Source organism: Microtus pennsylvanicus, chromosome 10 (assembly GCF_037038515.1).
Source record: "Microtus pennsylvanicus isolate mMicPen1 chromosome 10, mMicPen1.hap1, whole genome shotgun sequence".
Lineage (NCBI taxonomy): Eukaryota > Metazoa > Chordata > Mammalia > Rodentia > Cricetidae > Microtus > Microtus pennsylvanicus.
Window position 1 is genome coordinate 33,167,708 of NC_134588.1, and position 288,358 is coordinate 33,456,065.

The 288,358-nt window shown below is 39.6% G+C and overlaps 1 protein-coding gene and 1 long non-coding RNA gene across 12 annotated transcripts; one reads left to right on the forward strand and one right to left on the reverse strand.

The window, feature by feature from the left end:
• The first annotated feature begins 37,562 nt into the window (after positions 1-37,562).
• LOC142858625 (uncharacterized) lies at positions 37,563-59,813 on the forward strand. 6 transcript variants are annotated; one of them, XR_012912062.1, is made up of 4 exons: positions 37,563-40,643; positions 44,049-47,062; positions 49,837-49,983; positions 58,115-59,813. It is a non-coding gene; the product is annotated as an uncharacterized LOC142858625 (long non-coding RNA). The 6 variants fall into 6 exon arrangements; XR_012912060.1 differs by lacking the exon at positions 49,837-49,983 and having other exon boundaries at positions 44,049-46,496; positions 46,779-47,062; positions 58,090-59,813; XR_012912058.1 differs by lacking the exon at positions 49,837-49,983 and having other exon boundaries at positions 58,090-59,813.
• A 32,782-nt stretch (positions 59,814-92,595) lies between these two features.
• Ptprc (protein tyrosine phosphatase receptor type C) lies at positions 92,596-199,516 on the reverse strand. 6 transcript variants are annotated; one of them, XM_075988123.1, is made up of 33 exons: positions 199,417-199,510; positions 199,223-199,339; positions 152,128-152,154; positions 148,930-149,058; positions 146,815-146,940; positions 144,111-144,251; positions 143,340-143,411; positions 142,040-142,063; positions 140,609-140,824; positions 139,075-139,212; positions 138,106-138,240; positions 134,585-134,707; positions 129,485-129,640; positions 127,092-127,300; positions 124,132-124,192; positions 122,762-122,870; positions 122,124-122,158; positions 120,618-120,727; positions 119,838-119,928; positions 119,671-119,747; positions 112,196-112,232; positions 112,007-112,104; positions 111,145-111,270; positions 109,401-109,558; positions 108,772-108,907; positions 107,018-107,167; positions 102,945-103,035; positions 101,177-101,310; positions 99,654-99,788; positions 98,163-98,285; positions 97,772-97,947; positions 95,401-95,536; positions 93,654-94,099 (listed from the first exon to the last, which is right to left on the reverse strand). In XM_075988123.1, exons 2-33 carry the CDS (start codon positions 199,293-199,295, stop codon positions 93,833-93,835), a joined length of 3,819 nt encoding a protein of 1,272 aa, XP_075844238.1. In that variant the 5' UTR covers positions 199,296-199,339; positions 199,417-199,510; the 3' UTR covers positions 93,654-93,832. The 6 variants fall into 6 exon arrangements, with proteins under 6 accessions (XP_075844243.1, XP_075844242.1, XP_075844238.1 ...); XM_075988122.1 differs by having other exon boundaries at positions 148,930-149,061; XM_075988125.1 differs by lacking the exon at positions 148,930-149,058.
• Positions 199,517-288,358: the final 88,842 nt, after the last annotated feature.

Here is a 288,358-nt window from a genome sequence, read left to right on the forward strand (position 1 = left end):
GCATTCTGGATTTCTGGGAATGCTGAGAAGCATTCTGCTCTGCTGGGAATGCAAACATGCAATTTAAAAAAGAGTATGTTGAGGCTACTTATAAGAAAATTGTATATGTGCATTCGTGTCTATATACAAGTATTTCAATTTTAAAAGTTCAAGGATAGCTTTTTTTTTTAAATGGAAAAGGCGTTAGACATTGAGGAGACCAAGATTTCATTTGTCCTTTAAGTAATCATTGGAATGCTACACTTTTTTTTTTTTGTTTTTTTTTTTTGAGACAGGGTTTCTCTGTAGCTTTTGGTTCCTGTCCTGGAACTAGCTCTTGTAGTCCAGGCTGGCCTCGAACTCACAGAGATCCGCCTGCCTCTGCCTCCCGAGTGCTGGGCTTAAAGGCGTGCGCCACCACCGCCCGGCTGGAATGCTACACTTTTAAAGATCACCTATTACACGGAGCTTTCCAGAAACTAGAGTGGTCTAAATGAGAACATTTTAGTATCCAGACTCCATCCAGACTGAGAGGTTATATTACCAAGCCAGTGTGTGGCCAGCCCCAAGCCACTGCCTAAGCTCCGGTCCTCCGCTTGTGTTCGTTCATCTTATCATTGCCACAAAGGTGCCCCCATCAGAAGCACTGTGCAGAAAGACCCTCACATGCAGAGATTGCATGTATGTCTTGACTATTAAAATTAGTACATGATAACTACAAAAATTTAGTATATGTTGATAAGCAGTTATTCAAGGCAAGAGATACAAGCAAAGTAACATTTGTAGGGTATTCTAAAAAGGATTGCCCAGTACTCAAACTTGATGCTACACACCTATTAATAGGCCCAGCACTAGAGAGGCTTCTATGAGACTAAAGAAATTTAAAAGTACAGCTCTGAGATGACTCAGCAGGTGAAGGCTCTTGCTGGCTGCCAAGCCCTGCGACTTGAGTTCAATCCCCAGAATCACATGGTGGAAAGGTGGAAGGAGAGAACCAACTCCTGAAAGTTTTTCTCTGGTCTCTGTGTGCAAGCTCCAGCCTCCCTGTGTTTCTCTCCCCAAATAAATCAATAATAAACAGATAAAAATTAATAAAAAAGAATTAAAAAATCAATAAATAGAAAAGAAGTAAAAGATCTACTTATACTTAAGATATCAGAAAGTAAAAAAGTTCATATTGGAGTGCTATTGGCTCACTTTTAAGGTTTTTTCTATTACTGTAAACATTTCTGCCTGTGTGTCATTTTTAAATGAGCAGCGCAAAACACTTATGATGTATCTACACTGAACGGGATGGGCTTCTTATGTGTAAATGTAGCTGGTGTGTACATTAAAAATGAATCACTTTTTTTTTTCAATCACTGGTAATTTTGCCAAATAGTACAAAGATTGCTAGGGAATTTTGCTTTCTCCAATGCAAAATCATAAGACATTTTATAAGGTCAGTAAGTCAATCAATGTGAAGCTATGGGAAGGCCTACATCTCTAAAGGAAGACTGCCTTTAGTCAAGCTTAGGCCTGACTCTCCTGACTTCCCTTCTTTCACAGTGGAGACCCATGCCCGTGTTCTCTGCTGTATTTAGTCAATTTTGACCTCTTTGATGCTTTCACCTTTCCTTCTGAAGTAGGCAGAGGACCCTGTGGTTCTGATAATGGCTTCTGAGAGTGAGTACTTGTAACTTGGGCACTTATCTCTCTGGGGAGGTAAAATTGCTAGTGCTGAGGCATTTCATGAGATTTTCCAAACAGATGCATGACACCTCCAAGGAAAGAGACATGCTCTGACAAAGGTGTCTTGAGGCCACCAACTACCAGTCACGCTGGGGTCGCCATCATGCTGTTTAAGACAGCATGAGCTTGCTTTGGAAGGAGAGGGGACAGCAAACTTTCACATTTCAAGTGTGACTTCTTTTTTAATCTTCTTGCATTTGGAGGAGTCATATTTATGACAGGAAAGAAAACTAAGGTAAAAATGTGCTTCTGCGCATGTGCCTCCCTCCCACCCCCCAGACCGTTTTTAGCCGACTAGAAGGATGGATAAAATGCGTGTGGTCACACCGCCTCATTCCCTCTCATTTGTCAGAACAATGCCCACATGCCCAATTCAGGTCAAGGCATCAGACCCAGGAAAAGGCTGCAGCCTGACATTGAGATGCTCTAGTTCACATACTTGCCCTCTGGAAGGACTGGCAGAGGCAGTCACTTAAATTAAATACAGGTCATCAAACAAGATATACAATCTATTTCTAAAACAGACAAGCCCAGCATTCCAAATCCCTGTGGCCTTTTACTGAGGCACACTGTGCTTCCTTTTCATGTTCTTCTGTCAGTTCATGTTCAAGTTTGCTCTGCTTGGAAGTGGTGTTTCATGTATTCTCTGACCCTCTTGCTCAAAGCGAAGAAATTGCTTTGGTTTATTTATGACCCAGTAACCTTAAGCAAAACTGAATTTCTTAATGCTTCTGAAGCCTCGCAGGGAGAAATAAAAGCTGAAGTAAATTTGGCATCGGGGCAAATCAGCTTTAACCTGTGCAAAAGACCTTCCAAAATCATGAAGGGGACATAGGTGAATATTTGTACATAAATGATATATTTCTTCTGGGTCTTAATTCAAGGAAAATGTGTAAGAGGCAGGCGGTTAACACGAACTCACAATCTTGGATTCACGGCATTTTCTAACAATAATAAAATAAAATAAAACCATGTACCTTCTGACAGAAAATGTAAAAATTTCAATACTGTCCAAGATTAACATTTCAGCCAGTGATTCAATTGCGAAAACAGCATTGCAGAAGAGAGTGGGTAGTAGAAAGAGATACTGATTGGAATCAGCGCTGCATAAACTGGTGAGAAGGTGCATTAACTCAGCAAATAGACATTGTTCTCCTTTAGAGTACAGTCCCGAAGTTTCTGTCTTTTCTCAGCCAGGCAGGGGCAGCAAGAGCAGAAGAACCTCTCCCCATAAAGAGAGAATTTAAATGATTAAGAGGGATTTGTTTTTGTTTTTGTTTCTTTTCCATCAACACAGCATAACCATGTAAAAAGTGATCTACAATTGCAGATTTCCTGGTAAACAAGAGTTAGCCATTGCTCTTCTGCTACTCTTGTTTATGTAAGTGATGTGATATTTAATCTAGTTCCTTGCTAGACATAAATTACTTTAAATCTCCTAAGACTTTAAAGATACTATATATCATATTTTTTTTTATTTTAAGAATTTGAGAAATGTGAGCATAAGTTTTCTCTGGAGAGTTTTTAGAAAGTTCTGGAATCCCCTCCGTTGCTTGTGCTTTGCTATTAATCATGACTTGGATGAAAGTTGCTTGATCGTAGGTGAAGTTTGCGTTCTGAGTTAAGGCAGTGCCCACGCCTAGACTCTCTTCTCTCGGCACTCTTGTCCAAATACTAGTGGATACAGAACGAGCTGATAGGTGCATATAAAAGCAACGGAACGACGCCCTGAAAATGACAGGGCAATGGAAAAGCAGTGACGTGCATTCGGGTGAAACTGGTAACACAAACAGATGATCCCGGGAGAACGTGCTCCCTGCCACAAAAGCAGCCCTCTGTAAGAAAACTGCTTATCTCAAAGGGAGCCTCACAGGAAAGTTCAGATTAATCAATTTCATGTCCTGTGACTCTCTGCTGTCTCCATGCATACAGTCAGCAGATCGTTACCCTATTTACTTCAAAATACCAATTAGAGAAAATTGTCATGGAATCTTTTTATCTACAAGATACTAAACGATTACAGGTTTAGCATACAGTATTCTAAGTGAACAAAATGTCAGAATGCCTAAAAATTTGGACTATGTGGGTCACTGATATTTTATTAACAGTTGTTCTAATTTCTATAAAACTCAAAACAGCTTCAACGTCAGATTCAAAATTTTATGTCTTTTTTTCATTAAAGTCACATAAAGTTCTACTTAAATATAATACAGTGGCTTTCTTCCCTGGCTTTGAAGCACACAGGGGGATTTTTATTTAAGTTGATGATTGGAAGCAGTTGTAAAGACATATTCACAGTGTTCATGCTAATTTAAAAAGACACCTTTCTCAGAGAGGACTTAGGAAATGGATAGAAGCGATTCTCATCTCTTAGTCACGGAAAATAACAGAGTGAAGACTTTAGCAACCAAGATGGCTGGAGATGGGTCCTGTGTAGTGTTCATAGGTTGAATTCATTTTCATTCTAGTTTGAAATCTTATATCATAGGCTAAGAAAACAATGATTTGAATGGTTTAATTCGTTCGTTGTTTTCTAAGTAAGCATATATTAAGGAAATTATGTTAATTTTAAAAATCCTGTTTTATGTACTAAATTCTTATTCCATGTATTGTAAACATAGAGGGCCAATATTGTGAGGGATTTAATTTGAGAAAACCTAAGTGGATTCTGTTTCAGTTTTGCATAACCTAAATCCATCCTGGCTCTCCCTAATAAATGCACATCAATATTTAAATCATAAAATACTGAGATGTTGCTTTTATTTGATAGCTCAAACTACTTTGAATGATACATTCTCTCTGACTTTAACAGCCTGGAATTAAGTCCCCTCCCCCCAAAAAAAGGCTTTTCTTTTCTTTTTTCTTTTTTTGAAAAAAAAAAATTAGATCCTTTTCTTTCACACAGCACGAAGTGGAGGCTTGCCAACCTCTGGGCTGGAAGAATCCCACTTCTTTTCTTTCTTACTCTTTTGAAATGGTTTAAAATGTGTGACATGTTTGCTTGAAGGACCGGACTTTCCTGTGCCTCCCTCCCTCTTTAGACACCTCCAGATACTGTAAGGGTAGCACCACTCCGGCTTAGAGGTTGCTTCAGTGAACATTCAACGCTGTCGGTGAGTTTGGGATTCAAATGAAAACCATCGACCGTTGATTGTACCCTATAGCTAACCACCATCTACTACTCCAAGGCCCTCTGTATTTGCTGAAGACAGCACTCCAACACAGGACCCGCCACGACTACCTTCGCCTGGGCAGATTGTTCACAAAGGTCACAATCAACATTCATTGCTGTCGGTGGGTTGAACAGTGTAGAAAAGCTCACTGAACAATGAATGCAACTGTGGCCCCGCTTTTTGCTGTCACAATCAACAGACGCTCCATCCCTAAGAGAGTTCTGGAGGTACTGACAGAGTTCCTCACTTCAACTCCTGATGTCTGAACTTTCAGGTATGTTTATTCAATTTGCCTCATACAGTCCTTTCTGTGAGGAAGTCACTAGTTTATACAAGAATGCTGCTTTTCTGTGCTTCTGAGTGCCACACATGAGGCCCTTCTTATAAACAGTAAGGTGTTAGATGTCCAGAACCAACAGCAGAGCTCCGAGGTGTCGCAGCTTTCTGCTCCTCCGCAATGTGGGTGAAAGGAGGAGCAAAGACGCAGGTCACCCCCATGCCATTGTGACATCTATTTGTACCCCACTCAAAATAGTCACTTGATCATCTTTTTTTAGCTGTCCTGGTCATATGGGGCTTGAAGTAATAGCTGTCTCTCATTCTGCTAAAGAATCACTGCTTCTGCTTTATAAGAAAATTGATAAGGAGGGGGGATGTACATATAGCTAAGCAGTTATCCAAGCGCTTACGGTAATCACAGTAGATTTACTTTCCTAGAGAGACCTCACATTTAAGATGGGAGTTTACTCTGTTTTTCTGATTCCAAGAGCCTGATCTGAATTGGTAGGCTTAGTCTATCCTTTTAAGTAACAGGATTTCTTCTCTTGTGCTTCATAAACTGAAGCAATGTCCAGCACAAGCATGGTGGGGACATCTGTTTATATGTTGCTAATGTTCAAATCTCCACCTCCAGGTTGGAGATCGTAAACCTGTGTTCTGCTCATAGACCTAAATATCACCAATACCACATTCAGTTCTGATCTTTCCCATGGGAACCACACCCTCTATCAACTTAGTAACACGCACTTTAGTTCTTGAGGCTGTTTCATGTTCCTATCTTTTCTCAGATCACTCAATAACAAAGGCCTGAAGATGCTCACTGCTAAAGGTTCTACTAAAACACCAATTCTTCTGTGCAGTTCCCCTGCTATGGTCCTGAAATGTGTTGTTCTGACATGGAATATTCCAGTATTCCAAGTAACACTATGTCTACTCTTAGCCATTTGTTTATGCTTTGTCCACTTATTTTAAAATTTATTTTTACTTTACATGTATGAGTCTGTCTGCATGCATGTGTGTATACTATGTGTGGCCTGGAGCCTATGAAGATGAGAAGATTCCCTGGAACTGGAGTAATGAGTAGGTGGTTGAAATTACAATGTGGGTGCTAGGAATCCAATCTCTGTCCTCTGGAGGTGCAGCAAGTACTCTTTAACTGTTGAGCTATCTCTCTGGTCCTTAATAGAAAGTTTTAAAATATGATGATGTTGTAAACATCATCTGATGAACGCTGGATAGAATACCTTGTGCTAATATGCTTAATAGATAAATTATTCTTGTGAGAAAGATGTGAATATTAACTAAATGAAACAAAAATGAAATATTATCTATAATTTCTCACACAACCTCAAGATTTATCTTATTCCTTAAGGCATTACATGTAATTCTCTAAAACAATCTAAAATACATATAATTGAAGAGATACTCTCTCAAAATTAAAAGAAATTTTTATACAATATTCACACAAAGCAGAACAGAGAGAAGAAAATGATGGAAGACATTGCTTGGATTCCACTGGGACATGTCAGAGTCCCCTTCAAAGAGAAGGTGACTGCCAAAAGGAGATCATGTGGGCCACAGGTGAGAGAAGCCCAGGAACCCAAATATGTAAAACCTTACAAATAAAATTCTGAGGAAAAACAGTTCACAAGGCAAACTATGGGATGGACAGAGGAATGATGGAATAGTTGTGAGCAATACAAATATGGCTTAAAATTTGCATCATTCATGAAAATTCAGTCATAAAAAATGAGCTATAGGTGACTATTAGTAAAGAAGGCTGAGGGATAAAAGGCAACACTGGGTGATGCCCGCATGGATGTTTCCATCCTCTGTTGGGCATCTTGGCTTTGGTTTCTCTTTAAACTCACATCTGGTGCCTTCATTCTACTCCCATTTTGAGCATGTGATCTCCAGCTCCCAGCTGTGCTGGTTTAGCCAAAGAACTACACCTGTCCTGAGGAGAGCCACTCCTCGGGCTGGCATGTGATTTACATAGTCCACTTTTATCAATTTGAACTAAAATTTATCAAATCCTTCATGCCATAGTAGATGCGTGGCAGAGCTAAAAGTCATGAAGATTCAGTCATTTGGCATTACCACGGTGTGTATGTTAGCAAGAGAGATTAAAACACGATTAACAAAGGGAAAATAAAACAGAAGGAAGCAGACATGAAATGTTCCATGGTCCTCAAGATGTGGATGAATTAGAGTCAATACAAAAAGTTTCTGGCCCAGGATGGATTCTTCCAGCTATCTGGACTCTGCTTCTTGATATTTGTTGCAGGTTCTTCATGATCTTTGATCCTTGTGCTAAACTACCCTAGATATCCTACTTTTTGTGTGAGGTAAGCCTTTCTGTTCCTGACCTGCTGAAATATAATGTTCAAGAAGGTGTGATGTGAGATAAACTTCTTGGAAACAATTTGGCATTATTAACCGGTTGCTTTAAAATATTTGACACCAGTTTCAATTTCTGGGATTCTAAGTTTTTTTATTTATTTTATTATTAAATAGTAGTTATGCATATTTATGGATCACAGCATGGTCATATATATATATATATATATATATATATATATGCAACTAATAAACTTATTCATTATCCTAATAACTTATTTATTATCCTATCACCATTGCTTTAGTATAGTGACAATGTTAAAACCTATTCTTTATTATTTGGAAGTGTCTAGATATTAAGATTAATCACATAGTGTAATAGATCACTAAAACTTCTTCCTCTAGTTGAACTAAAATTAATAAGAAATCTTTTTCGAAGACTCAGTTCTTCTCTCAGCCTTTGGTGATAAACTTTCTGTTAAGTTTCAATAAAATCATTTTTTTCAGTTCCACATTTAAGTGAAATCAAATATCACTTGTCTTTTCATCCTACTAATAATAAAGTCATTCAATTATATCCATAACGACAAAGTTCCCTAAGCCTGTATAGTATCTTATTACATATATATGTTTACACATATATGAAAACATACAGCATGCTCTCTTTACCCATTCATTGATTGAAGGATGCTTTGTTTCCATGGTTTAGTGACTGTGAATGATGTTGAAATCAAGATAGAGTTCAGACACCTCTGTGATATATCTATTTCAGTACACACACTCACACACACATGCACACTCACACACACACAGGATGCAGGGATACTATTTTCATTTTTTGAAGAACCTCCATCCTGTTTCTGAAGACAGTTGCATCGTGTATATCCTCCAAAAGCTCACAACAGCTCTTTATGTCTCTACATCCTTGTCATTCTTCTCTCTGCTCTTGCCACTTGTTATGATTTATGGTTTTGATAAAATCCATTCTAACAAGTGCCAGAAGTTAGCTGATTATGATTTTAATGTGCATTTCCCTGAGATGAGAAAACTTTTCCACATATATGCATTTTGAAATTTTAAGTATATTATTTATTATCATTTATGTTTCTTTAAGGGAGTTTGAATGTTTAGTATGAAATGATACAAAAGTTTATTTGTAACAATGATCTTAATATACTGTTCATGTATATAGCTTTGAATTCAAGGTATAATAAAATGTTAACATTTTAATTACTTACTTGGTTTTGATTATTTTCATAATGTACATGTACTATTGTTGCATGAATTAATTATGTAATGATTTTCTGAAAATTCATGGATTACAAATCTTATTGATTTTGGAATGAAAGGAAGGGACAACATTTACATCTCAAGGTGAGCTTCTAAAATCTGTGATTTTGAGATAACATCTCCCTGTGTGAACCCTAAGGGTCTAGTAGGTGCTCTCTTATCTCAGCCTCCAGAGTCCAAGGGTCACAGGTTGCTAAGACAGTGTGCTTAAGATGTGCTCTTAAGTGATACGGGGCAGTTATTGCCAGTAGTAACATCAAAATGTCATAAGGAAGGGAAAGTAAAATGCTTCTCAAAATTCAAGGGAAGTCTTACTGTGCAGTTAGGGTTTATAAATCTCTTCTTTGGGTATTTAAAGAAAAAGAGATGAACTCATTTTCATGCATTGTTCTCTCTCAAGAACAGTCATTGGTGCAAGACTTTCATAAGGACATTAGTTAAGGATAATCGTTTAGCTAAGAACTCTATTTGATTTGTTGATCAGAATTTAATTTTTTTTCAAAAGTTTTCTCCTTGGGGCTGGGGAGATGACTCCGTGGTAAGAAGCACTGCTGTTCTTCCAGAGGATACTTGATCAGAACCCACACCAGGCAGCCCATAACACCATGCAATTCAAATTCCAGGGCATCCAGTGTCCTCTTCTGGCCTCCATGGGCACATGTGTGTATGTGGCATATCACCACACATACACAGGCACATGCACATATACATACACACACATAAAAATGTCTGCTGCTATTTTGCTGTGCTGTGTTTTGTTTCAAGCCATATCTGCTTACTTGCCGTACTAAACGCTAAAAACTTTGGTTTACAAAAGAAAAAAAAGCAAACAAAGCAAACACAAAAATCACAAAAACCCTGTTACTCTTAAGATTTGATGAATTTACAAAAATAAAGTTAAATAAAATTACTTTTATTAAACACAGAAACACAGGTACATTTTGTCTTTTAAACCTCACAAAATCGTTTGAGAAAGAAGATGCCATTTTATGACTAAGACAAGACACCAAGGCACCTAATGCTACAGCGCAGGCTGATTGAGGAGGGAAAGCGAAACTGCAGAGTTGGCGTTCCAGGGCTGCGGGTGAAGATTCAGGTGACTGTTTTTAAGAAAACAATCGATAGAAGATTCCTTCCACGGTAGTGTATTGGGATTTTCTGTAAGAGTGTGGCCCCGGGCAGATGGGCCAGGTTCCACGGGTTGGGCTTTCGGGAGCAAACATAGCTGGGCATTACAAATTGGAGTACCAATGGGTTATTAAACTTCAAACAACTCACCAGAAGGGGTCATGTTCTTGAGGAAGGATAGAGGTGGGGATACATCTGTGACAGGAGTTACAGGAGGAGCTGGGAGTTAATATAATCAAAATATATTAGACAAAATTCTCAATATTTAATAAAATATCAAAATAAGCAAAGAGATTTGGTTTTGCTTGTTCATAAACTAAAACAATCTGCATGTCAGAGGGCTTTACATAGTGTTTCTTCTTTTTTTTTCTACTCTATACCTGGCACAAAAGAAACATCAAGTATACGATAGACACAATAAATTTTGGCTGAGTAAATAAAGCAAAAGTATGTCTACTCAGCAAGCAGTATCTACAATGACTTCCTCATATTACTCAATACTTTCGATTATAGGCTGTGAGTCAAACTGAGTTGCGGATGTCTCAGAAAACTACCTATGTGACAACCATATACATTGCTAAACAATATATATTTATAAATTATTGGCCCATAACATTTATGTATTTATCACATGTGAACTTAACCAGTTCATTTTTTAATTTCACTTATTGTTGTGGGTTTGTACACGTGTGCATGTGTCCATGCCGTGGTACATACGAAGGTCAGAGGACGACTTGCTGGAGTCTCTTCTCTACTTTCAACATATGGGTGCTAAGGATCAAACTCTAACCATCAGGCGTGTGGTTAGCAAGTGCCTTTACCTGCTGAGCCATCTTGGTGGTCCTAATTGCACTATGTTGCAGTTGTTTTTTTTTGGTTTTGTTTTGTTTGTTTTTACTCTCACTCTTTGGGGGGCTGCTACCCTAACCCCCCAAATAAATACATGGAAATTTATTCTTACTTATGAATGTACGGTCTTAGCTTGACTTGTTTCTAGCCAGCTTTTCTAATTTAAATCAACCCATTTCTCTTCCTCTACATGTTGCCTCTGGACTTCTCCCTTTCTTTGTTTATATGCCTTTCTTCCTTCTTTGTCCATGACTTGTTGTGTGATTGTGTGGCTGACTCCTGACATCCTCCTCTCTTTCTCCTTTTCTCACTCCTTCCTCTTACTTCGAGCTTGGATTTCTCCTCCTGTTTATTCTTACTGTCTGGCAGCCTACCCCTCTCCTGCCTAGTTATTGGCTGTTCAGCTCTTTAGTAGACCAATCAGGTGTTTTAGACAGGCACAGTCACACAGTTTTACAGAGTTAAACAAATGCAACATAAAAGAATTCAACACATCATTAAACAAATATTTCACAGCCTAAATGACTATAACACATCTTAAACTAACATTCCACAACATTATATATTCAAACCCAAGAGCCTATTTTTTACCAGCATATAGCCATCACTAAAAGAAAGGAGATGAAGGAAGTATTTTTAAATCTCATCACTTATGACATTGCCAACTGCTGAGATGCTAACACTTCGAGAGGATCAATAAAGAAAGAGTGTACCTACCGACTGTCACTATTGGGTTTTAACACTTAATTAAAGTACAATTAAGTGTGGAAAAATGAGGTATGTAAAACATATGGAATGTTTTGAGTACTGGTCCTAATAATTTAGTGGTTTAACGTTTATAGGTGTTTAAAGAATTTTCTCAGATTTAGTTTGCATTCCTGTGGTCACTTTTTCTCGAAGTGCTGACTCTAAGTCTGGACCCTGCCTCTTCCTTAAGGTGAGGATGTCATGCAGACATAAGATGAATCTTCTTAATCTCAGTGGCGTAGTAAGAAGGCACATGGTTAAGCAGCAATCAAATTTGCCTTTCCACAAATCCTTCGGCTTTCCTCCATGGCATAATAGCTTTGATAGATCTTAATCGCACTTTCCAACCACTTCTCCATCATCCTTAGACAAATGTATTTCTTTTCCCAGCCCCTTTAGGAAAGCAGATTCTGAATACCTTCAGACTTTTTTAAGTAGATGCTTGCCATGCAAAAATATCCTGAAATAGCAACACCAAGTAACAGGAATAAAATATCCCCGTGTGCTCACTGCCTGAGTTTCTCAAAGCCCCGAACAGACAGCTTGGAACGATGAACGTAAAGCCTTAGCCAGTAGTGCCAAATCACACAAAGCCATTTTAAGATGCCTGGTCTGTGCTATCAATCCGCTTACCTTAGGCAACCCCCTCCAGCTGCTTAAGTGCTAACACATGCTTTACAATTGCAGGGAATGAGATGGTTTGCACATTAAAATTAGATGCAGAAATGAAAGTGCTTGAGCGTGGTTAAATAGAAGGGAGTAGTGGGTGGGGTGTAGAAGACAATCTGAGCGTGCCAATACTCATACACACTTAATTCCAAGACGGATCTCTGCTCAAATTCTTAGGTGCAGCCTCTGATTTCACTTCAAATAATGGGGTGATAATGCCTAGACTCTTTCAAAGAATATGCATCCCTGTGAAAATGCAGGTCCAATTTATAGAGTTTACAGCTCTGAGCGATCACACAGGCAAACATCAGAGAGGGTCTTTGAAAGCCAAGCCAAGTCATTTAATGGCTACTAATGACATTTGTAGCTTTTCAGGCTTCTATAGCAAGAGTAATCAGATCCCAGGCTCCGGGATGTAACTTGATAGCCGCAGCTTTTCAGAGAGGGATTTCTGTAGCAGCCGTGGGCTGCACAGCTGTTCAGGCATGTTGTTGTAATGTCAGAAGGAAAGGGTGTTGAGATCGCTTTTCTCCAGGCCATTAGGTGACTTTTATAACTGATGAACACAAATGAATACAGCAATGAAGCCTGAGTCATCTTTATTAAATAGAAAAAAAAATCAAATGTTGCCTAAAAATCTAAGCCCCTAAGCAGCAAGCATTAAAGAAGTACATGTGCATGCACTTTCTTGGTTTTGAACCTGAGATCCTGAAATCAGTAGTTATTAACTCATTTGCTTTAAAAAAAAAAAAGTGTGCTAGGAAACCTTGCATTTACGTGTTCAGCTAAGTGCTGAGATACACAAGAGCAAGCACAGACATAGTCATTATCTACTAGAACTTGAAGCCTACCACACTTCTATAATTAGAAGGCCCTAAAAGAAAGGGCTGGAGAATGAAAAGGAGACAGACCACCAGAACCTTTGAAGCAGAAGAAAAAGTCAAAACACAGCTGAGTCTTATTAGCATGCAAAGCAAAGGAACACATACCTCTGTCGTTAACTCACAGGGAAAAGTGAAACATATTGAATACTGAGACAGGAATATTTGTGATAATGTGCTAAACACTAAAACCTCCCTTACTGAGACAGGATGAATGAATTAAGGTCTTTTCATGGTAAAAAAAATAAAAATGTCACAGTTATTAGTTGGTAAAGAGTGCTTGGTTATATCTAGTTAAGGTTTGATTCAAAGAGATTCAAAGTTCAAGTCTTTTAATAACTTCAACTATTTAGAGTTAGTTGTGATAGAATTTGATCTTAACATGGCCTGGGATACTCTAGTGGAACATTTTTCTCTTATAGGTGGAAAAGAGAAGTCAAAATCTTAAGGGTATGGTGTCAGGGAACTACAGAAAACATTCAAGTTAGACTAAGAGCTGCAGGCACCTAGTAACTCTAGAGAAGCCAGTCTGGAGATAGGAACAGAGCTCCCTGTGGAAGTGAGCTACAGAAACGCCATTCAAGAATAGGCAAGCCTCTACATTCTAGTTTCTTTGGCAGGAGAAAGGTCTCTACAGGCTACAGAAAGAGAAACCTGGACATCAACCCAGCGACAAAGTCCTTGACCTTTATACACTCTCTCCCGCCTGCAAGGTATTCTGAGGCAGTGTAGAACTTGTGGGAATGGGCTGACTATGTTTGGTTTAACTTGGAGCACATACTGAGAGAAGGAATCTATGTCCTATTCGGCCTGGATGGCCAGAACCAGAGACTGGGATAGAACCAAATATCAATGAATAAAGAAAAGCAATGAAATTATTTTTAATGATTTTCTGCGATTCATGCCTTATCCAGTTGTCACCAGAGAGGATTCCTCTGGCAGCAGATGGAAGCAGGTACAGGCTCCCACAGCCAGACATTATACAGAGAGAGTCTAAATTAGAGGTTTCCATCAGCTCCCTCCCCTTGGAGCCTGGGAGCCCTGTGGAAGAAGGGAAGGGAAGATTGAAGGAGTCTGAGGAAATGGAGGATATCCGAATCGACTAAGCAGGGCTTGTACGTGCACAGAGTCTGGAGCAGGAAGCAATGGACCTGCCTGGATATGTACCAGGTCCTCTGCATATATGTTATGACTGTTAGCACAGTGGGTTTTTTTTAATATGTTTGTTTGTGGGGGGTACTCCTAACAGTGGGAGAGGGTGTATCTCTGCCATTTTTTAACTGCTTTCAAGACTCTTTTCCTCCTTTTTATTTGATTTTTTCAGCCTCATATGAGGGCTTTTGCCGTGTTTTACTGCACCTTGTTTTGTCCTGTTTGGCTCTTGTTTCTTGGAGTCCTGCTCTTTCCTGAAGAGGAAATGGATCTGGGGAAGAACAGAGGTGGTGGGCTGCGAGAAATGGAAGTGGGGAAACTGTGATCCGGATATATTGTATGGGAGAAGAATCTATTTTTAATTAAAAAATAGAACATTAAATGAATAAATACATTGTGTGGGGGAGGAGAGAACAAACAAGGTTAAAATTTGGCCTATTGTCCTGAGCAATCAAAACTCCTAGAAGTATCTTAGGGCATAGAGCAAGAACAGTGTTTGAAAGTAGTGGTTTGCTATTTGAGATGCTTATTCCAGGAGGCAATTATCCTTGCCTGGAAGAGAGATGGTGTAACTCAAACCACAAGGCTCCAATACACCTGGATGATGTCTATAATGAAAGAAAGAACACCAGGCACCTAAAGCTTAAATGTCTCCATAACACATACACATTATGATATTTAAACCACTGTGCCAATTAGTTTTTGTCAACTTGACACAAACCTCGGCATTCCTGGAAAAAAAGGAATCTCAGTTGGGGAATTGCTTCCATCAGAATGGCCTCTGGACGTGTCTGTGGTGCAATTGCCCTGACTACTAATTGATGTCAGAGAACCCAGCTCACTATGGGTGTTATCATCCCCAGACAAGCACACCTAGGCTGTCAAAGACGGGTAGCTGAACAAGCCAGGAGAAGCAAGTCAGTAAGTAGCACTCCTTTGTGATCCCAGTGGTTCCTTTGTCAGTTTCCTCAGGTCATGGGCTGAAACCTATAAGCCAAATACATCTTTTTCTTCCCCCCAACTTAGTTTATGGTCAACGTTTTATCACACCAATCCTAGCCAAATTAGAACAATCACTGAGCCTAAACATTCCATTTTAGGGGCAGAGAATTGGCTTTCAGAATATGGAGTGATCATTTCCTAGCACTTTGAAACTCCTGTGTCAACTTTGTTCTTTGAACACGAGCTGAACCTAGTGATTAATTCTAATAAATACACGCAGCATGGAGAGGAAGACAGAGACCCACATTGGATCACTTCTAAGAGGATGATGTGGTCAACGAGACTTCCATCTTGGATCCTCTCTATTATTTGTTCATGGTTACTCTCTTTGGGTCAACAAGCTTCCATATTATGCAACAACCTTACGAAAAGGTCTGCAAGGCAAGTATTGGAGCCTGTCAACCACCACACGGGTGTGTGTGTGTGTGTGTGTGTGTGTGTGTGTGTGTGTGTGTGTGTGTGATAGCAAGCTTAGATGGTCTCCTTTTCAATGATGAAGACAAGCAATAATGATGAGTCTGATATACTCCACTACACCCATCTTCTGTGTTATTGGTGACATTTCTGAAAAAGTTGAGTTCTGAAGCTGCAATCAACAACTATATAGCAGAAGCTATTTATTGGCTTTTTCACTCTTTGGTGTGGTCACTGTATATTTTACCCTTCCACTATGTTAAAGTTTCTTAAAATGTATCAAATAAGTCACAGTTGATTTAAAACAGAATAATCACTAAGAAGTAATTGATAGCAACATCCTGATCCACAGGCAGCAGGAAAAGAGAGGTACTTGGCCTGGCATGGAGTTTTGAATCCTCAAAGCCCACCCCCAGTGATAACCTTCCTTCAACAAGGCCATACCTTCTGCAACAAGGCCCCACCTCCTGTCTTTATAGTCTTTTCAAATAGTTCCACTTCCTGGTGACTAAACATTCAAATAAATAAACCTATGGGGGGCACTCTTATTCAAACCATGACAGTATGTGCATTTTGTGATACATATAGGGGTATATACATGTCAGGGTACACTTGTGGAAGTCAGAGAACAGCTTTGTTCACTTAATTTTCTCCTTCCAACACTACATGGGTCTTTCGGATGGCCAGACTTGGGCATCAAATACCTTTACCCCATGAACTACTTCAATGGCTGATAGCCTGGTTTCTCCACTACCCCCCCCACACACATGAAATATGGTTTCATGTAGCCTGTGCTGACCTTGAACTTGCTATGTAACCAAGGCTGACCTTGAAATCTTTATCCTCTTGTATCCACAGCCCGAGTTCTGACATGCACTACTACTGCCAACCTTATTTCTATTATTAACAGTGAACTTCTTAGAATGAGCTCTGGAAAACACCAGTCACAGAAAATATTATTTTATCATGTTGAAGAACTTTTCTGTATAAAGATTGTTCAGTGATTTCTCAAAGTGGCTGTTTTATAACAAGACAACTTATTTTGACAGATATGTTCTTATCTAGTCCCACATCAGTGATGACAAAAATTTTGTTTGATACTTTACCAGCTATATTCACAGAGTAAGGAGTGTTATATCCTAAGATTTCTACCTCATGTTCAGCACCAGCTCACCCATTTGCAGGTTATCTTTCTTGGACTTACTTATGAGACAGATTCAGTAAGGGAAATGACTTTACTTTACTTTGAAGTTCTCAAAGAAGTGCCTGTTAGAGATTCAACATAGGCAAATCATTAAAAACACTAACACAGAAAATAGGTTCACTGTAAACAGAGACAGAGCTCTCGTTTCCCAACTGTGCAGTCCCAAATAATAACAAAGAAACTTATACAAATTAGAAACTGTTTTTTCCTATAGTTCAGGCTTATTACTAACTAGCTATTTTTTTTAAATTAACCCATTTCTATTAATCTATGTATTGCCATGTGGTTGTGGCTTTTACCAGTCTACTGGCATCTTGCTTCTTGGGTGACTGCTCAAATCTCCTCAGACTCCACCCTTTTCTTTTTTCCTGTTTTCCATTTGACTTTCACACCTGGCCTTATTTTGCCTTGCTATAGGCCCAATCAGCTTCTTTATTAACCAATGCAAATAAGACATAGTGACAGCATAGAGAAGGGTTATTCCGCAGCAGTTTACATCTACAACTAAGAGAAACATATTTTCTTAAAATCAACAGTTATTCAGCTCCTTAATGCTTGTGATGTGCAATGCTTGTCAGCTCACAGGAATTGTGCTGAGTGTTTCTAGAATTGCCCAGCATATGCAAGTCGCTTCGCTTCAAAGTGAATCAAATTTTCATGTTTATTTGAGGGATTAAAAGAGCACAGGAGATTCAGAGAATAGGAGACAAAGAGCTTCAGTAAAGAGACTTTAAATACAGCTTGTTGTTGTTTATTTTATCCTCACAGATATTTTGAACTGGAGAAATGGCTCAGGGGTTAAGAGCACTGTCTGCTGTACTAGAGGTCCTGAGTTCAGTTTTCAGCAACTATATGGATAGGATCCATGCATTGAAGACAATATTTGAGTTTATCTCAACTAGCTTATCTTTTAAAAGATCATTCAACTTCAGTTTATAGATGAGTGAGTTAAACAGACTGGAGTTATGAACACTAAGGGACTGTATGGTAGAAAGTTCACAGCAGCAGTCCTTCCCACTGCCACCTGGTTCTTTAAGTGTTCATTAAATTCTGCCACTCAGTACCAGACCCTTTATATGGAGCAAAACCAGAAAGAATCTGTAAAGCTTAACACAGTGTCCTCAGCTACATAAATGAGACATGAAAGTGGCAATTGCACAGCGACCATTAAAACTGGCAAAGCACTTACATACTGAGATTAGAAGCATGATTGTCTATGTACATGAGGAAAAGAATCACTTACACATTCCTCTATGTGGGTGACATGTTGGTGCATTCTTCATAGCATTCAGACATGTTTGTTCATTCTTGGACCACTTCTACAATGTGAGTTACCTGAGAGGTTGGAGAAGTGTTTTGGGGACACTTGCAAGGGAAGGGCTACTCAACCAAGTGTCTGTCACTTGGAGGAAGCAGGCTCTCACATATGCCCATTTCTGAGTATCAGGAGCAAGAAGTGGAGGTGGAAGTGGAGGAAGAGGAGCAGGAAGAGGTAGAGGAACAACAGCAAGCAACAGGAAGGGGGGAGAGGAAGGAAGAGGAGGAGGGAGAAGTTGTTTGTTTAGAAGAGACACAAAGAAGCATTTCATGAAGCAAGTACTAAATACTTGACCAGGAAGAAAGTTTTTTCACCTTTCAACTTGCTTAATTATTGTAGACTCCAGCAATGCTACACTAATTGTAAAAGTGTGCCACATTTAACAGTTTGCTGTGATTGCTTTATTTTGATTTTGGTGAGTTGTGGAAAGATGAAGGGTTCAGTATCAGATAAAGTAGTGAGAAGAAAGCAGATTGGAGCACAGGGACCCAGAAGGAGAAAACTGAGAGCTAGAATGAGCCTCTTCGAAATACTGGGTGTGGGGTGTCATGTTCTGAAGTGACTCCCTATGCCAACATGAGATACCAATATGGTGTGTTGTAGAAGAGTACTTTAGGTATCTAAAGTAGTATTTTAGGTATGTTACATTTAACTATGTAAAGATGTGATGCTGTCTCATCTTGCTTGCCTAAGGCACCTGATTGCTCTAATAAAATGCTGAATGGCCAATATCTAGGCAGTAGAGGGATAGGGGGCTGGCAAGCAGAAAGAATAAGTAGGAGGAAGAGAGAGAGAGAGAGAGAGAGAGAGAGAGAGAGAGAGAGAGAGAGAGAGAGAGAGAGAGAGACGCTGGGCCAACCAGCCAGACACAAAATAGGAGAATGAAAGAAAGGTTAAAAAAATCCGCAAGGCAAAATATACATGAAGAGAAACTGGTTAATTTAAGTTAAACGTAAGATAAGGCCCAGCATCCATAACTAATAAATTTCTGTGTCATGATTTGGGAGTGGTGGTCACAGAAAGCCGGCTACAATGGTGAGTGTTATTTTGCACTGGAAAGCACTCTGGCAGACAGAAAACAGCTATTCATCAGGTCAACCTAGCCTACTATCACGAGCTAGTTCCTTCCAGTGGGCAACACAAGAGAAAGTCATAGGCATTTGAAAATTGAATGAAAGTGAGGGCTAGGAAGATGGCTCAGCTGCTAGATCGCCTGGTTTGTAAACACGGGAACCTGGATTTAGATCCCCATAACCTGAGTAAAAACTCAGATATGGTGGCACACATCTGCAACTCCAGAACTGATGCAGCAGAAACTGGAGGAGCTCCAGAACTTTCTGTAATCCAGTATAGCCAATCAGTAAGATCCATGACCAGTGAGAACCTTTTTCCCAAAAGTAAGGTAGAGAGTAATAGAGAAATAACCTAATGGACATCCCTCACATCTTCATGCATATGTACACATGCATATACACATATGTACATACACAAAAATTATGCGCACACATGAAAGGGATGTGAGGCAATAGGTGGAAGGACCAAGTATAGAAGGAGATTTTAAATTTCATCAGTGACTCATGGTTGGCAGCCACAAAGACTTAGTGCTACAACTACAAGACCAAATTTCACTAACACTTTGGTTTTTTTTTTTCACTAACACTTTGAAAGACCCTGGAAGTGAATTCTTTTCAAGAACTTGAAAATAAATGACCAATCTTCACCCCCCCCAAAAAAACTGATTTCAGCCTTTTTACATCATAAATTGAGGACCCAGTTGAGAAAACTTGGGCTTAATACCTGAATGTCTATAAGATAATAGCCATTGCTTTAGGCAGTGAAGATTAGGGTAATTTGTTATTTATAGAGAAAACTAGAATGCCTAAGAGATCTGAAAATTGTCATCTATCATTAGTAAAGGCCATGGACACCTGATGACAGTTATCAAAAGATTAAGCCCAAGCAACTTGAATTTGAACCATTCAGATTATTAATAATAAGGCACAGCATTTATAGGTCAGTACTTATCAGATGATGTGACTGGGTGGCCCAAGAATTCTGTCATTCTATTGGCTGATGTGACAGCTATGAGGCTGTGCCTTTCAACCTTCAGCTATCTGGGATTTAGTTGAAGTCATCCCTTAGAAGTTCTTGGAATTCATCACTGCTTTTGTATAGACAATGTTTGCACCATTGCTGGCCAATCACTGTGGATATTGGGGGGGGGTAAAGCGTGCCCACTGCACCACAGTAGCAGAATAGTTACCTCTTTAATGTCTAACTTTAGCTTGAGGCATCCCTCACAGGCCTATGGAGTCTCTCTACAAACCGCCAATTCTTCTAGAGGGTCCCACCCAGCCTTTCTTCCATCTCTCTTTTATGAAGCTCAGACTTGCTTCACAGTCTGAATGCTCTCCCAGCCTTTTCTGGCTCCCTCCTCACCTCCTGCTTCCTCACACAGGCATTTCCCCTAATAAAACCTTTGCAAGCTGGATCCTATCTCCAAGTCTGCCTTTTTTGAAGACTTGGACTAACACAGCTGGGTTTTCTTTCTTCTTGCGAAACCCCTTGTTTCGATACAAATATAAAATAAATACTGGTTGTCTAAGTTGCCTTTCCTGCTCTTGTAATAAAAACACCCCGACAAATGAACATAAAGGAGAGAGGGTTCGTTTGGGCTAATTGTTCAAGGATCCAAGCTATCAAGATGGAGAAGTGGGGGCAGCAAGAGCCTGAAAACCTGATCACATCGTGTACCCACCCAAGACGCAAAGAACAACAAATGCCTGTGCTTAGCTCACTTTCTCCTTTTTATACAATCCAGCATCTCAGTTCAGGGAAGGATGCCACTCATGGGGAGCATCCCTCACTACCTTAATTAAGCAATCAGGATCACCTCCCACAGGCATGTTCAAAGGCACATCTCCCAGTTGATTCTAGCTCTGAAGTGAATAGTTGAGATTAACTATCCCAACACTGACTTTTGCCAAGTTGACACCCAAACTCATCACTTAAAATTAAAATCTTTCTCCCTTTGTCCCCAAGTCTTCTGTTCATTTCATAATGCAAAATATGATCAGACTTCAAATGTCCTCAGTCTTTAGCAGTTCCAATAATTTAAAACTCGAAAGTTCACATTAATCTAGGCAATCGCTTACCTGTGAGCTCCTGTAAAATCAAAAGTCTTCCCAGGCTGTCTCCAATCCAAGTATTAATAAGGCCTGACCCTGAGTAGCTTCTGAGATCAGAGAAGATCAGGTTCATTCAAGGTAGTATGGTGATAGACCAAAAAAATCTTTTTAATATATAATATTTTTATGTACATTGCTTGCTTATAAACACAGTGTGATGGAATAAACATTCCCATTCCAAACTGGGAGTGCCTGGACATAGCAAGGACACATCTTGCCTAGCAGGTCACTATTACAGTATGCAGGACACAGTGACGGATAAGGGCACTGATATCATTCTGTACCAGCTGCCTGCTTAGCACCTTCTAGAGCTGTGAAGGCTGGACAGCAAGGTGTCACAGTCAGTTTGAGATGGAACTCTCTATGTCCTATAACCAAGTGTGCCATTTATCCTGCAATAGAGTGTGGTATCTGGCTATAGTTTCCAGGCACGCAGCCCTGAGTTAGAGATCCAGAACCCATGTTAAATAAGAAGCTGGGCATGGTAGCACGTGCTGATAGGCCAGAACTGGGAAGATAAGGACTAGTGGATTCCTGGAGCTGCTGGGGAGCCAGTCTACATAGCAAGTGGCTTCCCGTCCTGTAAGAAGAACCTATCCAAATAATAATAATAATATTACTATTATTATTATTATTATTTCTGGCCTTTATCTGAACACACACAGCCCATGTGTGTGCCCAGTGACCTCAGAGGGCATTGGATTCTCTGAATTGGAATTATGGTGGTTGTAAGCCACCATGTAAGTGATGGGAACTGAACCCATGTCCTCTACAAAAGCTGTCAGTGTTATTAGCCCCTGAAATCTATTTTAGATTTATTTTTTAATGTTCTCATTGGTTCATTGAGAATTTTGTACAACAAACTTCACCCCGCGCTCCTCTTTCCCATTCCTCCCAAATGAGCTCTCACTTCTCCACCCTGCCCAACTTTACTTCTTCCTTTGTCCATAACCCACAGGACCCAGTGTGTGCTTCCCATGAGCTCACCGGTGTGGAGCCATCCCCTGGAGTATGGCTGTCCTACCAGGAGCCTTGGAAAGTTTTATCCTGCCCCCTCTAGAAGACTTCTAGTGTGATTAGCTCCTCAGTTGGAGATTGGGGCTCATTGGCCCCACATTACAAGGTTAACTGCCTTGACCTCATGAAGCTACTGTGAGTCCATGGGAAGTTGCCCTTCAGTTGCTAGGAGATACTATTTGCCTCTGGCCCTCCCCATTCACCTCTTATAAGCTTTATAACCTCCCCCTTTTTATCATAGTCTCTGAGCTTTAGAGGGGAAGGGTGTGATATAAACGCCCCATTTGTAGCTGAGCCCTCCACAGTCACGTATTCTCTATGCATTGGCCAGTTGTGAGTTTCTGCATCAGAAACCATCCACTGAGCAAGAAAATGAGCTCCTAAGTGAGGCTGAATGAGAGCAATATGGGAAATGTCAAACTCTGTGTCAACCTTTTAACTATCGTGTCTATTAATTAAAACGATGTTTTCCATTCAGTTGATTTTGTATTCCGTAGCTGACAAAACTAGTAAATTATAAATCAATAAGAGATGGTTCAAAACATACTTTTCAGAAGGGATCTGAGTGCATCCCTTGGGCTCAAGCCAGAGGATGCCTCGGCTTTGTGAAGCTTTGCTGTCTGTGGTTTGACTACACCTGCCAAGGAAAAGTGCTTTATTTGGGGAATAGAAGCTCACTGCCAGAGTTTTTCTCTCTTCACCTGGATATATTTTAAGTAATATGTGAAAATACAACATTAGTTAGAGTAAAAATAAGCTGATTCTGAGGCTAGATTGAGTTAGAGAGCTCAACAAACCCCACATTTCATAATAACACAGACAAGTCGTTACATCTATCTCGACATCTTTGCTGCTGCCCCTTGTCTCAGAGAGTTGCCATGAGATGGGAGGACAGTGGTTTTGCTATCACTTCTAAAATCTAGCTCTTTCCTGCCTTCTGGGGCCGTCTCTGTGGTTCAGTGATGCTGAGCATCGCTGTGAAAAAAAGAAATGCTTACATGGATGTGTGCATCATTCCAAGTGTGGCATAATGATTAAAAGTCATCACTAGCAGGCAATTCTCTTCTGATACCTAGAATCCAGCATCTCACTCAGCACCGAGTTCATGTCAGTGGATCCTTTGGGTGAGTAAGGAAGATGGTGGGCCATCGGGGAGACCTTCAGTAACCAAAATGGATGGAGACTTCAAAGTTCCCTACACAATGTACTTGCCCCAGCTTATATTTTTAAAAGCATATTTAAAGAAACTGAAGACATGACTTCTGTGCTTTTATTGTTTTTTTTTTTTTTGCTCTTTCCACACAGTCTTAGAAATGCTGAAGCCCAACTAGGGTGTGGGGCAGCATCAAAGATGGAAAAACAGGGATGACAGGAAGATAGGAAAGCCCTGAACAGTCAGCCCTGGACCTCTGATAACTGGCTGTGCTCATGCAATTTAGAGGTGCCAGGGCTGCAGGGAGGCCCTGGCACAAAGCAAGTTTTATATGTATGAAGACTTTTTATGGGGAGCCAAGGGCGCTATTTCAACCCAATAATTGTTCTGCAGAGTGGAAGGCATCTGTAGACCAGTTTAGTGGAAAATGACGGAATTGCTTTATGAGGCCTGATTTCAGGTTTGTTCAAGAGTCAGGGTGTCCGGGAGACAAGACACAGGGAATCTAAGAACTTTGTCTTCTTTATCTTCTCAGCTATTTAACCTGAAGAAATGACTTTAAAAAAAAAAGTGAACACGTTGTTTTAGAATAATGTTATTTTGAAGAGATTTTTGTCTCTTCTTTAGGGGAAGTTACTTAAATGTTTTACTATTGATTGGATAATTCTTAGAACTACTCACTGGCGGTTGATAGTATTGATAAATGTTTATTATGAGGAGAAACTTGGGGAGAAATTGGAATCTTTTCATTGGTTTCTGTTGTTGGGACAATGATTGCTATACTGCTTGCTTACAAAGAATCTGCCTCTTGAGGTGCACCAGCAAGTGCACAAAAGACATACTGAAACTTTAAGGCATGTTTGAGCTCCCAGAATCTGTGTGGAAATGACACACTAGAGAAGGCAGTGGGGACATGGTGGCTGCAGCCTATCCTGAGGAGGCTTCTGGTCTAACCTGTTCCTTCAACTCCCTGTAAGCCTCAACTGCAGGAGCAACCTTCTTCATGGGGCCTTCTCTCTCCACTGTCCTGAAAGACTTGTCAACTAAGTTCAATGTTTGCTTTCTGGATGGCTCAGACCAAGATAAAGAGTTTTACATTGGACATGATCCTAGAAAACTACTACCAATTATTACCAATTAGAACTTTCAACAAATCATAAAAATATTATTCTGTCTTGAGATTAAGAAGAGCTTTGTATATAAAATGAATCTGCCTGAGGTCAGATATTTCCCCAAAAGTTGAGTTGGTATAGACTCTCGTGCTGTAGCCTTGAATTCTTTTTTTGTGTGTGTTTGTTTGTTTATTGGTGTTTTGCCTGCATGTATTCTGTGCAAGAGAGTCAGATTCCCTGGAGCTGGAGTTACAGACAGTTGTAAACTGCTATGTGCATGCTGGGAATTGAACCCCGGTCCTGGGAATTGAACCCAAGTCCTCTGGAAGAGCAGCCATTGTCCTTAAACCATTGGGCCATCTCTCAAAAAAAATAGTTGACTTGGGTTTAGTCAGAAGTTAGAGGGAAATGTCTAAAGGACTAGTGAGTGGCCCACCTCCCTCACACGGATTGTTTGGGTCTGTTTAGACTACTGTGCAGACCAGTCACCAGTCTGAAAAGTCCCAGCTCTTCACTTCAGCACTGACTCACATGCTCTCTGAGTTATCTGTATTTTCCTATTACAATTGGTTGTGTGGCCTTTTTGACCCCCACAAAAGCCATTAGGGGTTGACAGCACTGCCAGGGAATCAATGGCCTGTGATTTATAGGAGGGTGGCTAACTGTTTGTCCTTTCATGCCTTTGTCACGCGTGGATTCCACAATGAGGGCCTCCATCGCATTTCTTGAGGCAGCAAAAGCTCTCCACTTTCTGAGGTCACAGGTTTGATTGGTAGGACCTGGGAAATATCTATAATGTCTAATTTTGAGGATTCCTAATGTGACAGCAGCTGTCTAGCGGAAGGACTGGCACCCCATGCTTGGCAACACCGAAGAGCGTATTTAACGTAGCTTAGTGGCATTATGTGGAGGAGGCTTAGTACAGGGTTGTAATTAGAAAGCAGCCAAAGGCACACATGGCAAAAGAGTTTTCCTTTTCATTCTATCATGTCTTCCATTTGTACATGTCACAGTATTATTGTGGTGTTTTGGTGTGTGTGTGTGCGTGTGTGTGTGTGTGTGTGTGTATGTGTACATACATGCTTGTACTTCGACGATGGAGGATGCTAAGCATTACATTGTGGTACTAAATCTCCTGATCAAATGCAAACACTGCTTTAAAGAGCTGATATGCTAAGACTCACCTTAAATGATCATACTAGCTGAGATCTTCAAAGTAATGACAGAGAGTGGTTACAGTTTTAAGAGATATGAAAGATGAGAAATACTTGAATATTATGGTACTTCCCTAACATTTTCTTCTTGTCCAAGATTGTCATGAGCACAATATCACAAAATGAGATCAGTTATTTCTTTACTAAACCTGCATGAATATCTTATTTAGACCCAACTGCCTTCCCATTTACTCAGAAGACAGCCCAGGCTTTCCCTAGCTTTTCTTTGAGTTCCCTCATTACCTGGCTCATGTTGGTTGGTTTTGACTAGTAAACTATGAATTCTAGTCCATTGTTTAACTAATTTGGCTCAGTTTTCTCAGAACTTACGTAAACATTACTATAACCTAATCATTGAGCCACTTGAGTCTAAACTAATTCTTTTAGCTTCTGTCCTTCCTATTAATTGTGAATTGGTTCAGTGAAGGAAACCATATTTTTATTGAATTTTCACAACAATTCTATTATTTTTGATAATGTCTACTCCCTAGCATGTTTTACACCTATGTTTGTGCTTGTTTTTGCATGTGTGTTTCTTTTCTTTTCTACTTCTTCCTTCCTTCCTTTCTTTTTTTATGGGGTTTTGATACAGAATTTCTCTGCTTAACAGTCCTGACTATCCTGTGGTGTGGAAGGTCCTTCTGTCTATGTGCTGCTTTTAATGGTTAATGAATAAAGAAACTTCCTTGGCCTGTTGATAGGGCAAAAGAACAAAGGTAGGTGGGGAAAACTAAAGTGAATGCTGGGAGACAGGAGGTGGAGTCAGAGAGGCACCATGGGGCCACCAGAGTCAGACACGCTAAAGCTTTGCCAGTAAGCCACTGCCATATGGCCATACACAGATTACTAGAAATGGGTTAAATTAATATGTAAGAGTTAACCAATAAGAAGTTAGAGCTAATGGACCAAGCAGTGATTTAATTAATACGGTTTCTGTGTGAATTATTTTGGGTCTAAGCTAGCCAGGTGACCGGGACAAACTAGTGGGCCCTCTTCCAACAATCCTGGAACTCTCTTTGTAGACCAGGTTTGACTCCAACTCACAGAGATCCACTTATTTCTGCCTCTCAAGTATTGGAATTAAAGGAGTGTACACCATGGCCCAGCACTTTTATGTATTTTTAAGGTAATGTTCTCATTAAAATTAACATAAAAAGGAACAGGTATCAGTCAACATGAGCTGAGTGACAGCTTTAATAAGCAGTAAATGAAACACACTGGAGATGGTCAGTCTGACAACCTTCAGAGGCCGTTATAACTGGTCACAAATCTTCATATAACCAAATGGAAGCACAGAGATCTTACTTGCTTCTACTCAGCTGGTTCTGAAATCATTCTGTACATACAGACAGGTGCTTGGTGAGAAAGTAATAGAAACCAATGAGAAGTTTTGCTCCAATTTCTAATATATCTACAAGAATCTTTGGATGTTGGAAATCATTCTGTATTGTGAAAGCTACATTTGGGTAGGCAGTAAAGGAGATTAACAGACTACCATGCCACTGCATGTAAGCAAATGAAGAGGAGCTCTGGGTGATTGTAGAGCTGAAATGCTAAGTCTGAACATGCATGTGTATGCCTGAGCACATAGATCACTGTTACCAATGAATAGCCTACCCTTGAACTCCCAACTGACTTAACAGAAGATTCTCTTGCTAGAAAGAGTGGCATGCTATAGTCACAAGACTAGCAAAAACTTACTACATGTTCTTTATTATGCTTTGGGAGTGCTACAAAGACCTCCTGTCCTGACTTGATCTACTGACTCGTGCCTGTAGTTGATAATGCAGTCATGTTCCAGAGCCTTTAAAAGAGTTTCTCTGCATCTAGCCAGTGTGACAGATGTGGAGAGTGACAATTTGAGAATCCTTTTTAGAATGGAAATAAGTTTCAAAATCAAATCATAAAGTGCTAAGAACATCATATGTCTTAAAGAGAATTTGATTAGAGTTATTTTATACCAGAATCTGGGAGGCGTGTTAAGCCTGAGTTGTATGTTTTATTTGGAAGTTTATTTTGAAAAATCAGTTTTATTTATACAGGAGTTCTCTTTGGCAGTACTGACTTTAACTTCCTTGAGTAACAACAATAATATCTTAGTCATTTTGATAAAGATTAATATAAGACTCACTCCATTAGTATAAGAATCGCCCTATCTCCTCAGAGATTTTCTACAATTGAGCAAAAATTCCTTAGGAGTTTTACATTCACAAAAATTGCATCATATGTTTAATTTAAATTAATACACAGAAACACGGTGAATTGAGTACTGTGACCTATTTCCCAGGTAAGGATACTGGTCCTCAGAAACCATATGGACCTATTGTGGTCAAGCCTTTAGCAATGATGTGACCTTTGTCCTATGATTCTGAGAGCAAAACATATATATTCTTTACCCAAGTCTCAAAGCGTTTTGCCCATTGTATATACCATTCAGTAGCCCTTCTGTCTGTAGTGTGTAAGGACCTTGGAAACTGAATTAAGCCAGGTCCCTAGTCAGCTATATACACTAGAAATTTAAATGAAAAAAGCCTTACAATATAAATATATAAAATTTATAGAAGGACAAATATCATGCTTCCTTTAATGCCTTCTTAATATGTGATCATGTGTAGCTTTTGTTACCATTCACCTTTGATTCCAGGATCAAATGCAATGCTTTAAGCATGCCTTGTAATATCTTTCCAATGTTTCTAACTCAGTTTTTGGTGTATAACATAGAAATAATAACAGCATCTATAAATTTTTACAAGAACTAACTCACAGAAACTTTCTGTTATAATTTCTGCTATCATTTCTTTAAAACTCTGAAAGAATAAATGATAAAGCTGCTTTTTTTGGTCTTGATTATCAACTTGGTAGAATTTATAATCACCAGCTGGCTTGTGGTGGTGCACACCTTTAATCCCAGCACTCAGGAGGCAGATGGAGTTTTGTGACTTTGAGGCCAGCCTGGTCTACAAAAGCTAGTTCCGTGTAAAAAAATAAACAACAAAAACAACAACAACAAAAAAACAGAACAAAACAAAACAAAGAAAGAAAAAAGAATTTATACTCACCCTGCAAACAACCCTCTGGGCTTGTCTATCATGGAGTTCCTAGTTTAGGCGAAGTGAAGAAGGGAGACTCACCCCAAATGTGGGCAGCAGCCTTCCATGAGGAGGATTCTGAACAGATAAAGAGAAGAAGGCAGCAGAACATTGGTATCCATCTCTCTCTGCTTCCTGGATGGGGATGTGATGTGAACAGCCATCTCCAGCTCCTGCCACCACACCTTGGAAGTGGTGATGATCTGTACCAAAGTGTGAGCCAAAATAAACCTTCCTATCTTGAGTTGCTTTCCTCTGGTATCTGACCACAGCAATGAAAAGAAGAAAATAACTGCTAACAGTGGTTACTATATTTCAAGATATTATTGATGTATAAATAACCTATGTAAGATACTACTTTACAGAGCCTAGAAGATAGAATTATTCCCCTATTTGTTTTAAAACAGCTTTGGGAAAGTTAGGGTAGGGATTTGTCCTATCTCTAGGAAACATTCTATACCTTATTCTAAGAAGTAAGAAATTCACTATAATTTATATGATGCTTCTAATTTTCTTAAGTTTCTAATTTTCTTTAAATCTTTCTGGAAGTGTCGTAGTTGTAACCCTACCATATTGGGAAGCTATGTATCTGTACTTCCATTTACGTAAATAGAAAGTGAAGAAGTTTCAGCTGGGCGGTGGTGGTGCACGCCTTTAATCCCAGCACTCTGGAGGCAGATACAGGCAGATCTCTGTGAGTTCAAGGCCAGCCTGGTCTACAAGAGCTAGTTCCAGTTCCAGGACAGGAACCAAAAAGCTACGGAGAAATCCTGTCTCGAAAAATAAAAAAAAAAAAGAAAGTGAAGTTTCAGGAAACAGCCATATATACAGAACCAGTGTCTTTATCAGTTCATTTCTTTTCTAGAAAGAAAAGCCTTTCCTCTAGGAGAGAGAGAGAGAGAGAGAGAGAGAGAGAGAGAGAGAGAGAGAGAGAGAGAGAGAGAGGAGAGAGAGAGAGGGGAGAGAGAGAGGGGAGAGAGAGAGGGGAGAGAGAGACAAAATGAATGCTGGAAGAAAAAACTTCCTTCAAAGTTAACTGCACTTTTAGTTGAACTGGAAAGCTTCTAAAAACTTCTCAAGTACAGAATCAATTACAAAACTGAAACTCTTATTCCTACTTATTAACTATAAAGAATTTAACCCACCTTTCCAATCTTTTGAAAAGCCTGTATGTTCTAAGGAGATGTTTATAGCTTTAAAGAACATAAAGATAATCAATTATGACAATCCCCACATAAAACCCTAGTGTGTTCTCCTGCTCTCAAGCCTGTCATCACAGTCCTTCATTATGATGAGACGGTCCAAGCAGAGGTTCCCAGGACACTTTATAAGAGATGCATCCAGTCGTACTTGCTTCTCTTTCTATTTACAGTGATCGCTGGAGGGACAACAAGAAAATTCAAGAAAATACGGGAGTCTTCTCAGATTGCTCTGAGCTACTGTGCTACCTTGAATTGCCTACTTCTTGGTTTACTATTATTTTAAGACAGTGAATAAATACATGAATGTCCTGCTCACAGATTGAATGTGTTTGAGTGTTTGAAACTGAATATATATATATATATATATATATATATATATATATATATATATATAATGTGTGTGTGTGTGTGTGTGTGTGTGTGTGTGTGTGTGTGTGTGTTTTGTCGGTCATGCCAGCCGGTATCCAATACTTACAAGAAACATCATCAACAGGAAAGGGATCAAAAGATGACTTTAAACAGTAGCTCAGGGGACAATAGATGAATTTAAACAGTGGCTCAGAGCCTGTGAGACAAGTCTCCACAGGCTTGTTTACCATTTCTGTGGTTGTATCACCAAAGCAAGCCATGTGAGAAATGAAGGGGAAACAAATTCACTGAAAAAAAAATTGAAGAAAATCGGAAACATATTGGCTGTTGGAGTTTCTGTCCTGCCGGGTTCCGGGAATCATTAAGTCCCAAAGAAATCACACAGAGGTCTACATTAACTATAAACTGATTGGCCCATTAGTTCAGGCTTCTTATTAACTCTTATAACTTATATAAACCCATTCTTTTTATCTGTGTTAGCCACATGGCTCGGTACCTTTTCTGGCAAGGCAGTCACATCTTCCTTCTTCTGTGGCTGGGCTAGGACTGCGTCCTCTTCCCAGAATTCTCCTGTTCTCATTGACCTCTTCCTGCCTAGCTACTGGCCAATCAGCGTTTATTTAAAATATAACTGACAGAATACAGACCACTGTCCCACACCACGTATTACATGACACAAGCAGCAGGTACATCTGTGATTATGATTGCTGCACTTTGGGCCATGTTTTCTCCTCCTGTACTGTAGCTTGACACTTGGATATCCCTGGAGCCTTTCACCTTCCAGGCTGAACATTTCAGGGGCTTGGTGAAACCCTTGGGAGAAGTAGCCTAGTGAAAGAACTTAGGTCATTGAAGGGGTGTGTTTGAGGGACACAGTGGGACTCCAGTGTCCTTGCTCTGACTTCCAGCACCCAGAGAGGAGCAGCCTGCTCCACCACTTGTTCAGACTCCATGACATCATATCTTGCATTAAGCCCAAAAGCAAAGAATCAGATGACCCTGGATAATTCAGAACTGTCAACTCGCAATTCTACCAATTCAAGAACCATTAAGTCAATTCAAACCTTTTTCTTTTTTTTTCCAGGTTGATTATCTCAAGTACTGCACTACACAACACAGATTTGCAACACAAATCTGGCTAACCAACTAAAAAACAGTTTGCCATAGGCTTTAAAATTTTAAGCAGTACAACAAAACCAAGTGCTTCTCTTTTGGTTTTAGTGGCTCAATTCCTTTTACAACCCACTAACCCTTCATTTGGAAGAAATTAAAGAGCTAAGGGTCTGAAATGATCTATTGAGCTTGTAAAAGGTCTAGTCCAAAGACGTGTAGCCAAAGGCTGAGCATCACACACAGACGGTGGTGAAGAGGCCCCCTTGGCAGGGAATCCTAGAGTCCCCATTAGAACCGTAGCTCAGCTGTTTCTCGGCATCAGCTGCGGCAAAGCGGATATAGAAGCTTCATCAGCTAGGCTCTAGATGCTCTCAGACTGCAATTCTGCAGCCATTTGTGATCCATGTACAATGCCTTAAGCCCTGAATGGATGCTCGTTTAAAAAGAAATATCTCAAAGCTATGTATCTTTGCGTGTTCTTTTAGAAGCACACTTTAGATTGACTAGGCACATAAACATGCTGATTCAAGTTTACTTTTGTTAAATAGGGTACAATAGAAACATGCTCTGAAGGCCTTTGTCATTTAGGTTCAGGGGCTATGAAAAAAAACCCCTTGAGCAACTGTGCTAGATTCTTGCGTCACAGCTCAGGTTGGGTGAGAGCAGGTGCTGGTGGGGTCTGTTGGCAGCAGAGACACTTTGGAGAGCCCCTGGTTCTGCTGTCTCCAGGTGAGGGCTTGTTCATTGCTCTGCTCCATACCTCATTCTTTAACTGCATACTCCTGTTTGCTCTCCAGAGATAGAAGGATTTTGGGTTCCCTCAGTTTTCATCAAAGTAAACCCTGGGTATTTTCTTCTCTCCTGAAACCTTACTTTCAAAATCATTAGCTTCTACTCTCAAAGGCTTTCAAATGATGTTATAACATTTCATGGCTAAGTGATGACAACAGATGGAATTCATTGTCACACTTTCAGTTAAAATGAATCTTGCATCAGTCTTATTTTTTATCCATATTATGTGTGGAATATAGTTGTCAGTACATCGAATCACACAGTAGAGGCTAACTGGGGCTTTTGATATAGGAAGGAGAATGAGGATGCATGCACTATAAAGTAGAAAATCTAAGTTTTATCAGGTGTCACCTTAGCAGGAATTACAAAGGGTAATTTTCTCAAAAATACGGACATTTTAGTCACATTACATACTTGGGAGACGAAGCTAGGAGAGGACTCTGACGTATTCCCAGAGGTGTCACAGTGGGTGGAATATTGCCTTTCTGAACATCCGTTCATATTACAATTTAAGAAACCTACAAATTGTTCTACACTGGGAAGGAAACGTGAACGGTTACAGTTAAGGACTGTACATGGAAAGGTCACCCTACATTATCTGGGTGGTCCAACTGTCATCCCACAGGTTCTTAGAACCGAGAGAAGGAGATCAGAGTCCCAGCAAAGGCTTTGAAGATGTCACCCTTCTGGCTTTGAAGACAGAGAAAGGAATCTATTAACTCCACAAGCCAAGAAAGGCAGGTGGCTTCTGGAAACAGATGTTCCCCTCGAGCTTCCAGGGGAAACTCTGCTGAAACCCTGAGGTTAGCTTCGGCCCCTGTTTAACTCCTGACTTCCAGAACTTCAGATCGGGGGACAATGGATTCTCAAGGCAGGGACAATCAAACAGAGGCACAAAGTTTAAAAGAACAGAGAGAGCTTGACTGGAGCAAAATGCAGGCACTCATGAGAAGCAGACACATGCTTACAGGAGGTCGGATTGCATGATGGAAAGCTCTCATGTTCCCAAAGAATTTATCTGCTGGTATAAAGTATTTGAAAACTGAGGGGGTGCTTGTGGGTGTAAGACACCGAAAGAAGTAAAGGCTGCACATCAATGCTAACAATTAAGATCCTCAAAGCTACAATGATGGCGTGATACCAAAGAAAGCTTGCTTCTTAGTCCTGTTTTCACTGTAAGAGCTGAGACCACCCAGCAGGATCCGATGAGATGGAGCTGGATCAGTGCCTTGGTGGTCATCCTCACCATTCTACCCTTGCCTTTGTTTGTTTTTTCTTTTTTCAAATTACATGTACGTATGTATATGTGTGTGCATGTTTGTCTGTATGCATGCATGTATGTATTTCTGTGGGTACACAAGTACCACAGTGTACACGTGGAAGTCACAGGACAATCTGCAGGGGACTGATTAGGTAATCAGGCTTGAAAGCAAGTACCCTTACCTGCTGAGCTGTCTTACTGGCCCATCACACCTCTCTAAAAAGGACCCACTGTAACAATATTATAAATTTGGGGAGGCCTTCTGTCATTAAGTCAGTCACCAGAATCCACAGTTGGAAGCCTCACCTAATGGGAGTCATCATTCTATCCATACCTAAAGCCCACACGTAGCAGCAGGCAAACATCTAGCTTTTTAATCATCTTGCTATTTTATTTTATTTTTGTTTACATTTACTCTGTGTGTGTGTGTGTGTGTGTGTGTGTGTGCGTGTGTATGCATGTGTGTGTGTGTAGGCAGAAGCCATACTCTCTCCTCTTACCACATTGCCTCTGGAGTTAAAATCTAGGACATCAGGCTTAAAGGCAGGCATCCCTCACTACTACACATGATGGCATCTCTGTCTTGCATATTAAAATTTTAATCTGTTCACCTGCAAAATAAGATAATTTTTCCATTTTATACTGACATAAATGAAATGGCGTCAGTTAAGCTTTCAAACACACTGATTAGCCATCAGCTAGTCACAAGTAGCCTCCAGAAAAGCTCCTGCCACATGAATATGGGAAGTCATACAACTGAGTTTGATCTTAGGCAGGTTTTCATTGGTTGAAAAAAATAGAAGACACAAAAGATGACCTATTTCTTAATCATTCATGTTTAAAAGCAAATCTCCACATTTTACACATGCACTTCCCAAACTGTTATTTTGCACATTTGAAAGTTCTAAAGTACCCGTGACTCAGCCGCATGTTCAGCCCCATGTCAGGACTCACCTTTATGAATGGATGTGTTTGTGATGATTCACAGGAAATGTTCACCACTTTTGTCTGGATATAATTATTTCTCTTTTGTGTCTGATTCACTCGCCTGCCTTTCACTCCTAGCTGGAGTGTGAAATGCTTGACTGAGCCCAATGAGTTGCCGTGGTTGTGAGAACTCGAGAAGGCAATAGTGTTTACTTGTTTCTAGTCTACAAATCTCCTTAAACCGTTACGAAAGGGAATCCTTTGAAAATATTTTACTTACTGGAAGGAGTTGACATCTTATGTATGCTTAATGACCAAACTAGACTAAAATGAATTAAGCATCTTTGTAATGATCTTTATCTCGTGAACATGATGTAAAAATTATTAGACAGATGGAAAATTGAAAACATATGGGCTCATCTCTCTCTGCTCCCTGGACTAATTTTGAATGTCCCAGGGGCTTTACTTAGTTGTTGGTCCTACTTCCCTTTTCCTATTAAAGTCTTAGAATGAACAAAGACTTTCTCATGCATGTCCAGGCTGAGTTCAGTCCTTCATTCACAAGACTCTTCCTGGTCTGAGAAGAGCAATCGTATTTGAATGTGCAATATAGGAGCTTCTTATGTGGTTTTAATGCAAATGAACCACTGAATTATCCTGGAGCCAAGACAATTATAGGAAAGTATGTATTGATGACAAATAGAAAATTTACTGGGACCCAATCAGTGTTCTGAGTTGGTGGAGATCATAAAACATAAAAGAACTTTGGAAGGGAGGCATGAGGCCAAGTCAAGCTCATCAACTCACTTCAGCCATAGGTAAAGGTTGAATCTATTTCGACTTCCATTACTGTCCAGTCTTTATTGTACTTCTATGCTATTTTACATTTTAGCTCTTACTAGACAATAATAATCTAGCCATTTAAAACTGAATATACCCAACTTAAAGTATTGAATACATTTTTTTTCCAGCCTGACAATGTTATCTAGACTTCCTAGGGTTTCTAAATAGAAGTCTCATTGTAAACATAAATGCTAATTCCTTCCAGAAGACACAGTTTGAGCTGATACACGGTAGAGTTAGCTACACACCTTCCACTCTTTGCAGGTCTTTTCAGGCTGCAGGTACTTACGGCTACCAGCACTTAAGGCCTTGCTGTCCTTCAGAGAGAGCAAAGATTACATGAACTTGGAGACTACCATCTCTGAGAAGAACCCCAAACTTAGGAGAAGAAACCAGGCTTAGCATCATTAATGCCAAATGAGATATAGGTAACTAATTGATGGATAATTCTTAGTAAATGCTTTCATGCATTGGAATTTCACTTACTATTAGATATGAAACTACATAATTATGTAATATAAAGGTGATATAGTAATTAGTAGTCATGTTAGAGATATTGATTTTGCATGCAGAAACAATTTAAAACTTCTAACTAGCTCAATAAAATATAGACTTACCAGAAATATTGATCTCAAGATAATGACTGATAGATAATTTAAAAGTCCAGACCAGTCTTGCCATCATCACTCTGGCTAAAGTCAGCTGCCGTCTATAGGTGAAGTTCCCCTGGAATTAGGTGCCCTTATGAATTACCTGTTGCTTACAGACATGTGTGCATCACAATACAGACCCCAACAAGATCACTTGGCTCCTAAACTAAACTAAATAACTTGGTTTTTACATTGTGTATTGTCAGAGAGTCATTGTGGCAACACACACTTGATACAGAAATTAGGACCAAGAAAGAATGATAGTCATAACACAATCTAAAAGTCATAATGTTAGCTCTGGAAATATGTGACAAGAGGAAACTGAAAACATAGGCAGCTAGTGGTTAGCAAGACTGATAAAAATGGAAAGTCAATAACTATAAGACTAGAGAAAATTGAGATGGAGTTTCTAATAGGAGGAAAATCTGTTAACCATATCTGACTTTCAATAAAACATTGAACACACTAGCTGGTTACAGCTGGCTGACTATAACAAAAGACAGGAAAGAGATGATCTAAAGATGGAATTGATTAATTATCAAGAACAATATAGAGGAAGTATAAAAAGGACTGGGTTGGAAAATGACTATTCTAAGCTTGTCTTGCCAGCAGAAAACTGTAAAGACAAAATATGACCTAGAGAAGAAATCAAATAAAGCAGACACTTGTACAATATTTATAAGACTTCCATAATGATAAAGGTGTTCTCAAAAAATTAAAAATAGAAATCATATATGACCATACAATCTTACTACTGGGCACATATCTGGAGAAAATTAATTCAGTATGTTGCACCATTATTCATATTAATACAACCTGAAAACCCATAAACTGGGAATAGGAAAAGAAAATATGATACATACATGCAATAGAGGATTGCCCAGCCATTGAAGAAATGGATTTCTATTATGTACACAATATGGCTAGAGATGGACATCATTATGTTAACTAAAATAAGCCAGGCACAGAAAGACAGAGAATTAACGATCCCAGTGGTGTGTTCAGTCTGAAATCACAAATATTGTACAAGCTGAGAGAATTGTGGTTACTAGAACCAGGGGAGAAAAGGCAGGCAGAAAGAGGAGGAGTGGTTGAGCAGTGAGCTGTGCCACTATAGACAAAAAAATAATGTGCCAGGTATTTCAAAAGGCCACAGAAAAGGATTTCCAAGAGTTGTGTCACAGATAAACGATAAACATTGCAGGAGGTATATATGTTAAGCTTGCATTAAACATTGCACAAGACCACCCCTGAGCAGGGAATCCAAGGTTAGATAAGAAAGCAGACTGAGAAAGTCATGGGAAAGAAGCCAGTAAGCAGCACCCCTCTAGGACTGCGGTGGAAGCTCCTGACCGCAGTTCCAGGTTTCTGCCCTGTTTGAGTTTCTGTTCTGACTTCCTTCAGTGAGAACAGCAATAGGGAAGTGTCAGCAAAACAAACCCTTTTCGTCCCAAGTTGCTTTGGCCGTCGTATTTCATCACAGCCTCAGTAGCCCTAACTAAGACAAGTTGGCACCAGGATAGTGGGGTGTTGCTGTGACAGACCTGACAATGTCGTTTGAGGGAGGACTGTGGAAGGACTTCGGAACTTGGTGCAAGAAAAGACAGTAAGCATTCATTGCTTGGTGAGTTGTCGTGTAGGAAATTAGAAGACAAGAATGTGGAGGGCGATGCAAATGATGGAGACCTTCCTTGGAGAGAAGTTCAAGGACTCTGTTGGGGCCATTTGAAATTTTGAGTTAAGGATCTGTAGTTCTGAGGCTGAAGAATCAGCTGTGATTAAGAAGATAACAGACTAGTAAAGTGAGCTTTGCTTTGCTGGGATGCTCAGTGCTGGTTGGCTGGAGCTGCGGAATTAGCTGTGATTAAGAAGAGACCAGTATCACTGCAATGAAATCTGGGAAGCATTTCCTCAGGGTGAGTAAAGAGAAGCTGTGTTCCGGAGGCAGGCAAAATTGTACCTCTTGCTGGCAGCCAAACTTGGTAGTCTAAGAGTCACCCAGGTGGCACTGGTTTTGAAGTCATGAAAGGGTCTTGGAGAGCAGCCAAGGCTTGGCACTGTGAGAGGCCAGGAGAGGCTATTGGTGAAAGAGCCGTCTCAGCTGCATTTGAAGGTGCAGAACTAAAGGAGAGGAGTTGAGGTCATGCAGAGGAGTTGAGGCTTCACCATGAAAAGAGCCTAGGAGAGGTTGTTGTTGAAAGTGCAGCCCAGCTGCAGCAGAAGACCCCAGCATTTTAGAGATGTCAGTACCGTGGGTGGCCATGAAGAGCAACCGCAGTGGAGTGGAGCCAGCCGGAGCCTAGAAAGCAATTTGGTGTGTTGCAGAGGGCAGAGCCAGAGTGTGAGTCAAGCCCCTTGGAGGAGCACAGAAGATCGTCAGTGAACGCCAAACAATTGGATGATGAGTTATGTATACGTTTCGAGTCTGGTTTTGCTTTGATTTGACTGACTGTGCCCTGGATCTTCCTGAAGTATGAATGCATTTAATTTATTTTTGATTTTTACAGGAGCCCACATTTAAGAGACTTTGAATTTTATTTTTTTATTGATTTTTATTGAGTTCTACATTTTTTCTGCTCCCCTCCCTGCCTCTCCTGTCCTCCCTTTAACTTTCTCCCAAGGTGCCCATGCTCCCAATTTACTCAGGAGATCTTGTCTTTTTCTACTTCCCATGTAGTTTAGGTCTATGTAAGTCTCCATTAGTGTCCTCATTGTTGTCTAAGTTCTCTGGGATTGTGGTTTGTAGGCTGGTTTTCTTTGCTTTATGTTTAGAAACCACCTATGAGTGAGTACATGTGATAATTGTCTACACTGAACCTCACAGAAGAGAAAGTGGGAAGTACACTTGAACGCATTGACACAGGAGACTACTTCCTAAATATAACCCCAGTAGCACAGACACTGAGAGAAACAATTAATAAATGAAACCTCCTGAAACCGAAAAGCTTCTGTAAAGCAAAGGGCATGGTCAACAAGACAAAACGACAGCCTACAGAATGGGAAAAGATCTTCACTAACCCCACATCAGACAGAGGTCTGATCTCCAAAATATACAAAGAACTCAAGAAACTGGTCATCAAAAGAACACAAAATCCAATTTTAAAAAGTGGAGTACTGACCTAAACAGAGAACTCTCAACAGAGACATCTAAAATGGCTGAAAGACATTTCAGGAAATGTTCAACATCCTTAGTCACCAGAGAAATGCAAATCAAAACAACTCTGAGATTCCATCTTACACCTGTAAGAATGGCCAAGATCAAAAACACTGATGACAACTTACGCTACAGACTTTGGATTTTAAAAGAGATTCCCTACTTAAAAGAGACTGATTTTTTAAGTGTTTTAAGTTAAAAAAGACTGTGAGAATTTTTAAAAATTGAATATTTTATATTGTGATGTTGCTATTAATGTAGGATCTTGGGGATGAATTAGAGCGGAAAGTTGCGGCTTAGGAGTGCTACATCAGATGGATAAGAGTTTGGTTGTGCTGGCTAGTTTTATGTCAGCTGGACACAAGCTACTCATTGGAGAGCAGGAAACCTCAATTGAGAAAACGCCTCAGTAAGATCAGGCTGTAAGCAGGCCTGAAGGGCATTTTCTTAACTAATGATTGACATGGGAGGACCCAGCCTTTGCTAGTAATATCACCCATGGATGGGTGGTCCGCTGTTCCATAAGAAAGCAGGCTGAGAAAAATCATGGGAAGCAGGCCAGTGCCCCTCAGTGGCCTCTGCATCAGTTCCTATCCCCAGCCCCAGGTTCCTCCCGTGTTTATGTTCCTGTCCTAACTTCATTCAGGGATGAATAGTGGTATGGAAGTCTAAATTATATAAACCCTTTTCTCCCCAAGTTGCTCTGGTCATGCATGGTTTCATTATAGCAATAAAAAAACTAACTAAGACAGGTTGTATCTATCAGAATCTCACATGTGCCCCAGTCCCAAGAGCAACTGTGTAATTTAAGGTTGAGGGAAGAGAACCAGTGGGTTTCCTAGCTGGCAGAATCATTGAGCTAAAACGAATAATGGCATCAAGAACCCCCTAAGTTTGTGATCCCACTTGGACTTTCTATGTAAATCCAGAGAGAGAAGCTGGCCTTGAAAACAAGGCATTTACAACATAAAATGATTCGAACCCAGAAAATTTAGAATACGTTTTTTAGCACATTTTTTAAATGTATGTGTCAAGGGCAGGCAGACCATACTGTGCAAGTGGAGCGCACACATCTGGGAGTAAGGGTACAATATCCCAGGCTCAGTTTTCTCTTCCCACCCCCATGAGTATCTGGGACTGAACTCCCATTGACAGGCTTAAGAAACGTTTGTCCCTATTCCCTGAGCCATCTAGCAGACCCCGAAAACACTTTTAAAGGAGATAAGTAAACAAAGTTACCGCATGATTTAAAACAGAGCCCTTCCATTTCTCCCAGACATTTAACTTTCTAGAAGCAAAAAGGAACGGAGAAGGTCCGCAAATGGAGAGTCTTCCAGGAACAATAAAAGACAGAAGAAAAGAGAGTGAGTCTCAAGGGCTAAAGCCAGAAGCCCACAGGAAAGGTAAAGGAAGCAAACAACCAAAGCACAACTCACTCATGAGCCGTTCCCAGGTGGAAGAAGTAGGCTCTGCACACACACACAGCTAAGTACGTTCACTTCCAGAGCGGCACCTGGCAGAACTGGCACTGCCGTGGATGACTTCCCTTGCCACGGATCCCTGCAGCTGCCTTCCTCACCCCTCCTTTGTGGTTCTTTGGCTTGTCTCCACTTTGAGAGAGGAGCAGGATGTAGGGTCGGGTAACATGTCACTTCTGACAGGAAATGTCTAAGTTAAAAGCGACTCTATCCCAACCTCAAATAGCACTCAAGGTTTTAGACTTAAGCTCGTGCTGCAACTGGCTAACTCTGAGAATGTGAGGAACCGGTGAGAGGAGTTTGCCTGTGGTTGGGATAAGAACATCAGCCTTAGGAAAAATACTCTTGCATGCTGGTGTCAAGAAAAGTCCTCAGCTCATCAGCCTCCTTTCTCTTTGGATTCCTTTCTATGCAGCTTGGCAATTTCTTTTATCAGGAAGGACTTGAATTAGGTCTAGCCTTGAAATTTTCATCAATCCATGTATCTAACATTATACCAATATCATACTGCCTTGGTTATGGTTTATTGAAATTACAAAGTCTAAGTTCTTCAATTTGTACTTTTAAAAATTATTTTGGAAATCTAATGTTGAAGTGTAAAATGAATATAAAATACCAATAGTGTTGGCTTACAGTGAAAATGAGGATATAAACTTACGTGTTTTTGTTGTGTTTTTATTTTATTGGTGTTTGCCCTGTATGTATGTATGAGGGTGTTGGCTTCTGAAGTTACAGACAGTTGTGAACTGCCATGTGAGTGTTAGGAATTGAACCAGCATGCGCTGGAAGAACAGTCAGTGTTCTTAACCGCTGAGCCATCTCTCTTGCCCCTAAACGTAAGTGTTTTAAACAATTATTATCTGGTACTTCCCCTATAAATATAGTGGTGTTAAGCACAGTGTCAGCTACAGAAACACAAAACACATGGCCATTCTCATCTAAAAATTCTTTTCACATACAAAATAACATTCTGTAGTCTAAAATGGATTTCGTCAACTGTCAGTTTCTTTGCTGCTCAAGCAGTGGAATTTTAAAATAATCTCCTGTAGAATAGGAGCATGACAGTCAATGATATTTGTAGATCACAAACCCGGTTCTCAGCAAAGCTTGGTGGAAGCGTACATCATCTAGTCTGCCCACACAACAGCGTGTGGCCAGAGGAAGTGCCTACCAGGCCAGGCATAATGATGTTATCTGACAAGCAGGGGCATTTTGCCTGTCGAGATGGTGAGCCCCTGAGAGCTGTCAGGCATTTTATTCCTGATGAACAGGAGGCCCATCTGATCACGTGTGTGTGTGTGTGTGTGTGTGTGTGTGTGTGTGTGTGTGTGTTCTGGTCTGGCATATGAGGAATAGCAGATGATACATAAACTCCTGGAACTGCTAGTTAGTGGCCTGGAACATTGAGTTTCTTTCTAGATTGATTTCTGTGTATGGCTCAGAATTCGTAGAGAAAGCAAGAGTCGCTAGAAGCTATTTACTGTTGGGCACACTTTTCTTCTCGTTCATTACATTTCTTCTCTTGCCTCTGCTTTCTTGGGATCAACAATGTTTTAAATATTTCTTCCCCTTCTCAGAGGACTACTTTCTGCCGGTACCCCTTTCGTTGGGCTGTGTTGTGTTCTTGCACCCTCTCCTCAGCACTGTTAATCCCTGTCTTCTCCATATTCTCTTCTCATCTCCACTACACCCGGAACTAATCTTTTCTGCCAATGGTTCCTCAGTAGGGATGTGCTCATAATGAAATACAAATAAGATGATGATGATTTTATGGAACACTCAGAATCAGAAATTCTTTTGAGTAGATAATAATTTGCATCTTCTTGGCTGCTATGTATGGGAAAGACTAATATCTCCATGTTAATAAATAAACATGTATGCATGTAGAAAAAATTATGAACATGTAAGTTTCTATTACGTAAATAATTTGGCTTAGATTTCTATAGAAATTGAGACTCAAAAGAAGAAAAAGAGAGGTTAATAGAAGACATTTTACGGCCAAAGAGAATAATATATTGTAGCATGAAGGGGCCTGCTTGTTTGTGTTTCTTTCCTGCCCAGTACCCCACAACTGTTTAGCCCCAAAGAAAATCACACATAGGTCTCCATAAATTATAAGTTGATTGGCCCGTTAGCTTTAGCCTCTCACTGGCTAACTCATCTTGATTAACCCATTTTTCTGATCTATGTTAGCCATGTGGCTCAGTACCTTTTTCAGTGGGGCAGATCACATTCTGCTGCTTCGGTGGTCTGGGTAGGAGTGGGAGGAATCAACTTCCTCCTTCCCAGAATTCTCCTGTTCTCATTACATCATTTCTACTTCCTGTCTGGTTTTCCCGCCTATATTTCTGCCTGGCCAATCAGCGTTTATTTAAAACCTGATTTTCAGAATACAGACAATTCTCCTGCACCAATATATAGAAGTCTTAGTGAATGGGTAAGCATTGTTTGAAGATTTAAGAGAAATCCAGAATTGGTGGAATGAAGAAGAAAATGATACTGTGCGTTGGGACAGAGATATACAAGATCAGTGTTTAAATACCACCTTGAGGTACTTCATCCAAACTGATGGTTTATTAGAAGGCCAGTATGACTGGAATGACATCATCAGGAAATGGGTGTGTGCACCAGGTATACACTGAAAAGAAAGGTTATTCTTGTGATTATGAAATGAGTTTCCAAGCCTAAAGGAAATCTCACAGTAATGTAATGTTCTATGAAAGTGAGCAAGGAAAAACAGGAGCAGACTTTTTTCTTGCTTCAGATAACACAACTGCAAGTATGTGGATAGTAAGAGTAGGCATTGTACACATGCTATGTTGATTTTAGTCTTGCAAAGCAGGGTGTATAGAAATCAGAAACTATAAGGCAGCAGAATGCAAAAGGTTTGATTGTTATTGTAGGCAAATGGGATCATTAATAGGGTGGAAATGGCGTGATTGGGTATCATTGAGGAATAAACACATAGTTTATGGCATCCATAAATACAAAAGACCATCACGTTTAAGCTTTTTATAAGTTAAAATTATTCTTACTGCCTGCTATCACCTTACACTAAATTTCAATACAGTAGATTCTTTATTTGAGCATGAAAGTCAGCCCTGTGTTGTCTGTAAAAGCTGCACAAGCATCCTCATAATTCATAAACTGGGGGAAGACACCAGGGGTCTTGAAAGGAATTAAAGGTTAGTGACTACATAGTTCCTGTAAAATGAATTATTTTATTTTTACCTCCATATCAGACTTGGAAATCTAGGTCACAGGACCATGAATGCACAAGGACCCTCTCTCTTCCTAACAGATTTAATCATCCCTGTGTTTTCGTTTTAGGGAAGGAAGAAAAAACATAAGGGCAGCTCCATGTCATTGCCTGAAGAAAGAAGGAGTGAAAGGAATTGAAGACAATAGTGGTGACACCCACTTATTCTGACAGCCAGAGGGAAAAGCTTCACTTCACAAATCGCAGGAGCAAGAGAAGTCTTGCCTTTGGGTTTCTACTGCTCCCCAGCCCCACTTCTTCTGGGGTCATGAAATAACTTGGATTTGGGAGTCCATGTGCTCAGGGCTTCCCCGTTGTTTGTACTGATGAGCGTTTTCTCTTGGACTCAGCAAGTGTAGATAGGCAGTACTACGGGCTTTCGTGCTTCTTCAGGGTGTCCTCTAGTTCTTTGGAACAGACTAAGAAGTTGTAATCTTCTTCCCTAAATGCTTCCTGCCTGTTTTCCTGTGGTGTCTGTTATATACGGGAGTCATTTTCCAAATGTTTCAAAGACATAATGTTTCCAAGCGCATTGTAGTCTACTGAAACTCCTTGAAGTCTGTAATGAAAACGGTCCCTTAGCATTAGCTCTGCAGTTCACTTGGTTGCTCCTTAGCAGGAAGAAGATGGACAAAACAATGTGTGTCTCTGGGATTGAAGTCACAGAGCCATGTGTACTGACAGCCCTGGACCAGAGACCTTCAGTCACATTTCCATGATTTGTATTTGACATGTGGAGAGGGAATCCCATATCTAATACTGCTAGAAGTAGTTAGGAATGGTAATTACTAAGCAATGGGTTTTTTTCACTTAAATGTTTCTATTTTTTTTACTCCAGAATGATTGATGCAAATAAATTATAGAGAAAGAAAAAGGATCCAGAGGAAAATAAGTGTTGACTTGGAGTATTGTGACACATCTTAGTATTTTAACTGTATCTAAGCAAAAAAAAAAAAAAAAAAAAAAAAAAAGGAAGGGGAATTGCACTTGGGTGTTGTATCACTTAGATTATGCTAGATTTTGCAGCAATAACAAATAACCCCAAATTAGCAGTGTTATACAGTATCTTTATTTTGCATTACACATCTATTGAGTATGGTTTAATTTGGGTCTTGTTTTGCATTCAGCCTCTCCTGGACTCAGGCTTAAAAGTAGCCTCTGTCAGAAAGATGCCAATAGGAATCAAAACGAAAAGATCAATAATGTGACCACAGGAGCATCCTTCAAGCTGCTACTGATAAAGGACCCATTCCGCTCCCTCTACTGCCAGAGCAAGCCACTGAGCTAACCTTGAACTCAGTGGGGCAGGAAGTACAATCCCTCTGCACGGAGAGCAGTAACAACTAGGAACAATAACAGCACTGTCATAAAACCAGCAACAATGTTCAGGGTTTCCACAAAGAAAGTGAGCTCCTCTGACCACTGATGTCCTAGAAAAATGTTAAGTCCAGATCTAGGCCAGAGAACTCTAACATATTTCTATTCCCAACCCCTTTTCACCCTGAAACACACACACACACACACACACACACACACACACACACACACACACACATATTTTATGATTAGGGTATGTAAGCGAAGTAGTTTAATAGAAATATGTCTCCTACAGGCTTGGTATTTGAAAATCTATTTACTCCACTGTTTGGGGAGGTGGAGCAGCCTGGCTAGATAAAATACATCATGGAGGTACGCTTTGAGAATCTTAGGCCTTCCTTAGCTTTTCCCTGTTAGATCTCTCCACTTCTTATTTGTGGTTGAACATGTGATCCCTCAGCTTCCTTCTCTGGCTGCCTACTGCCATGCTTCCCCTGCCATTGTGGACTCTCTTCTCTCTGGAGCCATAAGCCCAAACAGACTCTTCTTTGCTTAAATTCTCATGGTCCATGGCGTTTGACCACAGCAACAGAAAAGTGATAAATGTAGTGTGTGTACAAAATATTCATAAGAAATCACAAAGCTGTCTTTAAACAATGTTTTTAGTATGCATGTCATTTTAGTACTTATTAAAGATGAGACACATTTTCAGAAAGTGATAGATGATATGCTTTTATAGTTTTACATAAAGAATTGAACATTGGCTGGGTGTGTTTTATTTTATAATTACTAGGAAAGAGAACATTGGTTTGGATAAATACTAAGTGCAAAAATGTAGACATGTGTCTAGAGTCATCTCATAAAATCTTGAAAAGCTTGTCTTAAGCCCAAGACAAACTCATTTAATTTGTATAAATTGAAATTCAAGTCAGAAACTCAAGCAGTGAATTTTTTAAAATCAAATATTCGAACTCAATGCAAAACAAAGATACACTAACTTGGTACTTATATCTTTAAGAATGATAATATAAAATATTAAAAGATTCTGTTGTCTGTAAACTCTCATGTTTCCATTGGTATTTCATGGCAGCATGCACGGGGAAGAGTGCACCAGCTGTGGTGAAGATATGGCGCACAACATGGATGCACACTAACCGAAACACCTAGAATTCATTAGGCCTTTGATTTTGAGCTAATTTTTGGTAATTTCACGTTCAGAAGCCTTTTACTATGATGAACATTTTCTAAGTCTCATACTTAGCTATGAAATCCGTGTGGTCGTGTGACCCACAGTAAGATCTCCCATCATCACTGGTAGCTGATATTATTTGTATAAAGAAAGCATTATTGATGCCTTAGTTGTGAAGTAATAGGATAAACTATATATTAATGAAAGCATCAAAAAATATATTCTGTATTCTGGACAGTCCTTAACTATTCATCAATCCTCAACAAGCCCTTTCTTCATTTTTTTTTTCATGTAGTGCAGCAGTTTCTTCATAGTTGAAGCATTCCATCCTCTTGGATGGCTCCTTTGAGGTCAAGAAGTTCCAAGTTGAAACATTGCCTCCAGGAAGAGGTGGGAGGATCATGACATGCAGAAGGTCAACAAAATTCATACGTGTGGGAAAGCTGAAGCAAAATTCACAAAGGCAGCAGAGCAGTAAACAGCGGCTGGGAAGAGATTCTCTCCCGATGACAAGGGTGTACTGCATGTTCACTCAGAGAACTCCAAGGATCCAGCCTTCTTGAGTCATCGCCCACAGTGGTATGTGAGGTTTTCACTGACTTAGTTGTCTTTGAGTCAACCCTGCTTCTGTAAGTAGCCTCTTACCTATGCCTTTGTAAAGCCCCAACATCTCATAGATTTGCTGAGTTTGGCTTTGAGGTGGCAGCTATGATCTGTCCTTGATTCCCTGTCTGGTATGGATGGGGTTGTTATCTTCCGAGGACTCTCTTGTTCATAGTCACCTTCTTCCTGTCTCGTCAGTCTCGTTTGCCACTGTTCCCTCTTCCTAAAGACATCATATATATCTACCATAGGCATCTCTGTATAGGCTCTGTTTCTCTATACTATCCCATGAGAACTCCTAGGGGTCAGGGCATCGTATTATAAATGTTAGACAAAGCACCACTAGTGCCCAGTATGACAGAAATACAGAATCCAGACTCCCTAGTCACATGTTTCATGTCTTGTCTGTTGAAGTGAGTTTTAAATAAGTAGCAAGGGCATAGGTAGGCAAATATTCGACAAAACTGGACAAGAGAATAGTTTGTAGCTATTTTCACTGTGTGCATGTGGATTTGTTTGTATGTTTTTGCTCCCCCCTCTTTCTGTGTGTGTATACTATATTTGTGTCTGGTGATCACACACAAAGGCCAGAAGAGGACATCAGGTCCTCTGCAGCTGGAGTTACAGAGTGTTGTAAGCCACCATGTAGGTGCTGGTGATAAAACCCAGGTCTTCTAGGAGAGCAGCTAACGCTTTTAACTGCTGAGACTTTTCTCCATGTCCTTGTAGCAATTTTTTTCTTTTAAAAAAAAAAAAAACTCAGAGACAGAAATGCTTGGAAACAGAAGCCAAAAAAATCAATATCGAAATAAAGAAAGAAGAGAGGTAAAATGATTGGAAAGCTTTAAAGCAAAATATGGTGAGAAAGAAGTAATGGAAGAGTGAGAGAGGCCTGTGACTGAAGAGTTCCTGTGCCTTGAGAGAATGTTTTCTAAGGTTATGGTAAACATATCAAAGAATGTTGCATTGTATTAGTAAGCTTCTCATTGGACAGGTAAATTTTGCTGTTGACAAAGTCCAACACCCCTTCAAGATAAAAGTCCTACAGAGACTAGGGATACAAGGGACATACCTCAACATATAAAGTGTATTTGCAGGCAGCGCACAGCCAACATCAACTTCAATGGAGAGAAGCTCAAACATTTCCATGAAAATCAGGAACAAGCCAAGACGTCTATTCTCTCCATACCTATTGGGTGTAGTTCTTGAAGTCTTAGCTGGAGCAACAAGGTAAGTTTTGTCAGGACTTTTTCAAGATTCTATTTAAAATCGCTTTTTAATTTGTCCAGATCTTAAGCAGTCGAAAAGAAGCGCTGACACAAATGTTTTTCTTAAATCAACATTACAGTAAGCTGACAGCAAGAAACAGAAAGGAAAAGGACAGGAGGGGGGTTGGGTTGCTGATGGCCCTGGAATTGGCTCCACTTGGCTGCCCTGTCACAAGCCAGGACAACAGTGGGGCCCAAATCACAGTGCTGAGAGCTGGGCCCTGGAAGCAGCCTCCACATGCTTCTCCTGCCCTAATCCAGGAACTTAATAAGCATCTGTCTCCCCAGTGGTGCCTCCCTGTCTAACAGAACTACTTATATCCTGTAAATTTGCAGTCTGTTTTGACTTCTAGAAAACAAAGCAGTTAGGCTTGTCCGATCGCCTCGGTTTAACTGTAGAAGGCCTAAACTACTCAATAAGTCACGTTCCTTGAAAGAGTCAAAAAGGGAAAGAAGACCTGGCACAGTAAAAGTGGATTTTTAGAGACATGTCAGAGACTGCAATCAGAAACTGGGAATCCTTAGAGATGAACATGAAGATATGAATATAATATGCTAAAAAGTGTGGCTAATGAATTACTCTGCATTAAAATGAGAACGATTACCTCTAGATAATATGACTAGTCCAGGATGCAATTCCCAAGTCCAGAGAGACATGACTCTGCCAGATAACTCCCCAAAGGGATAGATGGTTAATGTCTCCTACATTAACTGTACATTGTCCGCAAGATTTTAGGTCTGTTAATTTGTCTCTGGTCTCAGGAAATACAAATCCATCAAAGGAGCATTTTATCTCAGCGTATACTGTTTTCATGAACTGCATTTTTACAGACTTGTGACTTCCTGATACCAGGTTGATTATAATATGGCCAGCTAACACTTGAGGAAGGTGGACGCTATAGGAATGCAACCCCTACAAGCATGTCATCTTCCTGCTGTTCCATGTGGGCCCTGCATGCTTAAACCCTTACCTTTTTGCCCTTAGTGCAGGGAAATGGGAAGTCTCTCTAGCAGTCACCAAATACTTGCTCACTACAACTGCTTCTAATCATGAAAATTATCGAATTCAATTTACATGACCATCCCATGAGTTGAGTACTAGCGTAACTATCTAGAGGAAGCACGCTCACTGAGAGGAAGGACTTGGCCTCCAAGATTGGCAACTGAGAATTGTGACTAATTCGATCCTTCAGAAATGTGCCCATGAACTTATGACTTACAATGATCTTGGCTTTCAAGGAGAAGATTCTCAAATGGTAATGTGGAATGTTCATCTCCTCCCACTCCTGTGTGGAGGGAGCCATGTGTTAACCAGGCTGAGTTGGAAAGAAGCCAGGTTTGGTTGTTGTTTTTAGTCAAAGACTAAACAGCTATGGAGGCAGAACACTAAAAACCTGCCTGCTACAGGCTCCTTTTAAACAGAGAGAAAGAGCAAAGGCCAAGACCATTGGTTTGACGGCCATCCCTCCCCCTCCCACACAGCAATGAGATGATGAGAGATTCATCGCGTGTGTCTGAGCTTTTATGTCATCATCGGGGTCTATGTCATAGATTTGAAGAAGTGATGGGACTTCCTCATTGGATCTTCTGAGAAACAGTACAAAAGTCAGAAGAAGCAACCATGGTTAAGTAAGTCTACTTGACTAGGGAGAAACTAGTAGTAAAACTAAAATTAGTCAACAATTTCTGAACTCTTCCTCAGTTTCCTTGCTAACCCAAGTAACTTACGGCTAGGTACTTTCCCCTGTCAATTTCTCAATTCCTCAGGGAGCTGTTAGGTAATATTAAGTTCATCATCATTAAAGAAGTTGGTACATGCCCTGGAATTCACCTGGCATGGAAGCAGCATTTAGCTGCAGGAGGAGAGACGCAACTGTCTCTTCTGAACCTGACACATTAACATTGCAGCCAACAAATGTCTAAGCATCCACAGCTCTGTGTTTCTTAAAGATTATAGATCCTCCCATCAATGGTCCTTCATGGGATGAGGAGCCAGAAATCATGGTGCCTCTCTGTACCAGAATTAACTACCACAATTATGCTCCCAATTGACCTTTAGACTGGGCTATGTAACTCAGTAGCCAAGCCTTGCGTAGGACGAAAAAGGCTTTGCCTTTGGACCTCAGGAGTGGAAAACAGACACAAGGGTGCCATTTACTAAAAGATAATTTCATTTCTTTGGGTCTTACTGTGAGATCTACTTTCCTCGAATCTCAATGGACACACAAGTGTCTGAATTTGTGTTGAATCTACACTCACCACGAGGCTAAGCGAGCTTGTTTGTCTTTCTCTCATTTACTTTACGTGGTCTTTTGGTCCTCAGGGACTCTGTATTTTGTGTGGGATGATGTGTCAGTGCTCTGAGTTACAAAGGGTGAAAAGCAATCTTATTATTATAAACTGACCAAAGATAATGCATTTTCACAGTGGCTAGATTAGGTTTAAGACAAATGATGTAACTTCAAATCTTCTACCATACGTTTTCTAATTTCAGACAGATAAGGAATTGAGCTAAGTACACTGCCTTTTCTGGCTGTCTTCAGCCCCATATCCTCAGTGACTCACGATATATATATTGATACCTCAAAGAAGTCAGATTCTCAAGTAAGCATTTTAAGCAAAATGGAGTATGCCTACAAATTTAAACTCTTGTTTAGTGTTTGCTTCTGGTGACAGCCACCCAATTTCCGAAGTATGAAAACAGGGAGTGGGATCACTGTAAAATTTACACCGAAGTTGTACTGTAAAATTGCACAGATGTGCAATACAGTGGGAAAGGCCTTTTGTTCCCTCAGACTACACACAAATTATGCGAATTATGTTGTATATCTTTTGGTTCACTGTCTGGCTGTCCTGTCATGTTCTCTCTTGGCCAAACATCAAGTGGCTATGTGTTCAATCAGAGGAATATGTAGAGTTCGAATCTGCCCAATTGAATAGAAAGCTAGTCCTGTGAAATGATCTAAGAAGATCTCCAACTTACTTTTGACTGCTGACAAGGCAAATTCCGATGTAGAAAGTAACCTGTGGTGGTTTACAGAATGAATCTGATGAAATTTGATAATCAAGAAGAAAACAGCTTCAGATAAAGACCTGACAAATATTCATAAATCCTATTTGCGTCCGTGCTACAGTTATCTAAACCAGCTCTATCTGAATTCTACTACTACAGCTTCTCTTTATTTGTAGCACAAGATCCTCCTCTGCAGCCTGGTCTGGCTTGACACTTACTAGCTATCTCAGGCTGACCTCAAACTCTTGGCAGTTCTCCTGCCTCAGCCTTCTGAGTGCTGGAATTGCAGATGTGAGCCACCACATGCTGTTTATATTAATTTTATAAAAAATTACCCTAAAGAATACACCCTTCGATGCAATTTATATTCTTATAACATCTGCTTATCTTGTCTCCAGCCTTCTGTATACATCACACTAGAGGTTAATTCAGGAAATCTCTGCAGGTTGTTCTGCTGCACTGACTATTTTGCTTCTGTTCATTGGGGAGGACTTATGTAACTGTGCATGTGTGAAGAACCAGGACTCTCTTGAGGGCTTTGGTTCCTTTGGTTTGCATTTACTTTTTAAGCCTTGTCATTTCTATTTCTATACTGAAAGGTCGTGCTTCATTATTTCAAATAAACACGAAACGTCAACTCAGATGATTTAGAACAAAGAAGCTACAAGCATAGAAACAACAATTACTTCTTATGTTCAATTGCAAGTGGTTAGCTCTGGATACAAGCATGTATGACCAATGCTAAGGAAACTCAGAAAGTTGTATATGCATGTGTACATATATATGCACACATGTATATACATATAACAATAAAAGTTAAAAACTTGACTATGAATTTGGGAGTGGAAACATTAGAAGAGTTTGAGTGGAGGATGGTACTGGTGATGTAGATACCAAGTTCTCAAAAGCATAAACTTTATAAATATGTGTGTGTACAGAACTCATTTTGACTATTCATCTATTACATTTGTTTAACCTGATGAATTCTTCCCAGCATCTTCATGTACACAGGGCGCCAGTCTTTGAACCTGCTGAGAACACCTTCCTAGCATTTGCATTCCTCCTGTTCCTTTATTAACCTACTTGATCACAAAGCCTGAGGTGATTTTCCTAAGCCACCGTGAGCATAGTTGGTCTAAGAGTGCAGACTCAAACTAGAATGATCAGGGGCTTCTAATGTAACAGAGAAACCATAGCTCTATCCAGTAAGGAAGGAGTTAACATCCTTAAGTGAGCAGATCAGGAGTCCTGGAAATATGTGTGGTGATAATCTGATTTTCAAAATTATTCTCCCAGATGCATAAAATCAAGTTTTTCCATACACTCGGAAATATCAATCATCATTCTAATGGTATGTAAACTTTATAGTAATGTATGTCGATATTTGAAATAATGAATTAATTCAAATGCTTGTTAACATAGAAGCACCATTTGTTAAGCAAGTCTATCGAGGGTTTTTAATTAAACAGACCATTCAGCAGTCTGCAGAGTCATTTGGTAAATCCCTACAATGTGTACACACATACAAGGCCCACCAATCACAAGGGCGTCTTTCTGGATGTGTTCAAGCATAGCTCACAGTACACTTCCCATGACTCTCCCTAGACATTTCCAAGGCAGATATTCTTACCATTTCACAGATGGAAACACTGAAATTAATTTCACACAAAATGATCCAATCTGGGTTTCTCAGAAATGCACTGACTCCCAGCAAAACACCTGGGTAAATTCAGATTCCCGAAAGAGCTGGTTTCCATCCAGAGCACATGCGCATCTCTCACTGGGAAATTTCATAAAAACAGCAAGCTCTTGGTGTACAGCCTTCTGTGCATTCTGGGCAAACATATCTAGTAGAGTTTGTATGTGAGACAGAACTTGAGAAAAATCTAAAAGGCTTATTAATTTTCTATTTGGTTACAATGGTAAGAATTCGAAACAGATACTGTTTTATAGTGGTGGAAGAGACAGTGGTATTTTAAACAGGGAAGAATCATATAACTGAAACTTCATATAAACCCCACAAATCATAAATATTTATTGAAGTATCACATTTGGTCTAGTGTACATAAGAGTTCCCCAGATTTATCAAAGTTTTATTAATTGTTGTTCTTAACAAAATTTGTAAAATATGAGATCTGTAGTATGGATACATACAAAAATCATTAAACCCCATCTAACTTCTGTAAAAGCATATTGCATTATCTTTGGACAATAAAGTTAAATTTATAAAAGGAAAAGAACACAGCAACTGAAGCTTTGAGTTGTAAGCCTAGTAAGTGAAAGTCAGTCCATGGCCACATTTGAAATGATCTGGCCGAGGAGGTACTAGGAAATTTTGTGGCTTTTGGGCACAGTGAAATTAAAAACCCAATTTGTCTTGTTGGAAATCCACTCAGCCCTTGTAACATAGTCCTGGAGGGATCCTGATGAGGTTGGTACCCTAGGAAAGAATACCAGCGCTGCTGCAGGGTGCACACCTATGATCCCAGCATCCCAGAGGCTGAGGCCGAAGCCTGCTGCAAACTCAAGGTCAGCCTGGTGGTGAGAAGAGGACCTAGGAATTGGCTAGGCATTTTAGGAGCAGCAACCCTGAAAGCAGAATTGTTAGGAATGTCCTTGGTTTTGTGAACTGGAATGCTTGCAGGGAACTCTGCTTCTAACCTCTCTCCTGCCTGGAGGAATGTGAGGGTGGGATTGAAACCCTAGTCCAGACACTAACCCCTTCTGACAATCAGCTTGGACCTCTAGATTTTCATGCTGGTAATGGGTTGTATCTATACCCCTGTTCCAGTCCAGCTCCTCAGGGATTTCATGGCTGCTTTCTATCAAGGAAAAGCTATTTCTCTGACCTGGACAGAGACTTTACATTCTAGGCTACACTTATGCAGCTGGGCCTGTTAATCACCTGTTTTCCCCTGGGGAAAAGTAGACACACCTAAAGCCTTACTACAGAGGTGGCAAGGAATAATTACCCCCTTAATGAGATCATGTATTTTCCTTCCTAGTGAGTCTACTCTGGGGGAACTCACTATGGGGCAACCATGAGGCTCTGTGAGGTCAGTCTGGCCTTTTCTGGTTCCTGACAGAGAAAGTTTCCCTTTTTTTTTCTTTTGTCATTTTTTTTCTTTTTCTTCTTTTTCTATTTTTTGTTTTCGCCTGTAACTGCAGTTCCAGGGGATGTAATGACTTGTTTTTTATTTTCCTTTGTATTTTTTTATTCATTTAACATACCAACCACAGTTTCCCTCCCTCTCCTTCCTGCCATGTTCCCCACAATCTACCACACATCCACTCCTCAGAAAGGGTAAGATCTATGGGAGTCAACAAAGCCTGCCACATTAAGCTGAAGCAGAACCACGTCCCTCCCCACCTGCATCAAGGCTGAGCAAGGCATCCCACCAGAGCAAATGGGCTCCAAAAAGCCAGCTCTTTTTTTTTTCTTTTTTAGTAGTTTAGTATTTTTATTTATTTATTTATTTATTAAAGATTTCTGTCTCTTCCCCGCCGCCGCCTCCCATTTCCCTCCCCCTCCCCCAATTAAGTCTCCCCCCAGCCCGAAAAGCAATCAGGGTTCCCTGTCCTGTGGGAAGTCCAAGGAACCCCCACCTCCATCCAGGTCTAGTAAGTTGAGCATCCAACCTGCCTAGGCTCCCACAAAGCCAGTGCGTGCAGTAGGATCAGAAACCCATTGCCATTGTTCTTGAGTTCTCAGTAGTCCTCATTGTCCACTATGTTCAGAGAGTCCGGTTTTATCCCAGGCTTTTCCAGACCCAGGCCAGCTGGCCTTGGTGAGTTCCCAATAGAACATCCCCATTGTTTCAGTGTGTGGGTGCACCCCTCGCGGTCCTGAGTTCCATGCTCGTGCTCTCTCTCCTTCTGCTCCTGATTTGGACCTTGAGATTTCAGTCCTGTGCTCCAATTTGGGTCTCTGTCTCTGTCTCCTTTCATCGCTTGCTGAAGTTGTTTGTGATAGCCAGAACCTGGAAACAACCTAGATGCCCTTCAATGGAAGAATGGATGAAGAAAGTATGGAATTTATACATATTAGAGTACTACTCAGCAATAAAAAACAAGGACTTCATGAATTTTGCATACAAATGGATGGAAATAGAAAACACTATCCTGAGTGAGGTAAGCCAGACCCAAAAAGAGGAACATGGGATGTACTCACTCATATTTGGTTTCTAGCCATAAACCAAGGACATTGAGCTTATAATTAGTGATCCTAGAGAAGCTAAATAAGGAGAACCCAAAGAAAAACATATAGGCATCCTCCTGAATAAAAAGCCAGCTCTTGCTCCAGAGTTAGATCCTGGTCCCACTGCCAGGGGCTCCACAAGCAGACCAAGCTACACAACTCCCCTCACATGTAAAGGGCCTAGTTTGGTACCACGCAGGCTCCCCAGCTGTTGGTCTGGAGTCTGTGAATTGCCACATGTAACACGAATAATAAAAACCCAGAGTCAGAGATTGGGGTTCAACCTGAAAACCAAAAAAGCAAAACAGCCAAGCAACTAGAGAAGTCTCACCTTTACCAAGACTCGGTGACTGCAGACTAAACAGACTAAGCCTCTTTCTCCTCTCATTTTTTATTCCCTTTAATGCTAGGATAAAAAGTGTGTGATTCCCTACTACTGGGATTATAAGTGTGATGCACCACAACCTGGATTTGTTTCTGCATTGATCTTGAGTAGCCCAGGGTGGCCTTGAACTCACAGAGATCCGTCTGCCTCTCTCTCCCAAATCCTGGGATTAAAGGTACGTGCCACCACTGCCTGACCTCTAGAGGCTTAGCTTTGACCTTCTGATCTTTAGGCAGCTTTATTTATTATAAAATAAATAAAATGTCACTAAACCCGCTACCTCAGGTCAGATGGTTCTGTAGATTTTCTTATCGTGATCTTGACACCCCCCTCTTAGCCCATATAATCCCTCTTCCCTCTCTCCGACTGGACTGCCTAGTGCTTGGTAATGACTCTCTGCATCTGCTTTTATCAGTTACTGGATGAGGTTTTTTTGATGTCAGGATATTCACCAATCTGATTACAAAGGAAGGTTGGTTCATCAAGCACCTTGTCCACTGTTGCTAGGAGTCTTAGCTGGGGTCATCCTTGTGAGTTCCTGGGAATTTCCTTAGCTCCAGGTTTCTCCCAGACTCAACAATGGCTCCCTCTAATCAAGACATCTATTTCATTGCTCTCTCACTTCATCCCTTCCCAACTCGACCATCCTATTCCCTCATATTCTAGCCCCCCTCCCCTCCCCTCCTCTCTACTGCCTCCTGCCTTCAGTTTACCCAGGAGATCTCATCTATTTCCCCTTTCCCAGGGTGATGTCCGTATCCCTCTTAGGTTCCTAATTGTTATCTAGTACCCACTTATGAGTGAGTACATATCATGCTTGTCTTTTGTGTCTGGGTTACCTCACTCAGAATGACTTTTTTGTAGTTACATTAATTTACCTGCAAATTTTATGATGTCATTGGGTTTTTTTTATAGCTAAGTAGTATTCTATTATGTAAATATACCACATTTTCTTTATCCATTTTTTGGTTGAAGAGTATCTAGGTTGTTGCCAGGTTCTGGTTAGAAGTGAGTACTTCTGATCTCCAAGGCCACACTTGCATGTGCATGCTGGGGCACACACACACACACACACACACACACACACACACACACACACTGTGTTATAGATTTAAACACACACATATACATGTACTTGCTCAAAAATACACATATGTGCAAATACAAATAAATCTCTTTTATGATGTTCGCAATAGATTTTGGCAAAATCTGGTCTGGGCTCAGATGCTACTCTTGAGTTCACAACCATGCTTGTTGCAAAGTCCTACACAGTCAGCATTTGTGGGCAAAAGTTGAGTGTCATTGATGAGCCCAGCTTCTTCCATCTTCAGAGCAACAATAAGCTATTAGTCTCAGACCAAATATTGTGCATGTCAAAACAAAGCCCATGAATGTGAAACAGTAGTGGAGATTTTTGATAGCAGCTTTAAATTCATACAGCCTGAATGAATACTGATTTGGAGGCTGGGGATAATAATAATGGCAGGAGCAGAGACATGAAATCCATGGGAATTACACAGAGCTCATGAATGCTGATGAGGCAAGAGTGAGATGCATTTGTGTTTTTTTTCTCAAGCTCAGTGTGTATGTCTTCCTATTCCTTGGAGAGATTGTTTCTTAAGGGCTGAGCTAAATGGATAACTTGCATTCTGATGATATATTTTTATTCACAGAAAGCTTAAGTTATTCATTCCCTCTAATAAATCACTGTTTCACTCCTTCCGTGTGAAGTGGGAATTATATTATGGCTGTCTCCAGTTAATTCTAGGGTTAAAGGTACTACATAAATGCTTAGTATTTACTGAGAGGCTGAGCCTCGCAGCTTATATTCTGATTTCACTGGGACTCGGCTAATGGCTTTTCCATTCTTGCCGGGTAACCAGTAGAAGTGTAGATCCTAAAGGACCACCCAAACGGGAGCAAGCTAAAAGGTTCCAACCGCAGGAGTAAATGTGCTGGCTGTACCCGAATCCTTCAGAGGGCTCTGTGGCTCCTGTTGATTAATCGCCTTTCACTCCTGAGCCCCTACCCTGAATGGTGAGGGCCTTAAATGCTCTCTTTCTCCGGTGATTGACAAAGCCTTTGTGGTTCTAAAACACGGCGATTCTCTGTAAATTGTACTGTTTCTCTTTTTTACAGCACAATCTTTTATTCCTTCTAGCAGATAGCACCAGATGAATGATTTCCCAAGACATCTCTCCCATCGACTCAGAAACTACCGTGTTATCATAAATTCAGGCCAAACCTTCAGGACAGAAACTACTGGTCAGAGTTACAAAGAAGTGCACATGGCATTAAAGAACAATGGTTTTGAATGTTCAAAGAGAGTTCAACGGAATGCATGTACTGCATCCTTTAAGAATTTCTCTAACATGAGAATACTCTGAGAGATCCCAAACAATGAAAACCAGAACTAGCTGAAATTATTCTTCCTAATAAAAATCTACGCTGTTGTTAAACAGCGTGGGCCATATGAAAACTTCTCAACTCTGCTGAATTTGACCACATTTGTGCTTATCAGAGATGAAAGAGAGTCTCCGGATTGTCAAAGTAAAAATTTGCAAAAATTTCCATCCAACTATGGAACATCTGTCAGCACTTGTTTGGAAAATTGGGGCACAAGGTGTTGTATGCTTTTCAAAATCAGCTGCTTTCCTTAAATTAAATTCTGTTTAACAGTAAAGAGGGGGAAGAGAAAAAAAGACAGACAGGAATAGAAAACTAAGAAAATGTCAAGGGGGAAATAACGGCCGCAGCCGCTCAAAAATGTTCCTCCACGACAGAGAAGCCTGAGTATTCTGCTCTCATTCGTCAACATCTGTCTTCAAAAACATATCAATCACATGATCACTAACAGCTGTTGCATTAAACTTTTAATCAGCCGTGATTTTCAAAAGGGAGAAAGAATGCCATTGGATCAGTTGACGGAAAGTTATTGCTCAGAATGCACCAGCTTGGTACTGGCAACAGATTCAAACTTTAAAGAGACGAAGCTCTCCCAGGCACAGAGAAAACACTATTCATGGGTAAAGTGTTGGGCTATGAAAGTTTAACTGATCCCACATGTTTGGAAACCTGAGGAAAACAACACAGGTTGTGACATGTATGCAAACGGGTACATTTAATGTGATATATAGTGTATCAACAATATTTTTAAAACCTCTATGCTCAGGAAAGGCAGGACAATACAAAGGCCTCAAATGACTTGGTCTCAAGTTCTGAGCACCTATCCTGAGGCCATTTGAGATGAACAGGAGAGGACATGGCGGTTGTGCCATCTTAACGACAGCGGGGGAGAGGCCACTCATGGCTTGAATTAGCTACAAGCCTTCTTGGGGAGCACTTGTCAAGTGTGTGTCTTTTACCTTTCCACACTGAAATATAATGTTGACACGTTAAACATTCTTGCACTGAAGTAAGGGGCACCATTCTAAACTCAAGGGAAATAATTATATATTTTGTTCCAGCACAAGCCAGTTCTTAGCTAGTCAGCCATTTGCAGTAAGGACTGGGCACAGAAGAACCAGTTGACGTCCACCAAGAGTAAAAGAAAATGCATGTGGCCTGTTCAGATAAAACAGATTTTATTCCCATCCCGGAGGAGAGAGCAGAGAGCTCCTGCTGGTGTCAGATTAGTGGCGACTACGGCAGTGGCGATGTTTCATGTATGATGACAATAAACTAGATTTCGTTTCCCTTTGAAGCTGTGGACTTCTGGCAAATTCTGCCTTACATAACCAAACAACTAATTTATTGAATACAAATAAAAGGCTAGAAGAATTATGACATGGTATTGCATGATTATTTTCTTTATTATAAGAAACTGTTTTCTGTAATGACTGAAGATTGTATCTTACAAGATTTATGAGCATAATAAAGATTGTGAACTATCATATTCTGGTCTGGAGTATCATGAATGTTTATGGAAGACATGTGTTGCTATTTGTATTAAAATATCCAGCTTTCAAAATAACGATACAAAAAATATATTAAGGAATAGACTTTGCTTTCCCAGACTTTAATGAGAGAACAGCCATTGAGCAGTGCCTACCGTGGCTCAAATGGAAATTGAAAGAAGACATCGTTGTGTTTTCCTTAACGGTGGGGATGCCTCCTGGGAAACACATTGGCGAGAGATTCTATGGGTATGTGAGAACAATGAAGCGTGCTTACACAAAGTCTAATGGGTCAGCCAGTCACTCCATGTGATGCAACCAAGACACAGCAGAGAGCATGAGTGTAATGCAGAATACTTTTCAGTAAACTGTTGTTTTATGTTTTATATGCCTCTTTCTCTGTATACACATTCTCTCTCTCTCTCTCTCTCTCTCTCTCTCTCTCTCTCACACACACACACACACACACACAGATAGACACGTATATATAATATATATATATATATATATATATATATAATAGGTATGAACAAAGGACACAGTCACTATGACAAAATGGCAGCCTATAGAATGAGAAAGATCTTCACTAATCCCACATCAGACAGAGGACTGATCTCCAAAATACATAAAGAACTCAAGAAACTATACATCATATCAAACAATACAATTAAAAACTGGGGTACAGATCTAAACAAAGATTCTCAGCAGTAGAATTGCAAATGGCCGAAAGACACTTGAGGAACTGCTCAACGTCCTTTGCCATCAGGGAAATGCAAAGCAAAATGATTCTGAGATTCCATCTTACACCAGTCAGGATGGCTATGATCAAAAACACCAATGATAGCTTATGCTGGAGAGGATGCAGAGTTAGGGAAACAGTCCTCCATTGCTGGGGTGTGCAAACTTCTACAGCCACTTTGGATATCAGTACAGTAGTTTCTCAGAAAATTGGGAATCAGTCTACCTCAAGACCACTCTTGGGCGTGTATCCAAAGGATGCACACTCAGATCACAATGACACTTGTTCAACTGTGCTCATAGCAACATTACTTGTAATAGCTGGAACCTGGAACCAGCCTAGGTGCTCCTCAATTAAAGAATGGATAAAGAAAATGAGGTACATTTACACAATGGAGTACTACTCAGAGGTAAAAATAATGACGTCTTGAAATTTGCATGTAAATGGATAGCACTGAAAAAAAACCATCCTGAGTGAGGTAAGCCAGATAGACAAACGTGCTATGTACTCACTCATAAGTGGATATTAGATGTAAAGCAAAAGATAGCCAGCCTATAATCCATGATCCCAACGAAGCTAGGTAACAAGGAGAACCTAAGAGAGTCATATATGGATCCCCCTGGCAAGGAGAAACACACTCTCAATTGATAAGAATCGAGTGCAGTAAATCAGAAACTTATGTACTTTACAAAATAACATGTGCAGTTGTGTTTGGCTGTCGGCACCGCAGGTTTGTCCGCACGATCAGTGCCACTAACAGTTTTTGCGAAATCACAACTGCTCCGATATCTCAAGCGTCAGTCATATTGCCAGAGCACTTCCATCTATCCTTGCATCGCTGTTCACAGCACTGCTGTGAAGCACATGACTATATTTACTTCTGTCTTGGAGCAGTAGAAAGGAGTGTGATGAGTCTCGGGAAAAATGCTTACTGAAGGGAAGATGTTTGTGCTAGGCTCAGCAGTGTGTGGAGAGCATTTTAAGTACAGGAAAGTGCATAAACAGGAGGAATTTAGATAATCATGAACAGACATGGGAACTCTACCATAGCGTTCATGTCCCTAAAATCAGGAGAGTTGAAACATAACCCTGCACTACAACTGAGTTACACATTCTTCATATCTCATGATTCTCTCTCTCTTTCTCTCTCTCTCTCCCACCCCTTCTGTTGTAAGCATCAAAACGCCATGGGAACACATAATTTTCGACCTGGAAAAGAAGTTTTCTAGAGTTTCCCTGGCAGTTCCTCAGAGACTACTATGTTGGTTATAGAAGGAAGGCAGATTCTGGAACTCCAGTCTCCTTCCTGGTTTCACTTACCAGTCTCATTCATGTACAAGACACCATCATAGGAAGAACTGTTCAAGAAAAAATAAACAAACAAACAAAGGAAGCTTAGACATCATAAGTTATACCATTTAAAAATTTAAAAAGCCCTAGATAAAAAACGTTCAAGTTGGTTAGGTGGTAGCTGCTTTCAATCCATTCAGACAGTAGCTACAGGATTCATTTGAGGAGGACGGGTCATGTACTGAGTCAGCAATTAATGCATCAGACTATGGAAAGCAAAAGTTTGGGAGCTGAAAATGGAAACAAGAGAACAGATTTTAGAACTAAACATGAAGACTACTTAGTACACGGTAGCAAACTAAAGAGCAGAATGAATTTGAGACAATAGTAACCAACACAAGTGGCTGAAAGTGTGATCAGCACCAGCTGAGAGTACTGAGTTCTGCCCCAGCCTTCACAGAGCAGCAAGTAGGCAATCGGGTAAAGGATAGGGGGACCAGGAAAAGCTCCACACTGGGAGAAATCCACTATACTATCTCAATAAGTATCAGAGTTGTAAAGGCGGTGCTGTGAAGGGTACTGCAGCATGGATGGTGGTTGAAAAGAAGAAACGCGCACATTGGTTGGTTACTTTTCTATTGTTGTGATAAAATACCCTAATGCAAGGCAATGGACGATAGAAAGAGTGTGTTTGGCTTACAGTTCCAGAGGGGTGGTGCCCACCATGGAGGGCGAGACTTAGCAACAAGAACATAAAGCATGGCAATGGGGGTAGGAGGCTGAACACATTTTAATCTACACACAGAAAACAGAGAGAGGGAGAGAGAACAGGAAGCAGGATGACGTTATAAACTCTCAAGGCACACCCCCAGTGATATAGTTCCTCCATTTATGCTTCACCTACTAGAGGCTCCTAACTTTCTGGAACAGCACTACCAGCTAGGGAGTAAGAGTTTAACCACACCACCCTATGGGAGACATTTCTCATTGAAATCCCCAGAGGCATGTTTGGAGATTAAGAAACCATTACATATATATTACTTGGCATAATGATAAAGTACCCCCAACAGATTCTGAGAAATGTGAGTCAACACATCAAAACCCAAGTTTGCAGCTGTTCTGTGGTTAAAGTAGCACATGTTTGCTTTAAGGTATAAATTTCCAAGGTTCGGTGTTAAGTTGTAGGCATTTATTTTTACCTTCCATAAAGTTGAAGACAAGTGTTCTCAGTCGTCGTCCACACGCTCACCATTGTAAGCACTTGTTCAACAGTCTCAGGCTAAGCATGAGGAAGAGGGGGAGGGAGACACACATAACCATCCTATAAGCTAGCACATCCCCCGAACAAAGCTCAGATGGGAAAACCCGTGCATATTGTCAAAGACATAACTCTGGGTACCTAACAGTGGTGGAGGTGGGAAGAGGGTGTAGAATGTTCCAGCTTGGGAAGAGGAGGAAGGAGGATTAACAGGAACTTAGCCTATCTTGGCCACTGACAAAGAAAACAATATGAGAACCAGATTATGAGACTCTTTCTTGAAATCATGGACCGGGTTGCCCATGTAATGGTTACACATTCACGAGTAGGCAGGACTGCGGGAGGTTTTGGTAAGCTGATCCAATGAGGAGACATGCCTCAAAATTGGTTCAACAACACTTTCAGGAGCAAATGCAAAAAAAGTTTGGGAAACAAAATGTAGTTTTTGCTGTGTTTGGGCAGATGTTCAGCTAGAGATTTGTTAGTATAGTTTGTTGATTCTAAAGCAAGCACATTTGCCCTTTAAGATAACCTTAAGCTAAAATGTGACTGTTATAAAATAGATAGATACTCTTTCCTTGGATAGGTGTTAAATCTGAGCAGCCCTTTCTTCTTAGTATTATTGATGTTTTGAGTCTTCCACGATGTACTCAAAGTTTCTCTTACATTTATCTTGATTTTCTTTTCTTTTTCTTCTTTAAATCACATGCCTGTCACTTGGCAGGGTGGGTTGATTATAGGATAGATAAATAGAAGCAAGGCTGGACGCAGTTTTCATCTGAAGGCCGAGGTACACATCAGACCTGTTCATGGGCAGAGACGGAGATGCCTACTGTGGATCAAACCTGATAGTCAAAGATCATGGTTCATAGAGCATTGGGAGTGTGCTTTCCTTCCAGATATTACCAACCTGGTGAACAGAGTTACAGACTGTGAACCCCTTCCTTCTGGTGGGATGGCAAGTGCTGCCTTCATGCCAGTGGCACCTGAAAGACTGACCCACTTCTATAACTGCTGGCTCACTCCTTCCTGTTGGCATTCTCCCAACTCCCTCTTGCACCCTCAGCAGTCCTTGGGAGGACATGAAGCATCTCCAAAAGCTGTCTGTGCATATTGGGAAGCAGCTGAGGAAGAAAAGGCAACCAGAAAGATCCAGGCTTGAGGCAGAAAACAGTGGGGAGTGTTCCCTGCATAGCTTTCTCCAGCCAGCTGGATGCCCAAAGGAGTTCAAACCATTTGTAAATCCTCAGCATATAAAGCCCTCTCCTGCATTTGGGACAAGATTACATATCCTAGAACTGTGTCCCTAGGTACAAAAGAGATCAGAAATGCATGATATATATATATATATATATATTCAGTGACTTCCATCTTACTCTTATTAACTCTATGACAACCTTAGATGAAAACCCACAGAAGTGGGAGCTAGGTTTGGCTGGAGAACAGGCACTGACTTTTTGCTGAGCCCCACCAGCCGCTGACTGTGGGGTTGCAGGTTGCTATGGTTATGTCAGGGGGCTGCTGAGCAGGGCGGGAATTGTGACAGCTGTTGCAGTGTCAGAAGCTCTTAACCCCTGTAAACTTTTGTGAAAATGGTTTCCTTTGTGGCGAGCCCGAGATGTTACACTGCTTCCTAGCGTGTGGCCAGTGTATATCATGAGGTCAATAAAGTTTCTGAAGATCTTGCAGGCAGACCAATGTTTGCATTCAATACATCACCCTGGCAACCAGAGAGAAGCCACAGCTACCGAGAGGACTAAGGGCATCCCGAATGACCTTTTGTCTCTTTCTGAGAAAATTCTAAATGTACTCCAAATGCTGCTTCTTTCTTGACTTGTGTGGTGCTCCTTGCCCCGCAGGACCCCAGAAGAACCACTCTCCACTCGATGCTCTCACAAAGTTTCACACCAAACTGCAAACAGGGAGCAATTCCTTCAAGCTTGACGGGGCTCCAAATACAGTCTCCTTACACCTTTGCTTCTCAGCGTCAGGTCCATATCAAGTCTTCCTAAAAAGCTAGGCCAGATTCAAATCAAATGCAGCCTGTCCAGAGATTTGAATAGTCAAGAGATGAACAACGGAAGCAGAAAAATGCAAGTCGCCCCTTACAGTGTCAATAAAAATCCAGTAGTAGGCCTTCAGCAGATTTCCTGGAATAAAATAATTCAGTCATGAGCAAAGAGTAAATACATTGGACTTAAGTGAATATTAAAAATGTTAAAAGGAACATTTTTTTCTGAAAATACCTATAAAGGACCGTAAAATGAGAAACTGGTTATAGTTCGGGTTAATAACAGTTCAGAAAGTGCTGGAATCTTTTATGACAAAATAAGTAAAGTAAATACAGTACAATAAAATAAAAGGCTCAGCCTCATGTCAACAAAAGTACACTGTCTTTTCTTTAAGCACAGTAGTAAGTTTGGCATTTATTATTTTTTGTTGTGTTATGATTACTTTATTATTTCACCAGTATCTCATAAGAAAAGGGGCGTTAATGAATAATGTATATTGACTGTAGTGACTACCAAAGGCCATGCATATAATAAGCACATAATATCTACTAAACGAATGGCCAGGTGAGTTTGTAATATTAACAAGAGTGTAATGATAATTTGGGCCTGGAAATAAGGTGAATAAAGAGAAAAATGAAACAATTACTTAACAGTTAAAGAGAAAAGCAAGAAAGTGGGGGGAAAGTAGTTCATCAAGTTTTTGAAACATTCCTTTTGGAAATATTTTTATTTACATGTGTAAACTGAAAATGGAGTGTCCTCAGTCTTCAAGAGTCTTTGGGTGGGAGTACCATGCACACACATAGAGAATAGGCTTAGATGGGAAAAACACCAACTTACACAAGATGAAAATAAATGGATATTATTAAAACACACACATACTTTTTGTCCCAATAATCCCTGAGGGAGGGGTAACATTATCTTTTGGACACAGCAGAACAGCTAAACATGTATTTACGATGGTTGTTCACAACATGAAGAAGACAGTTGGGCACACAGTTTCACCCAAGTCCATGGAATCAGTGCAGTTTAGCTGATGGGAGAGGGAGAGATGGTGTTCTCTAAGTGTAGCCCCTGGAAAGCCAAGCTCTCTCCAGTGGAAGACCAAACAACCAATAATATCTGGGCAGCACAAACTTATAGACAAAAGTTTTTGTACCTCCCAGTCCCACAGCTGTTCAGTCCCAAATAAATACATGAAGGCTTATATTAATCATAAACTGTTTGGCCTATTGGCTCAGGCTACTATTAACTAGCTCTTATAACTTAAATTAACTCATAATTCTTGTTTATGTTTAGCCATGTGGCTTGGTACTTTTCTCAGCAAGGCAGTCTCTCCTTGCTTCCTCTGCATCTGTCTTGTGACTGTGTCTCTGCCTTTTCTCTTCCCAGAGTTCCCCTAGTCTGGTTACCCCACCTATACTTCCTGCCTGGCTACTGACCAATCAGCATTTTAGTAAACCAATACAAGTAACAAACTTTTGCAGTGTACAAGAGCATTATCCCACAACACAAACTGGTCTTGGAGAATTAAAAACTGTCAGGGAGACAAATTGGAGTGTATTGTGAAAGGATGAGCAGAGAAGAGTTGGAGAAGAAGGTAATATGATCAAATATGTTGTATGAAATTCTCAATGAAATAATAAAAATGTTAAAAAAACAGTATCTTTTACCAAAATCTTTATTAAAGTACTATGATTTGGAGAAATATCTTGGGTCATGACCTATATGCTTCTTCCTTGGGTTACTTTTCATATCCGTGTCCCACAACTTTCTTGTGTCATTTTCCTTATTCTGATGAGTAATGCCTTTATATAGACATCATATTATGTTAAAAGGAGAACTCTGAACAAATTAAATAGTATAGAATTTATTTGAACAATGGGAGGCGGAGGCAAGTGGTTCTCTGTGAGTTCAAAGCCAGCCTGGTATACAAGAGCTAGTTCCAGGACAAACTCCAAAACCACAGAAAAAAAACCTACCTTACCAAAAAAAATTATTTGAACAAAGAGAGCAGTTTGGAACAAGTGGATTTTCAGAGCTCTACTGGGCAATGCTAGAGGGTAGAATCTCCAGTGTGGAGGGAGGATTACAGTCCAGAAACAAGCCTGATGGGTAACAGCTCTGCATTAGCCTTAGGGGCACGCAACTTATCTGTTGACTGCGTGACAGTGGCTGCAGGTTGGCTGCTTGTGTTAGGCTGAAGCTCTGCTATACTGTTGAGTTCAAAGGTTGTTGACATACAAATTAGACTGTCATCAACTTTTGGACAAATGTTGTAATAGAAGCATCAGGGTATCACAGAATTCAGTTCGTCTTCATCAGAGCATTCACACAGAGTTTTATCTCTGTGAATATAAAGATACTTTATTTATATTTATTTATGGTACTATTGTATATCATTATAAGAGAGCCTCACCTTATTACTCCTGTGTTCTGCACTGCACTCCTCAGCTGTGACAAGGAGAATACACCTTCTCTCTGCATCAACTACAGTTCCATCCCCACTTTCCCTCCCTCTTCCTGTTCCTTTTCCCATTCCTCTTACAGAGAGCAATACTTTCCAATGCTGCTCCAAGAAATAAGTCAGTGATTCCACCCATCAAGGCAGCGTTATCATATTCTGCTGTTTCTTTTTTATTCTACTGTGTTTTTTTTGTATCAATCATGTCATATCCTTTTATGACTTTTTACTGAAATAATTTTAAGACATATAAACACATATGTTTGTATCTAGATGTTAATTTTACATTAGTTTTTGTATTTTACAAATATGGATTCCAAATTTATAGCTCATATTTTCATTCTTAATAGTCTATCTTTCAATGAGCACTGATTTGTACTTTTAAAATAATGGTGTGGATAAAAATGTTTCCCTTGCAAATAGTGTTAAATGTATCTTACTTTCAAATTTCTCTTCCACCTTAAAAGAAGTCAGCTTGGTTCAATGCTTAAACTTGTTCTTTTGCATTTGTATCAAGTTATGAAATCAATACTTTTTCCCATCTCATCAGTCACTTGTTCCAGTAGCTTTCCCTGCTGATCTTTAAAGTCTCACCTGGTCCTGTGTGATCTTTGTCTTCCTATGTGTCCTGTTTCTTCTTTCCGGTTTATTGATATTTCCTGTCAAGATTTATCTTCTCTTTCCTGTACCACATCTACCTTCTTACTCTTGATGCACCTCCCATTTCTTTCCCCCAGCTTTACTTTCAGACTCTCCACCCATGGAGATATATTTGAAATGACTAGGAAGTGCTTGACTCTCAGATAAACGATAGGTAAGCGTGAGACAAATGTGTGAGATTTCAGGTAAGAACTCCCTCCTAAGAAGGAAAAGTCCCAAGAGGAGGTGAGCAGGGACTGATATGATTCTTTGAAGAGACTGCATCCTGCCTGGGATACAATTGTTTAAATGAACAATAAGAATTTAGAGCAGCCAGCTCCAAGGTCAGGGCCTTCCAAGAAGGAGGGCCATGCAGTCAGGGGTTCTAAGAACATGAAAGCAGAAAGCCTACTTAGTGTGTAAACAGTACAGTGGGTACATATAGTCCATGCCATAAAAAGTGCCTGTCAGCAAAGTTAAGGGGCCTTTCTGACTTTTCCTTGTGAGACAGTGTATAGGAGACTTATCAACAACCATGTGTATTATATGCCATACACTAAAGCAATTGAGTTCAAGGACCATGGAACAGTACTGCTTCAGTTCAGAAGGAATTAGAACTTGTTCTGGGACCAAGACAACAAGAATCAAAAGCTAAAAATCTTCTAGAACCTTTGTGAAAGGGTGATGAACCAGTCTGAGTGACCATAAAATAAGGGAGAGAAAGAAATTAAAGAGTATACCAGTGCCTCAATCTAAGAAAATTCAGCAAGGGCTTACAAACTCCATTTACCAGGATGACACTAAAATACCTAGCATTGAAGTTTGAGTTTGAGCCTTCAAGTGCATAACTGATGAAAATTGATTTGGGGGCCATTGTGTAAATGGGATAGCTGTGTGGTAAGTGTTCAAGGAATCAGCAAAAGAGATAGAACACTGAGAAAGATGCCTGATTGCATTGCAGACACAGGTGTAGAAAGCACAGCCCATGAGGCGACAGGGAAAATGGGGAGAAGTAGGAAGAACTGCAGGTCAGACCCAATGGTGTAGAGGAAGCTGAAACAGAACTCATTTTTATTCTTAGAGGCCATCCCAACTCGAGTCTCCACTGTTCCTGAGGAATCACTGGCCTTCTCTATGCCACAGTGCTTGGAAGACTCATTGGAAAGTCAAGGCACTGAGGGGCTGGCAGGAAGCTCAGACTAGTGATACACCAGTATGAGAGAGTCTGTACTTTTGGTGTATATGCGGTAGAAGTCGGCATTAATAACTTAGAAAAGCCAGAAGTTAGCATGAAACTTGACAAATCAGTCCCAACAAAAGGTTCCGAGTTATACCATAGATTTAAAAACTCTAGCACAAATAATTCTTGAAGAAATATAGACAGCTGATTTACAATATCACTTACCGGGAAATGCCAATAATTTGGAGTTGGCAAGGAGCTTGCGATGAAGGAACAAGAAGATGAATGTCTTGAGGGCAACACTGAATTGGGAAGAAGAAAATAGTCCATGGAGTTGTGAAAGGTCAAGGGAAGGGACGGAGTGGAAGCAGGAGCAGCTGGCAGCTCTGAACGGTGGATGTCAGCAGCTGTGGAATACAAGCACAACCAGAAAGGGTACCATGCATCCCAGGAGGCCAGCGTGGTCCTTAGAGTATGGTGGTTTGCCTAGGAATGTCCCCCATAGTCTCCAGCATTTGAATTCCCAGTCCCCAGTTGGTGGTAATGTTGGAGGAGCTTGAGGAGTGATGGCCTTGTCAGAGGGAGGATGTCATCAGAGCTTTTGAGAGTTTAAAGACTTGCCCTACTTGCAATTTTCTCTCACTGCTTCCTACTTGCAGTTCACGAGGTGAGCTCTTGGCTTGCTGCTCCAGCCACCACACCTGCTGCTTACTGCCATGCCTCCCTGCCATGCTGGACTCTTATGCCTCTGCAACTGTTAGCCCAATTAAACTCTCTTCTGGAAGACTCCTTGGTCATAGGGTTTTGTCACAGCAATAGAAATATAAGTAATGCATTGGGGAGTGGGGGATGGGGAGAAACAGTCCCCAAATATTAAAATATGAGGGATTTAAAGATAAGAAAAGGCCTGCCTTGGTATACACTGAAGCAGGAGGAAATAAGTCATCTACCAAGTGGGATGAGAGGATGAGGTAAACACGGGCCTGAGTTACCAAGAATGGCCCATAGATTTGCAAAATATGATCTGGACCTCCTCACTGTTTCCTTCTCTGCCACATGTGAGTGAATGAGTCTGAATCACCTTTGCTGTCCTTGTCATGGACTTGCCTAATTTCAGATTATCTTGTCATACATACATCAAGCTAATTGGGAATTCAAATTATAATATATTATATATAATAACTATATATGTGATACTAGCAATGAGTAGTTGAGGGACTGATTTTTATTTTCTGCCTTACTACTTAGAAAATAGTTTAACAGTCAAAAATAGAAATCAAAGCTGCCTCTTTATTTATGTGAAATTATAGTGTACACTTTCAAAAGCAAAGTTTCCCCTTCACTCTGAAGGCAGACCTAAATATTGAGGAATAAAAAGACATGACCTCACATTGAGGCTGAACTTTCGGGCTAACAAATGTAACTCTATTTTTAGTACTATCTCATGTATTTATATAAAATAGAGGAGCATTTTAGGCCAATTAGTGGCTTGAAAACCATATACTTTTTCCAGCAGGGTTTAATCCTGACGAACTTGAGATGTTAACTCAGAAAAACATTGGCAGTAGACCATGCGGTTGGCTTGATTCAAGGCAACAAAGCTTTAGCATAAATTAGTTTTTCCTTGTTAAAAGCAAAAACAAATTTTGTTTGTTTTTGTAATACAGTTTGTTGGTTCTTTTAATTTGGGGGAAATTCTGGGGAATTCCAGGTCTCAAAGAAGTGAGAAGCCAAGCACCGCTTGAGCCAGGCCCAAGCTCGCTGGTCCTGTGTAAACACCCACATGGGTCCTCTTCAATGTGCCCGGTCTGAGGCGGGAGGGCGGACCTGTTATGCCTGGACCTCAGCTAAACCAAGAGTGCCAGGCTGGGGCTGGCCACTGTGCAGTCCACAGAAGAGTATTCAGACCCCCCCTCCCCAAAGGCATCCCAGCTTCCTGCCCTGACTTGCATGCCGTGGCTATGAAAAGCAAGAGCCAGCGAGAGCCTGCGGCTGCTGCGTCGGTGGGATTTGGAGACTGTCTCATCCTTCCTGCTAGTTCTGCAGATGCAAAACGTGAAGATTGGACATAAAATTTGGCTTTGTCAAAGCAGATTAGTGTAATACCTGACAGACACAAGCCTCAAATCCAATGCCCTTTGATAAGAGTCATAATCTGCAATCTACTTTGGCTGCCTGAGAGGAGGCCTCGCTGTAAATGAAGCAGGTTTTGTTGTTATTGGTCTTCAGCCCTAGTCTTAGAAAGGTGAAAAACATGAAGGTAAAATTGAATTGCAGAGCAGCTGATGGTCAAATCTGCCAAGTTCATAATTTCTGTGATAATTTTGTGATTCACTCAGCAGCACAAACCAAAGCCTCAGCTGCAACAAAGCCCCGTGAATTCAGGGAGCCTCCATGTGTCTATAGTGGTTACGACTATGCACAAGTTGCTTCCATGAGTTGGTAAAATACCCAGACCTGTGTGGCACAAGGGTTTCCTTAAAAATATGTCAAGGCTGTTAGTTCAGAACTTACTTATGGCATTCATAAAAACTCTTACTTTAAAAAAGTATTTTAGTTTTATTTTTGCAAGTGTGTACTCGTGTGTGTGTGTGTGTGTGTGTGTGTGTGTGTGTGTGTGTGTTCAACTATCCCACTGAAGTCAGAAGAGGACTTCAGAGTTCTAGTTGGTTCTAAGCAGCCTGAACTGAATGCTTGAAACTAAACTTCAACTCTTAATCACTGAGCCCTCTTTCCAGTCCAAACTCACACATTTTTAATGTAATTAATATTCATGAAAGTATCTTCAAGTACTGTGGTTAAAAAGTGCTAATCCCTCATCTCTATTTTTGTCTTCTACAATAAAGGAATCCTAGATATTTTTAGGAACACCACTGGCCCAGCCTTTCATGTGACCAAATGTGGACATCTTTTAAGTTCTGGCCAATGGTATAAGAGCAAAGCTTAGTAGTGGGTGTGCTCCTGTGTGCAGCATCCATGCCATGCCATGAAAAGGGGAGAGCAGTGTCTGCTTCCCTTTCTTCCTGTCTCTCATTGTCTGGACAGTGCTGGTGTAGAAAAAGTTTGCTGTAGTTGATCAGATACATCAATGGTAATACCTGTAAAGATGAAGGTTATCATTATCGATTTAAATGCTTGTATGGCCTGGGGCACATTATGTCAGTGTTCTAAATTTCCTTCCACAATATGAAGACAAGGTACGGCAAGATGCCGTGAGAGATCTAACAAATACAGAGAGGCCGTATAAAAAGGTCTGGTCACCAGTGACATCACTATTCACAGCAAACAGTGCTTGTTTTTCCGAACTGCGGATACAAAAGACCAGAAAACTGAGGCAGGGACAGGACTGAGCAAGTGGCCAGTGGATACAGTGGTCAGTGTCGACAGACTCAACTCCTGCATGAGGTCACCTTGGGGGATTCCTTGTGAATAAGACAGGACTCTGTGGTTAGTGCTAGAACTCTTTGTCCTGAGTTCACAGTAACAGGAAGAGTGACTCAATATCCTACCACAGAGGATGGAGAAGCTGAGTCTGCTCTGAAACTTCCTCTCTGAAGTGGGGATTAGTCTGGGAAACAGACAGTGAGAACTTAGGCTGTGCCCTACACAGAGATCAAAGGGACTAGGCAAGGCCAGGTGGATGGGAAAAGACAAAGGGAGCAGGTGGGTTAAGACATCGTGAATTCGTATTTAGACTTGTGGTTGAGCTAAGTTAATAGGGAAGGCCCTTAAGCCTGAAGCCTTAGCCTAGTACTACACAGCTCTTTTGGGTACCAAAGTCTACATCTTCTTACAGAGGTACAAGACAACTGCCGGCATCATCCATGGGATCCTTACTGTGATCAATCCTTCTTTTTTATTATTGTTGGTGGGTTTGTGTGTGTATGTGTGTGTGTATATGTGTGCATATTCTTGTGTTAGGACATTACATGTGTGGGCATGCACTTGTGAAGGCCAGTAGGATGCTTCAGTTTCATTCTTCAGGTATCTTCCAACTTTTGTTTGTAGGAGGATGTCTCATTGCCCTGGACCTTTACCCAGTAGATTAGATTAGTGGGCCAGGCAGATACAGGGATCTGTCTCTTGCTGCCTCCAGTCTCACCATGGCCTACCTTTTTATGTGGATCCCAAAGATTTATACGCTGGTCCTGGCCCCTTAAGTCAATCATTTTTATAATGGATTTTGTACATTATTCCAGACAGCCCTGAGAGTTTAGGAATCTTATTATTTCTTAGTTACATAAGAGAACTGAGGCTCAGAAGGTCATAAACTAGGTTCACATATGGTGATTCATATTTTTAATTCCAACACTTTGAAGACAAAGGCAAGCAGATCTCTGTGACTTCCAGGCCAGTCACATGTAACTGGAAGTTTCTTTCCTGCCTGCCAGTTCCCAATTAATACTCTGAGGCTTAATATTAATTATAAACTGTTTGGTCTATTAGCTCTGGTTTATTATTAACTAGCTCTTATACCTTAAATTAACCCATTTCTATACTTTTATATTTTACCAAAATGCCCGTGACTTGTTACTTCACATCTTGCTTCCCCTGGGAGCTGCTGGCCTCACCCTGGCTCCACCTTCTTTCTCCCTCTATCTTGGTTTGGATTTCCTACCTAGCTATATTCTGCCCTGCCATAGGCTAAAGGACCTTCTTTGTCAATCAAAGGTAATGAAACACTCACAGCACACAGAGGGACATCCCATAGCCGTCACAGACATTACCTTAAAAAATTCAGAGAATAGGTCCACAAGCTCAAAAGCTAGACCATCTTTGGATTTAGCCTTAAACAAGAAAATGTGGAAAGTAGCAAATACTGCCCTCAATACTCGGTAATATTATCTCAATTTTAGAGAAGAGAAAAAGGAACCAAGAACAGTTGAGGAATTTTTCTCAAGTCATGCAAGTGTGTCAACAGGACAGATCTCAAAAAGTTAATTCCACAGGGTTGATTCACCTCCCTTTAAAATCTGCCTTGCACAACCAGGGGCTCCAGCTCCTTGGGAGCTGCAGCTTCAGGCAAGCTGGAGCGCCTGCCCAGCCCCCTTTCAAAGGGCCTCCCTGCACTGGAAGGACAGGTCCTCCTCCAGCAGAGGATGTTCTTGTTGCCTGATGCCTCTTCAAGACAGCAGCCAGCAGCAGTCCTGTCGACCTCCCCTTCCCAGCATTCCCTTGCGCAAACCCAAGGTCCAGTGCAGCACTTTCTCCCCGTCACTGGATTTCTCTCTGATTTCTGCTTGCTAAGTTTCTCGGCCAAGGAAAAACCATTAAGTGTCAAATTGCAGGAGCGGAGCATCCAAGTCACTGACTGCTCCAGCCCCAGCTCTGCCAAAGGACCTTAAATAAACTTGGTTTCAGGGGAGATGCCCTAGTTGATTCCAGTGTGGTGTGTTTAGTTTGTTAAATGAGCACACAGAGCATGATTTCATCTGATTCATTGTTGGGAGTCATGAAAGCAGACGAAACAGCAGGCATTTCTCCCCATCTGACAGTTTTTTCCTTTGTGTGTGTGTGTGGGGGGGGTTGTATTGGGTAACAAGCTAGTCAATACAGTACTTAGGATAAAAGAAAAATCCATGCAAAGAGTGGAGTAACTTTTTATTTATTTATATTTCTACTCAAAGGTGAGAGGTAAAGTCAGACAGTTTCTCCGGATCAATGGCTGTGTATTTCATTAATATAGATAGAAAAGTGCTATGCATGTAAGACGAAAAAATCAATAAACCTTTACGATTATGGTTAAACATGTAAAATGCCTCTGCTCCATTCTTTTAAAAGACATTATTTCCGTGCAGTAGTTTCTGAAAGAAACTTGTTCGCTGTGCCCACTTGAAACAAAAACAAAACAGAAAACCTGAGGACATAGAATCGCCTTATGTATTGTTATTTCACTTAATAAATTTCATGCCAGCTTCCTGATTTTCCCATTAGAAGGTGAATTAATATAAATGATGCCCAATGTGTGCTCAGAGCTGGAGGCAGAAGCTCTGTGTCCTCCGGAGGCCTTGTGATGAGGTAGAGATGAGCAAGGTGTGGGCAAGTCCTGCTGATCGACACTTCAGACAGGGGCATGCTGGCCAGAGTGGAGAAGGACCAAATGGAATGACTGCGATGCTGCGTTTATTTTTCAGATGAAACAATAGAGAGCTCAAGAGCCAGAGTGCCGTGTGGTCGTTTCAGCGCCCTCGGCAGAGCGCCAGGACCCGAGTTCCAGGAGGATGCTAAGGCTGGAGAGCTGGAAGTAGCGAGAGGTTAGCTAGTCTATGAAGAAAACCATGTCAAAGGGCGATGCGCTGGAAGACAGAATGGAGGTTCTGCCTGAGGGGAAGGACTGGGCTCCACGCTTTGTTTTGTTCATATCTTATCTCGTTTTGTTTTTTTTTTCTATTTTATTCGATTATCTGTTTTAATTTTCATTTTGGTGGAGTTGGGAGAAGGAAAGGGGAGAAATGCATGAACCTCAGTGCGTAGGCAGGCGGGGAGCTGGGAGAAGCTGGAGGGGGGAAAGAGTATGATCAAAGTATATCAAATAAAATTTTTACATGGAATGTTTTTTAAATGCAAGTTGAACTATGAGCGATCCTAGTGTGTAGAGTCAGAGGTGGTGAACTGGGCGAAAGGAGAAAACTGTGAAGCTAATCCGCTGTGCCAAGGGTCAGCGAATGTACAGGCTCAGAGGTAAGAGAAGGGCCAAGTATCCGTGCCAGAGCCAATAAAGCATGTGGGAAAACCTAAAGTCCTTACAATGCCATGGAGACTCCAGGGCCCAGGACAGAACCATTTTGAAAGATAGAAAAAGTGTTTGTGTAAAAAACTGAGGCCACTTTTGTATCTTGTCTTGAAGCTGTGTGGAAAGAGATAACAAAAGAGGGAACCAATCAGACCCCAGAGACACGTGGGCCTTTCTGGGGTGCGTCCTCCTGTGGCCCGAGGACGGTAACATGTGTCCTCAGCGAACTCAGCGGAGACACTAGGCTCTGTGACAAAGCCTGTGTGTTTCTGCCGTCTATCACTCAGAGGCCAAAGGCATACAGTCGTGAGTCTGAAGTCGATACAGGTCATCGGACAGACTGATTGATCCTGATAAGATGAGCGCAGACTACGCGCACGTGACCAAAGTGGTAGCCGAACCTTGTGTCTAAGGAGCCATATTCCCTTGTAAGACAGCTTCTCTCAAACGTGTTCACATTAAGAGTGTGAAGTAAATAAAAATAGTTCAAATGTGTTCTGGTGTCAAGGGCAAACTGGAGATTCAGGTCTCGCCTTAAGCTTCCTGTTTGTACTGCCAGCCTGAAGCATCTTGCGGCTTGAGAAAGCTGTGGCGGCTGTGGAGATCAAAGCCTACATACACAGAGGTGCCCTTCTCTCCTTGCTGGGATTCACTTAAGGAATACTTCCAAATCTCTTGGGATAATTGCTCGGGGGGTGGGGGAGAGGGCAGTCACACTGTAAAAGAAATTCATTTGAGCAAATGCCAAGGTTAAGTGGAAACTCCAGGCCAGTGTCGCGCTGAGCCAATGAGCCTCACACATATTCAAGGAGGCATCAAAGCACAGAGTACAAAATCGGGCAGTTTCCTAGAGGAGATGCTATGCCCTCCTAGCCGAGGACAGGTAGAGAAGAACCCTACAGCGGGGTCACCAAAGGCCAGGACAGTGATGCAAACGGGCAGGCTGCCAGTATGCTATGCAGCCCAGGGAGGGATCCCTGAATGGGAGTATATTCCGTATGTTCAATTCTCTGCATGCTTTTTGGAGCTGTCACCAATTAATATCCTATCATCTCCTGTTTCACTCATTTTTGCTATTTTTTTTAAACCGTAAAGATACTTGAGCTGGCAAAATCTAATTTTTAATAGCACTGAAAGAACTTATGTGCTAGCATATTGAGACACAATCTTTGTTGGTCATCAGTCCAACAAAGTTAAACTGGGGTCTCCAGGGGAACAATGACCAATACTAAGACAGTTTGGGACAGAAATGAGGTCTCTTCGGGGAATACGGTTCCTGGGACCTCCCTGAAGTCACGCCGTGTTGATAATTCTAGATACACACACAGGCTAAATACACCCTTTGCTAAAGTGTGCATCGTAAACAATCCTTGTTGGTTCTCATTTTGTCATTGTGCTTTGCCTCATCCAAAGAGCCTTCCATAAACTCAGCCTACCATCCTGCAGATAGCTAAATATTCTGCCGGAGGAGGCTTGATCAAGTCTTCAAGTAGTAAGAGCTGTATCGCACACCCAGACTGCTGCTGCTGTAGCCTAAGCCTCCTAGATACAAAAGGACTTTATAATGTTGTAAGATTTGCATCAGAGAAGATGACGTAATGTGGGAACACACACACTCACACTCACACACACACACACACACACACACACACACGCACACACACACATCGGGGGGAAAGGGTGGCTAGTCCTATATGGTGTAATGACACAGGTGGGACACCTATATGAGGAAACTCTGACCATAATTGTCACATATTCCTGGGGTACTAGTGTCAGAGAGTGATGCAGGAGTTGGTTCCCATGAGCTGTAAGTGGGAATGCCAGGCTGACCCTCTTTGGGAAGACAACAGAATATGGACTAAAAATGTCTCTTTCCACAGGAATATATTATTTTGCCTTATAGTGATATTCCAGTCAGCAATCTCAGTGACACAAAATATAAGCGTGCACAAGAAAAACACACCACGATCCACCTAGAGGCCCCACCCATTGACAGAAGGAAACTATTGCAAAGGTTTTAGCGCACCCTCGTGGCCATTCTGTTTTCTGCATGACGAGGAACAACAATTCCACTTATGCAAAAACACTTCATTACAATATTATCTCTAAGATACATATTGTTCCTATGAAATTTACTATCTCGTGTCATTACAAATGAGGCTAAGAACATATGCCAGTAGAATTAAATGTTATTTCTAATTTTTATATATTCAGCCCTCATTCAGCAGGAAATACTTATTTCCAAAAAAAAAGCATTCTGAACTAAAAATCCAATCTTACCATACTTATTGTGGGCTCGGACAGCTATCTGTATAATTCACTTGAAAATTATTTGAAGCACTAATAATTTCATCTTAAATAAAAATATTTATAAGTATGAGCTATCACTTGTTTTTATGACAAGAAGCTGAAATCCAAATTTAAAAACTAAATAATAATGCTTTGTTTTATTGGCACATAAACAATAGCAAAATAGTCCAAAATAATCATATGATTATCTTGTTGACATCTGTGGTCACATATGAACAGTGCTGAGTTCGTTGCATAAAACGTTTATGGGTATAGTACATCTATCCAGGACCTTCTGGCTAGAGCAATACTGATGAATAGCTTGCATATCATCCTAGAACTTTCATCTGGTGACGGATGGAGATAGAGACAGAGACCCACACTGGAGCACTGGACTGAGCTCCCAAGGTCCCAATGAGGAGCAGAAGGAGGGAGAACATGAGCAAAGAAGTCGGGACCACTAGGGGTGCACCCACCCACTGAGACAGTGGAGCTGATCTACTGGGAGCTCACCAAGGCCAGCTGGACTGCTACCAAAAAAGCATGGGATAAAACTGGACTCTCTGAACATGGTGAACAATGAGGGCTGATGAGACGCCAAAGACAATGGCACGTGGTTTTGATCCTACGCAATCTGCTGGCTTGGTGGGAGCCTAGCCAGTTTGGATGTTCACCTTCCTAGATATGGACGGAGCGGGGAGGACCTAGGACTTACCACAGGACAGGGAACCCTGACTGCTCTTTGGACTGGAGAGGGAGGGGGAGAGGAGTGGGGGGAAGGGGAGAGGGGTGGGAGAAGGGGGAGAAGAGTGGGAGGAGGGGGAGAAGAGTGGGAGGAGGAGGAGGGAAATGGGAGGCTGGGAGGAGGTGGAAATTTGTTATTTTTCTTTCTTTATTGTCCTTTTATCAATTAAAAAAAAAAAAGGAAAAAAAAAGAGTTAGTTCCAGGACAGCTAGGACTGTTCCACAGAGAAACCCTGTCTCAAACAAACAAACAAAGTCTTCCTTTACCCTGTGTGAAAAGCCTCAAAAATAAAATTCTAGAAATGAAAAAAAAAACGTTTATGGGCTTCTTTTTATGGCATCTAATACTCACAACATGATAGAATAGACAACTTTCAAAAAATTCTCTGTAGCTTTGGTGCCCATCCTGGAACTCACTGTGTGGACCAGGTTAGTCTCGAACTCACAGAGTTCCGCCTGCTTCTGCCACCTGAGTGCTGGGATTAAAGGCATGCGCCACCGCTGCTGTCCTTTGTGATCCCTGAGGAGATCTGTGAAACAAGCACATGAACAAACTAGAGTTTCTGTATTACATCCACCACAGCTCCTCAGCCTGGCCATCCACACCGGTCCACGGGTTTTCAAAGATGAAATGCTACTTTCATTTCTTTTCTTTTTTTTAAAAAACACACCTCAATGATTTTATTGTCTTCCTGACATAAATTGCCTTCAAACTGCATCAGCTCAGTTCAAAAGCACGTCTCTCTGATGGTCCTAGGGCTCCACTGGGCTCTGCGGGTCTGTGCAGTGCGTAGCCCCCAATTCCACCCCAGCCCACCCTCGCCCCCATAGGTCCCTCTCCACTCCGGGTCAAGTTCGTCATCTTCCTCCCATCCGGACTCCCTGAGCACTGGCACCGCACTTGCCGCCTTTCCCACACGGGTCCCGCTGAGGTTCCAGCACACACCTGGGGTGACCAGCCCCTCATGCGCCCTTGCTCAGGGTCGGCAAAAAACCCGACCCTAACGCTCACTTGGGCTCCTTCGCTGAGTCCTGGGCACCTGAAAGGAGACTCTGCCAGCGTGGAGTCCTAGGCTGCCCCGACCCCCGGTGGCATAGGGGTCAAAGCGTCCTGGAGGCGCTGGGTTCATAACGTTTGCGCGAGATCTGGAAGTGGCCATGGGGCCCGCAGGGAGCCCGGCAGGTTGGCTTCCAGGACTCCTGATCTGCTTGCTCCTCCGCGACAAGGTGGATATGACAGGTATGACTGCCAAGGTGATGTCTGGTTCACCAAGGAGATGACCTTTGATCTTTTTAACGAATCTGTGGCTCAATCGGTTAGTGTGTTGTGCTATGTGGACTCTGGGAAGGCTACTTTCATTTCTAAATTAATAAGTTACTGTTTCCTTTTGAGTTTCTAATTCCAACTCAGATATGTATCATCAAGAAAACATTAGTTTGATGTTTTTTATCAGAATGGGATTAAAATATTTACTGCACTGTGTGATAGGATAGCAACGTGAAAGAACAGTTTACAACATGAAAGATTGTTCTTCTTGTAATGTTACATCGAAGTTATACTTTGCTTGTCATCTCTTAGGTATCTCACAGTTAGAATCCTGTTTCTATCAAAATGAATGAGTACTGAAAATGGGTGTTTTCTCCTGACTGTGTAGGAGACGCCTGCCTGAAGCGGAGCAGTTGGGCTGAGCCTTTTGAATGCCTCCTGAGACCGGCCCTATTAACATCCTCTCCTGGATGGAAGGCTGGGGAAGAGTCATGAGACACTCAAGAATTGCTCACAAAGTCCCCTTATTTCCCACGAGTCCCATCTCCACTGCAGAAGAAGCAGAAGGCCGTGAGGATGGGCAGAGTCATGAGACACTCAAGAGTTCCTCACAAGGTCCTCCTACTTCCTACAATTCAATTCTCTGCCACAGAAGAAGCAGACAGCTGTGAGACTGGGCAGAGTCATGAGACATTCAAGGGTTCCTCACAAGTCCCCCTACTTCCCACAATTCAAATCTCTGCCATAGAAGAAATGAGCAATGGCCCATGGTGTGACTTCTCCGGTGGGCAGCTTCTGGACAATCACCTGTGCTCTACAGGTGGTCCTGATAAGTTCTGATTCACTAAGATGGACTTGATCAGAATGCTTTGTTTGATCTGTTATTGCCTTCTCTAACTAGGATGTCTAGATATTTCTCGACATTCTATTGGGAAAGCCACACAGAGTTATCTTAAACATAAATGCTTCTTTCATTCAAAACCCAGTTTTTCATAAAATACAGTGTTACCCATGTATGAAAAGTGCAGTCAGTGATGCCATCAGTGAACGGGTTCCTTAGCTCAGGAAGCATTACATTTGTACTAGGTATTGAACTTTGATGGGGCTATCTGATCAGCTGGGTGAGGTGGAATTTCCTAATGTATATTCACATGGAAGTTAATCAGGTGTTTATTTTGCACAAGTCCTTTATGGAAAAAAAATTTCTCATGGCAACTTGTGAGGGGTCATACTATATTATCTGATTTAAAATAACTTACTTCTTATTTTAAAAGTTGGTGGATAGGGTATGAATATTTTTTACAGAAGGTCAACCAAACAGTTAAACAGGGTAAAAAGGATGGAAAACCAGTCGCTTCCTTCTGATGAAAGTCTTCAATAGTGAAAGGCTATGGCTGAACAGGGCTGAGACCCACAGTTTCATTCATATTTCAATTTTCTCTCTGGATTCACCCTCTCCCCCCATCTAGCTCACCGTCTCATCTCCTGGAGGTTTTCCTCATTTGCTAGGTCAGTGTTCCACAGACAGGAAGGCTCTACCAAGTAGGCAGGTGAGGGCACATCACAGAGTGCAAGGCCTTCTTTCCAATTTTGAATGCCTCTAATAAAACACTCCCCTAGCCTACCGCGTGCCATGGCATGCTCACTGAAGTGTGGGCTCTGTTGAGGTGGAGCTAGGAAAAGAGGTTAAAACATGCAATGGAGGAGGAAATGCTGGAAATGACAAATGGCAGTGCAGGCAAAAAACAAAAACATGCAAAGGAGGAAAGGTAGGAAATGAGCAATGGCGGTGGAGGCATAAAGCAACCAAGGGCTCCCTAGGCGAAGCAGGTGTTGTGTGTTTTTCTAAAAGAGAAACTCAGTGTTTGTGACCTGCTTGAGAAGACATAGGGATGAAGTTAGGGGCTGAGTAGAGTACCATTTTCACTGACCTGCATAAAATTTATACTTTCTAGAAAGTTATGATGAAGATTATTTTTCCCACTTCCAGCATTTCTTGGTTGCTCATAGGTCTTTGTGTAGGGATATGTACAACTCAAGTTTATGTTTTTAAATTAATTGTCAGAAGGTAGGAAAGGCAAATTTGAAGGTTCTTTAGATAAGAAATGCCCATGAGAGTTAAAAATACAGCAAAGAAAATGTATTGAAATCAATTGAGTTTAGAAGCTCAATTTTAAAAATGCAATACAAATATACCTCTTCCCTCCAAAAACAAAAGTGGGAAGTGATAGGAGAGAGGGATCGAAAAGGAAATAGGAAGGATGAAGGGAGGCAATTGTCACAGAAGTAGCGGACAAATAACTCAATCAAAAAATATGAAAAACGCCACCTCATCATGTATTGTGAAATATTTAAAATTGATGATCAAGTGTAGGACCTGAACGATCTGACAATAGAGAGGTCAGATGCCAAACATCAGGCTTCCCAAAGCTGGACCGGAAAAGGGAACCGCTCTAAAAATTCTAGAGGAGAGTGATGGAGGGAAGAGGCTAAGCATGCCGCACTGAGGGAAGCCAGGCATACAAACAAGACACTTTAGCAGAGCAACTAAAAGTACTCATGAAAGAATTAGAACCCAAATGTAATTGTGTCCCAGGAAGAAATAATGTAGAAAGAAATGTACAGACAAATTGAGCCACATAGGATTTGGACATTTCAGCAATCAAGGACCTACTGCGCCATCCAGGAAGAATATACAGTTAGTATTTCCAGAAGGAAAAGTTATAAGTTAGCTCTGATATCTCACAGCAACAGTCAATGGCAGGATTCAGTGAAATAATATCTGTAATATTCTTTGAGATTAAAAAAAGTGGAATTCCTGTGTCTTGTACACCTCCACATGGCTCTTCAACAGCCATGGCAGCTGTAGACATCCCCAAGGACCCAAGACCAGATGCGAGCAGCATGGAAGCGATTATCTGGTATATCCACTCTGGGGTGAAACACGTTGCTTAGAGGTATGTGAACTAAGCGATTCAGAAACAGCGAGACCTTGGAGAGGACTCTGGACTCAATTTCAAGAGCTCACTAATGAGGTTTGTTAGCACTCTGACTTCCAGTAAAGCAGTATCAATAAAAAAAAAAAAGGGACCAAAGGATGAAGGAGACAATGCTGGAGAAAGTCTGGACGTGACATTTTGTCATTTTTGTGGTTGCTTGCATTAAGTTCGGTGTAAAGTCATTATTTTAAAGTTGACTATGATATGTTATAGAAAAAGAATTTTGCTATTCTTAAAACAACTCACTAAAATTTTATTTTTAAATAAATTTAAATGACTTAAGAAATTATTTGTTAAAAATTTAAAGAATTACTTGTATATAATTTATGTTTTAAAATGTATTTCTTAATTTTTCCTGAACTTGTCAAATTAAAAAAAAAATCTTTTTAGCCTTTCTTTCCCAGATTCACAAACTTTATTTATATACTTTTTCCTCCCACCTTCCTTCCCTTATTTCCTTTCTCCCTCTCTCCCTCCATCTCTCCCTTTCTTTTTTGCTTCTGTCTGTCTTCCCATGTGTGTGTGGAGGGGCTGGTGGTGATATCTGTGTGTGTTTGTATGAAAGAGAGAGAGAGAGAGAGAGAGAGAGAGAGAGAGAGAAGAAAAATATTCATCAAATATAATAATATATCTGAACTTCTACTCAAGAATTTAAAATGTATTTGTTTTAAAAAATGGATATTAAATTACAGGTTAAAATTTGAAAGAATATGTTAAAAGTCACATATTCTTCTCCAGTTGTCTTTAGTTGTCTTTCAATTGTTCTTACAATGGTCTGTAATTTTCTTACTGGCTTTTTTTTTCTGTGTTACTTTTATATAATAACTTATTCATTTCAAGGACTAGTATTTACAGGGCCAAACTGATGACATGGCAGTTAAGAGAATTTGCTTCTCTTACAGAGACCCAGGTTCACTCCCCAGCACCCACGTTGTATAGCTCATAACTATCCTTAATTCAAATTCCAGGAGATCCTGTGCCCGCACCTGACCTCTGCTAAGACCAGGCAAACATGTGTCACTATGGTGGTTTGAATAGGAATGGCCCCCCTTACATGCATGCCTTTGAAAATTTGGTCCATAGGAGGTGTGGTCTTGTTGGAGTAGGCATGGCTTTTTTGGAGGAAATGTGTCCCTCAGGGTTGGTCTTTCAGGTCCCAAAAGCTCAAGCCTGTTCATTTCCTGCTGCCTCCAGATCAAAATATAGAACTCTCAGCTCCTTTTCCAGCACCTTGTCTGCATATGTGTTGCCATACTTCCTGTAATGATGAAAATGAACTAAACCTCTAAACTGTAAGTGAGCCTAATTAAATGTTTTTGCTTATAACAGTTGGTGTGGTCATGGTGTCTCTTCACAAAAATAAAGCCCTAACTAAGACAGGTACACGCACACACACACACACACACACACACACACACACACACACACACACATATATATCCCAATTATTTACACATACACTTTTTTAAAATGTCAATAAACTCTAAAACGAACATTAAAAACATAGGTGAGCTACACAGAGAAACCCTGTCTTGAAAAACAGCTTGTTGGTCGCCACATTTTTTCAGATAGACTCTGTTTGCCAGCAAGCAGAGGTACAGCTCCTTTAGAGAAGTCTTCCTGACTCAGTGTTAGTGGCAAAAATTGCATGACTTTTTTAAGAGCTGGCTTCCTAGCTTATGCTGGCAGCATAAATGCCTCTGGCTCTTTTGGGAGGTCCTGCACTTAAATGGGGTCTGTGAGCAGCATGCTACTAGTTGCTTAATGGCAACATAGACCTACTGCATTCCTGGAGCTGGGCCAGTGAGCATGGCTAGCAGAGGCGGTGAACATACTTCTGACATGTTGGACGAGACAGAGCAAACAGGCAGGGCTGCAGAGTTAGTCTTAGTCATGCCTGCTTAGCATCATAACAGTAGCAGAATTACAGTTATGAAGTAGTAATGAAAATAATTTTATGGTTGGAGGAACCGTATTAAAGAGTGGCAGCTTTAGGAAGGCGGAGAACCACTGCTCTAAATAGTAAAAAAAAATATCTGATGTCCAAATGATGGGATAATGGAATAGTGACATTTGTGATTAATTAAAATACTTTCTTCCCTGATCCTCACTTTAATGATGGAGCAGTATTTGTTTATATGCATTATGGGAACAAAATTCCCATGATGTCTGAGTGTGTTTATTTTTGTACAATAACTTCAGTGTTATGGATAAGTTCAGCTAAATTTACTGCACTGTGCAGCTTCATGGAGGGCCCATTATATGGTTTTGTTTTGATCGTGAAATAAATAAAAGAAGGGAGATAAATTGAAGTTGTCATTCTCCTCACTGGCAAGGCATTGATTCTTTGAAGAAAGAAGAGCATGTGCCAGCAAGAGCTGGCTCAGTTGCTGGCTGGGTCACTGGCTGCATGTGATGTAGCAGCCAGATACTGAAGAGTTGAAAGGCTCTGCTCCCATCTAGAAAACAGAAATAATAATATGTATACCTCTGTGCAAAATTTGTCTGTAGAAACAGATGCAAGCAAAATGGTGTCTATCTTTCAAACATCAGTTATAAAAATAATTTAATTTATAATTAATAATATAGAATATATATTCTCTTTGGGTTAGAACAGATTGCTTTTTAAGTTTTTATTTTCATAGATTTAGCTGTTTATTTTCTTTTTATTTATTTTTTTAAAAAATACTATCTTTTTTCATTATACATACCAATTCATGTTCCCACTTCCTCCTCTCCTCCCTATCCTCCACATATGCTTCCACCCCACCCCCATCCAATCCTCAGAGAGTATAAGGCACATTGCTTTGGGGGAGGTCCAGATCCCTCCCTACTATATCTAGACTGAGCAATGTTAACATCCAAAGAAAGTAGAATCCCAAAAAGCCAGTACATGCACTAGGGATAAATCCTGGTACCATTGCCTGTTGACTGAGTTTTCTGTCCTGCCCAGTTCCCACAGTAGTTAAGTCCCAAAGAAATCACACAGAGGTCTACATTAATTATAAACTGATTGGATCATTAGCTCAGGCGTCTTATTTACTAATTCTTATAACTTACATTCTTGTCTATGTTAGGCTCATGGCTTGTTACCTTTTTCAGTGAGGCAGTCACATCTTGCTTACTCTGTGGCTGGGTCACAACTATGGACTGCATCCTCTTTCCAGAATTCTTCTGTTCTCATTGCCCCACCTATACTTCCTTCCTGGCTACTGGCCAATCAGCATTTATGAATGTAATTGACAGGGTACAGACCATTGTCCCACAGCACTTCCCCCCTTTAAAAAAAAAACAAGAATTCTGAATCTAATATCCTTTGTTAAGCTTTTCTCCTGACCATTAGCCATAACAACTTGTAACCAACATTCGAAACAAAGGAAAATATCCATTGTCCATTTTTTTGGGAATGTGGGAATGTTTTACAGGCTACTTCCTGCTGGTTGGGGGCACTGATAATCTTATGGGGACCTAAAGAAAATTTAGAATTATGATCAAGTCATGACTGGAGTAAGTATCCTGTGAGGTTTGAACATCTCAGGCAGCAGTCTTGAATCTGTTCTGGATTAAGAACTCAGATATATGGGTCATCTGTTCCTACTGGAGATTTTTCAGGTGGTCTTCCTTGATCAAACTTGATTTTTCTTGACTCAGAATAAATCCACAGCCTCTCATTTACTGTGGAAACAAAAGAAAAACCAAAGTAACATACCTTTTGACTTCAGTTTTGAGGTCAAGGTATTTTTAAAATACCTATCTTGAATTAATTCAGCAACATTTATAAACAAATATCTTTTATCAGCTGTTGCTCCTTCCTCAGCATTTAAATAATTCAAAGACAACATAATAACACACAGTATCCAGATTCTCTGTGTGTTTTCCATCTTTCTGTGGCTTTATTTTAACCTCTTTTTTTATTTTTAATTTTTTTGTCTTTTTGAGACAGGTTTGTCTGTGTATTTTTGACCGTCCTGGAACCCACTCTGTAAACCAGGCTGTCCTTGAACTCACAGATGACTGCCTACCTTGGCCTCCCAAGTGCTGGGATTAAAGGTGTGTGCCTCTATAACTTGAACTCACAGAGATCTGTCTGCCTTTGCCTTCCAAGTGTTGGGATTAAGGGTGTATGCCACCACACCCAACTACTCTCTTTTTTTCTCTTTTAAGGACTGTAACCTTTTTTTTTGTCTCCCAAGCCTGCATATATTTTTAAACACACTGTAAACTATTTAGAGGTTTTCTTTGTCTTTGAATCTATCTTTACTGTATCTCTTTTTTTATGACTACATGAGTCTTTACTTTGCTAAGCAATATGGAGAGGATTAAAGCTGTGGCTTTGATGGCTGGATCCAGCCCATTTCTTAGCTTTCTGAGATTTCAGGCTCATGGAGGGGGTACTAGTCAGAGCTGTTTATGGCTACAACTCTATGGGGTTTCAAGTTCCCTGCCACCACCAAAAGGCATGCAGTCAGCTTTTCATCAACACCATTTAAGTATTTCGTAGCAGGACCTCTTAAAAGAACTGTAAGGTTTTGCAACTAAAGCTGAGTCAGGGAGCCTCTCTTAAATGAGGGTTCACCTTATTACATACCTTCTCTAGGATCATGAACTATAGGCTTGATATCCTTTGTTTATAGTTAGTATCCACTTATGAGTGAGAAAATACCAGATTCATATTTTTGAGTCTGAGTTTCCTCACTCAGGGTAATGTTTTCTAATTCCATTTATTTACATGCAAAATTCAAGATGTCATTATTTGTTACTGCTGAGTAGTACTCTAATGTGTAAATGTGCCATACTTTCTTTATCCATTCTTTGGTTGAAGGACATCTAGGTTGTTTCCACGTTCTGGATATTACAAATAATTCTACTATGAACATAGTTGAACAAATGCTTTTGTAGTATGACTGAGCATCTTTTGGGTATATGCCCAAGAGTGAGGTAGGTTGATTCCCAATTTTCTGAGAAACCACCATACTGATTTCCAAAGTGGTTGAACAAGTTTGTATTCTACCAGGAATGCAAGAGTGTTCCCCTTATCCACACACTCTCCAGCATAAGCTATCACTGATAGATTTATCTTAGCCGTTCTGACAGGTGTAAGATGGTATCTCAGAATTGTTTTGATTTGCATTTTCCTGATGGCTAAGGATGTTGAACATTTCCTTAAGTATTTTTTTTTGGTCATTTGAGATCTTCTGTTAAGAATTTCTGTTTAGTTCTGTACCCCATTTTTTAATTCGGTTATTTAGAATTTTGATGTCTAATTTCTTGAGCTCTTTATATATTTTGGAGATCAGTCCTTTGTCTGATATGAGGTTGGTGAAGATCTTCCCCTATTCAGTAGGCTGCCTTTTTGTCTTATTGACTGTGTCCTTTGCTTTACTGAAGCTTCTCAGTTTCAGGAGGTCCCATTTATTTATTGTTGCTCTCAGTGTCTCTGCTACTAGTGTTATATTTAGGAAGTGGTCTCCTGTGCCCATGCATTGAAGGCTACTTCCCATTTTATCTTCTATCAGATTCAGTGTGGTCAGATTTATATTGAGGTCATTAATCCATTTGGATTTGAGTTTTGTGTGTGGGGATAGATATGGATCTATTTTCATGTCTCTGTGAGTTGACATCCAATTATGCCAGCACCATTTGTTGAAGATGCTTTCTTTTTTCTCCATTGTATAATTTTAACTTCTTTTCAAAAATCAGGTGTTCATAGATGTATAAATTTATATTCAAGTCTTTGATTTGATTTTATTGATCAACCTCTCTGTTTTTATGTCAGTGCCAAGCTGTTTTGATTACTGTAGCTCTGTAATAGAGCTTGATGTCAGGGATGGTGATACCTTCAGAAGTTCCTTTATTGTACAGGATTGTTTTGGTTATACTGTGTGTGTGTGTGTGTGTGTGTGTGTGTGTGTGTGTGTGTGTATTTCCAAATGAACCTGGTTATTGTTCTTTCAAGGTCTGTGAAGAATTGTGTTGGAATTTTGATGGGGATTGCATTGAATCTATAGAATGCTTTTGGTAGGATTGCCATTTTTACTATGTTGATCCTACCTATTCAAGAACATGGGAGATCTTTCCATTTTCTTCAATTTCTTCTTCATTTTCTTTCTTCAAAGACTTAACGTTCTTGTCTTGTCAAATAGGTCTTTCACTTCTTTGGTTAGTGTTACCCCAATATATTTTATGTTATTTGTGGCTATTGTGAAAGGTAATATTTCTCTGATTTCTTTCTCAAGTTCTTTGTCATTTGTATATAGGAAGGCTACTGATTTTTTGAATTGCTCTTGTATCCTGCCACATCACTGAAGATATTTATCACCTGTAGGAGTTCTCTGCTAGAGATTTGGAGTTACTCATATATACTATCATATCATCTGCAAATATTGAAAGTTTGACCTCTTTTTCTTTCCAATTTGAATCCCCTTGACCTCCTTTTGTTGTCTTATTGCTATAGCCAGAATTTCAAGAACTGTGTTGAAGAGATATGGAGAGAGTGAAGAGCCATACCCACTCCCATCCACTGGACCCTGCAAGTTATTTTTTTTTATTTTCAACTAATGCTTTCATTTTAAGATATTACTTTTAGCAAGAAGAATTATATTTGAAGATGAAAGATGTAATTTTTTCTAAAGTTAATTGTACAGCTTTTAAGTGAAACAGGCATTTTTTTTCAGGTCAAATTCGTAAGATTTTGTGTGTGTGTGTGTGTGTGTGTGTGTGTGTGTGTGTGTGTGTGTGTGTTTGTGTGTGTGTGTCTTCTTAAAACAGGAGATTAAATGGCCCAAATATGAATGTTTCTCTTTGAAGAAAATCTCAGATCAGGCAAATCATTCCAGCCGTAAATTAGGTATAAGAGAAAGAAAGGTACAACCTGAGACTAGTTGTCACTGATATTCACATCTGTCAAAGTTGCCTGTTTCAGTGACTTCAGAGTGGGAAAATGACCACTTGCATATTTAGAGTATCATGATACAATGTTCCATTTTGTAACAAATTTCTATGATGACTAAAATAATTAAAATTCAGATCTATGCTAGTTAACTCTCAGACACAATAAAAATTCAATGTTATAAAGGGAATGGGGGAAATGAATACAAAAACTTTGTCAGTTATGTGTTATAATTACAACCATAGGCTTGAGCATTTTCTTGTGGTATGTGATGGGTGTGTGTGTGTGTGTGTGTGTGTACATGCATGGAACAAGAATGCACTCATTTATAAGGACACATGTGGTGATCAGAGGTTGGTAAAAGGACTATCTTTCTTAGTTGCTGCTCTACTTTACCATTTTGAATCAGTCTCTGTCATTTTGGCTAGACTGGCTGGCCCTCTGGTTCCTGGGATCCACCTCTCTATAACCTCTAGCCCTGGGCATGCTATCACTTACCCACTAGGTTTTCAGCATGTGTGCTTGGGATATGAACTATATAGTCTTTAAACTTGTGAGCAAGCACTCTAACTACTGAGCCATTTTCTTAACCAAAGAAGCTTACTTTTTTTTTCTGAAATTATATTGCAAAGACATTTTCTGGCTAATGACTTATCATAGTTTAACTTTTTGAGAATATATTACAGCCACTTAAATGGAATTTATATATAACACTATGTAGTGCTGGATTTTAAGGTTACTGAATGAGTCATTTAGTCCCAAAGAATTCTGACACCAGAAATAAACAGTGAAGAAAAAACATTCTCCTTCTGCTAAGAAAAATACTGTAACAGGACTCTCAATATTATAGCCCTAAAATGAACTAGAGGTTTGTTTTTTTTTTAAAGTTAGAACTTTTTACTTGGTCTTTTGCTGTTGTTGTTTTTGTTTTTTACTTTGAAGGTCTTAGCATTAGTATAGTGAGGATTAGCTTCAGGAAAGCCATTTTCATGTTTCCTATGAACTTAAGCCATGGCCAAAGACACGACTTTGTTGCCCACATAAATTTCTTTTTTCAGCCTAAATATCAGACTTAGAATTCCACACTCAAGTGCATGGGTTTCTTCTTTCACTTGATGTACATTCTCATAGAACAACCGGCCTCTGAGCTACTATTTGCCACTTCTGTGGTCACACCATCCCAACTACAAAGAAAATTGCTCATAGCTGCCTTTTTACATTAATATAAGCTGCTATGACTCTATTTTCTAAGTATTTATTTTGTGTGCGTTTTAAGCACAATATCCACATCTGGTGGCTGTTGCTGCAGTTGAAGTCTCTGAAGAAACACACCTACTTATAAATAATTTTTTAATAATTTTATACTTTGATGAAGTCCTAAAAAACATTTTGTAAGTTGCAGAGCTTCACATTTTTATGAATCCTGCATATTCTCGGTAGAAAGCCTAACCCAGACACTTGTGCAAAATTTAGATCAGCCTTCCCCCACTGTTTTCATGGAGTTCAAAGTACCACAGGTTTGGATGCAGTTGCAAATGGATTATTAAGTAAACAGTAGCAGAACTATGCTCCAGTAGATATCATTGAAGATGTAGATGCTCTTTGTATTCTGATGCCACTCACAGATAAGCACAGACACCTGCCTCCTCATGTCCCTGAACATTCTCCAGCATCAGAACTGCCTAATTCCATGATATTGGCCAGTGAAAAGCACAGAAACGTCCACAGGGGAGACTGAGGTAGGAAAGTCTGAAGGACTAGATAGAGGACCCAAAGCCTACTTTATCTTCTGATGCTTGAAATTGATCATTCTTTGTTTTTCTCATCAATGAACAAAACTTATCTCATTTTGAAGAAACAGTTTCACTGTCAATTTTGCCCTTTTTCCCCTCTGTAAAGAGGAACAAGGGGGCTTCTCCTGTTTAAGCATAAGTATACAGATTAAAGGCTAGTTTCGTGGGATTCATTAAAGAAATAATTTGAACGCAAAATAAAACTAGCTGTACAGACACAGATGGTGTGTATTTAAGCTACTTTGAAGAACCAGACAAGGGATGCCAGGAGCAGAAAACCAAATTAAAGGCAATGACACTTGATGTATTCAGTTGGTACAAGAGTCACCAATGGGGCTGTTTCCATTATGCATGAGAAAATTATTATTGAAGAGATTTTAGATATTAGAACCTATAAAATTAACATAAAGCAAACTTCAGATATTTTTTAAAGAATTGGGACCAGAGCAAGTATTTTAAAAGTTGTGTTTTGATTGCGTTAAACAAATTTTAATAGGCACATACGTATTTCACAGATGAACATGCAACAAACTTCATATAAACAAGGAAGGTAATAGTTGAAATTTTACTATGGTTATCAATATTATTTCTTGGTAAGAGTAAACTAAACATTTACAAAATTCGAAATAGATGCGCTTTAATGAAAGTCAAAGATGGCCTTAAACATGGGAAATATGCATATTCTATCTTGTTTCTCAGGAATACTGAATTCCATAAGATACCTGTATGAGGTCTGATAAGTAAATGACCAGTGCAAACAAGTTTTCATGCTCCTGTTTTTATTTTATGTGTTTTAAAACATACATTGTATTTGTTTCAAGACAACTATGTAAGTTCAGTCATAACCTGTATACATATGATCAAGAGCATCAAGTAATAATTTTCATTTGTTTTGTAGGCAACAGCCCATTTGCAAAGTTCTATTTCCTACATGTATACAATATTAGGCTCTCTTGAGATTTTATGTTTGATTAAATATTCTTTAACAGATAGTGGTGAAATAACAGTATGTGGAGCATGAATTCTCAAATGTTAATTTAGTTAACTTTCCTGCAGCAGCTATACACACCCACAGCACTCTTATGTACTCTTCCATATCTCCAGAAATAGCATTCTAAACTACAACAGCATCAATAGAACAAAGAGGACATCTTGAGGTCATCTCAGAAATGCACACATTGGTGTTCTTATAGTACCAACATCACACTCTCTTGGTGTCTTAAAAAATGGATCCTTCAAGCAAATTAATAGTCTAGATAGAAATGTATAGTTTCTGTAGGGGAAAATGGCAATGTTTATCACGAGCACTTAGAATGGCTTGAAAGCACACACTCTCTCTAATGTCACATAGCTGTCACACAGTCACTTACACTTATACATGCACACACACACACATACCCTTTCACACATACCCACACACCATACACACTCACTCACAAACACACAGATACACTCACTCATATTCACACACACACTCACACATACACACATTCTTGCTAAATGATAGATGATACATCTTTAAAATAAGCATAAAACTGTACAAAACATTTTGACAAAACTTAAATATTTTTCTACAGTCGCAAGCTTGGACACAGATTCCACGAACCACTGCTCAGCCATTTTCTTTCACTCATTCTAGAAAAATGGAAACAACTAATTTGAGATTGAGTTGTCCGATTTGAGCCCTTTCCTACGAAGTTAGAGTTGGGCTCGCAGGACCGTTGGCAGAATGTTCCGGCTCCTCAGTACTGTTGGCGGGCTCAGAAGCTCCCACAGCTCTGCTGCCTTCCTGGGTTTTATTCAGAGCACCACCAGGATGGACACAGTTAGCATCCTGCTTGACTTCACCCACTTCGTTATGAAATTCAATTTTGTCTTGGCTGCTGGTTTTCTTCACTTGTCCATTCTGGGCAGGATAGGTGCTGGCGATGACATCATAAAGAAACTGGTATTGCTCCTGATGAAAAAAAGCATCAAAAATGTTCTTATGTCCGGAAGAAACATGCAAGCACTAACTATCTTCTCTGAAACGTCTACATGACAGGAAATTTTCGGCTGTGTTTTTACCAGGAGCTTATATCTGACTTCCCATTATGTGGAATCAGAGGAGGGGTGGGTACCTGCTGAAAAACACCAAATAGGGGGCTCTCCCCACTACACCTCATGGGGTGACTGAGCCCTAGCCTCTGCCATGATGTTGTTTTCATGCCCATGCTCATAGCTAATGTGCCCAAGTCACTTATGAATGCTAATAAAAATCGCTTCATTCAAGACACTTGCTCAAATCCCCACAAAGTTCCCCTTTTCACCTTCGTGTACTTTCTATGTCAATATAATTATTTAATTATCTAATATTACCTGCCTTTAAGTTTCTTTACAGCCAATATACTTCTCAGGTATTCAAGTACTTTTTAAAATCTATATGTGTAAACTCAATGTACATGAAAACTTTGTATATTTAGGTGAGAAATTATATTGAGAATAGTTACTGAATTGCTATGTTCAACTCTGGTTACCATTGCAGCCAGAGCATACACTGTTTGCATACATGTAACAATACTGTTTCCCATTGTATACACTTTTCCCAGTACAAATTACATGCCTCTTAATTCTGGGCTGGCCTCAGGATTGTGTTGGTTGGAAGCCATGTTGTGGTAGTTCTAGGCCTAGACTTCAAGAGGTGGTGCACCCCTTTCTGCTTATGCTCTTAATGTTCTGCCATTTTGTAAGCTTGAGTTAGCCTTCTGCATGTGGCAACTGGCAACTCATTCCTGCTGTCAAAGGTAAATGCAGGCACTTGACAATTTACTGGAGGCAGAGATTTTTTTAGGCCGACAAGATCAAAGTGGATACATCAGCTGACAGCAGACATGAACCTGGGTCTCATTGGCTAACCCTGGGGAACACAGCAGATCAATAGAATATCTCTAAAATGCCGTGCTGTTATTGAAGTCTAAATTTGGGGTTGGTTTGTTATACAAGACTAGTTGGTAAATGACTAAAGGAAGGAAAAATAAACACTGAGTGGTTATTTAACGGTGTAACTAATTAACTAGTCACAACAAATTGCTGACAAACTCTAATAAGGTCTTACTTATATTAATTATCCTTCATTGTGGTTTAGAATGTAAAAATAAATGGGAAAATAGAAAAAAAGGAGAGAATGGAAGCGATGAAAATGTGAATAGAGGAGAGGAGAAGGCAAAGCGTGCACAGGGAAACACAGAGAACTTGAAAGCGACATCACTGGACACTTACATAGGTGCCCACCATCCCTGGCCGCGCTTTGCGAAGAGATTTTACCACTTGGAAAACATCAACCACTTCCTCTGTTTCTGCACTTTCCAAGAGATTGAACAAAGCACAAAACAACCCCGTCTGCTGGGATCCATCTCTGCCAAAAAAATAAGAGATATTTTTTTGAGTAGAAAATGAAATAATTCAACATTTTAAATAAAAAAATGCTATTAACCCTGAGAGATGGGAATGTTTTTATTTCACATCTACTAAAGGCATCTTTCTCTAGTTTTTTAAGGACCGAATTAGTTTCTATGTATACATTTGTTCACTGATCCCTTCATACATGACATGGGCTACACACACACACACACACACACACACACAATTTTGTCAAAGTTTAAAGTTACTAGCTTAATGTATATTTTCTTGCTGTGGAATATTGCTTCTGTACACTGTAGAGATGTATCACTCTCATTGGTTAATAAGAAGCTGACAGGTTGGTAGCTGAATAGAAAGTTAGGTAGGTATTTGAGGACAGATTTATCTACTACATGACTGTGACATTGCTGATTCTGCCATTTCATGAGACATAGATTTGACATTAAAAAATATACTTTCTTCTGTTCAGTGCTTTGTATCTTTAAACCCACTTTTAGTAATGTCTTGGGTTGTTAGAACTAATATGAGAAAGTCAGTTTGATAAGAGAAGAAGCCAAGATTTAAGAAGCATGTTCTGAAGCAGATGAAGCCCAAGTGCTAGCCCCACATTGCCTCCCTTCTTGGCTTCTCTGTCTACCACTTCTAACAGGGTTTCACTTCCACACCAGTGGGGAAACAATGCTTGACAGAATTACTCACTAAAACAAGGGCATCTGAATAATTTACCAACCACAGGAGGAAGAATGAATAAGGGTAGACAATGCAACACAGTTTCATCTCAGACCTCAAGCCATCAGCAAGTATTCTGGTCAGCCCTTGCTAAGAAACGTACAGTGGTACCCTTACCAATACACTGAAGCCTCAACTTCTGTCCCTCGGTTTTCTTTCCACATAATTTCACTTTAAAATGGCAAATAATCCCGAAAAAGGTATATGAATGAAGGCTTGTTCCTGCATCCGGGATGCCAATAAAGAGGACTTATACAACTTGTAAAAGGATTTTGTCAGATTTACAGCATTAATCTTATATTAGGATTGCTTTTAATTTATCATGTATTTTAATTTTTTTCTACAAAGTTTTCATATTATGTATCTTTTCTATATGTCTTGAGGAGGTTAGTTAGCTCTCTGCTACGGAAGACACTAAATGTCTGCATAGAAAGAACTATTGAGATTAAATATTATCTCTATGAGTGCTCTTGAGGAGCATGGCAGAAATGGGTTTAACGTCAGGGTACCAAGCACTGAAACTTCGGTTTGCGTTTAAATTAAGGGCATGTGGGAAGGCTCAGTAGCTAGAGGTGCTTGTACTCAGTTCTGGTCACCTGAGTTGATTATTGAATCCCACAAAGTAACAGAAAGAAAGTGGTTCTGACAGCTGTTCTCTGACCCCATCATACATGACATGGGCTACACACACACACACACACACACACACAATTTTGTCAAAGTTTAAAGTTACTAGCTTAAAGTATGTTTTCTTGCTGTGGAATATTGCTTCTGTACACTGTAGAGATGTATCATTCTCGTTGGTTAATAAGAAGCTGACAGGTTGGTAGCTGGATAGAAAGTTCCCATCATTCTTATGATGGGAAAAGGGAGGGCAGGGTTGAGGGAGATGCCAGCCAACTGCTCAGCAAGCAGGATGTGTAACAAATGAGGTACCAAGCCAAGAGTCACGTGGCAAGGCATAAATAGAAATATGGGCTAATGTAAGTATAAGAGGTAGCTAGTATCAAGCCTGAGCTATTGGATGAGCATTTATAATTCATATTCAGCCTCTGAGTCAGTTATCTGGGACCAGGCAGTTAGGACAGGAAATGTCTTTACACTTACTGGGAACAAATCTTTCAGCTCTCAGTAATATCCAGTAGACTGACACAGTGCCCCTGAGTCTATGCATAATGAAATCTATCAGCCAATCCATTCCTGCATTTCTCTCTCGTTCACCTGTTCATTTGCCACATATAACATTCCCGGTCTAAGGCTAGGCAGTGGAGAATCAAAGATTATATGAAATGATATTAAACAGCTACAAGTCTAGAGTAACTGCTTTTACAACCTTCATTATTTATAATATTATTGTAGGTGTAATGCAGGTGATTGACACAAGGGGGAATTGCTTCAAGGGGATTGTCACCAGCCACACAGTTTGCGTATCAGGAGAATAGAATTCAATAGAAATAAAGAAGCCTGCCAACTATAGAGTACATCCTGTCAGCCCTCCTACCTGCAGTGGACTAGGATTGGTGCATGCTTGTGATACTTCATCCCTTCAGGGCAACTCTTGGGAATCTTCTGCTTGAGGTTCTGAATCATAGACACCAGTTCCTTAGGTTCTGAAGGAAGCTCTTCCCCACTCCATGTGGTGCACTGGTACTGGTACACCGTTCTGGGCTCCTTCCTCTGCAATCAGAGGTGAAGGGAACATTAATGCAAAGGAAGTTCAGTCCAGTTTATCCTTTGACAGTTGCATTTTTTTCACAGTTGCTTTCATTCAGATAACTTGCAGCTTTTATTCAGAACCATGATATAGGCAGTGGCCGTGATGGCATCAAATATTAAGCTTGCCATCAGACTAATTACATCATAAGTAAATATGTTCAAAAGTATTTACAGACCTTAGAATGTCTCAGTTCAAACACGCGGATAGTGTAGGCTGAGGATTTGCTGGTGTCTTTGATCACCACTTCCATGTCTCCATACGTCTGCTTTCCTTCTCCCCAGTACTGAGCACAGACTTCCTGGATAAAAACAGAACATGACTTACCGGGTTCTTCGCAGATCTTGGGTTTTCTCTCTAAGGCATCCAGCACCCCTTCTCTCTTCTTACCTCTTTTCTTATTAAATGGAAATGAATGTTTTCTAAAATTGAAACCTTTATAAGAATCTAAAATCTACTTCAAATACAGTGAAGATCCTTTCACTGAACAGTGTTTGGTTTGGAGGGATTAAGGTAATCTAAGGGTAGCTTTGTTGTCTCTGGAAGAGGATTTTGGGATTTGTCCCATATTTTAAAGCCCGATTATCTAACCTCTTCAAAATGTTGTAGAATGACCTGACATCAGCTGAACCCTTCCAACAACTTGGGCCCCACTCTTCTCCACTGGTCTTTGAGAAGAGTTTGTGTTGCTCAAAGACTTCACCCATTATCTTGATGACCAACTCTACGAGAAGCTACATTGAGGCAACACCTAAGTAAATAAAGGATCCGACTGGAGAACAAAGAACCACAGGTCTCTGCATACTTCCATCCCATAACTGCTGAAGATGCACAGGGCCACTGACAGAAGACAAAGGTAGAGGGAGGGAGCGGGAGTTGGAGAGAAATGGAGAGGGTGAGGGATGAAAGTCGGGGACAGAGAAGACAGAGAAAAGGGGACTGAGCAGAAAGGATCTGTAGACGAGAGAAGTAAAAGAAAATGGAGAAATGAAGGCAGAGACAGTAATGAGTTGTGGTGCCTGCTTATAAGGGTTTTACTAAATAAGTCTTGCCACATGTCAGAACTAAAATTCTATCACATGATCTACAACTGGGAAATTTTATTGGTGTCTCTAGGTTCTAAGAAAATACCAAACATATGTCACATGGTTTAAGTAAAATGCAAAAGTACATGGTGTGTTTATCCCCAATTGCATAATTTTATGGCAACAATATCATGTAGAAATAAAGAAGGAAGAATATAGCTAAAGATTTCAAAAGGTTTTGTCTTTCTAGAAGAATGGGGTTAGGAAGAGCAAAGGAGCTTCATTTAGGAACAAAGGATGTTTGCATAGTAAGAATGCCAGACAGTAAAAGCTCTGCACATAAATGAACTTGTCAGGAGAAGAGAGTGGATTTTACCATATAAATATAGGACAAATATACAAAGGTAAAACCGTCTACCACGTAGGTTCTCTCCTCCCCACAACCAGGGATTGAGAAAATGTCAGAATCCACATGTAAGATAATGGAGCCAACCTGACAATGGGCCCAGGAAGAGTAGTGCATTGGACTGTGTCACAGAGGAATCAAAACATAGAGAACACAGCAATAAACAAGGAATCTGAGAATGGAGAATGATGTGATGCAATCAAGGGTTTTCTAACATGGTGCTCTCCAAAGTACAAACCTGGCCTCCATTTGTTAACTCTGTCAACATCACAATGACCTTGACCTTCCTTTGGAATACCATCTGCCAGAAGTCACCAACAGTCTCTTTCAGTGGCCCCTGAGTGGCGATCATCAGCTCTGGTTTCCAGTAACTCTAAAAATGACAAAGGTGGGAATTGGTTAGTGCTGCCATCAAAAACAGACTCGTAAACCAAATGATACCAAATTTTGAAAAATAGCTGATTTGGTATCTTTGCCATTTATAGAAAGTTATGATTCTCAAGTCCAGGAAAAAATGCAGCATCTTTTCATAAAACAGCTAATAATATGAAATTACAGTTACAATATGCAATGCTAAAAATAATTTTTCTTTGAAAAATGTTTTCTCCATTAGTTATTTAATTATAAAGATGAATTAACATAAGCTTTTAAAATTATTCTATCATTCATCTACTTAACTTGTGAGATAGCATGATGTGATATAAAATAGCATAATTAACCTAATACTCATGAAAGTGAGCTGCAGGAAGATCTAGAGAAGAAATAAACCCAACTGAATACTCACGTCTTTACTGGATCCCTTATTTAGTTTTTTTGGTTTAGCTGTTGTTTTCCAAAAAGGTGTATGATATAAAGCCATCAGAGAGACTTTCAAAATGCTGGCATGTAACCATCAAGACTAATAAGCTCAGTTCTGGGGTGGGCCTTACAATAATAAATAACTAATGCTAGTTATCACTGTATCGTCCTACAAATTTGTTTTGCTGATTTGAATAACTAATGCCTTCTAATAGTTACATTTATTCTAATTTTATTTTTAAAACTAGCATGCCTTTATGTTTGATATAAAATAAGCAATAGCTTTTCTCGTCCCGAATCAACTGATAAAATTTGAACTTTTTTGTTTCGTTTGATATGTTTAAAATGGTATCACCAGGTGAAAGTTTTCTGCCTCTGAACACGTGGTTATCACCGAGCTCATCAGCTGTGTATAATACTGCCTAAGAAATGGCCCTAATGACAGACATAATCTCAAAGGGTCAGATCCTGGTCTGGAAGTGCAGGTACCCACCATTACAAACAATGCATTGATGTATTTGCTGGAGTGCAGGTACCCACCATTACAAAGGATGCAGTGATGTACTTGCTGGAGTGCAGGTACCCACCATTGCAAAGGATGCAGTAATGTACTTGCTGGAGTGCAGGTACCCACCATTACAAATGATACAGTGATGTACTTGCTGGAGTGTAGGTACCCACCATTACAAAGGATGCAGCGATGTACTTGCTGGAGTGGAGATACCCACCATTACAAAGGATGCAGTGATGAATTTGCTGGAGTGTAGGTACCCACCATTACAAAGGATGCAGTGATGTATTTGCTGGAGTGTAGGTACCCACCATTACAAAGGATGCAGTGATGAATTTGCTGGAGTGTAGGTACCCACCATTACAAAGGATGCAGTGATGTATTTGCTGGAGTGGAGGTACCCACCATTACAAAGGATGCAGTGATGAATTTGCTGGAGTGTAGGTACTCACCATTACAAAAGATGCATTGATGTACTTGCTGGTTTCCTCCGAGTCACTGTCATCATCAGAAGACTCCTCAGACTCAGGCTCGCTCTCTTTGCTCATCTCCAGCTCGTGCTTCAGTGGCACTCTGTTAAAGTCATCTATGGAAAAACAAACAGTAGTAAGTCTTCCCAGAAAAGTAGGCGGGACTGAGGACAGAGATCACCTACAGAGAATGCTCTCAGCATGAACACAATCAGGGCTCAATGAAAAACTCAAATGAAAAAAAATCAAATTTCTGACTGACAGACTCGTAGAAATGAAAGGAAATAAAGAATTAATTGTACTGGTTTAATGTCAATAAGAGTCTAATCATTAAGTTATTCAATACTTAATAATTTAAAATTAGTTTCAGAAGTCTAAAAATGAAGAAAGTACCCCCAAAAGATTTCAGTAATAAAAGCGCAGGTAATATGTAGTGATATTTCATTTGTATTTTAATAAATAAAGCTTGCCTGAAGTTCAGAGAGTAAAACAGCCGCACTGGTCAGCCTTACAGATCAGGCAGTGGTGATACACATGTTTAATCCCAGTAACCACACTAGTTTGCCACAGAAATCAGGTAGTAGTGGTGTACGCCTTTAATCCCAGAACTAGATAAAAATATAAAACAGGAGGAGGCAGCATCTCTCACACACAGTCTTATTCTGAGATTCCTGGAGGCAGGATTACCATTAAGGACTGAGGTAGAAGTAAAAGCTGGTGGCTGGCTGTTTTGCTTTTCTGACCTTCAGGTTGAACCCCAATTTCCATCTCTGGGTTTTTATTAATTGTGCTATAGGCATGAGAAATAGCATCATTATTCTCCAATTGATTGTTCAGGGTTTGATATGAACACTTTCGTTGTGTGTGGACTATCACTGTTCAGGTTACTATAACTTAAAACTTAATATTCTTAGACTTTTGTTTTCAATATCATTTAATTAACATTAAATAACAATGTCTCCTAAGTACATTTTAGATTAATTACTATTTAGTTTTATTTAGTACTAAAGCATCCCTTGTTACTCAATATTTTAAATTAGTAAAAAAATTCAGCTGATGTATTTATCTACATTATTATTGATTCTGTATTTTAACTGTATTAACAAGGACTTCTACATAAATTAACTAGGTCAGCCATATGTTGATTTGATTTATCTGGTTGTCTTGTTTATTAGCTTGGCTTATATTTCACCTGTGCTAATTTTGGTATAGGCAGCTGGATGCAGCCAAAGCAGCACCAGGTGTGATCTCGTCAACAAGCTTAAATAGAATTAAAGCTTAAAAATTGTTTCGAGTTCAGTGTGGGAAATTTAGCGACTGATGGTTTATTGAACATTTCCACCATTTATCAATCTCTCAGATATCAGTGGTAAAGAAAACAGATGACTGTTAAAATCTCTGCTGTTTAGTGATTACCTTGAATTATACTAAAGATAAAATAAAATGAACAAAGGAGAGTAATCCTTTTTTTTTTGTCCCTGCTCAGAGGCTTCATATTCTTAGAACTAACCTATTTCTGTTTTATTTTTTATCAAGTTGGGGGTAGCTGTTAGGGGTAGAAAACACACTTCATACTGTCTGTCTTCTGATGTTCATTGAAAATACTGGGATCCAAATAATCTGCTAAAACTAAATTTTAGATAGCCCACAAATCTCTTATTGATCTTCAATCAAGTGTATGCTGTACACTAAATAAGTTCAAACATGGCTTAACTTTATCTGATGCAAGATATAAAAGTAAATTACATACATGGAACAACATTAGAATTCCTGTTTTTCTTTTTATTTTCATCTTGATTTCCAATGTGCTGTGTCCTCCAGCTCCTGTATGAAGGAAGTCTCTAAAAAAACAAACAACAATCCTCCTTTAAAACTTAGATATTTCCATAATTATTGTAGCCTAGATATCACTCAAAGATGAGAACTTACTTCATCAATAACTATGAAACGTATGTAACTCCCCACAGGTGAAAGTTTTTAAATTTGACACTGAAACTTTCCTTTGTATTGTTCACAAATTTAGTAGCTCTCACATGTTGAAGTGGGATGGAAAAGTGACATTCGTACCCAATAGAATCTGCTTCTTAGTTAAGAGATGCCTTATCACAAGGTAATATAGCTTGTTCTTCCATCAGACAAAACCACAAAATACAGATTTTCATTAATATCCATCATGCAATAGCAAATTATTTTATATGAACAGGTATGGGTCAAAAAGAAAGGTGCCCAAAGAATGTAAGACCCCATCCATTTGGAGACAGAGCAAGGATAGAACAATTCAAACTCATTTGAAAAATTGTCGTTTGAAAAGAGATGCTTACACAAAGAGAACCTTCGTAGCAGGGTATCTCAGCTATCCTATCTAGAGGAGTATTTTACAAATCTCAGCCATGGAGTCATACAGAGACAGTTGCAGCTGTTATCTAAGAGGTTCAGGCTATGTCTCCAGCTGGTCAAAGGACCTGACATTGTCCATGTGACAATAATTTTTCAGGCATGAAAGATGCAAGGGTGTGGATGTTAACAAATTTTCCAGTAAGTTTCCAAAAGCCACTGAGGCCATTCAGTGTGTATCCAGGTTAGATGCCCTACATGGAACTCTGGAGTGATCTGGGTTTGGAGCTGCGAGGGTGCAACCTAAGTTGCAGTGGATACTTCGGGATATTGAAGATGCCTGATGTGTGCCATTTGTCACCGCGGGGCGGTGGCGAGACGGCCTGTGATCGAACCCTGAGAACAACCTCTTCTATTATGCTTTCTCCTCCATAATGGACTAAGCCATCAAAGCATGAGCCAAATTAAACCTTTCCTCCCTCCTGCTTTGTCTAACTCTAAGTGGTCTTTTTTTATTGGTACTTGGTCATAGCAAGTATAAACATAAGAAACATAGAAAACCAGTTATGTTGAAAACACCATATCATATTGAGAGTGGCCACTCAACAGCCCCTCTCCTCGAGTAGTAAGAACCTCATTTTCTAAGAGGAACTGATAGATCGTCTTCCAATAGTGAGGTTTGAAGGATTGTTTACTCTTCAATCCCTGATTCTTTCAAGTGCCCACAAACCTAAGTCTCTCATTGAAGCTGACAGTGTACAGGGCAGTATATTACTAGCTAGGTGAAGAGGCTACTGATGAAGAGACCACTGACACTTCATAGTGGAATAAGTAAGGGCAGGGTCCCAGGCTCAATGCATGTGGTCTTGGATAAAGTTAGAGTATATAGGAAATGAAAGATTATTTGAAAGGGGGCTCTATGATGCAGCTTCCTTGAGGTCATTATCTACGATGGTCGAGGGTTTTGCACTGATTCATTTAGTTGGAGACATCTATACTATTTATCCCTTTACTTGTGCTCTGCAAGTAAGCCCAGTAGACATACTAGTTCCTTGGATTGAACTCTGATAGAATTGTGACTTGGGTTTCTTGTTGGGTGTCCTATCTGGGGTGAACAGAAGTCTGTTCGTGTTTCCACAAGAAAAGCCAATGTCACTGGGGTATCTCTGCAAATCCCTTTCTCTCAACATTCTGATGTACATGATCTGTCTTCAGGGAGAATGTATCCTGATCCCCTTCTCCCAACAGTTTTTTCCTTTCCATTTTCGGAGATATCACTTGATACCACCAAGAAACTGAATCATTGTTAATCTTTAATTTCTTTGCCTCATATTTTGAATAACAATTACATATTCTCTTTGTTCCCTGCTTCTATTTATACAAATTTTATCCTCACAAAACCCAAAGAATCTAACTTTCTGTCTTTCCCTTGTATTATAGTACTCACTCAAGATCATCCGACCTCATTATTTTTTGACCTGGTGAGTAATGGACTCTCTTCCATAAAATCATTATCTCCTTGCTCAAACCAGCATTGATGAAATAATCTACATAGTCTTGCTGTAGCTTGATGCTTTATTCTCACCCCTGGAATTCGTCTTTCTACTTCTCACCCAGCCAGTTTCATCACTGCACCTTTGTCTATTTGGTCACAAACATTACATAATGTCTAAACTATGACTCGAACCATTCATGTTATTAAAAATTACTCTTCTTCCTAGTCATTTATTCTAGCAACTTGCTCCTAGAAATTTGTGGGGTTTTTCCAGTCTCCCATATACTGTTCTTATCACTTTTCTTCTTGTTTACATGTGACCTCTTCATATGTCATCATCCACTGCTAATAGACATTCATTTACAAAGATCATCAACTCCGTTGCTGTTTTACTTTTACATAACCATTTTTCAGATCTACATGGGTTTACACAGCCTCTATCCCCAGAGAACTCAATCAAAATCATGGAATGATTCTCTTTCAATTCATGGCCATAAACATCAGATGATCATACAATAGCTTCTGACAATTTTATTATCTTTGAAATAACTATTTTTTATTCTTTCTTCCTCCCCAAGTATTAAGATCTATTTTGCCTTTTTCCCCCTGATTTCCCTCAATTCTCCACTGATGATTTTGATATATAATTCCTCCATAAATTAAAGGCAATTGGGGATGAAGTAATGTAACAACATTCAGTCTGATATGATTATCATATGTAGTAGACATATTTTGGAACATCCTACTATTCCCCACAAACATGTATAATTATGTGTGAATTAAACATTTTCAATATATTACCAAATAAAGGATACTTATAGACAACTATTTACTTCCGCTTTTTGACACCTCATCACCACATTTACCAGCCACTCTGCATCTCTGTCCTCATTGTCTTCTGCTTGCTTGTCTCCAGCCTCTACATTCTGTCTGTTTGGGTGGAGTAATTCTCCAGTCTCTAGATTCTGTCCGCTTGGATTGAGTAAGGTCTCTAGGTCTCTTCCAGACCTGTCCCATATCCACTAACAAAGCACTTTGACTCTTGTGCCTATAAATGTCCATAGTACCTAGCAGAAACTGAATCATACATGTTCAGCAAAAAGTGAATCCCTTTTTCTTTTAGTGAATATGTATACAAGTGTTTACCTTGACTATACCAGCATCATCAGACAAAAAGTATTCATGTGTGCCTTTGTGGGCTTGTGGTCAGTCAATCAGCTCAAAGGAAAGGAAATAATGCTAAAGCTCTTTGATGTTCAGTCTCATGCTATGACTGCTGGTCCCCCAGAATAGGAAAGATGGTAGAACTTGGAACCATTAGATGCTGGCCCCATCCTCCAAGCTCAGCCCCATTTTCATCCAAATAGTCATGTGGTCTGCATCCGATAAAACATATCCCTTCTCTTATGAAAGTAAATGTCTCAGTAAACTGGAAATTACAGGTGGAAGGGATAAATTCACACCGCTTTTGACGATGAAGTTGCTTAAGAATGGCTATGTCAACACACTGAAATCACAGCAAACTACGTGTCCAGTTAGCTTTCAGACAACCATTTAATAAAGAAGTGGAGACACACAGACTTGGCTTTTATGTTCTGTCTACCTGCTCCAGCCAGTTCAACTTCCTAATCAGTTGTAAAGTCTTCTAATTATTTCCTTTCGAAACCAAAACCAGATGTAGTCTTTAAAGGTAAGATGTTGCATTTGCATTGCCTGTGGCAGGCCATTCTGTGGCTGTCGCGAATATTTTGAAACTCTTCATCTAAGCTTAGTGAAACTAGAGTGTTAGTTGTAAACTCAGCCTTCAGGGTTTAAACAAGCCTCTTACATAACTGGTTATAAATTTAGACTTTTTTTTTAAAGAACTCTCAGAGTCTTAGCTTCCTCATTTGTGCTTCACTGGTTTCTAGTCAAATAATCAGCAAGGACTTCAAGAACAGGCGACATTCCGCGAAGCTACTTATAACCATTGACAATGCTGTGACGATTGCTACCTGGAATTCAGCCTCCAGAGGAGAGGGGTCACTGGGTGGATCTTTCTTCTTCATGTTCTGTAGACAGGAATGTAACTCAGACAAGTTCACTTCTGTTTCTCCAAACTGATTGTATTCCACCAAGGCCTGATGGATCAAGATGTACTGTGCCTGCAAGAAGCAAAGAACAACACACATAATTAACATGTACAATAGACGCTTCTGTGTCACTAATATAGAATTTCCACATTGGGAAGCTGTGTGATAAAAGAATATTGATATTTGTAGCATACAGTCTTGAAGTTTATTCTCACAATTTTCTAGACTATGAATAAACTGCATTTAAGGCTAAAATTCCAGAAAAAAATGCCTTGTCATATAGATTATCAAATGTATGTGACCTTCATTTTATGCCTAGATTTTTAATGACTCATAGTCTATTACTTCATTCAGTTATTAATATTGAGATTGAAATAAATATTATTCAAAATTATAATAATTTTCAGTAAGAAAAGTAGGTTGATATCCAATAGAACTTATTATTCAAAGTTAGCATTTCTTTTCAATGAATACTTGAGATCTAGTATGTCAAACTTAAATTTAGCAATTCTAAACATTTTTGTTATCTCATTTGAGTCCTTTTTTGTTTGTTTGTTTTTGTTTAAGAAAAATACATAATTCTGATGAGCTTTTAATCTGCCATCTCTAGTTTGACATGTCTTTTGACTGATTATTTTCTGGGTATCACTTATTTTTATAAATCTGCCCTCTTGTCTATTTATTTACACACAAATACATGTACTTCACTGATATTGGTTCCCTGTGGTATCCATCTCTGTATCCAACCACATAGAGAAATACACACTGGATCGTTCTCTCCAACACCACAAGTCATTGGCTGTGATTTTTCCATTCCCCACTATAGGTATTTAGATTATTTCCCATATTTTGTTATTCTAACTATACTAAATCCAAGGATCATTCCTGCACCTGTTTCTGGTTATGACCATTCACACAGGCAAATTTCTACTGTTGCCACACAGACATTTGCAATAAAAATTATCACTTCCAGTTATCAAATGTCATGTCTCATACATGCAATATGTCTAAGTGCTTCAACTTATACTTTCCTTTTACCCATTTTTTGTAGTTGTTATATGAGATTATTACTGACTTTATCTCAGTACTATTTCCATTTTGTGGATAGTTGATCTGATGTATAGAAAGAACAAAAGAAATCCAATAGTATATAAAATAAGCAATTCAGGGCCTCTATTTGAATTTCTGAACTCTAGTTCAAAGAGCCAGGTTCTTGAAGGGTGTGGTGGTTCCTAATTCTTAGCCTAGCACTTGGGAGGCTGAGGCAGGAGTTCTGCAACAAATTCAAGGTCAGGTAGCTGTATAGTGAGATCCTGTGTGAGATAAACAAACAAAACAAAAGATGCTCTAAGCCCCTACACTATTCTGTCTGCTTAATGTCATGAAAAGCTACCAACACTGTTTCCTCTTTTTTTTTTATCATGTTCAGGCATGTAAATGATTTCACTGTTTTAGGAATATCTAAAACTTATAAGGTTTGCATGGTACGTTTCAACACAAGTACAAAGTGATTCTAGTGGTGATTAGCTCATTTTAGTTCTCAGAAGTTGAAATATCTTCTTTTTCCACTGTTTGAAATTATAATGATATGGATTTCTTTTACACCCCCAATCCTCATCCCTGAATATTTAGTCACCAAACAATAATAAACCTACTCATGAAAAGTTTGACTTTACCTCCACTTGTACCATGAGGCATCTCTGTCGCCTTAGCTTGACGACATAGCCGTAAACATCCACTTTGCCCTCTGCTTCCAAGCCTTCTAGCATGGCATCAATTCCAATGTAGGTTCCTGTGCGCCCAACACCAGCACTAAAGGAACAAGCAGAAAAGTGAGGTGAGAGGTATACCAGATGACTCAGTGAGTGAAAGAGCCCTTCTGACAAGACTGACATGACTTTGATCCTTGAATTCCACCTAAAGGTGGAAGGAGAGAACTGCATCCATAAAGATGCCCTCTATTTGAACACCACACACACACACACACACAATTTTTTAAAAGGAATAAAAATGCAACCCATGTTCACAAGGAGGAAGAGGAGCAGCCATCAAGGGTAGGCAATAAGGCAAATTCCATCTTAAATATTATTTACATATTTACATTCAGGTCCTTGCTATTTATTTCATAAATCATAACATCAGTTTATGCCCCCAGAATTATAAAATGTCAGTTCACAAGAACAGCTGTTTGAGAAATGAATCTTAGTAGATTGTCAGCAAAACAGCACTAGCCAATCCATGTCCCTAGCTGCCCAACAGAAGGGTCGCACAGAGCCACAGGGGATCCTGCCCTGCCAGTCCTTACCTGCAGTGTACCACGATGGGGCCGCTGAAGAAATTGCTGAAAGCATTAACCCTCCGTCGAAGTTTGAGGAGCAGGTGGGGGTCTTCAGGAACCCCATGATCTGGCCAGCTGGTAAACTGAATGTGTGTCACGTCTCTTCCAGTGGCTTTTTCTTTTTTCTGGTCAAGAGATGATGCATTCTTTGAGATGTCTTCTTTCAAAGCAAACTCAAGGGGATAAGAATGGAAAAAAAGAGGACCTGTGCAATAGGTTCCTCATGTAACTACCCCCAAACCTTTGCCTCAGACACTCTCTTCTGTGCCTTTCCAATTTCCTGTCCCAGGAGAAGTCATACTAGCCTCACATGCCCCACCCAGTCAATGAGTGATGAGCAGAGTCAGGAAGAGGAAGGAAAGTGGAAACTTCTCAGACTTTCAATCCTATGATATCAAAGTTAAAAATAATAAAATAAAATATAATGAGAGACTAGAAAAGATAGTGGAGATGTGTAGGTGGATGTTTTGAAACTAAGCAAACACTGTCCTCATAGCATATTAGAATTCATCTGTTTGGTTTCCTGCCAAACAGGACTATTTTGCACATGCAAAAAGTATAATTAATTACTTGATTTGCATTCTGTTTTGTAGATTATCACACAGAGAATTATCCACTTTCAAAAGATAGATAATAAAAAAGTTTGCTTGTAAGTTTCCAATAGAAATTATAAAAATCCATTAAGATAGATACCTCAGAAAAGTTGTAGTGACCAGCTAGGCATCAACCCCTAAACAGTTCCTCCATATATATACAATGGGGACCTTTGTCAAACATGCATTTTTCTATTGGCAATAAATAGGACTGTTTATCCCCAAGAGCAGAACAAGAAGGCTGTAGGAGAAATAGCTAGCAAACATGTACTTTTGGTTTTTGTTTTACTGAAGATGTATCTGAACTTTGCACAAACAAAGTTAAACTCAAATAAGAAATGCACATTTAAATTGCACTATTAAGATATACATGATAAATTAAAGTGTGTTTGTTACATTCAGAATGGTGCACCGTTACTATCTAATAATAAAACATTGTTGTCACTGTAAACTAAAAGTCTAAGCCTTTCTGACTCCCCATTTTGACAACTCAGCCTAAGGCAACTACTAATCCATTTTCTGCATTTATAGTTTCCTCTATCTGGAAATTTTGTGAAAATAGATTTACATAATAAGAGATGACCTCCATTTCAACTCTTTCCAAGGCCATGCTGACCTCATTCTTTGCTGAACTGAATACTATCTAACTCTCTCTCTTTCTCTCTCTCTCTCTCTCTCTCTCTCTCTCTCTCTCTCTCTCTCTCTCTCTCTTTCTCTCCTGTATAGTTGTAACTTAGTACTTCTCAAAATGCTCATACTATATGCCATTTATTTAAAGTATTTTTTTCATAATGCATAGACTATTGACAAGCAGGATTGTTTGTTTTGCCACTTAATAACCTCGTCACTGACTCAGCATCTTGCAGACCCTCTTGTTACTGCTTCAGAGGTCCAGCATAGCAGGTACTTGCGATTCTTGTAGGCAAGCAATGCATCAATCACCAATCTGAATTCTATCCTGTCAGTTTTCATGGCTATTTCAACCTGGCTCTTTCTCCTAAAGATCATTAAAAATAATTTTCCAAAATGGGTTTTAGCTCTTCACATACAATATTCCTTAGCTGCACTTTTATAAAATGTCATGCCAAGCCAAAAGTTACATAATGAAAGGCACCCACATGTGTGATGTTCAGCTTCTGAATGATGTAATCGGGACATATTTTGTGCTCGATAATCTTCACCACGACATCTCTGAAAGCCCGGGTGCCTTCCTCCATGCATGGCCAGTACTCTGCACACTTGTTCTGTGGTTTAAAAAAAAAATCACTCATGACTCCAAAGTATCATAAAACAGTTTCTGCTTACTCCTAAAACATCGACAATCAAAAATCTATTCAACTGATATCCCCCCAAGCATTTGCAAATTATTTTAATAACATGCACTTTGAGTTGAAATGTATCCTATTTCCCACTACGGTTTCTGGATGGGTGTGTCTTAGCCAATTAGCAGAAGGACAATCTGCCCGGCCATCAACATCTATTACAAGAAGACTGCAAAAAATCATTAGCAAAAGATGGCCTCTTTCAGGCTCTGGTTTCCACCTCTCTCCACACTGTATTATGCGGGTGTCCACTGTCTACCCAAGGTCAGTTTGCTGTGATCATTCACAAAGAGTTGTGAAGTTGGCACGTTGCAATGCACAGAACTTACCAATAAAAGCCTCAAAACCAATGCACTTTACTATTACACACACACACACACACACACACACAAACTTTGTATACAGATTTAGCTTTTCTACCTGGATGAAAATGTAGATAAAAGCCTTAAAACCAATGCACTTTACTATTACACACACACACACACACACACACACACACACACACAAACTTTATATACAGATTTAGCTTTTCTACCTGGATGAAAATGTAGATAAAATGTTAACAAGGTTAAAACAGAGAATTGTCTGTATTACTCATATGAGATGCAGCTCAGCATTTCCTTTCCCAAGTTCCAACCTCAGCCTTCTGGGCTCTTACCCTGTTTCCTTCTTCACATCGTGTGACCATGACAATAACTGTGGCTTTTTGTTCCCAGATCATCCTCCAGAAGTCATCCACCGTTTCATCCCGGGGTCCTAGAAGTTAAGTACAAGTTACAAGATGCTTTCTTAGAGATGCTGCAAAACCAGTTTCCAGGAATAACTGCAGGATTTGGAAATAAGTTACCTTGTGCAGCAATGTATTTTCTTGGTTCTTTGAAGCCCTGATCAAAACACACAAAGAAAAGAGAGCATTTATAGAAAACCTGTTCATGCAAAGCTCTGAATCACAAGAAGTTGACATGGCTCTATCGTGGTTGTGAACACATCTGGCCATTTCGAGATCATAGTAGGGAGCATTTAACGATACAGAGCAGGTTAGTTAGCATTGGCAAACAGCATGCCTGACCTACATATATGTTTGCCACCATTTATAATTAGACTTCCTCTCCTCTGAGATGGTGAGGAATTAGCAAGATGAGTCCAGACTTTCCCTGTTTATAAACTGCATGCCCCACAGTATCCTCTGCTATTTAAACCTTTTTACCAGTCATGGAGTTCTTTTTCAGAATTTTATTCAATTTCCTGCAATAAATTCCCCAGGGAACACACCTACACTTCGACTTTTTAACTATTACTGGAACATGCCTTGGATTCCCTGGAGTCCTTTTATATCATTCCAGATATGAAAAATAAAAACATTCATTATCTGTAATGACTGCTTTCTCTGCTCCACTGACTAAGACATGGAGGCAGTGCAGACACAGATAAAATATGCTAATTCCTTGCAAAATACTCTCAAGCACTTTACATTTACCTTGGTAAATAGGGAAATTCTGTAAGAAGAGTTAGTGTTGCCATTGCTTGAAATTTTGCCCATCAGGTATATGAATCCTCATTTAACTTAGTAAGTCTCATGATAGTATCAGTCATTTATTCATAAAATCGAGGCTTGGTAGCTATCGTTTGTCAAGAGCCTACGTAGGAACTGACAAGATCTGCTTTCCGGATGGTTGGAGCTCAGTTAGAGAAACATAATTATAGCTCAATCCTATCATTAGCATATATATTTGAACAGAATATGTAGGCTATTTATTTTTAGAGCCTACCTAAAACCTCACAAAATCTCTAACATTGCCATATCTGCTCTGAGTTACATTCCTTTGAAAGAGAAGACACTTGGAAAATAAATCTGTGTACTCAAAAAAAAAAAAAAAAAAACTTGGTCACCATAATTGTTGTGACTGCAGAGATCACTTGCTAAAATCAGTTAAAATGAAGGTGACCAAAGACCAATGACTAACTTATTTTGGGAACCATTCTTCACATGTGAAAGTGTTGCTTACTACTGGAAACAAGCTTTACAGAGAACATGAGAATAAGAGTTTATATTATGAAGATCATTCACACATTCAGGGAAAAAATGTATCAAATCAGTTAGATACCAGGGCATGGTTTTCAGAAAGAATAAAAAAATATTAGGTACCAAACATATTTGATGAGAGACAGGTATCCTCAGAGACCACCTGGGGATGCAATCCCAGTCCTGATTCTAGAAAAACTGGAACTATTTTACCATGTGAGAGTTGAACCATCCCTGGGTCTCAGAGATGAAGCCGACTTGATCATGTGGGTGATGGTTCTGATGTGTTCTTGGTTTTGATTTTCCAGTATTTTATTTAGTATTTGTGCATCAATGTTTATGAATAAGATTGGTATGTAATTCTTTTTCTTAGTATTGTCTTTCTGTAGTTTGGGTATCAGGGTAATTGTAGCCTCATAAAAAGATTGGTATGTAATTCTTTTTCTTAGTAATGTCTTTCTGTAGTTTGGGTATCAGGGTAATTGTAGCCTCATAAAAAGTTTAGCAATGTTCCTTTTGTTTTTATTGTGTAAAATAGTTTGAGGAGTATTGGTATTAGTTCTTTGAAAATCTTGTAGAATTCTGAGCTGAAACCATCTGGTCCTGGGCTTTTTTTGGTTGGGAGACTTTTGATGACTGTTTCTATTTCTTCAGCAGTTATAGATCTGTTTAATTTTCTTATCTGGTCTTGATTTATTTTGGCAAGTGATATTTATCCAGAAAATTGTCCATTTCTTTAAGTTTTCAAATTTTGTGGAGTACAGGTTTGCAAAATACGACCTGATGATTCTCTGTATTTCTTCCATGTCTGTTGTTATGTCCCTCTTTTCATTTTTGATTTAGTTAATTTGGATATTCTCTCTGTGTCTTTTGTTTTATTTAATTAATATATGGAAATCACAGAAGATGCTGATTGACAAACAGAAAATGCATTTAGCAAGTTGCAGTATGTTACCCAATAGCCATAATCACTTATGTGAATGACTTAACCCTGGAAAGCCGTATAATATCTCAAAAAGTGACTTTTTTAATGATTAAAACACAGATGTCAATGGTATATGTATTTATGAATAATTTAACTAGAAAATATATCTGAATTAGTTTATTCTCTTATGCAGATTTATTTGTAGTTGATCAAATTATTATTCCCAAATTTTATATTTGTCTGGATCCCTAAATGTGCTTTTAAATGAAAGTGGTGTCTTTGCAGACCTGGGAGTTAAAATGATGTCTTAGGATGCAATGACCAGTGTCCATATGAGTGAAAGGGGTTGGTTATGAAAATACGGGAGCTGAAACAGGCAAGAAGGACATGAAGTGGAGGCAGAGACTAGAGAGAGACAGTCATTAGTGAGCAGAAACAAGGATAGATAGAAGCCTCCAGAAGCAAAGGTGGCAAAATAGGATTTTTCTCCCAGAGAACTTGAGTGAACATGGCTCTACTGATACCTTGCTTTGAAAATTTTAAGTTCAAGAACTCAGAGAATAGAATTATGTTATTTTCCTGGTACTAATTTATAATATTTTCTTATGCCAGATTTCAGAAATGAATATATGTGTGTGTGTCCATGTATGTAAAAGAAACATTACTAAAGCTTAAATCGCATATCAAACCCCACACATTAATAGTAGGAGACATTGGGCAACAATAGGCAGGTCAACCAGACAGAAACTTAACAGAGCAAGAAGAGAACTAGCAGATGTAATGACTCAAATGGACTTAACAGATGTCTACAGAGCATTCTACCCAAAGGAATATATCTTTTTCTTAGCACCCCATGGAACCTTCTCTAAAATCGACCACATACTCAGTAACAAAGCAAACCCCAACAGATACCAAAAAATAAAATGGAATAACCCCCTGTAACCTATCAGATCACCATGATTTAGAGTTAGAATTTAACACCAACACTAAATGCAGAAAGTCTACAAACTAATGAAAATTAATCAGTGGTCAATTGAACCAACCCTGGGTCAAGGAAGAAAGAAAGAAAGATTAAAAACTTTCTAGAATTAAATGACAATGAAGACAATATACTCAAACCTATGGGACACTATGAAATCAGTGCTAAGAAGAAAGTTCATAACTGAGGGCCTACATAAAAAAGTAGAGAAATCTCACTCTAGTGACTTAACAGCACACTTGAAAGCTCTAGAACAAAAGGAAGCAGACTCACCCAGGAGGAGTAGATGACAGGAAATAATCAAATTGAGGGTTGAAATCAATAAAATAGAAATAAAGCAAACAATACAAAGAATCAAGGAAACCAAGAACTGGTTCTTTGGGAAAATCAACAAGATAGACAATCCCTTATCCAAACTAATCAAAAGGCAGAGAGAGAGAACATCCAAATTAACAAAATCAGAAATGAAAAGGAGATATAACAACAGAAACTGAAGAAATCCAGAGAATCATTAGGTCATACTACAAAAACCTGTATTCTACACAATTGGAAAATGTAAAAGAAACAGAGAATTTTCTGGATAGGTACCACATACAAAAATTTAATAAAGACCAGGTGAACAATTTAAATAGACCTATAACCTGCAAGGAAATAGAAGCAGTAATCAAAAGCTTCCCAAGGAAAAAAAAAAAAAAGCAAGCCCAGGGCCAGAAGATTTCAGTGCAGAATTCTACCAGAACTTCATAGAACAGCTAATACCTATACTCCTCAAAGTGTTATACATAATAGAAACAGAAGGAACATTGACAAATTCTTTTTGTGAGGCTACAGTTACTCTGATATCAAAACTACACAAAGACGTGACCAAGAAAGAGAGTTAGAGACCTATCTCAGTCATGAACATTCTCAATAAAATACTGGCACACCGAATCCAAAAACACATAAAAAAAATCATTCACTGTGATCAAGTTGGCTTCATTCCAGATATGCAGGGATGGTTCAACATACAAAAATCTATCAATGTAATCCACCATATAAATAAACTGAAAGAAGAAAACCTTATGATCATCTCAATAGTTGCTAAAAAAAAAAAAGCATTCAACAATATCCAACACCTCTTCTGATAAAGGTCTTGGAGAGATAAGGGATACAAGAACATATCTAAACAGAATAAAAGCAATATACAGCAAGCCAGCAGCAAACATCAAATTAAAAGGTGAGAAAATTAATCCAATTCCACTAAAACCAGGAACAAGAGAAAGCTGTCCACTTTCTCCATATCTATCCAATATAGTTTTTGAAGTTCTGCCTGGAGCAATAAGACAACAAAAGAAGATCAAGGAGATTCAGATTTGAATGAAAGAAGTCAAACTTTTGCTATTTGCAGATGACATGATAGTGTATATAAGTGACCCCAAAAACTCTATAAATAAACCCTTACAGTTGAAAAATACCTTCAGTAATGTGGTAATGTACAAGATCAATTCAAAAAATTCTGATGGAAGAAGGTCATTGGTTAATAAGAAACTGCCTTGGCCCTTATGATAGGACAGCAGCTTACATAGGCAGAGTAGACAGAACAGAATGCTGGGAGAAAGAAGCTGAGTCAGGCAGTTGCCATGATTCTCCCACTCCAGACAGACACAGGTTAAGATCTTTCCTGGTAAGCCAGCTCGCGGTGCTACACAGAATATTAGAAATGGGTTAGATCAATATGTAAGAGCTAGCCAATAAGAGGTTAAAACTAATGGGCCAAGCAGTGTTTAAAAGAATACAGTTTCCGTGTAATTATTTCTGGTAAAGCTAGCCGGGTGGCGGGAAGTGGCCTGCTGCTCCTCACAACAAAATTCAGTATCCCTTCTATATACCAAAGATAAAGAAGCTGAGAAGGAAATCAGAGAAACATTGCCCTTCACAATAGCCACAAAAAACATGAAATATCTTGGGTAACACTAACCAAAGAAGTGAAAGGCCTGTTCAACAAGAACTTTAAGTCATTGAAGAAAGAAATTGAATAAGTTGCCATAAAATGGAAAGATCTCCCATGCTCTTGGATAGGAAGGAATAACATAATAAAAATTCCTACCAAAAGCAATCAATGGATTTAATGCAATCCCCATCATAATTCCAAGACAATTTTTCACAGACCTTGAAAGAACAATAATCAAGTTATACGGATCACAAAAAAAAGAAAACACTAAGATAGCCAAAACAACCCTGAAACTTATCCAAAACACTAAAGGAACATCCAGAGGATTCATAATCCCTGACATCAAGCTCTATTATAGAGCTACAGTAATGAAAACAGCTTGGTATTGGCATAAAAACAGAGATGTTGACCAAAGAAATCAAATCAAAGACCTGGATATTAATCCACACACCTATGAACACCTGATTTTTGACAAAGAAGTTAAAATTATACAATGGAAAAGATAGCATTTTCAAATGGTGCTTGCATAACTGGATGTCAACATGTAGATAAATGGAAACGATTTATATCTATCTCCGTGCACAAAACACAAGTCCAAATGCTTTAAAGGCCTCAATATAAATCCTACCACACCGAAACTGACAGAAGAGAAACTGGGAAGTAGCCTTCAATACATGGGTACAGGTGACTACTTCTTATATATAACACCAGTAGCACAGACAATTAGAACAACAAAAAATAAATGGGACCTCTTGAAACTGAGAAGCTTCTGTAAAGCAAAGGACACATTCAATAAGACAAAAAAAGACAGCCAACTGAATGAGAAAATATCTTTACCAACCTTACATCAGACAGAGGACTGATCTCCAAAATATACGAAGAACTCAAGAAATTAGAGATCAAAATACCAGATAATCCAATTTTAAAAATGGGGTACAGAACTAAACATAGAATTCTCAATATAAGAATCTCAAATAGCCCAAAGACAAATAAATGTTCCACATCTTTAGCCATCAGGGAAATGCAAATCGAAACAATTCTAAGACACCATCTTATGCCAGTCAGAATAGTTAATATAAAAACACCAACGATAGTTTATGCTGGAGAGAATGTGGAGTAAGGGGAATACACCTCCATTGCTGATGGGAATGCAAACTTGAAAATTCAGTCTGGAACTCAGTATGGCAGTTTCTCAGAAAATTGGGGATCAGCCTACCTCACAATCCAACAATATCACTCTTGGGCATATACCCAAGGTATGCCCAATCATATTACAAGGACATCTGTTCAACTATGTTCATAGCAACATTATCTGTAATAATCAGAACCCGGAAACAACCTAGAAACCCCTCAACCAAACAATGGATAAAGAAAATGTGGTACATTTACACAATGGAGCTCATCAACTCTGGCCAGACAGGGAAGAAACCAGCATAGGACCAAACTGAACTCTCTGAGTGTGAATGGCAGATGTATGGTTGGAGCAGTCTGCTGGGCCACTGGCAGTGACACAAGGATTTATCACTTTTTGGCTTTTTGGGAATCCATTCTTTTTGGATGGATACCTTGCTCAACCTAGATATAGTAGGAAGGACCTTGGACCTTCCCCAAAGCAGTGTGCCTTGCCCTCTCTCAAGGGACAGGGTGGAAGAAATGGGAGGAGGGGAGGGAGTAGGAACTAGTATTTGTGTATAAAATGAAGAATAAGATGGCTTGTTTTCTTTAAAAAAACAAAAAACAAAATAAAAAAGGAACTATGAATCCATGAGGACTCACCTCTACCCAGAAGTAAAACTCGGTAGAGTGGGTAAGGAGATGTTCTCAGCCATACATATGTGTTTCCCAACTGTGCAAAATTCTTTAGTTCACAGGAAGCAAGTTTAATTGAAAATTATATAAGCCAAATTTGTAAGTGTTTTAATAAATTCTGTCTAGATATTTTCAATTTGGATAACTACACAGGAGATGAGCAACATCAGTGGAGAAAGCAGCTACTGCAGTGCCTTGTAGAACAGAAGCACAACAGTTTGGAGTTAAGCAGACCTGAACTTCAACTCAGTAAAAACCTTTACCAATTTCATTAGAGTCTTAGTAACTAAAGAACCCGGGCTTCCCATCCTCATCTATCTAGAGGGCATAGTGTACTCAGATGAAGAAATGCAGAGTTCTTATGGGAAATGTGTGCAGAGAGTTTAACGCACAGCAAAGAGCAGGTTTTAATCTTGGCTAAGAAGAAGTACTATTTACTTCTAGCACCAGCAAGCATATACATAACTATTTTTGCAAACATTAATGTTTTTGTTGTAGGTATCAGTGTTGTTACGGGTTTAACTGAAAATATTTCTAAGAACTTCCCTAAAGTTTTCCAGAAACAGTAAAGGAACTCAATGGAACACATACATACAAAGAAAACGAACATTTCCAGCAGCCAAAAGAGGCTATAAGGTAACAGCATATTTACTCACGTCAATGTAGCTGGCATTTATGTAGGTGGACCCTGCATCTCCATTTATTTCAGAGAGTTCAACACGGTTATAGTCATCTGTTTGAAGAAAAGAACACTTCAATATTGAAATACCGAGTAGTCACTCTCTGTCAGCGTAAAGAAGCTCAGATCCCTATGTGCACTCACAGGGAAGGATGTCAACATAGCGGTTCTTATTCTGGTTGTGGGGTTTCCGGGCATCTTTGATAGAAAACTTGCTGAATACCCGTGGAATGCTCTGAAAGACACAAGGATTCTTGGGGTTACAGAAGATTCTGAAAAGAATAAGGAAAAGGAGGAAGAAGAAGGAGATGAAAATAGAGGGAGGAAGGGAGAAAGGGAGGGAAGGAGGAAGGGAGGGAGGATGTTAAGTTAGTTTCTCCTTTGCCAGTTGTCACTGGAGCTAAATGAGGTAACTTATAAATATATCCTTTCTACTGTCAAACATGCTAAATAAAGTAGCTGAAATTAATTTTATTATGTACTTTTCAAAAAGCCCACATCTTTCCTATAAAATTAATGACAGATAAATTAAATTAGAAAATAATTTCAAAAAATGTCTTATCCTACATTAAAAATATACAATAATCAATGTGATACTCAAAACTTTAGTTCATGACTGATCATTAGATAGCCATATAGAACATAAGAACAAAATGAACCCAATATGTTTTGTGACAGGACTTCATAATCAGTTACAATGCACTAAAACATTACACTATGATGTTTACTAGTTTTATATTGTGAATGATCTTGCACCCTTAATGAGTCTCTCATCTGTAAATATTGCAGTAACATATGTCTGTATTGTATTAGTGTGTTCTGTGGGTAAATTATTAAGGCAAATGGTTGTGCAAATATACTTAACATGTAATCATCTTGATGACTATGTGGAATTTCTTACCCTGTATCAACGGTGACACATACCTGAAATTCAGCCAGAAACAGTCTTCCCTCATCAGCAATCTTTCTTTTATACGTTTCCAATAAAACATCAGCATGAATTGGCTCCACATCCATCAGTTGCTTTTCCTCATCTATAAACAAGTTAGATTCAAGACCAGTGTTGTGCCTGTCTCTCGGATATGCACACATTAATAGAATTTACAGCTTGAACTGAATCCTTAACAATTTTCTTCTCTTCATCTTTGTGGGAAATTTCATTCCCATGGAAGTGTTTGCTTATAAATTAATGGATTTTAAATCTTGCATGTAAATCATTTTCTGACTTTGTACTATTCTCTTTACTAGAATGAGCTTCTCATTTTCCTATGCCTAGGTAAAAGGCCCCTAAAAAATTTTCACTATTGTTAGACATCCATGGTTTTGACTGGTTACATGGAATGGATATTAATTGACATTTTTCTAAATTCCATGATTATGATTTTTCTCATCAACATGCTAAAAAAATATCCACCCAGCAGCTCTATCCCCACCCTCCATTTTTAACTTTTGTTCATTATTACAATTATAGAGATGATAAGAGAAAGTGATTAATATTCTTCTGTTCATCATTCATCTTAATTTTGTTACAGTATATTATCAAACATAATATATTCAACTTTTGTATCTCAAGAATATTTAAAAAATTAAGTACATTGTGAAACAACTTTTTATGATTTAAAGAGTGTAGGTGGGTATTTTTTATTTTTATTTTTAAGTTTTCTTGTGGTTTTCCTGGAATTTGGTTTCTGGAATAAAGTTTGCTTCTGGTTTATTCAACTTTGGTGGTTTGTGTCACCTCCCCTGTACCCAACATCTTAAGTAGTGAAAATAAGCTACTTTAATTTTTGTAAACATAGTCTAAACATCTTTAATGGTTTTTCCTGGTTCTGTCTTTAAAACATAAAGAAATTTTATGAAGACTGGATAAAGGAATGGCTTTATTTTATATATCATCCATCTTATTTATCATTGTGCCTTCAGTGGGAGGATCCACCATCCTACTCTGGCAGAACTTGAAGGTATTCCACATCACTTCCTCACTATAGAATATCATCTGCTCTCCCATTCTTCCTTCTTTGCTAGTTTGTCTGAAGTTTCCCAGCAGTCTTGGGCAACTGAATTCCTGCACCCTCCACAGGCAACTCTCTATCATTTATCTTTATACAGAACTATGCATATTACCCAGCTTAACGTTTACCAAACTGTTCCTACTCACCAATAGACCTGGCTTCTTCTATGAGAAACCCAAACCTTAAAAAGCAGAGACCATGGCCTGTCACTACGGTACTCTCAGTGCCATGGATAATATTTGTGATACCTTGAGGACTTCACATAAACGGCTACTTTTGCAGAAAAGTAAATTTGCTTCAAAATTTGTCAGTGGACAAATTTCAGGTTTGATTTTTTTTAAATGCACAGCTATTATTTAAAATAAGAGACTGTAAATTTAGAAAATAAATCTCAGTGGTAAAAATTATTTATACTCACCCCTTGTAACAAGTTCTTGTTGTTCATCTAAATTGCTGTGAAAATAAGAAACATAGAATTCACTTGAAGATCAACTAAACTGAGCAAACACTGTTTCATCGATGTAGTGAGTGACAGGAGAAATAGACGTAGGGATAAGAGAAAATGGGGTAGGGAAATTAGGAATGGGGGAAAACAAAAGGATGTAAAGTGGAAGAGATAAACAAGAATTTGGGGAGACTGAAGAAAGCAAGTGAGGGGAGAGAAAGTAACCAAGGGTTGCTTGTAAATTTCAGAAGGATGAGAATGAGTCAAGAGAGTCCTTCTAGTTTTCAGAAATATTTATCTTCTTGGGCAAAAAAAAAAAAAATGAATACACTTCCCAGAATGTCCCTCCTTTTGCATTTGATGTCCTCAGATTACTTTCATGTACTGAGAATTAAAAGAGAAGGTACACCTTCTTTCCACTGATTAGTATCAAAACAGGCCTACAATATCATTAGCAAATGTAGTGAGTATAAGTACTTACAGTTAGCCAATAATTCCACGTGAAGTCAGGAACTGAAGTCTTCTCTCATTGCTTGGTCAATGCATTTTGGACAACAGCTTGTGACATTATTACAACCACTATTACCTCCTAATTCAACATTGTCTCTTACCTGGATCTTTTCCTACGCAGATCATAGATTTTATACAGAACAACAAGCAGGGCTATTGTTGTCACAACAATCAGAAATATCAGGAATGTAATCAGTGCTTTAGCATTATCTAGAAATAAAAAGTGACACACAAGAACTTATTAGGTCAAGTACTTTGCTGGACAATGTGACTGACCTTCATGAACTAGAATTTTAGTATTTTTCATTTATGGTAAAGATTCAAAGCTAAAATTTTAGAATAAGATAAAATACATTAGAGTCTTGATTGTGCAGTGATGGGCTCTGTTATTTCAACATCCCCAAGGCATTTATATTTAAAGAGACTAATTAGAATATAGATGAGCCTTCCATTGCTTCCCATTAAATACTGTACTTTTGTAGAAAACTATCATTTAGATTTAATTCCCTTTCACAGTCTCATTTAAAAGGGATCAATGAGGTAATGTAGTTATTACAGCTTTCAGAAAGAAACTCCTAGTTTACCATTGAGCACAGAAGTGGGTAGCCTCCTAAGGGATTCATAAAAGCTTCTACCCCATGAAGATAAATCTCTTACATGCTCATTGGGGAATAGAACCAATTAACCAAGAGACAAAATTTATTTCATTTGACAGTGAGGATTAACACTTTCCCTAGTCTGAGTTTTCACAAAGAATCAATGTGAACCACACGCCTAGGGCAAGCAGGATTGGCATATCTTTATCCTGGGTCACTTGTCATCCTTTCCATGCCCACAATGGAAAGATAATAAACCCATGCAGTGACATCAAGCTTTGAGTCCTGGAGACAGGCTGTTGGGCTTCCATCTTAGTTCTTACTTCCTGGAAAGGAATTTGGCCAGAATCCTATTATCTTTGCACCTTAGTTCCTTAATTCCTAAAATGAGGCTAAATAGTGTAATTCCCGTAAATGATAGACTGTGAATAGTGTAGAGAAAAGTAGCTATCCACAATTTTCCAGGCCCCAATTTTTATGCTTTATTATCTATAATGATGCTGTAGACACGTAAGGTATCTTAGAAAATGAAATGTCATCAGCACACAAACCAGTAGCACAAATATATGTTGAACATCACAGTTTGGAAAGCAGTCCCATTTAAAAGAACTACCAAAAATATCTGTCAGTGCAAATAAATAGTCTAAAAAATTATAGTAAAGACAACATTCATTTAGTGACTAAATTATCAAATCTATTAATTTCATTTTATGACACTGTATTTTAATGTCTTTACTTGGATTTTTGAAAATTGCAGGTATTTATATAATGTGTATAAGCAACTAAGGAGTCAGTCTATAGATGCAAAATAGCACACCTTGTTCAAACAAATGCATACATATAGAAGTGGAAAAAAATAGGCCAGGATGACTTACAAGATGTTGATTCATTTTTAACAACTGCTTCTCCCTGATACTCTCCATTGAACAACGAGACCTAAATTTCAGTTAAAATAAAAAAAGAAAGAGAAAAAAATTCAATTTTCTCTATAAGTGTTCCTGGCATGTTTTAAAATGTACATTATTTCTCATAAATGCTGCTTGTTTTCATTAAAACCTCCTGAGTAAAAGCTGAGACTTTACAGTTATTTCATTGTACACAGTCAAAGAGTTTGAAAGGGGGTTGGCCTCTCTTAGGAGTGGCATCAATAACAAATGGAAATTGAAAAACACAGTCCAAGAAATGAATCCAGAAGGAATGATTTTAAGTTATAGTAAATAGACAAAAAATAACATTGTCTATTAATATGCTAGCAGGCTCACGTTTATTTTTAAAGTAAATCTTTATTTACAAGAGTGGGGTGTGGAATATGCATGCTTTTGAAGGTAAAGACATGGACAAATTGCAATGTGGAAATAATTAGCATAAACACCTAGAGCTCATAAAATTTAATACAAATAAAGAAAATGAGATTGATCTAAACAGAAACTGAAAGGGGTGCTGAAACAAGACTACTAATGCCACATAAATTCTGCAAAAATAGATCTGAATGACACCATTACAATGAACTGACATGATGTGACAACCATGCAATCATTCACGGAAGCCTTCGCTCTCTATATATGTGAATATAGGATTTCCCAGTATCCATAAACCAGATTGTGTCAATTACCTTTTATAAAGTAATATAATTCACAGCAATATAATTTAAAACTCCACAGATATAGATATAGTACAGATAAAACTGCTTGCTCCACAAGCCTGACAACCTGAATTCAATCCCTTGAGCCCATGGTAGAAGGAGAGAATTGACTTCCCAGACATGTCCTCTAACTTCCCTGTATGTGCACTAAGGCATATAGTGGCCACGTCCACATATGCATGTGCCTTCATTAGATAAACTAAAACTGATGAAGAAAATCTCCTCGGAGGAATGGGATCATCGCTGTGATACACCTGAGCACATGACCTCACTTCTTTGGAAATAGTTTGTGAGAAGATAGAAGAGTTTGGAGATTCATTCTAAAGATGGCTGAGAATACTTTAAGAAGAACATAATACATAACTCTTGTAGGAATCAGAAGACCAGAGTGCCAAGAATATGGCAAATAGTAAATGCCCAGCTCATGGTGTTACAAGACTTGTAGGGAACCAAGATTGAATGTATCAGCTACATAATACATTTTGGCAAAGAATCTGGCTACATCTGTCTGTGGCTGAGAAACTGAGCAGTAGTGAACTAAAAAGAAATGGATTCATCTCTTCTGTGGAGGAAATCTCATGGTAGCACAGTGTTCAGGCTGTAGGAGGGCTACTGCTTACTGCTCTCATTCATCGATTCAGGGAGAAAGAGGAGAAACACGAAAATGTGAAGTTCGGTGGAGAAAATAAGTGAGCAAGTTTAAAGGGGAAGATGGGGAGATCGTACTCGGTGGAAGATAATGGATTCAAAGTTATATACTTGGGTGTCAAGTTCACAAAGAGACTTATGAGGGTTAATACTGATTATTGCTTTGACAGATCTAGAATCACCTAAGAAATATATTCCTAGGCATGTCTGTGAGGGAGTAAAGTTAACTGAACAGAGAAAACCAACCCAAAATGCAGCAACATAGACCTACCAGGTAGAGGGTCCTAAATGGAACAATTATAAGAGAGCAAGCTGAGCACCAAAATTCATCTCTTTCTGCTTTCAGAATACAGGCACAATGCAGCCAGTTCTATCAGGCTCCTGACATAATGCCGTCCCTCAAACTAGAAGTCAAAGAAAGACTATCTTTCTTTAAGTTGATCTTTTCATGTATTGAGCAGAAAGTATTAAAGACTTTAAAGGACGTTGCTATTTACTGAAAAACATGTTTACTGAATTCTGTGTATATTAGAGTTCAATATAGTTATCATTCATAGAATATGATAAACCCCATTGGAAGTTAAGTAACAAAAATGTGGAAAGGTGAGCATAATGAAATAATACAGAAAAAAATAAAATTTGCTGAACTTTCTTAGAAATGGTGATTTTATCTAATGCATAGAAATTTTCATTACAAACAACAGAAAGGTCTTTATAATGCCCAGTCCGTGGTGAAATTATAGATATTTAAAGATTCCTGGCATTTATTTTATGTTCGAATGTTTTCTTGAATTTGTTTCTAGTATTTTTTTAATTTCAAAGCACATATAAAATTTTGTAGCTGAAAACAATAAAAATAAATATTTAGCAAAGTAAAGATATGCTACCCATGAATTGTCTCCTACCAGATGATATGGGAGGTCCTTCTGTGTATGTGTTGCTTTTATTGGTTAATGAATAAAGAAACTGCCTTGGCCTGTTGACAGGGCAGAACTTAGGTAGGCAGAGAAAACTGGACTGAATGCTGGGAGAAGGAAGGTAGAGAGAGAGAAGACATAGTGCCATTGCCTGAGACAGAGGTGTTGTAACCTTGCCGGTAGGTCACAACCTCCTGGTAATACACAGATTACTAGAGATGTGTTAAATTAAGATGTAAGAGCTAGCAAATAAAAATTAGAGCTAATGGGCCAAGCAGTGATTTAATCAATATCTGTATCTGTGTGGTCGTTTAGGGTCTAAGCTAGCTGGGTGGCAGGGAAAACAAACGGCTCCCTCCAACAACCAGGCACACAAGCAATAACTTCCCTACAGTTGTCATTTTGAAGTTGCAAATACTCTAATAAAATTTTGCCTTAAAACCTTGCTTTTCATTCCAGAGATAAAATGCCTGGCATCAAATTTTGGAATGTTCTAAAGTGTTGCTTTCACAAGTTATCAGAGATCTTTAAATTCATATGAGCTTGACCTCAATGCCATGTAAGTGCTAAGGCTGAAACACTGTGCTACAGCTGGGGAAAGCAGTGATGACGGAAAACAGTAGCTTACCAAAAATGTATAGTCAGTTGAGTAGTAGAGATCCTTTAAGTCAAATCTGCATGTGGTTTTGTTGAAAGTCTTAGGTGAAGAACGTTCACTTTTGACTTCCAAAATGTAAAATTTCTTGGGGCCATTAATTTCAAGAGGAGGTTCACATGTGACACTTATAGCATTTTCTGACATCCGGGTGGCTTTCACTTTATTGACCTTGCTTGGCCCTATCAAAATAAAGAAATGTGTGTTATCTTAATCGTTCGATATGCGAGAATTTAAATAACTTGAAACCTGAGTACAATGTAAATCAGTTTAAATATTGGTTTGCACACAAGAACACAGAATCAAAATCTATGTCAAAAATCTAAAAAAATAAATCACCTCTTCATTAAGTATTAATGTATAAAAGCTTGCTGGAAGTCTTGAGAATTTGCACAATCCCTGAAGAACAGGATGCGGAACTAAATAGCACTGCAAAGTGAGAAGGAGGCAGGGCGAGGAAGGATGACAGAGAAACATGTATAAGTCCCCTCTACACCCCAGGCCCTCCTTTTCTCATGAGTCTTCCACTCAACCAGGTAAGATTCCTGAAGCAACAAACCACTTTCATTTGCTTTGACATCCCAGAAACCTGGGAAGGCAACAGTACCATACAGTTGTAGGACTTGGAAATGTTTCAATATTTTTATTAATTCTTTGAGAATTTCATACAAAGTATGTTTGAGCCTATTCATACATGTATGCCCCAGCTCCTCCTCTAACTATCCGCTCAGCACTGTCACCCTTCCCTATTCAGCTTTGAGTTTTACTCCTCTTCTTCTTGCCCCCATTAAGCTAGTTCTTGGACTTGGGGCCTGTCCTAATGTGTGGTCAGCCTATTAAAGAAAGCTGACTTTCCTCTGGTAGTATCAAATGCTAACAGTTACTGAGCTAGGGATGGGATCATGTGCACACTTTTCCTCTCTCTGCCAGAATTTTAGGATTTGGACATTTAAATCATAGGCCTAAGTGACATGGAGAATTTTTTTCTTCATGAATCTGGAGCTCATTAGGCCCTACAACCATAGCTCCTACCCTTCCCCCAGACTCTTTCCTCTTTCCTGCTCCTAATTGAAATTAGCAGTTACTGGACACTAATCTTGCTTTGTTTCTGCAAATTATGTGAACACAGCATTGGAAGCAAAGTCATTGAAATTCCCAGTGTACAACATGACATAAATAAAGGCTGTGTATTGTGAAATGTTGTGTCATGTGAATAGAAGCCAGGGCTCTGTAGGGCATCATGAGCATCTCGGTGCACTTCATGTTTCTAGATAGGAAATTTGCTGGGAATGCAGGGAGGATTAAATGCTTGAAGTCTTACAAAGCACATTGGCTCATGATGCCTCCATATTTCTTCCTTCAACCCTGTAACTTTATCTAATAAGGACAGTAAACCATGATTAGCAGTTTTAAAATATTTTTTTCTAAAATTATTTAAAACCTTAAATCCTGGGTCAAAGGAGAAGGGAGGGTACAAGGGGAAGAGGAGAAGAGAAGGGGAGGGATGAGGAGAACTTGAGGAAATGGGATAGTCGAGATGAAGAAAGGACAGAGATGAGAGCAAGGAAAGAAATACCTTGATTGAGGGAGCCATTAGAGGGTTAGCAGAAACTTGACTCTAGAGAAATTCCAAGGAATCCACAAGGATGACCCCAGCTAAGACCCTAAGCAATAGAGGAGAGGGGGCCCATTCTTGACTTGCCCTGTAATTAGACTGATTAATATCTTAAATATCACCATAGAACCTTCATCCACAACTGATGGAACAGATTCAGAGACCCACATCGGAGCTCTGGACTGAGCTCCCAAACTCAAGCTGAAGGATGGGAGGAATGAGAATATGAGGAACTAGGTTAAGACCATGATGGTTGTACCTACTGAAACAGTTTACCTGAGCTAATAGGAGCTCACCAACTCCAGCTGGACTGGGAAGGAACAAGCATAGGACCCTCTGAATATGGTTGACAGCTGCATGGCTGGGACAGACTAAGAGGCCACTGGCAGTGGCACCAGGATTTATTCCTACAGCATGCACTGGCTTTTGGGGATCCTATTCTCTTTGGATGCATACCTTGTTCAGCCTAGATATAGTATGGAGGGCCTTGGACCTTCCCCAAAGCAATGTGCCTTACCCTCTCTGAGGATTATATGGGGGGGGGATGTGTGGAGGGAATGGGAGGGAGGGAGGGACTGGGAATTTGGATTGTTTATTTTAATCTAATAAATTTTAAAAAAATTAGATGCTAATGAACATGCCAGGCCCATGTATTTCTCAAACAAATTAGAAAGATCAATGAATTGTACATAAAAATGGCATTTGTTGTTCTTTACCATTCATGGAAACAACATTAAAGCAAAGCACTTACGAGCCGCTTTTGTCTGAAAGAAGCATTGCTCGGCACTCCCATTGCGTTGCACCCTGCCGTTGACATAGGCGTGGAGTGACACTCTATAGTATGTATAAGGTTTCAGCTGGATCACTTCAATATGGCTCTCAGTCGCTTCCAACTTTGTACAATTTTCTAAAATTAAAAAGAAAAAAATTAGTAAGTTTCTGCAAGCCAGGATCCCTATGCATATAACTTGATTTTTACATGATATCATTTCAAGGAGACTCCAAGTATTGAGTGAATTTATATATGAAGACAAGCGCTGCACGTTGCCTCTCACCTGTGTTCCCAGCTCCAAATCTTTAGATGTGAGTATATGACCGGGAGTAACTGGAGAAACGAGGAAAACACAGAGGAACTGGGGAGAGGGTTCTAGAGAGGGACAGCAGGATATAGGTGATATGAAATGGGTCATGAGAGACTTGAAGGGGGCTTTAATGGGGAAGGGAGAACAACACAGAAAAGGAGAAAGACACAGGAAAGAGGGAAGGGGACACGAACCACTAAGGATTCTTGAAGAAGACATTTACTATTAGCATTACTTTATATTTACCCATATGTGGTAAATATGTAGCAGGTATGATCCTATTGCTAATGACACCTCATAATTCACTGTGTCATGAGAATGAGGGAAGACTTGGTGAGGAGTCAGAGCACTTAAGCTAGAATTGACCTGGAAGCCTCCTCCCTGAGAACTAGCTTTCACAGTACCAGAAGATGACATGCAAGCCACTGAGGAAGGACAACTATCGCTGTGTCATCTAAGAATCACAACAATGACCACCACACCAGGGCATGCTTAAGGGTGCAACAGTGGTTCTCATATCTTGGCAGTACTCAATTGCTGTCTAATTGGACTTAAGACCCACTTAACAGGAGAAAAATTTTCCTGGTGCTGTAAACATAGCCAGCTACATGTGGTTAGAAATTGGTCATAGACTCTAGAGGAACACTACCTCTGGCAATATCCTAAACCAGCATTCTGCCTAAGTGAATTCTAAATATCTATTGTTATACTAAGGTAAGTGTAGCTTTTACCCATCATCAAAGAAACTTATTTTTGTGCAGAAAGAGCCCATTACAGAAAACCACAACTTGTCAAATAGCAGAAAACACTTGACTGCAGAGTGTTCAGCTCCAGTTAATGTATCAACAACACATCTCCTGCACCTTAGGCTCAGGGGATATCAAGGAAGAGGGGGAGCAAGAGGACTTAAAAGTCAGAGGACCAATAAGTCTGCCGTGTAATTGTGTCCTCTAGCTAGGACACGAAATCTGCGCTGATGAGATTTCAACACCAGAGCTACCCGATGAGACCTGAACAACCTGACAACAGTTGACATCCAAACCCAGATGGGGGAAACTTCACAGGGCCCAACCTTAAACGAAGAGCTACAAGGTGTTAACAACTGTTGAGATCTGAATAACCCGTCTTCTTTAGGATGATCCTTTTGATTGGTTATTTGATAGCAAGTGATATGCAGGCAACCCTGAATGGACTCAGAAGGCTGTATTTTTATATTTCTTCACTTATGTGTATACGTAGCAAAAATTAAGTAAGAGAACAGTGTGAGATTTTTTAGAGAAAGGACCAGGAGAAGCATAAAAAAGAAGAAAGGGAGGGAAATGAGGGAAATGGTCTGTGTGCTTTAATTATATATACCTATAAATATATATGAGAAAGCAATACAAACAATATTGAAATTTCATTGAATAACTTCAATCATTCTGACAATCTCAAAGCATGCAACATTATGATTACATATCATTAATGCATATTCCATTAACTTAGACATATTTGTGGAGATTTTGTTTTCTGGCACAAGACGGGCCCCAGTGAACACTACAAAACCTTCAGTTGTTTTCATCACAGCTTTTCTGATACTTAACTCTCACCTTAGAGCATCAATGGGAACTACTGCCTTTCAGGAGAGATGCCCTCAAATTACCAATAACGAGACTTACTGTTTCACATTATTTTAAGGCTGTAGGAATTCATGGGACCATGAGAATGAGGGAAGACCTGATTACGATAGCTGAAATCTGGACTTTGCAAGGAAAGATGGGTTAGATTGAAAGAGAAAAACTAGATATCTGGGGGCAGGGGAGAGTCTAATCCCTGGACTGTGCATGCTCTACAAGCATGTTGCTGTTGAGTTGCACTGCCACAAAACATTAGAAATGAAAAAAAAGGATGTTTTGAGCTTATGGACAAACATGACTAGCATAGCAGATTTTGGCTATATGGATGAAGAGAAGTCAAGACTTAGATATACCATAGGGCATAGCTTGAAGAGCTAGTACGTGTTAAATGGGAAATCATTGACACAAGTTGACATTTTAGTTGAAAACAAAATATAGCAAAGAAATTATAAGCAGCATGTTATCAGACAGAAGTTACAATGATAACAATAACACCAAAAAGTGATCAATGACTCTGTACATGTGACAGTCACTGTTTATGTGATGGATAAGTTAATTGATTTAACCCTCACCATAGTTACAAAGTTGGTATTTACCACATCATTGGATTTTCTAGAAAAATGAACCTTAAGAAATTAAGCTGCTTGTCCATGACCACAGGTAAGGAAAATGAAGCCAGAATGGAGCTTAGACACTGAAGAATAGAATTTGAGCTCCTGCATTTACCATTTCACCTGCCCTCTGGAGAAAAGCAGGAAATAAATGCCCACAGTGGGGTGAAGCCTGAATTTCATCTTGAGAACATACTTCTCTGGTGTCTTTCAGGAACAGTATCAAGAAAGACTCAACCCAAACAGATTACCAAATTTCTATAGTGGAATATCACCATGGAAGTCCCAATAGTAAGGGACAGAAGGTAGTTTCTGTAATGGTATCTATGTCTCAGGATTCCCCAAAGCCTGGGTATAGTGAGGTTACTTTCTAGATTGGGTCTGATTTATACATAGTGGGAATCCTCTCCAGAAAGGCTGCACAAATGAGGGTCAGATGACACCCTATGACCCAGGCCTTCTGTTATGTTTTTATACAGTGTCTGGTTTTTAGGATAATTCTTCATCACTGGGACAATCTCCAGGGGTCAAAGGTGCTGATCTCCAGCTCACCTTGGCTTTTATTTAGTGACCTAAATTCATGAGCTTGTATACGCAATCTCACAAACATTCTGCATCAGAACACAGCTTCATAACGTAAGTCAATGAAGCTTGTATTTTACCTAATGCAGCAAAAGCGAAATAGTTCATCTTAGTTTTGAACAATAAATCTGAAGATTTTTTGAAGAGGTAACTTAGTGTATAGACAGAATGTTTGGGATGTTTGTTTCAAATTACTAAGAATTTCTAGCTTTGGTCGAAAGGCTTTGTCATAGTTAATCTTGATTGACAACTTCATTGGATTGAGAGAGGCCTAAAATCGGTAAGACACACTTGTATGTCTGTGAGGTATTGTGGGACATGATTGACACATGATTCTGTGAAATGAGTGAGACAGATCTGCCCTGGATATGGATATGTGGAGTAAGGATGAAGCTCGGTCAGGAATGAAGGGCAGATTCTTTTTGAGTGGGTATGGCTTTTTCTGGTGCCTTCACATACCTTTTTAAGATCTGAACACAGCTTGTGGTGGTGACCCTGCAGGAGGCTTTTAGGCCTTTGCTTTTGTATTATGGTCCCTCTTTTCTGAGGATCCGAACCTCTTGAACTAAACAACTACTACTTTTCCTGTCTCTGCAGCTGGCCGCTGGACACTGAAGGACAACCCAGTCTTAGACTGTGTTAGCTAATCTAATAATTGTTATTCACATCCTCATGATTTTCTTCTGGTAAAGAACCCTCACTAACATATTCCACAATACTTTACATGAACACTCTTGGTTCCTTCATGAACCCAACTTAATAATTCATCCTGTCCTTTACCCTAGTTATTCAATTCAGTACAAATATAGATTTTTCAGACTCTACAAAATTCAAATAAGCCACATACACATGTAGCTCTACCAAATACTGTCATAAAAACAGTGCAGTAGAGAATATACCAAAGTAGGAATGCAGCAAAATAGAGTAGTAAGAGAATCTTAAAAACAGAAAGAAACCCCAACAGTGCACTCCTGAAGAAGCCAAGCAGAAACTTCCATAAAACACATGTCTGATGAAGCAGGGGACATAAGGAGCCCCTCCATTTTATCTTCCTAGAATCTCTATTTCTCTTGTCTTTTGAATCTTATCAGATTCTCAAATGGACCATTTATATTTCTTGCCCATAACACTTTGGCTAAGGACAACATGCCTCTTAACTTCCTTTTAGTCATTGGATTATTATGACTTCAAGAATAGGGGAAAATGCTATCAAAACATACGAGCATTCAAAAATGTTCTTTTAGCTTTCAAATTTTGTAACTTATGTCTGATTTCTTCCAGCCAAACCCAGAGAGGACTCAGTGAGTGCTCTGTTCATTGCGACCTCAGCGCAGAGGTAAAGGGCTGTCCAATGTGCAGGCTTCCCTGAGAGGCAGTAATTGTCCATGTTGCTTTCTATAAATGTTCTAGACATTTGGTCTTCTCCAGGAGATAACTGTTCATTTAAGCAGAATGATCTAAAGCTAGTCATGCTGAATTTTGGGGACTCCATCAATTCTGAAGCAGACTAATTAAGGACTATAAATGACCCAAGTTCCCACTTTCAGCAGCTAAATGGGATGGTGATCATTTGTTTTCACCCAATATTGTGTGTTTGCATTTGTCTGTGTGTTTATCTAGGAGCTTCAGTGGGGAGTTCAAGATAGTACAGACCAATTACATAGAATTTGCAGGATGTATCACATATAATTTTTAGAATTTTTTCCTTCCTCGGGGGTTCTCAAATGTCAAGATTAAAGTTAAGAAAGATTAAGAAAAATATGCAAGTGTTAGAAATATTCTTGATTTTTGCTACATCTGAGGCAGGAAAGTCATTTGTGAATAACAGTTCTGAAACAGAGCACAGAAATCTCACCATTCACATAAAATCCCTGCAGCCCCCAGGCTAAAACCATAGTCCCAGCATTTAAAAATTCTTGATTTTTTTTCCTTTGTGGGAATTACATTTTTACAAAATTACCTGAACTGGTCTTATTGGAACACAAATAATATCCATTGAGAAAAGTTGAGGGGCGATCCCAGATAACTAATGTTTTGTTCTCAGTTACATTCCCACACAAAAACTTCCTGGGTTTCTCTGGAACTGTTAAAAAAAGAAAGAAAAAAAGTTACAATGCAAAATAAGTCACTTAAAAAATAGTATTTACATAACAAGATGGAATCACTAACAGCCATCTTTTGATTGATTGTGAATTAATAAAATCTCAGTGAAGTAGTGTGGGAGAATGGTCTGTATTCTATTAATTATATTTTAAATAAAGAATGATTGGTCAGTAGCGAGGCAGGAAGTATAGGCAGGACAACCAGACAGGAAGTAGAAGCAGGTCAATGAGAACAGGAGAATTCTGGGAATGAGGAAGCCCATTCCTATGCAGTTCTGATCCATCCACAGAAGGAGCAAGATGTGATTGCCTCGCTGAAAAAGGTACCGAGCTATGTGGCTAACACAGATAAGAATAATGGGCTAATATAAGTTATAAGAGTTAATAAGAAGCCTGAGCTAACGGGCCAATCAGTTTATAGTTAATTTGTAATTTTCTTTGGGACTTAACAATTGCAAGAACCAGGCAGAACAAGGACTCGGCAGGACAGAAACCTCAGACAACAGTGAAGTCCTTAGATTTCTACTGTATTCTTTAGATAAGGTTTCTTTCGTAGAGTCTATTTTGTTCCAATACAGCAGTAGGAAATCTAGTATCCCACTGATTTGAAGAATTCCTGAGAATATTCTCTTCTCATGGATGCTGTTGTTCAGATATTTTGATATTTTAAGATATTGTTGTGTGAAATCATTCAAACAAAATCAATGATACTTGCTTAAGGTGTAGCTTGATGAATTATGAATGTATGCATCCATGTGCTATATCACAATACTGAAAACTTTCTATTGTCCTTCTATGTCACTTAACAGTCAAAATGAGCCCCCTGAGACACATATAGCATATTCTATTTACTTTCTACTGCTGTAGATTGAATATAACTTTGTTTTTATTGTAAATAAATAGAATTAAACAGTAATATTTTTCACAAATTATATTGGTTTTAATATAACACTTGGATTTTTTTGCACATCATAACTGTGTCTTTTTAGTCATCAGTAAGACTATGGCTTGTATGTTGAATGTCACAACATGTCTTGGTGGGATGTTGGAGAGGTAAGACCTAGTGAAAAATCTTTGGGCCATTGGAAGTACACCCTTAGATGGAATCAAGGGTCCCCATCCCTCTCTTTTTCCTTATTGATACAAGTGATGAGTAGTTCCCTTCAAGATACATCCCTACCATTCATTGTCATCTGGTGTCCCTACCAGAGACCTAGTGCCACAAAGGCAACCAGCACTGGTCTGAAATTTCCAACCTCAGGATCTAAATGAATATTTTATCTTTATGTGGTTACTGTCTTACTAGAGCAAGGAAAGATAAGCAATGCTCTTACTTAACTTATGCCATAATTTCTCTATTACTAAACACTTGGTGGCTGTTTGACCTCTTTCCAAGACTGGATATGTAGGCACACATCCACTTTTCCTTGCAGATATAATCTTTCTTTCTATGTTGGATGAATTTCTATATTCTCATCAATAATGTTGCCAGTGATTTGTTAGTAGATGTGTATACAATCTCCATCTGGTTTTGAATTTAATTTCCCAGATGGCTAATGAGGTCGAGCAGTTTTTCCATGGACTCGGTCACCATTTGTATATCTTTTGCTAAAAGCATAGTTAAAATGCTTTCCTGTATTTCAATTGGAATATTTGGTGTCTTGTTTTGTAACTGAAAGGTTTTTCTATATATTTTGGGAAATTTTCCATGTCAAATATAAACAAATCATGGCTACTTTCCCACAGTACACAATTTATATGCTATTTCATTCAATCATTTCAATGAGACAGAGTATTGTTCAACTATGAAGTCAAATTTACAGATAATTTTATAATTCTTGCTTTTTTCCTAAAAAAATACAAATAGTATCTCACATGGTTTTGGTTAGGTACTTCATAACTTTAGCTTTTAGAGCAACAGTACACTTGTATGTGTTGAGATCCAATGGCTGACGGCCATTTGACATACTTGCTCTATAGGGATACTAAAACAGTTAACTGACTTGTATTTTATTAAATATAAACATTGTTCTTTTTAAGATTCCCCATTATATTACACTGGTTTTAAAAAGTTGGACTTATCTTGGTTTGTTTATTTACTTATTTGTATAACTGTGTCCATGTGTGTCCATGTATGTATGTGTGTTCGTGTATGCACACCTGTGTGTGTGTGTGTGTGGGTGCATGTGTGTGTGCATACCTTCTATCATATGCATCCTGTGAACAAGTTCAGGTCTTCAGGCAGCAAGCACCTTTACCCACTGAACAATCTGCCTGACCTCACTCTAAGTTTTTAATACCCAACATGATAGTAAACCTGTCTTCCTACTCTGCAGCTTTCTTTGCTCTTGGTATAGTTAATGTCAGTTTGGAAAAATAGGAGATGTGGATTTGGACATCCCCTATGGCCTCAACTATGAAACAAATTAGAGTCATGTTAGTATAAGACCAGGTAATCATAATGCACTTTGTTATTGCTCTGGTTGTTTTCAACAACAGGATTGCATGCATCTCAAGCAAGCCTTCCCACACTGTGCAGGTCTCACTCTTCAACCTGTCATCCTCCTACCTTAATCTCCCAAGCAGCTATGCTGGGATATCTATCATAATACCTAGCTTTCTGCTTCTCTGTCTCTCTCTGCCACCTCCCTCTCTCCTACCTTCTCTCCCTCCCTCTCTCCCCCTTCTTTCCCCCTTTCCTACTGCTTCTCTTCTCCTTTTCCTCTACTGATATATACAAATATTTTTTCTAGAAATGTCTCTACTGTTTGTGAGCAGTGATACCTTTTGTCTTTGTCATAGTTGATTATTCATTAATCATCATAAAAATTAATATTTACCAGCAAATTTTACATTTAATTGGGATTTATCTCTTCTCTCTTTCCAAATGCTGTTAATTTCAGAACCCCTTTCCATTTGTTAAGTTTTATCTTGTAATTAATTATAATGCAAAAATTTGGTAGCCACAGTTCATATCTTATACTTCACACTTAGATTTGCCTGAATTATACTGGTCAATTTGTTTACTTCACTCTTCTGTCAGAATCAGGACATGTCTGGGGGAGATGCATAAGAACACAGACTGAAGGGTGTTCTAAAAGGGAGGGCAAAGGAAATGAAGAAAGTAGGAATGATCCATGTCAACCATCTCAACCCTTTCCAGCAGTCTTGCAACATATACAATTAGAACAACAGAAAGAACAACTTTAAGTTTGTAGAATTTACTTTTAAATTCACCTTAAAATTCGTTTAGAATTGTTCTTCTCTGATATGCTTTCTGTAACTCGATACCATTATTTTCTGTGATTTCCCAAATAATGTAAGCCCAAAGAAGAAACAGAAATTCTGTTTATCTTATAAATGTAAGTAATGTACTCACTCTCCAAATCGGTCTCCACAGTTTTATTTTCTTGGAAAAGTATCACATTGTTATATAGGACTTCTGCAGCACATGTGTAATATGTTTGGGGTTTAAGACTGGGTAAGAAAATTTTTTGAGAATACCCTCGAGAATCTGCAAGAAATAAGTATTGCACGTGAGTATATATGCAGTGACACACAGCGTATGGCCTTCTTTCCTGAAGCCTCTGCAAATGGTGGAATAATAAGCTCAACATCTTGCCAATAGCAATACTAACTCAACTTTGTTGAGAAATCAGGACGACACCTCACTTAGCCTTTGCTTAAGAAGTTTTAGATTTTTAAAATTGATAGCTCATAATATGTTCCTGCTTTGGACACAATGCTTGAAGCATAACCTAGCAACTTCTCGTTGGCACAATGATGACAATCAGGGCCATACATTTCTCTTCTGCCCCTTCTGCCTCTGCATGTGTGCACAGAGGGTCACGTGCATCTCTCTGCCTATCTCACTGAATTCAAATATTCCTAAAAAGAAACTCTGCTTCATTAGGAACCCAAATTCCTTCCTAAAAGCACTTGTTTTCTTGTTACCTCCATATTCTTGAGCTTGCAAATGATTTTCATTGATGAGAGTCAGAAAACGTAACCTCTGGATTTATATAATACCATGCTTCCTTTCTACAAAATATGGACATCATCATTCTTTTATAATTTCCTCATCTTATCATCCTTTCGATGATGTCTGGCATATAGCAGTAATCAAGAAAATTCAATTAATTAATTTTCAATTTTTTTCAATAGTTACCATCCACGGTTGTTGGGTTTTTTTTCTATTTTGTGAATTCGTTTGAGTGACAGATACTGGAGTTATTGTATTCTAGCTTACCACAGACCACTGAGGGTCAGGGGAGGAGGACAAGCATATATATAGAAAGAACATTTAAACCACACGTGATGAATAGAATTTCTCTACTCAGTACCTTACCTGCAGTATCATTACAGTGAAATTTGTATGTAATTTTTGTGCCTTTACAGGCAGAGGGCTCTGTTTTCCACTCCAAGCAAATTGTAGTATTAGCATATATTTGTTCTGTGCAGTCATGCAGGGTAAACTTCTCAGTTCCTGTCAAGAGAAGAGAGAAGTGTCCTTAGGTTACACCTCTGGTGTGAAGGTGTGGTACCGACTATAGACTCTGAAATCACACCCATGAAGCCCAGTTTTAAAAGCATGAGGTTGCATTGGGAGAAGCCTAATAACATCCTGGGCTTGGTGCTCCTTGATTATCTAGTCCCCAATCCTAATTTTTAATTTTTCTTTGTTTCAGTTGACACATAATTCGACAAATTTGCATACTATATGGTGTTTGGATATATCTATACAATACATACTTCCCAATTACAGACAGTCTGTCTATCACCTCAGACATTTACCATTCACTAGGGAAGACAGCATATTTTTTGCACCACATATTTTAATAGAAATGTGTGCTGTTTTTCAATAGAATCCACACCGCTTTTATAAATGAAACTCAAGGAAAAGATAGATAAAATAGCTGATTTTTCCCATTTGAAAAAAAATTCTTTGAGGTTTTGATACTTGTTTGTTGGTCTGTTTTGAGTTTTTGGAGATACGGTCTCGTCTTGTAGCTCAGGCTAGCTTAGAACACACTATAGTAGCCCAGGCTGACTTTGAACACAGAAACTGACCTTCCACATGCTGGAATTACAACTTTGATATTAATATAACTAGAACTCTCCCTTTGATTTTTTTTCAAAAATATTAGATGTTTAAGTTTGTTCTTTTCACTGATATATATAAGAAACTTCTGGCAGGGGGAGTGGAAAGGGACAAAAAGAACACTTTGAATTTAAAAAGAAAACCTAGAAATCTCGTTTAATTATTTCACAAAATAGGTTGTTCATAATTCAAAGCAACCCCTTTTTGTTGTTCGTGTGTGTGCTTGTTTTGTTTGTTTGTTTTGTTTTGAGAAAGGGTTTCTCTGTCTAGCCCTGGAACTTGCTCTGTAGACTAAACTGGCCAGGAACTCAGCTCCACCTGTCTCTGCCTTCCTAGTGCTGGGATTAAAGGTGCGCTTCACCACTGCCCAGCTAGGAACCTTTTTGTTAAAGAAACAAGACAAGCCGGGCGATGGTGGCGCACGCCTTTAATCCCAGCACTCGGGAGGCAGAGGTAGGCGGATCTCTGTGAGTTCGAGACCAGCCTGGTCTACAGAGCTAGTTCCAGGACAGGCTCCAAAGCCACAGAGAAACCCTGTCTCGAAAAACCAAAAAAAAAAAAAAAAAAAAAAAGAAACAAGACAAGCAGGTGATGGTTCTAAAGAGTAAGTATGTAATTCTTCATGCTCTCCAGGGTTCTCAGCAGGAAACTCATTCTTATCAATGCTGACTTGCTTTCTCTTGGCTCTTTTCTCTAACCACATTAGCCCCCAGGCACACCATAACACACATATGAAATCACACTGATAGAAATACACAGATAGAAAGAAATTGACATTCACCTGGTGGTACATCTAGTTTTATAATTTTAGCTGGAGTACATGAGGCATCAGATGCATTGAAAGTTTTCTCTGAGCATTCTTCTAGATATTTAAGCTCTTTACAATCCACAGTTTCACATAGATTTTTGGGAGGATTGCCATATACTGGCTTTGCCTCAAAAGACTTATTACTACTGTTATATCTGTAATGAACAGTAATGTTCACAAATGTTTCATCTGGAAAGAAAAAAAGAAAATTAGTATTATCACTATTCAGAATGAATGAGAATACATTGGATAAGAATGCCTTAACATACTCTTTTGTGCAGAGAAAGATCTGCAAAAGAGTGAATTTATTAAGTATGCAACAAACAGAAGTAAAAGAACGATTGGCAAATATCGAATAAAAGCAGAAGATAAGACACCAAAATATCACCAAGTCAGGTTATAGATTTTGATACAATATCTTCAGGAATATGTAAGATATAAGAAAAGTATTATGTGCCCCATGTCATTATTACATAATTCCTTTTTCTTTTTTTTGTTTTTTTAATTTATTTATTTATTAAGGATTTTTGCCTCCCCCCCACCACCGCCTCCCATTTCCCTCCCCTCCCCCTATCAAGTCACCCTCCCTCATCTGCTCAAAGAGCAATCAGGGTTCCCTGACCTGTGGGAAGCCCAAGGACAGCCCACCTCTATCCAGGTCTAGTAAGGTGAGCATCCCAACTGCCTAGGCTCCCCCAAAGCCAGTACGTGCAGTAGTATCAAAAACCCACTGTGATGGTTCTTGAGTTCCCATTCTTCCTCATTGTCCGCTATGTTCAGCTAGTCCAAATTTATCCCATGCTTTTTTAGACCCATGCCGCCTGGCCTTGGTGAGTCCCTAATTCCTTTTTCTGATGAAGGTCCCAGTTTATGCTGAGATGACTGTTGGATTGACATCTGTCTTGCCTAGTAAACTGTAAAGTCCATGAGAGCAAAACCTAGTCTATTTCAATCTTCATCATCAGTTCAGGTTCATGATTGTATATCTGTCTGTTATTAGCAAGAATTCGATAATTACTTGTTTAATTAACTGACAGACAAGTTTATCTGCTTATGAACTCATATGCAAAAAAAAAACCTTCTGGCTTTATAACTACTCTTGTTTTTTAAAATGTCCTTATAAATCATTTAGTTATCTTGTCATGAATTATTCAGAGAACAAAAGTTCTCACTCATTGCATTACATATATATTATTATGCATAATAATAAATTCTTCATAAAACCTTTTGGCTAGTGTCAACAATTTCTATTGCCTGGTGAAAATTTCTTTTAAACAACTGTTAATATAGAGTTAACCATGAGAGACAGAAATAGTGTGTGCTAAGTTTGAAAGCTTAAAAGAGAGAAATGATTGAAATAATGTTCCCAAGTGACAGAGGCTGTCTTTGTGTCAAGAAACTTACCACAAGTTTTGGGTCTAGTAGTAGCTGTAATAGAGATGGAAAAAAAAAGACAATTATTGACATGTTATTTTAGAATGTGTCTTCTCTGTTCATCTTTGAGAATCTGTTTCATAGACTTTCTGTAAACTGGAAAGTCTACCTGCTTAGGCTTAACAATAATGCAATTTGCTTAATATCTTATTTTCACCTCATATATGCAAATGTTAAAAACTAATGAGATGACTGTGAATCATCTTAATTAACATATATAATAAAGACAACTGTAACTGTTATTATATGTAGACTTTTGGGTACAGATCTGATGCCAGCATGGGACAGGACCAAATCTAAAAACTGTCAACATATGCTAAGTCTTCATTCACTTCGTTGGTCTCAAACTGCATTGCCATAGTTATAGCCCTTGTAAAGCAATGCTCTGTTTTTGTTTTTCCTTGAAATCAGATGATAATAATAAAGGCTGGTTTGCTCCCAGGTTTAACCTTTGTAAGCTTCCCACACCCAAGATCCAGGGTAACTAATTGATCTCACAGAAATGACCTTGTATTAATATATGCATTGAACTCAGAGATTTTCAACCTTCCTCTTGCTATGATCCTTAATACTGTTCTTCATGTTGTAGTGCCTCCAACCATAAAATTATTTTTGTTGCTACTTCATAACTGTAATCTTGCTACTGTTATGAATCATAATGTAAATATCTAATATTTCTGATGGTCTTAGGTGACTCCTGTAAAAGTGTCCTTTAACCTCCAGGATGAAAACCACTGATCTAACTGAAAAAGTGGGAGTCTGAGTCTTTGGAAGCAAAAGGGCTTCTGCTAATCTTCTCAAAATGGGAAGAATCTGGGGATCATGGTGGGCTTGCCATCACTGGCTTCATGATCCTAGGCAATGTCATTGCCACAGATCTTCCAGGAGGTGTCTCACCTTCGTCTTCATGCTCCTCAGTAACTAACTGAAAATGGCATCAGTCCCCTACCTCCTCTCAATGGAAAGGGTAGAGGCTTTGATAAAATTACTCATCGTACACTATAAATGCTCCCCAAAGAAATTAAGTTCTAACAGACTTGGCTATTGCTTATGTGGGTTCTTATAAATGCCACGACTCTTTGTAGGTATGGCAGTGATGCTATAGGTGCGTGGTCCCAGCTACAAATGTGCTACACTAGTGTCTAGATTCTGATCCATGTCCAGAATTCCACAAAGAAGGCAGACTGAAGTAGACAAAGCCAGAGAGCCTGTGAGGACATGCCCAACAGTGGCAGAGATGTGCCTGTGTGACTGGAGGGAAGGTTGTCACCTATTGTGCTGCTTGCAGTGACAGTGCTTGCAAGGTCCTGAGTGGATGGTGCAGTGGCTGTAAGGTTGGCACCTGCAGGGAAATGAACAGAAGGATAAACGTTAATGAGTTTATTGTCTTGAAGCTTGAGGAAAAGCTCTTTCCTGAAGATAATTTGCTGAGTGATTCTTTCCTCATTTGAATTGATACTTTCCAAAACAGCAAAGTGAGTCAAAAATTGATATATGAATTGGTTTCAGAAAACACACATTTCAAGTAATTGTTAATATTTTATTACAACTTAGAGCAAGTTATTCACTCCTTAGTATAATTCTTACCTGAAAAACAATTTTCCCATTTTCCTCAAACTCGTATTTTCTATTGAATTACAGCTTTCCTTATTTTAGATACGAATTAGACTAATTAGACTTGTGAAATGTATAGTCTTCAAATCAATTTTATGAAATGAGTTTATTAGGGCCACTTTCATGAGAAGGAAAGCGAGTTACTTGTCCCAGATTATCTAGAACCCTGAGGCAGCTGTATTTGATAACAGAACTACAGGCCATTAATGTATATAATCCACTTCTTTGTCATGATCTTTACAATAATAATAGTAAAACTGCGCTTATCCCCCAAAAGTTTCTTCACAAGTTTCTTTTGGCTAATTTCTTATCGAGATGATATTTTTTACAGATGGGAAATCTGAAAATAGTATTGGGAGTAAAATAAGAGCTACATTCAAGTTTGGAGCCTCCATAGCCTAAAACATATACCAGATAATGGCCAGACCTGAGGAGAAATCTGTGGTGCTGATGTTGGAGGTGTGTGCAGGTGAGGCAGCAGAGCTGTTGAGTGCAAGGGAGTGGGTGGCTGTAGGATGGGCTGTATCTGCAGGAGAGGTCCCCAGTGCAGTCGTTGCCCCTGGCACACCTGTAATCAGAAGGGTCACCAACACTGTCACTCCGTCATGCCACATGCTGACATAGATATGATTGCAGAACTAAGAGGAATGAGCTATCTGGTATACCTACTGCAGTACAATGTATAACCAAACCCTAACTATAACCCTAACCCATCACATAGTCCTAATTCCATAGACTGGGCTGTCAATATGAGAACTTGCCAAAAGATGAACTCAGAGACAGACACATAGAAACCTGTACGACTTGGGTATCAGTTGACAGAAAACAAACAAAACAGTTTGGGCTTTGGGAAATATCTTGGTTATCCCAAGGAGGTCCAACCTCCCAGTCAAATGTTGTCTTGCTTGGTATTAAAAATATTTCGGTGAGAAGGGAAGGACGATGTCTTGGAGATAAGAAGGCCATACAGAGTAAGCACGAGTCTGAATATAAAAGGGTTGCCTCCATAAGATTGTGTGGGAAATAGCATGCCTAGCACCTGCTTAGAGTCTCAGGTGGCTGTGCCACTCTGGGGAGGGAAGTCCTGTGTACAGGTGCTCAGTGCCAGTTTCCCTGAATTTGAGCTAAATGGTCTCCTGCCTGCACAGCAGCTGAGCCCTGGGCTTTGTATCTTTATTGGCTTCTGGTCACAACATTTCCTAAGCGGGCTCCCATGCCAGGAAAATATCAAATTGGTTTTATATCAACACACTTCCCATTATGCTGGATCATCTCCTTAGTTCCTGATTTTTGGTGGAGCGCCAAGTGAGGTAGCTAAAAGAACTTCATGTCCTGCTTAGAATTTCAGTGTCTGGCTTCAGGGCATTTCATGCCTGTTAAATGTTTCCCCCCAAACATCGCAGTGGAGCTCAGGACCAGACAATCCATGTGTGGCCCTTAATTACCCATCCAATGACTAGCCCTGTGCTAGCTGCCATGGAGAAAGCAACAGAAAACGTGAGCTAGCTCCTACTGGGGTTCTTGCCAGAGGACTTCCCTGTCAAGATCTCCAGGTTCAGCGATGGGAACTTGGCCTCACATGGGAGGCCAGTGTGTGTGTGTTTCAGTGCATGGTGCTCTGTTTCATCTGTGGCCTGTGAGTGTGACCTAAACCGCTTTGCTGAAAATGTGCCATTTGTAGATGGATGGAGTCTGTAAGTGATCGCACACATGGTTTGGGAGATGGGAATGAATTTCCTTGCCAATTGAGTTTGTTCTTGGCCTACTCTTCAAACAGCCCTGAACTCTCCCAGCTTTAAGGAAAGCATGGAGTGGAATGAAGAGGGAGTGTCCACCTACTAGCTCCAGACATAAGCGAAGGATTGGATCCACAGTAAAAGGAGGGTAGGAAGGGTTGTGCATGCAGCCTTTTCAAGTGTCATTTCGACACAAACTGGACACCCGAGGAATCCCCAAAGCAGCTGGCTCTGCTTATTAGACTTCCACCTTCTCTACTGCTTCTCCCTCTTTCTCGACCCTTCTCCCTGCTGACCACCTCTTGTGCCTCTGATGTCGAGAGACCCCACTCTACTCTCTTCAGAATCCCTAGCTTCTGTCTTCATTTGTAAACTACATTTTTCTTATTAAGTCGGTAATCCCTCGCCCCCACTTAAGAATGGCATTTACCATTTATAATTACATTGAGTGCACAGAGTAGACCTTCTAATTAGTGAAACTAGCCAGTGTGCCAAGAAGATTTATTTGCTCACGGTAGAGCAGGCTGGTTTGTGTGGCTAGCAGCCCTCAGAGCGGGCTTCTGTTCATGGCTTCTTCCCTTCCCTGCTGTCTAAGTCTTTGCATTTGCTGAAAAGCACCAGCCCCAATTTGCTCAACTGGAGTGACGAGATCAAATGAAGCCACTCCGTGCATTGTTTGAAGCGTGCGCATTGCCCGTACTGGTGTTTTAGGCCAAGGGAACAGTATTGGTGTTTCAAAATAACAATTACTGTGTATGGACTTGAACTCAATGCTTGATTTCATTCTGAAGCAAGACTTTTTCCTGCCAGCCAGCAAGTCTCTGTTACATGTCTAACTCATGGCCAAGCCCTCAGGCCACTGAATGTATATGTGTGATATTATGGAATTATGACCTGAGAAAGGACATACTTCTCTTTGTGCCATATAAAAAGACACCATGAAGTTATTTAGACTCTGGTTTGGGAGAAGATAGGAAAGAATATGTTGCATTGTTTAAAGAACAGATAAGAAAAAGGAATCTTGAAGTCTGCATGGGAGATACAAGCATCTACTTCCCCTTTTCTCACTCCCTAAATGATAGACAAGGACATTATGGTAATTAGTTTTCAGTCCACCTTTTAGATAAGAAATCTTTCATTCCTGATAGATGTTTGTTGGCTCAAGGTATTAAGAATTCACATATATTAATCTTTATTACTAGAGAATGAAGTCTTCACAAACTGTAGCTGCAAGTGCAGAAACAAGGAACATTGTCATAGCCTCCATCCCCGAGCGGTATTTCATCTCTGTCAGAATAACCTTTGCCATCTGGTTTTGCAGCCTAAGGATAACCATAACATCTAATTCCTCAAGTGGCGACTATCCATACTCTTTATATCTAAAGGACACCAAACCTGGTGAGGCAGGCCCACCCGAAGTAGGCATGAGTGTGGGGGGATCAGCCTGGTTGCTGAGTGTCTGGGGGTCAGTTCCTCCGGCAGAGGGCGTCTGCAGGTGAGGCAGCGGCGTGGATGCGTGACCTGAGGTTAGAAAGTGAGATGGTTAAGTCAATCTCTGCGGCTCCTGGCAATTTAAAAGCTCCAAGAAAACCACCCGGAGCAAAGTTGTCACAGTGTGAGGTGACCCGATTTATTAATCTCTTGAGGTTTCCTGGGCAGAAAAGTGTCTCCTCGGTTCTTAGTTATAGATTCCTCCCCAAGAAGACGCACATGCCCAGCTTAGTTCATTGACTCCCCAATCCCTGAAAGGTTACTGGGTTCTCTGACAGCTCTGCAGACTGATGCTGGCGAAAGTCTGCCTTTATAGGCAGAATAGTAGAGAACTCCAAAATTCTAAAACATACTAAATTACTGTTTACAAACTCACGAAGGAGAAGAAGGATAATGCTCAAACACGTATGACAGCCGAAACATATTTGAAAAGATGCTTATCACTGTGAAGTATTGCAGAAATGTAAAATCAACAGGAAGCATTTAAATTGCCCTACTAGCAGTTTTAACAGATTGATAATATCCAGCATTGGAAAAATTGTGGAGATAGTCAGGCATGCATGCTTACATATACATGAATTTAATTACATCTGAAAACTACTGATCGATCCTGAATATAAATTATACAACTTTCCTCAGCACACCATTGAAATATCACTAGATAGAAATTCCATTCTAGAAAAGAAAATATGCTCTTTTGTTTGGAAGAATATGAAAATTTCCAAGCAAATCTCACCATCAAATTGTGCCAAGAAATATTTGATATTACTCATCCTTAATCCCAGTTCATCTCCCTGTCCCACCCCCTGCAGCCTTTTCCTGAGATGGACAATCTGAAACCCTGTGTGTGGTTTTAATGTACTGAAAGTACACCGTGTGCATAAAAGAGAGATGTCGCATATGTGTGTCTTGTGTGTATGAAATGAGACTGGAAATGGAAACATGTGTGTCACCACATGTTCTACCCAAGCCCAGTGGCCTTTGCCCTTACACTACCATGGGCATTGAACCATCTGTTCTGAAGTGCACACCGGTTCTAAGAGACCACTCGGCTGGTGGCAAGGATAAAGATGAGTTACGTACGAAGTCCTGCGTTTGCTAACAGAGTTGCTCACTGAAGTTAACTGCTTCCTTACTAGCAGGGGTGCTCAGCATCGTCCTTGAGACACTGAACTGTCTGTGTCGGTGTTGCGTGTGCCTGTCACTTTTTTAGACCAGGATAAATGGTTCTGGTAGGCAGTAGACTCACTGACTGTCTTAGAAAGCATGTTCGGACGCCTATTCGCCTAAGAAAACGGCAACACTGATGGGATTCCAGAAACATGTGCACAGCTTCCTGGCTGGCAAGTCTCAACTCCCACTCCTGATGGTTACTTATAAACATAGCTGCAGGACCTTAAATTCCACGACTAGATTTCCCAATTCTGTTTTCCTTCTCTTTTAAGAATTGAAATAATGCAAATATCGCTGGAAAAATTTCACCACCCCAAACTGAATTCTCTGAGTTGATTGTTAAAAATAGTTGCCCATCTTCAGTATTTCTGATCATGTGAGCCTAGAATGAAACTAAGAAATGGGAATAGCCCACTTCAGAGGAAATGCAAGGAAGTCTAGGAGCGGCAAAGCAGAACTGTCACCCGCCCAGTGTGGCAGGAGGCTATGGTCAGTCCCTGGGCAGCTGTGGACACACAAGGACAACAGAGAGCCTTCCCTGGTTTTATTTACGGGATCATCTTCCCTTAGCCCCTTTCCATCTAAAGCGTCATGTCTGAGCTCTTTCCCCTCAGCATCCTTCACAGATGCCTAATATCTCCTGCACTTTACTTACCTGATGAAAACCGAATGTGTAGAAACTGTATGTATTACTTAAATTTTAAAAATTTGATCACCCTAGAAAGTTTTTAAAGGGCACATTCATCTCCAGTATCATTTTGGTTAGGGATGTCTGTGTGACAACCTTTCATAATAAGAATATCAACATCATCCAAGTTTCTGGGGAGACCTGGGTCAAATGGTCACCTGGAAAATAGGTGGTCTCTGAGGAGCCATTCTCTCTTTCAGAGATGCTTGAGGGTGTGAGGTCAGTGGTGTGAGCAGGTAAAGGGCTACTGAGAGTCAGAGGAAGGGTCTTCTCTGATGGGTTCGGTCCTGCTACGTTAATGGGTGATGAAAGAAAACAAACATGTGAATCATGTCCCAAAATGCCCACTCATATGCATGTACTAACATATATGTAGTACATGCATATAATGTCCCAACTCCACACACAGAGATCAGGCTTACACACACACACACACACACACACACAGATGTAAACACACACAAAGACATACACACTCATACACACTGGCATACATGCACACATACTTACACATACATACTATGTAAAAATGTACACATAGAGAAATATATATATCACACAGTTATCTATATTCAGGTATACACATATATGCACATATACACACATACCCATACCCATTCAAATACACACACATTTATCACCATATGTCTATAAATTTTAATAATGCATACACATTATAGATACAAATTATATAATAAGAGTTAAAAATAAAATTGAGGAAATGGACTCAAAAGGAACTCCCCTTAGCTCACTTCTCATTTAATTGTTGGGTAGCTACCAAAACCAACCTGATTCAGAAGACTGTAACCCAGTGAGTAAGATGTCTAACGGAAATCTGAAAATTCTTACAGATGATAAGTAACCGTGGAAAAGGATAAAGCCAGAAATGAATTATTAGGAGAGTTAGATTTCAGAGTGGGAAAAATATAAAAAGTCTAGATGAATCAGGTGGACTGGTCATACCTGCAGCTCCATCTTTAACAAGGCTGAGGCAAGGGATTACAAGTTCTAGGTCAATTTGAAATACATAAAAAGTTCCTGTCTACAAACAAAATTTTATGTATGTGATGATTCTATAAATAAATAAATGGAAACAAGGAGAGTTAAGTGGGTAAAATCTGGAAAACAAAATTCACAAACACAAGTGTGAATGACCTGCTTTTATGAAAAATATCCAAACGTGTTTGACTTTGTAACTAGACACATGGTACTGAAATGCAGCTGTTATCACTCACTGTTTTACAGGAGTGATGGGGCAGGAGGGAGTGATGGGGCAGGAGGGAGTGATGGGGCAGGAGGGAGTGATGGGGCAGGAGGGAGGGAGTGATGGGGCAGGAGGGAGTGATGGGGCAGGAGGGAGTGATGGGCAAACGTGTACAGGGTACAGACGGCAACTGCTGTCTGCAGGGGAATTAGCACAATGGAGTAAGTCTAACATTTCTTTGCTTTCCTTTCTTTAAGATGTATTTCTTTTTGTGAAACAGCTAACTACATCAAACTTAGTTTTTAAAGCTATCATGTTCTCTTTGAGAATATAAGGACGCATTTTACCTAAATATATCATGGGTAACATGTATTAACTTCTTTGAATAGTAAAATGTGCATTTTTGAATATCCAGTTTATCAAAACTGGGTGCATTTGAACTAGAGGCAAGCCACACGTCTTGTCTTCAAGGTCATGATTCTGACCTAATGTCTTTCACCCACTATGTGCTGAATAAAAAGAAGAAAGGACTAGCTAAAAAGAAAAGAAAAGTGCAAAGCAGAAGGAGTGTGTGGGGGATTCGGAAAGGTGTTCAGAGAAGTTACCTCATGTAGAAACATTAATGTCTTTGCACACACTGAAGTTCAAGTTTCACAAGTAGAATTTACAACTGTAAGTTTGCCGATTCCGTATTGTCCTCGAATTCTCACTTTGAACACTCTACATTTCCATCAATTATCTTCCCATTGCTAATATCTGGGGGGAGGCGCCATGTTCCTTTGCATTATGGTTCATAATTCTAACTTAATTCATCCCAATCTGCTTGATTATGGTTATGCAGAAATAATGAAACTCCCAGAAGGGTAAGGAGTAGACTGCCATCCTATCCCACACCCAGCCCTCTTCTGCAGCAAAATCTCATCTATGTGGCTGAGAGTAACTTGGTATGTTGTGAAGGAAAATGCCATATTTCATTTAAGAAGTTGGCAAAAACCAACCAGAACCTGCTATACAGGAAGTGCTTTATGAAAACTCTCTGCCATACAATGAAACTATAAATTCTATTATTAAACATTGGAATTTTTTTTAAAAAAATGCTTCTCTGTTTAACTCAGGAGTAGGATTAGTTAGTATTAGTATAGTGTTTCAGCATTCTGGAAAGCTTACATTGAATGACAAATAATCCCAGGTATAATCCAATTTTGGACTGTGCTACATATGCTCCATTTGAAATGTGGAGCAAATTAAGTTTAAATCCCTACATTTAAATTGCTCACGCAGTTGTATTTTGTGGTTTCACTCACCCCCTTCAGACACACTGTCAACCCCATGGTTAGTCAAAGAGCAAGCATTTACAGCAATGATAACATGCAAGAGGCTCAATTTCTCCTTAGCCACCTGCAGGTCAATTCCTCTATAATTTGGCACTTGATGAATTTTAATGTGCTGGCAGCGTCATCATTATTTAAATTTGCTTTTCTCAAAACACAGAAGCTTTTAGAAAAAATAACTTAATTTATAGTAGGAAATTTTGCAAATAATTAATACAAAATATCTTAGTATCAAACAGATTTTCAAGCATAATTGGGAGAAGGACAAATGACTCTTGAAAAAAATATTATAAAATTAATTTTTACTTATATGAGAACATATATAATTAAATTATAAATGTAAGCAAATTCTAGAACCAACTAATTTATAAAATACATTAGTCTTTAAGTATTTGTGAAATTGTATTTAGGCTTCCCTCTACTTCCCTAACTCAATTCTTTTTTATTGAAAACAAATTTTGTACCATATACTCTGATCATAGTTTTTTATTCATATTCAAAACTTAACTCATGTTGAGTCGTACAGCTTTTGAATTTATTTACCATGTTGAATTTTAAGGGGGCTAGAAACATGCTGTCACTTCTGTCAATTTTAAATAAAGTTAAAGTTTTATTAAGCACAGTAAATTTAAAAGTATATTCAAATACTTAGTAAACTTTATATACAGAAAGGCTTGTAAGAACGTGCGAAACTCAGGAACCATGCAGTACTATTAACTTTCTTCTTCAAACTTACTTCTTTGCCAAATAAATAAATACTTATATCTATATTAAGTACATGATTGTTATAACAAAAATAAAAGTTAAACATTAATTCTTACCAGTAGTGGTTGAAGTCTTATCTTGCCCTGAAAAATAAAAAATTAAATAAAATTTTAGAAAGTTTTAGATTTAAAACAAGCATGTAATTTTTATATATCATAGATGCATATTTATTTTCAGCATATTTTATCTTAATGATATTAAGTTGCCATTTTATTTTTTCTGAGAGTTTCGCTCTTCTGAAGACAGCTACATGCTGACCTAATGTATTTAATGTGTGGCCCTAAAGGAATAAGAACGTGGGAGTTTTCTCACAGTTCGGAGTGAGTCAGTGAGGTGATGTCTCTAAGTGGGGGGTTAAAGGGAAACATTTGAACGTTGAATCACATTCATAATACAGAAAGTGAACACGAGACCAAGCTAAGATAGAGGCAGAAAAATGCAAAGACTACACCAAGTACAAAAGATAATGGAGATGTCCTATATAAGAAAGTGACACTGGGGGACTAAGTGGGAGATAGAGCATCTGTGAAACACTCAGAGAGAAGCCGCAAGGACTTCCCATGTCTTTGGAAGAGAGAAGGCAGGCTGAAGCAAAGGTGAAGGTCACATGGGTGTTTCTACACATTTCTGAGTTGCTGAAGAGGGACTGTGGACATTTTCGTTGAACTGAAAAGGAAAGAAAATTCAAGAGCGAGAGGAGAGTTAGATACGCTGATGATTTTATGTGAAATCCTCCAGAAGCATCTGCTTGGAGAGTTCAGGGCTCATGCTACACTTCACTGAGGCACACGGGTGGACTGGGTGGACGCTGTAGCTCCGGGTGTGAAGCAGATCCCCAAACAAAAGTCCAGGACAGAACCTGGAGGTTAAGTGAGCGACCAGGAGCAGGCCAGCAGGATAATGATGCACTCCCCAGAAGAGAAAAGATGCGGACAGAGATGTTTCGGGAGAGGTTTCACCGAAACAATGAGGAAATGACATGCATCAGATGGGCCTGTCACGCGTTTCCACACGTGGTACAGGGAAGCGGTGTGAGTGTGAGGGAAGCCGGGTCTGGTCCCCTGTGAAATGAGACGATTCGTCACCCTTCCTCCTAAGAGACGAACAGAAACAGGAGGAAGCTATTTTCTCAGAGAAAAAGCAATGCTGGGAAAACAAGTAGTCTTCAGGAGGAAAAAGAGACTGCCCAGTAATAAAGATCGCTGCCTGTCAAGAGGTTTTCCTTTTTTAAACAGAAGAAATCTGAGAAATTCTTCTCCCCTCAAGTACAATCAGAGATGCGTCCTTGTTTTACGTGTACATGTGTCTAGGTGTTTATATACCTGTGTGTCCAGATAAATAAACTGAAAGGTGAAACTGCATAGACTTCTTTGTCTTCTACTTTCCTCTCTATCATCCACACTTAAGTACTATCATCGCTCATCAGTGGGCATTTCTTTTGTGCCACACAGCATGAAGTGATTTCACCATTATGTTAATAATGATAGAGTATATTTTCATGATTAAAAAGGGCTGTAATGTCACCGGGTGACAGAATTAAGGACCAACCGCGACTGAGACACTGCTATTTGGCTTATGACTGCATCGTTTTGAAAACCCGTTATTTGAAAGACTGTCCCATTTCTTGTCTAGTCAGTTTGTTCTTTTTTATTTTATCTAATTTTATTTTCCTGTTAAAAACATCTCTGTCCTCATTCTAACTTTCTTCTAAGTTAATTTCTTAGAATCATGTTGATTGGCAAAGGAGATAATAGAAATAAACAAAGTATTAATATATCCATAATTAATAGACCACATTTTAAATAACATGCAAAATCACTTGTGGTAATTGGGAAGAATGTAGCATTTCTAAAAGCTTAAAATATTCAAATTAGCTTGACTATATGAAGCCATAACAAACAGTATCCTGTCCTTCTCTGTGAGATATTTAAACTTGTCTAAAAATTGTTTGATACACCCCTTCTCAATATCAGCATTTGGTTCACTCAAGTTTAGGAAGTAATTATTGTTTTGTTGGTTTGCTGTTAGAACCAAGAGTCAACCATGACAAAGGCATGATCCTCACCTTGAAAAGCCAAGAATGCAAAATACAAATTATCTAGTAGTCTGAAAACACATTGAAATCATATGTGTAACCTATTTAGAGCAATAATCGACAGTCGGCAAGAACTGGACCATTCTAATGAAGAAGAAAAGAGTGAGAAGCTACTGTAGTGAGGTACGTGTTATCTGCTATGTAATCACGGGCAGAGAAATCCTTGGATGACTTTGAACATGGAGTAAACATGAAGGAGAAGGAAAGCCCATGTGGTGACAGTTTCTAGGCATGAGCTCAAGAGTAGGCATTGCAGGCCCTGACAAGGTATTGAATGTTCACCTGAAGATGGCAGACACCACAGGATCGATGGATACGGAGAATAAAACAAATAACAACTCTGGTTACAGGGACAAGAGGAATGTTAGAGTAGATTCTATTACTACATCACTCATTTTGGAGACCATTCTGCTTCATGGGACTAGCTTATTGAAGTATATGATAAACGACTGTAACCTTACAACTTACCACATGTTCAGAAGAAAAAGCTAGCAATGAATCAAAGGTGTGAAGGCACACTTGTACATATAGCGGAGTAGTGTATGCACGTGTTCATGTGTGCAGAGGGACAAATATGTGTTGGGGGAGCCAGTAGTCAATGCCAGCTGTCCTCTTCAGTCACTTTCCACCTTAGTTTTGGAGACAGGGTCTCCCACTGAACCTAGTATTCATTGACTCAGTTCGCCAAGGAGTCAGATCTCTCTGCTATTCCAACACTGGGCTCAAAGGTGAATGTCACTGCACCCATCTTGTTAGCTGTTTCACGTGGCTATGGGACATCCAAACTCATGTCTTTATGCTTGTGGGGCAAGCACATTCATGACTGACTCATCTCGCCAGCCCCTGTGCCTGTGATGTTAACAAAGGCCTTTAAGAACCAAAGTGTACTTTCTAGAAATACTCCCCTTTTTTCAATTGATTTTATTGAGTTCTACATTTTTCTCTGCTTCCCTCCCTGCCTCCTCTTTCTCCTTCAGCCCTCTCCCAAGGTCCCCATGCTCCCAATTTACTCAGGAGATCTTGTCTTTTTCTACTTCGCATGTAGATTAAATCTATGTAAGTCTCTCTTAGAGTCCTCATTGTTGTCTAAGTTCTCTAGGATTGTGATCAAATGGCAACTATTCCTTGTACCACCCTCATAGGAAGTGTCTCATAAAGTGAATATAATTCAATCAAATCTTCTATAACATTATTTTGATGAAAAATCAGTAACAGACACAAACATCCAAAAGCGTCAAGGTAAGCACTTCAGCTGGGAACTGCATTCTGAAGCTTGGTTAAAGGTTAACATCTACATATCTGATCTAACTAAGGTTTAATATTTAAGGTCTCCCAAATTCTTTCATCTTTAGCGTGATAAAATTTAATATCCATGGAAAACACGTATTTAAAGATAGATCACGCTTTCATCTCTTCTCTATTGATGTGTACTGTCTCCATAAAGACTTTTCAAGTCGCTAGCATCTTTTCTTTCACACTCACTTATTGCAATACAACGTTAAACTTCTTCATTCTGAAACCTTAGTAAAATACTACCACTTACCTTTTATCTATAAAATATTACATACAGACACAGAAACACACACACACACACACACACACACACACACACACACACACCTTAACCTGTTTTAAAAGGAAATTCCAGTACCCAAGAACTACGTTTTAGAGTCAATGTAAGACCAAAATTACTTGCTTTGTTCCCAAAACCGTTCCCAGCAGATTTTAAGCTCCCATCGCACTCTTATTAAATGTGATACACAAAATTGAAAAAAATTAGCCTGTCAAAAAATCTTTTAGCATGACTCTAAGGTTTTTTAAAAATAAGAAACTACTCCAAAATATAAAGTAATCACTGTAAGAAACTATGCATTCCCCTCAGCAGTACACAGCATGTATGAATGTTCCCAGGTATTCTTGTGTCAAATGAAAAACACAAAATAAAAGCACTATAAATCTTAAAGCAGGAGTGCAATAAAGTTTCCCTACCTAAGTAGCCTAATTATAAAGCCTCTATCTGAAAGCCATGCATCCTTATGCATGGGCCATTTCAGACATTTTGCATATAATAACAGCTACCTCTGTATACATACCAAATAGGCCAGAAGGTATAAGACTTCCCATATATATTCACAGGAGCTGTGCTACTAACTAGCTACAATTTCTATTTTGTTCTTTCTATTTCTATGACATTTCTGGAATTCTTTCTAAATCACCTGTGTAATTGCCTATTGTATTTCCTGTGCTCACATTAACAGATTGCCATCAAAATTGTAAGTAGATGCAACCAGGATTCTTACACAGGAAGACCTGAAATGATTGGAATTGTGGAGCATTTAGTTAAAACATGGCCCTCTCATTTGACTGGTTCCAGGGTCACAGATTAACCATCTGGAGCCATGCAGAGCCAATGAGTCCGGGTATCGTTCGGATCTGTTCCCTGATAGACAGCACTCTCCACCCCAGGCTCATAAAAGCAACCATTTATTGTCAATACAACTGGTATTAGAAATCAAACCTTTGCATAGTGTCTCCTGACCAGTGAAAGTAGGACAACGTGTTAGTAAAAGTAGCATCACATATATACGAGCAGAATTTGAAAGAAATAAAAATAGCTGAAGAAAAATACATGAAAAGGCAGTATAAATTTAAACAGTTCATGTACTGGTAGGACACAGTAAATAGAAAAAAATCACTTTTCTAAAGCTATGAATTTCAGGTTCTTTTCTAAAATCTATAAACACAGCAAGTGCTCTACTCCGTGTCTTCATGTGTCACAGACCGCTTTACTCTTCTGCTGAGGCAGCGCTCATGCGTTCTTTTCTTTAGCAACGTTTCAGTAGATGGCGCCAGAGCACCAGAAATCGGTACATCGTCACCTGGTGAGTGCTTCCCCATTATATTCCTGTTGTGAATTACCAGTGGAATTGACTAGATACATTAAACACGTGAGCACGGAGATAAGAGAACCCTTGATCTTCAAAGCTGTGTTATTCTAACACGTGTATTGTTAACTGAATTTACCTTTCCCAATATGTTTCTTTTACAACTCGAAAGGTTGAAATGATTGCAAATCAAAGTTACCTTGAAGTCACACCCCTAAGTCTGCCATGAGAGATTTAAGAAAAGCAGGAATCAATTTGAGTGGAAATGACATTTCAAAGGATATACTTGGGCTTTAAATACCACCCAGTCCACCACTAACCTCCTTTCCAAAATAAAAAAAAAAAAGAAAGAAAGAGAACCCCGCGGAATAGCATTTGTGAGGGGATTTCAGCCTGCCTGCTTTGCAGAGGCAGAAGAGTCAAGCGGAATATATGAAATAAATACTTACTCTGAGTATTAGTCTAAAAGAAATTGGAGTGTTTTCAAGATTTAGAACGTGTATCTGCATAACTACCCTCCGTGATTACAAAGGCTATTTGATAGTGGGATCAGTAGCTAGAGGGAGCTAGAACAGCTAGTACACTTTCTCTTTTTACAAGGCATGACAATACCAATAGTCACAAATAAAAACAAAGGATTATATCTACTCTACAAATTAGGTATATCATGTAGTCTGTAACGACCACCAAATTAGGATCAAGATTGCGTAAGCCGGGCGGTGGTGGCGCACGCCTTTAATCCCAGCACTCGGGAGGCGGAGACAGGCGGATCTCTGTTGAGTTCGAGGCCAGCCTGGTCTACAAGAGCTAGTTCCAGGACAGGAACGAAAAAAGCTACAGAGAAACCCTGTCTCGAAAAAATCAAAAAAAAAAAAAAGATTGCGTAAGCTGTGCACCGTAGCACAAGCATGCAGTCCCAGATATTCCAGAGGCTGCAGCAAGAGTCACAATTCCCAAACCAGACTGGACTGCTGACTGAAGCCTAGGAGAGCCAGGCAATGTGGTAAGATTGTATCTTGGGTGGATGGGTGGGGGAACACAAAAGGTAAAGTAAAAAGAAATAAGCAAGGTGAGAGTTCTGTGAGGATTGCTCAGTGGATAGCTTTTGCTTAGCATGTGAGAACCCCAGGGTTCCATCTCCAGTACTTCCAAAAGAAAAAAAAGAACAAAGAAAAAATTTTAGAGAACTATAAAAATAGGAAGTAGCCTTTCCTGCTTCTTCTACTCCTCGGTAAGTGAACACTGACAGCAAACAATTCGCTGAAATCCTATTACAATCAGATACTGCCAATGTCACTTTGCCGTCAGTTGTTTTTAATCTTATCAACCCAATAAGCTGTGCAAGTCCGCACTTCTCTCTGTTTTATAGGGAATCAAGCGGAGAGCAGAAATGGCTGGCTTACGGTCACATGATGGCATTTTAGATTTGAAACAGTGTGTGTTTAACCGTAGTCCTTGTTCTTTTTATCAGCTCTATGTTAATCATGGATGTGTCAGCATTGTTCCTTGAGTCTGTGGAGTGAAAGAATGACTGCCCATCTCTAGAAAGCAATGTTATACTCACAGGCCAGCAGAAGACTCCCCGGGTGACTGTTGAGGTGGAGTCCAGTTGGTGGGAAAGAACACTGAGATGTAGAGAGTGCATGCCTTTCTGCTGTGGTTTAATCCCAGGAGGGGCTCTGAATCTACTAGCCTCACCAAACTCAGAGAATTTAACATATATTCATTCAGGCTTCACTCATTGATACATCAGACATCAAAGAAATACAAGACAGACAACAGGATGGACTGAAGAGTAACTGGAGACAAACAGAAGCAATACAGCGAGCAGGAGAAATTAGAACCAACTCTAACTCACAACCTCAAAATGGAATGCATTGTCTCTGGGAGCAATGAGCAGGGGATGAATAGAGCAGGCATTCAAAATTGAAAGAAAGATTTAAGAGACACTGTCTAAAATAGTTTTGTAAACCACACAATATAATTAATACACTGTTCTCAAATACCAAAAAGACATGTTCAAGTTGAGGACAGAAATACAAGAGTCAAGGTTGGGCAATATGATTGGTATTGAGCGCTAATCTTGCTGACTGTAGGTGGCATACTGCAATTAAACATTCAACCCTAGCTTCCACACTATCCTAAAACTATAAATCACAAATAAGGAAAGTGTTAGTATGCAAAATACAGGTGAGGACAAAACCAGGAAATGTTTAATGAATGAAGGCACTTTAAAATCGAAGGATACATTGTTTTTCATTGCAGGAATCATGTCTACCTCTCTTCTAAAGTTATGGAGTTATCCCAATCTATTTGTGATTATAGATGATTATGTGTAACACACCTGTAAAACCTTAAAAACGTGTGCTTTTCAGTATTTTGATTTTGACTAAATGTATCACCCTGTCAATTTCAATATGTTAATTAACTAAATAATTAAATAAGCAACAGAGAGTTGGGAAAGACTGGAAAGCTGGGCACAGTGGCACACAGTGAACCCCCCCCCCCCAACTGGGAGGGTCTGGGACTCAAGATCATCCTTACATCATAGTAAACTCCAGATAAGCCTGGACTCCACGAGACTCTAAGGAACAAAAATAAAAATAAATAAATCCAGGAGCCATGTAAGCAAAACCGATGTTTCTCCTTTTATTCTTTTTTATCTGGTAACACATATCTACACTTTAGGGAAGCAATGGTCACTTCCTATGTAACGATGGCAGCATCAATGTGTAATACTGGCAGCATCAGGGTCTTTGAACTTGATGACCATGTTTTAAAATGGCTCATGTTCAAAGCATTGAGAGTTGAGGCAGGAGACTAATGAGTTTGAGGCCATCTTGGGCTATGATGGGACCTCTTCTCAAAAGTCATCCTCATCTCAATGCCTTCTTCGGCCATTATCAGAGAAGCCTCCTCCTGCCCTCCTGCAGTGGATGGGAACAAATAGTGTCCACAGTCAGACATTGAGCGGAGAGAGTGTGGAACATACAGCCCTAAATGGGGTGTCTCCATCAGGGAACCCTGAAGAAGATGAGGTGGAAAGAGTATAATAGCCAGAGGGGATAGAGACACTAGGAGAACAAGGCTCTCTACACCAACTGAGCAAAGCTCATATTGGCTCACCGAGACTGAAGCAGTGAGCACAGAGCCTACACAGGTCTGCACCAGATCCTCTGTGTATATATTATAGCTTCCAGTTTAGTGGTTTTTATGGGACTCTTGAGTGTGGCAAAGAGTGTGCGTTTCTGATTCTCATGCCTTCTCTTGGACTTTTCTTCCTGCTGTTGGTTTTCCTTGTCCAACTTCGATGTGATGCTTTTTGTTTTGTCTTGTATTTTATTTTGTTATGTTTTGTTGTTGTCTCTTAGAAGCCTGTTCTTTTCTAAGGAGAGACAGAAAGGGAATGGATCCAGATGGGAGGGAGTTCTGGTGGAACAGGGAGGAGTAGAGGGAGGGGAAACTTTAATCAGGCTGTATCATATGAGCAAAGAATCTATTTTTTTTAAAAAGGGGGGAAACACTTTGAAAAAAATCATCATTGTCGTCTCCCCAAAGTGTTCGTCATTGCTCTGACATCCTGCAGGATAACTAGGAGTATGAGGACAACCGATCTGTGGGGAGCACAGCTGAAGATGCTTTAGATAGCATCAATTATGGATATCTGTGCTCGTGTATATGCTTCTGCATAATCAGTATCGTAATCCTGACTGCTTTAAAAGACGCATCCCGCGTTTGTGTTATTAGCTGGCTGAGGACCATGTTGACAGCGCAGGCTCTGTACAGAAATGCTGATGTGGAAAGCTGTAGTGTGACCCGTTGTCCTTGTTATTTTCTTAAGCTGTGGCCAGGACTCGGGTGGAGAAGTGAGGAAGAACTGCTGGTGGCAATATTCCCCACCCACACGCTCATCTAAAACAGTTCCCCTGGTAGGCTTATTCTCAGACTTAGGATGTCTATTTTAGTCTTGTGTAGCTATCTACTTTCCATTCTTTAAATCCAGGCGGGTATGCCTGATGTACAGAATATGTGCCGGGCAGCAGAAATTATTTAAGTATACTCACTACCATTTTAGTACGCATGTTTTTGTAACTCCCTGCTTCCTCTGAAACAGACTAAGAGCATAGTCAAAGAATTATACAGAATCACCAACATGGGCTGGAAATGGTGGTAAAATTGTTGTATTGCTTTCAGTGCCCAGGAATAATCATCATGATTTACTAAGCAGATACTAGATGTATGGCACTGTAGTGAATGATGCTAAATTATACTTCACAGAACATTGCAGAAATTCTCTATAATAGATAGCATTGCCCTCTCTCTCAGATAGAGCTAAAGATCTTAAATAAATACATGTGAAGCTAAAGTACTTAAGGTAGTAAAGTATAGACTTAACTGAAGATCTGCTTGATATAAAAAAAAAAGCCCAGGCTTATTAAATCACACTGTGATATCAGGAAAAAATTTCATATTAAATGTAGTCCTTGTGCTGAAGAGCTACGAGAGAGTCAACAATGATCAAGGTATCTTGTGTAGATCATCAACCTGGAATCCAGCGTATGACATATTAAAATGGATCAGTGTCTTCTTTCGTTTCGTTTTGTGTTGTTTGAGAGCAAGTCTAGTGAAATAGCTGAAGCCCCTTCTGAAGCTGGGATGCAGCCTTGAGCTGCTCTGCACTTCCTAACACCCCTGCCACAGTCTCCCGAGTTCTAAGGTTACAGTCATGCACTCCCACTTCCAACAGAACGGATCATTGGAAACGAAACTGTTAGCAAAGCACTCTACATACGATACAGATACACAATGCAATTGTATTCGGCTACGAAGAAGAGTCAGTAACAACCGTCACAGGAAAATGGATCAAATTAGAGATTATGTTCAGTGAAATAAGCCAGCCTGGAAAAGATAGATATCACTTGTTTTCTTCTTATGTGGAGCTGTCTCTCTCTCCCTCTCCCTCCCTCCCTCTCTCTCTCGCTCTCTTTCTTTGTGTGTGTGTGAGAGAGAGAGAGACACACAGAGAGACAGAGAGAGAGACAAGGAGAAACATACAAACGGCATAAAAACGGGAAATGGTCGATGAGATGGAAGAAAGAAGAGGGGGAGAGAGGCTATTGAAGGTTAATGGATTATATAAGACAGTGGTTCTCAAACTTTTGATGCTGTATGTAGCTCTTTAATGCAGTTCCTCATGTTGTGGCAGTCCCCAATAATCAATTATTTTCCTTGCTACTTCATAACTAATTTTTTACTGTTATGGATCACGATGTAAATATCTGTATTTTCTGATGTCTTAGAAGACGCCCGTGAAAGGGTTATTGATGCCCCCAAAAAGGTCATGACCCCCAGGTTGAGAACTGCTGAGATAAGACATAAGAACAGGGCAGAGGGAAAGACTATTGGGGGAGGAGGGAGACCAGTAAGAGGAGGAAAGGGGTACTAGGATGTCACTGTTGGGGAAAGACAGACTTTAATGATGTCTATGTATAAAAATGCCCAAATTAAACCCATTGCTTTGAATACTAACTAAAAAAATCAATAAAAATGCAAATTCTCAGATGGTGATGGTAAAAAGAGAAAATCCCTTTGTTTAAAAAAAAATAGAAGAGAAAATGAACAGCCTGAGACAGACTGGAGCAAGAACATCAGCTCGTCTTCCCTTTCACCCAAACCCTCAAAGAAAGAAGTAGGAAAATAAGCTTAGAAATGTCTTTTTATCAGCATTTCCATGATTTAAAACAAAACAGCAGCAAAAGATGGTGTCATAGCTTCCGCAGCTCTAAGCCATGGGTTAAGGTACTGCATGGTGAGGAGGGTGAGCTTGCCTGAAGCTCTTCCGTGTATCTTTCTGAACACTGAGAAGGTGTGTGTGAGTGTGTGTGTGTGTGTGTGTGAGAGTGAGTGTGTGTGTCTGTGTGTGAATGTGTGTGTGTGAGTGTGTGTGTCTGTGTGTGAATGTGTGTGGGGGGGAGTGTGTGTGTCTGTGTGTGAATGTGTGTGTGAGTGTGTGTGTGTGTGTGTGTTAGGTCAAATAAAAAATAAAAAAAAAAGAGCACTGCATTGTGGGAAGTCTACCAAACTCTTCACCATCTCATGAACAGCATCAAATGGCTCCCAAGGCTTCATCAAGTCCCCCAACCTCCACAAAGCTGTGGATAATCAAAGCCAAGGCTGATAAATGCCCAACTTATTTCTCCTTATTCCTCAGTCATGAAAAGTGCGGAACAGAAACACTTGGCTTCCTTTCAAACTCATTAAAGAGCAGGCATAATGGGAAAAGCAAGAGAGGCAGCTCTCAAGCAGGAGAGGATTTCAGTGTGCTGTTCTCGCCCCGCTGCTGTTTGCAAAAGCTAAAGGCTCACAGCAGTGCCTTCACTGCCCTTGTGGTTTCTCCTCTGCGCACACTTCTGTTTTTCTTATTCTGAGTCTTTAGAGGAAAGGAAGAGGTGCAGCTCATGCGGTTAAGCACACAAGAACTTCCAAATGGTGCAACCGGTTGCCATAGCACCAGCATAATCAGCTCTATCTCGGGGTAAAACCGCAACTTCTCTAGTTCATGTTGAAGCTGCCTGGTTGTACATTTAACTGCTACAAAACACTGAATTTCAGGTCTACTTGGCTGGGCTCTAGTGAAGTCATATTTCAACGATGAGGCTCCGTTTGTGTAACAACTGGTTTGGGTTCAGGAGCACTCCATTTTGCAAGCCACTCACAAAAGATATTTTAACATAAACAAAAAACATTAAATCCCATCTAATATTTTAAAACGTAAGCACTACCCACTTCGGTCAGCATTTGCATTTCACTAAGAACCGCACAATGAAAATTGGAGTGGACAGACTATACAATAGGAAACATCCAACTGAAACTAGAACATATTCCTTTTCATCCAAGATTATGAAACTTTCAAAGGTTATCAGGCAAGGATTTCCTGTACTTGTGAAGAGTTCTCTATTATCATGTATGAAAATAATGCCCATCTTTAGGAAATATCATAGTGCAGTCTTTGTAATTTAATGAGTTGGATGATTTCCTTAATATTACACCTAATAGAACCATGAAAACAAGGCCTGAAAGAAGTGTGCCGGGACATTTCTCTTCCTGTCCACATAAGCAAATGCCCATTTGTCCCATGTGGAAACATTTTTCCATGTTGAGGATTTTTACTGATGTTCTTTGTGATATAGAAATGTATTAATATAGCCTATCAATGTTCATAAATAATATTGGGATTATGAGACACTTTCTGTTTAGTTGCTTAAGAAAAACTCATATTGGACCAATTCCTTAAGCTTCTTGTCAGCAGAAAAGTACTGCCTGTCTAGGGTAAAATAAGTAGCACACTGAATCCTGCTACCTGGTACAGTATCTTCCAGAATCTTCTTATTAGCCCTATTTCAGTGGTTCTCAATCTGTGGGTCGCAGACCTTAAGGAGATCACATATCAGATATCCTGAATAGCAGATATTTATATTACAATTCATAACAGTAGCAAAATTACCATTATGAAGTAGCAACGGAATAATGTTATGGTTGTGGGTCACCACAGCATGAAGAACTATATCAGAGGGTCACAGCATTAGGAAGGTTGAGAACCACTGATCTAAGTGTTAGAAGAATCATCCTTTCTCCAGGAAGCCTTTCCGAGTTTCCTACCTGGTAATTCAGTTAGAATAGCCCTTGCCTAACATCCAGGAGGCTCAGATGAAACCCCCAACAGTGCCGTGAACAGGTATGGTGGCATCTGCCTCTAACTCTGGTAATCAGGAAGTAGACACAAGAGACTCAGAAGTTTGAGCTCATCCTCATACTTGGCTACCAAGAGAATTCAAAGCCATTCTGGCCTAAGGAGACCCTGTAAAAATCAACAAACCCCAAATCCCAACCTGGATCCAGTTTTCCTTCTCCCCAGCCCCAGATTTCCAATCCTCAGATGTTCTTTTTATTTGTTCTTTGGAGACAGGATCTCATGTAGCCCAAACTTTACTCAAACCCTTTGTGTAATCGATGGTAACCTTTAATTAGGACCTCCTCACTCCACTCTTTTAATGCTGGCATTCCTGACAAGAACCACCATGCCAGGTTCCTGTGATGCTGGGAATCGAACTGAGGGCTTCATGCACGCTAGTCAAGCACTTGCTCCAGCGAGTCACTCTTGAGATTTGAGAAACTTTCTATTTTATCAGGTTTATAAGCTGCTTAAAGACTGTTAGATGAACAGGTCTCAACCTGTGGGTCACAACCCTTTGGGGTCAAATGACCCTTTCATGGGAATTGCCTATAACCATTGGAAAACACAAATGTTTTACATTACAATTTATAACAATAGCAAAACTATGAAGTAGCAAAACTATATGTTTGAGGGTCACCACAACATAAAAAAATTATGTTAAATGGTTGCAGCATTTGGAAGGTTGAGAACCGCTTCTCTATTTGATGAATGATGCTATTCTGGATCTATTAAATGAGAAGGAAAGATATGGATGGCTTAAGTAAGTTGCTTCATAATTGAGTAAGCAACAGCACCAACCCTCAATCCCAGGCCAGTCAGAGTACAAAGTCTGATTTTCCCAAAACTTCATAATACTTTCCCTTAGTCTTAGAGGATTCTGAAAATCCATTCCCTGCCCTTTTCCTCTTGTTTGAAACAAAGACCTTGACCACCTGACCCCGAAAGTCCTCTATCTCCTTGTCCATATCTGCCTTTTACCCTAGGTCAGCATCATCCCACCCGACGCACAGGCTTTATGTGCATTTCGTAACTGTCAACTTCCCCAGCTCCCCCAAGCACTCTGCAGTATTCTCTTTCAAGCATGCTGTTATGCTTCTTTCCCATTAAAATATTTTAGTAGCAAACTCCACACTCTTTGCTACTTCCATCCGTTCATCTTCAGTTACAGGAAGGTTATAGTATCAACTTATGGGGCTGCTCTGACTCATTCCGGGGAGGCTGCATTCTTTGTGTCCCAGAGTGTCTGGTCTATGATAAGAAAGCAGTAATGGTTCTGATGGACACTTAGTTCCTTTGGTCCCGTAGCCCTAAAATTGCAACAATCATGTGTTGAAATACACTGTGAGAAAATGCATGTGTGGGTTTCCCTTTCATCAGATACTGCTGTGTTCCCTGTTGACAGTTCGGTGCACTTCTGGATTTTCATACATGTCTACACTCACATTCAAGTACTGGAGAACAAAATGAAAACTGATAACCTGAAAATATAAATACCTGCTTTGAGTAATAAACTGGAATTTGTAGTGTGATGCAACTAACTTGGTTTTGAACCCTAACTGAGCCAATCGGGATTTTGTTCAGGTTTTAAAAACCAAGCAATCCCAATCTTGGGCTACTGGATACATGCATGTACATAGAAATGAAATCACTCTACTTAATAAGCTTCTCAGCATCCGTGTTCATTTCAGTTCTGCTAACAGTAGCCAGGAAATGGAAACCTAAGTGCCCATGAACACATATAAGAAGACAGAAAATGAGTTACACTGTAGAAGAATACCATTCAGTCACAAACAAGATGGAATCCTGCCTTAGGTATGAATGATGTCAGAAAGTATGGTTAGGTGAAGTTAACTAGGTAAAGACAATAATCTTCATCACATGAATCTAAAAAGTTTGAGACATAAAATCAGTGAGGACTATGACTATTAGAGTTTGCTGAGGAGAAGGGAGAGGCGGAGGAGGCAGTAGGGAGATGCTCAACAGTTGTACAAAGGCACAATTAAACAGGGGGATTTGGAAAAATGGTACATATTTAAAGTAATCTAGAAAAGAGTTTTGAATATTTTAAATGATTGAGGTAATAAATAAATTACTTTGATTTGATTAATGTTATATATATATATAATCAAATCATCACACTGTATACATAAATTTGTACAAGCATCATTAATTAAAAATAAAGTAAGCAATATTGTGAACTTTTGTCCACAGACCAAAAATCACGGCATCTAGTTCATATGTGACTTGTTATGATTATTTAAAAAATGCAAGAAGGGAATTTGGCATTACAAACCGGGAGGGTGAGAATGGTTGTTTATTACAGTTCATTTCTTTGATCATCAAACCAAGTTCCATGTTATTAGAAATTAGGCATCTAAGATGGCTACCATCGGCTATAAGATTTCTGCAAAATTCTTCTAATTGTTGCAGTATAACTTCCTCATATTGAACAAAAACACCGAGTGACATTCCCAGATAACAGTATTCATTGTACCCTGCAACCTGAACACAACTATCACATTCGGTGTTGTATGTTATCACATGCCTTTCGTGTGTCCCCTCGTTTCATGGCAAGCTTTAAAGAGATGTTATCAAAAATGACACTTGTGAGTGACAATCAGGATAACCCTACAGGCCACCTGGTTTCCAAGCAGTCACTTGCAGGTCTATCTCCATGCAGTGGGGTCTGCTACCCTCAGGGAAGCATTTCTGAGTCCCAGGCCCCTGGATGTTCTCAGAGCAATGCCAGGTAAGCCTGGCTCTGGGACTATTTCCTGAAGGTCACCAGGGAACTCCGTCACTCCAACTCACCAGCCACTGGTTTCTTATGCTGGACAACTGTCCAATAAAATTTTCACAGTCGAATGGGAAAAGTGAAGGTCATTTTGTAGATTCATGTTTACTAATCATCCTCCTAATTGACTCAGGCATTTTCAAATGTCAAAGACACTTCATGTTTACGCTGGGCCTACCATAAGAGAGCTCCACTAAAACTTCAGAAGCTTGCTTCCTTTGGGGCTCCTGGTAGCCAGCATCAGCCTGTCCCTCATCAATGTCAGCAGGGACGAGATTGAGCTAATGAAACAAGCATGGCAGCTGCTTGCCCTTCACAGTCATTGGAGGGTAAATTAAGCTAAATTGCCCATATTTGGTCTATTTTGATTCACGTCCTTCACCACAGCATTGACACCTGAACCCCAAATCACAGCCATAGCCTTGGCTTGAGGAGACACTAGTGGAGAAGTGGGATTCTTGTCACAGTGCTCTGCTGAAACAATGCTCTCAGGCTCCTCTGTGGATCCTTTCAAACGAAATCAGCAGTTTCCACAAATCTCCCCCACCCGCTCTTTGCAGTGCTTGGCTACTGGTTTAATAAAGCTGTCATTAAAAGAAGGCTCTCACCTTCCTTTAGAGGTGATACAGTCTCTGGGGGGAAAGCATCATTTGACTACGGTGGTGGGATGTTTCTGATCTGGAGCACAAGGGAGGCTGGGTGAGGAGGAGGAGGAGGAGCCTGAGTCTTCCTGTGCTACACATAGTGAGAGGCTGTTCTAAAATCAAAATGGAAGGTGGGGCAAGTGAGCAGAAGGAAGAAAGGAGAAGGGAAGGAAGGAACTGGGTTTCTGTTTGAATTAACATCTTCCCAGTGTGGTCTCATTAATGTGATTTATGGCATGGGAAGATAACTTTTGTGTGGTGTGTGACAGTAGAAATCCAGTTGCTGGCATAGTCTGCCACCTCCTGACAAAGAGATTCGGTAGAGAACTGTTATGAAGATTTTCATGAAGTACTTGTGGAGTGTTTATTTTTTTCACAGCATTTTGTCTCATAATAATCTAACTAGATTACTCCAAACGAGGAGAGAATCAGGCTGAAGCTAGCTAGTTTCTTGTTAGCACGAGTTGACAAATGGCATGTGCTTTTCAACAAAATAAATACTTGATGTTGGTCACAAATTAAAGGCGAGTTTACAGGGTAGAACTACAGTTTACTGTTTCATAAGGTGTCTGGGGCTGAGAAATAGTTTAGAAACATCAAGGATGACTCTGAAATATTACATCGGATCTTTAAACACTGAAATTTGGGCTTCTAGTCACAGAAATATTTTAATTAAAACACGAAGCCCAGGTTGTTTGGTTTCTGATAACTTTTTGATTGAGTTAATACCAATCTTGAAAGTGTGGTGAGAACTCTGGCAGCCTATTACATAGGAAATCATTCTGTGAGTTGAAGACAGAAAATTTAGTGCAGCCTCCTAGAGGACACACGCCACTGCATTAGCATCCACTGCTGTCGACTGTTGATGGATACCATCCCCTGAACTCCTGAATTTCTATTACTTAAATTGTTATGATAAATGTATCACTTTAATTATGAATTGGTGTTGATTGTTCCTATAATAAAGTTATCTGAAGCCATATTTTCTCTGTGTGTTTTCACATGAAGTTCTTCACCTGATGAGGACTAAACTGAGTAACCTTATATCTTGCCTTTGGAGCAAGCACTGTGTCCAAGATCCACAGTTTGAAGATGCTTGTATAAAAAGAGGGCACTTTTTGCTAAATTGGAATGGCTGTTCTGCCTCATACACTAACTGCAAAGACTGGTGATACCTTCAAAAAGAGAGAGGGTGAAATGGCAGAGTTAAGTAAGCGAGCATTGGGATTGTATGGAGGTTCCCAGCTGCAGTAGAAATGGTGTCAGTAATGATGAGAACTTGAAAAGTTTGATGTCTATCCATCTGTCTGCATGTTAACATGCAGTAGTATTCTGCTGAAGTGCTCTAGTGTGCTTCCACGCATCCACTGTTCCTTTACATAGCAGCACACCATTCTCTGCAAGTTCTGCCACTAAATTGCAAAGGTTTTAGGGCTCCTCCCAGTCTGTTACTACTTCAAGGTTACTGTTTCTGTAATAGATGTCCTGTCAGACTGTGAGTTGTTACTTGACAGTGAGTGGGGATGCTTAAGGTTCAGTGCCAACTCTGTCTTTTAGCATTGCATGGACTAGATCCTACCAGTGTGTTTTCCTTTTTATCTGAGCACTTGGGTAGGTGAAGAAAGCCTATCTTGCCATGGTGTGGTGAGCATCAATTTTGTAGGGAATCAGCTACCAATTAGCCCGTCCAGGGTGATAGACAGGCAAACTGAATGCAACGAATGACCACCTACAGAAAGGATGTCACAGGCATCTGGTGAAAGTTGTTTTAGAAGGAACTCTGTACTCTCTAACACTCATGAGAGTAAACGTTCAACTCCCTTCACTGCACAATATGGGATGTGGACGACTCTCTGTGTTCATGGGGCAGCAGTGAAGAAAGCATAGAGGTCTCAGCTTCAGGATGGCTGTGAGAATTCAGCAGTATGTTCTTCATGGGAAACTATGCAATTCTAAAAATCACATTAGTTTTGATAGCAAAATGACTTGCAATTAGCATCCGCGTTCAAGAAAGAACTTAAATATCCAGATCACACGTAATATAATCTAGATTTAAGAATATTCTACACATCTACCAGGAACTCAAAGGTTTGAGGCTATAAGAGGAAAAACAGCCTCTATCACCAATCAGAGAAGCCCAAGGGAAGTGTCATTAACACATGCGCCATGGAGCCCTGTGCTAGATACTATAGTAGAAAATAAAACTCAATTTTAAAAAGACACAGGATTCATACAAAGGCTATAATTTAGTTAGTAGCATTGCACCTCTGACTTTTATTCCTAACAAATGTGCATTTTGACAAATATTGCTATCAGCAGAAGCTGAGCAGGGCATGGGCTGGGGATCCATACTTTCTCTGGAATGCTTCTATAATCTGAAGGGATTTCCAAGTTACATGTTTATTTTTTAAAACAGTCTTCGTTAACACTTTGACGAAATCTAAAACAACTTATTTTTCATCTTTTGAACTGTTTTTGAAATTGCAAATGTCCAGAGAACATTTGGGAAGTACGCGTAACCGTGGCCCATCTTTACAACAGACACCAGCATGGTGGGGCTCGAGATTGCAGAAAAACCAGGTCACATACCAACGCTTCAGGAACAAGAAAATCCCATGGCTAAAGCATAGTAACGCTATCTCTTCTGTCCTCCACGCTCAAGCTTGCTTTATAAAATCACCTTTCATCCCTTGGGAGTTTCTCTTCCGATGGTGGCATCGGATGCTCTGCTGCCCTCTTTATGGCTGGCAGCACTAATTCCTGCACTCAAGAGATGGGCTTGAGGTTCTGCTGCGGCCCTAAACATGGGAAGTGGCGTAAGACCAAAGAGACCTTGTCATGTTCTAGTCGAGAAAATGAAATTCTGGTGACAAAGGGCTTCCAGGTGCAACTGGAAAGGCTGAGCAGCAGCCTTGGGCTGCCAGGAAGTCAGTGGAGAACTGGGTTTGTGTAAAGGGGAAGTCAGAAGTACAAGGTTAGTCATGAAGCTGTGGACCAAGGGCCTGTAAAATGGTTTAAACTGTCTTGAAACAGTTCCTGCAGCAATTAGCAGGTAACAAAGAAGAAAAGGAGGAGGAAGATAAGGAAGAGAGCGACTCATGGATTAAACCCTAAGGAATTTATTATCTCACAGATCTGAGTTAATTTCACCCTAACCTGTAATGTTCAACCTAAAATTCCATCCTTAGTTTTGTTCTGGCATCTGGAGAGTAAGGGTCTAACAACTTGCTTGATCTCAAAATGACTGACTGTTTGTTACATTCAAAAAAAATATCCCCAGAGACAAGACAGGAATCTAGCCTGGGGATTTGTTTTTTTTTAAGATGGGAGGAACAGTTTCCTTAAGACGCTTTCATGTCTCATTGGTCTAACAGCACTGCCAAAGAGAAGGAACTCACCAAGATTGACTCTGACCAATCAGAATCTAAGCTCAGGTTTCAAAAAAATGGTAAGACCCACCTACAAGTTCATAACAGGAAAAGACCCAAATAGTTATCCTTTGCAACTGAAGGTTTCCTTAGCCAAAACACACAAACAAACAAGCAACAACAAACAATAGAGTTGTGGAGGATGTCAACCCCAGAGACTCTTGTCAAAATGCAAGTCGTCCAAGTCAGAGTTGTGGCAATGAAAGCAGTGGACACTTTCAAAGATGAGAGGAAGGGGGGAAATTAGTGCTTTACCCCTGAAAACAGCCCTATGAGAAATGGAGAGATTCGGAACATGACCTAGATTTTTAGTGGGAGTGAGTGGGTAGAAACCTATAGACAGAATGGAAGAACAAGGCAGGCCAACCAAAGTTTTGAGTTCAATTTTGATAAAGCTGGACATGTGGTATCAGTGGGACATGTGTAGGTGGCGTCAAGTAGATAGCTGGGAATGCAGGCCTTTCCTATAGAAGAAGCTGGAGGCAGACAGAGAAATCACCTTATAGAAGACAAATTGGGCGATGTCATTGAGATAGTATGGAAGGAGAAGGGGTAGGTCCCTAGAATACATACCAACACAAATTCCAGGAGCTAGAAGTAAGGAAAACTAGAGCTCTGAGTAGAAGCTGGGAGAGACCAGATTTTCAGAAAGGAAGCTATCTCTCATAAGTTCAAAACCCTCTGAAAGGTGATGTCAAGCAAATGCTTGAACTTGGTCTACTGGATTTAATTGATTAAAGAAAGGATCCAAAAAAGATGCTGTTGCTGTGTGCATGCCAGTACTTTCGGGGTCCAGCAAGGAGAAGCACAATGCTGGCGAGTAAGGGAGATGACCCTGTACAGACTGAAGACAGAATGAAAACTGACGGTCTCATTCAGAACCCCTGACTAGCCTGAACCTCCGGGGAGACCGAGCTGGCAGTGAACTCGCTTGAGGTCATCCCATCTCTGTCTGTCACCTGTTGGCATTATAGGAATGTGCCACCATGCCCAGGTGACACAAAAACAAATCTTTTAAAATTCTGAGAGGCACAAGAAAGAGCTCAAGGGTACTAACTAGGAGGTCCTATTCTGGTTTGTTTTTAGTTTCTCTTATTTGATTTCTTTATGCCTATTTGTGTCCTAGTGAGAGAAAAAAAGGATTTGAACTTGGGTAGGTGGGGAAATAAGGAGGATCTAGAATGAGCTGGGGGGAAACTATAATTAAAGTGCATTATATGAAAAAGCCTATTTATTAAAAATAAATAAATAATAAGTTAAGCCTTTCATGCTTGTAAGAAAATGTGATAAGCAATAATGCAATAAGTAGTCCCCTGTCTTGTGTTATTTCACCTTCTCTAGCTCCAGTTACCCCTGGTTAACACTGTAGCCAAACTGGAAAAAAATCAGAAATTAAAATATTAATTTTTAAAAAAAAAGAAGAAAGAGATAAGGTAGACAGAGACCAATTATTTGCTATTTACATTACCATTATTATTCTCCACAAATCAGATTTTAATATATAGCAATATATTCTATATCAATTAATATATTATCATATAGTTTATATTTGATTGATACATACATTTAAGTATTGAGGGTGTCTATGTTTTAAACACAGTGTACAAATATTGCCATTTCATTCTAGACCAGAATTATTGGATATTTATATATTTTCTCTCTCTGCTCCGGTTCACTTTGCTTTTAAGAACCATGGATGTGAACAGTCCTTTTCATCCCTTTCCGGCAGTAGGGTTTTGCTGAACTACTAATCCTTAAGCCTGGAGCTATGCAGGCTGGTATGTAGGAAGTTGAACTTGTTTCTGCACCTAGTAAAATCAGAAGATGCTGCTCAATAATTATAAATATTTCTCTGTGGGGTTTTAGGTGGACACAGTTGATTCTTAGCAAGAGAAGCTAAGAAAACCAACAGGAACATTTTACTTGATATATCAGACCGCATCCGCTGTGTGCCCTGACTGAGCTACGCCACAGCTTCTTTCGCTTCTGACCTACCTTACACATGTCTGCATCTTTATAAAAGCTCCTGAGACAAATCTTAAATAAAAGCCTATAACATCTTAACATGGGGGAAGAAGTATTTTGGCAGCTCTAAATTGAAACTCTTTCATCAGAAAAGCAAAAAATGTATCGATTATTTTTATTGTTAGTGAATTTCATGTGTGCATGCAAAGTGTTTGATCAAGTCCTCCTCTTTCCTTCTTATTTAATTTCTCTCTCTACTGCGGCCTCCCAAATTCATGTTTTGTTTTGTTGTAAAACCCATCAAGTCCACTTAGTACTGTCAATATGTACTTGAATGCAGGTCTACCTCCTGGAGTATGACTAGCCTCTTGGAATCTGCATCCTTATGCTAAAGTCTAAAAGAAAGTCCACTTACATACCTGATAAAGTGCACCCAATGAGACTCTCGGGACATGGAACATAAGAAGAGAAGAGGAAGAGGTGGTACTTTGCGTAAAGTGGTATCATCATTTAACAGGCTTTAAAGACCCTAGGTTTCGTTTAACAAAAACCCTAGATTTTATAGCTCTCTCGCTTGTGTCTCTTTGCATTCCTACATGAGAGGTATGCTGATTGTTTGCTTTGCAGAGGGAAATCCTAGATTAGAAATGGGCTCTGCTTCAAATACCATGACTGGAGTGACATCCCAAACTGGCACACGAGGCAGATATTACAAAGAAAGACACAAATGGTTTCACAGTGGCCACAGAAATGAATAAGGTCATTATCAGGGTTCAAATTGTGGTAGATTTGCGAGTTTGCTTTGCAGTGACTAATCCTTAGAACTGATTCTTTCGCCGTCACTGAGTGTGTTGGCTCTGCCAGTTTGCCAGCCTTTTCCGGGCTCACACCCGCTCACCTGCACTTAGTGCCTTCCTCTTACAGTGGCCGCCCTCTGTCTCGTAAGTGTGCTCGGTCTCACTGCCCAATCCTAAGACTCCTCAAACTACAGAACTCATTTTTAAAAAGTATATTAAGAATGTAAAAAAAAATCTCCTTTTTGGTTAGCTTCATAAATCCTTTAAGTACCACCTCTTCCTCTGCACTTGTCTTAAGCTCAACCTTTTGAAGCCACTGTTAGGTGGCTTCAGAAAGTGGTTCATTTGTAGAAGGCCGGGTACCAAGCCTTCATGTTCTTCAGCTTGGATGCTACGTGTTGCCTACCATACCTATACAAACAGCTGCCAGTGAAACATGCCATTGCTGCCTGGGGATTTTGCTGCTGTGTTTTAGGTATAGATGGTGTGTGTCTGCTCTCCTCTCCCAATTTTCCCTTTAGGGAATTCTAAATCCTCTTAATTCCTTCTTAGAAAAAGAATACAGTCCTAGACAGGGACTCCAAACTCTCAGTGGCCACTCCCTTGTTTCTTTCTACAGAGTTTCTGCAGAGTTGCTTTTCTCTGCACAGCTAGTTTCACATTCAGCCAAGGACACTTGTCATCCAGCCTGAAAAATATGTGAATCTCCTCCTCTTCCTCCTCCTCCTTTCTCTCCCTCTTCCTCCTCTTCTTCTTCCTCTTCTTCTCTTCCTTCTCCCCCCTCCTCTTCTACCCCTTACCCTGGTACAAGTCTTCCTAATTCCTTATAATCCAGCCTCACCTTAACCTTGATCATGTCTCTTTCTCCCATACCATGTGAAGAGATTTGTTATTTATTACCTTCCAAGTGCAGGGACCTTTGTCAATGCTCAGCCCTTCTTTCTGTCTCCATCCCACAGCATCTTGATTACAGCTCTCTGCACAAAAGTCCACACTTCTTAGGTTTAAGCATCTTTTATTTTCTTCTAGGTCCTAGATCCTTTCTCTGTATTCATGAAGGAAACTTCTACACTGTCTTCAAAGCCCTATTACATGTCAATCATTTTAGACACTATAACACTTTGTTCATGTATTTCTATAAAATGATAAAAGGTCACCCTATGCTATCAAGTTTGTTTTTTGCTTAATGCTTCTTCTTATACGGTTGTCCCTGAAGAGTTTACCTCAGTGTTCTACTCCTAGGGCAATGTACTTTAACTTCACTTCTGCATGAAGGATCAGCAACAGGATAAAACCTGGACAATGCTCTAATTCTGCACACAGATGTAGTCCCAATAGCTTCATTTCCCTATCATGGGGTTTATTTTCATATTTTTCCATCCTGGCCAAGGCCTAGAATGCCTGTGACATAATAATCCTTGCAAATCTTAGGATCTAAATTGTCTCACTCCTCTGGATATCCTGGCTCTTACAAATATGTTTACACATTTTACGGTGTGCTATGCATTGCCATTTGTATATGTATTTTCAAGACGAAGACCAGGGTTTTTCTTGTCTATGGTCTTTCTGGATCTGACTTTACTTTCCAGTTAGCTAACATTCGTAGCACAGAAGTGAATGGTGAATCCCACCCCTCAGTCCATCAGCCACGCAGCTAAGACAAAACACTGGATTTCAAAACTTATGTGGACAGGTTCCTCAGTCAAGAATTACTCCCTTTTAAGAAAATACCATTTTTTCCTTTGTCTTTTTACATTATGGAAAATCATCATACAAAAGAACCTTATGAGGTGGTGTTAGTCACAGCTCTGGCAACTAACAGGCACAGCACATTTTTCAAACCTATTTGGAACCTAATTCTTCCATGTTTCACTCTAAAATAGAGTCTTTAAAACAAATGTATTTTATTTCCCAATACCTCTCCCACCGTTTCTAGCAATGAGTCATCATGGAATACATTTCTAGCCCAATAAATCTCTTGGGAAGGTTTCAGCCTCTTAAGGAAAGACAAAAGCATTACTGCCATTTTGTCCTTTCTGTCCTTTTCTAGAAGGCTGATGAAAGGGGCGAGTGTGTGGCGGCCTCAGGAGACAGACAACGTGGCAGGTAAGCAGCAAGGACACCTGAATGTAGTGACAGAGAAGGGGCTGATGCTTGGCTGGCTTAGGACACAGCTCTACCCCAGGCTAGCCTCTGTTTCTGTCACTCCATTGCATTTTACCTCGTATGACATCTGGACAGAAAGATAACTGATACAGCAATCTATAGAACTTTATTGAGAGGTCTTGCCTTTTTTTTTTTTTTGGAATAAAATTGCTTAACTAGGGCTGGGGAAATGGCTCAGTGGTTAAGAACCAGGAGTTCTATTCCCAGCACCCACATAGAAATTCACAATTGTAATTCCAGCTCCAGGAAATCTGAAACCTTCATATAGGCATGCATGTGGGCAAAAACACCAATGCACATGAAATAAAAATTTAAACTTTTCTTAACTAAATATGAGTTCAACTTTTAAATTTAATTTTTAATTTAAATATTTAAATTTTTATTTCATGTGCACTGCTGGTTTTGCCCACATGTATGTCTATTTGAGGATGTAGCCCAGAGTGAAAATGTTCACTATTTTCTCTTCCTCTCAGTTTTGATATTTGCTCATTGAACTTTTCTTAACTTTAGATTAGTTAGTTACATTCTCCTAAAAGAGTAGGTAAGATTTTGTTTGTAAAGAACAATTTAATTTATATAAAGTGATTAACATACTGAAAAATTTTCTACCCTTCCTCTCAGATACTATAACTTATCATTTATCTATATTGTACTAATCTAACTGTAATGAGTCCCGGCCACTTCTATAGAAGCTGGTGTATTACATTTTTCCTTTATTGTTCTTTTGATTTTTCCAACAATTCTCTTATTTTGTAATTTTCTATCAAAGTGATTTTAACGTGAGATTTGATCATACAATGTCATACATTCTCCATATTCTTGAGTAAATATTATAAAATACCACTTAAAATTATCCAATTTCAATAAACTTCCTCTACTGTGTTGTAAAACAAAAAAAATGACAAATGAAAATGGACCTAGTATTTTAAAAGTATATTCATGGTGGAAATATACCTTGGAAAACCTATCACACCAAGGTCGCATTGCTCATGGGGTGCTGTATGTATGCCGTTGGTTTTATTATTGAGGACTCAGCCCTGTCCTGCATCCTCTCAATTATTCTTCCTACACACTAAAGGTTGTCCTTTCATCACAGCCTCACTGAGTTACAAGTTAACAAGAATTCTTGTTATTTTACATTTACTACAGCACCAGTGTAAGATTACTAAATAATTTAATTCTCTTAATTTTTTTTATAAAATAGGCTAGTTTTATAAGTAATCTATAAAAGCCTTTAGTTCAGTAAAGATCTATTAAGACCAAGAAATCTATTCTGAGGCTATCATGATCACCGATCTACATTGATTATGATCATGATCTACACTGATTCACTCTCTGTTTCCTACAAGAGTGTAATATGTGCACACACACACACATACTCATGGCACACATACTTCTCTCTCACTCCACATCATACATCCACGTGTTTTACTGCTATTATTCAAGTCTGTGTAAACAGATGTCCTGTATCTTTAAATGTGAGTACTTGAGCAGATTGAGTGGTAATTTATTCTTTGTAAATAAACACATACACACATACACACACACACACACAGACATACACACACACACACACAGACAGACAGACACACACACACACCACACACACACAGACACACACACACACACACACAGACATACACACACACACACAGACACACACACACACACACATACACACACACACCACACACACACACAGACACACACACACACACACACACACACACACAGACATACACATTGTCTTCCTAGGGTGGAAAAGAGATTCATCTACATCTTCATCCATGTTTTCGTTATTATAAAATTATCTTAAAGACATGATAATATTATATTAGCCCACAGTGACCTCAAACCCATGATCCTCTGTCTGTGCCCTCTGCCATTTATCCTCAATATATCAGTCAGAACTTACTTACCCCACAGACTCAACCATCTGAGCTGTGGTATTTGTTACTAGGCCTTGCACATCTTTACACACTTCTGTTGTGCTTACCAATCAGACAATGAGAAACCAGGGGAGGTAGTTAGGCGCACTCGGTAGGATACTACATTGTAGACATCAGGATTAAAATTAGTTTCCCTGCAGGTAGGGTCTGGCTCAGGGGTGCTGCCATTTTCAGCGGAATATGCTACATTTGGGGATCTGCCATTTCATCTATTTCTTTTTTTTTTTTTTTTTTTATTTTTCGAGACAGGGTTTCTCCGTAGCTTTTGGTTCCTGTCCTGGAACTAGCTCTTGTAGACCAGGCTGGCCTCGAACTCACAGAGATCATTCTTATGCCCAATCCTCAGAGTACGCATGATGTCAAATGCCATCCATTAAAATTATAATGAGTAACACAATGTATATCTCTAGAAAAAAAACTTTTTTGTTACTGTTTCTAACCCCTTCAGATCCAAAAGAAACTTTCCAAATGAGAGGCCTAAATCCATCTTCTGAGGGCAATGATACCAAAGTCTTTTTCTTTTCATCCAAAACCATGACTGGTGTTTGCATTGCACAAAACTGAAAGATGCATTATTGTGCAGGGCCAACGCAGTGGCAGAGTGGGGTGTTGGTTCTCAAGATAACAATCAAGGCTGAAGGTGACCAGGGAGAAAGTTTGTTGTCTTCCCAAGCGACTGCTAGAGAGGTTCACACAGGCAAGCTGAAGGAGCCCTCTAAAGGGAAGGCCAGAGCAGCTCAGAACACCTGACTGAGAGCCTGCTGGGCTCTCAGAACACTCGCAAGCAGTTAAAGACATCTTCACCGGACTGCATCAAGTCATGTGATGGTCTTCAGCATGTCCACTTCTTAGCTACTATGAAAAAAACTACTAAAAAAGTGGGAAAAGCAGTTCTGTTTTCTACTGAGAAGTGAGTAGCAGCGACTGCCTTTTGCCCTCACGACTCGGCTGCAAACCTACAAAGACACATGCCTAGACTTACCCTCCGAAGGACAAGTAGAAACCTTGTTTTTCTCACTCACAGCATCTTTAGATATACTGTTTTCTATTAAAACAAATGCTAGCACTATAAATGCACTTCTCAACTATGGCAGAGTTAACTTCGGGCAACTCTTCCAGCCAAGTCCTTCTCATCCTCATACAGCTCTTTTGAAATATGGGAAGATGCTCTGTTCCCTATTTCTCACAGCTGACCACAGGCATAAATAAAAGACCATAACCCGCTCCATGATCCACAGGCCAACTCTCTGAGGGGTTGTGTATGTGTGCCTTTACTTTCACACAAATTGATAAAATCTGTAGTAGAAAATCGCTTAAGTAATTTTATTTTGCATTTTGGCTACTTCCTTATATTCTTGTTGTTATATAAACTGTCCCTTAGATGACAAAAAAGCATGTGGAATGTAAAAACATGTGCATTTAGAAATACTAAATTGTTTACTGTGATTATTAATACAGGAAACTTTTCTTTTCTTGTATTCTTGAACATGCAGCATGCTCTTTTGTGTCAACTCCTTTGCTTGTCAGGTAGCATGTTCCATACTTAAAGGAATGACTAAAAATATAGCAGCAGTGATAATGATTATAGCATGCATCTGTCTGTGGCCAATCACTTTACTCCTTAGTACTTACAAAGTAGACAATCAAGAAATGATCATTTAGAGCTAGTGAAACTGGAGTACAAAATGCTTAACTAACTTCCCAAACGAATGAAGACAGAGCTGAGATCTGATTCAGGAAGTCTGACTATTAAAGTCTGCTGTCTCAATGGCCACAAGCTACTTTGCATAGCAAACTTACATACTATGGTCACCACACTAGATCTGATTGAGAGCAGTTGCAAGACTCCAGCATCCTTACTCAGACCACTTTCATTAAACCGAGTCTAACTCGACGGACTCCTTCAGCTTTTGCCAGAAGCTTGCTGGCACCTCGAAAAATTACTCAGAGGACTGGACTGAGCGCATCTAGTTCAACAAACCCATCTGTGCCTTTTTATACTTGGAAGACTTTAAAGCTTGCTTAATTAGATAATGGGATCGTGTAGTTAATGGTGCTCCTTATGGCTCTACATTTAAAAAAAAACAGAAAAAGTTAGAGACCATTATCATTCAAATTGTAAGCACTAGCAGCTTGCTTTGGCTCTGCTAATAGCCTGAAAAGAACAGAATTCAGCTAGGTACAGAGGGGAGCAGGTGTACTCAGCAGGGCTCGGGCCCAGGTATTGCAGAATTACACAAAAGAAGTAGGCTAAGTTCAGTCTCGCCTGCAGCGCCATTGTGCTACCAGAGTGTCTTCATTCACGGGAAGGTGATCCTGGGCTCAGGGGTCCGGCACACTTCCTAACTGCGGAGACTTGGGAAGTAGGACACAGGCTCTCTCTCTCTCTCTCTCTCTCTCTCTCTCTCTCTCTCTCTCTCTCTCTCTCTCTCGAGCCCAGGCTCACTCTAGCTGCAATTCACAAGTATGCACGGTGTTCATTCTGCCCAGTGACTCCTGCATAAGGGAGAGTCAGTCGTTGGCCCAGAATCAGGCTTTGAGATGCATGCAGCCTTCAAACTTGAGAAAAAAATTTTTAATTTTTCCAGTTCCTTACTGAAGTATTTTGATGCTATACTTCAATAGACTGACATTCGAAAAACAGAAATATAACTGAAGAGCTAAAAGTCTCAGCTGTGTCTGTTAACATTGTCCTTGGAGGAAAAGAAAAGAGTGTTCTGTGGCCAGTCACAAAGCTGAAAATCAGACAAACATGAGGAGGGACATACTCTTCATGGATTTCAACAATCCTACTGAATTTCTCTTTTCTTCTTTCTTTTTTCCATTTCCCTCAATGTTTCTCATTTCTATCAAAAATCTAATCCAATTACAACATTTTAGTCAGAAATCCATTCACTGTTAACAACTACAAAAGATTCTGATGAAATGATAAAAATGCTCACTTTTATACTTATGTATGCACACATACATATCAAAACACGATCTTGGAAAAATATTGAGACATGATTCTTTCAAGTGTTTTGGGATCGATTCTTCATCTCTTATTAGTTATACAATCACAACTGTCTAAATCTTATGAACTAAAGATTATGTAACCCCGAAATAAAAACATGTTCATTTGCCACAGATTTACTGCAAAATGAGGTGAATGAGTTAATATATTCATCACATATAACACCTTTGAGTACAGTAGATGTTTATTATTACCAACTGTTTTGATAATCACTCTTTTTAGGTCATCGCTATTAATAAAATAGGCAACCCACCATGGATCAAACACATGGCTCACATCTGGATAAGCTGATCACGACATCACCTGTTTGTCATACAGAAATAATAAAGGATGAAATTTTATAATTTATGACAACATGGGTTGACCTATAGGAAAATAAACCAAGCACAGAGGTAACACGTGGTCTCATTTGTAGGTAGAATTTTAAAGAGTTGACTCCATAAAAGGAGAGGGTAGAATATGGATTATCAGATGATGGGGAGCCAAGTGAGACTGACAGGCGCAAAGTTACAAGTAGATGGGAAGAAACTTAGGACCAGTGTTCTGCTATGCAGTGAGGGGATTATAATTCATGGTAATGAGTTATGCATTTCAAAATAAACAGAAGAGAGGTCTGTAAGTGTTCTCACAAGACAAGATGGTTGTATGAGGTTAAGTGTATGCTAATTACTCTTCATTGATAATCATAGGAATCAAATCAGCACACTGAAATCCATAACTGTGTCTCACAATTGCATGTATACCATGAGTAGCCAATCAGCTTGGACATGCTAACTTCTTAAGAGACAGTTTGGGGAAGATATTATATGGGTTTTTTTTTTCAGTAAAATTACCAGGTCCTAAGTGTGCTGTTTCCAGTGCCCTTCAATGGAGAAAAAACTGAAATTTTGTTGAAGGGGGAAGGGGATGGAGATATGGAAGGTGAGATACAGAACAAAGAGAAAATAAGAGCAAGCATAGGATGTTCTGTTCTAAGAAAGGACAGCATCGGTGAAGATGTCACAAACATGTTCAAATGTTTGCAGTATTGCCGTGTTCCATGCTGCTCTGGGGACATAATCTCAGCCTCATGGCTGAAGTCGGTGTTTTCAAAACATGATGGAGACATTCGTGGTGTCCCAAAGCGCCACCTCTCATGCATTCTCTGAATTACAAATGAGGATTATTGAGTAGTACATATACTATTATTTTTATGATAATACCAAAAAGCAATTTTGTCTCCCTCATGCTCTCAGTAGTAAATGATCTTTCTAGAAATGATAAAGCATCTCACACGCAGGAAGGTGGGTAGGAAAGCAAGTGTGGCTTCCTGGCACTTCTCTAAGCAGACAGTTTAAAGAAGAAGAATAATTTGTAGAAATGCAAGGTATGGTAGCACACGCCTTTAATCCCAATGCTCTGAAGGCAGAGGCAGGCAGATCTCTAAGTTTGAGCCCAGCCTGATCAACAGAGCAGCTCCAAATCTGCCAGTGCTACACGGAGAAACCACGTCTGGAAATAAAAAACTAAACAAATAAAACAAAAAAGTTTGTAATAACCGCAACACTAAGTCTACTAAATGTTTTTCGTATGTTTGTCATTTCTATTAGTACATATTGGGTCTATTGTTATTATTAAAACATCTATTTTAACTGTTGTCCTTACAGTAAAGTACACATAACACACTCAGAAACCGTAGAATCCACAGTTGTGTTTGAGGATGAAACTGTTTTGAAGACTGTTCAAGGAATCCTGACTAAAAGGTCTGAGAGCCTCAGGTCAGGTTATAGTACAAGATTTTGAAAATACGAATTTCAATTCCTTTGAGTAGTTGAAGGATTCTGACTGGGTCCCTTAACATAGCCTGGAAAATGTTGGAATAGTGAGGATGGATGGGAGAAGCCTTACAGTCATTGGCCCTAATGGCTGACCTCTAAGATTTCTTTCAACTCCACCATGAAAAAAAAATCAAAAAAGATAAGGCGTTTACTAAATGTATTGTTTTCAAAGACTTGGTGTGAAAGTTAGCAAAGAGGCACATGTGGTTAGAGGTGGAAGATTGAGGGTAGCACAGCAGGTGCAGAACCCGAGGGCGGCAGAATGCCGCAGAACCCGACGGCAGCAGGATGCCACATTTTGAATCATCTTACTAGCAGTGGCTTCAGGATGGACAGTCTCATGAGACACTGGGGGGGGGGGGGGACAACACTGGGAAGTCATCTACATTTTATTGTGGGCTCTCTTCTTAGGAAGAAGGAGAATGGGGTCTAGATTACCCTTCTGCATTTCTCTGTGCCTTCCAGAAACTATAAGCTCAGACTCTTCCTGAAAGAAAGATGAACACAAGCCCAGACAGCCTCAGGCTTTGCCATAGCAGAAAACCTTGTGACCTCGGGCCGTTGCCGTGAGTCTAACACACCTGGTCCTCAGATGCATATTTATCTTTTATACAACTTCATATAAAATTTTTTACCACAACGTGTGACATGTTCACAGAAGAGGAAATGTAAAGGATAATGACGAGTGTTAAAAATACATCTGCAGCTGCAGAAACAGCTCAAACCAGAGCGCATGCTTAGCAAGTATGAGGCCCCAAGCTCAGTCAAAAGCATCTCAAAGAGGAAAAATACAAAACACATTAGGATTTAATAAGAATTCGGGAGCAATAACACACATAACAGTTAATTAGACAAATAGCAATAGTTTTACCTATGAAAGTAGCATGTTTCTTATGATGATGAAATTTAATGCGAAGGGCAATTCAGGTTTATGCTAGGAAGAACTGAGGCAAGCAGCTTTTTTTACAAAGCCATCTGCCAGGATCTATGAAGAAGCCTCAACTTTTTCTAGTCTTTTACACAAACTTTTCAGGTCTAGAACTCAGTCTTAGAAATTAGACTCTCCCTCCTACCTCCCTCTCTCTCTCACACACACACTTCTGTCTAATTATGAAAGATGCTACCATACATGTCTAAGGGTCAATGGTATGGGAAAGGTAGGAGCATTTGTATCCATTCAGGAAGAGGGCGGAGATGGGAGACAATGGCTCTTGAACAGAGGCTCTAACTGGTCAGAGGCTGAGTGAAGCCACCCATTGGCGATCTGGAGCTGGGAAAAAGCCTAAGAGACAGAACTCAGCAGAAAGTGGACTTCCACTGACTTCTGGTATTTCTATTTTGGTGGGAATTGAGGAAAAACTACAAGCAAAAAGATTTCTCATAGTATTGTGTAACTTCTGCTTCCGGACTCAGTCAGAATCTAGAAACAGCAAGAGAATTTGAAATGAAACACTATTTATTGGAGTTATAAGCGATTTTGACTAGTAAATGGGGGCATGCACACATACATTTTATCTCAGGTATGTGTATGATTTTAGGGCAGTATTTACAAGAAATTATTTTTATTTAAATGAGAGTGGTTGATTAACAAGGACACCAGGGTAATTTTCACTGTCTAGTAACTATATGTTTTAGATCAGAGCGTAAACTTCACTTTATGGAAAAGCTAAACCAAAGCATTTAACCTGAACTTGGATACACATATATGCAATCTGAGTAACATGTTCTTATTTCATCCTGGGGTGGGCTTTACACATCCTATAAACACAAACAACAGAGCTTCCATTTTAGGCAAAATCAATTTTGTTTCCCTTTTCTGGACTCATCACCTTGTCTAATATTCTTTTCTGTTATTGTAAGGCACGCGTCTCTCCCCTTTAAAGATTTTTAGTCACAGGATGTGGTGCCTCCGTTTCGACGCCCATCTGGAAGACTGTGAACAATGTCTGAGCCCTTCTCCCACCTCACAGAAACTAGACTTCCTTATGTACCCACTCTGCAACCCGCCTCCATGACGTGACTTTCTTGCAAAACACAATGTCAGTTAACTTCCTCAGGGAAGGTGGAGCAATGGATGAGAAGATAGCCCTGTGCTGCGGAACAGAGTTCTGCACACTGGCTGCTTTGTCTGGCATCAGCTGCTAGTCTGGTATCTAAGATACCTCAGTGGTCCCAGAGCAGACTACTGCATCTGTCCTAGGCCCTCATCCTTTAGCAACAGGTACCAGGACCAGGAAGAGCAGTGGATAAGGACAGAGGTACGAAAGAAAGAGAAGCAACAATATTTTTCATTTAAAAACTGGAGCTAGCATATCCCGACTTCTTCCATTTACAAAGAGTAGAAACACATCTCTAACCATTAGTGTTTTCTGTCCTAACAAACATTATTTAAAATCATTACCTACATGGTTGCAGGGATCTCTTTTAAAGAGAACTCTGCCCAGTGGATACCTATGACTTAGAGCCTGTGTTTCTGAAACAACAGCAAACTGCCTTTAGTTCATGCAGTTGTGGGTGTGTGCATAATTCTCCCAGTGAACACATGGTAATACCGACTTGTTAACCCATCCTCATTTATCTTTGTAACTGACAATATTCTCACCTGTAAATGTTTCTGAACTCTTGAAGTTTTTATAAACGATGTGATGCTCCCTTTGAATCCCATATACAGCACTCAATAAACTCCATGCAAATGTGTCATTTAGAAGCAGTGATATCCATAAAAGAGATTCCCATTCCTTCCTATCCCATTATATGTTGTACAAAAAAATAATGCATTTGACTACATCTACACCATACAATCTCCATGAAAGTAAAAGAGAAATAAGCCATGAAAACAAAAGACTACTACACTGAATTAATTGAATTGCTTTGATAGATCCGTTTCATTATGATTTCTTCTTAAATATATTTCCTCCAGTGCTCATGTATCTGTAACTCATAATACCTTTAAGCAAGAAATAGTAGGTGTTTGTAATTTTAATTTTAATATTTGTCATTTTCTATAAAATGCAGTTTTGCTTTTATTAAAATGCTACTGTTATACACACATTCTTCTGAACTTCCTGAGACCTTCCTTCACCTCGTTTTCTCACGTTACAGAGTTTATTATTTTATTCTCTGATACCAAGGAAGTGTGGTTGAAAGGAAGAAAGGGGAAAGGAAATTAAAATATCTTTAGAGAGGGGCTTAACCAAAGGACTGAACGATACTACTGTATTTTAACAACTGAAGCTACATGCATAAAGTCTCACCAACACAACTGCCTTCCATGAGCTGACCAAGACCAGCAACAGAAGTGCCGAAATATAGGGGTGGTGGACACCAGGTCTCAGCCCTAAGCAAAGAACTACAGGCAAGGCTGAGAACAGGGGAAAGAGCCTTCCCCAGGGAACAACACACCAGTAGGTTATCCGGTACCAAACAGTCAACTTTGAAAACATACATTAAAATAACATTACACAACTGAGCAGGGTATATTTAGAAAATTAAATGTACAGATGCATATATGCATGTACCAACAATTCATGGAAAAACAGGCCAGGAATTTGAAAGAGCAAAGATGGGTACATGGAGGGAAGGAAGAGACGAGAAATGATGTAATTATATTATCATCTCAAAAGTCAAAGAAATAATAAAATAAACGTCAGTACATTGGAACAGTTGTAAAGCAAAACAGCAAATTAAAATAGAAAATGGATAGTTGTCTATCTTCACAAAACCAAAACTTGTACTGAGAATCTATATCAGTTTATATATTATACACACCTTTATTTCTCTTTTATTTACTATGAAATAAGAGAATAAATAAGAGTAAAAATTTAACTATGACTTGGCTGTTGCAATCCATCCACCAAACTTATCTGAATGGAGGAGAACAAACTATAAGGTTTGGGGGTTGCTTTTCTTTTCTTTTTCCTGCATAAAAAGAATTTTAATCTGATCCATGTGCCATCATTATTGTGAACTTCTGGACATTTTAACAACATTTTGATGGACCTTAAATCAATTAACACTATAAAGGAAAACATCTGTAGCCCTAATGTTTTTCTATGTAGCTCTCAATATTTTTTAAAGAAATTTTTTTTTAAAAAATGTACTTAATTTGAAAAGCCATTGAAAACGCCACAGTTAACTGCGAGTTATGACAGGCATTATTAGACTCCGGCCACTTTCCCAACAAGCATGAAGCACACATATCTGTAAGAGGATAATTAGGAGAGCCAGGGGAGGAAGTGGCCCTTTCCCATCAGATCCAGGTGTTCAGTCCATTAAACGGTGGCCAAGAGTAACGCGCACATTCTGATCTCCCTAGAAATGAGACTGTCTAAGGAAATTCCCAGCCAAAAGAGGTTTGTAAAATGAGGTTTGTTTTACATTTGTTTTAAAATTACTAAGCTTTCTGTTTCAACTTAATATATGGGGATAGAGTCATAGATAATTAAAATTAAAAACCCATGAGTGTGGTTTTCTGTTAGCCAAAACTACATTTATGTGAATATTTTTTTCTAAGTTATAGCAATCTTGTCTTTGATTAAATGATACATCTATGAGAAGTTTTTTTTTTTTTTCTTATGAACACTGACCAAACATAGCCTGGCTTTGTACAAAACCTGCTTTGTGAGTCGCATTCATCATTTTTTTTACTATTGTTCTTAATACAGATGCCTTTCGAAACAGATTGATTTAAAAATAGGAATCTGCATAAAAATTGCTGGGCATTTATTTTTTTTCTTTTGATTTAAAATAATAACATATCAACTATCGATTGCTTTGAAAGCAAGATTTCACCTTACGGCCCAACTCTTGAAGAACCGAGTGGAAGCTACACATATTAGTAACAGCAGAATTGCAACCTCTTTATAAAATCCCAAACACTTAATAGTGTGCTATCCCTTGTACCGTCCCACCCGTTAGCCTTATGAAAAGCGTTCACATTGATTTTCTGTAGTCACCCCAAATTTAAAAGCATAAATATTAAAATGGATGCCAAGAGAATGGGTCCCATTAAAAGAATGAGGAAAGGAATTTGTGTTTGAGCATTGTATACACCTATTTTCTTACAAGTTGACTGAGATACATGGGAAGCTATGTCTAATTAAATGGACATGCATAGAAAATATCTCCAATTTTACAGCACTCCCGGAAGCAGAATGTGACAAAACTGGCACACTTAGACTTGACTGCACAAACAATTTTTATGATCTCGTTCCCCATCTTTGAAGTCCCTCTCATGCCGTATCCGACTTGTTTCGTTTCCAGCGCTTTGAGGCGCCACTGGTCTTTGATCTCTCACTGGCCATCCTCCATGTTGGTTTTTCCACGCCTTCTCGCTGCCCTCACAAACCACTGTCTATGCTCAGAAAAGGGAAAAATCTGCTCTTTCAAAGGCTTTGGTGACTTCCTCTTATACGTCAACCTGCAAGTATCTGAAGGGTTCCATCTGGGCTAAGACTGCCTGCCACCCAGCACGGGCCGTCCACAGCTGTTCACATTTATAGAGAAGACACTCCTCTATCATTTCAACAGAATGATATCTCTACCTCCCACTTTTATCCCTGGACCAAAAACGTAGTGCTGGGGCGTGTGGTAGAGCTAACGCTTCTGGGGACAGATTGCTTGCATTTCCCAACCTTACGTTTACATTGTCGCTGCTTATGCAATGCAGGTTTCTCTACCTTGCAGCAGTCATATTTTCTGGTGCACAGTTGGCACATGTGTGATGCTCTATTTCTCGAACACTGGAGCATTTGTCTCCCTCCATCCCTCATCATTCATTTGCTGCACTGATTATTCTTTCAGACAGGGCTGCAGCAGATGTGCCCAGGTTGCCCCTTTATGGCTCTATGAAAAGTAAGAGCAGTAAGAAAAGACTACATTACTTTCTCTCCAGTGTCATTTCATATGTCTCACTACAGACATCACAGACAACTGGCACAGCATCTAGTGTCTGCTTTAAACTCAATAAAAAGACAACAAACAAAATAAGTGCCCAAAACACTTAGGTCACTCATTTCTTTGACTTTAGACACATGTGGCTTCCCTTATTGTAATGACTGGCCAAGGGCCTAGAGGCTTAGCTCAGTGGTAAGGTACGTGCCAGGAGCACTTAAGGACCTGGGTTTTGATTCCAAGCAATGGCAGATTGCAAATGTGTATATTTAAGTAATTTGTAGAGAAACAAGCATACAGATACTTAGCATTACTTCCCTTTCCTTATTTATTCTTCCTCAATTATAGTATTTATTATTAGAGCAAGGAAAATTAAATATAGATATTTCCTTTTAGAATATACTACTGGCACATTAAATATTGTTATCTCCTTTGAGAATATGGCACTGGTCCATTACCTACTTATCTGGAAAACTCTTCTTTTTCCTCATAGTTATCTCTCTCATTAACTAGTTATCAGTGAAGATGCAAACACGTTGTACTTAAATAAAAACTCAAAAAACAAACGAGCAAAATTTTACCATGCCTGAAGTCAAATGCTGCATGTCTCATGTTAGTCACCTGACTAAGGGCTTATTCCCATGGGCATGATTCGTAATCATCAAGGGTATTAGTGCCTACCTAACACGTGCCAACTTGATAATCAATTGGTTTCCAAATTTTTCAACAAAATGGAAAGTTTTAAATTTGGTTTAGAAACAACCCTTTAAACAATAACAAGAACAACAACGACAACAAAAATCTTACAACAAAGCCCCATGTCTCCAGTAAAAGGTACTTTTAACTATTTTCATCAGAGTGCATGAAAATAAAACACAGACCAAAGAGGGGGTCGCAATGACTTCTCTGCCTCACCTTCAAGAAGGGAAAGGATTTGGGAATTTTATGTGCACTTAAATGATGTATCGGTGCACACCAACAGATGTGCTCAGTCCTTCACACTCATACAAGACGGATCTGTTTTCTTCTCCTCACTGACTGCCTTGTTTCCCCAGCAGTCCTCTTCAGCATCATTTTCCATGTTCATGTCCCTGAACTACTCATGTTCCATGTACATGTTCCTGAAGCTACTTTTCTCAGTTCCATGTAAATGTCTCTCTCCCCCAACACACACATACACACACACACACACACACACACACACACACACACACACACACCAATTCTTCCTGTTCTAATTGTTTACATTTAACCTATTTTTTTTACAGCGTCCTGAGTAGTGTAGTTAACCAATAAGATTAGCTAGTCCTCTTCTTAAAGATTCCAAATGGCATCTTCTCAGCATCCTCATGTCGAATTCTATTTGTTTTGTTTTGTTGTTTTGAGACAGCGTCTTACTATGTAACCCTGGCTGTCCTGTAACTCATTTTGTAGACCCAACTGGCCTCAAACTCATAGAGATCTGCCTGCCTCTGCCTCCCAAGTACTGGTTTGAAGGTGTGCACCATCAGGCCCCACTTATGGAGAACTTTATACTTGCTCCTGTTCCTCTTTCTGCTTACCATGACACTGCACTTGACCTTCCTGTGCCTTAAACACACGACTTCGTTTGCTTTAACCTTTTTGCTTGCCAAAGTCTAATCACCTTATATTCTTCTTCATGTCAGTCAACCAGTGGCTCAATGACTTGTCCTCAAGGAGATCCTCCTTGACTATTGCATTTAAAGAAACAGGCACTCCTGCATCTGGCCTTCTCCCGTATTACGCCATTGAATGGTTGCTATAGCCTTTATTAACATGTGACCATTTCTCAATCACTTCTCCTTTCTCAAATGTGATCTCCCTTTGCATGGAGGTGGTGCCTTTTCTTCTTTAGAACAATTTCCTCACTCTGAAAGCAACTGATTCAGCGAATAGATTATCTCACTTAATATTTCCTGTTATTATTCCCATCTCACACCTGAAGAAACTGAGGTCTTGATGTGTAATTTTCACAGTTTCCTGACAGCAGGGCTACAGGAGAATCTAGGTTAGATTTTAAGACTGACTTTTTCTGTACATGACTGGATCTGATGTTCCCACCATCTAGTCTGTGCAACCAGGCATAGCTCCCACACACTGCCCCTGTTTATCTGCTAACCTTTCCTTCTGTCACTCCCTCCCACAGCCAAGACCCTGAATCAACCCATTAACTGGTTGTTAGCCATTGTATGATTATTAACCACTAAACTATCTCTCCAACCCTCTATTATATGTTGTATTCATATCTAAAGTATCCATAATAAAATCCAGGTCATAACAATTCAGGTCATTGGTAATGAGGCATATTCAAGAATCATGGGGTGTAAATTCACACTTGACCTTAGAGGTAAGAAGGGTATTTATAAATCCCTGTCGAAAAAGTCAACAATTGTGACTTACAATTTTCTGACGGGCAATCTGTATTTATTATATTAAGGCATCAGTAAATATGTTGCTTCCTTGCTTCCCCTGAAGCTGAGCCTACCTGTTTCTAGAGTGGAAATGCGGGCAATGCCTCTGTGGGATGTCTCTGGTGTGCTCGGGGGTGACTGTGGAAAAATGAGCTGGTGCCTGTACTTCCTGAACACTGTGTGTTTTCCATGATCAAGGTACTGAACAAAGGTCAAATTACTTCCCTTGCACTTCAAAACAAAAAAGAGTTAGACACTCGAGTAAATTACTCAGTGCCTCTCATTTTGTGTAATCTCAAAAGCAAGTTAAATGAAGGGGGAAAATCCTCATATACCCACCTTCAGAGAGACTCAACTCTGTGCTCTCTCAGTCTCCTGTGTTCTCATCACATTACTTTTGAATCAGTTAGTAAACACATATTAATCAAAGATGCTTTTTGCACTTTTCAACAGAGTTGAATCTCAAATGAGTTAGATTTGGCCAAAGATGTACAAGAGACCCAGTGGGCAATGGTGCATGGAAGGAGCTATACCAAGTGGGTGGATCTGTGGCTCACGTCGCACATGGAGGAGCTCTTAGCTGGCCGGTTACCATTTCCTCCTGCTGTGTTTTACATATGAACACTATCAGCCTCCAAGTACCTGGTTACCAAACTGGAACCGTAGCAAGACTGACTGAACACTAAACAAAGAGACTGATAGACAGAGCCCAGGTAAAATGGAGGTCTCCCCATTTCCACGCCAATCCCTAATCTGTGACTTGCTAATGACTGTGTAGTGTTACCCTGGAATGCACATTAAGCCAGGAGCTGCTTATGGGGTAGGAAAACAGATGTCTCTCTTCAGACTTTTCTCCATGTAAGTACTTTCTGCTGAAAAGAAATCACAAAACAAGTATGGCAAATCCCAGTGGTTGCCAGTTCCTTTTAGTGTCTATCTTTTTTTCCCATTAAGCATCCAATCACCTGCACAGACGCTGTGGGTTCTAGAACATCTTCCACTCAAGTGTCTACACACACACACACACAGAAAAAAATCCAGTTGCACTGGCATCCTGAAGACAGTTTATAAAAGTAGAAGAGATACATTTTGTTAATTTGTTTGTTGAGTAGTATGTCTTAAAATAGTGACTTAAAATGTATTTATAAAAAGTTATCACTGCCAATAATTATCTTCATCAAAGTACATTACTGCTTTGAGTAAGAACCGTTGAATCTACAGTGGGAAACAGAAGACTCATAATCTCGTCTTAGCCAACATGCTGCTGATCACAGACTTTATGTGGACTGGTGGAAAGCGTGACGTTCGTGGGTGCTGTGGGGAGAATTCAGTCACCAAAATCTGATTCATCAGATTCCGGATTAAATAAATGAATGGATTGAATTGACCTAGTTAAATGAAATACTGAAGACTATTTTAGGTCTTGGGTGCCAATAATCTACTTCTCTTTGTTTGGGAAATCTCACCTTCATTTTACTCTGACTCTGTTTATGTTTGTATTTCTAATTTGTCTGAAACAATAATGGTTTACTCAGAGAAATGAGAGGGTTTTATACCTAGCATGTGTTATAAAGAGAGGGGTGCATAATGTTAGCATCTGCACAGTTTCTTCTCTTTCTTGACATTCCTACCACATAGGAAATCTCAGAGCAATTTACATAAACAACAACAATAAAAGGGCAGGATTCAAATTATTCCTATGACCTGCTAAGTGCTTTATACACACAGAACAGGGTCACGGGGTCACATTCAGAGACCACCCAACCCTTCATACAGCAAGCAGTGCAGACCAATAAACCACGGTAAATAAGAAAGAATCCAGTGATGGCTACTGGGGTTCTGTAGGTCCAGAGAGAAAGGAGGAGAAGTGGGGCAAAGAGAGGGAGAGGAGGAAAGGCAGAAAGGAAGAGAGAATGCCCCTAGAGACTCCCCACAGAGTCCCCACAGACTGGCATAGAATGGAGTGGAGAGGGGAAGCCATTACAGGGATATGACACTAGAGATAAATTTTGAAAACCAATTATAATTTGCTCACTTGAGGGAAAAAAAACCCCACACAGATGAAAGGAAAGCATAGCCAACCTTTGAGAGACAAAGATATTTTTCTTAGAAGAATTCAAGTTAGAATAATAGATAAAGCCCCAGATGTGCAGACAGTTCAACAAAACTTGTGTCCACAGTGCTAATTGCTTTCATTTTTATGAAACACAAGGAACCGCAGAGGGATGCTTTGACACTTCCCATCCGTCATTTTCTACTGTGATGCTGTTCCTTAGTCCCTGCTCCACTGAGGAATAAGGAACTAGAGTAAGGTGCATATGCTAATCAGAATGCTATGCAAATGAGCGATCATTGATCAAACTAATTCTAGCTGACTCAAGAGCAATCTTACAAATGACATTCCCATTGGCTACCAAGAAATAACTAAACTTCTTTCTTAAAGAAAAAAAGAAATAGAAATAGAAAAACTCAAGATGCATCTAGCTGAAGGGGCTCTCACCTTACCGTGTGGCCAGGAACTAATCCAACAGATGCTTCCCAGTGCTCACACTGCCCCAGACTAGTTTGAGAAACATGAAGGAATTGGATTTTGTTGTACTGCATGTGACACTAAAACTCCAAAATAAAGTTTAAAAACTAACAGTGGCTGTAAGAACACTTAAAAAGTGCTTATTGTTAAGAATTAGACCATTTTTCAATTATATTTATTCATAAAACTAAATATGGCTAAGGCTATGTGCACAAAATCCAATGACCACTGCAAATTTTAGTTTTGTGTATTTGGATATTATACATCAACAGATATCATACGATGCTGCTAAGTGAATAATCTGAAATGTTTAACTTGTGTTTTGTAATCCTCTCTAAGAAGTCCCATCTGTGTGTGAGGAGAAGCTTTGCTGATCCCTCAGTGATAGGCAACTGCTATGGGGTTTGGTGTCCAGTACCGAAAAACGAGTAGTTTTCTTGGAGAGAAATTGAGTTCATCACAATTTCTTTCTGCATGAATAATTTAATAGACAATGTCTTTATTAATGTCATATACACCAACAAAATGAATCACCCTAGTAGATACACTATTTGTCTACTCTGAATAGAGTCTACTGTCCCAATAAATGGGAGAAATGACTCTCAGGCACTCAGCAAACTTTGTGTGTTCAGTTTCTCCCATTCACCTTCAAAGGGAACCCCAGACCAGCAACATGAGCACCCAAACTAGTGTTTACCAAGACTGACCCACAGGTTAATGCTGCTACGTATGTGCCTTCCCTCTTCCTTCCTGATTCCCCTTTCTGGGGGCATCTTTCTCTGAAGAATGAACCTCATCAACAAGATCCTAGCAAGAGTCTTTCAAGGGAAAATAGTCTCAAAACATGCATTTCTAGGAAGTCAGGGATATTCTTCCCAACAGGAAATCAAATAGATATGAAAAAGGTAAATAGCAAGGAAGGATCAAAGCGTAAACACATTAATTAAAAATAAATTAATGCGACCATAATAAAATTTCTATTTCCACTTTCTCAGTTTGCCTTTTAATTGCTTTTATTAGCTTATTTTCTCTTTCTGTCCTTTCTCTCTGAGGTTTCCCCCTCCCTGTCTACACCTTCTCCCCCTCTCCTCCCTTCCTCCCCTCTTTCTTCTCTATAGTCATCATCATCATTATCTACAGTTTCATCAAGGAGTTCCATAAGATACTTACAAACTAACCAGATCTCAGATAAAAATTCGGATATAGAATTTCAAAAAGATATAATATACAGTTTCTACTTTCATGTAGGGTACAGGCAGTTAAAAACCACTGGTTCATTTATCTCTGTCATCATCACAATAATTGAAATAATCCTTGACAGATTCCAGGGAAAAGTGGTAGAAAGTGTCGGAGGGAAAATGGGAGTTATGGAACCTTAAAGGCCTGGAGGGCGTAGGGAACTGGATGTTGAAACCACACACACACACACACACACATACACACAAAAACACATTTGTTCTTTTTTAATCAGTCATGGAAAATATGGGAAATGGAAAGAGAGAAGGAGGGAAAGGGAGGAAAGGGAAAAGGAGGAGAGGGGATTAAAAGGGAGAGGAGAGGAGGAGAGGGGACAGGACGGGGATGGGAGGAGAAGAGAGGAGGAGAGAGAAGGGGAGGGGAAGCTGTTCAGGAAGAGGAATGTGAAATAGGAGAGGGGACAAAGACCAACACCCCCTATTTGCACACATGGCCTAATCAATGCCATGATTGTGTACAGTACATGCTGACATTTTATAAACAGAAAATACAGCTAATGAGGAAATCTCAAGATCCCTTCCTGTCCCAGCTTTAATACTTTAAAATATATGAAGAAAGAATGAGATTCATACTAGTGGGAAAAAAATCTGTCACGTGTTACAGACAAAAGATAATGAAGCCTGGAAATGATATTTCAACAGACAGATATTTTTTTTTCATTTTTATTTTTTCAGTCTGTGGAACACATGCATGAATTCACTGTGGAAAAGAGCGCTTCTATTTCTGAAGGACTGGTTTGGAGGCTGGAAATAAGCTCCCAAGCACTGAGGGTGTAATCAGTCTGGACTGAGGAAAACTTGCCCTGCTGAAACACTTACTCACAGAACCACAGCACTGAGCAGCTAAGTGTGTGGAGAGCCCAGCAGGCAGACACGAGAGATGACAGCAACACACAAAGAAGGCATTGTGTATATGTGTTATGTGGGCATATCTACACGTATGTATGTGCACACGGACAGTGTAAAACCATCTATGTGCTACACTCATTGCTTGTCACGTTGGGAAGACCCAAATTGAATGGAGAAGGCAGCACACCAATCTTATCCTGAGCTCAGAGTGCCCCACGGGAGAGAGGAACCCCTCATTTCTAATCCACCTTTCCTTTCCCTAACAAACGCTTTTCTCATTTGAGCAACGACAAGGGTCACAGAAAACACTTTAGCAGTTCAAAAAAAAAATAGTAAGTTGCCATTTCCATAGCCCAGGCTTTCCTGTCATTTTCAGAACTTAGTAGGAATGCTTGTCAAATTCAATAAATAATTTATATCAAATGCTTGCAGTATACAAGGCCAAGTACATATTTTTTACATTAGATACTTTAATGTTGATGGAAAATTAAGAATTGTGCTCAGGAAGTGAGTTTTCACTGTTCTGACTCATAACAGAACTCCCTGCACACTCTTGAGGGCACAACCGAAGACGCTGTGAGCCGTTAGCTGATGGGTGGCAGATAGGCCTCGCATTAGGACTTCATTAGAGGCAAAAACCCTGCACCCTACCTGCAGTCTCTACGCCATCCTTATGCCCTAGCATTAGTTAGAAGTTTTGAACAAGCATCCTGTGCCCAACTGTTGTGGCAAAGGGCCAGAGAGCAGAGGGATCAGAGACATCTTGTAAATATGAACTCAGCATCACTGTTGGTCTGTAAGAATTTATTTGACATTGGTCGCATGCAGATTTTAGGGGTTAAATAACATGCTGGAGTGGAGTGAATTTTTCACTGATGTCTAATTTCTATTTTACTGTACTTCTTTATGTTTCTAAAGCACTTAATAAAAAGCTGCTGCCTAAAATTTCATTTCCTATAGATACTGAATTATTTTAACATGCAGAGATAAAATAAGTGGATATCTAAATCATTTGTTTGTTAATAAAAAAGTGTACACTTCAAAGCCTTCATAAATTCAAATAATAAATTCACAAGTGTGTAAACTGAGTCTAAAATGTGTCTAGAAATGCTAAAAACACCGTTTTCTAATACATATGGTTATTGTATCTATGTATTTTCCAAAATAAGCACACATATTTAGAGAGACTACCAATGTTTTTTAGAGAAGTGTTTACCTCGGTGTTTTGGGAGAAATTGTGGTAAACTTGATCTTTTGAAATCTTTCTATAAACTATCTAGCACCTACCATCGTCTGTGTATTGATTAATAATCTATTTCCATCTAGTTACTTATAGAATAAAATACTTAGCCAAGTTGATTTAAGGGTTTCTAGGTCCCTTCATGCACTCTTTGATGACAAATTCAAATATATTTTTTCTGCTAAAAATACTAAATATCCTGATTTAAAACTTTGAAGGTGATTTGCTCCGAGGCCTGAAGGTATCTTTCATACCCATTTTAAAGGAATTGGTAACTTACCCTGAGAGGAGATTTACAGTGGAAGTATGTTGATTTATGATGAAATGCCTATGTATAACCTTAAGTTCTTCTCCATAATTTTCTTTAGAGTACAAAAATTATAGAGGGATGATAACATGAGAAGTTGTTCGCATATTATGACAAGATTCTGTAGTTCTATGTAGTTTTAAAAACTAATCTTTATGTTGAAAACCTAAACCAAGCAAATTCATAACTTGTGAAAGTGGATTTTTAAAATTTCTCTGTACAATTAAAGGCATAACAAATTTATTGTGATAATAACAACAAAAAGTTCTCTCTGGCTGCATTTTCTTTCCAGGTCATAGATGACCAAAAAAATAATTTAACCACTTGACACATTCAGCAGCTAGTTAGCGCCCTGACTCTCAGAGGAAAATGAAAGAGCAGTAAACATAAAAAAGTAATAAATTTGAATAGTGATTAGATTTAATATTTTTCCTATTTAAAAGTATCTTGAAATTTCTATGAAGACTCATTGTCAATGCCCTTTGATTAAAAAAAGGATGGCTTTAGGTTAAATATTATAAAGAGAAATGTTATTAGTCACTTAATAATTAACAAAACTCACATCCCAAACTGAAACAACTCAAGACATATCTATTGACCAGATCAGATGTGTAGGAAGATCTCTAACTTAAGCAAGAAAGCCAGAACACAGACTTTGTGTGATTCTTCGGAATTTTAATATTTCCTTTTTCAGAGCTTTGCTATCTAGCTATCTACCCATCACCCAGGAAGGGCAGTGGCTTTGCCAGAATTTCCACAGCAAAATTCATAACAACCACTGTTGAGGAACTAAAATAATTCACTCAAAATGTCTTCTGAGGTAAACTAGATGAAATGTTAAAATTTTTGAAAGCACCTCACTCATCTGTGAGCCTTTCTGTAGCCAAGTATTCGAGACCCTATTTTAATAACCATCAATATTTGAGGAAGTCACCTCCCATCTGAAGAGACTGGCTTCCGTACAACCAAAGTCGTCTCACGATTGTAAACTGTTCCTACTCTGCCCAAAAGCATAAAAACTGACTTATTTAACAATTCCTTTGACTGTCATAGACGCAAGTTCAGGTCTGTTGCTTTAGCGACATCCTCGAACAGTTGGAAAATAGAGAGAGACCAAGACTTTCCTATCAAATTGTGCCTTCTTCCCCCCAAACAGTTATGTCTTCTGAAGAGAAACAGCATACGCTGTATGTGTTCCGTGCAATGTTCCTCTGAGCCAGAGCCTTGACCACGGTGTAGTGGGCCTTCTTACTTCCAGTCTCCATCACACAACATTTAAAAATATTCATTTCAAGCCAGCCTTCCCCGCAAAAGGAACAAAACACAACGAAGTAAAAATGAATATCGAAATGCTTACCTGTGACAAACACTTCTGTGTCCAGAAAGGCAAAGCCAAAGGCCAGAAGTTTGAGCCACAAATAGATGGTCATATCTGGAGATCAGCTGTGTCCCTAAGAAATAGCACGCGTCCCCCCTGAAAGGCAAAATAATGGTTATCTCTCTAGAAGTTGGGCTCTGTAAAAGCTAACTCAAAGTAAGAAATGAACGCACACTTTGCACTGTGTCTTATCAGATGGGGAGCAGGTTTCCTTCTCTGTTACCCTAAGAACAAACCACTTGCTAGCTGCTTGCACTGCTAAATGGTGATGTCAGATTCGGTTTTACTAACTTCTCCAAAAATACTGTAAAGGGTCCTCTTTGCAGGAAGTTAAAAAAAAAAAGCGTTCAAAGTCAGTGCAATGGCTTACTTCCTTAATTCACGTATTACGCTGTTGGTAGATCTTCTCAATTTTCCTGTAAGGGAAAACAGTCTCAAACTACTTAAATGTTGCTCCTTTATAATATTCTTTAGAGACAATTGACTCAAAATTGATACATCCATCCCCAAATCATCAATAATTTTCTTACCCAAAAGATGACAACACAGATTCCCCACGGGTAGATCAACATCAGGGCTGGCAAGGTAATACAGTGACTAAGCTGGTACGAGGCTTCGATGCTCATTTCAGATGACCAAGTGAACCAAACTGACTTTCTGCTATGTCTGCCAACTCCTGCTATCTATGATAAGGAGCTCAGACCCAAATAATATACCAGTTTGCTCAGCTGCATGGCTTCCCTATGCAACACTACCCCCACTGGACTTAAGGAGCTTCCCAGATTGTTTTTGTTTGTTTTGGTTTCATTTGGTTTTATGCAGGTGTCATTGTGAACAGTGGCATCAGAAACCCCTTTCTGTCCGGTGCTCCCATGTGGGTCTCTGTCTCTGTCTCCTTTTATCGCCTGATGAAGGTTAATATTCATGAGGATGCCTATGTGTTTGTCTTTGGATTCACCTTCTTATTTAGCTTCTCTAGGAACATGAATTATAAGCTCAATGTCCTTTATTTATGGCTAGAAACCAAATATGAGTGAGTACATCCCATGTTCCTCTTTTTGGGTCTGGCTTACCTCACTCAGGATAGTGTTTTCTGGGAGCCTAGGCAGTTTGGATGCTCACCTTTAGACCTGGATGGAGGTGGGCAGTCCTTGGGCTTCCCACAGGTCAGGGAACCCTGATTGCTCTTAGAGCAGATGGGGGGGGGACTTGATTGGGGGAGGGGGAGGGAAATGGGAAGCGGTTGCGGGGAGGAGGCAGAAATCCTTAAGAAAGAAGAAAGAAAGAAAGAAAGAAAGAAAGAAAGAAAGAAAGAAAGAAAGAAAGAAAGAAAGAAAGAAAGAAAATTAAAAGAAAAAGAAACCCCTTTCTGCCCAAGTGAGTTCTGCTTCCTGGAAGGAATGCTTCTACATTTGGTACCACTCTTTTCTATCCATCAGTGAAGAGAGAGAAACAAAAACAAGGATTGTCTTTCACAAGGTTAACACGTTTCTTTTTATCACAGTACCTTACCACCCTCCCACACACACACTCCTGCTCAGTTCCACAGGAACACCATTTTTACATCCTTTCCCCCACTCCCTCTCTTCCCAGAACCCCTCCCGTGTCCAACCTACTGTTGATTCTCAAATTCATGGCCTTCTTTGCTTTAACTATTATTGTTATACTATACACACACACACACACACACACACACACACACACACATAACCTACTGAGTTTGGTGTTGTGTGCGTGTATGTGTGTGAAGGTTTGTGTAGGAGCGTGTATAGGTGTTTGTGTCTGCGTCTATGTCCATGTGTGTTTAGGATCGACTGTATCATTTAACTACTTAAGGAACTCACCCTGCAGAAGACTAATTCTCACTCTCAGCAGTCCTTAACTACTTTTAGTGCTTCGTCTGGAGTGGAAGCCTCTGAGATTTCCCCCACCAACCTTAGCATGTCAACTGTTTGCTCATTTTTTCAGGTCTTGTTAATTTAACAAGCTGCTGTTGAGGTTTCACGAATGTGCCTTTCCTGCCATGTTAAAAGACATTACCTTGCAGCGGGCTTCCTGGTTTTTTTGGCTCTTCCACTCCTTCTGCTCCCTCTTTTGTAATGTTTCCTGAGCATTGAGTATAGGGCTGGTGTGACAGATGCATCGATTGGGACTGGACACCTCAAGGTCAGTTGTTCTCTGCTTTTGACTGCTTGTGGCTTCCTGTAATGGTCTCCGTCTACTGCAAAGAGAAGCAAGCATCTTTGATGAGGACTGAATGCTACACTTAGCTACAGGTGTAAGGATGAGCATTTACAATGCTTTCCATGTTGTGATGGCATGCGTAGTAGGTGTACCAATAAGAATATGTTTACTGATATTAAAAAAAAAGTCACTGTGAAGTCAATAGAACAATTAAATGAATCTGGTACTATTATGTTATCTACCTAAATTTAAAAGTAAAAAAGCACATTCACAACTCATTGTTTGAAATGCATAAGTAATGTGTGGGAAACGGGTAGGCAGTCAGAGCCCCCAAAGTGACTATAATCCCCAATAAGAAAAAGTTGTAGGGATTTGGATTTTTGTAAATGTGTGTATGTGTGTGTGTGTGCACATGTGTACATGTGCTCACCCTTATCTAAGCATGTGGATGCAGGAGGTTACTGTTGGTATCTTCTATCATTTTCCATGTAAGTTTTTGAGTCAGCGTCTCTCCCTGAGCCTGCACCCCGCATTTAGGCTAGACTAAGTAGCCAGCGAGCCCCTGTCTTTGAGCCCCAGCACTGAGGTTACACACATGCACAGTCACTTTTATGTGGGCTCTAGGGATCCAAAATCAGGTACTCATGCTTGCATAACGAGAACTTTACCCAGGGACCCATGTCCCCAGCACCCTGCAGACACATTGTTCATAATTCAAACTTGTTTTCCTCTTTCTTTGATTTCAAGGAGCCGCAGGATCGGACTTGCATTCCCCTTTGTGCATGGAAATAACCTTATAGCTTATACTCTAGGTAATAAAATTTTCAGACCTCAAGGAACCACGCTATTTTTGTATGTACCCCAAATTATATATAATACATGTAAGCTCTGCTACTTGGACTGACAATACTCTCTACAAGATCCATAGACTATCTGACCAAACTTCCAATACAAGACAGGAGAAACCTCTCTTTGAGTTGGTCAGGATAATCCATATAACTGTCAAAATGATAGAGACTACTGCTGTGCCCTCGGTTGCCTCACAGAGATTGAAGGTAAGTTCCCATTGCTGAAGGTACCACACACTTTGGACACAGGGCTCAGATCTAATCTGAAAGTCTCCTTCCTGTGGGCTAGCTTTCACTGTACCATCTGCCTGGGGAGGAAAGCTATAAATAGTCCTACCCAGCTAGCTGTGGCACCTAGGAACCACAGTAATGACCAACATGGCAAGACATGCCTAGTGGTACGATAGTGGCTCTCATATCTGGGTGGTGATCAGCAGTCTAGCTGGACTTTAGGTGCATTCAGCAGGAGGGAAATTATGCCTCATACTGGGAACCTAGCCAGATACCTGGGGCTAGTGAGGTCATAGACCTTCGCGGAGAACCAACTACTCTCACTTTACCAGAGCAGAATAATCCTTAAGTCCAGCATTCTAACACTTATCTTTACACTTAACCGATCAGTGTAGCTCTCATCCCCATGTCAAATGACAGAGAATCAACTGCTCAAATGCAGAGATCAATCAATTGTGGAAAGCCTCAAGGAACTACGCTATTTTTGTATTTACCTCAAATTATATATAATACACATAAGCTCTGCTATAATTTGTATGGGTATCAAAAATCCTGCATGTTCTTATGTTGTCTTTAAATGTTTTGACTGTTAAGAGATACTAGATTATAAAAACTGATAGATTCAACCAATCTATATATTTTAATGATGACTTCAAATTTTAAATCAAAAGATATGCTACTTTGGGGGAGAGGCTATGTACTTATTTCCACAGGAAATGAGAGACTGTGGATTCATTCAGGGTTAAAGAAAATCAGGTTTGATCAAGGAAGACCCCCTAAAATTCTGATTATAGACATAAAAAATAAACCTAAAAGAACTACAAGACACATGATGCATATTTTCCCTGCTCAAACATAAGACAAAAAAATCATCTTTGACTGAGTTATGTACAATGCACAGTCTGTACTTGTATTCATTTAATATATATAATTAATTATATATTATTAATTATTAATGTTACCTCTAAAAGTTTATGTATTTTCAGAATCAGGATCAGATACCAGTGAAAACAGATGGCCCTAGTGATCCAGCATCTCAAAAGACCTCTGTTACAGTCTCCTCAGAATTTTGCATCCAGAAAAGCTTCAAAACTACCAACTGAGATGATCCAGTCTCACAGAATACTCTAGCCAGGACTTGATTATAATCCTGAATTTTTTTAGGGGTCCCCAAAGATTGTCAGTGCCTTCAAGTAGCAGGAAGCAGCCTAGAAAACTGTGCCCACATTCCCAAAAAATGAGTTACAGATATTTATTATCATTCAAGGGGAATTGGTTACAAGTTGTTATTGATGATCATCAGGAAATAAAGCTAAACAAAGGAGTTTCAGCAATGCTGTTCTGAAAATTTTTTTGAAAAGAAATATAGAAATGATAGGATAAAATGGTAGATTATTGATCTACTTTATAAAAGAACTATTAATCTTCAATATTTTATATTGGTGTGGATTTTGGTTTATTGATACAGATTTAAAGTGAATTTTGTTATACTATATGTATATTTCTACTCTTGTTTAAGGTATTGTGTTTATGCAGCTGACTTAAAATGTAATGCATAATTAAAAACACAGATTAATAGTCACCTATAATAGTAAAACCTATAGATATGTTCAGTATGTTTTCAAAGTCATACACAGATATATTTCAGATAGATAGTTAAACTTCAAACACTTCAAATACCTATAAAATATGACATTTAAAATGTTTTAATGACAGACTTTTCTTCATATGAGGCACATTGCTCCTGGTAGCACCAATCACATTCTAAAATGAATGATGGGTGTCACATTGAAAAAACTCCATATGGAGTTTGTTTCCTTTATCACATAATTTAGGCTGGGCAATCAAAGTGAAGATGCTGGGATTAAGAGGGGCAGAATAAAGAGAGATGCCAACCATTCATCGAGCAAGCAGAATGTGTAGAAAATGAGGTAGCAGGCCACAAGCCACGTGACAGAGCAGAAATAAGAAATATAGGTTAATTTAAGTTTAAAAGTTAGCGAATAATAAGCCTGAGCTATTGGTCAAGCATTTGTAATTAATGTTAAGCCTCTGAGTGATTATTTGAAAACTGGCAGGTAGAGAGAAGCATATGAGTACACCTCAATTTGTCTAAATCTTTTAGGCCCGTTCCTGCTGCTTCTTTCAGGCAGTTAATCTGGTCTGAGGATCTTCTTTGCAGCTTGGCTCTTCTGTTCCTGAGGAGGTATCTTGTCTTTTATAGCTTACTCTGGCATAAAAGTGCCTAGTGAATCTGGTCAGTGTAATATTTTTTCCATTTGTAGCTTTGGGATTTTTATTATAAATGTGTGAGGAATTCAATTATTGACTTAATGAAAATAAGTGACATTTTTGAATCAGTTTTACTTTAAAGCATGACATAAATGCAAATTAATAAAGTTTTAAAAAAATTTACCTCGTGTAAAATTTACTGTACTTTTCTCAAAATTTCAGATGTAGAGTTATAATTTGAAATTTAATTGTTAATCTACTAAGAAAAATAACACTATCTTGCAAAATATAAATTTAAGATCTTGAGACACACTGTGTGATATAAATAATGATATAATCCATACTTCCTAAGATAAATCATTAAATATGCTTGTCATGTGACAAAACTTTTTCTGGGGAGATGCCATATACGTGTATATTCACCATAGACAGGGAGCCCAGGACAGACCAAAGTACAAGCATAGGTACTACCAACATTCAGCTTGGTGAACCAATGAGTTTTATTGCGGATACTTGCAAGAGTAGGGATGAAGGGTTACTTGCAGAAGCAGAAATGACTCATTGACAGCTGTAGCACCAAAGCCCAGATCAACATGGTGGACAGTTCACAAAAGCTGTGAGCCCAGGCCCAGAGCACACTGCAGTAGGCAGACAGCTCAACAGCTTACAGCATATCCTTCCCAAGAGATGTTGGTCTAAACCTCTTCCAGGTAGTGCATCTGGTCTCAGTCTTCTTTTGCAGATTGGACTGTTTGCTCTTGGAGGGTGGTTCTTTGTGAATTTTTTCAGTTTTAAGAACTTCCTAAAGCTATTTTGAGGTGTTTACCTTACTGTTTAGTGAACTTCCCTGCTGGATGAAACTTCAGTCTCAGAGGAAAGTGTTGCACAACACTCCGTCCATTCATCTGGCTCTTACATTCTTTTGGCCCCCTTTCTGGCAATGATGCCCGAGGCTTGTTGTGGGTGATTATACTTGTCCACTTGTGGTTGTTTGAATGAGAATGGCTCCCATAGGTTTACATATTTGAATGCTTAGTCCTTAGGGAGTGGCACTATTTGAAAAGGATGAAGATGCATGGCCCTGTTAGAGGAAGTGTGTCACTGGGATGGGCTTTGAAGTTTCAAAAACCCATGAGAAGCCCAGAGTCTCTCTCTGGGTCTATGGATCAGGATGTAGCCCTCAGCCACTTCTCCAGTGTGTCATGCCTGTCTGCCTCCATGTTCCTACCATGATGGTAATAGAAAAATCCTCTGGAACTGTAAGAAAGCCCCCAATGGAATACTTTTTTTGTATTGCCACAGTTAACCATTTTTGTTTCACGTGTCTACTACTACCATCTGTATACAAAAAGACATTTAGAGGGATGAATTTTAGTCCTTCCAGTACTTTATCTGGTTTAGCTGTTAATTTGATTACTAGGGGTTTCTGAGTGGCAAAGAATACTGGTCCCAGGAAAGCCTGCACGGCATTGGTGATGTGACTTGTAGACACCACACCTAGTTCTTATAAGTATGTATGCCACCTTTGCAGAGTTTGATTCTGTGCCATACTTAAACGTGGGTGGGCCAGGAAGCCTTCCATTCAGCCATTTATTGCATAAGTAGGTTTAGTCAGTAGGGTAGAACCTGTTACAGATTCTACCTGTTGCAGTGTTTTATACCCCAGTACCTGTCATTATTCTGGTGATGTCTATTTACTTCCATGGCTGAGATTAAAACCCTACTGAAGCTATCTTCTCAAGTTGCTTTTGGCATAGTCCTCAGCTATAACATTTTGAATTTCTGGTGACTTCCAGTAGGAAGAGACACCTACTAGGGCCCCTGATTTTAAAGTGACTTACCTTTCTCAGTAGCTATCAATCACCAATATCTCTTCAGTTAGGGAATGGAACATTTTGCTCTCCTCACTTCCTAAGCTGGCATTTTTTCCTGGCTTGGACTTTCACAGGTCTTGTGTATGTTGTCAAAACCGCTCTTAGTTCACATATGCAACTTCCCCAATGTGTAATGAACACACTATTTTGTTGTAGTAATCTTCCATTTCTGTCTCTTATAATTTTTCTACCTATTTTTCTATAATAGTTCCTGATACTTATGAATAATAAGTTATGATAATGATGCTTTATTTAGGGCTGATCATTTTACAATCTCTTATTCTCTGCATTTTGTTTACTATGGGCCTATGTGTTAATTGCCATCTTCAGGAAAACAATTCTCTGATGAGGTTTGAAAGATGTACTAAACTATAATGATAAGACATTAAGATGTAACTATGTCTGTTTATTATAATGGTAATAGTAGATTCTCCTATAGGGCATATGGCCCAGCTCACTTCAGGTTCTTGAACCCAATAATGGCTCCAGGTATTTGATTCATCTTGTGAAGTAATCTTAGATACAATTAGAAAGTGGTTGGTTACAACAATGACAGTGGTGCCACTATTGCACCAGTGGCGTCTCTTGGTAAGCAGGTGACTACTGTGGCTTACATGGTGCACAGCTGAGTAAGACTGATGTCTATTTTTCTACTGCAGTATTGTGGATAGCACTTTCCAACACAATGAAATCTGGTCAATAAGGATAAAGCTTCCCTTTACCATGGTCCTTTATGTTTTTTCTCATTTGTAATTGTTAACTTCATTTTCTTTTATATGTATTATTTGAGAATTTCATATATGTACACAATGTATCTTGATCATATACATCCTTTCAACTTCTCCCTTCTAACTCCCTTCAGATTCCCCCTTCAAGTTTCAAGTCCTATTTTCTTTTTAATAAGCCAACAAGTCCCAATTAGTGCTGATTTGGGACTATCCACTAAAGCATGTTTAAACTATACCCTTAAAAAATAATTCTCTCTCTCTCTCCACAGCAATCAACTAACAACAACTCCCTACTTAGGGGTGGGGCCTTATGACCTCATCCTCCTCTCCATACTGGAATTTGGGCTGATCTCATACAAGTCTTTCCAGATAACCTCAAGTACTGAGTTCATAAGTGAAGTAGCCTTTCATATCCAGAAGTCAGCATTTCATATTATTTCTCCACATCTTTGTGCTCTTGCTGTCTTTCTGTCTTTTTCTCCTCCTCTTCCATAGTGTTCCCTGTCCTTGTTCATTGGGATTGTGGGAGCCTGGCTCAGCACTCAGTCTCTCATTCTTCATACTTTGAACAGTATGAATCTCTGTATTGACCATTGTCCACTGCAAAAAAACAAGTGTCTCTGACCAAGATCGAGAGCAGTCCAGTTTTATGGGTACAAGCACAAGCATTCCGAAGGCAGTTTGACAACATAACCATTTAGAAAAGTACCAATAGTAGGTTCCACTAAAACTAAGCTTTTCCAACCATGGGCTTTTAATTAGGTTTATAGCATCAGGTATAGTATCAGGTATCTTTCCTGTGGTCTCAAATCTAATCAGAAAGTGCCTGACTATACCAAAACTGTTATGTCACTATTGCGTCAAGGTGACATTTTGCATGGCAGGTCAGTATGGTATTAGGCAGGAGCCAGCACTGGATAAGACCACTTCCCTACAACCTGTATAGTACTTGGTCACTGTGAGGGCAAGCCAGCAGGAAACACGTTTCAAAGTCAGTTTCAAATTGATTTCTCTGTCTTGTAGTCAAAGTATGTGGTATCTTTAGCAACACAGTCATACCACATGTTTATAATTGGTAAGCAAGAGCAAATGCAATAGCCAGTGTTGTTTTGGAGCTCTCTGAGGCCTCTCTGACCAGTAATCAGTATCCCATAATGGGCTTTGCCATTGTTATGCTTAAAAATTCAAATACCCTGGGAACAGCATTGTTCTCCTGTGTAGGATACCTCCACTTAAGTTCCCTTTGATTTGTAATTACATTTTTAAACTAGCTTAGTAACTAGTGGCTTTTCACAAAGCTTTTTCATGCGTTCAAGTTTTAGTACTCTACCCCTACATCTTTCTCTTCCTAGCCCTCTACTACATCATTGCTTAAGGCTTTTGCCCCCAGGGTCCTTCCATCTCCTTTTCTATTACATGTGTTCTACTAGCCCTCTCAATTATATTTTTTAAATGGTTTGCAAGACAGTGGGTTTTCATATGGCTATTTAATAGGCATCTCCTTTAGCCCAACCCATCTTCCCATAGCCCTTCATGTCCAAGTTTTTTTATCCTCAGTATTTCACCTCTCTGCTTTCCCTTTCTTATAACCCAATTTACCCCCTCAATGCACCTGCACCCCTAAATGCCTTCTTTCTAAACTCTCTGCTTCTACTTTTGGTCCAAGTTAAACATACAAGAAATGATTTCAAGCTAGGATTCATACATAAGAAGGAACATGCAAATTTTGTTTTCCAGCCTGAATTACTATTCTCAGTCTAATTTTTCCAGTTCTATCCATTACCAGAAAATTGCATTTCATTTGTTTTATGTAATATTCAGTTGTATAACTGAACAACAGTTTACTTTTCATTCATATCTTGAGGAATTTCTCAGATTTGAATTCTTTGCTATTGTGAATATGGCGGCAATGACCATGGATATGCAAGGATCTCAGAAACAGATTACTCTGGAAGTGGGCCCAGAAGTGGTATAGCTGGGTCATGTGGTGGTTCTGGTTCTGGCTTGGTGTCTTAGTCACTGTTCTACTGCAGTGAAGAGACACTATGATCAAGAGAATTTACAGAAGAAAGCAGTGGAGTTGTAGGAGCAATCTGTGTACATGGGGTGAAAGCAGTTCCATGTGGTGCTATGAAGAACAGAAAAGCATGGGAAATGACGAAGCTGCAGAAGGAGACAGGGACCAAAGCTTGCCAGGACTTTTTGGTTCCAAACATGTATCTTTATCCTAAGAATAATATGTACTCATAGAATCCTTGTAAGCATGAGTTTTGTTGTGCTTGCTAGTGGTGTCCACATTGCCAGAAGCTGCATTGTCATTCTCTCTATGTCTTATGTGGCTTCCCAGTGGCATTAGAGTTTGTTTGAGCTTCTCTAACCACTGTGTTTTGTCAGCTTCCAAAACATCACCTACACACTGTCTCGAACCCTGATTGGCTTCTTCACAGCAGTTTTCATTTTGCTTTCCTTATCCACCTAACATTTAAGGATTTCTAAGAACTCAGTGTTGGCCCCTTTCTGCGTTCCTGCGTGACTCACACATTTGCAACTTAAGCCAAGTCTTCCATGTTGACACATAGATTTACATCATGCTTTGACACCATGCTGACACATAGAGTTGCACCCCTTGCTCTTGGCCTCTCAAGCTTGCTGCCTAGTATTTTGGCTAACGTTTATCTGTTCTCATTTGTCTAAAGGTTTTATCATACAGCTTGTTGCTGCACTACTTTTAAATGCGATATTTCATCTGTCTCTAGGCCGTTTCATGCACATTCTCTCACGGTTTACTGTCAGCAGCGTCAGCTAGGGTCAAGTCTCTGGAATTAAATTAGCTGCTGCATTCCTGACAGCCCAATGGTTGACTTAGCAGTCTTCATCCATCCTTTCTTTAAACCTTCCTCAATTCTCAACCCTATTGACAAGGTACCAATATACACACAACAACTTTTTCAAAAAAATAAAACTTTGCATTTTATTTCTTCTTTCCTTTTACAACTATATTTGATTCATGAACAAGTCCTTTCTGTCTGTCTCAGACACCTGTTAATCCTGCCATTTCCACCTGGAATGCACTCGTACTAATGACAAAGCCTTTAAGCTGATCTCCATACACCATCTTACATCCCTTCCATTGCCATTCCAGGGAGTAAATTTGTCTTCTATCAACATAAATTGGGTTATATTAAATCTTGTTTAAAACATATCCATATTTTCTATGTTTCAACTGATTAAAATTCATCCTCTATGAGTATGACTCAATCCATTTAATTATGTCTTCCCTATTTCCCATACTATGTCCTGAACATGCTGGCCTTTTGCTGTTCCTTTAAGTACCATGTTATTTCCTACTTATTTTACATCGACCACCTGGGAACATTCTTTTATCTACATATTAACTTCCTCATAAAGATTTTCCACCTCAGAACTTTGTTAATTTTCTCCAAATCTAGTGATGTATTCATTTATGTTTCTACATACCTGTCTTCTTCATTATAAACCTGACTTGTAGTTAGTAGACTGTGATGTCTAATCAGTGGTGGTTAGTATAATGTTTATATGCAAAATCTAATGAAGGAAGGAAGGAACCAATGTTCAGACTTACACACACAGCTGGATTTATACAAAATATTGAAGTTGATTGGATTAGAGGCTGGCAGAATGGTGGAGACACTTGTGCTTGCCCTACAGGCAAAGTGTACAAATGGAAGCAATGTTGATTCATGAATGAACCAATTGTCACAATTATAGATTGAATAAACATTATTATCAATGAACAAAATATTATAGGAGAACAAGACAGGAACTACCATCATACCTTTATTAATTGAAAAATGCACATTCTTAATTCTGACATTTTATCATTTAAAAACTTCTGTGCTGGAGCTGGTGAATGTCTTGTGGGTTTAGAGCACTGACTGTTCTTTTAAGAAGACCCAGGTTCAATACCCAGAGCCAATATGGCAGCTCCCAAATGTCTATAACTCCAATTCTAGGAGACACAACTCTCCCTTCTGGCTACTGTGGGCCCTGTGAACCACTTATATAAAAACAAGGAAATATTTTTAAAAGAAATGGGTTAAATGAGAAATTCAGTAGAGAAACGCCTCTCTACTGAGCATAGATGTCTGCCTTCCTGGATAACCCCCCTCTCCTGTCTTTGTGTTTAATGAAAATACAGATTAAAAATTAGTCTACTGGGGGCCAGAGAGATGGCACCGATGGTAACGGCTCTGAACAGTCTTCCAGGGTGTCAGGGTTCAATTCCAAGTACCCACATGGTAACTCATAACCAATTGTAACTCTAGTTCCAGAGTTCTGATACCTTCTTTTGGCTTCTGGTACACCAAGCACACATGGTGCACAAAAATACGTTCATGAAAACTAGCATTTGACTTCCAGTTCCATTGAAAAGGAGGAAAGGAATTAGATGCCAATAAAGGAACAAGATTTTCCCTCAGACCTTATCCTACCATCTCCTTTCTTCAAATCGGACAAAGGCCTTTACAAAGGGAAAGGTGAGGCGACAGAGTGGAGACAGCCATGAGACCAAAGTGTAAAACTGTAGGGAGGGGACACACAGAACTACAGCTTTGTGGCAACGACTCTCTGTGTGATGAGGTGCAATCAGGAGTTCGTGTACTTTTCTGGCCAATGTGAAGAGACTGTTGATTAAAAGATGTACCCTGGTCTATTGTCCAAATATGCTTTAGGGCATATGTGAGTCTCTCACATGAATGACATGTGGTGGCACAACATGGAAGACGCAGGAAAGCAATATGATTGCTTTAGGTTTGCTCAAAATAAAAGCTCCTTCCAAAATGATAATAGCAAAATTTAAAATTCCGAACAGCAGTCATACAGATGCTCCAGGTTGTAATTCAGAGCCTTGTGAAGGCAGAACTGTTCCATGGATCCTGGCTTGGTTTCCACTAAAGTGAAACCAGTGCAACTAAATGAAATAAGACCTGAGCTAAAGACTTCTGAGCATGTATAAAGTTGAGATCATATGAACCTAGAATTTAAATTTATTAAGTTTCAACAAAAATGGTTTCAGAATCTCAAAGCCATAATTTACTACTTTGACTAACATCTAAAGCACCTTCAAGACACCCACCCTCTATTCTATTTGTCTGAACTTATAAGCTTATGAGCTCTAGTTTCCCTAGTTTTAGAAGCAATATTGAATCTGTCTCTCAGACTAACAAAATGGGTGTTTAGATGCAGGTTAGATACTTTTTGTTCTTATTAGTAGCAACAGCTTCTCGGATGTGTTGTGACTATAATAACTTTTCCCCAATAGTTTATACCATTCTTAAAATTCAGTTTATTTAATTCATCACTAATATCTTTCCAATGTTACTTCCTAAACATATCTTGAGTTTATCATTTTTTTCTAAATTTTTAAGTTTTTTAATACTTTTATTACATTGGTGTACTGCTTACATGTGAGGGTGTCAGATCTCCTGGAGATGGAGTTATAGACTGTTGTGAGCTGCCAAGTAGGCAGTGGGAACTGAACCTGGATCCTCTGGAAAATAGCCAGTGCTTTTCACCACTGAACCATCTCTCCAGTCTATTTCTCACATCTCTTAAGCAGTAAAAATGGTCCTTCCCCCAGCAAGCTTGCTAACATTAATTATTCTCACTTTGTAATGCATTCTCCATGACTTCCTAAAAAAATAATAACACCCTGTACTTAACCTTCTCAGTGGATTTAGCACTGCCCTTTCTCAACTTCTGAGGCTCCCAATCTCACAATTTCTAAGATCCTTCATCCTTTTCTCATAGATATTGGCTCAACCTGGTTTTATCCAAGATAAAAGAGTTCACATACAATGTCTGCCTTAAAACCCTGCTTTCCTCCTCATATCCTTCTATTGCTACCTAAGTTCTTTGAAGAAATTAAAGATTCTACCAGTGTTTGTCCAGTGAAATTTTTGTCTTCATCACAGTACTTAAGTTTTTGGTAACTATCTAAATGATTCTATATGTTCGGCAAAACCGTACACTCCTTAGAGATTGCTCCCCTTGCCCTTTGAAATGAACTGTAGTCATGTGCTGTTGTGATGAGTCGAGAGACATCCTGATGTTTCTACAGAACCTAGCACTCCCATCACTTTCTTGCAACCACAATATAGAGAATAATTTTCCTAGGAGTAAAGTTTGATTTAATTTGAATTACAGGAAAACAAAGGAATGAGTTTATTTTGAGTGAACACCTAATTTGAGATGACAAAACTCTATCTTCTACACTTATTTAATTTGGCACCTTTCTTCTTCCTGTTTACAAAGACAAAATCATTTTCTACATCTATTCAGGAAGAAGTGAGCATGTAAAACCTAAACTATCATTGACAGATATAATTCTGTTTCTGGGAAGGTCTTTTTACCCTAAGCACTGTCAATACTGCCTTCCGGAACAGTAAGATTTACCAGACACGGCAGAAGCTTGTTTCTCTCTTGCAGAATAGTTTAAAGTGGTGTCCAAGATTTAAAAGCAAATGTCTACACATGCAAGGGTTCTGTCTGCTCCATTCTAACTATCTTATTCCCTGGGGCTTCTGTCTTTCATGGCAGAAGGAGAAGTTACACAGATAAGTCGACACAGGGATAAAATGCCTTGGCAATCAAGGACATGCATCCCTTTGCCATGTAGTCTACTGACAATAACCACTCAAGTTGTCAAAAGCCGCAATGTCTCTGTCTTAGTGCAGACACCCTCCAATGACACTGTGATTCAGGCCAGGCAGTAAGTCATGGTAAAGTACCCATTTTATCATTTTCAATCCAGAGTCTAGAGAGCACAGGCTAACCCATAAGCCAGCTCTCAATTCCACCTTGAAAATGTCTACCAGTTACACCTGTTTCTTCATGTTCTCACAGCCATCCAGTCTAGCTGTCACTGGTACTCTGCGGGACTCCCTCTAACATGTCTCTGGGCTCACCCTTGTCCTTGGCTTCATGATTCCCAGCACTGCGACTGAAAGTTTCTCAAATGTTCACAACTCCATTGCTCCCTGGCATTAAGTATGTCTAAGTCTGTTCTTGAACGTTAAACAAAACTTAAAGTATTTATCAGCTCCCGGAGGCCCCTGTGGGCTCCAGTCTCATCCTGTTCTCACCTCTGGTCCAAGCATGGCTTTGACTGTAGCTTCTGCCTGTCCATCTTGAGTTCACCCTTACCTGATTCCATGTGCTGAATTCAGATAGGCCTCTGGCATCCCTACTTTGTCTCCAGGTCTTTTTCATAAAGATTTTCTTTGACCCTCCTTTTGGAGGTCACAACTCTCATTCTCTACTTCATCTCAAACCCTTGTTTCTATCTTATCTTTTTTTTTTAGTTCATTTATTTGCTCACTTTTCATCTGATGCCCCTTTAATATAAGGGTCAAGTCTTGCTTACTTTGTTCACCTTTGTATATTTGATACAGGGATCTGTAGTTACCTTTTGGGAGGTGCCTGATAAAATCCTGTTGGCAAAGGAAAGAATGGGATATGTATATTCAAATATATAAATGAGCAAATGAATGAATAGTGCATATTTGTTTTTCCCATGTGAGGAATCTTAAATATAAATAAATACAGCTTTTGGAGGTATTAAAAACAACATTGTTCTCTTTAGAGATCTCATGTCTTTAAGTCACCTTGCCTTCCTAACTGTGAAACTCCTGTATCTGGGATGTAAGACCTCATAAAGAGCAATTTGTTTTTTTCTTAACAGTTTCCTCAAGTGAAGAAGCTCATATTGCCTTCCAGTATTAGAGCTTAAATGTAATGAAATACCATGTTGAGAGTCTAGCAGAGTGCTTCTAACGTGAAAGAGGCATAGGAAATGTTCTATTCTCAGAGAATATAGCCTGCCAGCTAGACCTTAGCGAGGTGCAGCAGCCACCAGCACATCTATATTCTTTTCCTGGGTATGTGACTCAATTGTTCCTGACCATTAAACCACTTAAAGCCTTTGCCTCTTCCTCGTTAGAAAAATAATTTGCAGCCTTAGCTTCTGCAACTCGTGGCCAGAGTCACTTCTGCACTTTAGGAGTGACAAATGGGTGAAAAAGTAAAATGCTAACATTTTCAGCTAAGATTCTAATCTAGTTCCCAAATGTTGCAGACCGTAATTTAAATCTTTTAAACTAAGGAGTTTAAACCTCATCCTTTCTAATCTCTTATTTAGTATGCTAGTAAGCGTTAGAAGATCTGGAGTTAGAAGATCCCACTGTCTAGAATGCCTGTGTGTGACTCTGATGTTTCTGTTGATGGTTGGACCCTCACGTGAAATCAGTTGGCTCTTGAAACATTTCAAGACTTTACAATGTCTCATTTTATACCGCCTTGCTTGTTTGTCTCTGAAACAAGCAAGCATTGTTTCTCTACCACAGGAAGTGACAGAGGGGCGGACAGAAGCCTGAGTGGAGCACAAGGAATGAGATCCGGGCGAGATCAAGACGGATGGGCAGGAGAGAACAGGGAAAAGTCATGACCAGACTGGAGCTCACAGGACCCTTGGAGTCTGCTAAAGAGTTTAAGCTTTATTTAACTTTCAAATCCAAATTTTAAACAGATTAGATGCCAGGAAAGAGCAGATTTACCGACATTAAAAACTCTCAATCACCCAGAGTTGGGACTCATGAAGACAAGAACAAGGAAGGCACCGAGTAAGATACTAAGGAGGGATTGAAAAGAGCATGCTTGTCCATCTCTGAGACTAACTCATCACTATTTCCCATTAAAATTAACTGTATAGCCTGGCAACTTTTGCCAAGAAATAAGGTTTTCCATCTTTTGTCTTCATATTTTAAGAAATTTGGGGTTGATGCATTCTTTCTCATTCATATTCTCAATCCACCTCCATCTCCTCCTTCACTCGCCCCTCCTGTTTTTCTTTCCCTATGTCTTTTGGTATGGTGGCATTATATTTTAGGGCCAACGAAAGCTGACCTTTTTACTTTCTAATGACCACACTGTCCAGTTATAACACTGGGTGCCATTCTCTAGTTTGGATGCTTCCATATTAAAAGATCACCACAGAACAGGTCAGAGCAGACACAGCCATGAAACCTACCTTCACTTTTATTTTCGCTGTGACTGTCTACCAAGTTTCAGTCCTCTTTTAAAAAATATGTTTAAATGCTTTTTATTTTAAATTTTTCCAATTAGCTCATATTGATCAAGGATTTTGCCTATCTTTTTACTAGCAATTCATTTTCTTGGTCTGATAGGACTCAGTTATCAAAATGTGTGAAGGTTTAAAATTATATTTACGAGTATACATTATACTAAAATCTAATAGCCGATAAAATTTCTAAGTTTTTTTTTTCTAGAATTGGATCCCAAATGAAGTTCTTCGTTTCTAATAGAAATCTCAAAGAGAAAAGATTTGCCTCCTTGAGTAAACACCCCTCCGCTTCTCTCAGTTTCCTTGGTTTTGGAACAAGGCCTTACAGAGAACAACTATATAGATGAGATCTAAGCCCATTGGAAGAAAGGTCTTTCCTGGCCAGAGGCATTGGTTCGACAGTGAGAACGCATGCATGCCAATCACCAAAGAAGAGCCGTCTAGCTAATATTTCTGAGTAAAAGGCTCTTCCCACCCACTCCACTCCGTTTTTGTTTTTTGTTTTTTTTTGGACTGAAAATCGCAAAGCCAAGAAAGCCCGAATTAGGGACCTCTCTGGCAACCACATAGATTCTTTGTCTCAAACTAAAATATTTTAAATTCAAGCCAAGAGGTATGGAAAACTAAGGTATTTTGTGCGAACCGACACCTACGTCTTACCTAGTGATGTCCTGAAATGGCTTATATTTAAGAAACGAATTGTCTGTTTTCTTGAGTTAGAGCAAGCAGCCCAGACTTTGTAATAGCAACAACACATGGTAGAAGACTTCCTCCCTCTAGAACAGTTATGTATTTACTCTTTGAGGGATGTTTTCTGGCATGGGTCACAGGCATTCAGGGCACAAAACCCAAGCTGAGAGAAAGTCACACTGACCAGCATCTCCCTCTCTAGAAGTGAAAACAGACTCATAAGCCAACAAGTGAAGGGTGGTGTGACTGATGTGTAATGGCGTTGTTGCTTGAAGGAGGAAGTGATAAAAGATGCTTGAGGGAGTGGGCTGAGTGAGTAGAAGGTGCAGAGAACAGGGAAGAGGGTGGGGCCAGCAGTTGGTGTCCCAGTGTGATGGGTGTGGCGCGTTAAGGGAAAGGGCGCATTAAGGGAAAGGCCGTGGGACTGTGAAGGAAGCAGAAGCCAAAGACCCACATTGGCAGCTTAGTGGGAGGAGACGTGGAAAACCTCTCAGGCTCTGAGAGCTTGAGAGCCTGGAGCTTACAGTGATATTCGTAAGAGAGAGTTGTTATGGATGAAGGTAAAATAAAAATGTTTTAAAATGATTTTCTTTCAGTTTTCCATATCTGCTACCAACTTGTTTTCATTTTCCATTAAAAATATTTTCTATTTTTGTCTTTGTATTGTGATGTTTTAAGAAAATTTTGGTTGGTGTATTAATTCTTATCCCTATTCTCTCTCTCTCTCTCTCTCTCTCTCTCTCTCTCTCTCTCTCTCTCTCTCTCTCTCTCTCTCCCCTCTCTTCTTCCTCCCTCTCTCCTCCCTAACCCCATTACTCTTTCCTCCAACACCAACTCTCTTTTCCTCTGCCTTTTGTCCATACAGTCAGAATGTGTGGAGTGCCATAAAATCCCAAGAGAGAGTGGTAAGTAGAGCTGAGATGCATTGAACAGAGAGTCACTGGAAAGCAAGGATAAGGAAAGAATGATGACACCTAAAACCCATGCATTTGTATGGCCAATTCCCAATACAATGCTCTGTCCAAGGGGTCTCCCATCAATGTACGGTGTATGTTGAGACTTATTGGCCCAGAAGATTTCAAGCAGTTGGTGGAGGGCTCATTGTAGCTCTCTGCAAGCGTGGCTCTGCCTTCTGATGTGGGCGGAAATGATCTCCGCCTGCCATGCTCCCCTGGTTTCACCCTCTCGCTGGGTGGCACAGCTGCAAAGCATGTGCTGGAAACCTTGTGAGCTCACAGTGAGCGGCGCTGGGCCACGACCATGGCAGAAGCTGAGGGGCATGGGAAACCAGAAGCATGGTAACCTTAGCTTTAGGAACATGGGGTCTTCCGTGTTACCAGAGAGAGCTTTCCTGGCCCTCAATGCAGAGGACCTTGGAGCAGCAGGTTCAGAGATGTCTGTGCACCCTTGGAGATGAAGTCAACAGCTTCCACAGTGCTGAAGGCAGGGGTGAGAAGAACCCACGCTCACAGGAAGTCAGTGGTTCCCTTTTTAACACTACCTGCCCCCAGCTCACCCTTCTTCACTGCCCTTCCTGGCTCTTTGCATTGGACAGGGAAGCTGAACTGCGATCTCCTGTCCCATGCCCTGGCTGGGACTTCCTTCCAGGAACCTGGAGGATGTGGGGTTGCTGGAGAAGGAAGGAGCAGACAGGTTGCATTGCACCCAGTGAGGCTGAGGATCAAGTTCACAGCTGTGTGGGCTTTGCTCAATGCCTGGGTTAGAGTTCCCCTGAGGGTTGTGGTGGAAGTGAGTTGCAGAAGTGTAATTCCTTCCGCATGGCAACAGCTCAAAGTTCACATGCATATTACAAGCACATTAGGGCCAGAGGCTCCTCCCAGACAGGGGAGGCCTCCTCCCCTACTTAGTCTCAACATGTAAGCTGTACCAGCCTCCGTCCTCCCCCTGACTGATCATTTCAACTCCAATAAGAGATTGGGTATGTTCAAGGTTGTATGGCCATAGACCCAGCGCTATACAAGGTCCTACTCATTTAAATGTAGAGGGCAGAATTTGAGAGCACCTGGAATGGATTGAGAATCTGTGCTGTACCTGGAGATATATGAGAAAAGAAAGAGCTTTGGCCTTGTCACAGGAGATTGGTTGTTTCTGTGATGGCAGCAAGTGATTTGAAAGATGAAAAAAAAAGAGTGTGTGGAACTGCATGGTCTAAATGCATTTCCATCCTGGCCACCAGGCTAAATCAGTCTCTCTTGGTAGGTGTGCACTTGGATCACTGCTTATCCGTAGGTGGATGCTCCCTGAGGCCAATGCTTGGTTGCTTTTAGAGGTTGATTCCTTGATGCAGGAAAACCCAGCCCAGTGGCTGGACAGTTAGATCAGCAGTTTCAAGTGTTTACTGCTCTGGGAGAGGACCAGGGTTCAATTCTCAGGACCCGCATGGCAACTCACAATCATCTGTAAAACTGATGCCCTCTTCTGACCTCAACAAGCATCAGGCATGTTTGTGACGTCTGTACATACAGACAGACAAAACACTCATGAAGTAGAAATAGATGAATCTTTTTGTAAAAGTAAAGAACCGAGGCCACATCTGCACTGCTATCAAGCCCTTGTCCTCGGCTGCTGGGCCCTGAAGGCAGCTGTAGAAAGCTGAATGAGAATCTGCCTTTCTTGGAAGGACTCAGCAGGACCTGTAGCTCCCCCCACCTCTGGAGAGAAGTAGATCTTAGTCTGCAGACAGTGGCATTCTGTCAAGAGTGCATGGACAAAGAAATGAAGATAAAACTCTGTGACTCAAAAGTCATTTAAGGACCATGTGACTTGGCATTGAAAGAGTTGAGCTACCCAATTGCAGTTAAAAGGATTCTTCCCCTAGTTTTTGCAATTGGACTCTCTGAATGAGTTGTCTGCATGTAAAACAATACTGAGGGATTTGTTTGAGGCTTGTGGCACGGATTGATATGAAATGCTTGAGGCCTGAAGTGCTTCAGATTCTCTGGAGCTTGACCTATTTGTCTATACATAGTGGGGTTCTGACCCTAGAGATTGGATTTAAGTATAAAGATGAGATCCATTTGTGTTTAATGTCTTCCTTTTACATAAAGACAAGGTGATTTGATGAGATAATATAGAGAATAATGTTCTCATAGCAGCTCATCGCTGAGGTCATGTATGGACTGCTTTGTGGAATCACATCAGTGCTCACAAAACTTTGGATTTTTGGAACATTTCAAATTTTAAATTTTCAGACGCTCAACCTGGAATCATAATTACATGTGATAATGTGAATATTAAACAAGAGGGGTTTAAATGTTTCTGAGAAGAAAGGCCAAGAAGACTATATTAGGAGACAAATAAAGAGGCAACTCAACAAATATTAAAGCAGAGACAGGCATTGTGTGGTATGTGGATGGTCACTGTACTTCACTTTGCTCATCTGTTGAAGCAAGTGTTACAAAAACTTTAAAAAATAGTAAATGTAATAACCATGACATTTAACCTAGTAGACTGACCTTGTAGTGAAAGTCTCATAACCATTTGGTTTTTATCTTCTGAAATACTGTATTGTTCATTACTATTCAGTATGATTTGTTTAACACTCCATTAAGAAAGAAGCCACTGCCAAGTGCCCTCATGGGTAAACTCACTCATCTTCCTATAAAATGGAAAAGTAAATTGATGTATGGAGAAAAGAAGTTACCTAAAGGCCATACCACAAGTTCATATTTAAATGAGTACATTTTTATGTTTGTGTGAGAGAGTGCATACAAATGCATGCATAGAGAGACATCCACAGTATGTCCCTACACCATCCACAGAGTCTGAATACAAGGTTGTCAGATGATATATCATTAGCTTTCTCATCACTGTGACCAAAATACTAGAAAGAAACAAATTAATTGAAGAAGGATTTGTCTTGAAGATTCAATTCAACATGGTGAGGATGAGACGGTACAGAAGGCCGGGTGGTAGGAAAGGGTGACACAGCCACTCTTCTAGTTTCTCCCCCTGTCCCTTTTAAATGCTTCCAGCTCGTGCAATGGTGTCACCCACATTTAGGGAGGATCTTCCACCAAGCCTCATCTTCTCTGGAAACACTCTCATGTCTGCACACACACACCTGGAAGTATGCCTCAACAATTTCCTAGGTGACTCTAAATGCAGTCAGGCTGACAGTGAAGATTAACCATGACAGGATAGAAGGATTGTCTTCTTTGTTACATCTAGTCTTTTTATAGGACATGGTCTAAGTTTATATTAAAATGTGTAATGTAGGAAGTGAGGCCTGCCCAGTTTGAGAAACACATAAGCATGATGCTGTCCAGAAACCACACAGGCAGCATAACTGATAACATCTCAAGGAGAAAGGCAATGGCTCCGGCTACTGAGTAGCACCAGTTACAGGAAGTGTTCATGCAGAAATAAAACATTTGAACTTGAATTTAGTTTTCAAACAAAGGCACTTTTCTTTGCCACAGCTTGTGAATTTTCCATTGGTCTCTGTTACTATGGCCTCTCTCTCTCTCTCTCTCTCTCTCTCTCTCTCTCTCTCTCTCTCCCTCTTTCTCCCTCTTTCTCTCATTTTTAATTCTATATGTCCCTCTACAATTCCCAATATCTCAGCTACAGCTCCAATTCAGCTTCAGGTTCTGGTAAGCATGGAAATGGTTACTGAAATGATGCTACTGAAAGAGCTGAGGCCTGTATCAGAGCACTGCTGCTGGCAGCCCCTGGGATGCATGCGTTTCTGATATAAAAGATGGTGGTCCTTGACAGAGACTTCAGCATCCTCAAGGCTGTCCATCAGCTGCCCTAGCTTATTCATTTGTAGATTTCAATGGCCATGATAGGGATGAAGAGTATGCACACACCAGAGCAAGAAAGAAGGGAGACCAAAGACAGCAAGTGGGAGCATGTAAGGATAAATTCAGTTCTCTGTGTGTGGTATCACTGTCACTTCATGGGAGATTCTAGGAATTGTTTAAGAGTTTGGAGTTTACAAATAGCAGAAGGTGTATTGAGAAACAAAACATACCCTTTTTGGATGGCATAGGAAAGAAATTTTATGTCAATTCTAACACCACAATTTTGTTTTAACACTAACTACAAGGAAATAACTTATGACTAGTTCAAATAATTCATGGTAGGCCCACAAAATGGTCCTGATTTCTAAAATATTAATACAATATTACATATTACATGAAATAGATATAATGTCAAAAACAATGAAGTATATAAGGCATCGCTGTTTGATGCACATATGCTTAAACTGCAAATTTGTATAAATACCTACTCTATGTTAATTATTGTGATTGTCTTATAAATATTTAGCAAAACTATGTAATATTCACCAACATTAAATATAATTAAGATAAATATGGAGAAATATGTAAAATATTAATAATAAGAATAAGAGTACTATGCCAATGCCTTGGTTCTTAGCTTCTGTATAGTACAGATTCATAAACCTATACAACTATTTCCTTGAGGAAGGGAAATCATCACTAAAACTATCTCACTGTAGAGCTGGGATTGTGGATTTCAAAGCAATCATTATAACTTATGGCTGTTATTTTATTCATGCTCACATTGATGTGGCTGTATTATGGTTTGCATATAAAATGTCCCCTTCAGGCTCATGTGTCTGAACACTTGGTCACCAGCTGGTGGTGTTGATCTAGGAGTTACTGGAACTTTTGAGAACATAGTTGTGTTACTTGCATCTCTCATTACTGTAACGGGATTCCAGACACAAACAACTTCAATGAGAATGGGTTGTGCCTCTCTTATGATTCAAAGGTACACTTCATGGAGGTATGATGCTTGGAGCACTGGTGATCTATCTGTTCTAGTACATTCATGCGCCAATTAGGTCCTCTGTCTAAAAGACTTCACAATCATCAGAAGCAGCACCCTCAGCTAGAGACCATATATTCAAATGGTGGGAGACCCTTCACATTTGAATGAGACACGTTTCCTGGCTAGTAGAAATAGCGGGAATAAGTGGTTTCAGTGTCTGGTCCATCATGAGCTCTGAATCGTTTCTGCTGAGAGGACAACAAGCCAGATGGCAAGCTCCAGAAGCTGCCTGTCTCCCACCACATGAACCAGAAGCCAGAAGAAATCCTCCCTGCAAAGTGTTGCTTCCACCATATTTGTCACAGCGATAAGTGAAGTAATTAAAACAGGATGCTTTAATTTGGATTAGTTGACAGCATTTAAAAGTAAGAAAACTGAATTGGGCATGATGGTGTGTACCTATAAAGGCAGCATAGTAAGCTGAGATGAAGTGTCATAGTTTCAAGGTCAGCTTGAATTATACAGAGCAGTCCTTACACACACACACACACACACACACACACACACACACACACACAGGTCAGTGGGTTTAGGAAGAAAGAGAAATTAATTAATTAATGGTATTTTCATATTTTTAGGTTCTCTTCAAAACCTAAAGGCTCACATTCTTAGTATGACAGTTAAAGGTGAGTAATTAATGATCTTTTAATGTAACATCAATTAACTTCCCATTAAATAATTAAATATTAGCAATATATAGTACACATATAGAAAATGCCAAGATTATATTTGATTAGGTAAATTTTTACCAAATGAATGCAAAGTTTAATTTCATTGTTAAAAAGCAAAAGAAAAACAAACAAATAAGTACCCAAATCAAGAAACAGAAGAAAATCAACAGTTCCTGAGCCTTCTCTCCTATAGTCCTACCATCTTCATCCAGGTTGGAAACTCCCAAAACCAGTGCTGCTCTGATCCCTTATACCATATGTGCTTTGTGCCTTTGAATGTTAACATAAATAATGCTCACTCTCTTGACTTCTACATAATCCACTGTGTTTCTGAGCTTCATGTATGTCACACTATGTTTTGGTATCTTGGTCATTCTAGTTGTAATATAAAGTTCCATTCATGAACATGTCCATTTATTCTTTTGGAACACATCTGTTTTTGTTCTTATTTAGGGATATGGTATACAATGCAGCTATGGATATTCCCATGTGTATCTTTTGGGAAACACATAAGCAATTTCTTGTGGGATTAGCCCATTGGTAGAAATTTTGGGTCATGTGATATGTATACACTCAGCATGATCTTGCTAATGCATTCATAGAGAAATGTAGAATGCAGGAAAGGCTCCAGGGTCTTACTGATAGTATTCTGCCTTACCTTGCTTGTTTACATACATTAAAGAGTATTAGGGCCTTTGATCTTAGCTATTCTTGCAGGTATAAGATGATATCTCAGAGTTGTTTTAATTTGCATTTCCCTGATGGCTAAGGATGTTGAACATTTCCTAAGTGTCTTCAGCCACTCCACTGTTGAGAATGCTCTGTTTAGATTTATACACCATTTTAGATTGGATTATTCATATTTTTTGTCTAATTTATTGAGTTCTTTATTTTGGAGATAAGTTCTCTGTCTGATGGGGGTTGGTGAAAATCTATTTTCATTCAGTAGGCTGCCTTTTTATCTTATTGACTGTGTCATTTTCTTTACAGAAGTTTCTCAGTTTCAGAAAGTTCCAATCATTTATTGTTATTCTCAGTGACTGTGCTATTGGTGTTACATTTAGGAAGTGGTCTCCTGTGCCCATGCATTGAAGGCTACTTCCCATTTTCTGTTCTATCAGGTTCATACTAATAATGGCTTATTCTGGAGAGGATATGGAGTAAGGGGAACACGCCTCCATTGTTCATTGCTGGTGGGAATGCAAACTTGTACAACCACTCTGAAAATTAGTATGGTGCTTTCTCAGAAAACTGGGGATTAACCAATGGTGGGAATGCAAACTTGTACAACCACTCTGAAAATTAGTATGGTGCTTTCTCAGAAAACTGGAGATTAACCTACTATAAGTTCCAGCAATACCACTCTTGGGCATATACCCAAAGGATACTCAACCATACTACAAGGACATTTGTTAACTATGTTCATAGCCTCATTATTCATAATAACTAGAACCTGGAAACAACCTAGATGCCCCTCAATTGAAAAATGAATAAAGAAAACATGGTACATTTACACAATGGAGTTCTATTCAGCAGTAAAAAAAACAATAACATCTTGAAATTTTCATGCAAATAGTGGAACTAGAGAATAAAAAACCCTGAGTGAGGTAACCCAGACCCAGAAAGATGAGCAAGGTATGTACCCACTCATAAGAGAATACTAGCTATAAAGCAAAGGATAAGGAGCCTATAGTCCATGGCCCCAGAGGAGATAAGTAACAAGGAGAACCCTAAGAGAAGGTTAGGAAGGGAAAATAGACAAAGTCTCCTGAGAAAATTGGGAGCATGGAGGTGGGGGAGAAGGGAAGGAGGAAGTGGGAAATAGGAGGGGAGGAGGGAGGAGAACCAGAAGTAACGGGATGGTTGAGATGGAGGAAGGACAAAGATGGAAAACAAGTAAAGAGATATCTTGATTGAGGGAGCCATTATGAGGCTAGCAAGAAACCTAGTACTTGAGAAATTCCCAGGAATCCACAAGGATGACCCCAGCTAAGACCGTAAGCAATAATGGAGAAGATGCCTGAACTAGCTTTGCCCTGTAGTCAGATTGATGACTATCTTAAATGTCATCCTAGAACCTACATCCAGCAACTGATGGAAGCAGATGCAGAGAACCACAGAGGAGCATTGGATTGAGCTCCCAAAATTCAGTCATAAAGATGGAGGAGTGAGAATATGAGCAAAGAGATCAAGACCATGATGGGACTATCCATTAGCTTACCTGAGCTAATGAAAGCCTTTCAACTCTGGTCTGATAGGGAGGGAACCAGCATAGGATCAAACTAGGCCCTATGAATGTGGGTGACAGTTGTATCACTGGGGCAGACTGTGGGGCCACTAGCAGTGAGACAAAGATTTATCCCTACTGCTCATTCTGGCTTTCTGGAACTCATTGTCTCTGGAGGGATACCTTGTTCGGCCTAGATGTAGTGGGAAGAACCTTGGTCCTGCCTCAAAGCAATGTGCTAGACTTTGTTGACTCTTCGTAGGAAGTCTTACCCTCTCTGAGGAGTGGATGGGAGATGGGATGGGGAGTTGAAGGGGGAAAGGTAGAAGGAACAGGAGGAGGGAAGGAAGTAGAAAATGGATTTGGCATGTAAAATGAGAAATGATAGGTTTTTTAAAAAGTAAATTAAAATAAAAAATTAATCTTAAAATAAAAAAGGAGTCTTAGGGTCACTGAGATTTCTATCTGCATTTCCCCTAGTGAAGAGTAAATCTGAGTACTTTCCATTAGCCCCTTGACCATACCCATATTCTTTTTTGTAACATGCCTGGAAAAGTTTTCTGTCCCCCAACCCCCTTTGCGTTGTCATTGCTTATCTGGTTGGCTCATAAACCTTCTTGTATGAACTTACAATAAAGTTTTATTTTATAAGCAGCCTACTATGCAACATGAAGAAAGAGAGAGAGACAACACTATAGGTTCCAAAGGTTAATTCACCGCAAAAAACCATCAGTGATGAATCAGGGCTTCAGGACAAGGACTCGGGAGCCATGTTTCTCCTGACAGCCATGAGCAGGGCCAGAAGTGGGCTTTATAAGCATAAAATTCACAAACTTCCATTGCCAACCTTTCACCAGTCAGGATTTAGAGATTAGAAGCTTCCTTGAATGTTCCATCATTGCCAATCAATATACAACTCAGGCTTTTAGGTCCAACCAATCAGATTCATTCATTCTCTCTGTTGTGAGGAACAGCCATGATGTTTCTAGAGAACTAAAGATGTATAGCAACTATTTCTATGGTGTAGGGAGGAGGTTGGTCAGCCGTTGGAAGATTCTCAGCTCCCCTAAGGCTTGGGAACCTGAACTTTGTTCTTTCACCCTGCACGTAAAATGGAGTCTGGAGTCAAGATGGCAGTACTCAGGTCAAGGCAATTTTGCTTGCTTCCCTCAATTTGACTCATTGCTGTTAATTTTCCTCTGTGGAGCCACTTGGTTTCTCACACAGCCATCATACATTTTGGTAAATACAAGCTCTCTATTTATATCCTGTTAACTCGTTGCCCACATGGCATCCACAAACTCTGTTCTGCTTTCTTCTTGACTATCTGCTGTTTAACCTTGCCCATTCATGCCTGCAGTTTATCTAGAACTGATCTTCATCTAGAGTTGAGGTCAGGCTTTTTCCCACATGAATATCAAACTGAAAAGCATCATTTATTTTAAAAATCATCCTTTGAAGCTGGATAGGTGGCTCAGCATTTTCTGCTGTTGGAGAAGACCTGGGTTCAGCTCCCAGCACCCCATGGCAACTCAAAACTTTCACATACCTCCAGTTCTGAGGAATATAGTGCCCTCTTCTGACTCCCATGGGCAAAAGACATGAACTCAGCACCCTCACATGCATCCAGGCAAAACACTCATACATATAAAAATAAAAAAAATGTTTATAGAAAAGATCCTTTACTCTAGTAAAAGGTAGTGTCATAATGATTGTCATCTTCACTGTCAACTCAATGGGGCTGAGAAAAACTTAGGAGATCAGTAAGTAGCATCTCTGGGTGTGTCCTAACTAAACAGGAAAAATTTGTCCTGAATGTGAGTGACACCATCATATAGACTAGAGCCCAGGTTTAACAAAAAGGGAGAAATGAAAGGTCCCACAAGGGCAGACATCCTCCTCTTCTATATGGCCACCAAGATACGAATGGTTCAGCTCCGTCATTCAGTCCTTTCTATAATAGTCTGAAAGTTCAGTTCCAGGAGTGCCTTTCTTTCTTCAACAGCATATACAGCAAGTATTTTATTACAGCAATAAGAAAAGCAATGTCAGCTCCTTTACTATAAAGTATGTGGCAGTTTGTTTGGGCTTCCTTTAAGTTATACTCAGTACTCTGGTCAGTTGATCTTGCCATACACCAATACCACACAGCCTTAATTACCATATATTTGTGGGGAAAAATCAATATATTAAAATATAAGTCATCTAGTATGACTGATCTTTAGGAATGCAGTGGCTAAACTTGATCCTTGCATTTTTTATGCATTTCAGAAATATATTGACATTTTCTAAATGTATCTTCTGGAATCTTGACTGAGAAGGCATTTGATAGATAATCTTGAAGGCAACTCTTTTCTTTATCTTTCAGATCACTAATATAATGTACACCTCAGTTTGTATTCATCTTTCTTAGGAATGCTTTGTGCTTTGATTATAAATACCTTGAACATTTTTATGAGATGTATTCCTGAATTGTTAATGCATTAAATTTTATAATAAATTGAATTATTTTAGATTCTCATTTTCTATTATTTTGTACTTGATATAAAGTAGGAAAATTGTGTTTTTAAAATAGTAACTGTAATTTTCTATGTAGATTGCCATACGCCTTACACTCATAGCTTTCTTCTTTTATTTCTGTTTTGTTTTAGTGATCTAGGATCGGCCTCCAACAATTTATGGGGAAAATTCTATATTATTTCTTTCACAATTGCACCTGTAATACTGTTTTGAATATCTGGTTGTGAAACTTTATCTTTGCAATCCACTATTTTTTAAATAATAGATGTTTATTTGTTCTGAATTTGTAAAAATGAGATCAAGTGATCTCTCTATGTATGAGTGTGTGTGTGTGTGTGTGTGTGTGTGTGTGTGTGTGTGTATGCATGTCTTTTATTTGGGGGTCAATTGAATTTAATATTTTTGAATACTAAATAGCCTTTTCATTCTTGGATCAAAATTTGAAAGTCAAATTAGACATGATATATTATGCTCAGTGTATTTTTTTACGTGTCTCTAACAGTTTTCTTATTATTATTACATTATTTTGTACCACCCTACCCCCACCCCCGGAAATGAGAGCATTTAGGGGAGTGAGGCTACACAGCCTCTTCCAATGAGAAGTGTTACCTCCTAGCTGTTCCTGGCACAAGTCTGTATACTACTACTGCTTCTTCTCACAATAAGACAGTGGGGAAAACTCAGTATTTTCCTCACCCTTCACAAAGAATATGGCTTCATGCATCTAAAACAAAGAAAAGATTCAAAAAATAACAATATATACAATCAAAGTTTTACAATTCATAAAAAAGCCTCCACTCAGGGGAAACTGGTGTTTTGTTGCTGTTGTTGGCTACCTATGATTAAAAAAATAGTTTAAATGTGGAGCAACGTGATCAAACAAAGGGATTGGACCTATTGGTGATGGAACTGCTGTGAGCACCCAGTGATGTCTCTCAGATGCTTCCTGGCTTCTCTGTAGCAGGCCTTTCCTCTGGGTATAGGACACAACATCTGTCACACAAGGGTCTTATGACCTACTTTCAGAAGAAGTAGGTCAGGTAGTGATTTTCCTAGGTTTTATGGCTGGCTTGGAGGGAGAAAGAGAAACGAGAGGTAGAAGAGAAGGGTGGAGAAGGTCAGAAGCATCTTGCTTTCTAGGCTGTCTTGTCTCCCTTAGCTTAAAAAATGCTCAGTGAGCCCGGGCACCATGCTTTGATGTATTGTGTCCTTAGCCTGACAACAGAAGCTGTCTGTGTCTAAGGGATGCTTAAGGTAAGAGGAGAGTAAAGATTGCCATAAAAGAAACAATGTGCAGGTTTAAAAAAGAATTTCTGGATTTTCAAGTTCATCTTGAGTCAGGTTTGTGGTTCTATTTTTAATATTAATAATAATAAAATCAAAAATTATGTATAGTTACATAAAATTACTCTCAATGTTCTGCTATCTTTTTAAAGTTCATATTATTTGTAATTATATCAATTTTCAATCACCAATAGCGATTTTTATATTTTTCCTCTCTCTTGCAAGAGATTAATCTTTTTTAAGGAATCAGTTTTTAAGGAATCTTTTTAAAGAATCAACCGTTTGCTCATTCCCCACTTATGTTTAGTTTATGGATTGCTGTTTCATATTTTGATCCTACATGCATTATTTTCCAGCTTATACAGTACAAAGGTTCCATTTGCAATTCTACCAGTATTTTCTTGAGTCAGAAACTTAGAGCACTGATTGAAATATGTTTTCCACTACCAGCTTACCTCATCCCTGCCATGTCTATCATTCCTGATGGCATTAGGGCTTGCCCATCTTCTATATGTCCATCAAACTGTCTAAGATCAACATTCTATGTCCATAAGCTACTATGAAATAAACAACTTTCTATTCAAATTCAAGTGTGTCTTCTTTGGAGGAGAGAGAGACAAGAAGCAGAAGGGATGGGAGGGCCGCGATCCTCTCTGTTGACACAGAGTGGATCATAGAAGCACTGAGGGAGTTGACAGTTTTCCAATGATAATGACAGCAAAGCAAAGAAAGTCATTAACATTGAGTGATTCCTGCTTTTTACTAAGTGGAGAGGACCTATAGATGCAGACAAAAAATGGGGGAGACTAAGAGAGTCGTGTTCTTGTGACCTTGGATAACTGATTTCCAAAGCCACTCTTTCCTCACCTATACGACAGCAGGTGTGGGATAATTCTCTCTAGATTTTTCTCTCTATTATAATTGAAGTTTCAAAGAACAGATCATGTTCCATATAATAAATATTGTTGTTATTAAAAAGACATCTATTGACAAGGCAATGATTTACTACTTTACCATTAAAATAACGATAGTGGGATCCAAAGGGTTTTAATGCCTCCCTCGGGAATGTAGGGAAGCCTATGGGTAAAATATCCCCAACAGTATTTTAGAGTTAAGAAAAGGAATCAAACTTGAATCTGTGTCAACCAGATAATGACCCTCAGTTTGCATAGTCCTCTTTTTCATAGTTATAGAGTTCTTTTTGTTCTAGTGTAAGATAGACTCCATCACGAAAAATTATCAAGGAAAACAAGAAGAAAAATTTACTCAATTGGATTTTAGCATTAAAAATATCACCTATCCTATTTTTTGTAGAAAAAAATTAAAATAACAAGACATTTACAGAAGACAAACTTCCATAAAAGTCATAAAACAAAGCACAATTACAATTCATTAAATAGTTATGGTGAAAACCATATTAACCAAGGATGTTCACCTGATAAGAACAAATAACAGCTAATAAATAAAACTTAAAGTTCTCCCTTTGATAACGGATTTTCCTCTCTCCCATTTCCTAGAAAATGTCTGAGTGCAATTGCTTTCTCCTTTTAATATGAAACTGCACACATGCACGAATACACACACACATACACATACACAGACACACACACACACATACACACACACACAGACACACACACAGACACACACACACACATACACACACACACACACAGACACAGACACACTTTGAAAACTTAACAGGCTAGTTCAATGATATTTAGCATAAGCATTGTCTTTTCTCAAGGACCTGGGTGGGGGGAGGCATCTCTTTGAAATGTGCACATAGCATTCCTATATCCTAGCATTTACAAAAAGGTAGGCACCCAACTGTTTCAGGTTGAGAAAATAAGACAGTGATTTAACTGATGAAGTGACTTCAGTTCTCATAGTCTCTTCTCTTACTGGAAAACTGTTTACTATTTATTTTGAAAACGAGTGAAATACTTGTGTATATTTGACTATGAAAAGAGGAAGATTTTTTTTCTATTCTCAAATTCTTGGCAAAATTTCTGCGATTAGGGTTAGGGTTATCACAGTTTGGTTCAGTTCTTATTTGTAATGCAAGAGTATTCTTTCCTGTTAACTTTGTGGTGAGGTGTTCTGGGCTGGGCTGTGACTTTGTTTTTAAGTCTATGGTCCTCACTTACCTGGACTGAATTCAGAACAATAGTCTGAGACTTCCAAGCACATTTCCCAGTAAATACCTTCTGACCTATCCAGACTGCTCTGATGTCTGTCCCAACACACCACCCACGTCTCTTTGCCAGAAGTACACTGCTCTGCGCAGGAGAGGAAAGGGAGAGAAGGAAGAATCAAGTTTAAACCTACATTTGTCTTCTTTTCTGGCTGTTGGTCCCCCTGTTAGCTGCAGAACCGAGTAGGATCCCTCTTCTCGTGGCATGCTGAGGGCAAATGCTAGATTGCATTGTTCATGAATTCAAAACTGAAGCCTAGAGAGTTACCTGAAAGCTGTTCAAGTATGTTTGGTCCCCGGGCTCAGAGGGGCCTCTTTCAAGATCCTAGAAAGGGGTTTATGTGGTCTTGTCCTTATAAAATTTGCAAAAGTAACATCCTCCTATATTCCTTTTGATAAAGAAGATGAACAGAACCATGAAAGCTTTAGGCCCCTGCTGTGGAAAAAAGTGAGAAACAGCAAGGGAGCAAGCCAGAGCGCAAAAACAGCTCCGAATTCACACATGTTCGAAAGATGGGATCTTTAGGCATTTTCCCCATGACAGCCAGAGTGGTTCCACAAATAAAAAACCAACCAAACAAACAAACAACTTTTTTGCTTCAAAATTATTTTCAAACAATCAGAAAATAAGTTGCTCAAATGACTGAATTCTTGACATCCGGCTAAAATCTTGCTGTAAATACCCCCCTGATAAATCTGTTTTTCTTGTGCATCACTTACTTCCCAAAATCAAACATGGCATGGAAAATAAACTGATGGAACCATCACAATGTAGGAACAATTTTTAAAGCAGAATGGTTTTGATAACAGGAACTTGTAGGAGCTAAGGATGTAAGTTGTAAGTGTACAGCGTGAATATTCTCTCGCTATCATTTGTTAAAGGCATTTCATAGAAATGTATAAACATCATTTATGTGCCATTTGTTTGTATAAATACATTATGCCATATTAGAAGGAAATGACAGTCTGTTTCCCATGTGGCCTTTTTGGAAGACTTTCAACTAAAATCTCAACATCCGTTAAGCACAGCAACCGATAGGTCAGGGTATGGTATGCACAGAAAGAGACAGTTAAAGTTTTGGAGGATATGCATGCCTCCAAGGTAAAAAGCAAAACAGAGGATAGCCTTCAGCCAGGAATAAAAGCTTTCCCTTGGTGAAGGAATGGGGTTCTTCCACATGCTTTACTATTAGCAAAGGTAGAAGAAGAACTAGAATTCAGACTCTGGCAAGGCATGACATGCTCAGGCTTAAAGGGAGTGATACGGGCTGGCCCTCCCTGGCCATATCCTTCTCTTCTGGTGGCCCATATCTTTTAAGAGCCCTAGTCTGTGGTTGGTGAATTATTGAAGTTGGCTAGAGCTTTGCCCGATTCTTTTCTTCATCATGTTTCTCTCTAATGTTTCCCTTATCATTTCACAAGATGAATGTCACAACAGAGCTGAAAAAAATGGAACCACGAGCACGGAGTACCAGTTATGCTCCGACGTTATTAACACAATGGCCACTGTTTCTTTGATTCGACACTTCTTCCATTTGCCTTGTAGGGCCTGTCTTGTACGTGTCAAGATCTTAACCAGCACCCCTGACCTTGACCCGTCTCCAGATACTGACCACACCATCCCGGCAGGAAAACTGTCCCCTGTTGTGACTTCTGTAATGGGTAATAGAACTTTAGCATTACGAGTGTAGTCCAGGTCAGGGTGCCTAGGGTGGACAAGGCCCTGGGTTCTATCCGCAGCACCAAAGAAAACCAAAAAGTCCTGATCAGTATTCTTCACCAACGCTGATTTACGCCCACATGTGATTTCCACAGACCAATTTTGACATTATTCCCATTTCTTTTCCATAGCTAGGAAAGACAGGTGGGAAAGCAAGCAAAGCAAGATGGTAAGGTATCAGGGTGGGGGTGGGGGCTGGTACTAAGCTGCATCATCTAATCACTATGGAGAAAACACACACAAGAATTGCCAGTGGGTTATTCCGTGGCCCTTCAAAAATCTCCATCTCTTACACATATGAATGCAAAGATCAGTAGCTTTTCAAGTAAGAAAGAATAGGCTTTGTGTAGTCCAAAGTGGTTTTCAGTGAGACGGGACATTTACATTTGTCCTTGCTACTTTCCTGGGGTGTGCCATGGCAGAATCCTCACCCAGGGTGAACCTCCCACCGCTGCCTCATCACACCGGCCCGCCTGTTGTCAGTTTTGATGTGGCCTCACAGAGTCCTGCTCAGAGCTGACTTAGCTGGGCTGCTCCTTACAGAAAAGTTAACAAGCACAGGCATTGAGGAAACAGCGCTCCCGCGGGGATTCTGACCCCAGGCCACAGATTCAGTAGTGAGTTTATGGCTTCATAGCATGTTTTTAATTTAGTCACCTCAAAGATTTGTATTTCTCAGACTTGCAAACTGCCCACCCGCTCCCATCCCTTGAGGGTCTTCTACCCCCCTTCCAACCCCAGAGGAAGTTTCTCTTATAAAGAGCAGAGCCCAGCTAGGGAGCTAATGAGCTACACACACTGCTTGATGCCCACTCTCTCCCTCTTCAAAGGTGGCTCACAGGGGGCTTTGTATTTGTGCACTGCCAAAGTCGACACAAATCACCCCCTATGCTGCCACCTCCTTCCAATTATTTTCTATTTATCAAACTTGGTCATTCAGAGTAGTTTTTAAAGTGGATGTTGACAGGCAAAATAATTCCCCTTTAAGTTGTTCTATTTACACAGGAATTCACATTCTGATGACTTTGTATGATGAGTTTCGTTCCATTTAACATGAGTCTTCTTATTTCCAGTAAACTTGAGTAGGGAGTTCTTTGTTAGGATGGCTGTCCTGGACATTGCAACATGTTAAAGAGGCCCATAGCAGGTACCAGGGGATGGCCCTTCTTAGCCCAATGTTAAAAACATTTTCCCACTCATTGCCAGTGTTTCTTGAACAACAAAACTCTTTCTCACTAAGAAAAGCTGACAGAATATAGCACTGAGTATTTGCCTCTTGGTTATATCCTGGTCACAGGGAGAACATTACACTGTCCCCCTAGAAAAGAGTGAGACCACAAACCCAGGTGACTCTACGTCTCCCCCAAAGGAGAACTCTCTGTGATTAAATATATTTATATTTTTATCCACACTGTTAACAGTTGTGATATGCAGAGGAAGCCATTTGATAGAAAACCAGGTTTTTCTAGCCTTAGAGTAGTAAGTGATGGACTAGAGAGATGTCTCAGAGATTGAGGACATTTGGATCCTTCAGAGGACTCGGGTTCATTTCCTAATATCCACACAATTGCCTCAGTCCAGGTCCAGGGTATGTGATACCCTTTCCAGGCCTCCACAGGCACTGGGCACACAGAATACACAACACGTGTGGCGGCAAACACATGCAGAAAAAGAGACGTTTGCCCTGGGTCTCATACAGTCTTCTCCCTTCCCACAGCCTCTCTTCAGAGTAGTCATGGGAAAGCTGGGCCTTGAGACTAACCGTGACGATTGTTTACCTGTGATTAGATAACAAGAAGCCAATTACCTATGGCGCTTCAAGAAGAAAACAGTACCAAAGCAACATCTGACAGAAGGTATCACATAGAATTAAGTCAATGAGTTCTTTATATTATTAAAGCTTATGATGCATTTGTTGCTTATATTTTTACTAGCTTATTTTGATTTTATAAAATGGGTTGTTAGAAAATGGCACCAATTTCCTTTTTTTTGACTTTTTTTTATTGATTTTTATTGAGCTCTACATTTTTCTCTGCTTTCCTCTCTGCTTCTCCCCTCCCCTTCAACCTTTCCCAAAGGTCCCCATGCTCCCAATTTACTCAGGAGATCTTGTCTTTTTCTACTTCCCATGTAGATTAGATCTCTGTATGTCTCTCGTAGGGTCCTCATTGTTGTCACTTGTTGAAGTCCAGTGAGTGATGCTTGACCACCACACCTGGCCAATGAATGATACTTACATTTTGAACATATAGACCGAACTTCCAATGATTTCTTACAATTCAGTAGATGGTGTGTATTTATAAATAATTCTTAGATTTTTTTCCTACTTCCTAACTCTACCATCTGCATCAGTTCTGGTCAGGTCCAATTGAGTCGCCTTTGGGTTTTTCTTGCTATATAGCATTATCTTTTTCTCTTTATGTGATTGGCTTTTCCTCAATTCTAGATAAGTTTACCCTGTTGTATACTGAATGCCTTTGCATTCCTGTATTCTTGGCCTTGATTCTAGAATGTATTTACTTATTAACAATTTTATATTCTTGAGTATGTATTAACATTGGTCAGATCAGACCAATCAATGCTCATGCGTAACTCTCTTTCCCTACCCAAGGAAACATTCTGAGCATTTTACCACTGCTCTCTGAGTTGGGAGTATGTCTATTTTTCCAGGTCAGTACTGGCAGTATTCCCATCTCTGTGGGAATGCCAGAAACTGTTTCTTGTCTTCTTAAGTGGTTCTTTCCCTGTATTTAATGTGAATTGTTTCCTCATGTACCAGTAAATATTATCATGTGTACCTAAAAAGATGTCAAGTTTACGATGTCTTCTTCCTTCTACCCTTCTTTCCTCTCCTCTTTTCCTTTTCATCATTGTCTTCCTTCCCACCTTCTTCACTTTCTCTTTCATGCATGTATTATTCCTTGGATTTCAGATAAAAGAATAGAAACGTTTTAGATCCCAGAACACATAGGATGTTGCATGGAGATCCTTGGGAAGAAGAAAATTAAGAAAGTCCAAAGACTAGTTCTAGTGTCTGTTAAACTTTAGAACCTAGAGATTTGAAATTGAACCAACAAGAACCTACGAATAAGTAGCCAATGAGATAAGAAAATCAGAAATGGGTGACATGCTTAAAAAATCAAACACATAAATGAAATTAGGATGGATCAACTATAACAAATGTTACTGAGATTAAAAAAAGTGAGATTTAACATTGAATGTTTCATGGACAGGCCTTTTTCATTTTATTAACCTTTAAGGTCTAAAATATTGGACAAATTACACTCACCAAATTAAATTTTAATGGGCATAGTGATCCATAATACACTCACATCCCTCCTTAATTTTTTTGTCTATGTTTAATCTGGAGATAAGCTCATGTTTTCTGGCTTTCACTATATGAAGAGTTAAATCTCAAAATGGCAGCCAGCGCAGTGCCATTTCAGGGGTGGAAGGTGTTCTGAGGTCTGCCGCTCCTCATGAGAACAGGGAAAGGACCATTGTAGTGGATGGGCTCATCTTTTCTTAAGAATAACATGCTTTAATATAAAACATTGGGGCTAAATCTCAAGTTTAATTTTGCGTTGATTTTTTAAAAATAATTTTAAAACACATAAATACCCTAAAAAATACTGGAAATACCTAGGAACCCGAAAGGACAATTTGTTCAGGACCACAATCTGTTTTACTACCTCTTTACTAATGCTTCTTTCTGTCTGTGACTCAAATGGGAAGAAAAAACGTCACGATGAATTATCCACTAGAAAACGTTTCCTAGTTCTGATTTTTGCCGTAGATTACTGTTGTTTGGTAATACTAAAATAGAATTTAAAAAGTTAGTGTACATGGTCAATAATTTACATGCATAATTCATCATGCTGGTTTAATTTCCATTTTACAAATGGCTCACTTAAGGCAAAAACATTCTTTTGAAGTAGGCTGCCAGCTTAGAGAATGGCTAGATGTCATTCAGTGGCAGGGACTAAGAATACTTCAGTAAAATAATTTCTCAATGAGACAAATTGAAGAGACTCAGTGAGAGACTTAAGAAAATCACCAAGAGCCTTCTCAGGGCCTAGGGAAATACCAGTGAGTATCGAAAGATGCCTTCTGTCTCCACAGCCTGGGGTTTTGCCCGTGGAGTCTCCTAGAGCTACTTCCATAGAGCACTGAGAAGCTGGCAGATCTTCTGTGCTGGCCTTGTTTTCAAACTCACGAAACCCTTCCAGTGACTTTCCTGAAAATTGAGGTGTAGACAGAAATATGCAAATTTTCAACCACACAGCCATATTTTGGAAGTTACTAGTATAGAAATACAATGTGCTTTGAGCTAGTGGTTTTTGGCTTTGTTTTTTGTTGTTGTTGTTGTTGTTCTATTTTTTTAGTTTTTTTTTTGTTGTTGTTGTTGTTTTGCAATGAACAGAATTTATTCTCCTTTCCTAGGTCCTCAGCATTGTAATTACTCGGTAAGTTTTTCTTCAGGCACATGAGTCCACAGACTGGAGAAATCTGAGTCCCACACCCAAATTTCTCAACTATAGAACAGAAGCCTGGCTACTTCAGTTATCTCCTGGCTACTGCCGTACCATATGCGAGTTCCATATCCATTCCAATCAAATGCAGAGAAGTTGCCACACTGCATGGGGTTACCTTCTGGGAAGTGTCCTGCTCCACTAGTGCAGTGTCTGGCCAAGGAGGAGTAATAAGAGGCTGTCTTCTGGGCATCGTGGAAGTCACAGATCACAGGTAATGCTAGGCCCTCGTCAGTCCAATGCTTCCTCCTCCATATTTCATGGCGTGCTTCTGGTATAAGCCAAAGAGATAATGGCCCAGGTGCTGCAGGAAGCCAATGAAGGGGCGGTACCTCAGCAGGAAGCTGTTCTACCAATTTTGTGGGGACTATGATTATACACATACCAGATACCCAGGTTCTCAATCTAGATATTGAAGTAGCCAGGGTTCTCATGTCTCAGTGATATTTTGCCTGATTTCTTTATAGCTTCTGAGCTTTACAACTTCTGAGCAGAGGGGAGGACAAATGAATGGCCCATCTGTTGATAGCCTAATTCTTTTTAACTGCGCTGCAAACTTCTGGGGCCCATGATGATAAACAGCAGTAAACCGGGTTTCATCAATGTCATTGTTGAGGTGAAGATGTCCTTGAACTTCTGATACTTTTCATCTCACCTCCCAAATGCTGGGATTACAGGGCATCAAATCTGACCATAAAAAAGGAAAATTTAACAATCAAATTGCCGTAAAATCATTGAAGAATAAATACAAACTTTCAGTCTGCATGCATTGAGCTCCATACAACCCTCACTATTTTGTCCTTTTCACATTGTTACCACAAATGAAAAATTATACAATAGACTGAATTTTGGGTTAAATTACTAGAAATCCCACCCCCAATGATGCTTTGAACATCCTTTATTCCCACCTTTTGTCTTTCTCCAGTTCTCAGATACCACTTTGGGCTCTAATGGAATGAAGTGCTTTTCCGCACCAAGGAAACATCCTCAGGACAAAGCTTTATTATAATACTGATAATATTGCAATCCTGTGGGAGTCACATTTTGATTAAGCTTGTACTTTATATCATTTTATGTTCAAAGGATTGGTTTGCACAATATAACTCAGGTAGAATAGAATAAAGCAGAGGCACATAGTTCAGCTGCTGGAATGTTGCCTTGTATATATGAGATATCTGTCCAATCCCTAGCATCACGTTAACTAGGTGTGGTGGGCCATGCCTGAAATTCCTGCCTTTGGGAAGTGGGAGTAGAAGAATCAGAAGTTTGGGACTGTCTTCTACTACAACAGGTTGAAGGACAGCCTCTGGGGCATAAGCTCCTGCTGACCGGCTGGTGGGGAGCTAGGCTTTTTGTTTGGTTGGTTGATTTAGGGTTTTTTTTTAAAGACAACAACTAATGTCTAGCATCTCTTGTACAAAACCGAAGAGAAGAGGTCAAGTGGGAATTTCTCCATTAGTTTAGCATGTGTGACTCTTAGCATTTTAAAATGCTGTCTCCCGTTTGCTCAAAAATGGAAAAAATGGCAGGGATGCAGGTAGGCAAACTGTAGTTCTCAGCAGACTAACTGTAGATCTTGACCTCTCTTGCCTTTCCCCCAGGTCCTGCCTCCCAGTCTCAACCCAGCTCTGTAGTAGAATCTGTGGCAGCCTTCCTCTCTCTCTGTCCCTATCTCCAGCAGATTGCACAGTTCTTCTTCAGCTCCCTCTCCACTCATCCCTTTTTCTCAGTACCCACCCCCCAGCAGGCATTGCCTGTGGAATCCCCTGCAAAGCCTGTCAGAGGAACAAGGAGGCCAGGAAGGAGGCTAGACAAACCTCAGATCTTCACTCTCCCTCTTCTCCTCCAAATACACAAGAGGGCAACCATATTTGATGCTGCTTTAGTGACTAAGAACTGAAACTAGATAGCCCGGTGACCTAGGTGGAAACCAAATACTACTTACTCTTCTTTATAAAAAAAAAAAGCAGCAATAAAATGAGTCCTAATGACATTCTGTTATACTCATTGATCACTGCCTTCTCAGGCATCAGCCATGGCCAGGAGAGCTTCTGCGTGCAACAGTTGGAAACAAACCCAGAGCCTCAGCCCTAAATGGATGTCTCCATCAAATCCCTCCCCTTTGGACTCAAGGGAACCTTACAGAAGAGAAGGCAGAAATACCCTTCATGGGTCTGCATCAGATGTGTCTTAGAACTTAAAAAAGTGGGCACACACCTCCATCCCCAACCCAGAAGCTATTTCCAACTGATAATCACTTGCAAATGAAAAATTAGTTTTCTACACAGGAATCTCACTGGAAAAAAAAACTACTCTTAAGGGTTGGACGCATGCCCAGCAGTAAGTGGCCAACAGAAAATGAACTCAAGGGCATCATTGGAAATTTCTTGTCTCATAATGTTGCATCGTCTTTATTTTTAATTTTATTTTTCTTCTTTTTTATTTATTTATTTTTCCCTATAGGTCCTTTTTGTCTATATTACTGCTCCCAGTTTAGTGTATTCATGGGATTCCTGAGTGTGTAAATGGTGGATCTCTGCATCTGCCTCTTGTGCCTTTGGGGGGCCCATTTCCTTCTGTTTATTTGTCTTGTCCTATTCTGACATGTTTGGTTTTGTTTTCTTATTATATTTTATTATTATTATTCCTTAGAATCCTGTATGTTTTTAAATAAGAAGCAGAAAGGGGGTTTACTCTCATGCTAGGGGACATAGGGAAGAGGAGGGGGAAGGAACATCATAATCAGAATACATTGTATGAAAAAAATCTATTTTCAATAAAATAAAAAAAAATACAAAACAATGAGGCTATACCATGGTCTCTACACTTGGGCCTTCAAAAATATATACTGCTATGAATACCTAGAGTGTTCGTCGAGGTCTTTACTGAGTAACTCCTGCAGAAGTAGTTTGGGTTGTGTAACTTCCTTAAATAAAAGAAAAGAGGGTTAGGCCCCTGTGCAACAAGGGGTTGAGTCAAGATTGGGCAGCTTGTGAAGTTCAGGGTAAAAATATCATCATCTCAGAGGTTTGGGGAGCAAGAGTTAGTTTCTTATTTGCACCAATTATCCAATACGCATTGACAGGAACTCTCTCTCTTGACATACTATAATTCCTCAAAGGCCAGCTACTGCTTTGTCTGCCATATTGAGTGACAGAGAACTCATATGAACTCACAGGGATAAAGCAGCATGCACCGGCCCTTCATGGGTCTGCACCAGATGGGGCCTAAAAGTTAAAGAAGTGGACTCCATCCCTAAGCCAGAAACTACTTTTTACTGACAACCCAGGTTCTTAAAGCTTGCTCTCAGAATCATGTAACCCTCGACCTCATGTTTTATTGGATCTAGCAGCTGTGATGTAAGAACTATGCAGGCTCGATACGGATCAACAGTTGTTGTAATAGGAGCAGCGGGGCTACATTCCGGCACCCGGCTGCCCGCTAGCTTTACCCGAAATAATTACACGGAAACTGTATTCTTTTAAACACTGCCTGGCCCATTAGTTTCAGCCTCTTAACCCATTTCTAATAATCTATGTAGCACCACGAGCTGGCTTACCAGGAAAGATCTTAACCTGCGTCCGTCTGGAGTGGGAGAACCATGGCGACTCACTGATCCAGCTTCTTTCTCCCAGCATTCTGTTCTGTTTTCTCCGCCCACCTAAGGGTTGGCCTATCAAATGGGTCTAGGCAGTTTCTTTATTAATAAGAAATCACTCCCACATCAAACAGTTGTGTGTCCATAAACCTATGGTGATTCTCAGAGTTCGTGTTTAGATTCTCAGACCAGGGTTATAAACAGCTATGAGTATCTTCACTACAAAAGCTGGTTATTGTCTAATTGTCCAATGCCAAACATGTTAGGAATGTTTCCAAAGGATGGGTGAATCCACAGTTGACTTTAACTAACCTATGACACACCAGACTAGGAAAGTGGTTGAAGAAATGGGCTCAGCAGTTAGGAACACTTGGTCCTACCTGAAGCCAGGTTTGGTTCCCAGCACTCACATAAAGAGGCTCACAACTGCCTGTAACTGCAGCTCCAGGGAATATTTGCCTTATTCTGGCCTTTGTGGACCCCACAAATAGACACATATACATCAGACAAACATAAATAAACAGATAAGTCAAAACTAAATAACAGACTAGAAGACCCTCTCTGTGGGGTGCAGAGTGGTCACCTGCATCTTTATTTGTTTCTAGTCCCACCTTATGTTTATTCAAATTCTTATTCAAACAGCGTGAGGTTCTTAACTAACTCTTGATATTGAGGTTTAATTCTTGACTTCAAATATATGTAAAAAGAATTGATTCTGGTATTTGCCAAATTATTTCAGGAACTGTTCCAGTGGGCACCTTATTTGACTGCAAACGCCACGCTACCAGCAACTATGCCAGTTCCCTGTGTCTGGTTTTACAGCGGCATGACATGAGTATGTAATGTTTTAGCTCTACTAGTGGCTTCATATACATTGCAATTTTTAATTTCTCACTTCAAATGGGAATTTGATATTTATGCACCATTTATCTACTCCTTAGCCTGTTGCAGGTCCTCACAGTTTGTTTCACGTGGATCACATACATATTCAGCTTTCTCGGTAACTTGGGATATGTACGTTGGTGATTATTCACAGGTTAAGAAACAGGAAAAATGTTAGATATGCTCAACAAAGTCAAAATGTTTGAAATTAATTTTTTTTAAAAAATTTCTGGCATCTTGTTCTATTTCAAACTTCCTTGTTAATTAATAAAATCTCCTAAGCCCCAAATAACTACAAAAACCTAACTTTGTTAGCTGGACATGATCCTTGAAGCCTATAATCCAAGTACCTGGGAGGCTAAGGCAGGAGAATTGCTGTGTATTTTGAGGCCAGCCTGAGCTATGTAATGAGTTACAGTCCAGCCTGGTCAACAGTATAAGAGCCAATATTAATAAAGAAACAAATAAATAAAAATCTAGTATATTACATTGTATGACATCAATTTCACTTAAGTTGGATCCCTCAACTACATCCGTTTTATTTGTCATACTTGACTTTTTCATTTGTTTACATTATCTTATCCTTTTAAATTATTTACTTATTTTATATTTTGGGGTTTTTGAGACAGAGTTCCTCTGTGTAACAGTTGTGGCTGAACTGGAACTTACAGAGATCTGCCTGCCTCTGTCTCCCAAGGACTGAGATTAAAGTCATGCACCACCTTTGCCCTGCTTATTTCCCTTTTTAAATTGGCAATCAAATGGCCTGATGTTTATGAACTATGAATTTATAACAGAAAATCCTACCAAGTATACTCCTAAAAGTGAAGGTAACTACCAGGTTTACCCTAGTGAAGACTCCTAGTAATGGGGCACATGGAGCCTGAACTGTCCATCTTCCCTAACCAGGCAAGGTTTTCAGAAGTGAGACTGGGACACCAACCCTGCTACAAAACTTTCTACCTATAATTCTTCCTGGATGCAAGATGTGCCGGGATATAGGTGGCACAGAACTTGTGGGAGCGGCCAACTGATGACTGGTTCAGTTTGAGATCCAGGCCATGAGAGGGAGTTACACCTGGCACTTCCTGGAGGGTCGGGAATCAGAGGGTGGATAGCCTAGAGATCTAGGAGAGAACCAAACACTGCTAGCAATAAAAAATAAAGTTAACGACATGATTCCTAATGATAGTCAACATAATCATCACCAGAAGGGCCTCATCAAGCATGATAGGAACAGCTGCAGAGACCTACAACCAAGCAATAGAGCCCGGGAATCCCTCAGAAGGGAGAGAGGAAGGATCGCAAGAGCCAGAGATATCAAAGATATCACAAGAACATAACCCACAGAGTCAACTGACCCGGGCTCATAGGGACTCACAGAGACTGAAAAAAATAAATAAATAGCGTCAGGGAGCCTTATGGGTCTGACCTAGGTCCTCTACATATATGTTGTGGTTGTACAGTTGGTGTTTTTGTGGGACTCCTAACAATGGGAGGGAGTGGGGGCTGTCTCTGACTCTACTGCTTGCTCTCAGGAACTTTTTCCTCCTACTGGATTTCCTCATTCAGCCTTGATATCAGGGTATGTGCCTAGTCTTACTATAACTTGTTATGCCATGTTTGGTTGATATCCCAGGGAGTACTGCATTTTCCTGAGGGAAAATAGAGGAGGAAGAGTTCTAGAGGAGAAGGGAGGTGAGGGCAAAGGAATGGGAGGAGAGGAGAAAGGGGAAGCTGTGGTCAGGATGTAATATATAAGAAATGAATAAAGAAGGAGGAGGGAAAGAACTTTATGTTGTGGAATATTAGTTTAAGATGTGTTACATTCGTTTATTGTGTGGAATATTTGTTTAATGATGCAAGGATGTGTTCCATTCTTTTATGTTGCGTTTTTTTAATTCTGCAAAGCTGTGTTACATTGCCTGTCTTAAACACCTGATTGGTCTAATAAAGAGCTGAACAGCCATTAGCTAAGCAAGAGAGAGGTAGGAGGGGCTTCTGGGCAGAGAGAATAAATAGAAGAAGAAAAAGTGAGAAGAGAGCAGTGAAAGGAGAAGGAGAGGGGGACTCCAGGGGTCAGCTACCCAGCTACACAGCAAGCTAAGGAGTAAGATGGAAAGAAAGGTGTCAGGATGATAAAAACACCAAGGCATAAGATAGATGGGATACTTTAAGTAAAGAAAAGCTGGCTGGAAACAAGCCAACCTAAGGCCAGGAAATGATAAGTAAGAATAAGCCTCCTTGGATTTACTTGGGAGCTGGGTGGAGGACCCCCCAAAGAGAAAAAAAAGTAAAAGAAACAACTACAACATTGGAGTAAGTAGCTTGTGGTTTTGACTCATCAAATTCTTAGTTTGCTATTTTGTGATTCTATAGTACTTTTTGATATTGATACCTGGAAATAATGAATAAGTTTTATCCACATTTTATTGGCTTTCAGGACAAGAATGTGCCTCTTAAATGAGAGCTTTAGAATCTGAATTGCTGGTGAAGCCATGTTGTTAGGTGGGGAGGTGTTTATGGTGTCAGAACTCGGCCACCTTTGAGAATGCCCAAGCCATTCCTATTCTCTCTCACCTATCTATCCATAGACTTAGAACATATCAAGAAAGCACTCACTGGATGTACTTGATCTTGGACTTCCCAGTCTCATCATAACTGTGAGAAAGTAAATTTCTGTTCTCTATAAATTTATCCAGTGTCGAGTATTCTGTTATAGTAGCAGAAAATTAAAGTCTTGATCCAACCAAGTATAATGTCAGGCTTATTCACAGTTGAGTGGAGATACCCAAGCCACATGTTATTAAAGTCAGATTGGTGGCTCTAATGTCACATATCAGAAGCCAGGGCAGGAAGAAAAGTCATTCCCAAGGTGGAACAAGAGAAAGAGGAGGAAGGGGAAGGGAGATAAAGGCTAAAGGAAGAAAGAAGAGAACAGGAAGGGGCAGGTAGCACATCTCCCTTGCCGGGCGGGAAGTACTCCTTTCTGGAAGTTCATGCAGCAGAAGCCAGGGTTCACGTGCCCATCACTGGTAATAGCAAGTCCCCTTGAGAGGCTAGAGACACAGGGGTAACCAAAAAAGGAAGTGGCTGAGTTTTTCATAATTCACTGTGGGTGGCCAAAGATGAGGAGTTCTGAAATGATCAGTAGCATCCCACTACCTGGGACTGACACATGCTTCTCACCCACGGTGACATGAGTCAAGGGAAGTTTATTAACTACATTCTGGAATTCACCCATTACCCAGGCACAAAATGACAGCTCTCCTTTAATGGAGAAGACGGATCATCTGACTTCCCTCAAATCCTTCTAATTTGGGTGTGCTTTTTTTGATTTCTGTGTTAAAGTGTGGTTAAGTTTCCCAATTTTAGTCTCTTTATTATGTTTCAGTGAGAAATTCAAACAATATTGTCTACTCTACCAAGAAGTTCTCCTAATTTTTATGACTTTCTCCTCTTCTTTCTTCTCAATCTGCTTGTCTTCTTCCTCCTCCACCTCGTTCTTGGTGGCATTACTAAATTAATGTTGAGTATTGTGCATACAAGCAAGTGCTATTCCCTTGTATCTTCTTTTGGTCCCAGTGCTAAAGTATTGTGAGATTAGGTTTTCATTTCAGCACAAAATCTTGAGCCCTTGTACCTTTCGATCTCATCCTTGCCACAGTTTCTTCTCCCTGTACAACTAATTTTACCTTAAAGCTGTATTTGAAGTCTGCCTGTTTTCCTTGACCCCATTTCCAGCTCGAGCTGTCTTTGTTTTTGTTTTGAACATTGCAGTATCCGATGTCCTCACTCGCATCCTTAGTTCTCTATAATATTCTCATGATATAATGAAAAATAGCTAAAGGAGGTCTTTAAAAAATATTTGTAAATCAGGGGTCTAGGGGCTTAAATTAATGAAAAGGCACCAGCCTTAGCAACACAGAAAGAGAGAGAAAAAGAAAAAAAGGAAATGAAAATCAGATTTTGCTTTTCTTTTTTTCTTAAAACATGCCATGGCTATTCTCTGTGCAACTCTCAAACTCTTATCATGGACCACAATGGAAGAGACAAAGAACTTCTGGAGGAAAGGGACCGTAACTGTTTGGTTAGCATCGTATATTTAGACAATAGTCTTGCCTTAAGTACTATGTATGTGTGTGAATTTGATGAAGAATGGATGATGGAAAGCTGAGTTAGTTTTACGAGGACTCCTGAAAATGGTCCAGCAAGAATCCTTTGAATGAGCCCTTCCTTCCATGTGAATCATCCCCAAAGCCTTCTGATTATTGTGACTATTAGGGCAAAATGACAAAATAGAACTGTCCAGCGGCAGCCATATTATTACTAAAGTAGTACATGTGGAAAAGTATATAGCTTAACACAATAGTCCTACTTAAATATCAAAATATGTTTAAAGTTTTGTTTAGATCTAACATTTTACCATTTTAAAGTCTTACTTGAAGGTTACCATTTTACTATTAACTTATGCAAAACTAATAATATTGCTTGCAAGAAAAAAAAGATGACTTGATATGAAATAATATATCTGGTTTGATAAACAATTCATGTAACTATAAAAATAGATCTTCTGTCTTCTAGAGATAATACACAATTTCAAGAACGACGTGTTCTGTATCACTTTCCATCTATTATCACTAGGGTAAGAGTTGTAGTCTACAGGAATTAATTGGACTTTCTCCTTCCTGGCTGTGCAGGAGGCTTTTCTTTAGATATATTTCTGTTCACCATTTGTGCCACAGTCTGATCTGTAAATAATCCATGCGTAGGTAATTGTCTTCAGAATTAATTCACTAATTGGAGATAATCCCTTGTCACTACACTTACTCCCAGGTCAGTTGTTCTAAGTACAATGTCTTAATTAACCTTGACCCTTGCTGTGAGATTTTTTTTTAGCTATTTCTGTCTATGATTGGCACTCCGAGGTTCAGGCAATATCATACCTCAGTTGTATTCGCTAGCTATAAAATGTTGGCAAGCAAGTTTTCCTTCCTTTCAAATTCTGCACAGCAGGAGACAATTTTACAGTGGTTATTATGCACTCTTCACGTTACAGAGAATCTCTTAAAAATAAGTAAAAAGCTATGCATCCTTTATCATCTTGCTCACTGCATGGCAAAATCCATACGTCACACCTTAACACCACTCATAGTGCCTGAAACCTGTTTGCTTTTTCTTTAAAAGTATCTTATTAATATCTCATTTTATATGTTCTTCCTTATTAACAGCTTGACTTTTACACTGGAAAGTATTATATAAAAAATAGCATGTGTTTTAAGCCCCACTATTTATTTTACATCTTTATTTCTTCATATTTATAATTATTCCATTGACATATTTCAATGCCTTTGCCTTCCAGCAGAGTTCTACCTATGGACTATCTGAAATGACCTTTATTTATTAAAATTCACAAATCAAAGGCAGTGCATACTCCCTGGGCTTCATAGTGAGACTCAGTCCCTTCATTGAAAATAATAAAAACATAGATTTATGGTTAATATAAAAACAAGCCAAAACAAAAACTAAAATTAATATGACTTCAAAATATCTTTAAATTAATGGCCATTCATTACTGAACTTACACCTAGAGAAATTAAATTTTTAAAAATGAAACATGAATAAAAATGATTTTAAAAATTAATGTATAATTGATGGTCTGTAAAAAAATGAGTAATCTAAAATTAATTTAATTCTCAGAATGGGACAAGCAGGAAAACACATGAAGACATAATGAATGCAAAACTTCAAATGTGACAAACGACACAAACAGATGTAAACACAGGAAGTTTAGTGAGACTCCTGCACAGCAAAGCTTGAAGACAGTTTCATCACACTGCTCAAAATACTTAATAGGGAAAACACTGAAAACGTCTGAAGAAATAAATAAACTGAATATTAGATATATATAGATGAACAAAAAGTAAAAATTATGGCAAATGTCTCTTCATAAACAGTGCAAGTGAGAAAAAGCAGCATCTCTGAAAGATGAAGAAAAACCACTGTTAGTCCAGAATTATATACCCAGTCAGTACAATGTTCAAAATAAACCAAAGGAGTTTTGGAAATACAGAAGCAGAAAGTGACATAATTTATCAGCCCGCTGGTCTGCACTATCATACCCATGGCAAAGAGATGATTCAGCAGAAATGCAGTGAGAGAAGGTGAACATCATGAACCAGGATGAAGGAAAGAAGATTGCCAACAATGGGAACTGTATAGGTAAGTGCATATATAATTTCATATTTATTTGAAATTATTTATAAGATCTTGAAGATCTAAACAAAAGTAGTAATGTGGAAGATTCTATAATACGTGTAAAAATCAAGGTATGAAAAATAACATCAAACAGAAATCTCAGGTTGCACCCTGAGACCAATTATGCAAGGGCTGGATAAGCTGCTGCAAGGTTTCTGTGCACACAAACATCACAGTATCACCTGAAAGCAGAATAGTGAGCTAAAAATCAACCCCATCAATCCTTAAAGCCCCATTATTTGTGAGTGTAACAGCTAATAACTTGAAAAGAAAATGTGTTAGAAGAAAAAATTTACCAATGAAGAAATAAAGAAAACTAAATAAGAAAAGAGATGAACAACAAATAACAAGTAAAAAATGATATTTAAATAACCAATATTAATAGTCACACTAAATGTAAATAATATCAGCATACAACTCAAAAACCAATATTGTCATGCTGGATAATAAAGCAGAATCCAGGTACTTACAGCTTACACTAATTAAACTTTAAAATGATGTAAATGGGCTATCAGGATGGTTCAGAGGACAAAAGCTCTGAAGATATAAGACAAATGACCCAAGTTTAATCCCTGGATCCCACAGTGGAGAGAATGAAATCCCAGTGGTTGGCCTTTGATTTCCATGTGTTCATTAAATTTGATTTAAATGACAGCAAAGCTACACTCCACCAAATGGCAGACTGAAAATGTATACTCAAGTACACATAAGATACACCAAGATAAATGATAATCTAAGCTATCAACTAAATCTTATTGAGTTTAAATGAACTCAACACATAGAAAGTATATCAGAATTACAATGAAAACAAAATAAATTATGAATCAGTTATAGAAATGTACTTAGAAAATTCCTATTTTTCTGAAGAAAAAAACACTAAGTACAAAATCTCATTGGTCAAAAAAATAAATGAATGAATGCATGAAGTAATGAATAAACAAAACTGCAAAGTTAAGTCATTGAATGGGAAACACAAACAAACAAAACAAAAAACCAACAACCTATGAAAGTCTTATGGATTCCTTGTCCTGTGGACTCTTGGAGGTTGTAGTGTTAAAGAGCTGCATTGAAGAAAACAGTCTTAAGCTAATGACTTCAACTTTAAAAAAAGTTGGAAAGGAGAAGCAAATCAATCCCAATATACACAAGTAAATGAAAGTCAAAACAGAAGTCTGTACACAAGGAGAGAGGAGAACAATACAGACAATCAGGGAAGCTAGGAGCAATAAAATTTAAAAGTCAAGAAAGTATTCATGAACAAAATGAAAATGTCAACAAAAAAATAAAACAAAGAAGCACTGGAAATAAAAGGCTATAAATAAAACAGTATCACAATATCTGAAAATAAAAGTCACCAAACAGATTTAATGAAAACCTGTCTCTGATCAGATTTTACATAACGATAGTAAACTTGGAAAAATGAAAACAAAAACAATTAAATCTGAAAACAAAAAGAAAAAATTATTTGTTTTAAAACACCAAATGGATCCTCAAGGACCCATGAAACACCATAATGTAATTCTATATAAATAATTTGCCAGAGCCATTATAGCAAGAAATAACATGGACAAAGGCTATTTGAAGAAATAATAGCCCATATTACCAAAAATAGTGAATGATACTAAAGTAAACATCCATAAAACTCGATGAACTCAAATAGGATAACCTAAAGTAGACACGTATGAAATGTACTATAATCAATCTCTAAAGTTCAATACCAGGATGATATGCAATCAGCAAGACAGACATGACTATCAGGCACATGGAATTCTCATTATTATCAACAGATTTCTTACAAAAACTTCGGAAACCAGGAGGCAGTCTGATAGAAAAGTAATTGTCAGTTAAATGTTTTACAGCCAGCAGAACTGTCTTTCAAAAGTGAGCAGGAAACTATGACATTCACAGATTAAAAAAAAAAATTCTGAAAATCATCCCGCAAGAAGTGTGCATGTGAATCCTTCAGCTTGAGGTGAAGGGGCATCAGATATCATCTGATAACCTAAAGGGATAAAGCAAATAGGATCCTAATAAAAGTAAATGCAAAAAGGATTTATAAAACAAAATTCACTTTCTGTTTTCCAGTTGATTTAAAAGAGTAATTCATTTAAAGGAAAACAATTATTATCCCCAAACCTATTGTAATAACTTTTGTTTATACTTTCATAAATTTTGTTTAATACATGGCTAAAGAGACTAATGAGTTAAAACTTTAAGGTAGATAATTTATAACAATGCAATTTTGTCACATCAAGTACTTGAAAGGGCAGACGTGGCACTGTTAATTGGGTGAAATGGTAGTATATTATTAAACTCAAGTTGGTACAACATAAAATTATAGTGTTGAAACTTTAGGATATTAACTAAAATCCTCATGATAATTGCAAAGGTAATAGCCAGAGAGTTCACACACACAGAGAAAAAAAATGAAAATTGGGTTTAAAAATTTTATTTTTTAAAAAGGAACTTAGAAATGCAAAAAGAGAGACAAAACAGTTTTAAAAGATATAGAAAACAATAACAAATTAATAGAAAACCCTTTTGCCAGTAATCATTAGTTTAAGTATATGTTAATCAAACTCTATAATCAAAGACATATAATGTACACTTTATAGAAGAAACTAAATTTAGATTCTGAACTATAAATAGTTTGAAAGTGAAAGGGTGAAAAATATATTTCAGGTAAATTGTCACCAAAATAGAAGCTGGGTTGTTTTACTAATATTAGACAGAGTGTAAATTTAGAAAACTTATGAGAAATGTAAAAGAAATTACATATTATTATAAACCAAGACAGCAAGAAAGTATAACAGTTATAAACATTACAAATGTTCCTAAAAACCGGATACCAAAGTATGTGATTCAAAAATTGGCAGTTAAAGGAAGGAATGTAGTGCATAATAATCACTATAGATTTCACTATTCCATTCAAATTAATGCTCAGAATATCCAGGCAGAAGTTATGCATGGAAATGTAGGCCAGGAAGAACACAAGAAACCTATAAGATCAAACATGTTCACACAATATTCAGCCAACAATGAGCATTCTTTCTAAGGGCACATGGGATGTCTTTCAAAAATGATCCGAAAGTGTCACAAGTACTAGATTCTAGAAAGAGCAATGAGAGGAAGAATCAGGGCTAAGGAGAGAAAAGAAAGGAAAGAGAGTAGATGCACAGGCTGCATGAGTGTATGGAAAAGTCACAATGACTCCCATTCTCCTGTATAACTACTATGTGTTAATGACTTTAATAAATTCAGGTGGTCATGGCACACACCTTTAATCCCCATACTCAGGAGGCCAAGACAGGTAGATCTCTGAGGTTTAGGCCAGCATTGTCCACAGAGCTAATTCTTGGAGACCCAGGGTTACACAGAGAAACCCTGCCTTGAAAACACCACCTCCATCCACAACAACAACAAATTTATTAAAAAGATACCATTCAAGGTATTTTGTTGAAATGGTTCTGGGTAATTTTCTAACCACAACAGGAAAAGTGAAAATTTGAAAGTTTTGTTGAAATTAAACATATTCTCTTAAACAATGTGTTAAAATAAATATAGCATGAGAAATTAGAAAATAATTAGAGAAAAGTGAAAAAATATCATACTAGTTGGATGCAGTAGTGGGGTATAACTTTAATCTCAGAACTCAGGAGGCAGAGTCAGGCAAATCCCTGAGAAGGAAATTATAGCTGTTTATAAAAATATTAATATATTCAGAATTTTCAAAGAATTGTGCAAATTAAACCAATTTTATTTTAATGCTATTTAACCTTTCGGTGTCCAAAAGTCATTGTTATGATACTGTAGTTTCACAAGGAAACATTTTCAAGTGAGATACAACTACGGTTGTGCTTCGTACCATAAAGATACTCAACGCCCAGCAATAAGAGTTTCAGTTGTTAAAACATGAAATATACGTGAAGGGACTGTTGGACACATTTTCTTGGATTGCAGAGAAATATATTAGCACCGATTTAATTTAATTTATCCCTTTGAAATGCACATTAGGAAGACAGGATAAAAGTATATTCCCGTTATGATACCAGAAATTAAAAATCCTGACCATACCTCATGTTAGGAAGATTGGAGATTCTCTGGAATTCTCATACACTAAGGATGGAAGTGGAAGAAAGTTCAGCTAATTTGCAGAATTGCCTAGAACCTTTTCAAACTATAAATGTGCTAGCTAATCAGCTCTTGGTTACTTGAGATAATCCAAAAGAAGTCTCTACAGTGGGGTGATTTATAGTAATACCAAATGAAAACAACCCAGACATCCATCCAGATAAATGAACATGTTTGGTCCACATTATCATAAGATACTACTTGGAAAAAATAGTGTGAGTGGATCTCAAAATAGCTGGGCTGACTAATGAGAACTGACAAATAGGGATTGGAGAAATGTCTCTGCAGTCAAAGGCTGATGTAGTATTCCCCTCTGTATGCTGTGAATACAATTGTTTAATGAGTAAAGAAATTGCCTTGGCCTGCTTTTAGGGCAGAACTTAGATAGGCGGGGAAAACTAAACTGAATGATGGGAGAAAGAAGAAGGAGTAAGAGAGAGGCCATGTAGCCCCCACCAGAGACAGATGCTGGAACTTTAGCCTGTAACCCACAGCCAAGTGGCCATACACAGATGAATATAAATGGGTTAAATTAATATATAAGAGCTAGCTGATAAGAAGCTAGAGATAATGGGCCAAGCAGTGTTTTAAATAATATAGTTTCTGTGTGATTATTTCAGGGCTGAGCAGCTAGGAATGACCAAGCGGGCTTCTTCAACAAATGGTGCCAACATGAACAGCTAAATCCACTTAAAACCTGAGAGAGTTTGGGAAGGAATTCTAGCGACAAAATGAGCAGAGTTAAGAACGGCTTCTTGGTAGCAGCATTTTCTCAGGTAGGCTCTGTTTGTTAGCGGCAAGTGCATCTCATTTAAGAGAGGCTTCCTGACCCAGCTTTAATTGCAAAAACCTTGCAACACAGAATAGGAGAATTCTGAGCAGAGGAAAGACTCAGTCTCCAGTCGTTACCCAGACATAGAGGAAGCAAGATGGGAATGCCTCACTAATAAAAGGTACCAAACTATGTGGCTAGCTCAGGCTTTCTTATTAACTAATTCTTACATCTTAAATTAGCCCATAATTCTTGTCTGTGTTAGCCACATAGCTTGGTACCTTTTATTAGTGAGGCATTCCCATCTTGCTTCCTCTATGTCTCAAGAACAATGGCAATGGGTTTTTGATCCTACTGCACATACTGGCTTTGGGGGAGCCTAGGCAGTTTGAATGCTCACCTTACTAGACCTGGATGGAGGTGGGTGGTCCTTGGACTTCCCACAGGGCAGGGAACCCCGATTGCTCTTTGGGTTGATAAGGGAGGGGGACTTGATTGGGGGAGGGGGAGGGAAATGGGAGGCGGTGGCGGGGAAGAGACAGAAATCTTTAATAAATAAATTTAAAAAAAAAAGAAAGCCTGAGCTATTAGGCCAACCAATTATAATTAATGTAGACTTCTGTGTATTTCTTTGGGACTGAACGGCTGCTGGACCTGATGGGACAGAAACCTTTGTCAACAAAAGGCACTTGCTTTTACAGAGGACCTGGGTTTGATTCCTAGCTAACGAGGGTCTTTGGCATCAAGCCCCAAGGTCCTCTTCCAGGTTCAGATTGGATGATAGAGCAAGTGAAAGGTGTTACTTTCAGGGTATGTGAGGGTGAATGAATTCTCTCACACAGTGATGTTCCCCTTAAAGTCTCTTTATTCTTCTGCTTCTATTCTAATTCTCCTGTTCTAATTCTAATTTCTCCTTGGTTCTTCTCCTCTAGCCTAATAATCTTTTCTTACAGGAGTCTGGAAGCAATGAAAAAATTGTAAGAGTTACTTCTCATCAGTCAAAAGCACATTTGTAAGGTAAATGATAAAGAGTCGAGACATTTACCATGGCAACACAAGGGTTTCAAGACTGGAGCGGGGAGGGGGAGCATAGAGCCCAGTGACAAACTTTGATGCCTAGGTCTATTGTCAGAAGACTTGGCAAGTGAATAATTGGCATGCTTTTCTTAGGGTGCTTTGTGTAGTAACTTTGATTGGACATCTGCAACTCTGAGTACAGTGATGGGCTGAAATGGCAGAAGCCCATTTGGGAGCGAATGTTTACTACACCCTGAGCCACAAGGCTGAGTCGGGGAGACAGGAAATGATACATCAGAGTCCCAAGATTCTTGTGAGGACCAGCAACCAATGATCCATGCATTTTCATAAGACTTCATGAGGGTTCACTACACTTCTTAATATTGCAGACTGTACTGCAATACCAAAACTGTCCTGATGGTATTTTGGGAGCAGGGACTACTCACACAAAACATAGTAGGAAGTACTGAACAATGGCATCCTTTCTTATCCAATTTCATGGAATTGTTGAAAAGATATAATAGATAACATATCAGTATCAGTTAGCTGATATGTTGTTTAAAAAATTATTTGAGGCAGGCGGATCTCTGTGAGTTCGAGACCAGCCTGGTCTACAGAGCTAGTTTCAGGACAGGCTCCAAAGCCACAGAGAATCCCTGTCTCGGAAAAACAAAAAGAAAATTATTTGAAACCAGGGAGTGGTGGTGCGTAGGAGGTTTTTCTGTTTATGTGTTGCTTTCATTGGCTGAATAAAGAGACTGCCTTGGCCTTCTAATAGGGCAGCCCTTAAGTGGGCAGAGTAGACAGAACAGAAGGCTGGGATGAAGGGAAATGTGGCAGATGCCATAATTCTCCTGCCCGAGTCGGATGCTGGTTAGACTCATGCCAGTAAACCACAGTCAAGTGGCGATACACATTAATGGAAATGGGTTAATCAGGATGTGAGAGTTAGCCAATAAGAGGATAGAGCTAATGGGCCAGGCAGTAATTTAATTAATACAACTTCTGTGTGATCATTTCAGGTGTATGCTAGCCAGGCGGCAGGATGTAGCCCTCTCTCTCTCTCTCTCTCTCCCTACTACAGTAGTGTATGTCTTTAATCCCAACACTTGGGATTCAGAGACTGAAGGATCTCTGTGTTCAAGGGCAGCCTGTTCTACATACTGAGTTTCAGGACAACCAAGGCTACACAGAGAAACCTTGTCTCAAAAAAAAATTAAGAGCATTTGATAGGATAAAATTATATCTAATCATCTAATTAAAGAGGGATCCGAGTCAGACAACCAAGAATGTCTTTGATAATTAACACTATAAAAGAGGACAGGTTGAGTGAGAATTTAGAAGCCCAGAAAGTGAGGACAAAACACTTATATGTGCTCAATAGGAAAGATCTGGAAGAGGAACCAAACATGAAAATTGAGAAGTAATACAGAGGTGGGAGGACACCAGGAAATGACAAGGTCAAAGACTATAAAAGAAGAAGCATTCTAAAAAAAACAACTTCTTTTTTTGTAGCTATGGGAATGAAGGTCCAGTATAGGATTAGACTATAGCAATTGTGGGTTTTCTTTTGAAAGGACATCTTTCCCATTAGGTGAGGAAGCTAGACATTGGGGGTTAGGAGTGAGTGGTTCAGAAGTATAGACAGTCATTTCAGTTAACTTTTCTAGACCATTAGAAAGGCATGGAAAAAAGAATCATAATATTAATAACTTTAGCCAGATTTCAGAGGGTGTTTCTGTACTAGGAAACACTGGAGCATGACCTACGGGGCACGGGACAGTGACTGTCAGGTGACAGGAAATAACAGATACCCTGTGGACTATTTAGATCCATGTTCTTCACCAATTTCAGTGCCCTAATTTCTTTTACAATACAGAAAAACTACTAGGGATTTCGGGGCCCAACTTGAACAAAATATTTTGACTTGTGGAGCCTCAGAATATACTGTGAAATTCAATCCAGTCCCAGCAAGACACAAATTAAGTGTTCCTGTTGCATACCTGATTGCTTGCATCTTGAACGGCTTGTAGACAGAGTTTTCCTGTCCCTCAGCTCCTCTCAAATGATCACTCAGAGGCTTAATATTAATTGCAAATGCTCGACCAATAACTCAGGCTTATTATTACCTGACTCTTTCATATTAATTTAACCCATTTTATTAATCTATGTATTGCCACGGGGCTTTTTCAGCTATCCTCCAGCGCGTCTTACTCCTCTAACTCCACTCTTCCTCATCCCATCATTCTAGGTTTAGCTTTTCCTCCTAACTGTATCCTGTCTACCTATTGGCCAGTTAGCTTGGTTATTAGAACAATCATAGTGACATATATTCACACAGTGTATAGAAGGACCATTCCACAGCAATGGCCGAAACTTTCTTCATCCTTAGTTTAATAAGGCCTGAAAAGTTGTTGTTTCAATTCAAGAAATAATTTTCTACTCTCCTCCATAGGTGAGAAAAATAATTAATGTATTTGTGGTAGGCATGTATGCATATTCCTATACATATAGGTGCATGTGTGTGCGTGTGTAAATGTGTGTGGAGGCCAATGACTGGCAGCAGGTGTCCTCTGTCAGCCACCGGCAGCAGGTGTCCTCTGTCAGCCACTGGCAGCAGGTGTGCTCTGTCAGCCACGGGCAGCAGGTGTCCTCTGTCAGCCACCGGCAGCAGGTGTGCTCTGTCAGCCACGGGCAGCAGGTGTCCTCTGTCAGCCACCGGCAGCAGGTGTGCTCTGTCAGCCACGGGCAGCAGGTGTCCTCTGTCAGCCACCGGCAGCAGGTGTGCTCTGGCAGCCACCGGCAGCAGGTGTCCTCTGTCAGCCACCGGCAGCAGGTGTCGTCTGTCAGCCACTGGCAGCAGGTGTGCTCTGTCAGCCACCGGCAGCAGGTGTGCTCTGTCAGCCACCGGCAGCAGGTGTCCTCTGTCAGCCACCGGCAGCAGGTGTCCTCTGTCAGCCACTGGCAGCAGGTGTCCTCTGTCAGCCACCGGCAGCAGGTGTCCTCTGTCAGCCACTGGCAGCAGGTGTGCTCTGTCAGCCACGGGCAGCAGATGTCCTCTGTCAGCCACTGGCAGCAGGTGTCCTCTGTCAGCCACCGGCAGCAGGTGTCCTCTGTCAGCCACTGGCAGCAGGTGTGCTCTGTCAGCCACGGGCAGCAGGTGTCCTCTGTCAGCCACCGGCAGCAGGTGTCCTCTGTCAGCCACCGGCAGCAGGTGTCCTCTGTCAGCCACCGGCAACAGGTGTCCTCTGTCAGCCACCGGCAGCAGGTGTGCTCTGTCAGCCACTGGCAGCAGGTGTGCTCCGTCAGCCACTGGCAGCAGGTGTCCTCTGTCAGCCACTCCTTACTGTTTTCTGAGTCACGGAATCTCGGGTTCTCAAGGAACCCAGAGCCTGCAGGTTCTGCTGGGATAGATAGCCAGCTCAGCGATTCCATTCCACCTGCCAGGTACTGGGACTGCAGTTCAGTTGCCACATGTCCCAGCATCTTCATGGTTGCCAGGTATCTAAACTTCAGTCCTCAGATTTGCACAGCGACTACTCTTTCCATTGCGCCATCTCCCCTCGCCATTCAAACCTGCTGTAAATTACCAACATGTAAACTTTACTAAGGCTGCTCAGCCAGTTCCTTGGGCCTCCCGTGTTGCAGAAGTCAGAACTGTTCTGGTTTCCTGTGTCACGGCAAATGTCAGGCAGGCAGAACTTCCCTTTGGGGTATTTTTCAGAGACCTTGCCCCTACACCAAGCAAACTGGTGCTTCATGCAAGAGCAACTGGTGCATGGCAATGGCATATGAAGGTTCTGGAAACTGAGCCTGAGTTTGAGTTCTGGCTCTACTGCCTATGAGATGCAGCCGAGTCATGTACCCCTCCCCCCAGCTACTTTCCCTATCACTGGCTCAGCACCAGCAGACATTCTAATATGTGTGGACATAAAGTTTGCTGAGAACAAGACTTGGCATAGTAAGCAAGAGACCATTCTTGATAAAAGTAGATTTCATGTTTGTAATTTTTTTCACCAATGAGCATTTCTTCTGTTTGGAAGATAATTCATATCTAAGTCCTTAATAAAATGCATTCTAGAGACAGATCAATAATAAATGATACTCTTTACAGAGGGAAGGCACTGCTTCCCTCGTCTTGTCTTAAAAGCCGTGGTAGGCAAAGGAGTAACTGATGGCACACAGCCAGCAGCCCAGCCTGCATGGCATTTGCTTATACTAACTCTTCACTGTTTATAAACAATCATTACATCCAGTTAGATAATTTAGGGGCTTAAGTGTGACTCTTCTGTATCAGGAATATTTAGATAAGATACTAAAAAGTAAAATAGTCAGATGATATTCAAATTAATCTATAAAATTGAAAGATTATTTAAAAGGTAAACTTCACTCTAACTTCTAATTTAATTTTTATTACTAAAGAAAAATCTTTATATGAAAGTAAAATATCTAATTTATTAGGAAATCAGTGACTAAAATATGCCAGAGTGTTGGGTAGTTTACATGTATGTATCCCCTTTTAGTCTTATAATGGCAAAGGAACTTTCTTTGATCAATTCAACAAACGCAACCTGAATATTGACTATATGATAATTACTTTCCTAGATTTACTAAAACAATATTGACTAATGGAGAGAAAAATAAAAGTCCTGTCATTTGGTACTAGAAGTAAAAATGAGCATTAATGGACCATAGAAAAGAAACAGCTTAACCTGTGAGTCTGGGGCTAAGCTAATGGGGTTCAGTAAGGTCCATAGAGACTGTGAAAAGTTAATCCAAGAGACACAGTCAAAAGGATGCCCATATGAGAACATACACTGTCATAGAGGTCAGAGAAGCACAAGAAATTCAATATGCCTGGAGAAACAGTTCTCAAGCAGAAAGAGATTGGGAAAAGCTCTGAAAACTCATAGGTGGATTCTGTAAGTAAATTACACACGCCCCTCTTCCCCAAAGAGGCCAGTGTCAGGAGAATTTTGTGCCCCTTTCCACTTCGTATTCTGAAAGCACACCACACTTTGTGATGATATTTAGAGTTGGGGGTATCTGAGTAAAGGTGGGACTTACATGAAGGTAGGGCCTTCCAGATGAACTTGGTGTTATTAAGAGGGTGGAGCTTGTCCAGAGAGACACTCTGTAAAGCAAGCCTGGATGGTGGTTTCAGCAGACACGGAATCTGCCAGCCAGCCACCTTGGCCTGCAGCTTTCAGTCTCTTGACCTTTGAGAAATGAATGTGTGTTGTTTTAGGTGCCCAGCCTGTGGTGTCTTGCAATAGCATCCCAAGCTGTAGGATGATGTTTGAAAAAATCTCTTGGGTCAAATCCACTCAACCTCCCATTGTGTTTCTCCTTCTCCCCCCTCCCCCACCCAGTTACTCTTTTCCGCTCATGTGGGTGTCCAGTTTCTAAGTACCTGTTCATGTGGCAAGACATTCGTGGGAAGAGAAAAAGGGAGTGGACAAAGTTCTACTAACAATTTTGAAATGTCCTTTTTGTCTCTTTTGATCAATTTTAGTTTGAAGTCTATTTTGTTAGATATTAGGATAGCTATATCAGCTTGTTTCTTAGGCCCATTTGATTGGAAAATTTTTTCCCAACCCTTTACTCTGAGGCAATGTCTGTCTTTGAGGTTGAGTTGTGCAGCAGATGGATGGATTCTGTTTTCGTATTTAATCTGCTAGCCTGTGTCTTGTTATAAGTGAGTTGAGTCCATTTATATTAAGGGATATTAATGACCAATGATTACTAGTTCCTGTTCCTTTAGTTTTTGTTGGTGGTGCTGTTATTGTGTGTTTTTCTCTTCTGTGGAATTTGCTTCTGTGAGATCCTCTATTGTCTGTGTTTTTGTCAATGTAACCAACTTCCTTGGGTTGGAATTTTCCCTCTAGTACTTTGTGTAGGCCTGGGTTTGTGGTTAGGTATTGGTTAAATCTAGTTCTGTCATGGAATATCTTGTTTTATCTGCCTATGGTGATTGAAAGTAGAGTGAGTATAGTGTATAGTAGTCTGGGCTGGCATACATGGTCTCTTAATGTCTGCATAACACATGGCCAGGACCTTCTAGCTTTCATTGTTTCTATTGAGAAGTTTGGTGTAATTCTGATAGGTCTGCCTTTATATGCTACTTGGGCTTTTTTCTTTGCAGCTCTTAATAGTATTTCTTTATTCTGTATGTTTAGTGTTTTGATTATTATGTGGTGAGGAGACATTTTTTTTTGATCCAGTCTGTTTGGTGTTGTGTAAGTATCTGGTATCTTCGTACACATATCTTTCTTTAGGTTGGGAAAGTTTTCTTCTATAAGTTCGTTGAATATATGTTCTGTGCTTTTGAGTTAGACTTCTTCTTCTATCCCTATTATCCTTAGATTTGGTTTTTTCATGGCGTCCCATATTTCTTGGATACTTTGTGTTAAGTTCTGTTAGATTTAATGTTTTCCTTGACCAATGAGCCTATTTCCTGTATCTTGTCTTCAGCATTTGAGATTCTGTCTTCCATCTCTTGTATTCTGCTGTTTATGTTTGCATTTGTGGTTCCTGATCATTTTCTCATAACTTCCATTTCTAAAATTTCCTCAGTTTGTGTTTTCCTTATTGTCTCTATTTTGGTTTTCAAGACTTGAATCATTTCTTTCATCTGTTTGATTGGTTTTCTTGGTTTTCTTTAATGAATTGTTGATTTGATTTCTTTCAATTTTTTCTTTTCTTTTCCTTCATTTCTTTGAGGATATTTTTCATTTCCTCTTTAAGAGCCTCAAACATTCTCCTGAAGTCATTTTAGGTCATTTTCTTCTGCTTCATCTATATTTGGGTGCTAAAGTCTTATTATTGTAGGACCACTAGTTTTTGTTCATGTCATGTTGTACTTTGAGTTATTGAGTATATTCTTACATTGTTCACCCATCTTTTCCTCTCATTCATGTAGTTGGGGCTGTATTTCTAGTGATCAGTCTTCCACGTGCCAGTGGATCCAAGGCTCAAATAGTTGATCCTAGTAGTGTAGTCAGAGCTATGGTTCCAGTCATCCTGGAGGTCACGTAGTGTTCCTGGAGGTCACTCAGTTCTTCTGGGGGTTTCTCTACAATCCCAGGAATCATTTGAGCCTGCTCCCACAGAGGTTGCTTACTCAAGACTGCTGTGGTAGAGGTCTCTGGCTTAGGCCTGCTTCCTCTGTGGTGGCTCCCTTATTCCTGTTCCTGTGGAGGTCATTGCCTCAGGCCTGTTCCCATGGAGGTCACTGGCTCAAGCCTGATCCTGTGGAGGTAGCTGTCTTGGGCTTGATCCAGCTAAGGTCACCTGCTCAGGCCTATCCCCACAGATTTCCATGAATCGGTTCTTCTCCCACAGAGGTTCCTGGCTTAGGTTCAGTACCCCAGAGGTTTCTGTCTTAGGCTCGCTCCCTCAGAGGTCCCTGATGTGTGCTCAGTCCTGCAGTAGTCTCTCTGACTTGAGCCTGCTCCTGCAGGGTTGCTCCCTTCTACCTGCAGCAGTGGAGGTAATTGATTCAGTCCTGCTTTGGTAGAGGTCATTGTCTCAGGCCTGTTCCTGTGGAGGTTGCTACCCATGGCTTTCTCTGGTGGAAGTCACTAACTCAGTCATCTTCCTATGAAGGTCACTGACTCAGACCTGCTTCCAGTGGAAGTCACTGGCTCAGACCTGCTTTCTAGGACACTGCTCCCTTGTACCTGCTCCAGTGGAGGTTGCAGCCTCGGGTCTGCTCTGGTCCTGAGTTGTATAATTTATAGACTTCCTATTAGCCCTGAAATAATCTGGGCATGAGTTTTTTTTTTTTTTTGTCTGAAGAAATGCCTCAGTAATTAAGAGTAACGACTGGTATTCCATAGGGCCTATGTTAATTTTCATTACCCATACAGTGGCTCAAAACCATACTAGGGAATCCTTTTCTTGCCTCTGAGAAAACTGCATACACATTGTGAACACATTCATCAAAACACCTATGCACATAAAATAATATAAACAAAACTAACAGGAAAGATTAGCATTTTAGAAGAATAGTAATTTACTTGAAAAAGTTCTTAATCAAGCTGAAGAGTGAGCTTCATACTCCATTGTCATCCATTTACATCTCTCCACCACGAGACTAGCAGACCCGTACAGCACCTGGATGCTCTACAAGGCAGAGGACAATTCACACAGGGAATCAAGGCAGCAAAAGGAAAGGGACAACAGGTGATAGATATGTGAAGAGAGGGAGCCAATAGCCAACCATGAATTAATCTGAGGCAGTGAGTCCGACCCTCTGTCTGTCAGGAGAGGAGGGTGTCATGAGGGACCTGGGCAGTTTCACGACCCCGGGAGTTTGCAGAGTCGTGTGTGCATTTATTCTCTTCTCTTCTAAAGAGGATGGATGATGGAAGCAAATTTCCCTATGTGTTGCTTGGGGTTAAAACAAACAAAAAGATTCTTCTTTGCAAAGGAAGAGAAAGTGAAGAGACCCTTTCTCAGACTGGAGAAGATACTGTTAGCTATGCATCCAAGAGGGAGTTAATATCCAAACTACGTGAGGAACTCCAAAAACTTCACAGAAGAACATAACCCAATTTAAAATGAAGAAATGGTATAATTGATATAATCACCCAAAAGAAGACTTATTAATGGTCACTGGATAAATGAAGAAACCAGTCACCATGATCAATGACCTGGAAAAAGCAATTCACAGTTACAATGATGTCACCTCACTCTTGAAAGAACTATTATCCAAAAGACAAAAGATGAAATGTTTGGGGAGAGAAACGAGAAAAAGGAAGCTATTACGAGATGAGATGTGAGATGTGAGAAAAAAAGGCTAATTATCATGGAAAACTTTAAGACTATTCCTCTAAAACATTAAAAATGGAAATTTAAACAATCCAGTCATCCCAGTCAGTCAGATATGGAACACTATTCACAATATCAAACAAGTCAAGATAAGTTAATATCCATCAACTGATGAGTGCATAAGGATATTGTGGTGCATAAATAATAAAATAATATTGAAGAATAGAAAAGAATTTTCTGCTATTTTTACAAGATGTTATAATTGTATTTGTGGTGATAATTATTAAGTGAAATATTCCATACACAAAAAGATAAGTACCTATTGACTTCTTTCATGAAATCTAAACAAATTGGTCTTACATAATAGGGGAGGAGAGTTGTCATTAGCAAACACTGTAGGGAATAGAGGGGAGAGAAAAGAGGAAGCTTGGTCACCAGGTACTAAATTACAATGAAATGGGAACCAGAAGTTCTGGTGTCTATTGCATGGTATTGCTATCAATAATGACTATATGTACAAATAACATATTTTGAACATTTCAGGAACTAGGAAAATGCTTTCACCAAAAAAAATTATTTGAGAAGATACTTATACTTAGCCTGATGTAATCAGTGCATGACTTATGCATATATTGAAATGTACATAAAGGTGAAGTGATAACCCAGTGATTAAGAACATATACTGCTCTTATAAAGGACCAACATCCAGTTCCTGTTGGGAACTGCAGATCCCTGGCCCCTTGACTTTCTTTGCCTGTCTTAGACCCTTTGCCTGTTGGAATGAAGTGAGCAAAATACCTGTGCCTGCAGCTGCTCTGAGCAGGAGACCTTGATGGGAGGGGAGTGGGGTTCTGATGAGGCCTGCAGCTGAAAGATCCCAAGAGCTGGGTGTGACTATGGGTCTCTACATAAGCAGGCTCTGAACACAATAAAGTTTGGCATTCTTGGCATTCTTGGGATGACCTGTCTCTCTCTCTCTCTCTCTCTCTCTCTCTCTCTCTTGCTCTCGCTCTCGCTCTCGCTCTCGCTCTCTCGCTCTCGCTCTTTCTCCTCTCTCTCTCTCTCTCTCTCTCTCTCTCTCTCTCTCTCTCTCTCTCTGTCTGTCTATGTGTTTCTAACTCTCCCAGCTTAGTTCCTGGCTCGTGTACCGTCTCGTAGTGGCACCGGCACTACAGGACCAGTTCGGCCTTTTACAAGTTCCCAGCACCCACTGACTGTCCAGAACCACCTATCACTCCAGCTCTGGCCTCTGTGGTCACCTGCTCTCATGTGCACAGAGATACATGCATACAAACAACTTAAAATAATAAAAACCAATCTTTAAAAGATAATTTAATTTAACAAATTAAAACATAAAGCTGAAAAGAAAAGAATGGGTAAGTTAGTGTTAGAATGTGAAATGCCTCCACGGGCTCGTCTGCTTGAACACTTGGTCCCCAGGCGGTGCATTGTTTGGGAAAGGTGTGGAACCTTCCTGGACACTTGCTGGAGGAATAAACAGTTTGAACAGGAGGTAGAAACTGGCTATGTAGGACAAGGACCTGAAAGCAGCAGTTCTGAGAATGACCTTGCTGGAGGCCAGAAATTTCAGAAGATCATTCTGCTTCCATCTCTTTGACCACGTCTCCTGAGTGAGCACCTCTGGGGAAAGGCCACATGTGCCTACATGACTGAAATGGAGAGGCGGCATCTGAATAATGGAGTGCCAACTGGACTAAACAGCTGACCCTGCTCCATACTCAACCCAGTTTCTGACATAACTACCTTACAAGGCTCTCAGAATAGCAGCTTCCTGGCTCCTTAGTCCCTATGTACATCATCTGTCTGTCTGTCTGTCTGTCTGTCTGTCTGTCTGTTCATTTTTCTATTTCTATATCTTTCCTATTTCCCCTTAAGCTCCCACATTCTTACATGTGACTCTATAATAAACTTCTCTCTAAAACCCACCCTCTGTGGTCTATTTCCATTCTTTGAGTGCATAGGACAAGAAACTGAAAGTCAGTCAGTAGCTCGTTCTGGGCAGCTTTGGTGGTCTTTGAGTTTCCGGATTCCTGAGAAAGACTCTGTCATTTTCAAACACCCCAGCATTTTGTTTTCAGTAGGTTACCAGTTGTAGACCTTGTGGTTTTATAGCTTAACCCCACATCCTCTTCTCTCTCTGTTCCTGACCTCTAAAGCAGTGTGACCAGTTGGTCTCCTGTCACTCCGCCTACCCTCTCATGATGGACCATATCCTCATGGAGTTGTAAGCCAGAATAAACGGCTTCACCTGTAGGATGGTCTTGACTATCAGGAACGTCATGAGTACATGAAACAAATGCTAACAGAAACAAATGCTTGGTTCGTGGAGGGGATTGCTGCTGACTTTACAAAGCACATCTAAGAATACATCTCTTCCTCTGAATCTATGTTCCTGTGTAACAGAGAGGAGTCCAGCAAATGCTGATATCTTGCTTCTTGGGGCTTCAGCCTTGGCTGTGGACGGCTGTCTGGCCCTGCACTTCAATAACCGATAAATCATCATCAGCACCAGGGTTTCTAAACCACTCTGAGAAGTGTGAAAAAGAAGAGAAGGGGGGGTGACAAAAGTAGAGGTTCACATGAAAGGCTTGAAATGCACAAGCTTGCATTTCCCAATGGTCCTTTTAGATCATACATCATGTCCTGGAATCGCCAAGTTCACTTCGCTTCAGACAGATGCTATTCAGATTTGAAGCACATTGCAGACACTAGCGTTCTCATTTAAGCATCTCTAGGCAGCAGCTGCTTGTTCATTTCCCGGCCACCCAGACTCAAAATCATCACACAGAAACTGTATTAATTACAACCCTGCTTGGCCTAGTGTGGGACCATTTGATTGTGATTGACAGCAAGCATCTCTTGAGCATCTCTTTCACACTGGTTTGGAGCGCATTCAGAAGCCCAGCTCTGATGCTGTCTCTCTAAGCACAGCGCCTGCAGTGGGGCTGAAAAGGGTTTCTGTGAGGCCAGCACACACCAGTACATTTATGATCCTTTCTTCTCTGTTGGGATCTGAGGTCCATGAGGCGAGATAAGCACTCTTTTTCATTTCATCTCCATAAATTTTAGTGCTTGAAACTTACCATTTCAATATTTGGACATATCTGACAAAAAGAAGAAAAAGAAAGTAAAGAAGGCAGGGAGAGAGGAAAGGGAAGTGTAGATGAAAAAGCAAAAAAGAAAGAAGACAAAGTGAAAACTTCAGATGGATATGAGTGTGAGTGGCCTTTGGGGCCATGGGAGAGGCTGCACAGTAATTTTTACAGAGGAACCCGAACACTTCTCACTTATCACCCCTTCATAGGCAAGCAACAGACTGAGCCCCAAGTCTCCGGTAGAGTGAGCCCCAAGAGCAGCTACATACTGGAATTAAAGTACAATAAAGTTTTGTGTTAACTCTTAACTAGGGCGAGCATTAAAATGGAGCGGTCCCTTGAAAGGACCCATGGGAAATGAATCTGAGTCGAAACAAAGGCATGAAGCAAGGAGAGCAAGCAGACAAAGAAAGCTACCAGGTTGGGAGAAGAGAGCCACCAGTGCAGGGATCTGTGACCCTCGCTAAGAATCTGAATTCCAACCTTGGTTCTGGTGCTGATTGGATCTCCTGTTTTGGCCATGGCACTTTCTTCATTTGTGAACCTGGGAAGGAATGAAAGACACCTTCTTTTATTTTGAGAATCAGATTAATGTGGCTGCGACACACTGAGCAAGGTTCTTATTAGGATCCAGTTCTCTGTGGGCCTTAGGTCTTCAATCAACTTTGAATAAAAAAGAAAGAAAAAAGAAAGAGAGAAAGAAAGAAAGAAAGAAAGAAAGAAAGAAAGAAAGAAAGAAAGAAAGAAAGAAAGGTAAGAGGTTTCAAGAGATGGGTCCTAGGAAGTTGACAATGCACACCTCCACACCTAACCTGGCTTGCTCACACTGTCCCTGCACCCTATTTATTTAGTATGCTATTTCACCATCACAGAAACTTCAAAACAGTAAAATATCAAAGAATTATCTCTCGCATCAAGATTAGGAGTCAGCTTGGCCTAGAGGTGGGTTAGTCTTTGGAAATGTTCTTGATTAATGATTGATATGAGAGGGTTCATCCCACTGAGAGTCAGGCCTCCTCTAAGCAGGAGGTCCTGGATTGCATAAACAAACCAGGAGGAACAAGTCAGTCAGAAGTTTTCCTGCATGGCTTCCCCTTCAGTTCCTGAATCCAGGTTCCTGCCTTGAGTTCCTGCTCTGACTTCCCTTCATGGCGAGTGGTAACCAGAAGATGAAACAACCGTCTTCTCCCCCAAGTTGATTTTAGCCATGGTGTTTACTACAGTATCAGGAAGCAAGTTAACACAAGCTGGAAAGTAAGAATCACCCTGTGTGAGCATCGTGGGTCAATCTCAAGTGTCTGGACCTGTCTTTTCCAGGGAGGGAAGAAGAAGGGAAAGAGGGAGAAGAGGACGGTAATCACACCTCTCCCAGCCTTCCTTACCTTCACCACATTCCTTGTGAAAAGGCGTTTGAAAGACAGAACCTAGGTAGTGGAGTATTAAAATATACATGCTGCTGGTGTGGAAGAAAGAGAACATGGCAAAAAGCCAGGCACTCGGGCAATTTTAAGGAAGCAAAGCATGCTGGAGCCTGGGAAATGAAACACTTGCAGGCTGGAGACGTAGAGTTGCAGAAGGCCCCTGTGTTTTATGTCTGACTTCTGCTTCATTTTTTGTTGTTGTTGATGCACTGCAATAAATGTTGCCAAGTACAAATTAGAGTATTTGCCTTTTACTGACTCAGAAATTATCCCTTTTGACTAGTGAAGGGAAAAGTCATTAAATAAGTAAATAAAATGGTATCAGAGGGTTTCAATTGTTTTCAAAGATCCCCTGAAATAAAATCTCCCTTTCTCCTCTGTTGTGGCCCCAAAAGAAAGTCACTGTTGAAATTGAATAGACGTCCATATCAGTAAATTATTACCAGGAACAAAAGCTAATTTGTAAAGCCCCGTTTTCAACTATAACAATGTATATTATAATAAGCAATAAAGAAACCCTTATTCCACAAAACTCAATACTCTGATTTCAAATCAAGGATAGGGATGTTATTCCCTGTAGCGTTTTTTACAAGTTAACTGTTCCTTAAATAAAACCCACACACTGCACAGCTGGTATCTATGTTCAGTCTCTGTGCTAAACCAATAGGATTACTTTTAGAATGGGCCAACACCATAATTTTTATACTCACAAAATAGCAATCTTATCACATGTTCACTTGGACATGTAATTATCATTCGGACATGACTAGATAAGCTTGATTAGTGCCCTGAGGTACAAAAGAGGCCAGTCTATTCTGAAATTCTGAACTCAGTCATAAATGCGCCATTGGGGGCTAGCTTTATCAAGTTAAATAAATAATAAATAAATCCACCAAATCTGTTGGTTGAGTTTTGCCAGTGCATGGAGGACTGAATGGCAGCAGCCCTTTATAACCAGGATTGTAAACCGCCTGCTATTGAATTGTCTTACTTCTGGTAAGCAAACAAAGATACATTGAAGTCAGGCAGGTAACCGCATTAGCTCCTGATTCATTCTGCAGACTTGCTGGAGCCAAATTGCATGTTGCCAATCAATATGGAGCCGCACAGTTGTTTTTAAATGTCTTGCCATGGAATTGGCTGGCAGCCATGTAGCAGGGTGGTATGAGGAAGCTGATATGAAAGAAACCAGCAAACACTTTTGCCTTTCTGGAGTTTGTGCATTTGTCAGTTTTTCCTACGCAATCTGTACTTTTTGTTTTTTAAAGAAAGCTATCAATTTGGAGCCCTTAAGGCTGGGATGCCTCGAATACCGTTTTATTCTCTAGGGCAGTCCCATTAATCCTTTCTTGAAGTTTTCACACCCCCTCTTTGTACAGCATAAGCTTGAAAGACCTATGGTCCCCAGTGTGACGTTTTAGATTTTGAGCATTTGTTTCGTGAACTTTAATTTTTTATTGTATTCTATAATTTTGAACTCACTGCACTTTGATGTCTTTCCAGTATGTGCAATAAGGATATCTAAGAGGGTTCAGGTGTTAGATATCAATAGTCCAGCAAAAAATAAATGAAGATAATACAACTGAGATAATAACTAAAAAATACGCTTTGCGGCCTCTGAGGAGTCTTGAGTTCATTTCTTCATCTTATGTCTGCTCCTCCTAGTCTGACAAGAATGTTCTCATTATTTTACAGTGATATTTTCTATAAATAAGTTCAGCTATGTTACTCAGATACCTTTTAGTAATGGAAAAGTAGGTTTATCCAGAAGGCCATTCTGAGTAGCAGTAGGAAGTAGAATGTTTACATATGATAATTGCATTTGAAGATAAGTTCGTAAAACAGAAAGCCAGTATCCTGAGAACTCTATCCCCTATAAATAATCTGCCATAAATAATAGATTTCCTGTCTGGCCCTTGCTGTATGAAATAGAAGTCTCTCGGTAGTGCAATCAAAAAGTGCACTGATAGCGTCCACTGTGTTTTTATCCCTTTGCTATGACTCCGGCTGTGGCGAGGTTGGGCAGGTGTATATAGGAGTCAGGTAACGTGACACATGTCTTCCTCCCTTACCTTTTCTCATTCCAGTCATGCAAGAACTTATTATTTCCCCCCTCTGGGGAACATTATATTTTCCAAGTATTTTCCATAAATCTTATAGCCTTACACAGGAGATCCATTAGTTGCCAAGGAGGAGAGAGAATAAGTTGTGGTTATATATCCAGTTGCATCAGAAAGTTCTTGCCTTTAAGCTGTAAAACGTCTTTAAAACATACGAAGACATCATACATCTCCAAGTACCCATGGAGCTGCAATGCTGATGAGTACGTGTGCCGTGGAAATAGAGGATGGTTAGGGAAGTTTGAGCTTCTCAATCTGCTCATTGATATGTGGACGGCATCACTGTCATGTCCTTCCTGCTGGAAATGGCTGAGTGCCCTAACAGGTCATGCTTCTGTAGAGCGTGTTTAATTGCAGCATCCCTTTCTCGGCAGGGTGGTAATTTCTGATCTCAATATGTGTGTGCATCTCTACTCACAAACATACATAATATACCTACCCTCACACAATATATGTAATAGTGCAAATGATCCCCATTTGTTAACTGGGAAATAAACAAAAGCATATGTTTTGAATTTATACTTTTATTTTAGCAGATGGCTATTGAAGAGTTGCTTTGGACAAGGATGTCTTGGGTACAATTGTGTTGATACAGAATCTTGTGAAGACAGGGAATATGAATGTAGGCATAGCCAAGCATTTTTATGGAAGGACCATGGACTTTCTAGAATGAATGACTCGGGGAGACCATTGAGAAAGGACGAGTAAGGTGTGGAGGGAGAATGGAGAAAAATACCTAGTGCTGCTGAGAAGATGCTAAAAGGTGAGAAGGGCTGGATGCAGGGAAGCAGATAAAGGAGAACAGAGAAGAACATAAAGAATCATGTACAACATCTTCCTGGTTTTGTAAAACCAAACACTTGGAAGAACACAGTGAAATGTTAATGTGGTTACTGCAGGATGACAGACTTATGAGCCCATTTTATTTTATTTTCCTGTCTTCTGTATTTCCTAAATTTTCTTCATGGAATATATATTGCTTTAGTAATTGACAGAAAATTAAAAACAGATGTGGTAGTACAGAAATATGGGGGTAAAACCAAACAGGTAATTAAAGACAATCATTCCCAGACCTTGAGACTGGAGAGTGATATCCGGCACCCTGGAAGAAGCATCAGCAACTGCCTCCAAAGAGGGCTGACTTGCCACATCCACCCCTCCCTCCCAAGTCTCTCCCTGCATAGAAACACATACCGAAACTTACACACACAGTGAGAAACCTCCGAAGGAGCATGCACACACACACACACACACACACGCACACACACACACACACACACACACTTCTGCACTTCCTTTTTTATTACAGGAAGCACTCCCCACCACTAACTTTGGCAGCCACACCCATGTGTCTCCGAGCTTCTGCTCGGCTCTTTATAGCTTTGCCTGTGCCTATTGATGTCTTGTAGTGGGCAATGGTAGATGTTGAGATATTGGGAAGAATGATGGAAGTCAAGGACCTTCCCTATTGAGTAATTTTAGTGTCCATCAGCTTCTGTCTTCCATTTTAACTTTAGTTTACAATAAGACACTTAGAAGAGAGACATTTATTCCCACTACTATTCTGAAGCTGTGGCTTGGCAAAATGGTAGCAGGTGATCCCTTAGCAACCACTTCAGTAAGTTTCTCTGAGTAATTGACCAATGTCACTATGTAGGTGTTGTGTGACAAAATTGTCCTGGGGAAATGCTATGCACACACACACATACAGACACAATTGCCTATTCACCCCAAGTAGGGAGTCTACAACAGCCCAAAGTATGGACACTACCAAAGTCCAACTTCATGGTGTATCAGTGAGTCTTATTGGGATTACTTACTCTAGCAGAAATGACTCAGAGACAACTACATCACCAAAGCCTACCCCAGCATTGTTGAGATGAGAGTTCACAAAATCTAGGAACCTGGAGTCCACTACACAGCCTGCAGGCAGCTCAACATGTTAGAGAGTGTCCCTTTCAACTGACTCATTTGTCTAAACCTCTTCCAGGATCCAATTCAAAGGATCACAATGATCAATGTCTTATGATCCACTGTTGATCCTCATTTGCCTACGGTTCCTAGATCTTTGTTTAGTTCTGTTAGGGAAGATTTAGTCTACCAAATCAGGTTATTCTCCCCCCCACCCCAAGTACACTGCTGGTTTCTGTTTCTTCCAGGCAGCAGGTCTGCCTGTCACTGAGGTTTCTCTGAAGCTTGGCTTGTCTGAGAGTAATTGTCAGCAGCTTGGCTTGCTTACATTTTGAGACAAGGAGACTGGTGAATCTGGTCACTTTCAGGGACTTCTGAGGCTATTAGGATTTGCTTATCTCCCTCCCTTAAAGAGCTTCCCGGAAGGATGGGATGTTCCTTCCAATCTAGGAGAAAACTGTTCTACAACACCAGGCAACTGGAAGTTTCCCTTCTAAAGACCTCCTTCTGGAATTCCACACATTTTACACTCCTTCACAATTCCGTTCTGTATATACACAGTGTAGCACACAAAGTTAGTAAATGTAGAAATAGTTGCTAAATTCAAAGGATCACAGTGATCATTCAGTCTCTTACGACCCACTGCTGATCCTCATTCACCCACGGTTCCTAGATCTTAGTTTTGTTCTGTTAGGAAAGATTTGTTCTACCAAACCTCAGGGCATTTATTTTTCAGTTACATGCTGGTCCCAAGAAAGAGAAAATTGATTTGTTTGTGGTATAGATCCTAATTTCAGGTCCAGCTTTCATAGAGTATGATGTGGAAGTGTCATATATCAATCTGTTGATTTCATTGGTTAAGCAATAAAGAAACTGCTTGGCCCTGATAGGTTAAAACATAGGTGGGAGGAGTAAACAGAACAGAATGCTGGGAGGAAGAGGAAGTGAGCTCAGACTCGACAGCTCTGCTCTCTGGAGCAGATGCCATGCTCCCCTCTCCCGGGCACATGCGATGAAGCTCCAACCCAGGATGGATGTGGGCTAGAATCTTCCCGGTAAGACCGGTGCTACACAGTTTATTAGAGATGGGTTGATCGGGATATCAGAATTAGCCAGTAAGGGCAAGAGCTAATGGGCCAAGCAGTGTTTAAAAGAATACAGTGTCTGTGTAATTATTTCAGGGCATAAGCTAGCAGGCGGCTGGGGTGCTGGGGACGCAGCCCCGCCGCTCCTATTAAAACAAGGGTATGCTTTAACTGGAGGGGATGGAATCTCTAACCCCAGTTCTGGTTTGTTGTGCTAAACTACCTACTCTAAATTACATGGCTTCTTACATTCTTGCATCTGGAAAATGCAGTTCACAAAAGTTCAAAAAGTGTGCAATGCATAGAAAACTAAGAGAAGGAAGTTAATAAGCAAGTGTCAGCACGAAGCCAAATCCCTCCAGTGATGTGTGTGTGTGTGTGTGTGTGTGTGTGTGTGTGTGTGTGTGCGCGCGCGCGCACGCATGTGCGGTGCATTCTCATGTGTATGTGCAAGCATGTACACCATATGCACACATGCAGAAGCCAGAACATGTTCAATGTCATGCTCTGTCACTGGCAACCTTATGCCTTTGATAGCCAAGATAGAGCTCATCATCTTGGCTTGCCTGGCTGGTCAGCACACAGCAATCCTCCTGCCTCTGTCTCCACAGCACTGATAGGTATGCACAAAGTCATGCAGGCTGCTACCTGGGTGCTGGGGCATCTGAACATAACACTTTAGCCACTGAGCCATCTCTTCAACCCATCCAGTCATAGTTAAATAAAAGTATAATCGTTGGAAAATTAAACACTGTGTTACAAAACAACTAAATATGAGGGATTTTTGGAAGTGTTTAAGGACTGAGAGTTGACACAGTTCCCAGCACAGTAGCTGGCAAGAACCAGGGAATAGCTTTCTTTCTTTCCCTATGCCTTCCATTTATACATCTTTCACCTATTTCAGATTAGCCAAACCATATCAGCAAACTACATTCAAACAAGTCCCAAAGCAAACATTACTGAGGGAGAAATACGGTTCTGCCTTCTAAGAATTCAGATAAGGACTACCTTGGAATAATCACACTTCTTAGATTTGCTTAAGACCAACTTGATGGCTGACCCAAATAGACCAATTGGTCCTAAAAATCAGTCAAATGTTATTCAGTAGAGAACTCTTTGAATCATGTTTCATTCCCAGGAAATAATCCTGGAACTCAAGTTTGGGTGAGGAAGGTAGAAATTGGGAGAGAGGAAGCAGAGACAGAGGTAATAATTAGAGATAGATATGGACACAGAATTGATAAAGACAGGACAGAGAAGCATAGGGGAGCTAAATTAAAATGTATCCTTTCCTCCTGTCTTATGCATCCAATGAGCTCAGTAACCCACATCAGCACTAATCCCTGAACAAAAGAAAATTTTCCCCCATTTAAGCTCTCTTAGCCTTCTAGAATGACCAGTGTGAAATATTTTCTAATTGAGCTAAACAAGCAGAAAATGTCTCTGAACATATGTTTCAGTTTCTGCTGCTCTGTTTTCTGTGGCTGTTTCTAGCTGCAGCTCTCATTTCTGCTTAGTGAAGAAAGCAGAATTTCTGCCAGAAGAAAGTAACTTAGAAATAGTCCCTGGGATTGACCTGTGCATGAGAGAGGAAGGGGAATATTTAGAATGGTAAAAGTACAATCATTTTGCCTCTGGATCTCATGCTTTCTAATTTGCTGGTTTAGAAGAGCCCTGAGCTTCTTTAAAGTCTTGGGTTTAGAACTTGGACACTTTGAATTTTCCAGATTGAGTGATGAGGGGTGACCTGTGCTTCAGTTTGTCTCCTAGTCCTTGTCAGGACTAAGGTAAAAGAACTTTAAAGTAAATTAAGATCATCTGGCAATAAAAGCAGAGGGGACATGAAACAAAAGCTCTGGTTCCTATGCCATGGGGGTGCTTGGTTTTGTTTGTGTTAAATACTTATCTTTCTTTAATGAATCTAATGTAAAAATAAAGAAGACTGCAGAAATGGCTACTTTATTTTTTTTCCAAGTATTTCCCCTGGAGTCTATGTTGGGAACATCTGGGGGATAATAGAAGCTGTCTTCCATCAGGTGGGTTATGTTCCCACCGATCCTTGAGAAGAAACAGTGGCCACAGTCACCTGCCTCCCCTGTGCTTTGTCTCACAGTGTTTACTTGCCCAGAACAGAGCCCCAGAAAATGGGTGCCCTGGAAATAATAGACAGCATCTCAGGCAGGCCACCCTCGCAAAATATTTAGACTGTTGTGATAATTTTAATGACCTGTTCAATATTAAACTTTTATTATTATTTATTTATTTGTTGTATGCACACATGCTTTGGCATACATGTGAAGGTCAGATGACAACTGTGAGCATTTGATCACTTTCCACTATGTCTCAGAGGTGGAATTTGATCACTTTCCACTATGTCTCAGAGGTGGAATTCAGGCTCTCAGGATCAGCATCAAGGGTTTTGACCCAAGAACCATCTCGCCATTCCCACTATTATATTTTTTCTTTTATTGAAAGCAGATTTTGAAATACAATATATACTGATTACTATTTCCTCTCCCCTGACTCCTCCCAGTTCCAACCCACCTCCACTGCCATCTGGATCCACATCATGTCCTTCTCTTCTCAGAAAACAAGGAGGCATCTGAGTAATAATAATAAAAAAAAAGTAAGATAAAAACAAACAAGTCAGAATAGCACAAAGAAAATGGAAGACGAAAGAGCTCAAGGAAAAGCATGAGAAAGACACACACATAGAAATCCCAGAAAGACACAAGGCCCGAGATTCTTCATTCCAGTACTCCCTCAGTCCAGGTTTCTCTGCCGATTCTATTTCTTCTTTCATATCATGAACTAATTTTCTCTATGTCATTCTACCATTTCTGTTTTCATAGATTTCATTATTGGATTCATTTGGAACCTCTTTAAGGACCTTTTAGATTCATAAAAGTCATTTTAAAGTTGTGATTTATAGATACATGATATACATTTTGTATATAAATCCCAAGTTATATAAATTAAAGAGATTTTCCAATATAGCATTTTTATTGATTACTTGGGAATTTCACATAATGCACCCCAATCAAGATCACACTCACTTTCCAGTCTTTCCTGGTCCATCACTCACCTTTGTGAGCCCCCACCAAAAGAAAAAATAAAAAAGGAAAAATAGAAAAAGCTATATACCAACTCCAATTTGTGTTGCCCATATGGAGCATGGTCAGACTCCCAATAGCAAGCCCCTTTGAAAAAACTGAGTTTTTCCCCATCCCCATCCCTGCAAGAAGTCATCAACTGTGAAAAGTTACACTTCAGCATCCCTGTCACAATTTTTAAGAGTTCTCATCAATGACTTCCTGTCTAGACGGAATTGGGGGTAGGGAGAGGTTGTCACAGAAGCCTTCTATGTCTCTCATTCTCAGCTGTGAGTCTGCAGCCATCAATACCATTGCAAAAGATTCCTCCTTGCCTTTTATCGCCTGTGGCAGCATGAATCATGAACTTCCACATGGTTTCTGAAGACAGCATGACCCCAAAGCATCCACAATACCTCGGGCCGTAGCCTGGACCACCGATCTCGGTAGTCTCTGAAATACTTGCTGAATGAATGAGAATAGTGCCCATGCTGGAATCCATGTAACTTAGGGGTTTTCTGAAAATTCATTATACTGGATTTTAAAGCTCGTTTTTACCCTAAAATGTAGATACTTCACTCCCCATTTTATAGAGAAGAAAATTCTCAAAAGTCTTGCAACTTTCCTAAGCAACCTAAGAAACAGAATGATTTGATTCTAAAACCCCATAGCTCTGCACAATTGCCTCCTCCTGTTCCTAGTCTTAGAATTGGGAAGTAAATTAGAATGAAGTATTTGATAATGACCCTGGAGAGAGCAGAACCCAACTGTGTTATGTTTATTCATTCATTTATGTGCCAATTATTATTAAGCATTTATTTGTACAGGTCAAGGACACCATCAAGCACTGGGATAACACAGGTGAAGAAGGGCAGGAAAACATTCCTTAATCTTAGTTAAGGGAGCCACCTTAGGGTTGGCAAGAGACTTGAACCTAGAGTGGCTCCCAGGAGCCCAAGGCGATGTCCCCAGTTAGTTCCTTGGGCAACTGAGGAGAGGGAACCTGAAATGACCCTATCCTATATTTTCCTCAATACTGAGAAATATCTTTTTTTTAATTAATTTATTTATTTATTAAGGATTTCTGCCTCCTCCCCTCAACCGCCTCCCATTTCCCTCCCCCTCCCCCGATCAAGTCACCCTCCCTCATCTGCTCGAAGAGCAATCAGGGTTCCCTGACTTGTGGGAAGCCCAAGGACTGCCCACCTCTATCCAGGTCTCCTAAGGTGAGCATCCAAACTGCCTAGGCTCCCCCAAAGCCAGTACGTGCAGTAGGATCAAAAACCCACTGCGATTGTTCCTGAGTTCTCAGTATTCCTCATTGTCCTCTATGTTCAGCTAGTCCGGATTTATCTTGCATATCACCATAGAACCTTCGTCTGGCGATAGATGGAGATAGAGACAGAGACCCACACTGGAGCACCGGACTGAGCTCCCAAGGTCCCAATGATGAGCAGAAGGAGGGAGAACATGAGCAAGGAAGTCAGGACCACAAGAGGTGCACCCACCCACTGAGACGGTGGGGCTGATCTATTGGGAGCTCGCCAAGGCCAGCTGGACTGTGACTGAAAAAGCATGAGATAAAACCGGACTCTCTGAACATGGCGAACAGTGAGGGCTGATGAGAAGCCAAGGACAATGGCACGGGGTTTTGATCCTACTTCATGTTCTGGCTTTGTGGGAGCCTAGCCAGTTTGGATGTTCACCTTCCTAGACATGGACGGAGGGGGGAGGACCTTGGACTTTCCACAGGGCAGGGAACCCTGACTGCTCTTTGGACTGGAGAGGGAGAGGGAGAAAAGTTGGGGGAGGGGAAGAAGGGTGGGAGGAGGGGGAGGGAAATGGGAGGATGGGAGGAGACAGAAACTTTTTTTTCTTTTTCTCAATAAAAAATTTTTTTAAAAAAAGAATTAATATCCCTGGATAAATTGATGACACAATAACACAGGTCAGAGCATCGTTTTAGAGGATTACACATGGAGCTGCAGACACATAGGGAACGATCTGCAGATGCTACAGATGAGGATGGTGTGATGATAAAAGTGTCCTGATGTTCTCTCAGGCCCAGGTGATAATGAGATCATCATGAGATAATGGGTTTATGTGATACTCATCACTTCAGTCCTAATTGCTATTTACAGTTTTCAAGAGTCATCACTCAATCTTCTTCCGGGTTAAAAACTGTGTGGTTGTTTCAGGCTAAAGTTTTGTACTGCAGTCACCTGTGTTGAGCTGTCAAATTCCCCAGTCCTGTGATCATCTTCACGTTCACTACATTCACCTAACATTTGTAAAGCTGGTCATTAAAAGCCCTTCTCACAAGCACTGGAATGACAGCGGCCCCAATAGGATGAACTTTCAAAAGTTCTCTATTTACATGTTCACATTTGTTCGTCCATGTGCTCCGTATACCTCTATCTATCTATCTATCTATCTATCTATCTATCTATCTATCTATCTATCTATCGATCTATCTATCTATCATCTATCTATCTATCTACCTACCTATCTATCTACCTATCTGTGGGTCTTAAGGGTGGGCAGAAGATGCAATGTCCTCCTTCTGTGTGGGTCCCAGTGATCTGACTCAGGTCCTCGAGCTTGTTAGGCAAGCACTTGCAGACAGTGCTCTCTCCCTAGCTGACAGAACATTCCCGATGCCTTAAGTCAATAACATAAACACACGAAGTGGATTCTTTAAATCCCCTTTTTCTTTTTTGATGTCTGCCATTCAATTCCACAACAGGTTTTTCCTCTTCCCATCTTTATGTGAGTTTACAAGTTACAGGCTTCAGGCTCACTTCTAAGATAATTAAAGAAAGTTTAGCAGAAGAAATTAATAAAAGAAAACACACATAAATAAGCTTCCGAGTCTAATTAATTAAGCTGCTCACATCAGTGTATTTTCTTATTTACAGGAAACAACCAGAGACGTATGGTATGTCTGTTTATATGGTGCCAGCCTGCCTGCTGGGTCCTGAATTGTGCCTTTTCTGCCACAAGAGTTATAAAGTAAAGATGTTTTAAAGGAGCTCAGAGTTCTAAATGCTTGAAACTAATTGAATTATTACTCCACATGATCAGCAAACTACTTCACAGGCTTTTGGTACCTACAGGGGTTGGATGGAACTACAGAAATACCCCTAGTGCACTCTGTGTTTGCTAACTACTTGTAATTGTATATCATCAAAATATTTTTGCTAAAACAAAAAGAGATAAGAGAAACTCTTATGAAGATGCTGTGTGATAATCAAGGCTTTTCTGTGACCCTTTGGTGCTCTGCAACATATTTGTCGCAACTACAGGTTGCATCAATTATGTGGATCAATAGATAAGCAGAAGATAGATAGAAAGGATAGATGGTAACAACTAACATTTTCTATATCCATGATATTATCTAGGTGCTTTTCATATGTCAAATCTAATCCCCACAACACAACTAGGTTTCAGTGGAGAAAGAAATAGCAGTCTCATATGAAAACTAAAGAGAGTATGGAGAGGTGGCTCAGCAGCTTAGAACACTTGTTGCTGTTGTGGTTGTGTGGTATTCACTTCCCAGCACCCACGTGATGCTTCACAACTATTTGTAACTTCAGTTCTCTCTAATGCCCTCTTCTGACTTCTGCAGGTATCAGCTGCCCACATGGTGCACATACAAACATGCAGGCAAAGCCTTCATACAGAAAACAATAAAATAAGTCTAAAATAGGAAAAATAAGAGATGAGTCAAATTTTAATTGACTTTATTTAATCCAATATTGCTAAACAGTATTATTTTATCTTATAATCAATTTAAAGGGTTTATTCTGATGTTTGGAATGTTCAGTGTGTATTTATACTGATAGATCATTTCACATTGCACTAGCAAGTCGTGTTCCAAGAGTTGTTGGTGCCGCTACCAGCTACTGTATTATGTGCTATTGCTTCCAAAGTGAGTTGGTTTACTTGGTTTGCTTTTTGGTGTTTGATAATTAGCAGCCTCAGCCTTTATATGGGCAACCTAGCTGATCAGATTGGTAGATTACAGATTCTATGAGAATGGCTTGGGCTTAAACAATACCACGAGTATTTAATGTAACAAAGAGATGGGTGAATTATGTGATTATGGCAAGATTAGGAAGCCATTCATGAAGATGGGTCCAGTCCGGCATTATCTGCCCATTTCTCACTGTGAACGCTACTTCTACTCTGTACCACTGAGCTTCCTACTTCCTTCTTCCTATACCACCGCCCGTATCCATCAGCTTGGTTGGAAATCTTCTTTTGGTCTTGACTTTCCTTTTACTAATGTTGTCTATTAGTCAACTTTTTATCACTTTGGCAAAATACTGGAGATAACGGCATAGGGAAAAAAGGGTTATTTTGGTCCATGGTGGTCCTGTTACCTTTGAGCCTGTGCTGCTTGAGCACAACATGGTGGAGAGTGTGTGACAGAGCAAAGCTGCTCTTCCCATGGCAGCCAGGAAGAAAAGAAAGAGATGGAAAGGAGCCAGAGTTCCTGCACCCATTCGAAACCATGCTTTTGATGACCTTTGTTCAAATAAACCCACTCTTGAAGGTTCCACCATCTCCCCATAGTGCTGTAGGTTAGTGACCAAGCCTTTATATATGGGATTTTATGGAACAGTTAACATCCAAACCACAGTCCCAGAGGGGAGGGAGGGAGGGAGGGAGAGAGAGAGAGAGAGAGAGAGAGAGAGAGAGAGAGAGAGAGAGAGAGAGAGAAAGCAGACAGACAGACATGGACACAGACACAGGGAGACACAGAGAAAGAGACAGAGAACATAGAAAGATATAGAGAGACTTATTTTCTTCTGAAAACTTCCAGATCTCATGTAGCTCAGCGGGCCTCAAATTATATTTGATTATATCTGTGATGGAAGATGACCTTCAGCTTCTGATTCTTCTGTCTTGTCCTCCTTTTACAGCTGTGTGTCACCACGATAGATCCCTACAGTACCGAGGACCACACTCAGGACTTTATGTATGCTAAACACTCTACCACAGGCCTACTTCCTCAGCCCACTCCTTAATGTTTTTCAACATTCTTCTGGCAGGCTCTTCCACCTGCTATGGTAGGTGGGTTTTAGCCAAAAGGAGATGAAGACTCAGAAAACATGCAGAACACATAGAGACAGGCAAAGGTTGCATGGCGTCCTATGGTGAAGGTTTCCTGAGCATCCTTCAGGGTCATTAGTCTCTAGACACATTTGGTGTTCTTCTTTCTGTCTCCCACATACTCAACAAAGAGAGCATTTAGGAGTACTTTATAAGATGAAGTGGTTCATAAAATAGTATTCTGGAGGGGGACGTGGAGAGAAAGAGGAACACACCCTCTGTTTTCCTCCCCACGAGTTTCTACTGAGGGAAGTTATGGGAGGTTATGGGCCAATGGCATGTAAAACAGTCTCAGTTCTCTTTAAAGACAGGCTGGGAAACACCCATTCCTCCCCAAACTTGTGATGCCTTAAGTCGCACAGGAACAACCGTTACCCCTAGCTGAGAACATGCTGCTTCAAGAAACTGCCAGAAGGATCCTTTTCAGTATTCCAACAGTGAGAAGTCCCAATCCCAGTTAGCATAAAAGCATCTTTCTAGGGCTCTGCATCTTCAGATTCCCTGACAAACTTATTGTAGCTTTCTTCACTGAGATGAAAGGAAGAGGAAACTCTAATTGCTAATAATGCCAGATGCACATAGAAACATATAGATGCCTCCCAACATAGCCCTGCAGAATAGTTGGTTATTCTTTTTATCTTTAGTTTTACTGGGAAAAAAATTGCTTTTCTAGACCCAAAGCCAAACATTAGGCAGCACTCAGAGAATCCTGAGGAAGACAGGGAGGAAGGATTGTAGGGGCCAGAGAGGTCAATTGACACCACAAGAAAACCCACAGAATCAACTACCCTGGGCTTACAGGGGCTCACATAGACTAAACTGACAGTCAGGGAACCTGGATGGGACTGACCTAGGCCCTCTGCATATATTTTAGAGTTGTGTAACTTGGTCTTCTTGTGGGATCCCTAACAGTGAAAGCACAGGCTGTCTCTGACTCTTTTGTAAAATAAAATAATAATAAAAATCATTTTTAAAAACTAAAGAAACAAAGAATTAAAGTTTTTCATACAATATATTCCAATCATGGTTTCCTCTTTCCCAACTCCTCCCAGATCTTCTCATCCTTATGACCCATCCACCCAACTCCATCTTCCTTTCTATATTTAGTAAATAGACAGGGGAAAAAAACAAAAATACCAGAATTTAAAAAAAAATAAAACACAAGAAACACACAGGCACACATAAACACACACACAACTTTATAAAGGTATAAAACTGGAAAACATAATACACAAAAAAAAGACCCATAAGACAAGAAATGCTCAAATGAGCATTTATATGAGACAAAAAGTCTACAAAATACCATTGAGTTAATTATGAGTTAGCTACCCTTAAGTGCGGTTAATATACCCAACGAGACTACATTAGAGAACACTAATTTTCCCTTTACAAGTAGATATCAGTTGGCGGCAGCTTCTTTGTTAAAGACAGGAGCTCATGTACACGTTTCCCCTCTCCAAACTGAGACCCTCTCTGACTTCAACCTGTATAGGCTCTGTATGTGCTGCCACAATCTCTTTTGGTTTATGTGTGCATCAGTCCCATTGTGTCTGGAAGACACTATTTCCTTGGTATCTTCCACGCCCTCTAACTCTTACAATCTTTCTGCTTCCTCTTCCACATCATTCCCTGAGTCCTGAGGAAAGGGAATTGATGAAGACATCCCATTTAGGACTGGCTGTTCCAAAGTCTCTCGCTCTCTGCACATCTCCCATTTGGGAGTCTCTGTGTTAATTGTCATCAATGCTAAGAAGAAGCTTCTCTGATTATGGTTGATCAAGCCACTGATCTATGGGTATAGAAGAATGTCATTACAGTGTTTTTATTTCAATGTTCTTTTAAAAGAACACTAGTGTTTAATTTTCCCCCAAGCCCATGGCCTATCTAGTCTGAGGGTTTTGGCCACCAAAGCAGAGTTAGGCAAAGATTCAATCTAGAGGAGTGGGTCTTAAATCCAACCAGAGAAGAATATTGAGCCACTTCCAAAATGTTTGTGCCTCTATTGTACCAGCATATCATTCAGGCCGGTCACCACTGTGGAGTGAAGGGTTTTGTAGATAGGTTGGTGGCTATCTTTCCCCTCTGGTAGCATGTAGAGTGCCTTCTAGTACATGAGCACTAGTCAGTAGGGGGAAAGGCTCTAGTTAGGCACCAACTCAACTTCTCTGTTATTAATGAGATGTGTTAGTGCTGTCTTCAGCAACAGGCCCTTTTCATCAGTTTGTTGAGAGCAACCAATAAACCTGAATAGTGTGAGGGTTCCCATGGAGCACCTTTGACCAAGAACTCAACTAGATGTAACCCATTCTTGGCACTAACAGTTGTGGGAAATGTCTAGTTGGGGCATCATCTCTGCTGTTCTTGGTGACTTTATTTATATTTCTTTCATATATGTATATATTTTGAGAAACTTCTACGGTAGTGGGGTACCATATAACCCCTCAAATGGCACTTTGTTTCAGCTTTGCTTCCTTGTTTCCACCTTACCTCTCCTTCCTTCTCTTTCCCATGTTTAATTCTACCACTCCAATCTCCCCCATTGTGTACATGCACCACATATCTTTACTGTCCATCTACTGATAAACACCTAGGCTGTTTCCAGTTTCTCACTATCATGAGAACATTGAACATGCATGAGCAAGTGTTTCTGTGGTAAAATGTAGCATCCTTTGGCTTTAAGCACAAGCACAGGATTGATGGATTTTGAGATGGATGTATTCCTTAGTTGGGTATTCTTTATACCAAACCTCAAACATGCTATTCTTAAGTTTCTTATGAGCACAAGAGCATAGAAGAAAGAATAATCAGATTCCTAGAAAACACCAAATCCTGACCCTAAAGACCCATAAAAGCCAAAGGACTCTGACAAATTGCCTATTTCCTTAGTCTTCATTTCTTCATGTATATAACTAGTATAGAACATGAATATAATATTCCTGTCTATCCCTCAGTGATTTATGATACTCCAAGTGGATTATATATATAACACTGATTTACAAGGTGTCAAGTGCTATACTGATACATTGATACCATACCATATACTCTTTTCTAGTTTTGAGGTTACATGAGAACATGTTTTCCATTTCTGTTTCTACCATGCAGTTGCCAATTTATGAACACTCATTTTAACTAGTTTGTATCTCAGGAAAGTGATATAGGTAAAATTATTTTCTGGTATGTTTTTATAAGCTTCAGATTGACCTAAAATGTTTTAAATAAAATATATTTCCTGTTACTTTCTTAAGGTGACACAGAAATCTTAAAGATAAAGGGTTAATTTTAAACACAAATCTACCACATTAGCTCTGTCACATTGTTTAATCTTCAAAATAAAGAAGTACATATAATAACTTAAGTCACTGCTTTAGATGACTAGCAAAACCCAGTGAGCTGTGACCAGAAGAAATGGATTTCTTAGGATGGACCCATAATTTTCCTATTGCTCTTTCCTTTGGTCTATGTAACTGCTTCTAAACTTCAGAGTTCATAAAATTATTTGCCACAGAAGTGGTAGTTGTTTTCTGACAACTTCATGTCTCTACATAATACATTATGAACAGTCTAATTCCCAATTCTGTCTCATCTATCCCCAACCCTATCATCCTCCCCTTCAGAACAAACACTTTCCAAGGTTCATGGTTTGGTTTGGTTTTGTGAAGTATTTATTTTAGTCTTGCTCATCTGAATCATTACATTTTGAATAAACAAATTCAAGGCTTTATAAGGCTTCAAAGAGTACTCACTCATTCAAATCCCAATGCAGACATGCTATAGATTTTCAGACCTACAGCAATTCCTTAAGCTGCAGGTCCACCTCAGTCATCTCTGAATGCTACCATTTCCCCTTCATTTCTACAATTCCAGCAACCGACATTAATAATTACTGTTTGTTCAAATTCTCAACATGCCAGCTATTTTAACAGACATAATTTACCTATTTTCTCTGATAACAAAAAAAAATGAAAAACATACAGCCCTCAGATGAAGGAGAAGTTCAGTCAAAGTAAGTGTCATCAAGAACTAAATCCAGTGTGGGAAGAGTGTGTGTGTGTGTGTGTGTGGTACTTGTGCAATGTGTGTGCACATTTGAGGATGTATGAGTATGTGTGAGAGAGAGGCATGTGTGCATGGACACATGTGTGTTTAATGTAGCATAACCAAACAATCACTGAGCAGTTATTCAAGAAAAATCTCTTCTATATTAGGTGACTTTGATGGACAAGGGCCATGTGGCTTTTCTGGGTATTGTTTGTTCCCTGGTTGAAGAGATTGCTTAGTCCACTGTTCGAGAGCCAGAATGTAGAATACTGATGGAGGAAGGTCATTGGTTAATTAAATAAAGAAACTGCTTGCCCTGATAGGTTAGAACATAGGTGGGTGGAGTAAACAGAACAGAATGCTGGGAGGAAAAGTAAGTGAGCTCAGACTCGACAGCTCTGCTCTCTGGAGCAGATGCCATGCTCCCGTTTCCCGGGCAGACGCAATGAAGCTCCGACCCAGGATGGACGTAGGCTAGAATCTTCCCAGTAAGCGCATCTTGGGGTGCTACACACATTATTAGAAATGGGCTAGTCCAGGTGCGAGAGTTAGCCAAGAAGAGGCTAGATATAATGGGCCAGCAGTGTTTAAATGAATACAGTTTGTAGGTTGTTATTTCAGGTAAAGCTAGCTGGTGGCAGGAGCTGGGTGGCAGAATGCAGCCCCGCAGCTCCTACAACAGAATACTGTACTATAACCGTATGACTGCTTATGAAAATGTTTAAAGCTTTCAGTGAGGCTTCCTGTCAGGCTCCAATAAGAACTGATCAGGTGGTTCCATGTTCAGTAGAAACAAAGACTGTTTAATGTACACAGTCTCTCCAGACTCAGTGAGAATTTTCTTCTTCTTTGCAATACATAACATCAAACAAATTACATCAGACTGTGTGATGTTGACTCAGGAGAAAAATTGCAAAGTTCAGATGTGTGAGAGTTGAAATCACTGCAATAACTTAGGCCATATTAAAGTTGCATAACTTTCTGGTATCACTGCTTCTTCCAGTGACTAATGACAACAGTGAAGATATATTGAGTTTTCTGTAGAACAAGCACTTCTCACACTTGATTGAATTTAATCTTCAAGATAGTCTTATGAGTGGGACACTGTGCTATCTCATAGTTGAGACCATGTAATGTGCCCAAGATCACAGAGCTTATCAGTGACAGGAGGATTGGAGCTCAGTCTCAGGGTCTTTGGGCCATATTACTAATGGCTAGCCTGTCCGGGACTCAGCCTTTTTAAAACAAGGAAGAATGAAACACAAGTGGATAAAAACAACTATTCTGCTTGTCTTGAACAAGGCAGTGGTTACTCAGAGATGTATGCTTATGGTAAGTAAAAAGATATAAAGCATATCTTCAAATCAGAGCACAGCATTGGAATCTGCCCTTCCCACTGTCATGCTCTTTGAACATGGAACGCCACACCCCATGCTTCATGAGCCTGAGTTCTCTGCTAGTGACATTCCTCTGTTCATAACAGAACCTAGTGATATATTTTAGCTCATGCAAACATTTTCCATAGTTGAAAATTGGTAAGAGATCTAATATCAAAACTAGGCCAAAGGGAAGACTTTTTGTTATGTTATGATAAATCACAAACTAAAGCATTTTTTACAAAGCACTACTACTCTGCAGGAAATTGCCTTTTTCTTGAAAAGAAAACTGTTACTGAAAATTTTGTACGTTGTTATAAAAATGTAAACTCTAGAATAATAATCTCTTTGAAGAAGATAGAAAAATAATGAGTATTTGAGTGTGGGGGTAGCACAGTAATGGGATAAATGCAAGGTTTTAGATACGCATTCAATGATAATGTTGTTACATCCATCTACTATCTATCTGTCCACCTATCACCTAGCTACCTGTCTATATCTATTTATCTGCCTATCCACCTATTTATCTGCCTATCATCTATCTACCTACCTATTTATCTATTTATATCTATCTCTCTATCTCCATATCTCCCTATCACCTATCTACTTACCTATCTATCTATCATCTATCTATCCACCTGCCTATTTGTCTGTCCATCCATCTATCTACCCATCTATCTATCTATCTATCTATCTATCTATCTATCTATCTATCTATCCATCCACCCATCCATCTATCTTGTGTGTGGGTGTATACATGCCACGAAGCACATGTAGAAATCAGAAGATTACAGAATGCAGTTCTCTCCTTATGTCATTTAGATTCCAGGGAAGGAGATATATAAGATTAAGGGATAAGATAAAGACATAAGATAGTATTCCTATTTCCCTAATTCATCACTTTTCCAAAGATATTGGAATAAACTGTTATACTTTAGATGCAATTGAAAATTAGTTCAAAGATTAAATTACATAGGGAAGTGTTAAAAATCATTTCCTCTCTAGTGACTCAAATAATTTATTAAAATGTCTCTTTCTTTGTTATCTCTCTACTTCTGCTCCCCCTCCTCCTTCCTATCTCATCATGCTTCTAGGTGCAAAAAAGGGGAAAGAGTTAGCGTGGTGGTATAAATATTTAACTAAAAGCCTGCACAAGCCTCTTGGATACAAATGCCCACATTTATTACCAGGCCCAGGCCAATTGGCTATGTGGTCACTTTGTGTCCCTAGGTAGCCTGGGTATTCAGTTGTTTATCCAATAATAGTCATTGAGCTCCTTTTATTTTTCTAGGTTGTGTACAAAATGTTGACAATAAATCAAATTAAATAGAGCAAAACTTTATGCTTTGTGGAATGTAGTAGTCTATGAGAGGGGACAGACAGAAGAAATAAATGCAATAGAATGTGAGATAGTGATAATAGCTACAGAGAAAAATTAACAAAGAATCAAAATAGTTACTGTTTAGGGTTGGGCACCATGAGAGGAAGAGCTTTGCAGTCTTGAATGGAATGGTAGGAAAATCTCT

Bases quoted from the DNA above. Each gene is read 5' to 3' on its own strand.
- Ptprc (XM_075988122.1), bottom strand. From the start codon at position 199,295: ATGACCATCTATTTGTGGCTCAAACTTCTGGCCTTTGGCTTTGCCTTT. The intron at 149,062-152,127 runs GTAAGAATTAAT...CCATTAACGTAG, and splicing joins TAAGACTTCAACCACTACTG to CAGGACCGAACCCATCAGAG. The intron at 129,641-134,584 runs GTAATTTTGTAA...TTTTAATTTTAG, and splicing joins TTCCAATAAGACCAGTTCAG to AAAATTGTACAAAGTTGGAA.